Raw genomic sequence first — 288358 nt, 5'->3', positions numbered from 1 at the left:
AACAGCTTTGCTGTTGTGTGAAAAAGAAAAGGCTGAAACCTCCAGTGCCGTGTGGCAGAGACGCACCAAGGCAGCTGGAAGATTTCACTCAATTATAGTTCAGCTCTTCTGAGAAAAGGGCCCATTATGAACAAAATGTGAGGCAACAGGGAGATTTCCTTGGCTGGATCTGGTGCTTACAGCTGGCTATTTGGCTGGGCCAGCAGGGCCAGCACTGTTTGAAACGCCTGGGGCGGTGCAGCTCTGTCTGCACGGTGCAGGGAGGCTGAGCTCTGGAGGAGAAACACATGTCCGTGTGTGGTGTGTGATGGGGAGGAATTACACCTTAAAGTGTGACCAGGAAGGGCAATGAGCGTGTGTGTGTGTGTGGTGGGACTGTAAAATGAACACAGAACCATACGGCAAGCTGGCCTGGGACAGCACCCAGAGCTGGGAGAGCCACTTTGGTCAGCTCTGCGCAAAAAGAGCTCCAGCACTGGATGGAGACAGCTCTTGGTATTTCTTTCCTCCCAAAAGCCAGCATCCGAATGCAGCTGGGTGAAGAGTTCTCCCTTCTGCCCCCACACGTAGACGTGGGCTCACAATTAAAGTCTGGATTTTAAAATACGAGCCTGTGTTTGATTGCTGTGAGAAGGAAGGTTCCTGGTTAAGTGCCACCTTCCTGGTGTACCTTCCAGTAGCTGGCAGTGCTGTGGAATAACCCAGGGTCAGCTCCAAAGGAAGGCTGGCATCGAAAAATAAAATATGGATGAGCTTAATGAAGCTGCAACATAATGATGCACCACCAAAGCATGTTCCTGTTTGCAAGTTAATCATTAAGTATAATTACAGATTCAGGCTGTTGCTCTGGTTGTTAAATCAGTCTTGTAGCTGCTCATAGGGAGCCTCTGGAACTGCTTTTGCTGCTACAATTTGGGGTGGAAACCCTCCTCTGAAAGATTTCCAGCCTGGACAGCTGAGGACGGGCAGGCAGGATGTCAGCCTGGTGCCACAGAGGCCTGCCTACAAACACTGAAGTGCAGGAGGGACTTTCTCTTTCAGTGGGGGCAGACTTTTACTTGTTCTTTTATCCACAGTAGCTTGCCTTCATCTTCCATTTAGAGAGAAGTGGGAACTCTGCTGCAAGCTCAGCAAGAGGTTTCTGCAAAGCAAAGTTCAGTAAATCCAAATATTTCCTCTTGATAATAAATATGAGGTAAAATGGAAACTCGTGTGATTGCATAACACTGGGTTCACTTTGCAAGCTAATTTTCTTTCATAGGCTACCGAAGCAAAAGCTCATGGAAATTACTCAAGGCGGCCATGGGAAATCAGGCACCAAACTGATTGGATTCCTGCAGGAGAATTACACTTACACTTTTCATCATTACTGATATAGCTGGCTTCATTCCTTTATGGGCATCTTAGCAGTTATTTCTTGTAAGTGTCTGCAGCAAGACCACGAACGTGCTGATTAAGTCATTAAGTCCTTTACCACATTGAATCTCCTGAGCATGCAGAGAGCATTGCCTTTCTCTGATATTTTTGCTCTGCTGCTCTTTGCAAACAAAAGGGGTGCCCAGCACCCAGGGTCTGCATGAGACATCTGCGCTTGGTGATGCAAGGGGCGAGGACACAGAATTGTCAGTAAGGAGCCTTGAGAGGCACCTTTGGAGCATGATTCGCGTTCATTTGCTAATGAGCTTGCAGAGGGCAGGCGTTCAGCTGCCCTAAGATGTGGTGGGCAGGTGCAGAGAAAGAGATGACAAGGAGATATCACCCTTCATCCTGAAAACCTAGGAAAAGCGTTATTACTTCTGAGGTTTCTGAACTGACAACGCCTGGAGAGAGATGAAAATTTTATTACGACATAAAGCAGAGACCCCTTCTTCTGGACTGGGAACGGCGAGGCGGATCTTATGGACTGCGAGTCGGCATGGGCAGTCCCAGAAAGTCCTCTGAAAAATTCCCGTGCCTTATTTTAATAACACAAAAAATAGTTATAATTTCTGTCATTTGAATTTCAAATCCAACTGAAAGATCTACCTGATGCTGCTATTTTAAAATGCGATTCTTTCTTCTCTTTTCTTTTCAACCCCCTTTTCAGAACCAAACATCATGTTTCATCTCCAAGCACCGAGATTAAAAAAAGCCAAAACAATTAGTGGGGAGCTGATGAAGGTGACAGGGTCATAATTAGTGCTGTTCCTCTGCATCATGTGTTTATCATGCCAACAGAATCAGTCGCTCACAGGGTGCGAGTCATGAGCTGCAGGAGCACACATGCCTTTTGCAGCGGTAGCACTGCTGGGTTTGTTCTGCAGGGAGCAGAAACGCAAAGGAGAGGATTTTTAAGGTGGGATACCTTGTCATATGCACAATGAGCACTAAGGGCAGAAGATGTTGGAAGCAAACCCTGCGGAAGCCCTTGCCTGGCACCCCATAACAGCCTCTTTGGTGTGCAGAAGGCAAACAAACTCACTCAGATACTCGAGACCTGGGGTCAGAAGAGAGAAAAGCTGACTTCAAGCTGTGTGCACAACTGCATACTCATCTGGGAGGCAGGGCAGTGAGCAGACTCAAAAGTTGCCCAAAAAGGCAACTACTGAAACTGCCCAGCTGGGTTTTGAATGTTTACAGAAGGACAAGAAAATAAGTATCGGGAGAGCTGCTGGTGGAAATCTGTCTAATTAGCTGCTCGGTGAGCTTTTCAGGAACTCCCTGTCAATAGCTTTTTCTCACTCTCCGCACTCAAGCCCTGATCAAGTAGGGTTCAGCTACTGGGTGCTGCCAGGATTTTGCAAGGACTTGATTAAGCTCCTTAAAAGTATTTTTCTTCTTGTGTTCACAGCTGAAAAATGAGTGGCAATTACCCAGGGAGGGCTTCCCTTACTAATTAGATCTTGTTAAGTGATTGGTTTGCCTCCCATCTTGCTGCAGATTTTTATACTTTCCCCTGGCGGTGGAAAGCCAGTTGGAGAAAAAGAAACAGCCAGCGACTATTACGTGACCATAAGCAAATGCAGGTTTGGGAGTAGCAGGGTGAGTGGAAAATGAGAAATGCCAAAGCAGTGGAAGGAGCACTGCATGGTATGTGCAGATGGCCACCATTTCTTACATGGAAAATAGATTCAAAAATCAGATGTTTTGGGAGGGTTAACAGCCTGCCTGCTTCAGCATACATCAGTCCTCCACTGCCAGGTCAACGATAAGCATTCCCTGGTTAGACAGTCCTGTCGTTGCAGAGGGCTTTGTGCTTTCCTCTGAAACGAGTGGACCCGTAGGAAGACCTCCGTGTCATGACATTCAAATTTAAGTTTTCCGCTGAAATCTGACAACTCCCCTGCTTTAGCTTTGCAAGTGTCAGGTGGGCAGAGCAGCCAGCCAAGCGGCAGCCACTTTTCAAATAGTTCCCAAAGTAGCTCCGTGCTTTCATCATGGTTTGGCACGTGGCTGCAGAAAAGTGCCCTGAGCACTCAGCAATAACTTTAAATCATCCTAACAATGTGTGCCCTGCTGCAGGATGGCTTCACACTTCAACAGTTATAATTAGAATAGGTACGTTGTGGGTTTTATGAGCTCACATTTTTTCACTAATGGCCTGCTCAGTATGCTGAGCAGAACTGGGCTGGTCTGGGGTTAATAGGAGTCCCCGGTTTAGAGTCCTAATCGGAGAGGAAGGAACCTTCCTAATTATAGTCGCTGACACCTGCTGGTGTATTCACACTGCCTGTTACGTACACTGTTTAATGTTACTGAGATTTCTTTTTTATAACGTATGGGCAAAACTTAGTGCAAGGGACAGCTGGGAAGTGGAAGCCACACATCTCATCTACCCGCGAGTAATGGCAGTGCTAAAGCAATCTCCGTTCATCTCTGCTGTTAGCCAGCTGTTTCCATAGCACCTCTGTGCCTCCCAGCCTCGCCTGTTCCAACACAGCCCTCACCCTGGAAGGGACAAGGGGCAACATCCAGATGGTTCCTTTGCCGGTTTTTCTGCGCCTTCAAAAGTGTCTTAAAAAGTTACTTTTAACGCCAAGAAGGAAAGCAATACCTGAGCGTTTGGGGATGCAGAGGATAGATTATGTTGCACTGACCTTGTGCTAAAGAGAGCTAGAAACAGAGGACTCAGTGGTTGGGATGCTGGGCACACACAGACTCTGGGTGGCGAGTCACGGAAGGAAGGATGCCCTTTGTGTGCACAGCATCGTGGTATTTCAGATCTGCTTAAATCCTGGCCGGGATTAGGCATTTGGGTAGCAGCCTTCCGGCTTCCCTGGTAGTGTACCCCTCGGTTTCTGTGTTTACCAGAGTTTTATTATTTGTTCTCCTTCACTTGCCTCCCAACAAAACAAACAGTCCCTCAGCTTGCGTGTGCTTTTTGGAAATCACAGTGAAATCAGCTTGGACTCCTGTGCTTGGCCATTAGCACTTGCTGACAGCCAGGGCCAGGTGCGGGAGGAGAGGACAGAGGAAAAGCAGAGAGAGAAGAAAGCTGGGGAAGGATTTTTCTTTTCCAAGTGAACTGGACACACGGCCCAAGAGGTTACAGGTGGGGCAAAGGCGTGGAGATGCGCTGGGTGCAGCGCAAGTATGCGACAGCATCTCCTCCTTCCCTGCTGCCAGCCCAGCAGCCAGCCAGGAGCTCTGCCTGCGAGGGTGAACTGGGCTAAGCGTGAGCAAGCCGAGCACCAAGGACAGTTTTAAAAGAGCAGCAGGATTAACACGAGGGTTGCAGCTTCCCTAGTGAAAGGAGGGTGATTTCCTTACAGCCAGCCATCCTCTGCCCTGTGTATCCACGCTGCACAGCAGCAGGACCCAGGCTCATGTCAGTAAGAACAATTCTAACCAGGGGAAACAAAAGCTGCGAAGATAAATTCTGAAGAGTGGAAAGACACATCCAAAGTAGCAAGGAACAGCACAAGGACCAGATCAGCAAGGATCCAGATCCTAAAGACAGAGTTTTCTTGTTTGTTGGTTCAATAAAAAGCACCCTGTACCGATATTTATCAGCTGATTCAACCTAAATTACCTCTGAGAATTTCTCTGTGCAATTAGCAGTTTGGTCCCTCTCTTTTTAATAACATCCATATTGTGATTGCAGCACCATTATGTGCTGCAGACTAGGTGGTTAAACCTGAAACAAATGCAAACTAATACGCAAATTGGTGCTTGGAGATTATCTGCAGGTTTTTTTCCTTTTAAAGATCATTTACTAACTCATCAAACAACCCTTTGCTAGTAACGGAGGGCGGAGGAATCAGTAAGTGGAGATGGTTGCAATGTTCTTGCCGAGATGTTCTTTTCCTCATGCTCTTTTTTTCCAGCATTTTTACAGCAAGTTCCAGCAAAACTTGGGGGAGAGAATAAAAGAAAATCCTGGTCCCTGGGCTGTTGGCCTCAAATGCAGGAGACCCAAAGGCACCTCCTGTCTTTTGGGCAAGATCCTGCAAGATCCAACCTAACTAATCGGGCATGCAGCAGTGACCTTTGCTGGCTTTTATTGAACAGGAATGAGTCTCCTAAAGGACTGAGGCTCATCACGGCAGGCGAGCTCTGTGCAAACAGAGGCAGGTCTGCTACTGAACTTTGCAGAGGCTCCCGCTAGAGAGACAAACACACACGTGAGTGAGGAGCATCCCAGCACTGTAACCCCTTCTTGCATGCACCGAAAGCAAGCAAAGCCTGCAGCTTCCACCCTAGCATGCCTTTTGGATGCAAAGACTGATCGGGAGGAGGAGACTTCCTTGGTAGCCCTGCACCAGGACAGTCAAACCCTGCACTTTGTCACGTCAGCTACTCTGGGAAAGACACCAAAGAGAAGCTTCCATCAGCACCATCACACCAAGGGCTGGGTGAAGGATCCATCTGCAGCCAGCAATCTGGCACTCGTGCATGAGTGGAGGAGGAGGGGGTGAAAAGCTCTGCAGACCCTAGGAAAACACCTGGCCTGTCTTTAAGGTTAGCTGCTAGGCCTGTAGTTTGCTGTTGAAGTTAAATGGTAAAGCAAAAGTTTAAGTCCCCTTAAAATCTTAAAGAAAAGATCTCGGCTGCACATGGCAGATACTGCTTGTGGGGTTGTTCTTTCCCAATATCCAACTGAACCCCCAATGAAGAACTTCATTAAAAGAGTCCACTACATACAGCTTGAAAGAGAGGCTGAGCTGTGTTTAAGAGTAGGTTTTCATTCCGCTAACAAAGGTCTTTCACATCAAGACACGTGCAGGGTAACTGGCTTTTGTGTCAATGACAGACCAGGCTAGGTGAAAAGTTGGCACAGATTTTGCATCCCCTGCTTCGACTTTCTCTTGCTCAGAGCATCTCTGGGTCCTGAGCACAGATATTTCAGCATTCCACGGGCTACATTAGCACAACAACGTGCTCCCTATGTACAAGGTGTCCCAATTGTAAGGCAAATGCAGTAACAATAGGAACGTGAACTTGGCACCTAGTTTTCTTCGCGTGACAATTCAAAGGCATAATTTCTGTGACAGTTTCTCCCTTCTTAGAATCATAATTAAAAACTGCACTTAAAAAAAAAAAAAGGAGGGGTTGCTCTTTTCCCATTTAAGGGAAGAAAATCCTTTCATGCTCAGTTTAAAAGCGAGACACTGTGAGAGGAGCCACTGGGGTAAGTCCCTCGGAAACAGATGTGAGTGAGTTACTACCCTCTTGAACAAACCAGGTAAGTGCTTTTTCAAGGTTAAGTAAAAGCATTTATCTTTCAACCCTTTGAGAAAGCATTCTGGGACTTGTGTCAGATGCTCACGCTTCCCTCTCTTCAAAAGGAATCCAGAAACATCCTGTGAATTAATACAGAGAAGGAAGGGATAAAGTTAGTGAGAAAGAAGAGAGGCAAAAGCCCCTGTCTCACCTTCAAGCAATGAGTATGCCTAAACAAGGGCAGGCAGGCCACCTCTGCTGGTACTGCATGAGGACATAAATGGCAACACCGAGAGCACAAGCCTCACGCACCAAGGATCCTGGTCGAGGATCCAACACTGCTATGCAAATAAATATACAAGAAATGTGAGGTGGAACGTTTGCTGCTTGTGGCTCACCTTCCTTGATAATTTCGTGACACAAAGCATGAAAGAATAGCCTGGTGTCACTAGCAGACACAGGCAGAGGCTAGGAGAAAATGTAGAGGGCAGCCAAAGTTGGGTTGAAAAAACAGAAACAGGGCAGGATAAAAATATGCAATCTTAGAACACGACTTTTTACACCTATCTTGCCTTTCCTGCTGCCACTGTAAAATAATGAAAAGAAAATAAACAATTAGAGCTCAGACTGATACCCATGAAGCTTTCACTGATTACTGCTTCAATGGCGCCTGACCACATGAATTACAGAAGGAAAACTCAGGAACTGCAGCCAAGTAACACCAACACTCACAATTTCATTGGAACAGCCCCATTTCTGCGATGACAGGCAGAGAGATTCAGAACACTCAACTAATTACAAGGTGGTGGTAATTATTTGTATAAAACCAATGTTAAAGGCAGATGAAAAGTGCTGGTGTCATTTTTTTCTGCAGAGTTACAAGGCTCAGAAATGTCAAGTCAAAATTTAATTTTGAAATATAATTCCAATCCTTTTGTACGTACTAGTTGAGGCTAATGTCAAACTGGAACACTCACTGAGAATAGCTTTCTTTAAGGAAACGGACCTATTTTTAATGCATCTTCTTTCTTCCCCAAAAGATTAAAAAGGATTAGGCAGAGATGGCTTCAACCAAAGATATTTTACAATAGCTGAAGTAAAAAGCTATAATGAAATAGAGGAGGGTCAGGACAATGGCAGACGTGGGGGATGATAGCAACAGGAAAAAGGACAGCACCATGTCAGGATAAGGAATATCGCTGAACTTCTGTAGACACAGCCCTAACTTATGAAAAGATGGTGTCTCCGCTAACAGAGCACAGAGCCCATGTGAGGGTCAAAAGGTGAATATCGCCATTTTCCTAATTACTGAGTTATAGAAAACCTCTTGTTGAAATTAAGCACACAGAAGCCTAGGAGTAAACAAGAGCAGTCTGCCAGTAACAAAGGAGCCAACGACAACTGGAACAACAAAATTTTATTCTAAGCCGAGTTGTGTATCACACTAAAGAAACAGGAAACACACCGTAGAACAAAGTATTTTACTGAGTAACCTTAAGATAAAGCACTTGGGATGAAGTACCTGCCGAACCTCTTCTGACTTATCACTACCCCAAAACATAGAAAGGTGCATCCTCCCCAGAAATGGTCATTTGTTACTCCCCCCATCCCAAAATCCTGCTCCCAAGTGCTCTAGCACAGCACTTCACCAGCAGAGAAAGGACTAAAAGACGACTAAGAAAGCGTTTTCCAGACGAAAGGGAGTTGTCCATTCAGCTCCAGTGAGTGAGAGAAGCACAGTACATTGCTACAAACCCGAGGATAACAGAACGTGCCCTCCCCTCCAAACCCATCCTAAACCAGCTCTTCTCACCCTGCTAATAAGCGAAGGAGCTCCACCCACTGCTGCAGGAGAGCTCCAAAGCAGGCACCCTGCTTTGAAACTGAGGCCACTGTGAGTGAACATGCCCAGCAGCAGCCCCAGAGCCTGGAACCCTACTTAGGGAGGAGGAACTTAGGTCAGTTCACCCTTGACAAAGGAAGACTGAGAGGGGATCTCACCCATGTTTATAAATACCCGAGGTACATGAGGAAGAGGGATACAGCTAAGATCTTTTCAGTGGTCTGTGGGGACTGGACAAAGGGCAATAGACACAAAATGGATTTTTTTTTTTATTTAAAAAAAAAAATATCCCCACTGTCAGTGAGGATAATGGAGCACTGGAACAGGCTGCCTAGAGAGGTTGTAGAGTGCCTTTTTGTCCCTCTTCGGTCTTCTGCTCCCTCATCCTCTTGCTGCTCATTCTTGCCTCATAGTTCCACATGATGCCTCTTCCTTCTTCTTCACAGGCTGCTGCCAACTGAAGTCCTTACCGGTTGACAGGACAGTACCTTTGCCCAGGCTGCCTTTCTCTTCAATCATCATTGCTGCTGCTCTACTCTTCTTTGTCATTCATAGAAGAAGTTCTCCTAGATTGATTTTTTTTTTTGTTCTAGCACCTGCTGCTAAAGGAACAACATACAGGTTAGAGATTGTCATCTACTAGTATCTACTACCAAAAAGCAGCCATCTAGCAAACAGAATGTTACTGCACATTAAGTTCTTCTCAGCATTCTTGTTTTTCTTCCTGTATATACTTTCATCCCACTATAGCAAGAGATATTGGTGGTATTAGTGTCTACCCACCAGCCCCAAGCCTGCTCTATACTACCGCCCCCTCTCATCCCCTCAGCACGGCCCTGCCCACTCGCCACTCTCCCTCCCCATTACCTCAGCCCAGGCGGGCTCTCCCCGCATTTCCCCATGCAGCCCCCCAACACCACCCCATCTCGCTCCCGCTCAGCACCGACCGCTCACCACCTCCCTGACGGGGCTGCCCGCCGCTATCTCCTCAGCACCTCAGGATAACGCAGCGCAGACCGAAAGCATGCTCACCAGTTCCTCGGGCAATGCCTCACCTCTTCCCTCAGAGCGCCTTATATACCGGCCCGGCCCGGCCGCCAGCCAGTAGTAACGCGGAACGGTGCCCGCCACTTTCGCCTTGGCGATCGCGCCCGCCCATTGGTGAAAACGGGCACGCGGCCGGCTTTGATTGGTTGAGGCCTCTGAGGGCGCCGTGGTAGCGGTCGGGGCTGGCAGCGCAGGCGTGCTCACTGCCCTGCTCGTCATGGCCAGGCCATCAGCCGTGAGGGGTTTGTGTCCCTCACAGCAAACGGGGGCCCGCGGATGCGCGTTGGTAAACTTGTGCGCAGCTAGCCAAATAAAAGCTAAAAACCTCCTGGTTCCAAGTGACCAATCAGGGAAAACGTTACATGTTCCTTCCAAAGAAATAGGTGTCCCCAAATAAATTAAAAGTATATAGTATATGTTTTTGTTATTTAGTTCTCCACAGAAATTTCTAATATCACTGCCTCCACACAAAAAAAAAAAAAACTCTTTGAAACTCAGAAATATTACAGACAGAAGGGAATATTATTACAGAGAAAATGGTGTGAAAAAAAAAAAAAAAGTTATGTCAGGTAGCCCTCTCTCAAATCTTCTTACAGACTGTCATCTAACTTGCTCTTAAAACTCAACAGCAAGATACTATCCTATTGCAGCAGTTTATTCCTTAAAATCAGTCTGCAGTTTTTGAACTTTTAGTGCCAGTGTCACAGGAGTGTCTGAGCAGCTCAGCTGTGGCAAAAAGCATACAGCTGAGATCTACTTGGCTACCTGTGCATCCTTAACTCTTAATGAGTGAAAGTCATACTAAAATGCACTTCATTTTACAAAAACATTAATGAAATCAAGTATTTTAACTATGTATCTGTCATGAGAAAAACAAACAATTTTAAAAGATTTATAAAAGTAATTGAGTGAAAAATGGTAAGTTTCAATTAAGTTGAAGTAAACAGGCCCAGATCAGGGTAGACTTTAGTAGTGCAGCCTCACAAACGTGGTGGTATTGCTGCAGCCCCATCAATTCTGATGTCACTGATTTTCTTTTCCTGCAGCTGGTGACAACTTGTGGCTGGTACTGGGAGAGAGGGGGTCTGAGAGCTTTTCAGAAGGTACCAAAGGATTTCTGTAGCTTGTGGAGCCTGGAGCTTATCCCCCAGGCAAAGTCAACACTTACCACATGGTTTCTGATGTTGCAGCAATTTGCACAAAAGCACGCATTATAAATCATATCCACATATCGGTTCTGCCTGCAAATTTAATGCTTTGTACATGTTTGTTTGTTTATTGGTTTTTGGCAAAAGTATCATTCCAATGGTCCTTCTCAGCTCTACCTTGCAACAGTACACAGATTCTGCCTATTAACTAGCTCTAGTAGCTGTCAGTAATGCAGGAACAGCTCCCTATATTAATGTGATTTACACTTAAGTAGTACAAGACAGTAAATTTTCGGTATAGTCTAATGGATACCAAGATCTCCTGCAACACAGGGTGTAAAAACTAGGGGATCCTACCACACATGGCCCAGCCAGCTGCTGATAGCAAGCCCTGCTCTAAAGATTTTGATGCTTTGATTATGTAAATAAGGGAGATTATTCCATCCATAAAACTCTAGCAAGATAATCATCAAACAATAAATCATCACAACTCAGGCAAACGCAAGTGAATTTTGAACATTATCACCATAATTACAACTGTATTGCTGTTATTTTCTGAGCAGGATAGAGGACATCAGGCCCCAGATATTATTCCCTCCTGGTTGCGATTTAAATTGGTTGACATTATTTAGCCTGTAGGGACATTGCATAGAAATGTCTTCAATTTTCATTTATTTCAGCTTCTCTGCAGCCATGATTTCCACTTGCCTAGCACCCTGGTTTCTGACTGATTTAGACACGTCAAAGACCTAATCCAAAGCATACTGAAGGGAACAGCAGCCTTCCTACTGCTATCAAGAAACCCAAGATCAAGTCCTAGCCCCCCCCCCTCCCCCATTTGCTAAAATTACCACAGTCAGAGCTGAAAAACTCTTTCAGTCTCTCCTGCCTAAACTCAGTTTGATTGTCACCCTTAACTGACTCTAGTTTTGTAAGATCCAAGCACAGTTCAGCAGAACTTATGTGCGTATACACACACTCAACTCTTACTAACACATCCCCTCAGCTTTCTTTGGAGCGTGCCCCAGTGCAAACACCCAGAAAATGATATATTCTCAAGAGTAAAACATGGTCATTTGCAACTCTTTCTAGCTGCTTTTTCTTTGGAACAGCCACTTTCCAAGCAGTAAGAAAACCAGGCTTGGAGCTCCCTAAAACTATGCTGCAGCAGGAGTTCCTTATTATGTTAAGTCACAGGTACCTATAGTGTTTCAACAAATTAGATGATGTTTCACTAGAGGTTAATTTATATTCAAACATAATCGATTATAGGGATTTGGGACAGACCTATGTTGTGAATTTAGGTGACAAAGGATGAGATTTATTATAAATACATTTATAAAGGAGGAAAATGTCTGATGGCTTGGGAAATTTAGAGATATTGAAAGAAGAATTTGACATCTATATTAACTCAAAGCCCTAAATGGGCTGGGCTTGTTTACATTGCTTCAGTCTTATTACAGGGTGAATTCTACCAGCTGTCTTGCTGAGCAGTCATTTAGCCTTAAACTATAGTTAAAACTGTCATGGTTTTAAGCAAATTATATTGCGTAAAGTAATTATTTCCCTAACTGCAAAGAGAATCCAGGTAGCTTGTGAATCTCATTTCCGAAAAAAAGAGCTAGCAGAGCGCCCTCTGCACAAAATATAGGAATGCAGAGTTAAGGATTTGGAAAGGTCTCCAATCCAGAAAAGGGTAGGAAGGCTTGATTAGTTAGTGGTATACATTTGGGTATGAAGGAGACAGGAAGGAAGTATATTTCTGCCAAGCCAATCTGTTAAACAGATTGACTACTACTTCCAGAACATCAAGGCAAAACTTGTTTCCTTTACAAGGTGTTGCTGGACCAATAAATGTTAATCCTCATGATTAATACAAACTTTACACTTACTTTGTCTGAGGGCAAATTGCTAAAGAGCCATTTTGGAGAAATGAAGTACAGCAATTAGTGGTTAGCCAGGATAAGGAGGCATGCAATGGGCAGAGGTCTCAGAGAACCCTAAAATCACCATTTGCAGCTGACACTCGCCACGTGTAGCAGGAAGGCTCCAGTATGCTCATTTGAAACTGCTGTGGGGCCTGAAAACCTTAAGCTATTCAAAAATGTGACGGCCTTTCTGCTGTATGCATTGCGGCAAACCATGGCTGGTGTCTGGAAGAGATGCTTACTTAGCTCCATACTGCATGGATAAAGAGCTCTCAGCTACTCACGCAAATAAGCCCTGTGCATGGATTTACCATTTGTTTGGTTCATTGCTGTATCCCTTTCTGATCGCTTCTCCTTGGAAATCAGTGCCTGACCGGTGACTTTCCTTTATATAATCAGATTCACCTCCACACCTGGTGCTAGCTCTCACTCTGTTTTTAATTAGGAAGGAAAAGCTTATTGCAGACAAGTATTTCTCCAGGACAATCCTCTTGCAAGGCTGAATTTTACACTATATATAGTTTGTCTAGTGGCAATTTAACATTGCCATCAAACATTCATTATAACATCAGAATGGAATTTGCATCATATCTGCGTGCTTCCTTTAAAATGCGTGCTGCCTGAGAATCCAGCAATTAATTCACCCAGCAGCAGGAGCTCATACAATTGCTATCAGCAAGGCAGAGCACCACTGAAGCACTGCCTGTCTTTACATGGACTGCATTGCAGTCCACTGAGTAACCACTACACCAGCCCACAACGAGGGTAAATTAGACATTTTGAGGGCTATTCAGCAATGTTCCTTTAGCCAGAAAACAAGACAGGCTATTTAACGGAGGTACTTCTGAAAACATGATTTGTCAGAAAGGCACACTGGAGCTAAATTCCCAGTGAGGTCTAGATTTAACTGTGGGATGGGACAAGACTGTCTTTGGTCCCATAAGAAGGTGTCCTCAGTGTGGTCTTCTGCCTCGGGGTTGAAATCTTGCAGCAGAATTATTTATTAGTACCAGTTAATATTTTTTTTCTAGCATAGATAAGGCAAATCACCACTTACAAACTTCAAAGAAGGCTAAATGGAGGAAGACACCTGTTTTATGCTCATTTTTGAATGAAGTCAGGGTGAAAGGGAGAAGGAAAGTGGGAGTGAGAAATCACAGATATCGCATTAATAATAATGTGATAACAATGTTTAGATAAAAATTTTTCATTTCGATGCTTTTTAACAGAGGTGGGATTTTCAAATGCATGTATTATTGTCTTTCTTGGAAAAAGTTTTACATTAAATAGAAAACAAGAAGTTTCTGAAGATCCCCAAATCCTCCAAGACAAATTGCAGTTTGATTGTTCCTGATTGCTATTTTGATAAGCAGGCTTCCAAGACAGGCTTTACATAGTGTATATAGTTTCTCCTCTGGGCAATGGGGAAACTGCTTTCCATTCAGTTTTAGTGATGACCTGAGTTTAAATCTTTTCCTGCAGAATTACAATGGTGTGTATATTTGTATTAATGTAATGTCTAGGGACTGCAGTCAAGAACAGGATACCATCAAAGTACAGAAAACCTCTGCCCAGAAAAGCTTATGATCAAGACAACAAAAAGACCCTTTTAACTCCATCTTACTGATGTGCCACACAGGGAGTCTGTGCTACAGCGAGGAGTGAAATCCCCGTGGGCTGATCCACGCATTAGCTGCTCGACCATGGATCAGTCACAGCCAGCCACGCTGGCCAGGTATCAAAACCCTTGTAAAAAGTGAACTCCCTGGCTGCTGATGCTGTCGGAGTGTACAATTGCTTGGCTTACACAGCCAGAAGTGTCTTCAGTGCCAGTCCAGCACCGTCACCTGCACGTTTGTCAAGTGCTGGAAGCATGGCCAGACTTGATGGTTATGCCAAAGGATCCTCCTGGGGGACAAGGTGGGATTGCCCACCTCTCCTCGGGAAGTGTGCCTGTTTGTGCTCACAGGCAGCAGCTGTGTGAGAGCCACAGGCACCCTGAAGCCATGTGTGGGCATCACTGAGGAGTCACAATTAGCTTTAATTACACCTCTTCACTGGCTGCTGAGCTTTGGGAGAATAACAAGTGGGTACAACAAATAATAATAATAATAATAATAATAATAAAAATAAAATAAATAAAAAAGGAAGAAAAGAGGCTCTTGCAATCCAGGTGAATTTTTCCAAGCTGATTGCCAACACTCAAGGTTCCCAGGGGCCTTTGTTAGCAGAGAAAAAAGCACCAGACAAAGAGATGGATTGAACAGGGAGACTTTTTTGTCTCTCTTTTAAAATAACCTAGCTAGCATTCAAAATCTGGGACATTTCTACCTCTACTCTGCACGTGTCTTCAACTGAATGGTGGCCATCACAGTTCAACATTTCTCCACTCCCCTGATGTGTGACAGGGGATGTCTGACAGCACCTGCTCAACTCCATCTACACTGAAATACTTCGGTACTGAATTTTCTTAAGGTTAATCAGAATTCATAAACTGCACCTAGACAGGTGCTTCCAAAACCTCACGGTCTTGTCCTTACCTGGCATGAAAAATATTGCATACGGTGAAATGAGTACCCAGCACAAAAGGCACCAACTGGTGAAAACCAATGGTAATACCATGGAATCGTGCTAACTTTTAGCAGTGCATTTTTTATAGTTATCCACAAGAAGCAAATTAACTCACTTTAGTTTCCAAGCAGCCACCCTGAAGGAGAGGAGTGTGCTCCGCAGCCCCAAGAGCTTCGGTATGCATATTTCTGCCCTTCATTCCCTGACAAATTGTTATTGACAATCTGCTTCAAACCTGGATTCGCTCTCTAGAGGCTAAAACAAATGTTTTTAAAACAGCTCCAGCAAATTTTATTTTACTTGAATGTGCACTGATAGCAGTTCGCCTGTCGGGAATCCTGTGAGAACTGTGCAGACCACTTTAGAGGAAACAGCAGCTGTAAGGAATACTAAATGGTTAGAGGAGAAACAGCAGAAGTGGCATAGTGCTCTTGTAGGATATTTTCATAAATAAAATGGAGTTTGGAAGGTCTTCAGAGCACCCTGTGCATTGAAGTAAATGTGTTAATTTCCTTATTCTCCTTTTGCAGAAAGGCAAAGAGGCAAAGAGACGAATGGCAAGGTGTTCACCATACCTGCACTTACACCGTGTTTCCTTTTTTATTCAGAGGCCTCAGCTTAAGACATCAGGGTCAAATCTGGCTACCTATGCTTGGTCGTGTCCGGCTACTCCATAACGGCACACAGAGCAGCTGAAGTCACATCAAATATTTAGCAGTAAATCCATCTGCAAGGAGACAGACCTTAGTCACCAAAACAGGTAGAGAGCACAGATCAGGCGAAATCTTCGCTGAGCACGAGATGCTAATTTATACATAAGATCCAAGTCCCTGGTAATCCAGAAATTTTGTCCTAACTTTAAGCTATGACAGAGTAAAAAAATACTTTGAAGTCAATACTGACTCTTTATCCATGGGAGAAAGTAGCATTCTTCCAGCCTGTCTTTTGAAAACACGTAAGAAGATGCGAATTCTTCTTTTCCTGTCCAGAGAGATGTCTATATTCATCTTGGCTTATGAGGAAATTTTCAGAAAACAAAACAAAACAAAACAAAAAAAACACCTTGAAATGAACTGATTCAGTCATTTCCTGCATATCATGACCAGATTGGATGATAGCTTCAATGCACTGAGAGTGCCACAGGTCTTTTGCAAGGAAAAATTCTTCTACAGAAGAAATAAGATACAAGAGTCTGATACTGTTAATTGTTTGGCAAATAGACTAAAAAAAAGAAAGCAGACATTTAAGTTCACAAGACACATTCTGACTAACCTGCCTTCCTGAGCTTTGAGACTTTTATTCAGAAATCTGACATGTCTGCTCTGAAGGGGAGCATCTCGGGCCAAAAAAAATAATAATTAATAAATTAAATTTTAATAAATGCTTGTGTGCTCTTTATTTCTAATACAAGTGGCACAACTTCCAGCCAAAAGACTTTGCACCAGTCCTCTGTGACGGAGGACTGAGCAGGAGGTGAGAGAGAAGCCCTGCCAGCTTCCATTCAGACGCGCATGTGGATCCACCTCGACCTCTCTGCAAGCAGTCAGGCTGCTTGTGGGTGTCCGTAAAGAGATGAAGAAAGAATGACAGCCTGAACTGTGACTAGGCAGTGCAAGAGGCAGTGGGACTGGCATTTCGGCCCTCGTCTGGGGTCTCGGTTGCTAAATCTAGAGTGTAATATTGGCTGCAGGGCCACGGAGAGAGGAGTTGTGGGGGTGAATGGCCTGGGCTTATGATTTCCTTTCTCTGACCTAGCCCCTAGCGGCACAGTGCTGACCTTGGGACGATCGGCGTTCTAGGAGCTTGCAGATCCGGAGTTTTTTACAAGATGCTCGCTCCTGGGAGCTAACAAGCCCTGCACTGTGACCAGGAGATTTCTGCCCTGCTCGGAGTTAGTTTTCCTGTGACGGACTTCATGAGAAGTCTCAGCACCATTTCAAAGTGTGCGGGAAATACTTGAATGAATTACATCATATTAGGGAGTTAGATTTTCTTTGTTACCCTTGAGTGAAAACTGTGCATGCTGAAGGAGTTTGCTTTGAAAATCCTCTCTGTTTTCGTATTTATTTAACATTGATGCCAGAAAGACAAAGCCAAAGAGACAAGCCTGACACAGAAGGGAACATAGTTGTGACAAAGTCTCAGTGAAGATCCGTCTGTGGTTCAGGACTGGACCCTAAGAAACCTCCGTCTTGTCCTCAGTGGAGTCAGAAACATTTCATCCTCTGCATTTGTTGCCAGCTTTTCCTCACATCAGAGAAATAAAGCTGTCAGTCAAGATCATTTTCTTCAGAGATTTCCACACCACCAGCATGTAATAGAAGAGTACCATAATACGCTATCCAGCCGTGATGATCCTGATGACTGATATATCACTGCCATTTTACTTTGTCAGTGGCATGGTGCAAAGCAGGAGGTATCTTACCTTAATCTGCTTCCAGTGCTGATCAGATGACTAAGTATTCTGTCAGAGAAGCAAAAGGAGAGAACTCATGTTGAAGAAATATTGCCGAGCACTCATGATATTTGCCTCAGGAACTGTACTCCGGTAATTATACCCCTAAAATCAAAGAGGAGATATGTCCCAGGAGAGATGTGTCTACTCCAGATTAACCAGTTACAACCCCTCATGATTGCCTGCTTGCAGAGAGCTGCTGCTGAACAACCTCCAACCAAAGAGCAACTCATGGAGCCTCCTCGATGAGCAATCGCAAACCAGAAATGCATTGGGGAAAAAAAAAAAAAAAAAAAAAAAAAAGATTCTGCTTGCGGACAAAACTCTTATAAGGTGGTTATAATTGTGGATTCAAAGTTTCATTTTACTTTGGTTTCAGGTTTGGGGTTGTTTTTTTTTTTTTTTTTCTTGGTGTTTTTGTTTAAATGCATCACTTCTTGCTGTTACTGTGTTTCATTCTCTCCAATGATTCATCTAACTCTGGGGCATTTATTGAAATTCTTGATATAAAATCCAAGGGAAATGAACCTCACTTTAAACTTTGCAAGGACAGCTACCTAGCCTGTGTAAAGCCTCTTGCACTTTTCTTCAGCTGATGTTTCCTCTACAGGTACTGAGAAGCAGTTCAGAGGAAAATGTCCAGGTTACTGCAACGTTACAGCAATGCCCGTGGCTGTTCCTAGGTTTTGTGCTGAAGGTTTCAGCTCTGGTGTTCATTTGTCTCCCTTGGCACCGCATGCAAAACTCACAGGGTAGCATTACTTGGACAAAAAGGACAGTATTCAATAATGCTTGGAAAGCCAAACTGATTCGGTGCGACTGAGATGCCTCAGAAAGACAAGTATATGTCCATTTCACAGCAATTCATGTGCGTGATATCCTAAAGGGGTCAGTAGCTCTGCTATAAAATGTTTAAGGTTCCACATTCAGAAAAGCTTGAATGCACTGTTCCGGGATCCACTCCTTGGTAGAAAAACTGCTAGAAATAAACACGTTTTGAAACCTAACCAAAGAGATGGGTTTCATTCATTTTTCTCTCTGTTTAGGGTTATGTGGTAATAAGAAAAATACAATAAGAAAAGAAAACAGCCATTTCTGTCAACAGAAACGCTTTCTTAGGAAACACCTTGACAATTATGGACCCCTAATACTCTGAAAGTTAGGCAGCATGAAAGATATTAAAATATAGGGTAATAAAATATTGCAACTGCAGCTACATTTTCATCATCCTTTCAGGAAATGGTTCCTCTTGGTATCTGAGTTGCAAGGAGACCTATTTACCTTTGCAGAGGGTCTGAGCACCGCTGGGGATTTCAGCCCGGGCGCTCAGCGAAGCCCCGGCCCGTGCTGGGACTTTGGCTGGGGAAGGGTGCAGAAGAGGGCTGCTCGCTCGCTCTCTCTGCCATCGATCCGCTTCTTTACAAAGAAAGTACACAAGCTGTTTTCAGCAGAGATAACGCCTAGAGGCAGCATCCGGACTCGGAAATTCCTGCCTTCCTTCCCTTCCCTATCCGTACCAGGGGGGCACTCTGCTTTTGCCTTCCACCTGAGACCCCGCAGCCGTGCCGGGAGCCGGGCTCTCACCCGACAGAGCGGCCAGGGGCTGCCGCATCCCCTCGCCATCCCCTCGCCATCCCCTCGCCATCCCCTCGCCGCCCCCTCGCCGCCCCCTCGCCGCCGGGGACCAGGCGGCAGCCCCGCAGCAGCATCCCTCGGGGCGCGGGGCAGGGCAGGGCAGGGCAGGCGGGGAAGGGCAGGGCAGGGCAGGCGGGGAAGGGCTCCTTTCCCCCCCCGGGGGGGCATCCTCGGGGCGGGGGCCGCCGCTGCCCTCCCCTCTGCGGGGCTGCGGCCGCCTCCGTGCCAGCCCCGCCGGGCGCCCCCCGGCCCCGTCCCCGTCCGCCCCCCCGGGGCCAAGGGAAGCGCCGCGGGTCCCCGCAGCCCGGGGGCAGCCCCGGGGGTCTCGGGGGGAGCAGGGCGGTGGGATCGAGGCGTGCGAGGAGGGGCGAGCCCAGCCCAGGCTCCGCGAAACGGGGCCGGAGCCGCCGCTTCTCCACCCAGCGCTGAGCCGGGGGAAAGGGCCGGGGGATTTCGGCAGGAAAAAAACCGCTCCGAAACCGCTCCGCAAGTTCCAGCAGCTGCCAGAGCAGCTTGGGGTGGCTTTGGGTTTGCTCCTCTGCGTGAGCGTGGTCGGGAGGAGTGCCAGCGAATACCCAAAAGTCTGCCCCAAAACCCGGGAGAGCCGGAGGAAAGCCGCGGCGGAGAGTTGGGGTGCTGTGGATCTATTCGGCACAAAGTCCTGCCACCGCTGCTGGAGACATTCGTATGGCTTGAAGGTAAGAGAGAAGTGCTGATGCTTTTCTGCCAGAAATCCAAGCGTTGTGAATATGCCGGGAATGCGATAGAGACAACAGCAGATGTTGTAACCGCCACTGCCTAGCAGTGCAAATAAAGACGAGCAAAAAAGAAAACACTTGTCATTGTACCGTCTGGTCAATTGAGGCTGTTCTCTTTTAAAAAGACTAGGTGAAAGCAAGTTTTGAAATGAAAAACAAATACAGAGTATTCTGATTATTTTTTTTTCTTCTAAAACACTAACTGCAAAGCAGTGAACAATTGCTTTAAATACTAAAGATGCAGTTAGGGATGCTAACTAATTAGGGTTGTTTGTAGAAGTTTGGTGCTCAGTGTTGCTCTCACGTACACACAATGGAAATAAAGTGACAGGGAAAACTGTAGGAGGAGGACGCGTAGATGGAATATCGTGTAGGTCCATTCCCCAAAAGAATGAGAGTGTGCAGATACAGTGTTTGAGGAAAAACACTCTTACCACACTCATTTTTATAGATAAAGCAAAGCTTCTGTCCCTTCCCTGCTTCCCAACACCAGTGTCGATGTGGAGCTATCCTTCCCAGTGAAGGACGGCAGACCCGTGCTAATCACGCTTTCCAGTAAAAGCCCTGAAAGGCAAGCTGTCAGAAATTCTCCTCTAAATACTGGGAAGAGATTTTCTGCGAGGTTTGGAATAACCTCTGTGGCATGAAGGAAGCCCGAATTGTTCCTGTGTCTGTCTTAATATTTTCCATTGTCCTTCAGCTACAAGTTGCATCTGCCTTTTTGCAGACGGCATAAAGCAGGGAGTTGGGGCAGGCAGGCAGACAGTAGGGTTGTTTTGGGTCAGCACTGTATTGTATTCAGCACTGAAGTATTTTTGTTGCAAGTTGTTGACTGTAGGTGGTTTCTACACAGATCACACATCCTCACATGTTAATTGTCAAGTCTCCTCAGCCTGACTTACGCACATGCAGAGCCTGGAGCCACAGAGCTAACAGCATGTGGAGCATGAATCACTGCTCTTCAAGTAGGGTTTGGAGTCAAAAAGAAAAAAATAACTTTATTGTTTTATAAATAACCAGCCATGAAATTATGATATAACTCATCAAATAGATTGCACACACAATTCACGGCAAAATAGCATGGGTTGTATTTCTCACATGTTCAGTGTTTCGCTTAGTTGTTCCTCTTTAACCACACAACGATGTTCAGAATTCACGTCTTAAATTAAGTAAAAGTCCGTGAGTTTCTTTGTAGAAATTTAGAAAAAAAAAAAGTCTATTGACAATATTACTAAATTCAGCAGAGGAGTGTAAAGAACCCTAACAAAGAAGTGTGAATAGCACAAACTCTGTAGTTTTTGTGTATTTTTTTCTCCATTTATCTTCTTTTCCATGCTGCAGAAATTCTGCTCCCTTAGAACCTTTATTCTTTATGTGCCATCCTTCTGGGCAGAGTTGCTGTGAAAGTACTTCCACTGATCTGTGTAGCCTGTGATTACCTGCTGCTTGCACGGACAGTGGATGGCATAGCAGGCAAACGTGGTGGAGAGAGGAAGAAAGAAGGGAGGACTTTACCGTTAGAAATGGCAAAACTGTAAAGAATAACCATCTATCTACAGATTATACAGGTGTGAGTTTGGACACTGCCTTTCCCCTTATTATTATATCCTGGGAAGTCCCCCATACGTACTTCACGCAGCTGTGCATACCCAAACCCAGTGCGTATAGCCTGCCGAGCTTTGCATTTGCATGTAACTTCCACGGGCACACAAATATTGGGATTGCTTGAGTGTAAAACAGCTTCAGCTTGGTGCACAGTGGCATTCATAGTGCAGAAGTGCATGTCTCAGACCTAGAGGGAAGAACATGAACCTCTGGAAAGCAGGTGAGGCTGGGTTAATAGTACAGGTCAACTTGTAGCAAACATGGACCGTATCCAGAAGCAAACAGCTTCCTTTTTCCGTTGCATTTTCCTTCTGTGTCACTCCCATACTCTGCCTGAAAGCCTAGGTTATGATTAGATAGGTGGTCACCCGGTGCCCATCCTGGCAGTGCTACACAGCCCCATCCCAAATCCTCACCCCGTCCCAAATCCTCGTGCTGCCCGCTGCCGTGGGCAGGCTCCATCCCTGCAAACCTGCAAAGCGAAGGCGATTTCCTGCATGTGCTCCTCCCGCGAGGGGATCGCAGCTGGCCGTCCACTCACTCTGCATGCGCTGCATGCATGCACGCAGCAGGCACGGAGATTGCGCTTGAATCCTTCCCAGCCTGGCTGAAGTAGGAGACACCTGCCTGGGAAAGACCCTCAGCATTTCCCTTAATGGCACTTCATTGCGGGCTCGGTGTATTCTTCCTCACATCCTCGCAGGGCAGCAGACTCAGGCTGTTCCTGCTGTTACCAAAGGCACTGGTCAATAGATAACATGAGCGATCAACGTGCTGCTAAATGCAACTGGAAGAGAACAGCAGTGTTCTGCAGTCAGGTTGAAAGGTCTGAGCAATGGCACAGGCTGCAATCAACAGGAAGGCCCTGCACATAGCTGCGAGTTCTTGTGCGTTCTTCTAAAATCACACCTTTGTATTAAAACAAACAAAATCTCACCATCCCACTCTCTGGTTACGCAAACTTTGGAATTTAAATTTGCCTTTAAAGAGCTTATAGTGCTTATACTTTGGTGTGTCTCAAAAGGCCACAGGGAATTGCACTCTCTGTGGTAAAACCTACTCTCGGAAAGCGTAATTACCCTGGGTGCCTCTGTGTTCACCACTGGATTAAACAAAAAATAAAAAGCAAAGCAAAGAAAAAAAAAACGCCTTATTTTAAAGCCCCTTGCTGCCGAATGGGTCACTTCAGTCCTACTGGATAGACAGAGCCCACACTGTGTAACATCCAAATCGCCCTGGGGTTGTGATAACCCCAAGGAGCAGATAAGAACTGCCTTACCCCGAAGCTTTCTCATCCTTGCCATCTGAGGTATTATACAGAATTATCTTCTGAAGCTGCTTCTGAAACTGCAGGGAATAGTTGGATGGGAAAAAAACAAACAAACAAACAAACAAAGCCAAACAAACCTTACAAAATCAATCTTCCTCCAGAAGGGAGCAGAATTTCATATTACTTGGAAACTTTTGGATGTTTTTATTTCCACTGTATGAATAAAGCCATGGAATGCACTTCTAAACCCTACTCTCTCTTTTTATAAAGCATTTGCTTGCTCATCTCTGACAACCTTTTGCTTGACTTACCCTTTTTCTCATATACTTCTTTATGTAAATCAGAATATTTTTGACAAATCTTACATACAGATTCTCTAATACAACAAGGAACTTAAAACAAAATACTTATCTTCAAAGGCACAACTGTTCGTAGCTCTTTGGATATGAATAAGAAGGATTTGGCTCATGAACCTTACAAGCATCTCATAATAACTCTTTTTCAATTTCACCCTCTGTGCACAAAGTCCTTCTGAACACTTAGGAAATCTGGAAATGAGCATTGGCTTTCTCACACGGACACAGCTGACTTTTCATAGCTAGGAGATGTAGGATGGGGAGCAGGTTCACATAACATGCAATTTAGCTATAAAGCTTCTTGCCACAGGATGCTAAATGTTCCTAAACGCAGTTGACCAAAGTCTAAGGGGAGAGTAGGCAATATCAGTTCCAAGGGAAGAAATCCACTGATGGTTAATAAACGTATAGAAAGCACCCTTGCTCAGTGAATGCCTGCGATATAAACTGTTGTATGATGAGAGAGTGCTTGTAAAAACACCACGTCCACTTGCTTCATTCTTATGCTCTTGCCCAGGCAATAGTTTTTCGTTAGCACTGGGGAAAAGATGCTGGACTAGGTGAACTTTGATCTCTCATTGTTATCCTTGTAAGGCTACAGGCAGAAAATACAGTAGGCTACATTTTAAATCACAGTACAGTTTGAAATTTATGGAGGAAAGATTTGTAAAGATTTGTTTCGGGTCTAATGCCGCTGTATTTTACAAAGGAAAACTTTTAGTAACTGCATTTGCTTTGGCTAATTCTTTAGGCGCGCACAAATGAGACTGATTAATTTGTGCCAGAGAGTTGCTAACAACCTTCTCTGGGGAAGGGGGAGGCAATTGTTTAAGTCCTGTCAGATGCATCACTCCTTGTGCTGTTACAAAACCAACCTATATTCAATCTAAAATGGTTGCTAATAAGTATTAACTCCCCTACCAATTGTTCCACCTCAATCATGTTTTCTCTTGCTGTCCTTCATCTGGATATTTTTAGCATTATAATTTTTTTAAAGATGTGACTATGTGTTCAATTGCTTCTCTGCTGTACATCCCTCCCAATTATCTCGGTGGGTATTTTTCTCTCAGCCCCCTAGAACGGGTTTATTTCTGGTTTACTCTTCCCTGTTGGTTTCCATGTGGTTATGTGGGAGGCTGCACACTCTTTATCAAAGCAGAGAGCCGTGATTAGTCCATTCAGAAAATGTAAATGCAGCCTGATGTGTTATGTAGCACTGGAGAAAAAGAGATAGACTGTGAGGAGCAATAAAAGCAGGCAGGCACAGAACACAGTGCCGAGCCCTGTAGGTAGGCCTGGGTGATCAGAATGACGTCCACACTTCAAATTTCAAATGGAGCTAAATAAACACCCAACCTGTGCACTGCTGTCTGGGGAGGGCTAATCAGAGTGCAATGCAGTCCTGCTGAAGTAAGTGAAATCCGCTGCGACTGTGCAGCCCTAGCAGTTAACAGTCATTTTGATTTGTACCTCCCTTCCTGTGTGTGTTCCATTATTTATCCCAGATCTCAGACTCTGTAGCCTCGGCTGTTTCTATCTGAGATGTCCCAAGAGCTGAAAACACACTTATTAGCTGATAAATACATGTATTTGATTTTACTCGCTGCTTCAGGTTGCCAACTGCTAGTGCTGTGGATGTATCAGCAAAATCAACACTATTGAGGATGCGCTGCACAATTTGCAGCTTTATAGAAAAATGAACTCTTCACCAACATCGCAGGTTTTTGAATCATGTTCCCTGGGATGCTAGAACTGAGAAAATGTCTCAGTTAAGTTAAATGCATTACCTCATGTATTACACCTTGCAAATTACTTGTCTGAACAAGTAATTGAGCTGAGTACTGGCCCCAAACACTATTTACGTTTCTCAGATAATTTGGAGTTTTAACAAATTACGGTTCTGTCTGGTGCAGGCAATCTGCTGACCTCCAGTTACCTCCCTATCTGCATATTTCAAGCTTTCACGTGTTTCTGTAACAATCCAGAGAATTGTGATTATCTACAGGATTGCAGAAGCCTAAAGTTAGACGTCTAACCTTTTTATCTGCTTTCTCTGGTGGCCACTCCAGGCAAGAATACCTCTGAGGTAGAGCCTTATCTCCATGCTTGGAAATCTCGCCCTCTCCCACATCAGAGAGAGCAGGGTGCCTGCAGCCAGCCTGCTCTGCCTCAGACATCTACGTGCAGAGACTCATTTCAGTTAATTGTGCTTGAGAAGCTTCAGTTATAAAGATCTTATTAATTTGAAAAAAATAAAAATTGGAAGAAAAAAAAAGCCATATATATGATTAAACAAGAACCACCCTGGTCCCAGTAGGTGCATCATTTATACTCTCTGTGGGGCCGTGGATGTTTTAAAAATGTGTTCGTGGTGGTACAGGAATACCTCGGCACACCATGACTGTGTGAATGGGCTGAGCATGTGTAAGCTCCTTACTCGTGTGCTTTTTAATGGCAAACTGACAGTAATGATTGGAAGGTTTTAATTATCTGACTAACTGGGGAATCACAAAGTCAACATCCAAATCCCCGTGCTAGGAAAGATTTCTTCGTGTCATTAGTTAACATCGTTGTTGTTATTCACAGAGCGTGGCTCGTGTTGGCCATGATCCATGTCTGGGGACCCCAGTCCTCTGCCAGTGTAAAGAAGGAAGAGGAGGTTATTGAAGCGTTAGGGTTACCTCTTTTACAGCTGCACACAAGGGTACCATGTAAATGGCGAGCCCCCAGCACCCGCCCAGGTGCAGGACAGGCTCTCCTAGGCACAGGATGGGGCACTGGGCGAGCTGTGTATTTCCCAGGCTTAAATAAAAACGTCAGCTCCCCACAGCTGCAAGGTGCAAAAGGTGTCAGGCTCCGGCCACACCGAGCGTTTCCCAGAGCTGTATGGCCCTGGAGCCCTGCAGGATGCTGCGGCACACACGGAACTGGCACGCTGGGAATCACATCGTACCGAGAGCTCGGCTGGCGCAGGTGTGGTTTCAGAAAGCTTCGAGTAAACTGGGAGATGTTGCTACGCTTGGTGCAAAAGGAAAAGTGCTCGTTCAGCAGGTTGGCTGGGGGGAGGCAGCACTCATTGAAAAACGCTGATTTGGTGCCCCCAGCCACAGCACTGCTTCTGCAGAGCTTTAACAGCCAGGGCTTGCCAAAAACTTCATGGCCAAAACCATTTCCATTGGAAGTTGAACTGAATCAATGTTTCGCAGAAAGTAATCCCTTTTCTTGCTTGCTTTTTTACCCAGTACAAATTCAGTAATATTTCCTCACTAACATTTGGTTTAGCTGCAAAAGTTCTGGGTTCAGAGCTTCCGACAGAGATTAATGGTCCTAAAAGAGAGATCATCTCTGTCATTAGGATTTTACCATCCCCTTGTTCCACACCACCAGTAAAGCCCAAATATTCTTTCTAAAATAGAGGCATATGCATTTCCTTTGAAAGATGCTTTACTAATAAAAAGAGAACTCCATGCGATGACGCTGTGCAATTACTCGCTATGTAGGAGGATGTTTGTCTACATATGATGTCTATTGCTTTGCAATTTCCTTTGCCGTCCTTCCAAGTGTTATTTTTATTTATCTGTAGATTTTTTATTCTTACTGCGAAAGAAGAATCAATTAGGAAATTACAACAGCAACAGAAAACGATGAAAAAGGATAATAATATACTTAAGATCCTTTGGCACTTCACATTGCAATTCAGCTAACTGCTGAATTTCTGATTCAGAAGGCCACAGAAACAAACCCACAAAACCTCACGTAACAGACAGTTTATAGAAACAATAAATGTATTTTAGAAAAAGAAAGAAAAAAAAGAACATTAAGAGGAAATAATAAAGAAAAGCAGTGACTAAACATGTGCTGGAGACAGTCCAACACTGTGGCCATTTCTACCAGCATTTCACCCCACAGGTCTTTTCCTGAGGATGTCCTTCACGTGCCAGGCATGGCAGCACCTCGACCACTACAAATGTGTCTGATTTTCAGCTGAGTGAAAAATTCAAGTCAGAAACAACAACAGCAACCCATGCTTACACTGCAAACTGTTTTACTTACAGACGTGGGTTGAGTTTTTTTGATTTGTTTTATTGTTTTTCCTGGAGAGAACCACACACTCCAAGGCCGTGTAGACTGCTACCCTGGCACGCTGCTGCTCCACATCCTCTGTTGCCTCTGCTCAATGGGAAAGGTGCAGCTTTATCATTTCATGAGATTTCCATCCTTGCTGTAGATGTGATTTCAGCCAGAAGTACCAAGTTTCAGCAAAACAAATATATCTGAGAGGTCCCTAAGGCAAAAAGAGATGTAGAATATAAGGAGGGGTATAATGGAAGTGTTCGCATCCATCACTCCAGAGGCTCTGAGATAAATGAAAGGAGGGCTTATCAGTGATGGCAGCTGGGAAGAGGGCTTAGAATTTGTCCAGCTCGGCATTTGGTCTGCTGGATATGGGGAACCAGTAGTTTCCCCTGCAACCCATCCCGTGTGTGTGTGTTCAGAACCAAATAATAGGTGCTGGTGCTTGCTCTTTGCTTCAGCCTTGCAAAACACAGCAGAGAGGCCACAGATGGCAGCAGCACCGCGAGGCAGCAGAGGCAGGCCGGTTTACACGGGCGAGGGATGTCACATTCACACGTTCCTGACTGAGGCTTTCCACTCTTCTGGCTTGTGTTTATCAGAACGAGAAAATATTTAACACTAGGAGAAAATTCACTGTTATTTTGGTACTGTTACACAACAGTTTGCAGAGAAGAATCAGACATGGGTTTGGTAGAAAACAGCAATTAAAACCTCCTTTGAATCTCATTGCAAAGTATTTCTTCAGAAGGGGATGCCAAGACTGAGCTTTGACGGGAGGATGAAGGGGACTGTGTCTGCAGGATGAGCATGTAGGAGAACACAATCCTTCTTGCAATGTTACCAGGCATTTCTGTTGGGAAGGCTGGTGCCTGCTGGAAGGTTTTCCTTGGACTTCTCCGCTTGTTTCACCTTCAGCAAACAGGGCGTGTTTGTTCAGACCATGCACATTTTGCTTTTAGTCGTCCCTGCTCCCTTATTTATACTGCTGATGAATAAAACAGCCCCTGAAGATAGCACTGGGTTTAGTCCTGCTTTAGCTGTCACAATTACTTGCGCCAAGCACTCCATAATTAAAAACATTAGCGGCTCCTCGTAATGTTTCATCGGAAAGAGTATCTGCTCCCTCCGAGATAGGGTGGAAATATTCATGACTATCTGGAGCCCCATTAATGACGTTCTGGATTAAATGAATATGCAAAGGATATGACATTCATAACTAGAGCAGGTCCAGCTTACTGGGTGCATGAATTGGACTCCTTACGGCTGCTGTTTGCTGTGGCTGATTTAAAAGCTTCCGATTAAGCCAAGTCCTTGCTGTCTTAGGTGGGCACCTAGGCAGCGCTTTGGGACAATGGTCACAGCCACAGCATTTTTCCAGCTGCACCCACCCAGGGAATTGTACTGCAGGAGCTGTCGGTGCACAAATCATCCCCAGCTCTCTCTCTTCCCTCACTTGCACGGAGGGAAGCTGGGGACGGTCCCTGGGGACCGAGGCATTTCTGCAGTGTAAACAGCAGCTGTGAGGATGTTTCCTTTCTCGTCCTCTCCCGGTGTTTGTTCTGCCGATTCAGTTTACTAACTTTTCAGGGCAAAATGCCTGCTGTGTATACTAATGCCTTTTGTACGTTAATGGCTCGCAGCAGGAGGAAAATTTCACAGAGGACGTGAAAGCCGCCAGGTAAAACCCCCCAAAGCGGCTGTTCAGTGTGCAGGGAGCCAGAGGAGCACAGGCAAAAGCCTTGACCAAGGTGGGCTGTGAGCAGAGGCCTCGAGATCCGCAGCCAGTGTGGGTTGAAAAGCAGCACTCGTGTGGCCGAGCTCCTGCAAGCAGCTCTGCCAACTGCGGCTGCTCCGAGCTGGCCTCTGGAGCCACCTCCTGCTTGCAGTAGCTCTTTTCTGCGGGTTTCAAACCCCAATGACTCAAATCACTCGGGGGATCAAACATCTCTCGGACTTTGAAATTGCTTTTGGAGCTTTGAATAACATTTTTTCCCCTGGCTAAGGATTTGCTGGTGATGCTCCATGGCAGAAGGGGGGTTTATTTGGTCTCAGAGCTCCCACCAGCCCTGCTCCTCTGCCGCGCAAAGCTCCCACCAGCCCAAGCTCACCAGTTGGGCAAAGGGGCTGCAGCAACAGGTGGGTTTCCTTGGCCGTGAGCTGCACATGAGCTGCAGCTGGACTTCAGCAATCTAATGAGCTTATGGGGTGTTAATGAAGGCCTCTGTGAGAAGTTCAGTTTCGTACCTCCTGACCAGCAAAACCGAGCAGGACAGGCGCGATCTTCACCCCCACCTTCTCCCATCTTAGCTCAGGATGAGGCGAAGCAGCCATGTGGTCACCTGGAAAATGAGTGCACCGTGCACCAGGGAAGCACAACGCAACCTGTGTCACCCACACGGGCTCTCGGAGATCTCTGACGAGGCACAAGGAGGTGGCTGCCTTCTCCCACTACCAAATTCCACTAAACATGGAAGCACTTAACACGCAGTGTAAACCCCCTGTGGTCTCACGCAGCTTGTTTGACACCAGGCAAATGGTTCATAAGAGAAAAATGCACCCGCATCATAGACAAAAACCTCCCCTCCTCCTGACCCTGCTCAGTGCAGCCAGGGGAGCATTGCCATTTAGGAAACCAGGAGAAAACCACTCAAATCAAGCTGGTGAGGGGTTCACTAAGACATTTAATTTCTTTGCCCATGCTTGAAATCCCATCCTGAGACACTGGTGGGATGAAGGACGGCCTCTCTTTATCCCATCTGCCTCCACGAGAGGCTGGGACCGTGGATGCTGGGTGCTGCAGCAGGGCACAGGGCAGCGCTTGGCTCCCACGATCCCAGCAAGGGAGCCAGGCAGGGGCACCACCGGCATCTTACCGTGCCGTCTGATCACGAATGACACTCCTTGTCACATCGCATCTCCAGGAGCTCAGCCAAAAGGCTGGGGGAAAAGACGCCTGAGTCCTCTGCAGCCTGCCTCCCCGCCGCGTGTGCCAGCAGGAGGGGCTGTCCTCAGTTACCCCAGGAACAGGAGGGGTGGCAGCGAGGTGTCACTGCCTTGGCATCATGGCCAGGCACAGCAATTTCCTTCCCCAGCCTCTGCAGGGTGAGGGAGGACACCAGGGAGAGGGCCCTGCCAGGGGGCCCAATGCCGGTAACTCTCTGCAGGCTCACTCTCTGTACACTTTATGTGCTTTCTTCCTTTCTTTCTTCCTTTTTTTTTTTTTTTTTTTTTTCAATCAGTGCCCTGGCACTCCTAGGCAAGTTTTATTTTAAATATTGCATGTGGCTCTTTCTCTCACTCCCTTACATGTCTGCTTAAGATCCAAGTACATATGCTATTTCTGCTTCATGAGCTGGGGGCCAAATCCATTTGAAATACTGACAAAGCTCCCCTTGGGAAGGAAATCATGCCTAGTAGCAATAATTCTTCTAGGAATGCGCGCTTCTGTGTCACAACAAGTAGCAGCAAAAAAGATCTCTGCCTCCATGGGCCGACTGAACTGAACGAGGAGGGGGACACGATAATGCAACAGCATTAGAGCTGCACGTATACTGCTCGTATGAAAGGGAATGTGCTGCTTTGCGTATCTGGAAGATGCTCAGGAAGGCTGGATCGAAATGATCAGACAAACACTTGCCGTGGAACGGCTGTGGTGCAGAGCAGGACCCACACGGTCCCTCCCAGCCCTTTCCAGCACTACTGCTAGGACAGCAGAGGCCAGTTTGCTGAGGATCCAGCCCCATTCCTGATGGCTGAGTGCCCGCTCTGCGGCAGGAGATGTGACAGGACAGGTCCCGGCCTGGATCTCTGTCCTGCTTCCATTTACATTTTGCTTGCAAAGCTGACCAAGGTGGGTGCTGGAAGTCAGCATTTAAGCTGATTTAGGCGGAGCTGATTTGGGTCAGGGATTAACTGATTAAAGATCATTAGGATGTGAAATTTGAGAAGCACTGGTGGGTGTAGGAGGAATACACAGAGGCTCCTCGCCTCCCCTGCTCTGACTGCAGCTGCCCTTTGTGCCCATTCGGCAGGAAGGACAGGGCAGAAATTCATCTCAGGTACCCCTGAAGTTACAAACACAGGGAAGTGGTACGGAGAGCGAGACGGAGTCACGGAGTCACGGGATCTGCTGTGTGATTGACACAGCTGCCTCGAATCTGCACAAAGAGTCTATTAAAAGGGGCTTCATGGAAACTATTAGTCACTTACAGTTCAGGGCAAACACCCACAAAATCTTGGAAAAAGGGGAAGGGAAGGGAAGGGAAGGGAAAGGAAGGGAAGGACTCGACTCTGCTTTCCTTTGGAATTTGCTTCTTTGGCAAACGTTTTTGCAAACAAGCTTAGTGACAAGAGTGGCAATGAAAAGACCAGATGTTAAATGAATGTTAGGTGGCATAAGTGGAAGGCAAATATTTGATCTCCTCAATCTGAATTATTATTATTTACTTTTAATAAAGTGTGGCTGAAGGCCTCAGTGCTGAAACATCCTTGTGCTAGGTGCTGCATAAACACAGGAAGCCTCACTGCAGGGAAAAATTGTTTATTCAACCGAGGAATTAACACAATCTACTTCTGCAATCAAATTAAGTTATACTCTTCAAATACCAAGCATCAAAATGTGGAGTGAACGTTAAACAGACAAAACCAAGTAATTTTTAAAATCCTTCAACATTTGCCACATTTTAACCAGGACTTAAATAAACATTTTGTTCAAATTTCAACCACTTCCGCAGATAACTCCTGCAGATGGGAGAGAGGAGATTCATCCTTTTCATTTCCTCAGAAATAATGCAATTAGCTCTACCAATGATTAAGGGTTATTTGCAGACATTGGTGGATGATCTCAAATATATAACAAAATCTAAAAGGATCACCAGCATCATAAGGCTGGGAGGTTATTAGATTAGTCAGAGTCTCTAGTCAGAGATTTAGCATTGGTATACGTATAAAAGAATTAGGGAAAAATGGTCTGTTGTACAAAACAGGATGTTAGATCTATAGTAATGCAATAGTTAATCAGAACCGATGTCTTCCTAGTCAGAAGACCTGTCGCTGACAGCAGCCTTCTCCATGTGAGAACACTGGAGCGAAGCGATGTACGATATCTACCCTATTAATTCACAGCCTTATCTGTGGCTGTTGCAGACTTCGCTAGATCCCGCGGTACAAGATCTGGTGGTTTCCACAATTAGCTTTTGGGTGTGCCTGAAAGAAGACTTTGGAAGGGGTCTTTGTTTTTGGGAAGGGAATTGTTCAGCCTTAAACACTGAAAATCGAGGTCTGTGCAGTATCTGGCTGGGTGTCCAGAACCGAGAGCACATACAAGCGATTTAAATCCTTGTCTGCCCATCCTTTCCACCAAGCTGAGAAGTGTTCAAGTGGGCTGCGTTTGGAGCAGCTCCAGCCTGCAAAATTCTTAATCTGCCAAATGCTCAGAGGATTAAAGCTTGCCCTGTACCCACGTCTTCTTCCAGAGTAACAGGAATCAATGGCTCTGCCCCAGCAGCCTGCCAGGCAGGAGCCAAAGCTCTCCCGAATTACGTGGGTAAAGGGAGGGATGGGGTTTTCTGGAAGGAGATTATTGTTGGAGGAAGCTACTTATACGTACTTCCACTTTGGAAGGAAAACTACTGATTTGCAATGTAAAGTGCCCTTCTGCATTCGAGATGCCTGTGAGCTGCCAAGCCCGCTTTCAGGAGGGCCAGCAGCAGGAGCGTGTGCTCCAGCAGCTGCCGGGGAGCTGGAGGAGCCAACGCTGCAAGGCTGGGGAACCTCACCAGGGCAGGAACAGCTCGGGATTGTCCATATCATGATAGAGGATCAAATCCCTAGAAATGCTCGCAAAATGTGTTCCGAACTTGGATAACCAAAATGTTTTGAGTTAAAGCTTTTCAAAGAAAAGAGCATGATTTAACTAAAATTTCAGAGCAGGCACTTATTTTATGTTTCCTATGTTTTATTTTTTCATTTTGATGCAAGATGTAACAGGTTTGAAGTCTTGATGTATTCTGAAAACTGCACTTACTCAAAAAAATCCACAACTTTTTCTTGCTAACATTATTATTTTTGATTTTAATATAAAAATGGTAAAGTTGAAAAATTACAAGTAAGTTCTGGTAAACCCCTTTGAGAAGGTGCAGGTCTTGAATGAAGAGATGGCCTTTTTGGAAACAAAATCTGCATTTTGTTGGCAGAAAGACATGCTAGGGCAAGGTATATGTTGCAAGGTATATGTGTTGTCTCCACTCTGGGGAGAATATCACCGAATTTCTCCCTTCCAGTAGATCTTGCAAGAGAAAAACATGCCACACACCCCATAGTGTCAAGCCCTTAGTTCTGGGCACTTACAGGAGGAGCTGCCTCCGTTAGGTGCTTTACAACACACTCCTGGGGGACACACGCGTGCCTCCAGGTAGGAAGACACAATTAGATATTACACAAGACCAGGTGAAACGCAGCAAGGTTTCTGACTCAGAAGTGAACAATAACTGTGGTTAAAATGCTGTGCACTTGTATTTTGAATAACAAAGGACTTGAAGAGTGGGGACCCATAGAGGAAGGCAGGAGAGGAGGAAGCTTTTCAAGAGGTTTTTGCAAGGAGCTGATGGGAAGAACTGTTGTATTGGGTAGATACGAAGGCTGTGTGATGCTGGAGAGCTAGATTTCAGCTCCAAAAAAATATCTTTGTCTCCAATCTCTGTACCTCTAGGTGCAAAGGCAGCTAAGACTACTGCTTGCACAGTGCTTCTGAACAGGGAGACAAAACATCTCTTCTAAACCAGTTTCCCTTTCTCTTCCTCTTCCACCACTTCCCTCCTCCAACATAACATGTCATTCCCCTTCACTGCAGTGCCTGAGCAGCATTCTCAGTGGAACCCAGTAAACAGCATCAAGAGGCATCTTCAGGACAGAAAGGATGGCAGTTTGACAGCTTTCCTGTGGCCCACTGGTTCCAAAATTTCAGAGGAAAATGACAATATTCCGGGAGGCACTGTACTGTGCAAACATCACTTAGACATTGATTTCTGTGAAACTGCCTTTGGAGCAATTCTGTCCCTGAACACCTTTCCTATCCAGCCCTAGGCTAGGTGCTCGGTAACCTGATGGGCACCTCTGGGTAGCTGCTGCAGGGGGAAACAGGCAATGTGGCTGCAAGAAAAATCTTGGGAAGGGAGGCAGGGGATGCTTTAGGGCTGCAGGAGGAACACCTGCCAGCAGGGTGCTGCTGCTGGTGGGTTTTGTCGTCGTGCAGCCAGTGGGTCTGCGCAGAGCTCAGCCGCCGCAGGTGCTGGCAGGCGGCAGTGGAGGGACGGTGATGAAGCTCCATCCCCCTACATATGTTGTGCTGGGGCACAGCCTTTGTGCTGTTTTAGGATGAACCAAAGGCTGGCTGCATGTTTTGGCAGCCCGGACCAGCTCAGCCCCTCACCAAGGCTCCTGGGGCCTGGGTTGTGGTGTCACAGGCAAACAGCTTCGGGGCTGCCAGCTCTGAGCACCGCATGAGCACCAGGGTTGCGATGCCTCTTTGCCACAAATCTACTGAGGTGATCAATCACCAGGAGCCAAGGAGAAATACCTGCATTGCAAACAAATCCATTTCCAGTTTTCTCTCCAAACAGAGCAGGGAGTTAGCTACAGAGGGGAGAAAACCCCTGCGCTCGCAGCCTCCACCCAGCTGCATGCGGACCCGTGGGGAGAGGCTGATTTCCTCAGGATGGCAAACGGCTCCCAGGCAGGCCGTGCCGACCAGGGGCTCTCGAGGAAGCTGGTGTGGTAGGGATCAACCAGGGCCGGCCACACGCAGCTCCCATGCAGGGGAAGGCAGCAGAAATGCTCCGGGTGGTGCTGGCTCATGGCTGTGCCGTGGCATCAGGTGCAAGGCTGCAACCGTGCTGCTCCGTCCTGCCCTTGACCGCTCGGCAAATCCGCAGCTGGATTAGCCCCGGCACGCTCACAGTCTGTGTGGGCTCCGAGTGGGAATTAAAGAGGCTTTGCTGCAGTTAATTCACCAAATAATTTGTTCCGTTTCAGGACTCTACCCCCACCCATGTCCCGAGTCTCTGCACTGACAGACCCCTGAGGTTCCCTGCTTTGCCTGGGGCTGCTGACACTCCACAGGTCCCACAGGGAGGGCCCTGAGACCTCCTTTCCTGTGCATTTGTGGTCCCTTCCCTCAGCCACTGTAAGAGCATGCAGGTGCCTGGACAAAGCACTCTTTTCTCGAGTCAGCTTTGTAAAGTGCTGCCGTGAGACTGTCAGCAGCAGAAGAAGCAGGGCTCCGCACCGCAGTGCTGAAAGTCTCACGAGACGCTCTAATGGCCGCTGTAACGCTGCCAAGTGATGCCAGTCTGAGTCGGGAGAAATTAAGGTTATTTTTAGGATTGAAAACTCAAACTGTCCAAAGTTAGGAATTAACAGAGATTAACAGAATTGTGCCTGTAACTGTTGTTTTCTACCATATAGATATGTACCAGGTACAGCCTTTAATTACACGATCACAAATTGTGCTGTTTTAGTTCCCTTATTTCAAATAAAATATTTGGAATTTTGTGTTTTATTTACCCATATATATATAACAGAAACACCAAACCTTCCCATTTTTCCCATGTTCAGCCATAAGCATTCAACTTTTCCCGTGCTGACCAGCTGACTGCAGGAGCACAGAGGAGGCAGAGCAGCTGCGCTGTCGGACAGCCCCACCGGCAGCTTCCGCAGAGCCTTACACAAACTCCAGCCTTTGCTTCTGTTTCTGCGATACTGTTTGTTTGTGTGAAACTGTGGAGAAAAGGAAAATAATTCCCTGCTGACCTCATCTCTCTGTCTAACCACACCAGAAAACCAGAGCAGACCTGCTCAGAGCCTCTCATGACAGTGGGTTTGGGAAGGGTGGCAGGGACATACACCTGGGGTTTGTCCCTTCCATTGACCTTCCAAGCCTTCCATTGACCACCTGAGCAGCAGAGAAAGAGGGGTTGTGTTGCAATTCTCTCATCAGGAAATGTCAGCCAGCATCCATCGGGTTACCCTAATTCGCAGCTGCTGAGAATGTGTCACAACTCTAGATCCAAAAACTTAAAAATCCCAGTGTACAAAGCCCTTGTGAAAAAGAGAAACAAAACAGAACAAAACAATTTTCTGTATAGATAGGTCTACTTAAAGAAAAAAAAAAACAAATCTTGCAGAATCTGCAGAGGAAAATGGAAGAGAATTTTTGCTCAGTTTACCCAGGGTTTCAATATCCTCCCAGCCTTGCCAAGTAAATCACCGATACCTGGACCTAGGGGACTGGCTGTGCACAGAACCTCCACTTCTTCATTTCACAACTCTTTCCTGAAATGAAAATAAAGGTTGAGGATGCTGGTGGCTGGTGTAACAGTTCTGTGGTGCAGATGGGTTTGCAACCAAAAGGCAGTCCCATACTTTTCTCTTTTTTGCACCAGGCTAAAAGCTGAAACAGACCAAAGCCACCACACAGAATTAGGAGAGGCACAAGGTTGCCTTATTACTCGGCTCTCTAAAATAACCTTGCTGTTCATCAATATGATGCCACTGTGGCCTGCACAAAATGGTCTTGAAAACACCTCTGCAAGACATGCTGTAAATGAAAGCATTGTAGTTTTAATGCGTGAAGCCCTTCTGCCTTTATACACCATGAACTTCATGCGAAAGCCACTGACGTGGGCAGGGTGCTCAGGGAAGGGATGCGCACGACCTTGAGCTGTTTTTGTTCCCCAGACCAGAACTGAGCCCGAGCTGTTCTTTGTGACTCCCACTGGGAGCAAACACCCTCTCACATCACTTCTTCTTCTGGGTTCTGAAGTGAACCTGACTTGTGGTTTTGAAATTTTGTGGAGTTATCAGGTTGGAAATGAACTGCGGTCAGAGCTCAGGCGCTGGAATAGCCACGGGGCTGATCCTGCACGTACCAAATCATTCCACTCCTTTTATACTTTCCAGATACCTTTCTGTGTTCCTGTTTTTTTTTCTCTATCCTGGATTTTATGCATGTTTCTGCCTTCTGTAGATAGCTTTGCATTATCAAAGGGCAATGGGAGAAAAGAAAAAATTGTTGCTGCATTTAGCATTGATTTTTCCCCTTCACTCTGAGTCACATAAGCTAACATTTAATTAATTTCTGACACTTTGACAGTTTTTAAGAAGACATTTGTAGAGCTATCAAGTGCCGCTGATAGCACTGTCAGACAGACACTTCTTGAATTATCAGCTATTAAGGACCCATATGCAACAAATTTCCAGGGTTTATTATACAAATTGTTCTTTGAATGAAAAAAGCACACAAAAGCTCAGTGAAACATAAAGAAACCATTGTTCCCAGGTGAATTTGATATTTGCAAATGTTTTGCTATTTTGATCACTTGCATGGCTTTATAAATCTAATTCGCTTTGTCTTTTGTTAGGAAAATGAAATGGCCTGCTTTAGGGTGTCTTGAGAACATGGCCAGATTTTCACATCACAGTGGTCTTTATGGAGATGCAGCTTGAGAAATACGAAACACTTGATTTTAGGAAGTGCTGAGCAGTGAAATGAGGTCTGTTTAAGATCTCTCAAAGCTGAAACTCCAAATCCAAAGCAGCCAAAATCTCCAGTTGCTTTTAAACAGCTCTTGCCTTTATTCTTTAACCGTGCTCTGACAGGTCACCAGTTTTTGATATAATGACTGCTTCAGGTAGAGACCGCAACCCTTTGCTTTTAAACACACACGTTACCTTGGCAGGGGCGTGCAGCACGAGGCCAGCAGCCAGGAACAAGGGGACAACTTGCCATGGTGCCCCAGGTGCCCGATGTGACTGGTCCTCCCACGGCCAGATCTGCAGAAGCTGGGTTCTGGGCGGCTCCCCGGCGTGTCCTCCTGTTCTCCCCTTTGAGCTGCAGCCTCACCGGGAGATCCACAGAAGGCAGGCACGGTCCAGCACTGACTTCCAAACTGCTCTGTCAGGTCTCATCTTCATCACAATTCAGCCCGTGGTTCTTTTATTTATTTATTTCCCTGCTGCGGGGAAAAAAACATAATGAAAAGCAAAGAAAAAGAAAAACAAACACACAAAAAAAACCAGAACCCATCCCAAAGCCCCATGAAAAATAAACCAACTGGGTCATAGCTCATCTGCTCTGAACCTTGTGCACCTAACATAGAGCTGTTAGCAGACAGGGAATGTCAGGAGAGCTGATGCAAAGACCGCAAGCTCTCTGCCTGAATTAGCTGTGCCACAGAGCAACTGATGTCCCATACCACGGAAACCTGGGGATGAACTGCGAGTAGAAGCAAACTTCCTGAATCCCTGCCTAGTACCTGACCACCAGCTCAGCCTCCCCTCTGGCTCTTTATCACATTTCCAGTCCGCCAACCATCTGTACATAATTCAGGGAAGGGGGAGCAGGATCTGGGGAATCCCAGGAGTCAGGTAGCATGTGCACGACCATTTTATTCTTTATTTTACATGTTGACCTTTGACTGTCTTTTCAACACCTTCTTTGCATCAGGGTGGAGCTGGGACCTGGCACATTTACCTTCATGGATCCCCTAAACCTCTCCTGGTACAACGGTGACATCGGAGACAGGAACTGGAGCAAGCCACTCAACGAGACCAATGCGGACCAGAAGCCTCAGTATAACTACTATGCCATGCTGCTCACCCTCCTCATCTTCGTTATCGTGTTTGGCAACGTGCTGGTGTGTATGGCTGTGTCCAGGGAAAAAGCCCTTCAGACAACCACAAATTACCTGATCGTGAGCTTGGCAGTGGCAGATCTCTTGGTAGCAACTCTGGTCATGCCATGGGTGGTCTATCTGGAGGTAGGTGACCCAGCTGTTTCTCCCAGTACCAAATGTTTCTGGCAAGTGGATGGAGAGAGGGAAAGCTTAGCAGCCCAGACATCAGCTATTTCAAGGCCTCCCGATTTTCACCAGACAAAGGTATTTTACATTTCCTAACAGTTGATCAGATCTTGCCAGGAACTGGACATGATAACAGATGACAGATTCACTTGAAAATACGCTGGTGTTCAGAGGGCTGAATTACAACCCAATTACTTTGAAAATCTGGCCTATAAATGTGGAGTGAAAGGACCCGAAGTTTGTTTTCAAAACTACACGGGCAAACCATACATTCCCAAGCATAAGAATGAATCTGCAACTACATCACGGGTATCGCATTAAAAAAACTGCAACAAACAGTAATCAAAAACCTCTTTCTGAAGGACTACTGTAGTAAGAGGAGCACGCAATTGTAGAAGTACGATGTAAATCCAGAGCTTTTATGTCACAATATATGAGAAACAGAATCACAAGTGAGCTACTTGTCACATTCCTACCGTTAGCACGTCGCTTCGGTACAAAAGAGCTCTATGCTTCTGCATACAGAGCCATATTTGAGTGGCACAGTGTTTTGTGAAAGCCAAATACTCCCAAGACTGCTACCTGTTTACCCGACAGCAAATTATCCTTGCAACAGTAAATAGCAGGAAAGAACGAAATACATCTCTAGAGGAAAGAGCAGGAGAAGCTACACTTTCCCCTTGCTGGGAAGCCCACGTTCTTCAGCCAGCCTGGAGCTGGAACACCATGCATCACAACCAAGAGAGAAACCATAAGACTCAAGCTCCATTCAATTTACAATTTATATTCATGCATTTGTTTAGGAGAGAAAATGATGAAACAGAGAGGCGAGCAGGGGAAGCCATCGTCAATCAGTCCATTAAGTATTAATGCGAAGCAGAACAAGCCCACTGACATGATATGGGCTGTTGAGAAGCCACAACACTAATTATCACTCTAGTTAATTATTGTTTGTGTTGCACTTTAGAAATGTAAAGCATTGTGCATGTGCTAAAGCGTATTAACATGACCACAGGCTGGTTGTGATTGTAGTTAATGCCTCTGGGATTAGTTACACTCATCTATTGTATTTCTCTCTTATAACACTCCACTTTAAGCAGAGGCTCATGCTGTGAGGAGCTCTGGCTCTCTGAGGGCCAGCTATGAGTCTCTCAGACATGTCGTATATAATGTGGAAGAGTAAAGCACAGATGATGTAAGATGCTCCCCTCTTTCTGCACTCAGATGTGCACGGAATTGGCCAGGAAGCTCAGATTTCTCAGTCCGCAAAGTGAGACAAATTCAGCTCTCTAGATTGCTGCTGTTATTGATGGACTTCTGCACTCTCTGCTCATATCCACACTCTGTTAAGCCTACTGGTAGCTTGAAGCAACAAAACCCCTGACGATACTTGCTGGCAGAGAAGGAGCTATTGCCATGATGTGTGTTAGGCACACTATGGTGCCTCGCTGGCTCTGCAATCTGAAATCAAAACCGTCCAGAGCCCTTTGTTCTGTAAATATCTTCATGGCTTTTAGGCTTTGTGTCACAAGGTGGTGCAGAAATGAATGTCAAAAGACAGAAAATACTTTTAAAAATCCTTCTGGGTGCAAACAAACTTCCTACCTCCAAACTTCTGACGTTTCCCCTACATAAATGAAAGCGCTAAGAGAAAGAACTGCTGTAGTTTGCAGCATCTTCCATAAAGTCAAATCTGGGAGTTCAGGAAAGTGATTTTGCACAGGCTTATATCTGGCTGGAAACCTTTGCCTTCGGGCAAATTCTAGTCAAAGTTACTGATGTGACTTTGTCTCAAGTGCTTTTTAAATCACTGAGTGTTCATCTGTCACTCAAGCTTCAATGCAGTCATTCTTTCTTTCTTCTTCATGCTGCCTATGGTTATGTATATCAGAGCAGAAATAACCAAAGAATAGATATCTTATTCATTCTATTTTCAAATGCAGTAGGACTCTATTTTTATTAGAGGGAAATATACTTTTTTCATCACATGCCAAATACAGTAGTCCTAATAATTGCTATTAAACTTTATTTTCAAAGTTTGGTTTCAACAGCAAGATATGGGAAAAGAAAGTCTACTGGTAACTAGAAGTGTTATCATAAATTATTTGTCTTTATCGCAACATGTAACACATCAAAAAAATTCACTATGAATTAAATTCATTTTGGTCACAAGAAATTATATGCAAGGAATTACTTCCCCAATTTCTAAAACTAAGAAACAAAGGAAAGCTTCTGCTTCTCTATTACTGATCTTTGCTATGTATAATTAAAAAAAAAAAGTGTCTAACAAAAAACTATAAATACAATTGGGGTTGCTTGTCATATAAAATTAATGTATTTCCTTTCTGGTTCTTATTTGTAATGCTTCAGAGACCTACATAAGTTACCGCATAGTTCCCTGGCTTTGAGGAGACTTGCACTCCCATGTCTCACTGCAGTATGAACCAGTTCTGTGTTTGCCGTTTGCGCTGTGCATCTTGCTCTACAGACTAACAGGCTGGACCCGAGAAGGATAAAAACTCCACCAGCCCTCAGGGAAATGCTCCAGAGGATGATTTGGATGATTTTCCTTCTGGCAGTGCCATCATTTGAGACCTTTAGTCTAGAGAGAACAAAGTCCTCAAAGGGATCAGTGAACAATCCTGCTTGGCTCAGCATGGGACTGATCGAATGCGACCAGATTCCAGCTGCAATTTGACCATATTCCCTCTCTTTGCAGGTGGTTGGTGAGTGGAGGTTCAGTCGCATCCACTGTGATATCTTCATGACCCTTGATGTCATGATGTGCACCGCCAGCATCCTCAACCTCTGTGCCATCAGCATTGACAGGTGAGGGCTCTGCAGCAGAAAGCCATGGCCACCTTGACACGGCCTGGGGGACTCAAAGACTTGGGAAGGGTGACAGCTAGTGGTGCTAAAGTCTTTGGGAAGAGTGATTTAGAGGGCACAAATTACTTTAAATAGTACAGTAGATGAGGCCGGCTGCAGCACCGGGCCCCAAACCGCAGGTGGTTCGGGCCCTGCCTCGCCTGAGGCTGATGGGGGGGGCGGGCGTTGCCCCCAGCCTCTGCCTACAAAAGGCCCTGGGAGGGCAGCTCTACCTGGGAGGGCTTTGGGGGCTGTGTGGAGAGCTGGTCCTTCAGTGAAGGGAAGTTTGCAGTTGTCCTGGGCTAAAGATATCACCAGCACACTCCGCCAGCCTGGTGCGCTCCACAGACTGCTGCCCGCTGCTGATCTTCCAGGCAGGTGGGGAGAAAGCTGCATCCCGTGGGCTGAGGGGAGTGAGGAAAGGCTTCAAGGCTTTGGGATGCTTCATGAAAGAGTTTGGGGTGCAAGTGTTTTTCTCTTCCCCCCTTCTGTTCTGGGGTGATGATGTGGGACAGAATATAAAAATCCAGTCCACAAATGATTGGTATGTGACTGGTGCTACAGGCCTGGTTCTTTCCTAATGGCTGGTTTTATAGGACACCAAGCCTGACAGTAAAATGTGGGAAAGGTTTATCTACCAGGGGCAAAAGGGTTCTGGGACAGGAATTAGCAGGGCTTGTTTGCAAAGCTTTAAACTAGATCTGAAGGGGGATGGGGTTGCAGCTGGGCTTGCACAGGTGGGGCAGAGCTCTAGCAGTGATGAAGAGCACCTCCTTGATGAGGAAAGGCTGTGGGAGCTGGGTCTCCTTCTCTTGGAGAAGAGGAGACTGAGGGGTGACCTTATTAATGTTGATAAATATGTAAAGGGGAAGTGTCAAGAGGCTGGAGCCAGGCTTTTTTCAGTGACATCCAATGATTGGACGGGGGCAATGGGTGCAAGCTGGAACATGGGAGGTTCTGCTTAAATATGAGATGAAACCTCTTTATGGTGAGGGTGACCAAACTGCCCGGGAGGGTTGTGGAGTCTCCTTCTCTGAAAACATTCAAAACCCTCCTGGATGTGTTCCTGTGTGATGTGATCTAGGTGTTCCTGCTCCAGCAGGGGGATTGGACTAGATGATTTTTCAAGGTCCTTTCTAATCCCTAACTTTCTGTGATTCTGTGAGGTCTGAGCCCAATTCAGTCAGAAGCAGTCATAGGAACACCACCTGAGGATGTAAATGGCTGTCTGTGTGCATCCCCATTAGTTCAGTCCTTCTGTTTATAAGCTTGAGTGATGGAGCAGTGGGCAGGCAGAAGCAGGGAAAGAGTGGAAGAAAAGAGCTTTGCTGAGCAGACCCCAGTATCATGCCTTCCAAAACAGGGAGTGTGGAGATCTTGGAGATTCAGCAGCCTGACTTACCCTGCGTTCTCGTGCTGCTCTAAGCGTTCAGACACAGTAACCAGCTGTGATTTCCTGCAAAGTTTGTTGGCACTTGCAGAATAACCAAAGCCTGGGTTTGTATCTTCACTCTGCAGGTACACAGCGGTAGCGATGCCAATGCTGTATAACACCCGCTACAGCTCAAAGCGCAGGGTCACCGTCATGATTGCTGTGGTCTGGGTGCTTTCGTTTGCCATCTCCTGCCCTCTCCTGTTTGGCCTCAACAACGCAGGTGAGTTCTGCCACCTGCAGATGGCTATTGGCATCAACCTGGCTTTACTGGCTCCCCAGGTAGTCTTCTGTTACAAGATAGGAATAAAGGCGTGAGCCTGGTTTTAGGTGTCCTAGGATACATCCATCCCTGTTTCAGGTATGCCCTCCCCACACCAATCCAGGATATGCCAGCTGCTTCTAGTCCTGTTTCATCTCTCATTGTTCCACACCAGGGTGGCAGAGGCCTCAGATCTGCAGTGACATGAAGCTTACACGGTGCTTGTCAATGTCACATTAATGTTTGTCTGCTACAAAACCCAAATCAGTGTTACATTAAAATGTGATAAGGAAAGGCAAGGAGCAGATGTCTTCAGCGAGACAGGAGAGAAGGGAAATGGCAGTTCAGCTTGCAGTTTCATGGGAGGACTGGATTGCAAACAGCATGGCATCAGCGCTTTCAGTTGTTGGCGAAGTAATAGCCAGGGCTCTTGGGTCTGTGTGTAACTGGCAGTGATACATGTGAGGGTCTCTGGCCATGAACTGCTTCTAGCTGATGTGGTGGGCCCTCCACTCTCTGGGTATCTCTCTTCAGAGAGAGAGAGGAGGGGGAAGCTGGTGCTAGCCCTGAGCAGCAGGGATGACGAGCCCAAAATTTTTTGTCTTCCAGATGATAATGAGTGCGTCATTGCCAATCCTGCCTTTGTCGTGTATTCATCTATTGTCTCCTTCTACGTCCCCTTCATCGTCACCCTGCTGGTGTATGTGCAGATTTACATCGTGCTCCGCAAGCGCAGGAAGCGTGTCAACACCAAGCGCAGCAGCCATGGCCTGGACTCAGACACGCAGGCACCGCTGAAGGTAACCAGACCCTCCGCCTCGCGCTCGCCCACCACCGTCCTTTCCCTTTCCTGCCCCACTTCATCCCCAAAGCGCTTCCTCCTCTCCCCAAAAAAGACTGTCTGGAGGATGTGAAATATTGGATTACAAAGGTGAATGCTGTGTCGTGAGCTGTTTGGGAGGCCCGGCTGCACACGCTGGATTATCAGGTCACAGGCTGATGCTTCAGAGGGATGCTTCAGCAGGTCTGCGTTAGGAGCCATGCCATTAACTAGACTGCATTCCTTTGGCTCTGTTGAGTTTGGGTACCCCAGACTACAAGCTGTGCCACCTTCTGAGTCAGCTGTGCTGACAGAGATGCAGAATTTCAGTGGCAGTCAGTTGTTGCATGGCTGGGGTACCAGCTCCATCCCTGGTAACAACATGTCTGCAGAGCAAGCAGCCTCTTGAAGCATGCAACAGGCATGATGCTGGTGGAGTCCAGCTGAGCATGCTTAGTGTGAGATGGTCAGAATTCTACTCTTGCAGCATGTGCAAAGCAGCTAGCAGGGATATGTAGTCCCGGAGGCGCTACCTCCAGCCCACAGTGCCCCAGAGGCCAGGGCCATGGCAAGCAAAGGAAGCAGCGAGGCAGGGTGGACCAAAACATAACCAGATCTCTGTAGCCTCTTTCCTTTGGTAAAGAGCACAAGGGATACTTGCCTGCACTACTGCTTCTCTAGGGTAGTTTTCCATCGCTGTTAGCAGCTTAGTCACATCAATGAATTTCTGCTTCATGCCCTGTGTTTGTATTTTCACTCGCCTCCCTTACCAGCTACCCTTCCTAATTACTATCTGCTTGTGTAACCTATGAGCTGGTGCTTGCCCCTTAGGACAAATGCACTCATCCAGAAGACGTGAAGCTCTGCACAGTTATTGTGAAGTCCAATGGGAGTTTCCAAGTTAATAAGCGCAAAGTGGTGAGTGTTAAAGAGAAGTGGTAGCTTTTCAGAGCGCTTAGCTTTCCCCTTTTCTCTTCTCAGGACACAAAATGAATTTACGCAGTGTGGGAGAAAATAAGCTAAGAACAAAGGTTACCATTCAATCTAAAAATTTAAATATTCTTCCTGTTCCTTAGAGTGAGGCAGGGGGTTTAACATCATAGAGCTCAAAAAGCCAGACTAAGCTCACCTAAAGATCAGCTATAAAAGCCATGACATTTTAACATTTTTTCTCTTTGATTTTCTTCTCTCTATTATTTATTTTAAGTCCTGGACTGCATTGGCTAAGTTGGGCTTTGCTTGTTGATTTTGTTTTCATTTACCTATATTCTGAAATAAAATACATGGGGAGTGGAGACAGCGTCTCCCATTTCTCACCCTCCTTGTGCAGTACAGGAGTCAGAGTCATTCTCTGCAGTTCTGTCAATCTCATCTATCCAAATGTATCCTTACGTGTCAGTGATTTATAGCCCGTTCTTCAAGCATCTACCAAAAAAGGTAGGGAGGGAGAAGAGGGGTTGGTTGTTTTCAGCATCATCCAGCTTCACTCTGTAAGAAACGTTCATTGCTGCTCCCTGTATATTTACCTGTCTTTATGTTGTGGGCATTTGATTCTTGTCCAGGAGGCAGAGAGTCACATAGAGATGGAAATGGAGATGGTGTCCAGTACCAGTCCCCCTGAGAAAACCACCATCAAACCAGCAGCCCCAAGCAACCACCAGTTGGTTGTGCCGGTTGCTTCTAATCGGGGCACCAACTCAACCCTGCAGGCACACTTGGGCAGCCCTGGGAAACTGGAGAAGAATGGACATGCCAAAGAAAACCCTCACACAGCCAAGGTCTTCGAGATCCAGTCTATGCCCAACGGGAAGCTAAGGACCACTCTTCTCAAGGCTATGAACAGGAGGAAACTGTCACAACAGAAGGAAAAGAAAGCCACTCAGATGCTAGCCATCGTACTTGGTGAGAGTGCGCGTTGGCTTTGTCTCGTGATCCTGCAGAAAGCCAAGAGCTACCCAGGGTTAGGGCATCCATTTTGAATGTCCAGTGTAGACTGTTTTTTGTTTTTCTAGGCCTCAACAGAAATAGTTGCACAGGATGCATCAGTCTGTGTGGCTCTCCAGAGGAAGGTGACCTCCCTCCCAGCCAGGAACAGCGCACAGTGCTGTACAAGGGGCTCACAAAGCTGTCCAGCTGCAGGGTGTGTGCATTGCCAAAAGGCATGGGTGGTACAGCTACAGCACAAGAGGCAGCGTAGTTCAGCAACAAGATGGCACCTCTGCAGGACTGATTTCTTTTAATGTAACCAGTCTACTCTAATCAGCAAATAAGTTATTCGCTACTTGGGTACTCAGAACAAAACAGACAGAAGGCTTACTGTTCTCAGTCCCAAAAATTTTCCAGTTTTCAGCAATCAAAATCTGTTTTTTTTTTCCCTCAGGTGTTTTCATCATCTGCTGGCTCCCGTTCTTCATCACTCACATCCTGAACATGCACTGCGATTGCAACATCCCCCCAGCAATGTACAGCGCCTTTACGTGGCTTGGATATGTCAACAGTGCTGTCAACCCAATTATTTATACCACCTTCAATATTGAATTTCGCAAAGCTTTCATGAAGATCCTCCACTGTTAAAAGGAAAAACAGTAACCACATTTTTAAGAATGAGTGGGGGGGAAAAAAAGAATCGAATGCCATTCACGCACACAGGCAAGTGGGCAGCCATGAAGAGGTCTCAAGCTGTTGCATTGGGCATGGGGAGTACAGTGCCACAGCAGCGCTGTGCCCATGCACCTCTTGACAGGGACGTAATGAGGACCTTCATGCGGGAGGGAGGTTCTCTTGCCCCTTGAGGTGACCTTTGGACTCCAGGACATCGATCCCAAGGGCAGTTCTAAGAGCTACCCTCACACTGTGTTTGAAGTGGAAGCAAAAATGGAGACGCGCTCACTTGATTGTTCCCTGTGGCCATCTGACCCGGAGTGCATTAAACAGACGCTTGCGGAGCCATGTGCAGGGAACAATGGGTCACTGCCGCTGGCTTGCGTGTTAAGTCATTGACACAATCTCACCAAAGACAAGACCATCTTTTCCGCTTTGCAAGAGGAGCCAGACAGAGCTTGCGGAAACTCCGTGCAATAGCTTTGCCTTCACCTCCAGCTGACTTACCCAGTATTAAACTGCTGCAGCCTTGAGGGGGAAAAACAAAACAAAAAACAGTAACAGGTCCGCAGGTGCGTTAGGAAGGTTCTCCTACCTATGGATCCAATCCTTGCAACAAGCAATGGGCAGAAGGAAGAAAGGGAGCATAAGTCTCAGGTGGGACCGCTACATCAGCATAAATATGAATAAACAAGATGAATCAGATAGAAGCCCAAGCCTAAAAAAAATAAGTGGAGAGAAATTAAAGAAGTGATACCTGGTACTGCATGGTATGCACTTAGTTCAAACAGGACCCCAACTCCCATCAGCAATTTTTGCTCACCAGCATTTCATCTCCAGTCTCTCACCAGAAGTTACAAGATGAGGTGAGGAGTGATAGCATGATGAATGTAGAAACATGAAGACTGTGCCAGGAGCAGCATCTGGAGCCATGTCTGTCTCAGATGTGAACTTGGACAAGTCAAAGTTAGGTCCAGTTCTTCCTACCTAACTTGAAGGTATCATAAAGCCAAGGATCACCTCAGATACGATTTGCCTAAGTCTCTCAATAGAGAGTGTGCAGAGTGACATCGTGCCTCATTTAAATAAATAGCAAATGAAATAAAGACTGTGTATTTTGGAAAAAAAGCCAGAATAAAAGCCCAAGTACATCCATACCTAGATCTGCTTCTGTGTCCGAGTTCGACTCTAGAAAGGTCTGGATGTTTCCAGCTTCTCTTACCCTCTACTAGCTCTGTTTCACAGTTTAAAACAACTGAAAATTCATAACAGCATAACACCACCGTGCTGACTCTGGCTTTGCCAAATCCACCCTGTACTTATTAATTGTACTCAGTTCACAATATATTTTGTAATATCTCTGTAAATAAAATACAGTAAGATGAATAAAATGACACAGAAATAGGTCTGGCTAGAAATTAATGTAGGCTCTGGAGAGCTCAATGATTACAATAGCCATATGCAGAGGCAGGCTCCCACATTCAAGTTACCTGCTGTTTTCTAAAGATGTTAAAATATAATCTAGAGAGCAATAGAATCCCTTTTTTCTCTATGCAGTTTGTTGAACATCCGCGTAGTTTCTGCTTCAGAAGAGATAAAGACCGCTACCAGGGTGGGCTTCTTTTGTTACCTTTTTTCCTATATTGTTAACAAAGCATTTCGCTGTGGGATGGGCTGTGCTGGCAGTATGTGTTCCAGCTGCATAGCAAGGAGAGGCTGTGTCAAGCAGCTGTAACGTACGCTCTTGGCAGTCTTCTCACATTGCAACAGGAGTCCCACCTTGATCCAAAGGTTTCCTATCTAATCCTTCTGTTGTGGAGGAGGCTGATAACCAGTGTTATTAGTATTTAGCCCATGGGTTGTGTAACATCTGAATGTGGCTCTTCAAGATCCGGTCGTAGCTATAAATTTAAATTACAAATGCCTAAATGTGTCCTGCCTTAGTGAGGGGTTTTTGCATATACTTTCTGCAGAAATAGATCCTGTGTAGGAAAAGAAGAGCAAGCCCCTGCTTATCAGAGCAACCTTTTTTTGACGTACATGAACCAGGTGTTACCTGATGCTTCCAGAACCAAAAGTTATGAACATATAGGATGTGGCCAGTCACTCCTGTGTTAGCACTGTAATGCACGTCTCGGGAAGCTTTGTACTTTGTAAGTTAATGGGATTATAAGGGTAAACAGTTCTTACAGAAGCATAAGAAAATTGTTTTTTCATTTGAAGACTGGAAACACCAACAGAAGGGGTTTCAGGCACAAGATTCGAAGATGTTAACTGTTCTTTTTTTGCCAGTTTTAACCATGCACATTCACTCAGGGATGGGAATCATTTCAGACTGGCCCGAATTAAAAGAGTCAAAAAAACATAGAGTGGAAAAAATAGTAACAAGCTACTACTCAGTTTTCTAGCATGTTTATAATTGCAAGGTAAAAAAAAGTGCCATTTGGCTTAGTGAATTACCGGGTGGGGAGCTGAATCAAAATAGAAAATAATAAGCTTTAAAGCATTTTGAAGTTGCCATAGGTGATATTTTCCCTGTACTAAAAACTGGTGTGAGCCCCAAAAATAAGTTGAATGTGAACAATGTCTTAATTTTATGCCATACCTTTACTTCATGTTTAGTGTTAACCCAGGATGGGACAAAACCATCATCTTTGATACTCTGTACCTTTTCCTGATATTTTTTTTCTGAGTTGAACCTTATAGCTCAACATACCTGAATTACTAGATGAACAACTCTTCCAAAGCATCATGGAGAAAAAGCTGCTGAAGAAGGGCCTACGTCCTTCTTAAGTTCTCTAAATTGTACCAAAAATAACAGGTATCATTTCCTAGAGATTAAGTATTAGTTGGAAAAATTACCTGCAGCCCATCATTCATCCCAGTGACATTCTAAGCCACTTGTTCCTAACACTCCGGACTCAAAGGTATCCTATGGATTTAGGATATCTGTATGTGCATCCCCACTGTCCTTGGAAAGGAGAACAAACTACAGCACTTTCCACCCATGAGTCAAGCCCTCATAACTCTGAGAAAAGACAAGAACACATCATCTCTGGCTTTGCGAAGAATAAATGAATGCCGAGAGCAAGGACAGCCTTTGCAACCTGTGTTTGTACGGTTCCTGGCACAGTGACATGCGGCGCTGGGTTGTGATGGAAGGTGCTTGTGGAAACTTGTGAAAGCGACGAGGAGTCAGCTGCAGCACGCAGGGCTCCCAGGCCTCTCGCCCCCAGACCTGGGTCTGGCAAATGCAGTCCTCACTGTCACTTCCCTCTGAAAAGTACTGCTTTCCTCAGGACTTCAGATGGCAGAACATGATGATGATGGCGAGGGTACTAATTTTCTTATTTTTTTTCTTTTTTCTTTTATTTTTTTTAAGCGCAATATGAGAAGGTTTTATTTCTCTGTTCCTGAAGAAAACTAAAAATTGCAAGGTGAATTCTACTAAGAAAAACTTGTTAAGACCCTTGCGGTAGTCCCTATTTTGTGATTCATTATTTGTGTTTGAAGCTTTAGTTCTGCTTATTGAGTCTTCCCATTCCTGCTTTTCCTCCCTGTGATTCACGGCTCGCTGAAGCCCAGGTGGCTCTGCACCCCGAACGGGTTTTAATTAAGAAGCTGGTGAATCCTGCCTGCACTGTATCGGCGCTTGCCTGCTTGCTCCCACCACAGTCATGAGACTGTTTATCTTCCTGATTGAAGAGTAAACTAATTACAGTAGCTCTAACCAGCTCGTTACGTCTTGCTGAAATAAAAAGGAAAACAGAAAAAAAAAAAAAAAGCCACTACCTCTGTGGTGAAAATCTCCAGTGAGAACATGACTCCCTGAAGAGTCGGGAATGTATATTACCCATCACAAGTACGTGTGACGCCACCAAATGTCCTCATCCAGCACTGTAATTAAATAGAGACTTGCACAAGCTACCCTGATGTCATATGCTTATTTTGTTCTTTTTACCAGAAGCTGCAACAAAGGTGCTTTGCTGTAATGGGTCGGTCTCTAGGGACCTACGGTTATGCTGTACATCACACAGACTCATAACAGGAAAAGATGGCCTTCAGGTGAGATCTTGTCTTTTTTCTGACTTGCTTTGCAGACTAGTTGCATTTTCTTTTTCTCCCTTATCTCAGTTTCTGCTCAGGAATCCTAGCTTTTCTCTAGACCGAAGCCTAGAAGCCTCAGGCTGGGAAAGAAACAGAGACACAGGCAGAAAAGAAATGGCTCTAATCTCCCCAGCTCTCCTCTCTTCTAGACAAAAGCAGACTGGGGAGGATTTGGGGGCGGAAGGGATGAAAACCAGATGAGTACCCAGCCAAGAGCAGTCACGCTGGTGCTTTTGGCATCACCACGGCTGCCTGCTTTTTCTTCTTGGCACTGCTCATTCTGGCACATAGCAGTGCAGGTTGAAGGTGGTGGTTAAAAGCCACTGCTCTCCCCATTTGTCAAGGGCACCATTTGTCAACCTGACTTGTAAGAGTCAGGAGAAACAAACAGAAATGAGTCAAACATAAGCACCAACCTTTTACAAGCTGGGTTGGCAGCAGTAAAAAATTTATTCAAGAACTAATCCAATAGATGCATGTGAACCTCAGCCAAGCTTAGTCAGCACGACAGCAAAACCTCAGCCTTAGCTGGCATGCAGATGGGGTTCTCTCCAGATTATTTTTCTTCAAACAAACAAACAGAACAAAACAAACAAAGAAAAATAAAACCACCAACCCTTCTTACTGCTAGGGTAGAAAACTTTCAATCTCCAAGAACTAGCAAACCGAAATTTCACCTTAATGGCAGTTTGGATCCTTGGCACGAACCAAAGGCTTTGGTCTACTCGTTTTTGAAACAACACAGAACAGAAAGATAAACCCTGCCCTGAAGCCTTCAGTTTCCACAGTAAGCATGATTTCCAAAGCTACGACATTAAACATGTGCTGAACTCCCCTTGCTGCGTGACCCAGCTCAGCACCCCCACGACCACCCAAAAATCAGGCACTGAGATGACTTCCCCCTCCTAACGCAGCAGAATTAATGGTGTTCCCAGATGAGACAGCAGGACACACACACACCAGCTTGTTTTTAGCATGTCTAGCCCCAGCCCGTCAGGATAAAAGGCCAGCGACTACAGAGGTCCTCCCTTCCAGCAAAATTTTATTTTGGAGCCTGCAGACTACAAAACAACCCCAGCCACCAGCGCCAACCAGAGCTGTTCACACCACTCAAAAGAAATAAGGCAGAGCTGGTCTGTCCATCTCCTGGGGCATCTCAGTGAGCCCTACAGTTTCAGATCAGCCCTGACAGATTAATGGAGATGCTTTCTTCTGCACTTCTAGGAGGGGGGAAACAAAACAAAACAAAGCCAAAAACAAAAACACAGCCAGTTGTACCTGTTAAATTAACTCATTCTCTGTAATCAAAGCTTTTTTTAATAATTAAAACAAGTCCCTCAACTCACATCTTTCTGAGGATACCAGACTGTTTCATAAATAGCTTTTGACTCATAAACAAAAACTTTCTTCACCAAAGAAATAGCGATGAAGACAGACTAAATATAATTAATGTATGATGAATAATTAACAGACCTAGAAACGAGTTTAAAGAGATTTAAAAAGCAAAGCAAAATCCAGGCCCTTTAAGTGAGGAAGAACTGCCCGCATTCCCAAGCCGCCGTGCTTGGTGAGCGCATTTACCCAAGCTTAGCAGCGCTTCCCTGCTGCATGCAATCAGCCGTGTCCATAGCTTTGATGAGTCTGTAAAGATTATGTCACTTCAGCCCCAGCTGCAGGATTTCATGCCAGGCGTGCTGAAGGGAAGCGAGCAAGCAGCACGGGGGCTGTGATGGCTGTGCAGCAGGAGCCAGCGCTTCAGGTTGTAACCAAGCCACCGCAGGGAGATCAACGCGCTGCCAGGGGAGACTGTAACACGTAACTGCAATACGATGTGCTGTATGTTAGCAGTGAGCTTTATAAAAATAAAGCCCAAAGGGGGTGACTTTAGCCCTCTGGGGCCAGCATTGGGTGCCTGTCCTGGGGCTGGGGACGGTCACTGCTTAGCGGTGGTGCCAGGGATGCCCTGAGGCACAGCAGATGCCTGCAGCAGGGCCTTGCTGCTTTCCAAAAGCAGCAGCTCTGGGCTGGCAGCCGGACAGGGAAGCACCAAACCTGAGCCTGTGGTCACAGGTCTACTGCCAGGCCCCAGCTCCTCGCACTCATGGAGCAGGGCTGCACACATCCCGTGCGAGGGCTGTGCTGCGTCTTTCTGCAGGCACACGGGGCATGACTGGGACGTGTCAGGGTCAGGGGCTATTGCCATGGGCTTTGGCGGTGGCTCCTGCGTGTGGGGAAACAATTTAGTAGATGACAACTGTCTTCACAGACCTCTGCTTTCCTTATCCACCTGTGGTTTAAGCACTAAGCGAACCCTCTCGAGTTGTGTGCAGAGCAGATGGAAAGGCAGCAAACCTCACCTGAGGGAAATCAGGCCATAGCTTCAGGCTTTGTATCTGCATCAGGCATTTAGTGCTAACTATTTTTAATACAGATTTATTAATGCAGTCATGAAGTTGATTTTACAGACCACAAGAAAAAGCTAGGAAACCCCCAAATTAGCATTAACAAGAAACCTAATCTTGTCTCCAAATAATAACAGTGACTCAGGAGACAACAACCAAGAAAGCCTCTGCAGAGCTCGTGAGCTCTGTCAAACCAAGCTGCAAAATGTCCAGGGCTACAGAGGAAAACACAGGAGCTGAGAAGATGATGGAAAGAGACAGGTTATAAGCTTACAGCTTGTCTATGTGAAGAAATCAGCAGTCACTGCTAATCTGAATAAATATTCCTTTACATGGCTTTCAGAATCCCTCCCTGCAGGACAGCTTTAGTGCAAAACAAAATTGGCTTTGATCAGGCATAATTCTTCTGGTTTACTAGAAAAAAAATATAAAATAAAATAAATAAAAAAAAACAAAACATAAAGGCTGCAGAATGGCTGCTATGGCTCCTCACAGGGCACCAAAAAACTCCAGCAGCAGCAGGGCGGCCGATGCCTGGTCTGAGGCTGATCCAAACCCTGACATAACCGTGGTGCCAGCATGTCAAATACGCTCCGACGTGCCCACGTCTGACCAGGATGAAATCCATTGCATCAGATGATTCAGTGGCACATAGAGCTGATGTTAAAGAGCTGCATTACAGCTTTGACAGCCCCCTGGGCCGTGGGCTGGGCTCACTGACAGGGAATAGCATGGATGAGGATGAATGAAAGGGTTTGACCAAAAATCAAAACTGGTGAGTCTGGAAAGGGGCTGATCCAAGCCTAATGAGTAGGCTGGCTAAAGGCGGGGACACTGGGGACAGGGACTTAGGCACATGTAGCACAGTGCACTCGTTTTTGCTCTTACAGAATCACAGCATCATTAAGGTCAGAAAAGACTCGGAGAAGACGTTTTGCTATAAATGACAGTTCAAACGCAGAACAACAGGGAATCAGCTCCCGCAGTATATGTGCAGGCTGGAGTCTAGATGAGAAAGTCACACCAAATTAACCTGGGGATGCAGATTTATGACTGAATTATTGTGGCTTGGCAATTTACTGCGCTATGGTAATTGAGTTTGGGCATGTTCTCAGCTGGTGGCAGATGTGCAGCAAAATGCTCTGGGTTACGCGCTTTCATTGCGTTTACAATAACACACCTTGCACTTGCTTTGAGTTAAGATTACACAGAGTGATTTACTGTGGCTCAGGTGCATGGAGTAACCTGTTTAGCCACGGAGCTGTGCCCGTGCGTCTGAGCCCACCTATGCACAGATCCCCCAGGCCTGCATGGGGGATCTCAGGGCACGTCCGACTGCCTTCTTGGAAAACAAGCTCAGTAAATGACTTGAGGGATGAAAGCAGAATCACACAGCAAGATTACAGAGAGTGGAGCACCAGAATGCGATCCAGAGAGCTCAGTGCAAGGGAAAGGATTGGTAAACTTTATCTACTTATTTAAAAAAGCAAGAAAGTTTTCCATGAAGCAGCTTAATTTTGAGACTTTCTTCTTCACCCCCAGTCTGACAAATACAGGCTCTCTGAGTGACGCAGGGTGGTTGGAAACAGATCTTTAGGTATAGAAAAGTAGATTGAATGTTTCACCCTGTCTGCAAATGCAGTTAAGCCAAGTCCCAGAGCGAGAGGGACGCATCAGAGCTGGACTCCAGACCCCGGTCTGCAGAGAAAAACCTCTGCTCTGGTGGGACAGGGACCGCCAGCTGCTGAGCACAGCACGCACAGGACACATATCTCCTGCTGCTGGAACACATCCTGCAGCTTGTAGAAAGGAGCAGGCAGCCCCCTGGGCCAGCGGTCCCAAAGGGGCTGTTGGCTGGTCCAATGCAGCCCCCTGCAAGCTCTGTGCCTCCTCGCCCAGCACCCTCTGCCTTGCCCCCGGTCTCATTCGCCAGCTGCCTCCGGAGGCTGCCCCGACCCACTCAGCACCTCTCCCCCTCACCCAAACAGTCTGAAACCCTTTAATCTCTGCTGATAACCAAAGGTGTGCATCTTTCCACACGGAGAGGGCAAAGAGTAGATGAGCTGAAAAACATTCAATAACAACAATTTGGGAGTCGTTTCTCTGTCGGACGTAGGGCAGAAAAATCCCTGGTAAAGCTTTGGCCTTTCTGCTCACATCATTTAAAGCTGATTTCCTCCTGAAATGAGAGTGCAGCCAGCTCCCAGGGAACTAATCTTTGCAATTTAGCCCCTGCTACCCACACTAAGACAGCTGAGCACAGGGCACTTGACATCGAGGTTCAAGCAGCAGACCAGGCCGTCTTAAGCATCTGTTGTATTTGCTGGGTTCAGCTAGATCAATGCAGCATAAAAGAGGCAATTAATCAATTGTGCCCAGCTGCTGTGACCCAGGAAATCCAATTGGAGGCAAAATAATTAATTATCACAATTACCCTGGTATGTTCTGATGGGCTGCAAGAGGCAACGCCCCAGGGCATGCACCCAGGGGACAGGCTGAGGATCCCAGCACTGCGCTTATGGGTGGCAGCAGGCAGCAGTCCCTCTGCCACCCCCAGGTGCTCAGCACAAGCAACTGGCAAACCTCAGCCTGGCGAACCAATTTTGCCAGGCAAAAAGGCCAAAGAGATCCATTTCAAGCCAGGGAAGGAACATCAGAAAGCCTTTCTGAGCTGGGGAGGGAACAGAGCTCCTGTTGGCATGCACAGCCATTCCCTTCTAAATTCATATAAGCTCCCCAGCCCAGGTGCAAAGGGCAACATGGGGTTCCTCTGTTGCTCCTTTATGGATGTTTTTCCATCAGGAAATACCCATTTCTCCCAGCCCTTCAGCAACGTGAAGAGTCTTGACATCCTGAACACCTTGTTAACGTGAAAACAATCTAGAACGCTCTTCTTCTGCCAGAGCCTCAGCAGGTTTTGGAAAAGTTCCACCTTTTGTCTGCTTTTGTTTTACGGTGGCTGCTGGTTTTGTTCCCCCCATTACTCTTTAAAAATGTCTCAGAGGGTTCGTGCCCTGTGACATCTCCCTGCTCTCACTGGGGTCCCTGGGGACAAGCCCTGAGCGGGGCACAACCGTATGCAGGCACTGGGAACAAGCTGGCTGCCAAACGGACCCACTCAGCTCCCCCAGGAGACAATAAATATCCCAGCAAAATAAAGGCAGGTCAAGCTCTCCAAAACTTTTCGGCAGACTTGTGTCGCTTCCAAAACAACACATTATTTCCCCAGACCTCTTATAAAGATTTTTTTTTCCTGTTTGGAGCAGACAGATACGTTTATCCAAAGAATAGCAATAACATCTCCAGTTATATGAAAACACTGCTCTGCCTCACTGAGAAGCAAGCTTTTATGAAGAGCAGAAGTGCCGTGGAGTAAGCCCAGATATGCCCCAAACTTAAATGCTGTCGAAACCAAATTCTCTCAGCATCCATAGGGTTTCTCTTTCTGAGGCAATGGCACTGTACCACAACATTCACAGTGGTGAACAAAGTCTCATTTTATCCTTTATTGCAGTTAATTTCTGTACCTCTTTATTATCGACCCTAGCCTGACCTTCCTCTCCATAATTGCTCCGGAGAGAGAAGGAATATATTTTTTATTTTTATTTTTTATTTTAAATTCAGAAGCACAATTGCCAGAAGTCTCTAGGCTGGAGAACTAAGTCATGTTCTGTGGGGGCTGGCTGAGATTTCTGTCCATTGGAAAACTTTGATCTTTTACCTCATTCATTTTCCAGTTTTGAAACCTTATTTTTTTTTTAACAAAAAGAAACCAATTAGTAATTAAATAACTAACAGGCTAATGAGCTATCACTTACGTGTTTCACAAATTGCCTCTGTTACCTGAATGGCACTCATGCAACTCAGGGTATCATAAATGGATATTTGTATTCTCGAGATATTGCAGCCAGTAGATCGAAAAAATCTCTGGGATATTTATCCCAGGAGTTCACACTTGTCCTCCTTAACAAGCAGCATGAGACAGAAGGGAGCTGTAACAAAACCAGCGTTAAGCTCTTCACACTGCCCTGCTGTGGAAATTGGTTAACTTAGGCTGAGCACGTATAGGGTTGACTCGGTTAAATGGCTGCACATTACAGATTTGGGACCCAAAGCCCCAGTCTGTTAACCTGTGTTCAGAAGTTCCAACTCCAACAATAAATCTCAGAGACTCGCTTACAGAAAAGCTCCACCGTCACCTCCCTGCAGAAGAAGAGCAACTTAATAAATGCAGCAGTGCTTATTAGTGACTCATGAAAGCATCTGCAGTCTTGCCTGTGAACCAAACAGAGCGCAGCTTTTCGACAGGGATACAATGAGAAACTGCCTCTCTGAACCATTAGGTGATTAATTCTGTTCTCATAGGATTTTAGCCAATTTGTAAGCAAGCTATACAGGAGAGCTTGGCCCATGATCCACGGCTTGCTAACAAAAATAATAATGTTACGTATACTTTTAGTTTGGGACTGACCTATTTGCAGGTGCAATTATTTGAATCCTTATATAAACTACAGCAGGGAAAATACAGATTAACCTCTAGGTCTTTTTTTGGTTTGTTTGTTTTTAAACTGTAACAACAGTGCAGCATTGGAGCAATTGGAAGGGGAAGATATCTCCCTGCCAAACTGCCCCCACGCTGCTCAACTCAACTACAATGACACAAAGCATTAAAAAGAATATTTTATTTTATTTTATTTTATTTTATTATTTTATTTTATTTATTTTTTCCCAAAAAGGAGAAAAGGGTTTCGTGCTTTGCTCTAAGCCAGAATAAAGGAAAGCAGCAGCTGATGAAAGGATCAAAAGATGTTCAACTTGCTGGGGACGAAATGCCTGGCAGAAGAAACCAGCACATGCTCCTTGATGCCCAGTCAGGCATTTCTTCCCCTTCCTCTGATGCACGCGGGGACGGAGCCGGGTGGAGAGCTGCTGTTGGGAGCCGTGAAGCCTGGCCCTGGGAGCTCCGGTTCCCCACATCAGGCCTGGCCAAGCCCGCGGAGGGTGAGCAGTGTTTTGCGCACCTGGCACCCGGTACATACAGACCCTACAGCTGCCTCCTTGTAAACACACAGAATTCACCACTTCTTACATTAAAATCACATCAGTGCTGTCAAACATCTTGATTCACTGCACATATGGGGCCATGTGGGAAAAAACAAACAACAGGCATTTCCACTGAACAGATTTCTCCTCCAGCTGTATTTTATTCAGATCTCCCCTCCCCAACACACAATTATTTTAACTTAATCTCGTATCTATCGTGATTCCACTGCTGCTGAACAAACACCTTTGTCACTGCAGAGCAGAATGAGTTTTCCCCCTGGGATTTCCCACTGCCGAGAAAAAGCCACTTAGGGAGGCAACCACTGGAAACGCAGCCAGGAGAAAGTGGCGGCTTCAAAAGGTTTCTGCTGTGAAAATCCAGGGCTCTAAAACACTTCAAGCAAAACAGCGCCTATGGGGTGAGTGCGGCTTCAGCCCAAGCTGTCTGGGAGGAAGCGCCACGGTTGCAGACAGTCTTTGAAGACGTATTTGTGTGATAAAGTATGTCAGGAGCTTTGGAGACAGCAGGGAACGAAAAGACAGAGGTTGTGACAAGGTTTGGCTCGCTGAAAGATCTCATGTCTTACACCAGGGTGTGGACAGGATGGACAAGGAAGAGCCTAGGTTTTAATGGACAATTTTTAAAAACAAGAATTGAGCAGCTGACAATAGAGAGGAAGAGCAGTGTGTCACAGGCAGACGTGTGGCACCCCAGGCAGGAGGTGCAATGGTTTAAATGATGCCGTGCTGTGATCCTCTGACCAGATTTGTCCCGACAGAGGAGGTCACTCTGCAAGCAAGCTGACTCAGCATGTAGATAACACCGGGGATGGATTTGTACTGAGGCAGGACAAAAACTTTCCGATTCCTTTCCAGAGCACGACATCCTCCTGTCTGCACTGAGCTGAGGGCAGATATATATTATTGGGGAAAGGGTTTTCTTCCCCTCATCCTCTCCCGCTCTGCACCACCCTCCTACCAGTCTATGCAGCAGAACCGAATGGTGAAAAGGGCAGGAAACACTGAAATCTTTTCCTTCTTCTGCCTCTTCTTATGAATGACTTTTCAAAAGAAACACAAGATGATGATGGGAGGTTAGAAAGGTGGTTCCCAGAGCTAGACCTGAATTTAAAGGTTGGGAATATTTTTTCCCCAGAAAAGTCTCTTGGTACTGAAGAGTGTCCTCGTTCCTTTAGTGATGTTTCCCAAAGAGCCACAGTGAATCAGGAGGGATAAATTGCAGAACTGCTGGAGAACCATAAATCATGCACTTATGCACGATAGCCCTTAGTCTGGAGAAGAATCTCTTGGGGGAGTTTTTTTCCCTGGTTTTGGAAAGGGGAGGAGATAATGGGAACAACTGGCCAGTCCTTGCCTCTAGCCCTGTTCCTAGGAGGACCCCAAGACTTGTCTAATCACAAATGGAAGTTAACCCTCCTCAAGCCAGATACTTTACAGAGCTCTAGATACTTTCTTCTAGAGGAGAGGTTCTAGGTGTGACACCTGCATTCATTTCAGATCAGAAAAATGCCAAAGTGTTATCAATTGACACTGACCATTATTTTGATTTCAATAATATTGAAACAAAAATATTTCACGTTTCATCAGTACAAAACACAAACTGAAATACTTCAAGACGTTCTGCTGTAAAGAGTTCCCCACAGAAAACCTAAACCTTTTATTGAAATTCCCACAAATTATTTTGATCACGACAAAAACACCTCTCCTGCAAACAAATTTTTCATCAGAACCTTTATTGTTCCATGCTAGGCATGACGAATGCCACTTGCTTGCTTTCCCTTAGCCAGACTGTGAATTTCTCATGTGAAAAATTGTTTGTAGTCAGATACAGCACTAAGAGAGCAGACAGCACTTAAGAAATCGGTAACAGTCCCAGCTTTCACCCCTCTAGTAAGAAAGTGAGATGTGGCAGGACCATTCCCTGCTCCTGCAGATCTGTTACCTCTCCACTGAATATATTTGTGGTGTTGGTTGAGAACTGTGTGTGTTAAGAGTCGGAGAGGAAGCAAAAAGCAGGATACTAATAGCATCCACTGCACTCCAAAATGCTCCTTGGGATGACTGGAGACCTTGGCTTGCTATGGATACAGCTGTATCCATAATACACTTCACTTAAATAACCTGAGGAGATTTAGGAGGTTTGGGAGATGCTATGGGCATTCAGTAATATGGGCAGAAATCCTTGGTCACTTAAATGTCTGGAAGTGGCCATTAATGCAGATGGTCTCAGTGCATGGAAAGCCTCCGTCCTGAAAACATGGGATTTCCCCACTTACATCGTGTTAACACCCTAGCCATTTCTCCATGGATCTCCTGGGTGGAAGCAGTGAGAACTGAACACAGACAGCACGTTCAGCACTCCCAGATTAAACCAGTGTGGTTAATTGAGTGGGAACTGCTGCAGGAAGAGCAAATAGGATCGAGGTCAGTGGTGCCTCCAACCCAGTGCAAAAGGAAATAAAATATCCATCTGAAAAAATAAGTGACCAGAGTGGTTGTTTATTTTATTGAAGAGCTAGTAGAAGCTGCTGGGGTCCAGTCTCATGACCAGAGCTGTATAGAAATACTTTAAAAGCACCCCTCCACCCTCTGCATTTCAGCAGCAAGCATTTCATTAACTAAAGGCATCTGAAATTGTGTATGAACCCAGTTGCCTCTGGAGCTGATTCTTCAACATCTTCTACAACGCATAGTGCTAAGTAAATGGAAAACACTGTGAAATCAGACCGGGAATGAATTACACCAATTACCCATGTGCATCTATAACTCTGCGAGGTGCCAGATGACAGAGGTTCGGCCTGTCTGGCTTTAGCTTTTCAGCTTCACAAGTACAAATCACAGAAAACCCAAGTTTCAGACACATTAAGTCCTTTTTGTACCACGCACAGCGCTGATGTAATCTGAACGTAGCCCCCTTGCGCTGTGAAGTGTTGCATTTCCCGAGGGATTTGAGCGACAAGGAAAGAGGTTTTGGGGAGGGTTGGTTTGGAACCGGCCCAGCGGCAGGGGGCAATGCACGGGGTAGAGGTGTTGGGGTGGCTCTCCCAAGCCATCCTGCCTCAAGCACAGCTCCACAGAAACCCCGACACAAAGCACCCATTGCAGGAGGAAGCTACTTGGGGTTGTGGATCGCAGCAGATACAAGTGAAGCTTCCATTCTCTGCCCGTGTGTGGGTCACCCAGGGCTGCTCAGCCTCACAGGGACTGATTTCCCTTTCTCAGGTTGCAGCCAACCTGGAGGGTTGTAGCACTACTTTGTTCTGCCAGCTTGAGCCCCAGATCCAAATTCTTCTCAGCTCTGGGCTGCTTGCAATTTGTCCTCCAGAGCAGCTGTGACCAGCAGGGAAAAGCAGCCGCTCAGTCACAAAAGGTGCACCCATCCCACACACCCCGTGCCCAGAGCAAACTCAGAAGCTTCCCTCCAGCCTCAGTCTCACAGCAAGATGCAGAAGGTGCTCTCAGTGCAGGTCTGTTGTGAAAAACATCACGGGGAGCCCTGCCATCTAAGATCACTGACAGGAGCATGCTGCTCAGCACCATTTACCAGTGGCACTTTTCAGATGGAGAAGAGAAAGTTCATTTCCAAGCACACGGGTCCAAAAAGAGCCAGGTTAAGTTTGGCCTACACAGGCTGATGAGAAATAAAACTTGGCACTCCTTCCTCGATTTCCATCCACAAATCTCAGAGCCTTTTACAAATATTAGCAGAGCAGTGACCTTCCCGGCTCGATTGCAGAAACCAGACACTTGGAAAGCCTCATCCAACCCCCCACCCTGTATGTGGTCCTCACACTGTGGCTGCAATAAAAGCATTTCTTCTATTGCAATAATAATAAAATATAATAGCACTGCAGAAAACGAGAAGCACAACATGACCGTGTTGTGTATCGGGGCAGCGAGCAGCACTGCTCTGCGTTCTCCCAAGCAACTTCGGATACTTTAAAGACATGATTTTCGTGAGGCTTAGGGCTCGACAACATAGGTCTTTAAAGGAGCCGAAGCGGTGCACTCAAGCAACGAACTGTTCGGAAGATTTACGTCCTGCTACTGCTCCTTTCGAAAGGCACAGCTGATGTGCTGCCTTGGCTGTCAGCGTTGGCAGCCCTTGGTTCAGAACATGATATAATCATCCGTATATTTATCAGCGGGGACAAAAGACTAAAATGTATTTGAACAAGGGAAAAGGGGGGATGGAGACCCACAATTAATTTTAGAAATAACAAGCTGCAAGTTGCACAGTCACAAAGCGGGGGCTGGAATGCAGTTTTCCAGAGTTTGTAAAGACTCATTTAATTTCTATAGAAACTGAGCAGCAAACAGGTAATTTTCTCTGAAAATTGCTTCTATCACCTCCGTAATGCTCTGTAAGAGGAATACATTTCCCTTGTGCCTTCTTAATCCCCTGTTATTTTCATTATAAATTTAATTAAGCTCTTCTGGAGAACGCTCTATGACATACGAGCTGAGTTTTGTTTTTCTATTGGGGCGATGATAGAAATGAGCTGCTGAATTATGTGGCAATTGCATTTCTTTATTCTGTGTTAATTTTTCAAATGAGATTATGCAGTTTGCTCCCCCAGGTCAATCTGTACCACCAAAGCTGAGTGCAGGAGCCGCATGGGGATGCCCAAGAGGCCGAAGTGCCTCCAGCTGCTCCTCTCCTCCTTGGTTCAACGCTGCAGCTCCCACCTTGCAGAACATCCCCAAGGAAAGCAGGTGAATGAAAGCAGCTCTCAATGCCACAGCAGAAAGGAATCCAGAAGCATCTCACTCCTTCTGGTGAAATCGGTGTTTGAGGATCCTCCCTGCACTAGGGCTCAGCTGAACACCGCTGCCTCACGATGTCTTCTGCTGTGGGCACTGGCCCTTGGAGCAAGATGTTGGTGTTGTTCCTGGGGGGCTACAGCTGCCCTGGGCTTTACGAGCCAGTTACCAAGCAACACGTGCAGCATCTTCCCTGCTCCTCAGAGCAGGACCAAGGCACCTCGCTTTGTTGTTTGCCTCTCTGCACATTTTGAAGAGAAGATTTATTCTAGGCTGATCCCCTGCTTCTCAGCATCCTGCTTGCTTCATATAATTAGTTGATAATCCTGGATAAAATCTATCGAATCATGAGATTACCAGCATCTGCAGTTATACAAATTACGTCTGAAGGCGTTATAATAATTACAATTTATGTTACCAACACAAGAGTTCTCAAAACAGAATCTAGGCTGTCTCTTGTGCGAAAACCAAACCCGTGCCCGCTAATTTTCCATTTTCCCCAAGTGGCAGCTGAGAGCAGCTGCCTCTCCTCCCGCCCGGCAGGCGGCTGCAGCACTGCCATGAGCTCTGCTCGAGCTCAGCACCTGGCTTGCCAAAGACCCACACGCAGTCTTTCCACATCTCAGCCACAGGGTTTCCAGAGCTGGACACAAACATCAAGAATAAAACCTCAGGTGGCACCATCATTACTGAATAATTAAAGATTGAATGCCTGTCATTGCTCAGCATTTGTCAGGGATGCTGCTGTCCTAAAGCCTTCAGTTCCGCTTGCTGAAAGCAGAGCAGTAATGTAACATCAGCATCCCCGAGAAGGGAAGGAAGTAAGCAAGAAAAGCTCATGTGACATGGGCTGACATCAAGGATGAATAGGTAAATATATATATATATAATTTTCAAAAAATATTAATATTAAAAAGTCTTAATTTTACACATTAACACACTCCCTGGTTGCTTCTCCCCTCATCCATCGTGACAAATGCCATCACATGTAGGAGTACGGAGGCCAGCAAAGCAGCTAACATGTATGGATAAGACACAGGGAAGGGAGCTCCCATGTCCCTGCCCCTTGCTGAAAGCCACAACAGCACAGACAGGCTGGGACACAGGCCCTGTGTGTGGCAGAAGCCCGTCCTTCACGCCTCACGTTTCTCCCTCTGCCTCTCTATCTGGAGGTTATAGCGCATAAAATGAACACCAGAGGTTCCTGTCACAAATCTGGGCCCCTGGGAGCGCACATCGACAATCCCCCCCCACACTCCTCCCCCCGACTTACTTCAGTTACCACTGATGGTTTGGGTTGTTTTTTGGGTTGTTGGCTTTTTTCATTAGCAAGACACTACCAGTGCAGGGAGACAGACATGCCTGCTGCCAGCCACATCCATCATCTCGCAGAATTTCAAGCATCACTGCTAAGAAAAACATCTTCAAAGTGGTGTTGGAGAAAAAATGTCACACCGAGGGAGAGCTATCTGTCTGCGCCTCATCCTTCTTTAATGTTACGCCTCTGACAGCTTAACAACAGCTAAACAGCTTAGGTCTCAGCAAGAGATTTCCAAGCTGTTTGAGAATGAGAAACAAGACGTTTTAATTAGAGGCAAAGCTTCCGCTTTGCTGCCGCCGCCCCTAGGCGTGAGGCTTGTGGTGAGGAGCACTGCGGTGGCACGGTGCGTGGGCTCTGGGCGTCCCTGCACACGCTGCCTGTCCCCAGGGAGGACACCCGTCCTCTCCACCAGGCATGGAGCATGGTGGTGGCATTTTAGCCAGGCACCCATTCCCAGCTTTGCTGTTGTCGATAACAGTGCAATGAGTTTGCCTCCAGCACGCCCAAGAAGGAACCGTAACAATTGCAAGATGCATGCAGAGGTATTGTCCTTTTTATTCTCCTGCAACACAGACCCACGGATATTTGCCACGGTTCTGCTGTCCACACGATGCGGTAAAACTGCCTTGGATTTCAAGCTCCCATCAAGGCGCTAAGAAGCACGGGGAGATAATTTCAGTGTATTATATTGCAGGCTTTCCCCTGATTAACCAGAAAGGGATAACCCCACCCAGCCATCCCTGCCAGTGGAAGGTTCCCAGAAAAGTGGCTTTGCGAGAGTCACCGGGGACACCGGCTTTAGTCTTTGGTTATCTGCCTCCCCCCCATTTCTTGGGCACTGACTTTGTGCAAGAAATGCAATTATCCTTCTACCCTTACACTCCAACTGTTAAGAAAAGCACCAGCAGCAGCACAGCCTCTTCCAAAGCCCAGCCTGTGTTCATGCCCTGGCCTGAAGTCAGGGCACATTTAAGCAGCCAATGTTGGGAAACAACTTGGAATTTCAGAACTGGGCTCCAAAGCTAAACAGATGGGTTTAGCTCTTTGTCAGGGAACTATTTGAATGGTGGAGAAAAGCATGGGGACCGAACTGAGCTAATGAAGCTCCCCAGTCATCTGCGGGGCAGTTCTGCAGATTCTCTCTCTGCACAGAGTGCTTCATCCTTACAAAGGGAAGCTCATCCATGAACGGCCACTAAAGGGTCTGTCTGAAGTGATACAGCTGATGTATATATACAGTCTCCACACTGCGCAAAGCGTCCCTTAGGGAGATGTAACTGGGGAAAGGAAGGAAGGAAACTGAAGAGATAACAGCACCATCTGATAAAGGCTTCACCCTGTACTGCACAAAGGGCACAGGCTACAGAGTTCCTTTGTCTCACTTACGGCAGCCTCTGAACCCACCCTGAAAGTCCCCTTCCTCCTCCAACTCTTTGGAAACTCACATCAATATCTGTAGTTAATATAAAAATTAAAATGAAATTAGTAGATATTTTTTAATCTTGTCAAGATAGAATATTTGGGTTTTACTAGGGAGCAGTTAATGAACCACTTCATTTTTTTTCCCATAAGTAACATCATCCATTTCCCCAGAGAAAATGGTTCAATTGAAAACAAAGTCAATTACATCCCATCATATTGTAATAAAGTTAGTCTTCTGAAGACAGCCAGAAGAAGAAAACCTTTTTGGCATATGAAAAATGGGGAAGGTTTCCTTCAGGATCTGAAGGCAGAGAACAGCAAGGCCGTGTTGCAGACACCAGCCCTATGCCACTGGGCGAGGCAGGTTCCAGAGCCCAGTCGAGGACGCTGCTGCCCCCTCCCTCTGCCTGGTTTATGGCACAGCCCTCGTTACATCTCCAGCTGGTCAAATATCAAAAGAAAATAAACGTGCAAGGAGTGACTAAGAGATTTTTAATAGCAGCCATGGTCATTACAGCCATCCCACCTGATCTTTTATTTAGCGCAGTCCAGAGAGCTTCAGTGGGTTACAGCTAATCTAAGGAAAAGCACGCTGTGCCGAGCAGTGAAATACAGTTATGACTCACACTTGACAATATATCATCGTTTCCACGGAGCACTTGAAGCCTGATGTTTCTGTTCCATCTCCCTGCTCTGTCCTGCCCAGCCAGCTGCCAGCTTTCCCCACACAACAAGCAACCCTCAGGCACAGCGAGCCTGTGGGGAGCTGCTGGGCACGACCTCCCCGTGTTAGGGCAAGTCCAGATTTTGGCCAGGGAGGACAAGGAGCTCCCTGTCCTCTGCCATTCGCCCTGCTCACACACTACAACATTTCTGAGTGGGTAAAGCACCAAAGATGGCACTGGAATGCCAGCAGAGCAAATGAAAACAGTAAGAGCCATCCAACTGGAGGAGATGGAGCCTCCAGCACAGCTATGTTGCTTTTCAGCCTGAGCACAGCTACCAGAGCTCGTACAGTTATTTTTCTAGAGCCCACCGTTGGCTCACTGCTGGGGCAAAATGACCTGTTGGCACGATGGCTGGGACCTGGAGCAGGGCTGCTGGGGGCTGTTACTTGTTGAGTACTGCCTTCCAGTCACTTTACTGCGGGGTTTGAGACCAACAACTAATCACTGTGCACATAAATTGACATTTCTGTCCCTTCATCTATAAAGGCTGAGAAGCAACGCTTGCCAAAGCAATGGCTCCCAGCTACTAACGTCCATAAGGAAAGATGCACCCCCTCTGGGGAGCTGTGGAGTGTTTGGTTATGTTGCTGTATCTTTCTAGCTAAGACGAAGGAAGAGCCATCATCCCATGCATGCTTTGGAAGTCCTTAGTAGATCACAGTGGGATTGGCACAAGCTGTACTAAAATACTACTTACTAGGAGAAAATAATCAAATCCGTGAAGACTGCATGTTTTCCAGAAAGATAATCAAGCTTTGTGTGCTAATTACCTGAAGCTAATGGGTGTAAGCAAGCCCCATCTGACTGCTTCCGTGGAAGTGCTAAGTACTTTCCCAGCTACTCAGTGCCTTTAAAAAAGCAGGCCATGAGATTTGGTTACCCAGATTAAAGACTGCTTTTCTAAGAAGGAACTCTTTTAACCTGTGAAAATCTTAAAGCAGCATTTTGTCACTAGGACTGGAGGTTATTGGCAGCCTTCATGGCAGAGAACAGGATCCAGAACTGCACCCCTTTCTTGGCTTATCCTTCAAGTCCTTCAAGCCATCTTTCCAATGACAGCCTCAGTGCTGAAAGTCTGAAGTGTGGAGGTGGTCAATAAATAGTTTGAACGTTCATGAAAAAAAGCTCCTGGCTCCTTTTTTTTATTTTCTATGAAAGGATTGGGTGGAATTATTCTGGAATTTCTTTTCTCTATGTTGCTTCAATTTAAATCCTTCTTACTAGTGATTTTTCTTCCTAGTTTTATTTTTAATAAAGATTCTTGTTTCAAAAATGAGATGTCAGAAAATCTGACACATTGCTGTACCATATGCTTAGTGTCTATTTCCAGCAGCAGGTGAGAATCTCAAGATTCAATTCCCACCTGTGCCAAGCCATTTTACACCAATCTGCTCTGTAGGAAAACATGGAATAAAAGCAATAAAATCTGTGGAAGACATGTATATATGTGCACTGCTGTGCAGTTTCAGCATTGTCCTTATAAAAAGGGAGTTCATATATCCATTTCCATCCCCCCACAATGAGTATCACAACAGGAAAGCATTGCCTAAAGCCAACAACACAAAGTCAACTATAAACTTGATCAGACTTGGCTATTAACTTCTATAACCTTGGTCAAACTCTCAAAAATAACTTGTCATCCTCCTTCTATAGCTCTGTTTACTTTTACTTTTTTAGTGTTTATACTTAGGAACTTCCATTAAAGAAAAAAATAAAATCTCCTGCAATTACCAGGTGCCAGGAGATGGTGGTTTAAGACATAGCACCTCATGTTGGAAAACTCAAGTCATAAATGCCAGACTTGATGAGTCTACAAATCTGTCCTTCTTGGAACAAATCTGGGTCTTGAAATCTTTGCATCATTCACCAGAGTCCTATTCCCTAATTTATTCATCAGTGAGTCCTTGCCTTGGAGCAGCGTAATGATATTTTCCTTCTGATGTCTAATTGCCAACTGGAGGGCTGTACAGCCAGTAATATCTTCCACATCCAGCAGAGCACCGGCCTTAATCAAGGTCTTGATAATGGCCATATTGCCCTTGAGGACAGCAAGGTGCAACGGTGTCCAGCCCACTTTGTTCTTAGCATTGACATCTGCCCTGCACTCCAGCAGGTTGATGACGGTCAGAAAGGAGCCCCGCTGGACTGCAAAATGCAGGGGGGCCCACTCCGACTTCTCAGCGATGTTGGGGTCTGCCCCACATCTCAGCAGCTCGCAGACCACCGGCTCTTCGCTGTAGCGAGTGGCCAGGTGAAGTGGCGTCCAGTCCATGCTTCCTCTGGCGTTCAGCTTGGCGTGGCTGTCCTTCAGCAGGTGGATGATTTCGATGTGCCCTTTGAAAGAAGCCAGGTGCAGCGGGGTCCAGCCTTTGTCCGTCCTCAGCTCCACGTTGGCTCCATATTTGATGAGCTTCTCGCAGATGAGGTACTTCCCCCTGGCCACAGCCAGGTGCAGGGCACTGTAGTGGTTTTGATCCAGGCTGTTGACAGAGGCCCCGTTCTTCAGCAAGTAGTGGACGACCCTGAACTTCCCCCGCTCCACCGCGACATGAAGCGGCGTCCTGTGGTTCTTCTGCTTCTTCTCCAGGTCTGCTCCTTGGCTGGCAAGGAGTTTGACCAAGCTGACGTGCCCAAAGCAAGCTGCCACATGGAGGGCCGTTTTCCCGTCTACCTCCTGGGTGTTGGAGTCAGCCTGGCGCGACAGCAGCACTCGGGCCACGTTCTCAAAGTTGTTCTGTGATGCCAAGTGCAGGGGGGTCCACCCATCGTGCTCCTGAGCATTTACCTGTGCCTGGTGGTCCAGCAGGAGGCGGACAATTCTGTCGTCCCCATTCTGAGCTGCGAAGTGAAGAGGCGTCCAGCCATCCTCATCGGGCATGTTGATGTCTGCATTGTGCTCTATCAGCACCGAGCAGATGTCCGGGGACCTCCTCTGAACAGCCATGATGAGCGGGGTGTAGCCGCAGACTGCCTGGCTGTTCACGTTGGCTTTACAGCTCAGGAGAAACTTCACCTTGTCCACGTCTCCCTGGATCACCATGACGTGAAGCAGCGTGAGGCCGTTGTCGTGGACTCTGCAGATCTCCTCGGACAGGATGTCCTCGGGACTTTCGGTCTCACCCTGAGAAGGCGGCACACAGACCTCCTCTTTACCCGTTTCTAAAGGTGGGGGAAACAAAACAGCAGGAAGGGAGTGAGACCAAGTGAAATGGCTTGGTGTACACAAATTGGGAAGGAGGGACGGCAGGTGAATCTTCATACTATGCGATGAAATAAAGAGCATCTTAGAGATAAGGATCATGAAATTAGGCAAGACGGCTACAGGCAGTCTCTTACAAAGCAAAGAGGCCAACCTCTCCGTCATGGGAGCTCTGCTATTTCCTGTATGGTTCATTTTCCTTAACTTAAAATGAAAAGTCACCCACATGGAAAACTTCCTTGAGCCACATCCTTATCTCTGGAGAACAAGGAAATAAATAGGCTATTCTTGTGGTTTTCCCCCTCTTTATCTTTGAAATATGAATAAAAGTTCCCTACTCACCAGCACTTCTGGGGACTTGGGAGAAGATAAACTCTTCTTTGTCACTCTCATTTTCAGGAAGGGGAAAAGAAAAAGCCGTAAGAGAAAGTTGCCTATTTGCATTATATGCTTTTTGCAGAGTTCTTTTTCACTCTAGAATTTCATATTACCATTAAAGTAGTTTTTATCCAGTCCTGTGAAAGTCAGCAGAGCAAATCATGACACTAATGGGAATGCAGGAACTTGAAAACGATCTCTGGATATCAGTGAGGTTTTGCCCCTCTCACTCCTCTGCTCCCAAACATACCCGTATTCTACCTCCTTATTTCAGCACATGCCCATGGCAGCATCTCGTCTGCTCATTTCCCTTGTTGTGCAGAGAATCCAGACCCCCCACTCCTCCTCAATGTGCTGTGCTGGATGGTCTCGCTTCTTGCAGACTGCACAACTAGGCAACCCCCCAGAATAGCTCTAGTCCTCAACTACTAATTCTGTTGAAACCTGATTTTTTACTAGTCACAGAAACAAAGGGATTTAAAACTCTTTTTTTTTTTTTCTTTCTTTTTTTTTCCCCAGAGGTTATTTAAACTGGAATGTCCTCAGTTCCCTGAAGCTAGAAAATGATCAAGTGAGCTCATATGCCAGTGCCATGAGCAGAACCTGAGTGAATCTGTGTCTGCTTGAGCTTCTGTTAATGACCGAGGCCTCCGTGACAAACCCCCTTCCTCTCAGCAAGCAGAAAGAAGGGTCTTCCTCTTGGACTGTGTATCATTTAGCACACTGGCCAGCTTCCTAAATTTATTTATTTATTTTCCCATCCCCCTAAAAGAACCATGGACTTAACCCTATGCAAACAAACTGGGCAAAGGGTGCCCAGTGATGGGAGAGGAAACCTAGCCTCGGGAAATGGTAAGACGAGGGAAAGGTGTCTGGGAAACTTCCCGAGGGCGCTGGGAGGCCTCCAAGGCTCACCTGCTGGCTCCCCGAGATGGCAGGCTTGTGGGACATCTTCCTGACAAGGCGCTCGTTCTCCGGATCTACGACGAGGCTTTGTATCAGGGACAGCAGCATGTCTGTTTCCACAGGGATATCTGCAAAGGGACCGTGAGCTGCACCGACTGCCCACACGCTCAGAGCCCAGTCGGCGCCCAGGGCTGTGGAAGTCTTCCACGCAGCCCCCACATGGGGAGGGAGGAAAAAGGGAGAAAGGGAATGTGTTGACAGCAGATGGGCACCAAGCATTTCCACGGCAACAGGCAATTTATCTGGCAACGACTTACACACAAGCTTATCCCCCCTTTGTGAATCTATGCAGCTGACCTTTCCCTAATCCGTGCCACGTTTGGTTACTGCACCTGTAAAGCTTGGCCGCTGCTTAGGGTCCTGGTCCCAGCACCTCTTCATCAAGTCTACCATCTGCTGGCACTCCCCTGGCCAGTCGTCGCTGGTGGGCTCCAGGCAGGGCCTCTTTCCTGCTGCAACCTTGACTATAATGGCCATCATGTTGGCTCCTGAAAAAGAGCCACAGCGGTGTGTGCTGGGCTTTTCTCCGTGAAGGTGGGCGTAATAAACATTTCATAAGTGCAGAGCATGTAAGAAGTGCTCTCATATTTACCTGCATAAGGTTTCTTCTGCATAAGCACCTCCCAAATGACGATTCCGAAGCTGCAGGCAACGAGAGATCATGAGCAATCATTCCCATTGTGTTCTCATTGTGCATGGACATAAAATCCACTTATTGCTTTCATCTTCTTGAGAAATGGAAAAATTAGGAACGGCGTCCTTCAGGATGGAAGAACTGGGATTTCATCCCCCATGCCCCAAAAGGACAATATCTTCTGAATCACTGCATACATCTCTAACGTCTCAGCCGCAGGGCTGGTGCAGTGAATGAGTGACTTACAGCATTTCCCATGAAAGTCAGGCTCTAAGTCCCTTTGTAGTCCATTTTATCCCTATTTTGTCACAGAGTCCCTGACTAGTGCAAGTTCATGTGCCCGTGCAAATCCTTTGCTTTTTGTCTTGGGTTGCTGTGTAATGCAGTAACCAAGGAGCTGACAAATTTCCATAATGTACCTTGTATATGTGGGTTGCACAGCAATTTGGCCAAAAGGAAAAAAGTAAAGTTAAATATCTTTTCTCCACCTGCTACTGACCAAAATGAAGTTGAATACCCAAGTAGCCAAGCAATGTTACAGTTGTCTTAAAAATCAAAATAAATCTTAGCAATGGCTGCTACGAAAGAGCAGATGCCGTCTGCTCTGTGCTCTAATCCTACTCCTTTCCCATAACAGCTCCCAGCAGCCTAGCAGGGTGCGAGGGAACCTAAGGCAGTCTGGGAACCTAATGCAGTCTGCAGCTCACATGGGACCTGGAGAGGAACAGCTGGTTATCCACACACCATCCCCTGCCCTCTGTTTCCACCTCTGAGGTCAGAGCAGCACACATCGCTCCCAGTGCTCCCAGCATGTCCCACACCAAGGACATTTGCAAGGCAGAGAGCCAGGGGGCAACAAAAGGAGGCGATGCCACAGTCTCTCTTCCTCTGTGCAAGAGCCAGGTGACAACCCCGTCCCACCTCTGCACAGAAGGGCAGCCCTTACCTGTACACATCGTATTTGATTCCTGGGGGCTTGGTGTTCTGGAGGAACATTTCTGGGGGGATGTAGCTCAAAGTGCCTCTCAGAGCAGAGCTTTCAATGTATTGCATTCGGCTCGACTGCTCCATCCATTTGGAGAGCCCGAAGTCTGAGATCTGCAAGCAGAGACAATGAGAGCCCCCCCCCCCCCAGCACTCGCACACCTTTCCCTATTTCAGCTGGGAGATACCTCCATCCTTTGCAATCAGGAGTATGAGGAGGCTCCTAGCAGCTGAAACACAATAGGACCCTGGTAAGACTGAAGCCAGTGCTTTCCTCTGAGTCCAGCAGATCAGCATTTGCCACAGAAATGGACCCCAAAGTTCCCACTTCTGGCACAGATTGCCTGTATGATCTGGAGTGTACCAGGCAATTTGTTTACCAGCTGCTTCTTACAAGACCCAGTGGTCAATTGTTCACTGAGTGTTCCTGAAGGCCCCACTTCATTAGGTTTCTGGACTGAAAACAATACACGCTACTACTAAGCAAAATAACCTGTCCCTACAAGCATTAAGGTCATACCTTGACATGCATATTCCCGTCTAGGAGAATGTTCCCTGGCTTTAGATCTAAGTGAAGCAAAGGAGGTGTCATGCTGTGCAGGAAATTCATAGCCAAGCCCATCTCATGGATAACCCGGAATTTGAGCTGCCATGACATTTTGTGAGTGGGGAGAATTTTCTCCAAGGACCCTCTGGCCATATATTCCATCACTATGCCCAGAGGGCTGTTGCAGACCCCATAGACAGTGACAATGTGCTGGAATTTGATTTTTTCCATCTTGGTTGCCTCTTCCATTAGACAGTTCACACTGGTTCTGGAAAAATAAATAAATAAATAAATAAAATAAAATAAAATAAAATAAAAAGGAACCAAGAGATGTCATCAGTGTTGGTCCACAGGCAGAGTTACTGAGAGACCGTATCGCTTAGGGATATCCAGCCTTTCCAAGCAGCCCTGCAAACCCCAGAAAGATTCATTCCCATAAATCTAAAGCACGAGGTGTTAGGACTTTACAAAATGACCTGAGGATTTTGTGGGCAAATTCAACCACCAGCCTCCTAGAGGAATCCTCGTCCACCTGCTTGTTTTCACACCTTGGTGCATTCCCCAAGTGCCACTTCCCCGAGAGCACGACATGGGGAGCAGCAGGGTGCTCCCTGCCTTTTTCATGCCCCCTGTCCCCAGGACACGCACGCCGGCTCACGAACCTGCAGGGACCTGCCCATGGCTAACCTCTGCCTGCAGCTTTGGTCCCGGGGCAGTCTAGACATGTCTGCCCATTGTTGCCAGCTTTGCCAGACCTGTTCCACTAAACCTTCGCATTTCCCAACCTGTTGAACAAGCCGGGGTGCTCAGAGCACCCCTGGTGACAGCAGCCAGGCAGTAAAAGTGCCAAACCTGCACTCTTAAAGCACGCCTGGGAACGGCTCTGGGCTTGCAACTACATTATGCCAAGACACTAATGTGTCTAAACTTAGTTCAGCTAAGCAAATCCCTCTGCCAGACTTCCTCCAGCAGGCTCCCCCCAGTAAAACACAGCTCTGAAGGAGTTGTCTCGGGTATTTTGCTTCCCACGGAGGAAGAGAGGCTTACCCCGGGAAGGCAGCTGCTACCCGCAGCACGGAGCGCGACCCCCTTGGTGCTCGTCCCTCCCAAAGAAAGAAGCGACACGAGTGGCCTTTGGTCCCCTTCCTGGGACAGGACCAGGGCTGGGCACAGCAGGAAGGAGGATGCTGGAGCCCCAAGAAATGAGGCTTGTCAGGGAGAAGAGCAACAGCCCCGAAGCAATTCTATAAGAATCAAAGTGCTTTAACTGTCTGGGAAACCTGTGACTGCATCTGTGGCTCTATTTTCTTTCTATGTGTTCCCTGGGATTTTTTTTTTTTCTTTTTTCTCCCTAAAAACTGTCATCCCCAGCAGATCTGCAGACCAAAAGCCTTTGCAGCTGACAAGGGTTGAAGCAAGAGCACCTTTCAGACACCCTCTGTCCTCCCAGGTGATGCACAGGTTCAGCTGCACTCACCGAGCTCCTGCCCTCCTTGCATGTGCGTGCCCACTGGGATGTCTCGGATCACCCCACTAATCCACTGAACAAAATCCCACAGATTTGCATGGCTGTGGGACTGATGCTGGTCCTTCCAGCCCTCCTGGAAAGGAAGAATTTGGGGCAGAGCCATAGTATAGGACAGGATGCTCTTGCCTCGTAATCCAGAGCTCATGGGGGGTGACATAAGCATGTTGCTAGCCAGAGCAGTCCCAAGGCTGCTTGCCATATGTAAGGGGAAGGAAGGCCTTTGAAAAACATACATTAGAGTGCTAAGTTGTTCTAAGGACAAAATAGAATAACCTCAGTCCCTAGGAGACCCGTACAGTAACTCATAAAGGCACATGCACTGCCAGATATTTTTCCTAAACTCAGATTTTCAGATTATTTTTTTTTTTTCAAATCTGGGTGACTGCAGAAATATTTCTTAAATCAGCTAACATTTCTGCTTGCATTCAACAATTCTTCTGGAACATCTAGGAGTTGAGATAATCCACAAGATCAAACCCATTAGAATGGTACACACAGAATTAAAACTGATTGACTTGACACATTTTTTTCCCCAGAAGAAAAGTGCAAATGTAACATCTAAAGAGCGCAAGCATCGCAAACTAAAGGGGACAATCATACAATCTATGATCCCATGAATCACTGCCCAAATGAAACCACCTCAACTCTTGCCAGCAACATTACAAGAAAAGTCCTATCGCTATGTGATTTTTAACCAGACAGGATTCTTTCAGCTTGAACACAATAAAATTTTAGATAAACAACTTCTTTGTCTCAGCAAGCGCAGCAAAAACAGCTGGAAATTCTCTGTCCCTGGGCTTTAAATCTGGCGACTTTACTAATTTAGTTTAAAGTCTACTCCTAACTCCCATATTTCAATGCTGGCTGTCAGAAATAAGCGCTCCTTTCCCCTTGCACGTGCACATACGTGTATAGGAAAGAGAGTCAGACCTCCAGGTCGCTGGTGCTTGCTGAGTACCCAAAACCTCTGGGGTCCCCCTGTGGACACCTCGGCCAGTTTTAGCACCACGTCACTGCAGACGGCTGTCCTTGGTGGAAGAGAGCTGCCAGTTACCTCTCCGCGCTGGAGTCCTGCAGCAGGTACGGCGAGCATTTCACCGCATAGACCGTCCTCCACCTCCTGTGCTTGACTTGGTACACGCACCCAAAGCCTCCGCTGGCCACCTTAACCCAGTCCTCTTCGAAATCCTCCTTGCTGAAGACGGTTAAGCTGCCCAGTTGCGGGTCTGCCTCCGCAGTCATGACAGACAAGGCAGCCTGGCTGGCTGCCTCCCGCTCGGGCGCTCTCGGGGAAGAACCAAGGAGCTCCTCTGCTCCCGATTTGCATGGGGAGGTGGGGAGTTACCCGAAATGAGCCATGTTACTCACTGCCAAGAGGTGGATCCCGAGCATCACCCTCGCCCCGTGCGAGGAGCCGCACTGCTGCAGTGTCTGGAGCCTCCCTGGGCACAAATCCCCATCCGCCCGCCTGTCCCACATCAAGCAGGGCTTACACTAAGCCAAGGACTTTTCGGCTTCTCTCTGTGTCCTGCCAGCGGGCAGGCTGGGGGAGCAGCAGGAGCTGGGGGAGGGGGGGTGGGGTGACAGACCCAGGACAGCTGACCCAAAGTGGCCAAGGGGGTATTCCATACCATAGGACGTCATGCTGAAAAATTATATTGGGGGGGCTGGCCAGGGTGGGGGGACCGGTTGCTCAGGGATAGGCCGGGCATCGGTCGGTGGGTGTTGAGCAGTTGCGTTGTGCATCGCTTGTTTTGTACACATTGTTGTTAGTAGTACTCTTATCATTGTTGTTATTATTTTCCTTTATTTTCTGTCCTAGTGGACTGTCTTTATCTCAACCCACAGGCTTCATTTTTCTGATTCTCTCCCCCATCCCGGAGAGGGGAGGGTAAGGGGGAGGCTGTGGGGTGCTGAGGTCAAACCAGCTCCCCCCCAAGACAACTCTGACCCCCTCCACCATAACCATGTTACCATAGGGTGCCTGCTGAGCACCACCCCGACAGTTCCCTGCCTGCCCCAGAGGCAGCCGCTGCCCCCCAGGCCCTGGTCCCACCACGGAAGCCCCACCCTGTGTCCCCCCCGCTCTGCTCCTGGCCGTGCTTGGGCACCGTGCACAGCTCCTGAGCCACGACCAGCCCCTCTCCGTGTTCCTGAGAAGCTGCCGTGCTTCAGACGGGGCCGTGTTTTGGGTGCACGTCGGTGCAAAAAGCAGCATGGCTTTCTGTGTCGCTGCTCCGCTCCCTGCTGCTGGTGCAGAGCCTGTTGTTGTAGGGAGGAGGGCAGTCCTTCAGCTAAACTGCAGGGCTGGGGCGCAGGAGAGCCAAACTCTTTGAGCTATGAGGTACACAGGCTTTTGGTTTGCTTTATGCCTTGAAAGCTGTAAAGAGGGTTTAATGACACTTGTCTGGGGCATAAATGGCATTAACAACTTAGCACAGGGACTGTGTAGGTAAGTAAGTCACTGTCGAATACAATGTGGTGTTGATTTCCTTAGCACTACTGATAATAATAATTATAATAATAATTAGTGTTTCTGCAGGGTAATTGTCATCGGGTTTTGATCTAGAATTTGCAGCTACATAGCAGATCTGCAGAGATTCTTGTAGGGAAATGGACCCAAGTAGAAGTGTGAGCTGCTCCTCTGCTGCATTTGGCACAGGTGCTCTGGCAAGGGCCCCTTTGCTGCCTGCATCCTGGCCCCAGGGGTAAAGAACCTTAGGAGTTAGAAGGTGAATGGGGTGTTTTTTATGTGCTCTGAAGTGCAGACTTATGGACAAAGCTTTTGCGTGCTGAACTTTTTCCCATTATGTAGATTTTACTAACAGGCAGATACTGGAAACTTGCTTCCGCCAAAAGCAAGAGAACACCAGCATGAGCACAGGTGAAGAGAAAGGGGACCCAGCTCCTGAGACGTGAGAAAAGCCAGTGAGATGAGCTGCTGAGCTGGATCTCTGAAGCTCTTGGTTCCTGTCCCCGTTCCCAACCAGTAACCTTGAGTTTTTTATTTTCTCAACAATCTGGTCTCCCTGATGGCATGGCTCTAGTCTAGTGCTTTATTTTAGGTAGATCTACTGCACCCTGACAACTTTTCCATTTCTGTGAGCAGACTGTGTGCTGGTGCTTGCACATATGGCATTTTAAGCTCTGCTCTCCCTTTTAGCTGAGCTGCTCCTACAGCCCTCTCCATGCTGCAGCTTGTGGATCTCCTTCACACTTAAAGCAGAGGCTGGAGAGCTTGCTCCCTGGGTCAGCAGAAGCTCTACAAAAGCAATACAGTGTGCAATGCAAAATCAATCTCTCTTCTGATGGTTGTAGCTGTGGTGTGGGATCTGCAGAAGTCAGCCGCTCCTAGTTCACAGGCCACGGATTTCTCCAAACTGTGGACAACCTAGGCTTTTGGTTTTCCGTCTGTGATGCAGCCAAAGGCTGATGAAAGCACTGCCCAAAACAGCAAAGCCAGTCAGGGACCCCAGCAGAACAGGCACCAGCATGGCAGAATCAGGACCTGGAATTAAAGTAATCGAGCTGTGAACAGCGTTAAGGAGGTAAGGAAGAAGAAAGGGGAGGCTAAAACCCCATCCATCTTTACAGCACACCAAGCAGGTAGGGCTGCTTCTTCCATAGAGTAGTCTGGATGGGTAGTTCCCTTTCTTTGGGAAGACCTAAACACTTTGCCTTCAGATCTCACAGTAAATACTCTTTGCATAAGAATGTCAGACACAAAAGTTAAGTGACTCTCAGAGATGGTGCCAGTGATTTAAGTAGTCTGTCATGCTCATGACATGCCGGAATGAATCTCTCTCCTTTTTAACTGCTGGACAACAGCTGATTAACATAAACCAGCTGCTGTATTTCACCTGCGGACAGAAAGAAAAATGAAAACGCTCCCAATTGGTGACCAGCCGTATTCTGCTATCATTTTTCTTACAGCAGGCAAAGTCACACTGAGCAGAGACTTCTGCAGGAGAGAGACAGAGAGAGATGCAAATCAGGGACCCACCTTCCACAGGTTTATAGAGAAACCTGTCCTTGGTTCGCAGAACTGGACCAAACGAGATCAGGTTGTGCAGCTGCCCAGGGCTGTTCCTGTCACCTGGCTGGGGAAGCGGCTCCACACTGTCAAAGCAGCCCTGGGGAAGATACGTGGAAGGCTCTGAACGTGTCCCGAACACGGCGGTGCCTGGGCAGAACCCCGCACCAGCGGCTCTGCTCTGTCCCCATAGCTGGAGCCGTCCCCTGGGCTCGGGCTCCGTCCAGCTCTGCTGCTGCTCCAAGGATGATTTGCCCAACACTTGGACCTGCCCCTGTGTCAATTCCATAGTTCCTTTCCCTAGCGATTAACTTGCTTGTTATTATGCTTCTTCGGTGGACTACACGAGGCAAAGGTAAATCATTTGTGGTCAGAAAGTAAAAATAAAGCACGGTGAGCTCAGTTGGCTTAACCAGGTGTAGAAATTCACCTGGGGCTTTAGGAGACACACAGTGTGCAGGAGATTAAAAGGAGGGCAGGAGGCAGAAAGTGGAGCTCTGTAGCCTACCATCAAGGCTCTTTACATCGACCGCACTTGCTGGAAGCACCAAATCTTTTCAAAAGATCCTGAGACCAGCGAGGGCGGACCCTTCCCACTTACCTGTTCGCAGCCCGGTTTGCCGTGCAGACAGACATTGAGCTCGCAGTGCAAATAGGCCACCGAGTGGTTCAGCATCTGGAACGGCTGGATGGTGAAGCTAGCAGCTCTGGGCTCGCTGCTCTGCAGTAACTGGATGTGTCTGCATTCAGACAGCAGCCTGGCAAGGACAAATGGAAGCAGCTTCAACTTCCAGCACCCCCTGAGTAAGGGAGGGAGGAGGGAGATGTGCTGGCACTGCTCTGCACAAGCTCTAGGCCAGGTGTCTGTAGCTGCAGGCAGAGTCAAACAAATCCAGCAGCCTCAGCACCCCAGCCTGGACGTGTACCTGCTGTGGAGGCCAGCACCCTCGAATAGCAGAACTGTTTCTTGGAGGGTTATCATGCTAAACCATAACAAAGGCTGCTGTGATGTGATGACCCTTCTCTGATCCAGACACCTTCAGAGGCAGTGCAGAGGTGACCTCCCCTTATATCCAGTACAGGTAAATCTGAAAGCCCTTTTTACTGATGGCAATAACATGCAGCACTGCCAAGACACATTTCATGGCCCGGTGGCTTTATAAACATCAACCCATGAATCCTCCAACACCCCTGTGCTCAACCCAGAGAGGTTAGGCAGCAATAGCCGTGAACTTCACATGGAAGTGGGACAGCTCACTGCATAAAATAACGGGTGAAGGGAGGAGAGCCCCACGTCTCACGGAGCCCTTGGTGCTGACAGCGAGGGGAGCAGAGCGCTCCCGCTTTCGTTTTGCTCAGCACCAAAGAGGCCAGGCTGCAGCCCTGGGACAAGAGTGAGGGGTGTCCCCAGGCCAAGCCCATGCCGTACCTGGGGAGCAGGCAGCACACGGCGCCGGGGCCCCCCGGGCTGCTGGACGGCGTCACGCAGCAGGAGCGGACCCGCAGCACGGGCTGGCTGCTGCTGCTCCGCACAGCCAGGGAGGCCAGGAAGGCGTCCTGGGGAGGTGCTGAGCCCTGCAGCTCCGGACTCGCTTCTGCTGCAGGGCGCAGGCTCATCTGCACGGTGTAGTTGCCAGAGCCACAGGCCTCGTCGCTGACAACTGCGATCCTGGAGGGAAAAAAGGAAAGAAGCTGAAGCCCAGCCCAGCTCTGCATTAGGATCACCTCCCTAGGTGAAACCAAGCAGATCGGTGAGCTCAGTTTGCAAACGAGCTGAATCAGGTGAACGGCAAGTGGACCCCGGCATGGCAGAGCCTCCCATGGTCAGAAGAGCCTCCTGCGGCTGCACAGGCACCTTGCCTGAGCGAGGGAAACGTGGGAGCGTGGCGCTGTGTGGGGATATCTGCCTCTTTGCTAGCACATTGATCATACTAGCAGATGCTTCCACTTGCAAATCTGCACGTAGAACTGTTTTGGGAGGAGAGGCAGAGAGTCAAAGGCTACTGTGAAAAAGAAAGCGAGGTCCAAAGGACAGCATTAATATATGAAACATGAAAAGATTTTTTTCCTGTAAGATGTGAGGTCATTGCAGAATGAACTAAATGTTTTGGAAACAACAATACATCATACCCGTGATGCTGAGCTCATGGAGCCATTTGGATATTAACCCCCCACACCCCGTAAATCACACAGCCTAAACACCAACTCGCTGTGACAATTACCCGCTGAGAACGGCACCGTCCTGCTGCAAAACCCTCCTCTGCCGGGATTCACTCAGCAGCGCCCTGGGCTCCGAACCCGGGGGCATTAGAGCAGATTCTGAGCCTGCGGGGTCTCCGTGGGTCACCCCGTGTGGTCCGGCCTCCTCCTCGGCCTCTGTGCCCGGGAGCAGCCCCTCGGTGGGTGCGGTGGCCGTAGCACCCTGCCAGGGATCGCTGGCTGCTGTGCGTGCTGCCACGGCCCCCGCAGGATGCGAGGGGCTCCCCGGGGTTGTAGGCAGCGGGCTCAGGTCTCTGGTTAGGAGCATCTCAGCACCATCGGCAGCTGCTTTACTTAAGGCAGCTGGCTGATTGGTAACCTTACTCGCAGGTACAGAAAGTGATTTTGCTGTAGATGGCCCCGTGGCCTGCCCAGCAGCGTGCTGGCTGGAGTGGCCAGCCTCCTGCTCCGTGCTGGCTCCCAGGGGCACCTTCTCCTCCCGTGCCCGAGGTGCCGAGGACGTGGCTGCCCGACCAGGCACCTGGCTGGCGGTGGCTGTGTCCCCTTTCAGAAACACGCCCTCGCTCTTCGCCCCCGATGCAGGGACCTTAGCTGAGCTGCTCATTACGGCAATTGTAGGAAACACCACGTTCGGGTCAGACTGCAGAGCTGATGTTGGCAGGAAAAACACTTTCTTTTGGCTAACTGAAGTGGCGATATAATCATTCTTAGCCGCAGAGAGAGAAGTCACCGCTAATGGAGATGGCGAGGTGGTCCGTGTCAATTTAGGCTCGCTCTCGAGAGCAATCACAGGCTCTGCAGCCACAGACGGCTGTGCTGGAGCCACACCAGCCTGGCTGCCGAGAGCTGCTGCAGGGGGCTGCTCTGTCTTTGTGCTAAACACGGCCGGCAGAGACGTGCTGGTTCCCAAGAATCCACCAGCTCCCATTTTTCTCAGGCTTGCGCTGCCTTCAGTTGGTTTCCCATTTTCTCCCACGTTGGCCGGTGAGAACAATGCAGAAGGTGCTCGACTGCTTTGGTCACGTTTCACAGCCGATGACAGGGGAACGTGGGCAGACACCGGTGAGGGCAGGCTCGCGGGGGACCTGCCATACATCCTCGGGGGGGTGCTGGTCGCCAGCAATTTCCCAGAAGCTGCTGTTTTGAGCTTTGTTGCAAATAGGGTAGGCGCTGGTACTGGTGTTGGGGTCTCCATCCTGCCAACAGGCTTGGGCACAATGGTAATAAATTCCAAGTGCTTGGTGAGATCAGGCTTTACAGAGGTGGGGGGGACGGGTGCTGCTTTAGCACGCAGAGTGACTCCAAAAGAGGCAGTGCTGCCCGCTGCTGAGCCTCTGCCATCATTGCCAGCTGGAAATACTGAGAAAGCCGACACAGTGCTGGGTACAAATGGAACTTGTGACGGCAGCCTTCGGAGCGACTCGGTTCTTAGCTGACTTTGCGACGTGGCCTGCAAAGGCACAACGTTTGGGGACATCTTTAATGGGTATTTTACAGTTCTAGCTGAGCTCAAACAATCTGTGCACGGTGCACGGGCAGAGGAAGACGGGCTCACTGAGCCCTGGCCATGGGTGGTGGTTTGCAGCGTCAGTCCCGTACTGTGCTGCACCTGATCCACAGCCCCTGCGACAGTAAACGGAGGCTGGGCTGGCATCAGAAGACCAGTGAGCCCCACTGCTGACAGCAAAGGGGTTACAGAAAAAGAAAGCAGCTTTTCAGCTTTGAAAAATCCGGTGGGGGCTGTAGGGGGGCTGTGCTGCACCGGCACCAGTACTGGTGACCCCGGGGAGGCAGGAGGCTCGGTTGCCATCCCGCCAGGGGAAGGCACCTCAGCCCCTGGGGAAGGGGCAGCAGCTGCCTGCAGCCCCTCGGGCAGCCCCTGTAGGTGAGGAGCCTGCGCTGCTGTGCTCGTCCTCAGCTGTGGGTCCAGCAAGCGAGCTGCTGCTGGGGCAGCGACTTGAAAAGAACTAGGGATGGCCACGTAACTCGCAGGAGTCAGCACTGGCTGAGAAGTTACTTTTGCTTTCTCCGCTCGCTGGTCAGAAGCAGTGGAGAGAGTAGTTTGAGGTCTCAGAGACTCACTAGCGGGATACGAGGAGCTAGTTTTCTCTGGGATATCACGGCTGTGTTCATGGGTAACCACGGTCAGACCTTGCTTGTTTGTGAATGAGAGGGCGCTTTTGTGGTCATCTTCACCCTGAGGAGAGGGCACCATCTGTAAGTCTGCTCTGTCCGTGGGAAAAAGGATAAATACAGGCTTAACCAGAATTAAGCTAGAAGGACTCCCATTTCGCAAGTTTGCAAGATCTGCTAATGAAGAGTTTGATGCTGCCAGGATTTGCTGAGCAGAAACCAGAGTCCCAACACTGATATTAGGGAAACTTGCAGGCAAAGGGGACTCTTGCATGGGAAGCAGGCATATCATGCCGTCGGTATTCCTAAGCAAAAAGGACAAATACAGGGATGACGGGAGCATTTTAGGGTGATCGGTTCTGAGAGCACTGAGGTTTTTGGTAGCTGCATCATGCGATGCACCAAACTGCTGCAGCAGTGCTTGGGCCACATGTGCTGGAATCTCAGAAACAACAGGTACCGCTGGCTCAGGACGTGCTGTTGTTGTGCTGGACTGGCTTTCCTGTGCATGGGGTGGGTGCAGTCTGGCAACAAAAGCTTCCAGGCTGCCAGTGTGCTGGATGGGGGAGGCTGAAGGGGCAGAGCTGTGAAGAGAAGCTTTCTGGTTCTCATCATGCAGTCCAGAGGGGCTGGAGACCACGCTGGCTTGTGGAGTCAGGGGAGGAGAACCAGCCTTATCTACCTGATGTGGAAGACTTTTCTGTCCCTTGGAATCTTCCACCGTGCTCATCTGCGGCATCATAGCGAATGCTTCCCGAGGTCCGGGACGGGCCAAAATGCCTCGAACCTGAGACCCAGAACCAGCAGGAGCAGATGAAGTCAGCACGTGGAGTCCTCTCGCAGCAGAGGTGGGGACACCCATCGGCTGCAATCCAGCATAGGAAGGAACAGATGTAGCTAGTGGCTGAAGTGCTGCGTGAACAGCAGCAGAAGTGGTTACAGGTAGAAAGGCTGCCTTCTCAAAGGTAGATGCACCTGGAAGGAGTGGAGATGTTGCTCCTTTTAGCTCTCTAGTAGTTTGGGAGAGGTTTAACGTGAAGGTTTGTGACTGGCCTGATGAAGATGAATTAGAAGAAGCCTGCAGGCTCTCAGAGGATCTGGATTTTTCAGGCTTACTTGCCATCATCAGGTGATCGGCATCTCTTTGTAAAACTAGGACTGTGCTTTCCTGAGCGCTCCTGTTGGTGTCATGTGAAGCATGGTGTTTAGTACAGTTGAGAGTCTGGGACAAGAGGAGAGGCTGTGGTTTATCGGCTGCATTAATGGGCCCTTGAAATGGAGGTGGAATCAATTCGTCATGACCTAGAGCTTCAGGATGCATCGGTAATGAAGACGACTGTGCATTGCCTTGCAGGAGCTGCTGAAGAGCAGGCAATCGGGTTGTGTGTCTAGAGCCATTTATTACAGCTGTTACTGAGTTTCTGCCTTCACTGCCTGCTGGTTCTTGGTTCAGAGATAAAAGAGGGGAAAACTGAACAGCAGTTGTCTGTGTCACTCTGAAATAGGCTGCATCAAGGCCCACCGAAGCTGGCTTTTGTGGGAATGCAGAAGTAGTAAATTGAGCATCCACACTCCGAGTCCTCTTCACGTATGCAGGTGTCACAGCAGCTCTGCTGTCAGGCTGGACTTGGGGACTTGCGTCCCTTGGCCTTTTGGTAGTGGGAGGTGCTAATGGTGGTAACCGGCCCACCCCTGCGCTTACAAGAGCTATCTTAACGCTGGTGGGAAACGGAGATGGTGCTGTTTCTTTTCTTGGAGGATGGAAATTTACCGTTGAAGTCAGAAGAGAAATTTTAGGACTTGGCACCTCTGTCTGCTTGATAACAGGAATGGGAGAGACAGCTGCAACCCCCCGAGAGTCTTGGTGCACCCCCGCAGTGGGAGTGGGCTGGGGCAGCCCGGCGCTGGAGCTGGTCGGGCTGACAGCAGCCTCAGGGACAGTTTGTGCTTTGCCTGGCACTGACCTCTCTGACTGTTCGGGATGGGTGGTGGCCTGTGAGCCTCGTGCAGAGGTGGGGACACTTACATTACTCAGGAGATCGTTAGGAAATGCGTCTCCATCCTGGGGTTTTAAAGCAGACAGTTGATCAGGCCCCTCCAAGTTTCTAACCACTTCCTTAGGCAGTGTGGCTGTCTGTGTGTGGACAGGAATGAAGTCAGCTGTCATTTCACTGGTAGGATCAACCCCCGCAGTCTGGAAGTGGAACGTCACCTCCTCCGAGTCACCTCCTGTGATGGGGAGCTCCTCGCTGGGCACCGGGCTGCTCTCGGCTCTCAGCTGGGCTCCGCCGGGAGAGCCCAGGCCTGGTGCTCCACTGACTTGAGGCTCGTCTCTGGAGGCACCTGATGAACAGAAAGCAAGCTTTTGTCTATTTCCTTGTCGGTGAGCTTTTCACAGTTTGCAGCAGGCTGAGAGGGAAGCAGAAAGTTTCAGGAGGAGGACGGGCAGCTCCAGCACTGCTGTTCTTACAGGCACTACAGAGAACGAAGCCCCCAGGTTGCCCAAGAACAGGCTGGTAGCTCTTCAATAGCACCACAAAAATCGATGTATATGTGACTGAGCTCACCCACCTGGCCCCCCTGTACCCCAGTCCTGTGATGAGTTTCCCCATCCATAGTGGGTGACCAGGCTGTACAAAACTGTTTTGTTTTGAAAAAGTGACACAGGGCTTAGTAAGTTTGCTACCTTTAGCTTTTCACATCCAAAGCAGACACTGTGTCATTTTAGAGGCAGACCTAAGGTTTTAAATGCTATTGTTTTGTCCGCACATTTTATTTTTTTCTCCTCACATTCAGAAGGTTGACATTTGCAAGGATGCTTTCAAAGCCATGGACTAAAATATTAATGTACTTTCCTCCCCCAAAACTTTAAGCATTTTTCCTTAGGCACCTGCCAGCAACTGCATGCATCTAAAAACTAAGATGTGATTATGCATTTAAGTGCTATGCATTTAAATTGTGTTTTTGACAAAGGCAAAGCAGAGGCTGGGCAGCTTCATTTCAGATAAAAGCCCTGGGGTTGGTGCCCAAGTGCAATGCCTTGAGAGGAGATGATGACTTGCCCATGGTCACCTGCAGAACCAGTACTACTCCGGTAATAATGAGCAGGGGAAGCTGATAAAAGGGAACCCAGGGCGCTGATATATTGCTAAAAAACAAATGGAAGTTAATGGATGATAGAGACGGGGATATTAAGCTTACAAAATATTTTGAATTGTGATTTTGCATAAACAGACAGAATTCCTGTTGTTTAGCCCCAGCTCGGCAAAGCAACACAAGTGATCTGCCTAAAGATATGCATGCACTCAAATGCTTTACTGAATCAAGGTCTCAGATTAAGAAAGTGTTATAAATATACATAAATACACCTCGCAATGGGACAAGTTAATTTAAAGACAAGACAAATAGAATTACAAATTTGGTGGAAAATTCCTTGAACGCCCACTCCTAAGTTTATCTTTACTGAAGAAACTACCCTGCCTGAAGACACAAAGCTGCTTTCAAGAGCCAAGTTTAATTTATGCACCCTTGCAGGGTATGCTCAAAGGCTCACAATAAGAGGTAGAAAGTAAAGACTGACTGGTGCCCTGCTATGAGTGACAGTAGCCCTAGGAAGTTGCTTGAGGCACGACAGCATTACAAACTCACCACTGCTTTCAAACTGTCAGAAATGTTTGGCCAGCCAGCTATACCCAAAGAAAATGCAGAACAGTGCACTGCTGTACGGTGAACAGGCAAGACCATGCTTAATGTAATGAAAAATGATGCCTGGAAATATATTTTTTAACCTGGGCTGCAGCAGACATGAGTTTGGCCCCCAGTTCTGCTATTGACCGGCTCTATGAGAAGTGGCTGTTTGGCTCTGCTTTCCCCCACACCCTTCAGGGAAGGGACCCTCTCCCAGTTCAGATTCATATCCCAGCTGTGCCCTGATCCCAACACTCCCACAGCAGAAACCATTGAAACCAAATCTTGAGCCTTACAGCACAGCTGCATAAACGAACAAGTTGCTCCTTCATCTCCTTGCTGTCTCACACCTGAGACTGATGGCACAGTACCTAACATAGGTTTTCCGCTCACTGACACTATAGGAGAAGGTGGCAGAAAGACAGCACATGAGATTAGGACAGGGCACATCACTCACCAGATAAATCCAGTAGTTCAGATGCAATCAGGATAAAGATGGGAAACTTTTCCTGCATTTTGTGAAGCAGCTCCTGAGTCACCCCAACAACAGTCTATGCAGATCGGGAGCAGCTTGCTAAGGACTCACTGCTGCCCTGTAGCAGTGAGCATTTGCTGGGATTGTTCTGGAAGAGTTTTGTTCTGGGCAGAGTATTGGGTTACTTTATAAGAGCTTAGGCCAGGCAGCAACCAATAACCTGTTCCAAAAAAAAAAATAAAAAATTAAAAGCCTTCACCAATTGGAATCAAATGATTTTTAACAAAAACTTGTGTTCATGTGAATGGCAAAAATAGAAACTGTGAACGTGGGAGGTTGCCTGTGCAAAGCAGCACTTTGTTTCTGAATTAAAGGTCAAAACGGTGCCTGGTCCAACAAGGGTCTGAAGTTTCTGACGGTTTGTGCTGAGGCAGACATACACAGGGATCGGCCTGGATGCCCGATGGAGGCACCTCACTAAAAAACAAACCATTCTGACCGCTCTTTGCCTCCGTGAGCCCAAGGGGCACACATTCTCTCCCCACGACCTGTCGGGTAGGACTAGGCCACAAAGGAAAGTGGCTGTGGTGCTGCCACCACCACCCCGCTGTGCCCAGCCTGGGTTTCTTCCCCAGGCCACAGGGTGAACCGGGAGAGGCGGGGCACAGCATGGGCCTGACCCCTCCGGCTCATTCTGTGACGCTGGAGTAAGGACCATGGGGAAAGAGCAAGCATGACAAACAGCTTAACAAGTACAGCTTAAACTTTCATAATAACAGAAAAGGCCAGAGGCTTGTTAAGCAGAGTCACAGTTACGCCCCTTTCTCCTTTGGGACTTAGGCCCCGGCGTCCTCGCAAATGTTGGCCTGAAGTTTGCAGGCAGTACGGGTCAGGCACCCTTTTAGCAGCTGCACACATACAAAAGCAAGAGAAACTCTGGGAGACGGGAAATTTAGAGCAATGCAGGCTAAGGAGATAAGAGAGAACATTATTACATAGCCACGAGTGTTGTGAGTGCAGTGGAAATCGCATCTAAAAAATGAGCAAAATTCAGATAAGCAGCATAATGACAGCTCAGAAAAGCACTGTAAAGGACACCAAGGAAGAGGTGATTGCTCTTGAGGGTAATAACAATAAACCATTATCTGCCCTTCAGCAAACTGATGAAGTGTTGTGCAGATAGCACAGCAGGTTAGGCACTGACAGACCCCATTTCCAGTCCCAGCCACGTCACTCACCTGAGCAGGATAAGCAAGGTCAGGCCACTTCATTTCTTTCCCACTCTGTAAGTCGTTTGGAAAAGGAAATTATCCTGACTGGCATTTGTACAGCACCTGACACACAGGGACACTAGTTTTAGTCAGTGCCTTAACCCCCAACCAGCACACAGCAATTTGTCATGTTAGCTAGCACACAGTCGTGTTAGCTAGCACACAAAATGCTCCATTTCCAGGAGCTCCACACCTCCCAGCTGCAGCCTCCTTCCTCTGCTGCTCACTCTTCTGACCCCTGCCTGGCCTTGTCTGCACACAGCTGACAGCAGGCCCAGTCCTGCATTTCTTAGATTAGAGCTGCTCTTCCTGCTTCCAAGGCACTGTGATCAAAATTTGAGATCTGCCGTTCAACCTGTATCAAGCTGGCAGGTTCTTTGTACTTCAAATGGGATTATAGCTTGTACAAGCTCAATGACCCTTCAGAAGTGGCCCAATTGCTTGGGTCCACGCCCCAAACCCAAATGGCAATAGTGCCCGGCCTGCTCATAAACACTCTAGAGTACTAATGCTTTTTGATGAGGATGAGTGAGTTCAACGACCTTTTGCAGAGGGAAGTTAGAAGCAATTCTGTTACGAGTTCACCATTTTCTTTTGGGAGCAATAGCAACTGGAACATCAGGGCTTCTTTTAAGCAAAACCCAACTTGTCAGTCAAATTCAAGAAAGACCTTTAGCTTTCAGGCTTTTAAGGGGATTTCAACTCCTGCAATTTTCTGGTGACACAGTACACCTGCAATTCCCCTCTGACATCCTACCTCTGTAAACACAGGGTTCAATGGATTTTTTCGCTAAAACAATGCTTGGCATTTGTCAAAGAGCAGTGCTTATTTGGACTTGAACACTCCACACAAGCAGCAATGTTTGTTACATATTTGCCTAGGCAGCACATAATTTAAAGGTAGTGGTTTGAAAAAAAAAAAACAGGGAGATCATTGGTTTTCATTGTGAGTGGAGAAAAAACAGGCACATGAGAATTTCCTTCTTCTGAAGCAAGAAGATTCAGCTGCTGTTTGAAAAAGGAGATGATCTGTAATTTATCAGCCGCTGTTCTAAAGGGGTAAGTTTACATACATAGACTTCAAAGTCTTCAAGGGATATGTTTTAAGAAGCATCTTAAAAACCCACTAAACCTGTGCTTTTTTTGATTTATAGATGATTAACACACGCTCCTAGTACTTTGCCTTGATTCTAAGGCTGTGTTTTATTGCTGACCATGAACTTTGGCAATAAAGCTGCTATACTTTAATGCAGAAAGCAGGTTCTTTACACCAAACTCTTCTTCATGTGATTTAAACTGCCTTTTTGGAAGAACACATAAGAGCAGCAATGGATTAATGCCTTGCTTTTGAAGTTACACTTTCTTTGCCATTACCCTTAAGTCATTATTGACCTCTCCAGAAAACAGACATTTGAAGGATGCACTACTTGTGTTATTGTATAAAAAAATGACCATAGAGCTGATTAGAGAGGAACACAAAGGGCTATGAGAAAGTACTTAGGATCAAGATCAGCTACTGTTCTTACTCTGCACAAAAGTAAAGGGCAATGGAATCTGACTAAATTTACCAAAACAGCAAAACTAATGCTTTTAAAAGCAACCACCCCTAAATCGTACATAAACTGCATTACCGTACGTTATCACAAAGACTCACAGCTTAGTGAAATTAAGACCGAAGTATTTAAGCACCCAAGAATGATATTTAAGCAAAGCAGGAGGTGATATCACACATGCAATACCAAAGCATAATTTAGCAATCAATGCAGAGTGCATGGGGAAAAGGATTCTCCAAAGTGACACCTTACTCCAGAAGTGTAGAGGATTATTTCTATTTTCTTCTCAACATTGGGTTCTGTCACCAACTAGAAAGTAGAGTAGATGACCCATTACTCAATAATTCAACAGCAAGGAACTTGCCGCTAAGAAAGGGCGACATCATTTATTAAGGTAAATACAAGCTTAGCAGAACTGTTATTTTTGTAAGCTTAGATAATAAATTAACTTCTTTCTCCTGATATTTACATCGATGTTGTTTCACTGGCTTCTTTGTAGGATGAGCACACACTTCTGAAAAGTGGTTGAACAGGTTATCTGCTTTGAGTTAGTTTTATTAATAAAAGAAGATATTCAACAGCAAGGGCTATTAAACAGCTTATACAAAAACTTTCTTGAGGACATCAGATGCTATGTATGTATTTCATAGAAGAGTTCAGGATGGCCATGCCATTGAGTTCACGCAGTTGAACGACATGCCTGAAAAGACAACAGAAAGGTTGCTCAGAGATATGAGGTGACTAACAACAAGAGTTTTAAGCTATCACTGCTCTGCTGTACCCCATGACCAAACCATCCGGGATGTTTAATGCTAAATTTGAAGTAACAGGACAAAGCGTTTCTAAATTATTATTCCCCACAAAAAAAAAAAAAAGGAAATAAGTTCTAAATAATACTTGACAATTGTTCAAATAGGTGAAATTTCAAATTAACAGAACCAACTAAACAAAGTCTTTCCCTTTCATTCTTGCGAGTGTTTTGCCAATCTCAGAGCAGATAGTTTAGCTATTGCTCATCTCAGAACTCCAGCAGGAGCAAGGTCCTTGAACTTCCAGAACCTAAGCGTTATCCTTTGCTTTCTGCAGTGGTTCTGCAGGAATAGTAAACATGCTGGAATTCAGTTCTACCAGAATGCAGCTCGGTGTCCAACTGACAGTTTGCAGCTAGCTAGGACTCGGCACACTCTTGGCAGGCAGCAGCACAGGCATTCTTTGCTGACATTTATACTTACGTTTTGCATTTATTTCTCTGACCTCTACAAAGAGAGCATCACTTCTCCCATTCTTCCAGCAGAAGCAACATCAAACAATGCAAAATGAACTCCAAGAAACAACTTACATAAGACCACTAAGAACACAAATCCTAAAGGAAAGCTGTGTGGACAGTACCACAAATGAAAATTCCATTGGAGGAAGAGTGATACATTTCACAGAATAGTTAAATAAACTGCTCATGTGCTCTGTACCTGCCAGGTCTACGAATGGAATTGACTTATGCTGTTTTGGCGTTACTAGATTTCCCCATTTTTCCCCCCACCAGACTCTAGTTCCCAAGTAAGTTCTCATATCAGTTTTTCAAGAATTATCAACTAGTAACAAGTGAACAGTGCAGGAGAAGAATAGTGTTTGTTTTTTTTTTTAAATACCTTGGTTCAGCGACACACAGCTTCCCCAGAGCAATTGCAGCATTCTCCTGCACTGAAGTTCTCGTAGCGTCACCACCAGCATGTTTCAACAAAGTCATCACAACATTGGAATTCAGTAATGATGTCGCTGCTCCAGGAACTACAAGGCACTGGCCAAGGCAGAAAGCAGCATTTCCCACGATGATTTCATTCTCTGATTCCAAGAGCTTCAACAGCACACTGAACCCTGCGAACAACAGATTTCTTGTACAAGAAGTACAGACTTGTTCAAATAGCACTGATATTTTCTGTTGCCTTTACCTACACTAGAGGGCAAGCATTGTTCCATGGAGTGTATTTTTCTAGATTTTTTTTTCTAGAAAACTTGGAAGAACAAGGGAATTTCTTAGCAAGGTTCAAGGTCCAGTATGCTTCACCTTCAGGTCCAGTCCTGCTTCACCTACCTAGATATTTTTCTCACAAAACGCAATCTACACTCTACTCTCCATTTGTTAAGTAGTCCCCTGAAACAGAACGTGCCACCTTTGTTGCTTGCTAAGGGATATTGCACTGAACTTGAAAAAGCAACCCCTCTCACCCTACCATACCAGCAAACCAAGAACAAGGCTGAGATTGTGGAAAGAGCAGCTGGGAAAAAAAGGAAAAGGAACATAAAAATGCTCTGTGTGTGTGTATAAATGTATGCTTAGCTAACACAAAGCAGCTCAGCTCCATGTACTTCTGTAACCTACACTAACGTACGGCAGCAGACTATTTGGGCTATGCTCCCGACACAGAGCTGTACAGCAGCTGCTGCTGGCATCTGTGAACAGCAGCCCCATCTCCTCAGGCCATAGAATCTAGAAAGAGGCTGCTTTCAAAATAAGATACACCCATGGCCTTCACACGCATGAAGTCTCCTTGGGGTTACATAAGTTTGACTTTATTTCCTTTCCTGTCCCCATCTGTTCTTCCTAATCACATTATGCTTCTTCACTTTTCTGCTGCAAAAATACCTTCTGAAAAGGGAGGGCTGCTCCAGACTGCCACAGCGGTACCAGCACTGGCCAGTGAAGGCAAACTAACTGGCCCAGCTAAAACATCATTTAATGTCATAGGCTTTATAGCTTGATTTCAACGGGCTCCTAGCAGCAGAGCAACGTCTGGGTTGGCAAACTGAGATGACAAAAATAGTGACTTTTCAAAAGATGAATATCCAGAGTTTTGGCAAAAGCAAAGAAAATTGCTATCGCTAATCTGTGGTAATGTAAGCTTCATCTGCATATGACAGTGAAACTAATTTAGGGTCTACAAAAGGAAGACGGTGCTCTGAGAGACTTTTAATAAGCGTAAATCCTTAGGGTTCAAGTTGAACTACATGAGCTGACAATTTCTTGACAGGTTCAACCATTTAGATATCACCTAGGTATTCTCAGTTGTAATTGCATAAGCATTAATTGAACCTGGATTTCAAAGCCATTCAAGCAGTATTATACCATACAACTAGAGCAAATATTAGTAACTCAAAAATACTCCAAGACACCTACCTGTCTGATAGCATCACTCCATCTCCACTGCCATTTCCTTTTAATAGCGAACTCTAAACAACCTCAACCTCTTGAAATCAGATCTCTAAATGAAGTTGCTTGTTTTAGCCACTAACATCTGGAAATATGACCCAACTCAGTTAAACTTTACAAGTACTGTTTTCAAAGATACAGATTTCTGGCCCTGAAAATGTATAGCAAGCTATTTTACAAAAGTAAAGCACAGTTTGTCTACATCAGGCTCATTATCTGACGTGCATGTTTCCATCCACACACAGAGCTAAAGCACATTAAGCATTATGCCAGGCCATGTTATTCAGAAAACATCGCTAAAGTCTTGCAAGAGTAGAAGTGTTCAGTTCTGTTCTAGAGAAGAAAGTCATTGGATGATGCTGACATTACATCTCTGCATTCAGTCTCCAATTAATGAAGTTGTCACTTACTTTTATCTGACTTCACCACCTCTTCTTGAGCTTGTTTGTTACCTCTTGTGCAGATGGAAAGAGTCTTTATAGCGTAATTGGATGTGATCTGTCCTCCAGCCTAGATTTTGATTAGAACAAAGTGTACACTAACAACCATACAGTCCATGCCCCAACTTGCTCAAGGTTACAGAATAGCTTAGGTACCATGGATACAGTTATTCCTTAGGCCTAAACCCAAATACAAAATTAAGACATTTGTAGAGTAGGTATCTCAAGATGAACAGATGCTGAAAACTAGGACAAGAACCATCTCCTCCCTGCCAGCAACATTCACACACAATTCCTTGAATCTCTGGAGCCCAATTCCTTTCAAACTAACAACTCCTCTGATGCTGGTTACTTACAAGAGCTAAACTGAACACCACAGCCTTTTTCTAGACTTATTTTATCCACTGGATAGTAGGAATGTGGCATCTACACCGGCCTGGGAGGATATACATTCCACTAAATATACAGACATACAGCAAAACAGTGTCTACAAATTAATATATGTATGTATTTGGGGATAAATTCCTCCCTGGCTCGATTCAACACTCACTGGTAATCAGGGTAAAGGGTTCCACTGACTTTCGGTGGTCCAAATTTGACCACTCCTGTTTTAAGCTTGAATCCTCCAACTGAGCCTGCAGTAGCGGGTTCTTACATTTGCATGTCCCTGCAAGTAGAGCTGTGCACAGGTAGAGACAACTGGCTCATACGTAAACCACTGAAAAATCTGGGCTACAGACTACAAGGCAGAAGCCTAGGCTCAAAACTCCTTAAAACTGTACTTGAGACCACCATTACCCTGATACAATGGACAACATAGGTGAAATACGTGCAGTCAGAATGACCGCACGGGTCTTTTTCCTTAAGAAAACACAGGGGCAACTATGGTTTTCTTCAGGGACTATAACAACACAAATAAGGCGAAGTCAGCTGACACAATTTACCTTCAAGAATTTGATCATTTTCTTCACCACCCCTTCTTTCACTACTGCTTCTACTGCCAAAGAGGATGCCGGAAGGACACGACTTAACACTCCAGTGGCTCTCTTAGCAAGAACAGCGTGGGAGGAAAAAAAAAAAAAAAGTAATTTATTTATACAGACAATTTTATTTAAGGAATTTTCACATTATTTTCTTTCTGCAAATTGTTGAATAAAAGCAAAGTAATTAAAGCAATAAAAGTAGAAGTTTACAGAAATATTAGGAACATTCAGGGCATGGCTTTGTTATTGCTTACTGGAAACTCAACTCAGCACAGTTTCTAAAGATTCAGTGTAGAGAGAGGTGAGACCAAACCAAGATCGGGACAACTCCCGGCATACTTATTTATTGAAACAAATACCTAGTAGAAACCAGCCCAGCACTGCTGGCATTGAGGCAAAGTAATTCCAAATAAAACAGATCAGAACAGTTCATGTTAGTTCAGAGAGGTGAACCGACCCCCAGCTGAGACCACATCTGCTTCTACCCATTTGCCTTGAATAATTGCTATCTGTGGGAGTTACACACCATTAATAGGAGTACAGCCTCCTAGGAATGATTCACATAGAGGAATTGTAAAAAGAAACAGCTGTTAAACACCCAAATTGTTCTTGCTCCTTTGCTTCTCCATTGATTTAATGCTTTATACTGAAAACGAGCCTAAGGATGAAATCTTTTGTATGAGCTTCTATTCAACGGATTTCAAGGGAATGCTGAAAACTCCTGCACTAAATGGAGTACCAAAACCCAAATAATCTAAGTGGTATATTATTTCGTTAGTAATAACAATACTCAAATCTCATTGTAGGCTTTAAAGCCTGAAGTACAGGCTTCCACAAGAGTTGCACAGGGTAATAGTTTGCACAGTAGTGTTGGGGACAGATCATCTGTCAACCTTTTCATAGACTACAGATATCTACTTACAGTCACAATTCTTCCATCCTTATCCCCGAGGAGAGACATGCATCTGCCACTTACGTCCACAGCAAGGCACTGAAAAACAGTGTCAAGAACTCAGGAACAGCTGATTGCCGGAAAGCATTAAAGCAGGAACAGGTTAATAGACAAATTACTCTACACAAGAGAATCCAGGGGAGATTAGGGCTCCATTAGGGCTCCCATGGCTCGGTGTTACTAACAGTTCAGCACCCTATTGCAATGTTCCTGTATAGCTTCAGAGACTCACATCAGGCCCATTTACGGGGACAAGGGAGGAAGATGCTCCAACTGCTCAAACAACTCTCAATCTCCAAGAAAGTGATATTAACAAGAAAGCTACCGAAGAACATTCACAGATCTTGCATACCTGGATGATCGCATTTGATTCAAGCAGTAAGTTCATCATTAGGCCCAGCACCGCAAACAAACACTCCTGATACTTGGGAGTGTTCACATCAAAATATTCATCCTATGCACGAAGGAGAGAAAAGTGCAGTCAATTCAGAGGTTCAGAATGGGGGCTTCCTCAGACTTCTCTGTGCACTCACCTACTGACCAGTGTTCCCCGATGCGCCAAAAACTCCAGGGAAAAGTTCTGTGAGCACCAGTGACAACGACACCTTTTTGATACGGATTTGTTTACGTGCATGTTTCGCTTTGAAACTTATGATGTGTAGGAAGTTAACAAGATCCTTTCCCAACCCCTGAATTCTTCAGTTCCGGAGGACTGAGTTCATATTGCATCCTTATCCTGAAAGGGGCTGCCTACAGTAAAGGACCAGTCATTCTCCTCCACCCATCTATCGAGCCACAACTGAGGTGAACAACAGACTGCTTTGAGACTTCCTATCATGCTATCAGATTTAAAGGATATCAGTCAAGGGTCCAGGGCTACTACGGGAGGCAGGCAAACCCAAGTCACCAACATCACACGAGTGCCATTTTCCAAAGCAATAGGGTTGAAAACACTGTTGTAGGGAGCCATCAAGTCTCCTTACCACAAGCTTCATGCAGGCTTGCCAGCACTCTTTGCTCTCAGCCATCTTCATTCGGATGACTGCATCTGCACACAGATTCCCCATGATGCCAATGCATTGGGCAAGGGCTGCCTGGTTCACCATCTTGGCAGAGGTCTAAAAAGAGAAAACAGAAGAGTGGAGTAAGAAATTAAGAACACATGACAGGAATACCTATATGTTGTTTGCTTACCTCCCTGTCTGGGATTCCCGAATCTTTCTTGCCGGTAGTAAAGCCAAACTGCACAAAATTTGCAAATCAAACCCGTTTTCACAGCTGATCTCCTGCTGAAGTTCTGACAGTCCTACGTCTCAGCAAAAAGTGACTGGCTTCTGTAGCCCCTAACCTCAAACTGGGAATGTAGCCTCTAACCTCAAACCTCTTACTTGGGCCACCAAACAGAACAACTTCTGCTTCAGTTGCAATTCCAGGAAGTTCCGTTCAAAAGGAGAGAGCAATAACCCATATAAAAATAGTATAATTACTGCATTTTCTTGGTGCTCAGCTGGAGAAGTGGAAATTTCTGAGCAAAGTGGAAATGTTTACCTTCCAGCTGCACCTGCTCTTCTGCAACAGAACCCGTCTCCCCTGTCATCTTCCTTCTTCCTGAGGATGAATTTCTGTGTCAACAGTATTTTAAGTTTGTATAGTTTAAATAAATGATAACCAGAGAAGGGATCTGAACAACCCAACATGTTTTACTTGTAGCCTAATGTGATCTTTTTACCCTGATCTCTTCTTAGGAGAATACAGAATAAGCCACTATCCAAGATCTATTTAGTTAGTGACAGTGGATTAAAGTCACATTACAAAAAGTGTAAAACAAAGCTGAGGGGTGAAATCATCGCCTGACAGATTACCACTGGGAACCTGCAGCCAAGTCTAGAGCTTTCACTGAGTACGCAACATGTAGAAACCAAGCACTAAATATTGAAGACAGAGCATTTTCCTGAGGGAAGCGTATGACAAAATTGGATTTATTACGCCTACAGAACTTGAAATGTAACTACTGTAGTCCTGCCACAGAGGAGTTCTGTCTATGAGCAACTGGCTATAAAACTGGAAGGAGTCATGAGATGTGGTACAGAAGAATAAACCATATTAGAAGAATATTAGAAGAATTAACCAGAGATATAGAAACTGAGACTTTTCATACCAGTAACTGGGTGAATAAAGGTAAAACACCTGTGGAAAACATGATGCGACACTGGGTTTTGAACCTGTTGGGGATAAAGAAAGCCATATTTGGACACTTAGAGCTTTAGACCAAAGTCACACAGAAAGGCAACAAAACAGCAACATCCAGAGAAGGTAAAACAAGTCAACAATGTACCCTTGCAGCAAAGAAGACCAACAGCCTCTATCATTAGGTCATTTAGTACATTTCAAAGGACAAGTTATCAAAATGAAGAAATGCAAGTTACTTCTCCTCTTGAGTTAAATCAGACAGTATATTCATGGCACTGCTAGCTCTGGCATCAGTGGTTTTGATGAACATCATCAAGATCTGCAGCCATCTGTTATTAAAAAACACACAAAACAAAACCAACAAAACTTACATCAGCTCTGCCTTAATAATTAAAGATCAAAATTTTATTTTAAGTGTACCAACACAGTTTATAATCTTATGATCTACTCTCCTTGAGTTCACGAGATTTTGCCCAAGTTTCACGTACTAGGCCCTACAAATATATTCAGTCACCTACCTGCCCCTAGGATTTTGGCACTATATTCTCTCGCAAGGTCATACCTCTTTGCACAACCACAAGTACCATGTTCCATCAGCATCAGAACACTTTATCAGCATGTAAGCTTCGCAAGACATTTGAAGCCTAGCTGCTTTGCCACTGACAAACATCTTCGAGATGGACAAGTAGAATGCAATAGCCAGGGCGGAGAACACTGTCAGCATAGCCTAGTACTGAACAGCTTCCGCAGATTGTAAAGGCTCACAGGGAAGGTCAGTGATGATTGCATGGCTTAAAAGGACATGCTGAGCAAACCCAACAGTCCGTGTGTGTATGCGTATGGGTCAGAAGGTGTTACCTTACAAACTTTATAGTAGCAAAGAAAAATTAATCTCCTGCCTGAATAAAAACATCCTACCAGTCACCTTTTGAGCTTTTGGAGCAGCATGCTCGCTGCTATGGGATTTGGAGCTGCATGGAATTTACAGGACTTGAGACTGCAAACCCTGCCCCACAATAAGCACCTCTGCAGACACGTGCTGGCATTTCCACGTGCTCCTCTGGTGAGCTGAAATTCCCTGCTGCTCTTCTCCAACTTCGTAGTTTGGTAAGAGAACCTATAGTTATCAATTAGCTCCTGAGCATCCTAACTCTTTTATAGCAGTCAAACCCAGGATCTCTTTCAGAAGTTGCCTGAAGAGTTTTCAGACTCCTGATATTCCAAGGCAAAGTAATATTATTTGCCTCTTTTATGCTTCCCCTTAGACATGGCTCATTTCTTTAGCCTTTCTTGCAAGCAAAAAGGTCTTGTGATTAATGTTGTATATAATACAGTGAAGTGTGTACATCTGTTGGAGAATATTTTCTGTTCACCCGTCTCTTTAAACCATTTAGTGCAAACCAGTACATTAAAATTTCTCCTCTGCTTAACTCTAGAATAAAATAGCAGGACAATAGCATAGAGGTAATAGACTGTTTCTTTCTCTACTCAGTGAGTCATGGCAACACTGAATAATCATAAATGCCAATTACCAGATGAGGAGCGATTCACAGCTTGAAACCATGAGCTATTAAGAGACAGCAATGTAAGCTCTTGCTGGAGTGCTAGACAAACACACACTTGTGGGTTTAAAAAAAGGTAACTATGCCTCAAAATTACGTTAATGTCCTCAGAAATAAGCCCTTTCTACTTAGTTGCACAGGCCTCTGCAAGTATAAAGTTTACTAAAGTTGTTTTCTCCATGTGCCTAACTTCCACTTTTGCTCAACTAGGCCTAGCCCTCTAGGGCAGAACCCTCAATGTCATTATATTCCTTTCAGGAAGTCTGACACTTATTTATTGCTCAATGTGGTGCTCGTGGAATGAGTTCAGGATCTCTGAACACAGGGATTAAGCAAGCTTTGCTGAATTTTAGTTGCATTAACTACCTGGATAGGTCCTGATGCCTGACCAACAATCTCCTCCCATTTTCATTCTCTGAGTAGAGCTTGATTAGTGCCAATGTCTCCTTTTGGATCTCCGATGCACCAGAAGCAAGTAGTTTTGACAGCTGTGCATTCACATCAGGGTGAGTCAATAGAAGCCGTTGATTTTCTTCTGAAAGCAGAGCACATCTAAGAGCAATGTCACACATGATGAAATCCCCATTATTTGATACTTCTTTCTCTCTAGGTGCTGATTTAACTGGTTTAGTATCTTTATTTCATCCACTAACGTGCTCATTCACTCCGGCGTGTTCACCTTGCATAACATTCCTGCAGAGCAATGCTGAAGTACAACTCACTAATCTGCTCTCAGCTTCATGACTTCATCACACACACAGGTGTCTGTATTTCTACTCTCACAAGCTACATGTTAGCTTCTCAGGCACCATACGTTGCTTCAAAGGAACAGACACCAGAACCGTGAGCACAAAGTGCTCCTCTCAACAGATCTACTTTGTCAGCTGCCTGCGAACTGCAAGCAGCCAGGCTGGCCAGGCGCAATAACACACTGCCCCACCAGGCGAACACATGTAGCTGCACGAGTGTTTCTTTCAGCTACTGATAGGAACATAAAGCAAGTTTTCCTCCTACCATGTTGCATGAATATTCTCTCGGGCATCAGTTGTACCCCAGCCTAGGTGCAGATACCAAACTTTCTGTATTGCCCTCGAGTGGCAGCCTTGCCACACCAGTGGACACTTCGCTACCCCAGCCCATTTCTGGGCTGCCTATAGACTTCATAGAAATAGAGGCTAAGGCTACCTAACCGGTGACTGCTTACTGTGAATGACAAAGGAATTCACCCTTCCCTAACAGTACTTCTACACAGCCCTGCTTTTCACTGGTATAACTGCTTAAAAAAGATAAAATCATAGAAGTGGTATTGTCTTAAGAGCCAGCAATAATCACAGGGAATTTACTTTCTGCCCCTTCAGTAGATTTAAAACTTTCATAGAAATAGCCTGTAAGTTTCATCTCATGATAGACAGAAGCACCACGCTGTGGTTGCTGTCAGCAGCATACACCCAGCACTTGTGTTTGACCATTAAGTCTTTGTTTACAATAAGGTCTAGACCCAAGTGCTCGGGGAAAGTGATGTTCACGCCAAACAACTATTTTAGACACAGCAAGTGCCATATTAACAGTACATTAACAATGATTAATGTCGGTTACACCGTTTTACCATTCCCAGCGCAGACAGCTTGCCAAAGGAAGAGAAGAGAAACAGACAAATCCACTTCAGCCATGTTTTTTCTCTCTGCACAGAAGCCCCTAAATTAGAAACGTGAGCTTGTAAAAAGAACTAAGGACAGGTGAAACAATTAGGGTTAGCTCTTTGGCTAGGAGAAATCAGTAAAGCCTCGCAGAGATGAGGCTCTGCCATACGAACACTTAAGCTTATAAGCCCCAATACCAGCTTATTAGTTAAACGTTCTTAGGACTCCCAGACTTGTTTTCCCCAGGACCTCTTCTGAGGCCAGATTTATGTACTACTAGCTCTACACGACCCTCAACACACACAGACCCTACACAAACATTGTAAACCACAAGTAATAAATTCAGTTCTGCACTGACAAAGTTGTGGCTAGCCAGGGCATACCAGCTTGGTGCAAATTTGGAATTATGCCTCAGGAGAAGAATAGCTCTCATGCGTCGTTTAACCAGATCATGCTGCTCCGAACCAACTTAGCTGTGCAAAATTTTCAGATCACAACTTCTGCAGAACTATTATTTGTTTCCATCATCTGTCTGGAACTGACTCAGATATACATTCAGACAGGAGATTCCTTATGAGGCAAAGATTAGAAAGCAATTTAGATAGGCATTAGTCAGATGTGTTTCTTATTTACCAAAACACGGTGTAATGGCTGCCAAGAAAATACAGCAGCAGAAGATACAGGTCTCCAAAGAGAATCCTCTTCCTTGATTACAGGAGTGAAGAGTTTCACAGGTTACATTATAGAGCTGAGGCTGTTTACCTACATCAATTATTAGCACCACGGAGTCCAGCCAGCATACTTAAAGCGACTAACTTCTTACATCAGATGTTCTTTTATGGAAAGCTTTTATAAAATTGCTCTCACCACTAAAGATAGGGTAACTGCAGAAATAGGAGATCACAGACAGAAGCAGGAACTCGGGAATTCTGTCCACTGCATCTAAGAGAGCACTATTTGTTTGAGTCAGATATAAGCCAGTCTATTCAGACATTAAAATCAGTTATTCCATTATTATGTGATCATTTCATCTGCATTTCATGAGGTGATTGTGTTTCTTGAAAACAATATTTTCATTTCCTTATGCTGTAACATGCTACTGTTCTCTTTTGGAGAGCTCTTACCGTCTTACGACCTCGTTGTCATTGATGATACTGAATCCATTGTTTGTTCTAAATAAAGTTTGCTCAGTGCCTGAAAAAATTTCAGAGATAAACAAGTCAGCTCTGTGAGCCATCTGGCTGATGCATCATTGTGAAGGCAGACACCTGCTCTTCTGTAATACAATGTTGAAGGAAAAGGTCACTGGATCAACAGCTTTGGGGAAAGAATGTTTGCATCATGAAAAGAAGACAAAATCTTCAAGAAAAATACTTAAAGTAGAAACTGCTTTGAAGCTGAAGACTACTCTAATTCATGCCTGGTGCTGTAAAAAATGATCGACTTCACATTAAAGGCTTTTTAGGATGGCTTAAAAATGAGAATAGCTTTGAAAATCCATATACTTTAACCGAGAATTACCTACTTAAAAAAAATAAGACTAAATACCTCTTAAATGACCCAAATACTTAAGGAAGTCTCAACAGCTCTGCTACAATATCAGTTTAGTTATTTAAAAAATAAAAAAATCTACTGACCATAAATTTTGAAATATCAAACAATATTGATTTTATTTTTTCAGAGGAACAGTGCTTTTGTTCCTTTAAAAACTACTCCAGTTGTATTCATCTAGTTGGATTACAACTCCCATGACCAACCACCTTTGCATCAAGTACTCACAATCTTTCACGGCTCCTGTCAGAGCTCTGATCCCTCCTGTATAGAAGAGGATATTCTGGTCAGGCCTGTCAAGTTTCCGCAGCAATTCTTTTACTGACAGAGCCGCAAGTTTTCCGGACAGAAATTCCTTCATTGCTCTGTCTTCTTCTTTCATTCTTTTTTCCTCCAAGTTCACCTCATTTAAACAGTCTTGGAAATCAAAAGAAAACAAAGCAAGTTGGTTAAATATTTTGATCAGAAAACAAGGGTCAGCAGTATAAAACTTTATATTTCTTACCTTTAAACAGACTTTCCTTTTGGGGATCAATTTGTAAGATCTTCTGGTAACACTGCCTAGACTTAACTCAGGAAAGAAATAGGCTCTTAACTTATGATAAAAATGGCAAGATGATAAAAAAAATATCCTAGTCAGAATCATGCTGCTTAAGCTCAAAAGTTTTTGGGCTACAGTACTTAGAAAGTCTGAAGAACAAAACTTATGAAGCAAGGCTAATCAAAACTTTTTTTTTTAAACCAAAAAAGTGTGAGATGAATATTATTATCAGTCCCTAGATCTGAAACAGCAATAGCCTGCTATTCCAAATTAGAAGGAAAAAAGTCAAGTACAAACCTGGGAACACAACAACAAGTTCCAGTGACAAAACAGCAAATAAGGCATAAAATGAAAGTTGCACGAACTCTAACTATCATCTGGGATTCAACCTGTGTGTCTTGTTAGCATGCTTGTAATTAAACACATCAATAGGCTTGGGATAGCAAGTACTTTCTTCACAGACCAAACTGCCAACAACCCTCTCACAGTGGACTTGTGTAGACTTCTACGGTCCATCCTCTATAGTTATTTCTATTAGAATCATTTCTGAAAGGTTTCCTCACCAAGGCTCTTTGTTTGTTTTTGAACCCTTTTTTGTTTGTCCAATGCACAAGACCACAAATTAGTCCCTCTCACTCACAATGTCACACCAAAATCAAACTGAAGCACAGTCTCACAGCCACAAGATTTAGTCAACTTACCTCACTGTAGTGCTTAAGGGCCAGGTGAGCTTTCCCCATTAGAAAATAGGCTTTAATACATTTTTCACTGCACTGTGTTAAAAAGGAATTATTCATAAAGTATTTAGAAACTTGAGACGTTAAATACTGTTTCAGATTTCTAATTAATAGTTAAATGTTGGACTTGATGATCTTAAAGGCCTTTTCCAACCTACATGATTCTATGATCTACTAGAGACATCTAAAGTTTATATGCTGAATTAGTACCCCCTGGTACTAACTTCTCTTCTGCATGCAAGGAACACAGGCTTGGTCTGGTTAAATGCTGAAAGCCGCTAGTGCTAATATCCTTCCCAGAAAAACTTACCCAGAACAAGTTAGGTAATGTTAAGGCCTGCATCAATAAGTCTGTAATCACAGAACTTGTATAATAACACAACTTCCAGATGTGTTTTTATGAATACTACCGTGAATGAAATGAGTAGTAATTTCCATTAGCTGTACACAAATAAATAAATATAATTGTTGAAACATCTAAGTCAAAACTAACAATCCAGGTGACCTTTTACAGTGCGATTATGTGTCAAGAATAGTGATTTCTTTAAATGATGCTGCCAGTAATATTAATAATCTGTTAATCGTGTTGTACTCATGGGCATCACCGGTGTAACACAACTTAATTTGGATTCAGCTATTTGGCATTTTACGTAATATTCACCTTTTCCACCTGACATCAATACTTGCTCTTTGTGAGCTTAAAGACTCACTTTTTCCTTTTCCAAAGGATGGGCAAGATATTGCTTGCCAAAGTGCATAGTTATAGTTTATTGTTACTTTTTTTTAATGACAAGTTCTTAAGAGCTAAGAAAGTTCCACATACAGGTAGCGCTGAAATATAAACTGCCTTACAGCATTCAGGTTAACTCAGGATGCAGAAGTCTGTGCAACACCACCACATACTTGCATTTCCATTAGCAAGCTGTCTCCGTAACATCAGCTATACACACATCCTTCCTCCAAGAGCATTTAACCTGATCATAAAATACAGATTGCTGAACTTACCTTCAATGCCCATTCGCAATCACCAATGGCTTTTTCATATTCATGCATTTTCAGGTAGGCCTGAAATACGACCAGGAAAATCCAGAGAGCAGAATTAGAATACGTCAATTTCCAAAAACTATTCCACGAACATTAGCTAACTAAAAAAAATTACATTGTTGACATGCCTAGCTATTGATTTTGCAAGATAATTGCTAGCTGTTTTTGAATTTCTTTTCCTTTTCACTGGAGTTTGTAATTTAGAATACATGTAATAAAACAAAATTTAAATGATACATATGGATTAGACCAGACACTAAGAGAATGCAAAGTAAATGTTAACATTCTACAATTATAAAAGTGACCCTTAAAAAAAAGGAAAAAGGTAATGCATTTAAACAAAACTATACTCCATAATGATTTTCCCCCCGTTTATTCTGGGGGGAGCAGGGGCTGACCTGTGCTACCTCCAGGAAGAAGGAGGCATGAATACCTCCCCAAGGACTTGCCCCTGCCAAAGGGAAGGTTCCTGGGAGCGTCAAGTACCTTAATTAAGAGGAAAGAGTTTATACCTCTAATAATCATCCTTGTGCAAGTCTTTCATCAAGCGTGTAAAAAGATTAAAAACTTCAGTCTGTACTGCCTTGCTGTTAACTTGTAGCCACAGAAGAATTTACTGTTGGTAGTATTGTAGCAAAGCAGAACTCACTAATTCCTGGAAGCGGAGAACGGCCACGAAAAACTGCTTGCACTGCACTTTAAGCCTCTCTATGAGGCGGCATATATTACCTTTTATGAAATTCACTTAAGTAACAGAAAAATCCTTTTTGGATTCTATCCTGGCAATGTAATACTGAAAACAGTACACGGGTAGCTCACTTTCACGTGCTCACCTGTGCTCTGTTGGTATAGAGTTCCTGCTTGTCTTTCAGTTTTTCCAGACCTTCAGTGTATCTCTGAATGGCTGTGTCATAGTCTCCTTTCCTGAAGGCATCATTTCCTTTCTCTTTCAGAGCTGTATAACAACACATATGCATTCAGAATAACATTTTGGCGTTTATTTTTGTCCCTAAACGGTGACTGAGGAAACAAGCCATATCCTCCTGTTGGAACAATCATCAAAATTCCAGTCCAGCTCCACTGCAGCTATCTTTGTTAGTCGTTATTTGCAAGGGACCTCTGAGCTCTTCAGTGCACAGGGTGCCCAGCCCTCTTTCAAAGAGGAAACTGAGCGTCTTTGCCTAGCCCACCTTTTAAGCACTGAAACCTTCTCCCTCCATCCCAAACCCTTCTTATAAGAAGGAGATTACGGAGAAGAATAGGTTGCAACACTATATGAAGTATATAACCCTGTTATATCCTGCTAATTGGCGATGTCCACAAGACCACTGTCTCAGAAAAGCAAATCATTGCTTCAGTGTACCTAAGAATCACATTAACAGAGTATCACAACAGACACTTAAATCATCCCAGTTCCTGCTAGGTAGTTTCTGAAGGCTTTAGCTAGAAAAGCCTTTAGCACTTACCGTTCGCTAAACGTTCATTTCTTTTTCTTCGTTTAGCTCGTTCTTTTGCATCTTTTTCCAAAGCTGCCAGAAAGCCATCTTTGAGACAGAAAAGTTGGTGGCATTTTAGTTACAAACATAAAAATAATTGCTGTATTAAAATCAATCTGTAGATGAGAAAGACGTCATTTCTAGGGGATTTCTTCGTCATTTCTCTACATAGGGAATCTTAAGGGGATATTTCAAAAGTTAAACTGCAATGTGAATGTCACACTACTACACAAAAAGACCATCTTACTTTTCAGGATTTGCATACTTGCCACAAAATAGCTCATGTCTAGATATAAGCTTGTTTCTTTTCAAATTCAGAATACCAGCTTTGTACATGAGGCCAGAATATGATGACAAACTACACCAACAAACTTCCTATTTATGAACAAATGCAACCATACCGGTAGACTTCTAAATGCGACTGAATTCTAAAGAAAAGTTAGCTTGGATTTTAGTGGGAGTGGAATTTGGTCTTGCATGAAGAGCAATCCTCGCTCCATTTCTGCTAAAACAGGTGGAAGAGCTGCTAAATGCTAGAGGGAACACCGTCCTACCTGGGTTCACCGCCTCTGCAGTTGACACGTCCTAAAAAAGAGAAATACAGCACACACATGTACACACACAGATACTTCAGTAAAACAACAAAGGAACACGTGGTTAAGTTGCTCAAAGCTACAAGCGCTCTGAAATACCTGGACTGACACATTACGGATATCAGTTTGACACTTTACCAAGAGATGGCAAGGACAGGCTTAATTTCTTCCAGCATTACCAAAAAGCTTCCATATGCATCATTAATGAGGCACGTACTGAAATCCAGACCTCCCACATGAATCGGAGCCTAATGAACTTAGCAAAAAGACTCTTGTGTCTTCAACTGGTTTGACTTATACAGCTCAAATCCCTGAAGTGCAAGTAAAAGTTACAAGTTTTAGCAACTCAATACTTTCATCCAGCTTGAATAAATTCAAGGGAAGTACTTTGTGTCATTAGCAGCCTTAAGACAAAGACAACATGACATCAACTAATTCCCAATAAGATAGCTAGGGAAAAAATTTAAAAAAGGTTACATTCAGAAGAGGTTTTTATGTATTGTTCAATTTTTTTTTCTGCTTGGCAAGGTCTGCGAGTTAGCATTAGCTGAAAACACCTAAACTGCACACAGCTTCAACTCTAAAGGGAAAAGCCCTTACAGAAGCCCGCGTGTTGATGACTGTTCTGTTCACCGTAGTCTTGCTTTCTTCCTGCTTGCTGGTCTCCTGCTCACGGAGCCTTTTCTCTGTTTCTGCAAGGGCATTTTCCTTCACAGCTGGGTCCGGAGAGTTCAAGCCTTGAAGTAAGTTGGCTAAAAAAGGGATAAAGGAACCAATAAAGGGATAAAGGAACCAACGGCTACCTCTGGTCACAAAGCGACTCCGGGCACCAGCGGGGCCTCGACACAGGGCAAAGTTTTCCCCTTTTTCCCCTTTCCTGCCACATTTTCCCCACCCAGTTTTTCTCCCGGCACCCTGCCCGGGGACCCCCGGCCCCCTCCGGCCCCCTCCGGCCCGGCCCCGCTTACTGATGTCGTCCACGCGGCGCAGGAAGCGCTGGAAGTCCTCCTCCTGCCGCCCGGGCAGCATGACGGCGCGGTGCCGAGCCGAGCCGAGCCGAGCCGGGCCGGGCCGGGCCGGGCCGGGGCCTAGCGGTGCCCGCGGGCCGAAAGATGCGCAGCGTCCCCGGCGTTGTTATGGAGACCGCGCCCCTGACGTGGCGGCTGCGGAAATGGCGTCTGGGGGCGGGGTTCTACAAACACAGGGGCGGGAGGGAGGCGGCCGCCATTTCGCGGCCCCTCAGCTGGCCGAGTGGTTCAGAGCGCAGCGGCCCGGGCTTGGTTTCCTCACAAAATCATCGAGTCGTTAGGGTTGGGAGAGACTTCCAAGATCATCTGGTCCAACCATCCTCACCGATGTCACCCACTAAGCCATGTCCCCATGTCCAACCCTTCCTTGAACGCCCCCAGGGACGGTGACTCCAACTCCCTGGGCAACCCGTCCCGATGCCCGACCGCTCTTTCTGAGAAGAAATGTCTCCTAAATCCCAACCTAAACCTCACCTGGCGCAACTTGAGGCCATTCCCTCTAGACTGAGGCCTCCTGCTGCTGCTGCTCTGTCAGACACCCACTGGGGCTGCTTTGGCAGAGCAGGCGGGCTGTCTGTCCCGCGGGCAGGCTGTCTGTCCTACTAGCAGTCTGTCAGTCCTGCTGGCAGGCTGTCTGTCCTGCTAGCAATCTGTCCATCCTGCTGGCAGGCTGCCCGTCCTGCTGGCAGGGAGTGCAGCAGCAGCAGTACAGGCCCTTCTTTTCTCCAAGGAGCATTTCAGATCCTCTAGCCTGCCCAAAAAGAAAACAATAAATAAATAAATAGTGAAAAGGGGTTTCTTGGGTCAAAATAAAAGTTAACTGAGGCATGGATTAGCAGAACCAGCCACAGGGAGAGGGGGCCTCTTTTAGGAAACGTGCATGCTCATCCACAGCGATATCCCTGAGCCCTTTGTGCTCTGATTTTTATACCACGCCGAGTGTTTTTTAAAGATACCCTGCAAAGACTTGGGTACAGCGACTGCTTTCTGTCCCTGGGAGGGTCAGGCCCCGGGTTTGCAGGGCCTGGGGTCTCCATTCTCGGGCGGGACACGCAGCCTGCCAGCAGCAAGACAGCCAGAGGATGGCACCATCCTCCAGCACAAACACATCTGGGCAGCTCTCCCAGAGCTGTCATTTCAGACCTCCCTCTGCTTTGTCTCCCGAGTCCCCAGAGCAGCTTCCACGCACCCACCAGTGCGTGTGCAGGCAGACCCCAGCTGTTCGCCCAGCTGTGCTGCCAATGCCGGAGCCCGCCGGGTGATGAAGATGCAGGAAAGGCGACGCAGGGACTGGCTGATCTCCGGCAGCACACACGCCGAGGAGCTCAGGAGCTGCCCAGCCCTCCTTTACACCATGTGGCCCTGCTGGGATGTGGCAGATGCGAGGTTCAGAGCACTCCCTGCATCCAGGTCCCCCCGCATGGGCACTTCACCCAAAGCACGTCCCCATCAGTTCACGCACGAGAGCTTGTGTGGCTCCTACAGCCCGATGGGGCCTTGCCACCATGCTCTGGAGACGCATTATTAGACCCAGAAGGTTGGAGATTGCAGCAATTGGAAGACATCAGCCTCAGAGCATCACTGAGTCCCTGCTGCCCCAGGGTATTTTAATCCCAGACATGGTAACGCAGCCATCTGAGGAGAAGAAAGTGAGAAACGGAGAGGGAGGTGCTCTGGCGAGTCTCCTGAAAGCGGCAGCGTTGCCTAAGACGTGGAATACCAAGGACAGGCCACTGCGGTGTCTGCTGGGCGTGAAATTAGAAATCTCACTGTGAGCTTACAAATCTCAGCCACGTTCATCCTCCTGCCCGTCAGCGCCCCACCGCACTGCTGCGAGGAGAAATGCGTTCCTGGGCTGTGTGTGACCACAGGGTGCTGAGCTGCACCATCCCTGCAAGCCCCCGGCCCCAAGGGCTGCCAGGAGTTGCCTTTCATGCACATTTAATAAATATGCCTCCTTCTCTCCTCTTGCTGCAAGGCAGCTCTGCTCATGCAAACCTCCATCCCAGGGGCGGGGCTTGGTTCACTAATGAAGCTGTTTCAAATCCAGTGTCTATGGTGTCCAATTAAAAATACCCAGGAGGCAATAGCTATATTGCTGAGATGCTCAGCAGTCTAGCTTGTATTCGTTATCCTAGGAAATCAAGGGAATAAAGCCACCCCTAAGGTCTAAGAGAATAAAAAATGTTATAAATAAGCCACAGGCAAAACAAAGAGCTGGGCTCGTCGGTTCATTAAGTCTGCTTTGGAGGTGCTGAGCTGCAGCAGGCAGATGTGGGCCAGGCTTCCCTGCTTGCCTCTCTCTCCTGTCCCTTGGGTGCTGCATGTGAGCAGCAGCATCGAGCCCTGTGTGCTGATGGAGAGTGAAGCGTTGGGTTCTGCCTCTCCTGCAACAGCACTGCGAGACAGAGAGAGGGAAGGGGGGCACTTCGGAGGGTTTCTGAGCGCTGAGAATTTGCAGATGTACCCCTGCAGATGAGTGGGAGATGGGCAGACGCTGTTCCTGCAGGCTGTCACTGGGTGCTGCAGTCCAGCTGCCCCTGCACTCTGCTGCCAGCTTTGCACTCTGCTCTGCTCTGTTCTCCTCTCCTGCCTCCCGGATACCCCCCTGGGTCAGCGGCCCGGATCCAAAGCCTTTTGGATTATAGCTGTGGCATCTCACATCACCTGCATGAAAACGGCCTTTACTTCTGCCCCTCCCATTCAGCTTCCCATTCTCTCCCCATGCAAGAAGCTGCCGTTCATTCCGCTGTCAGATCCATTGTTTATTCCTCCTGCTCCTCAGGCTCGGCAGGAGGGCTACAGAAGAGAGCAATTTGCTAGCGCTGCATGGAGAGCCGCTGCTCGCTCCCCGTGCCCTTCACATGCTCCTGTAGAGTAACTCCCAGGGCGGCCGCGGTGCTGTTCTGCTGTGGGGCCCCTGCCGTGCCAGTGCCCCCGCACAGCGCCGTGCCCACCAGCTGCACCCAACAGCCAGAGAAGCCCGAGGAGAGAGCTGAAGGACGTGAGCCTCTTGTGGGCAGAACAAAGCTAATAACACGGCTGCGGAAAGTAGAGTTGGGATTCATTTAGCAGCCAGGCAGAGATTTCATTACAGCAAAGGAAATGAAAATCTTGGGTCAGCTGTGCCGTTCAGCTTATGAAGAAGGCAACACCTCCGCTGTAAGCAGATCTGCTTAATCCCTCCCGGCGAGTGTGGCTGTGGCGCCTGCTCCCCGTCTCAGCTCGGTGCAGCCCTGCTAGGTGCAGGATTTTCCTGCCACTTTGCAGCTAACGGGGAGAGCTTACCTGGGGACGTGCAGGGCACAGAGCTGCCTTCACAGAAATGGTGCCAGGGTGGTCATGTTGCCATACAGCTCTGTGCAGGAGCATTTAAAATGATGTCCTGGAAGTGTTTGCAAGTCTATTCATAAATCTGTATCGGTTTTTATTATAGCTATGGATCAAAACATACTAAGTATATATGAAAAAATATCTGTCAGGGATTTATATCCTATCCAGGGATTATATCCTATTTATTAGGATTGGTGAGGTGCATTTGGGATCACACAGTCATTAGCGGAGTCTACCAGCAACAGAAGGAAACGTCTTCAAGCTCACTCTCCCCTTGCATCTGTTCTCTCCTTGCACCTTCCCGATGTACCCATAACCTTGCTGCAGGCCTGTGGGTTGCTGATGTAGCAGCAGTGAAGCTGGCCTCCCCCTGCCGAGAATCCAAGAACCATTTAATTGTTCAGGGGGTATGGGAAGGTGGGGGGGCTTGAGAATATCTCCAAAAATTCAGGCAGCATAGACTTCATTTTCAGGTGGAAATTTCCACTTTGCTGGAAATAGAGCCGTTTTCACTGTTCTGTGAAAAACTTCTAAAACTTCTGTTAGGATGATCGTGCTTGTACTTTTTATTCCTTCCCCACACAGATGCACTTTCTGCCACCCGTGTCCTCCTTCGTGCTTTGCTTGGAGTCCAGCACAGTGTTTGATCCTGGTTGAATTTTCTGGGTACCACGAGGATGTGAGTGTTGCCCCATGACAATAACACCAAAATGGCCCTGGTGCTTTCAGCCCTGCTGTTGTCCTGCCCTGCTCTCAGCCCAGCCTCCCTGCCTTTAACCGTCGGAGAGAATTACTGCCGCTGGCAGTACCTCTTGGACTTTCTTTGTAATTACTCCCTGTAATTCTCAATGATCTTTGATTTCATTTTACTTCTGTCCAGATCTCTTGTCTCATGCAGTGTTCTGGTCCACTCCAGTTGCTTTTTGGTTACCATTATACAGAAATGAGAGACGTGGCTGTTTTCCTGCAGGGTCTCACTGTGCTGAAAACAGTAATTATACTTGTTGGTACTACTATTCAATGGACATGGACCCTGCTTGAACCCTGATTCTGCTTGAACACCTTTCCCAGCAAATTCCTTTCCTCCAGGAGTTTGGACTCTGCAGGTTTCAGGCTTTTGAACGGTGACGGTGTTTGCTCTGGGGTTTATCAGTTACATCAGCAACAAAAACATTTCCCAGTTCCCGGTGGATTAAAGCTTCCAGAGAGCTGAGCGGGGCTTCCAGACCAACGGCGGGGCGATGGTCCCACAGCGTGCTGCTCTGCCACTGCACACACTTCTGGGCCATTGTCTCCAACAGGGGGTGGGAAACTGCGATCCCTCATTAGCAGACCTGCTCTGACATTTGCCTTGCAAGGAGGAACTGAGAAGGGGTTTTAGAAGAAAATGATGCCAGCGATGCACCCTGAAGCACAGCGTCGGCACGAATCATTTGTTCAGCTGCATTCATTTGGAAATGAAAGCAATAAAGGGATTGGATCTGTGTTGCCTCGGGCTAGGATTCAGCCCCCAGACTAGGGTGTACTCAGAGCCCGAAGATGTGGTTTTCCTACGGAAGCCACGTTATAAGTTAACATCGATTTTGACTGCTTCAGCCTGCTGTCATTTTCCAAGAGGAGACTGGGACAGCCTTTTCTAAAGCAGTAGCACCAGGCACATACGGGGCCAGTCACAGCAGCTTTGCTCAAACACTGACTGCAAAACACATGGCAAGCTGCATTCAGGAAGAGAAAGAGGAGCGCTGGCGAGGAAGCAGAAGAGACAAAGCCGTTCTCTTGGGATAACAAGTGCTTTAGCTCAACACACTTACCACTTTTTTTTTTTCTGTGAACAATTCTGGCAGCCGTGTACTGCCACGTACCAGAGCTCTCATTTCCCCGTCCACATCTCCTGAGAGATCGGTGCTTAGGACAGAATTGAATTTGGTTATGTTAGTCCAACATTAGCCCAGGCCAGGGCCCTGATCTGGGATGTGATAATGCCACTTTTATAGCCAACACTTGTGCGCACACACACACAACACTCACAGCCAGTGAACAGAGCAATGTTTTTATGGGAAACCCGGCTGACTCAGATCCACAGCGGGCATCAAACAGCATTTGTGTGCTAGTGATCTCAAGGACAGAACCCGAGGTGCGACAGAGGCTCAAACTTCAAAAATACTCCTCTTGTAGAGCATTCAGCACTTGGGAAGCGCTGCTCAGTGGAGACACGTGCGGTCAGGTGCTCCTTCTGCACATCAGGGCTTCGGAAAGGCACGCAGGGTGCCCACTGGCACCGTTACGCACCTGGTTGTGTTCCCTGCTTCGCTACAGCCCAGGGCCTGGCTCATGCTGTCGGCATCCCATGGTTGGATGATAAACACTGGGAGATAAACGCGCATGCAAATACAGCCCAGGGAACCCACGCTTGCGCACGGGACCTAGCAGAGAGCATCTGAAGAAGAGCAGACGGTAGGCGTGAGCTTTTTTTTTTTTGTAACTTTTATTTGAACACAGTATTCTGACAGAATGCAAAGTCAAAATCCTCAGTTAGTATCAGTATTTACACCAGTGAGAATGGGAATAAAGGTGGAATCGATGTTTCACTCGGTAAAAAGATTTTTTGTTTTTTCGTTTTTTTAACAAGATAGAAGGCCCCCAAAAGTAGGGAATGCTGGGTAAGGATGTCAATGGAGGGTCTGAGAACAACTATCAAAACAGCCTAGTGTGAAAATCTGGGGTTTGAAGGCTCCATAGAAAAGTGTGAAAATAAAACTCCACTCTAAAAGCTGAACAACTGGATGCACTATTATCTCATCATCTTTACGTATGGTGCAGCATGAAATGCAATCACTCCACAACTAGAAGCTGATCAGTCTGAGTTGCCATATAGATATATATATGTATGGCATGGATACATATATAAACATATACAGCGCAAACGGCATCAGGTTGGTCCCTCTTCAAAAGGTGAAATAAAACCAATGAAGCCTAAGCTATCTTCGGAGTGGGATACTTCTAAATTAAAACAAATTCTTCTCTGGTAAGGGGAACTATAAAAACACTCCTCAGAATGAATCTACAAGCACTGGGTGTCAGGCGGTGTCACGGGAGCATTAACAGCAGGAGGACAGACAGACCCAGGGCTCAGGCACCACGGGGTGACTCCCGCCTTGGGATGATGCTCACTCCAGCAGTTGATAAAAACCCACTGCAGCCAGCAGGGTAATTTCTAAAGACGTGGCTGGGTGGTGGATCGGGCCCTCAGCTGGTTACCTGCTACGACAGAAATGCCAGCCCAGGTGACAGTCCCAACTTTCACCCGGCAGGCGCTGACCAGTGTCCCCGGACAGGTTTCTGGTCATTAGCATTTGTTCCCTATCGGCTGCCCAGCTCTCAGCGGGTCATAACTTATGAGGTATAACATAAAGAGGACAACAGCAGTCAAAAACGTCACAGAAATGAGGAACAAGCTGTTGTGGCCATCCCAAGGAACAGAGGTACGTATTGCCTGCCACCAGTCAGTCCTCCGCTGCCCCAAGGACTCTCCCCAGCTGCAGACCATGGTGAGTTTTTACGGTGGACTGATTTCTTAGAAAAGAAAAAGCCCTAGGGACCACAGACCACATTTTGCCTTACTTACACCAACACCGCTGTCCTGGGTCAAGCAAAGGCCAAATCTGCCACAAGGCTTTGAAGTGAGGACCTATCCTGCCCTGATGTCCTGCTCGGGATGGGTATTGCATGCGTGTCTGTGCCTGCATATCCAGTCATCCTCCATTTCCATCCCCAGGAGCTGAGGAAAAAAATGCAAAAAACCCCACACTTAGCAAATGACAAAACCATTATTTTCACAGTTTGAAATTCTGCGATGCCACTGGAGAAGACTGCGTACTTAGAAGAGCACAGCAACGAGAGTGGCTCACTTTAGCTGAGCCAAACCGCAGTCTCTCTGCCCCCCATCATCCTTCTGTTTGTCACCTTCGCACATCGGAATGGATGCCATCGTCAGCTCGGTTTTGTTTTTCATTTAAAGGCTTCTGTTCCTCGTAAGAGTTGTTCTCTTTTTTTTCCTGAATAAATTCTTCAAATCTGAACTATCCGCTACACCTTCCACATTCAAACTATGTTGAAGCTTTTTTTTTTTAATTATTTCAATACTATGACAAAAAACACGTTTCACACTAAAATAGTCACGCACCCACAGTGCACAAGCTTGCAGATCTAAAGTAGAATTAAAAAAAAAAAAAAGAAAAAAAAGAAAAAAAAAGAAAAAAAAGAAAAAAACAACCCCCCCCAGAGAAGGAACAGCTCTATACAACGGGCTGGTCTACCCCTGTACACCTCTGCCTTCCTTCTGCTCAAGCGTCTTCTCACCCCTAAATCTCGGTATTACTCCGTGACTCCCAATGATAACTCCCACTGATAAGCTCCCCCCTGCACAATGATGCCGCATCAGCCCCTTTTCTGACTCTTAAAGACATGATCCAAAGACCAGGGAATCAAGGGGAGCCTTGGCACCGCTTTCCAAGCACTGATTGCATGGTTTTGATTCTGCAGAGCACCCACGGACAGATGTGCCCTGCTGGGGCTGCCTTTGCGGGAGGGGGCTCACACGCTGCCAAGCATCCTTGTGCTCAGGAACTTCACCCACATGAGAGAAGGACGTTCCTTTTTTTTTTGGTGTTACCACTCCTCAAAAGCTAACTTCATTTTTCTCTAAGTGCAGAAAGTCACTGCTTTTAAATCAGCTTTCTGGGGTCAAAGGAAACGGCGTTTACTGACGTATTAAGGAGAAACTCATGTCCTCGAACATCTGAGAGAAGACCAGCCCAGCCCTAACTGTACAATCTCTCTTCTGCCTCTCAAAGCTCTGGGAGGGTTCCATGAAGGAAAAGGGAGAATGTCCTAAAAAAGCAGAGATGATATTTTTCTTATGCAGTCAGGCCCAGGTCCAGCAAGGGACTTACACTCTTCATAAATTTAAGCATATAAGGACTCTCGCCAGCAACTCTCTCATTCCAAGCTAAGCGTGTGTTTATGTGGACTGCTGGGTACAGACCTCGATTGGTGACAAGTGGTTGGAATATCCCCACCCCCCCACCCCCCAAAAAAACAAACCAAAGACCAGCATTACTCTTTTTCTTACTCCAGTAAGAAATAATAATAATAATTATAATTATTATAATAATTAAAAAAGATAAAGGGGAAACTACTGTAAACATCGATATTTAAAAATGTCTCCCTTTGCAAAGCAAGCATGCTGCTAACCTAGTATCTATAGACTGGATTCACTTAAAAAAAAAAAAAGGCAGCTATTTTACACATACATTTAAACACAACAAAAGTTAAAAAAAATATTTGTCAATTGTAAACACTGGAAAGAACAAAAGTTGGCAAAAATTAACATAAAATTTAAAGAAATGTAGAGTCTGAATACTGCAAATTGAAATATATCCCCCGAAGCTGCAATTTTGGCATTCTTCCTAAAAAAAAATAATAACCCCCCAAATAAATGTCTAATGTGGAGAACAGAATTCAGCCACAAAGAGCTCAAGACACTTTGCATACTGAACAAATACAAGGTGAACAGAAATTATAACTTATTTATGAGGCTTTACATATTTCAAACTCGACTGAAAAGTATAAAAATAAATTGTGGACTTTGTTCATTAAGGACCATCTGTACCAAGTAGTCAAGCAGTACAGTGGTTATATCTAGTATACTAACCAAGGAAAGAACAGGGTCTTTTTTTCTTTCTTTCTTTTTTTTTCTTTGCCTAAGACTAGTTGATTTTGAGCTCCTCAACGATGTTGTAACTGGTATTTGCAATTTTGCCTATTTGAATATACAGGGTCAGCTAAGCCCCGGTTTGGTTGTGGGTTTAACCCTGTTTTTAAAATGTATTACTTTTTAAAAGCAAGTGCACAACAAATAGAACCTTTCTAAAAATCTTTTTAAAAAAAAGAAAAAAAGAAAAAAAAAAAGAAAAAGAGAGAACCCCCCCCCCGTTTATGCATTTTCTGTTTTGTTTTGTTTTTTTTAAAAAAAGGCAACAGACACTAGAGGAATGAGATGTGTGTTGTGTTTCGTGTTTTAAATGCTTGGGTGAAGTTGTTCTGTCATTTTTTTCATCTGTCGCTGATCATGCTTTGCTCTCATTTTCATTTGTTTGTGTGGCTTCGTTTGGGACCGTCTTGACTTCTGCTGGAGGTGTCTTAGTTTCCGTTGCTTGCACTTCAGATTTGTCTTCTACTGGGGTTTTCCTGAGGAAGAATCACCAAAATGGCACAGTTTAGAGACAGAGAAATACAGACCATCTATGGTGAATTAGCGATAAGGAAAGAATATGTTTCTGGAAACATTCAAACATAGCTCCTTGACAGATGCAAAGATAAATAAAACCAACCTCCCGTCCCCCTCCCCTCCATTCCCCCCAGCATTTAGCTCTAGGATTTCCCTCCTGCCCTGAGCTGACACACGAGCAGGATCTGGTCTTAGGCTGCAGCAGAAGCACAAGGCGTGCTGCGGTGTGAAATGCCACAGGAACGAACAGGAAACCTCACACAATCGCAAAAGAATTGGATTTTTACCATCACTAATTACGTCACCCAAACGTCCTGTTGGAACAGACTGCCCCTCTAGCAGCGAATCTCTTTTTCTACAGGAGCTCATTCTCAGAATTTCACAGTACGCAGAAGGAAACACAACAAGTGGATTCTGTCAGATGCCTTTTCGCAAGCATACGGAAGGTCAACAGCTTCCCAGGCTACAGCTCAGGTTCATCAGCCTGCCTTTGGCACTTCACTGAAGAATGAGAGACGCCTGCCTGTCCAACACTCTCTTCGCAGTCAGAAGCGCCACGTCTCTGTAGCACCCAGCAGCACAGGGCGGTAGCTTTTACCCGCAGGGAACTGAAGGGTTTCTCCGCGCCCATCAAGCTGCCTGGCTCCCTGCAGCCCCGGGGCATCTGGGGAGCCACCAGACATCCCAGGGAGGATCTGGAGCTGGGGGGGCACAAGGCAGTGCTGTGGAACCATCACGTGGCAGCACGTCCCCCGATTTAGGAGAGGACAGGAGCACAGCAAGGGAGATTGGGAGACCAGGGCCTTAGGATGAAGGACAGAGTAAAACAGCATGGGTTTTCACTCCGCTGTGGGAAAAAGCCTAACTCTCGGCTCTGCGATGTCTGCCTGACTTCTCTTGTGGATGTGTGAGCACCATTCTAACCACAGTGTCAAAGCAAGACGACCCAGGCCCGTGCTTTATTTTGGATGAAATGCAAAGCTTCCAGAATGAGGCAATTTTCCTGGAGAAACGAGGGTGGAAGAAGTTCTAACCAGACCTGTCACTTAGGATATGCGTTCACTGTGGTAGCTGCAGCATAGCTTAGAGGTATCAGCGTGAGCTGCAAACCTGGCTCAAGAGCAGCTACTTAGGTCCTGGCAGCAGTCTAGCTGAGGCAGCGTAGGGCCCCGTGTCACCAACACGCCTTCCTTTGCCAAAGCCCAAGATGCGGTGTGGACTCAGCCTTCCGGGAGCTTCTCCCAGACCAGATCTGAGCTGCCTGTTCAGGAGTCTTTCTAGTTACAAACCACAGCCCCTGCTCAGGCAGGAAAGAGGCGGTGTTCCTTCTATTTGATTCTCTGCCTTTGTCAACACGTGGAGACCACATAGGAAGCCCGAAGGAACGGGGAACTTCAGCGCTTGTGTCCTAAAGAGAGGCTCATTCAGCCAGCATTTTCCAAGCTTCTGCTCTAACGTCTCTGTCACCACCACTGCCCAAACTGGCACACCAAGAGCGCTCTTGTCCGCCATCTGCCTAACAGCTGAGGACCCTGCCCCCAGTTAGCAGGTGGGGACTTCAGGCTTTCACTCTCCAGGTACGGCATCTCCTGCCAAACACCAGGTGCAGACTCATTTCAGCTGAGAAAGGTGGGTCCTGGCCAGAGGGAATAAGGCTCCAAAGGACTTGTATGGCTGTCCCGCCTCGGGGCGTGCCGGCGCTCTCTGAATGAACCAGCTGGGTATAAAAGGTGACCAAGAATGGTGGATGGAGACTTGTCTCTGATGAACCAGGACAACAAAGACACCACCCAGTTCTCCTGACCCAACTGTGAGTGCTCCCCCTCTCCCAGACAGGATCGCATTGCATTGCCTTACCCCTCTGCCTTATCCTGTCCCTTCAAGCACAAACCCAGAGGTATCACAATTTAGTTTCACACAGTACTACCTTCTGCCCTGCCTTACACTGATGTCAATTCCGACTGGCTTCACTAATCTGTTAGGAAATGGAATTTGGGTGGCTGCAGGAACTCAAGAGCCTCAGAGAACAGCGCTTCCTTTGCACCAAACCAAACTGTTTCCAATCTCTTTCACAAAAGAATAATCTATGATAGATAAAACTGCAGAAAAGTATAAAGAATCACACGTTTATGATAAATTCCTGGGTTTGTCTTTTCTCTGCTGCCCTGGCACAGCCTATTCCTGCTTTCCTCCTGGACCTTTAAAGCCAAGCCCTGCTTAGTTGGTTTACTGGTGAGTTAGTTTGCTATGGAAACAATGAGATTAGTTCAGAGAACACCCAACAAGAACACAGCACAAGCACCAGTGCACAAGAGAGACAGCACACAACCAACAGAAGATTAAAGGCAGCCATACTCGGTCTTTGCAGGTGCAGCAGGTACAGAGCTGTCTGCAGTGGAAGAAGCAAGCTCGCGAGCTTGCCCGCTAGTCACACTGGCAGGAGTAGTAGTGCCAAGAGCTGCAAAAACATCCTTTGCAAGATCAATGTCTGGTGTCTTGAAGGTCCCTTCGTCCATTTTAAAGTCCTCATTCTGGGAAGGGTTTGTGGTGCTGCCTGAAGCAGCCTCGCTCTTCACATTGCTTGGGTTCTTGGTTGTCTCTGTTGGGCTCTTCACTGTGCTGGGCTGCACAGTTTCCTTCTCGGGGCTCTTGGTGCTCGAGACCTCCTGCTTGGGCTCTGACGGAGCTGAAGGGCTAGTGAGGTTTGCAGGGGTCGGGGCAGCCGACTTGTTACCAGCTGCCGCTTTGGAGGTCTCGGCCACATTAGCAACAGTGCTGGGGCTGAGCACTGCGCCTTGGTTGGACAGGACACTTGAAGACAAATTATTAGCAGCTGGAGTAGAGCTCGGGGTGTCGCTGAGATCGACAAGGGGGGCCACTTTGGGGGTAGAGGAGGGCGGTGGTGAAGAGACTGAGGCGGCTCCCCCTTTGGCTGGAGTAGCCTGGCCAGGCGACATGGAGTTGGAGTCGGGAATGGCCGCGGCTGGCATGGCAATACTGGAGGTCAGTGTGGTGGTCTCGCTGGTGGGGCTGTTCTGAGCAGTGGCAAAAGTTTCAGTGATAGTGTCAGAGTTTGTGGTGCCCGTAGTTACAGAAGGCAGCATGTCCTCAACGGTAGCTGCGGTATCGGCGGTGTGCCTGTGAAGAGGACAGGAGTAGAAGAGAAATAGAGACAATGAAGCCCATAAACGACAGCAAGGGAAAGGGAAGCAGAGCGTAAGCATGAGAAGGCAGGTGGGTGGCACGGCAGCAGCAGCAGCAGCATGGCATGTGGTTATGACACAAACACAACATGGAGGCAGAGAACGAGAAACTTTTCAGAGATCAAATGTGCAAAGGGTAGCAAGGGCTGGCAGGGACGACTGAAGGACAACTAGGAAGAGAAGGAAGAGCAGAGAGGACACAACCTTCAGGAATGGCTTGTTCACGCAGATTTTGGTTCAAGTCTTAGTCAACGTAACCCCATCGACTTGCAGAGAATCTTCTCTTTTAGCCTAACTTCCCTCTCTTCCTCTTACACCTAACCTTACAAGGAAGCTTTCTACAAATTCCCTAAGCTTGCAGCCTGGTGCCATCTGTAACCATGAAACAATGTCCCGGCGTAGGACCCCTGAATTCTCCCCCTTGTCTTGGCCATATCCTTTTGCCAAGAAGTCTCAGATCTTCATCAGACAGCACAGAATGTTTTCTCATACACACACTTAATATATATATATATATACACACATGTAGCTTTGGGATGATGTTTTCCACCCTTCTGAGCACGTTCACGTCTGCCTATTGTTCTAGATGGAATAAGGCTCGCTTCAGGACAACGTCTGACTCTAACTACACTTTAGTAGCCGTGCTATAGCACTGATCAGTGTAAGAAGTACACAGATGAGGCTGGAAAAAACAAACAAGAACTCTTACTGCATGAGAAGCCAGCGTGCCTCAGAACACCACCACAGGCTTATTAACTAAGAGAAAACCTTTGTAGAGGAAGGTAACTGAGCTAAAACCCTGGTAAGACAAGGCAAGAAAATCATGACAAGATAAATCCCAGCTATTCTACAGTGCGCCACTTCTGCATTTCTGTACTGCTTGTGGACACGGCCTCCTTTCTCCTCTCGCCTCACACAGACTTCCAGCAGAGTCGTAGGAGCAGTGGGCCCCACTGCTAACCTAATCAAAGTTGGTGAGACAACGAAGGTGGAAGAACCTGACCACATCACCACTGTGGTGACCCTGCTGAGGGAACCCAACTTGTTCCATCAATCCCAAACCTGACCCAAACATTACCAAGCATTTCAGCAGCTTCCTGCAGTGAGCTGCTGCTTTTATTACTCCAGAAGTTCTGGAAACGTACTTGGAAGGCACTAGAACCTCACCAATTTAGGAAACAGTTTAATGTAGGCAGTGAGCAACACTTAAACCTTATTGAAACTCTGTTAGCAGGGATTCACAGATTCAGGTCCTGAACAAATTCTGATACGAACAAAATTTGTAGGTAGTTTTCAGCCCTCCCAAGGAATAATCAGACTTACCACGCCTCCCCCAACATGCAGAGCACAGCAACTCTGCTGCTGTCAGTATAGAGGGCTACTTTCACCACAGGGTGTTCACATGCTCATTAGACATCGGTAGGGCTGAGCTCAGACAGGATTCAGTGCCATCTCAGGTCTAACTTTTGCTCTGGATCCCTTGCAACAAACCACAACGGGTGCTGGATCTACACACTGGACCGGACCAGCAGAGACAAGCCTTTCAAGCAATACTGCTTCATTCACCCTCCAGTGCTGGAACTTGGAGTCAATCAGGAAAAAGAGGAAGCGTTTTCTCACCAGTATGTTGGGAATCAAGTACGGAGATTTTACCTGTCTTCCTCTCTTCCTGCCCTAAGTCACGTGCACTAGAGATCAGGGATTAAGGCAACTAAGGGCACTGGACTGACACTGTGCTAAGATCGATGGTTATCAACATACTCTGGCTCTGTCAGTGGGGTGGTCTCGTTGGGCTCTGTGTGTTTTCCCCCGTCATGGTTGGGGGTCCGCTCCTCTTCAGTCCGCACTTCCACGATAGGCTCCTTGGACTCATCTTTCCTGTAACAAGGGAATTACATAGAAAATGTTTCCCGTTCACATTAGGAATCCTCCTGCAAAGACGTACTTGAAATACCAATGGTGACTGACAGAAACAGGTTGGCTTGGTCAGCAGATCACTTTTTTTTGTCACCCCTCCTTCCAATTATTAGCTACGGTACAGAAGACCACTATGATGTCTAGCATACGGGTCAGCCACTTGATAGCTACTCAAAGGAACGGGACAAAACCTGAGAAATGTCTGAAGGAATCCCTTCCTGGAAATAAGAAGCAGAAACAGCATGGCCCCAATTATTTTCGGTACCCTCCCAGCAGAGATGGGAAAGCCAGAACTCCCTGAAACACAGTTTCTTTTCTGGAGTTGCTGCTGGGACACATTGCTCAACGGAAGGAGTAAGAGAAGTGATAGCAGTACTCACGAAAAGGCGGCTTTGCCCTCCTCCATGTCTTTGCCCTTGGCTCCTGGTCCAGACTTGCCACATAAGTTGACAGCAATGCACATCAGCAGGCCACATTTGTTCAGGAAGTAGCAGGTGACATCCACAGCCACCAGGAGCAGCACAAAGATAACAATGAGAATGCCTACAATGGCAGCAGTCCCAAGGCCTGATGTAGGGCTAGTGCTGGCTTTAGAGACCAAAAGAGAAAAAAGAAGGCGTCATAGTTAGAAAAAGGCGACTTGGGGCTAGCTATGGCTCAGATTTGGCAATACTTAGGTTGCAAGCATGGGAAACTTAGAAGGCATGCACTCTTTCCCTAGCAGCCACGTGTTATAATTAGTACTTTATCCTTTAGACATGCAGGACAACCTACCTGAAAAGACAGATTCACTGGGACCTGATGGGGCTTATCTAATCTCCGCTGGACTAAAGCCAGGAAAGCAGACTACAGAGAACTCTTCTGCTGCAGCGTACACCCAGCTGGAGCTCTGAACTGCTCCTGCTCTCCTTCACCACCTCCCCCAGGCGAAGGCTGTGCCTGGGGCACACAGCGACTGCCACTGTCAGCCAGAACAGGACTAGTGTCATAGCTGGAAGCGAAGCCTAGGCTCTGGAGCGTGACGTGCGCTGGTGGGACGCAGAAAGCTGATAAACACCAGCGAGGCCTGAAGGTCGACTAGCCCCTTACGTGGCACAAATGAACGCGGTGCAACCAGCTATGCAGCGCACAAGCTTCGTTTTCACAGGGGTCGTGCAAAGCTGCTGCCTGTCTCCCCACATATTCTTGGTCCCAAGCAAGCTCTTGTGTGACCAGGGACTCATGAGCTCTGCCACCTGAGACCAACTTTCGTCAGCATGAAGGAGGCAAAGAGCGGCCCCTGGCAGGGACAGATCAGCGTCTCTCAGGGTTCAGGGATGTGAGCAAGGCATGCAGCAAAGCCGGGACTCACTCCAGGAAGTAAACGAAATTGCTGGAGGAACCAGACTCGCCGAGGTTCTCCCTTCTGCTCGCCTTGCTCTAACAACTGCAGGCTGGGAAGGTCTGCTAGCTTATTCAGTGGGGTGCTTGAAACAACCCGGTGGTGGCGGATCACCCTGACGAGAAGAACTAGTGGCTCCCTAAGGAAAGCTCCAGGTTAAACCCCAGATCCATCCTCCACTTCCCCTGCCCCCGTGAGAGGCACGTGCTTGCCTCAGAGCACAGAGGGACCGGTGCCAGCAGGCTCCTCAGCAGGTCAGTCGTGAGAGTACGATTTGTACCAATGAAATCTGAAGCGATTCTTTAAGGCAGCAGCCAGGCAATAAGCAGCAAAACCCACAGGCAAGATATGCATGGTCACATGCGCTGCAGTAGAGAATTGGGCCCAAACTCATGCTGCTATCCGAAACTTACAATCTTCGATGATTTCAGTATTTGAATACAAAGGTGAGACATTTGTACAAGGCAAACCTCCAAATTTACAACAGCCAGGGCAATTCTGCACGGCTGCAGGAGCGAGCCCTCTAGAACCAGGTCAGGAAACACCATCTGGGCACGGTGCTGTGCAGGTCAAGCACCGATAACGCTGCCTGTGGTGCTGCCTGGTTGCAGCTTCCCCTGCCAGCTTCCCCGACCAGCATTAAAGAAAGGACACTTAAATAACCGTTTGGTTATTCATTTCTCTCTTACTAGCTAAAACATTACCTGCAGAAGGTTACCACAGTCCGGAGCATACCAGGCCCACAGGACTGTGCTATCCTAGCAAGAATTGACCCCTTCCTGAAGGAAACTCTCCATACTCTATGAATTGGTTGTGGTTTGCAATATAACAATACCCTCCTTTGCTGAGTGATATTCCAATACGTACCTAAAGGAGGAGCTGCTCCTGAGACAAAAATCTAAAACCCCACGTCAAACCTCACCCCCCGACAAGCCTCAGAACTTACAGACACTGTTATCTGCAGTATCACAAGCAGCTTCAAACAGCTGGGCGGTGTTACTTGGGGCCTTAGGCTCTGCGAGAGGCATGGCCTCAGGTTCTGTTGGTCTCTTCAGGAGGGGGAGATGACTTTTACTGTGCATTTGACTTCTCTTTTGTGTATTCCTACTTTCTTATTATCTCCTCTCCTGATAGGAGGTGACAGCAGAAATGACTGGATATCAGGATCAGGGTATAGGGAACAGGCCAAAGGAGGAGGCGCACCCCTTCCTCCGGTAAGACCCTGCTATCCAGAAGCGAACCAGAAACGAGAGAGTAGTCACAAGCTGTTCACGCCTAGTCCACAGACTGCTGAGCCGACCAGTGAATGCTCTACGAATATTTTGGCTTAGGTACAGCCAACGGCCCAAGCAACCTTCTAAGGAAGCAAATGGCAAAGGCAGGCAAGTTGTCACTCTGTTGACACCGTCCTGGTCACAGCAGCTGCCTGTGCCAAAACCCAACCTCCACCACGTTTCCTCAGCTGTGAGACAGAAAAAACTCCTTTGCCTTTTCCAGTAGACAAAATGCCAGCAGCTGAGGGGTGCTGAAGGAAGCCTGGATAACACACGGGGTTGCCCATACAGGACTAACCTTCTGACAAGTGGTTTTGACTTCCTACCTGCTTATCAAATGCCAACTACTTCCTTAGAAACAGGAGCAGATAAACGTAAGTTAATCCTGGCAAAGCACTGGATTGTCACAGAACCAATAAGAATGGCCTTGAATGCTGTCAGCTGGGGCTTCCCAGCCTCTTGCTAGCACGCCCTAAGCACAAACTACTTTTTGTTCCACTTGTTTTATTCAGTGATTCTTCCCAAGCCGACCTGCGGGCAGAGATTCGGCTGTTGGCTCTCAGGCAGTTCAGCACCGAGCAGATGTACCGAGCCACCCCAAAAAGCCTGCTGGTTTCAACCATCACGTACCCTGCGCCTCGCTACGGGACCGTGCAGTGAGCAAAGGCCTGTGCATGTCACAGAGCTTATCGCTGATGTTTGCAGAGACAGCTGAACGGGACCAGCACGCTCATCATTGTCCTTGGAACCTGTTATTTTTCGTTCAATTAAGACGCGATTCTCTTTACTTCTCATACATTTTCACCACTGGATGTCACAACCCCCAACCACTCGGAATCTCTTCTCTGCTGAAGAGCCCTGCAAAGCACCCCTTGACCTGTGAGGCTAAGCGATGCTGACTTTGGCACGTGGAGAGATTACTTCCAGGGCTCTCACAAAGAGGGTCACTCCTGTTGCTGTTCTTTTATTACTTAAAACCAGGAGGTGGGACGTCCTTAGCACCAGGTAGGTAGGTGTTGTTTCATTTTGTAACACCAACGTGTACTGAGAAAACCAGACTCCAACAGGAAAAGTTTTTTGCTTATTTTATTGTATCTAGAAGTCACTCTGAGGCACCCAACGCTGACACTTCCATCACAAGTCCTTTAAATGCTTGGCAGAATGTCTGTGCTACAGACCAGCCCCGGCCAGCACCTTGCAAGGAGCTGCATAATTAAATGAATGGATGAACCTGTGGTACATGCAGGAAGCCAGGGGGACACACATTTGGTCTTCTAACGCATTCGGTATTCTTTCATGGATTATTCAATAGGTAACACGATCCCACTCCCAGCAGCTCCTGGAGGAAAAACTAAGGATGTGTCAAACTTCTCATCTACATCTTTCCAGGAACGAGCTCCTTGTCATGCTACTAAAGACGCACAAGGGAAAGCATCACCCGTGAGCTACACCTACTTTCTCACTGCACCTCCCAAGTCTACCTCATCCCAGGCCACCGCTGCTGGAGTGACACAGAGGCAATCTTCTCACGTGACAGAAACCGTCTTCTGGAGAATTTCATTCAAACAAGATTCCTACTCTTGGCCTCCATTCTGCACCGGCTTTTTAAGGCCTGTCAGTATCAACTACAAGTCTCTTAGGTCAGGAATGTTCCGTGGCATAGATCACACGGATAGCCTTATCGCTACACTGCCCACACGCTGCAGCCCAGCGCACATGACCCACTGGATCGGTGAGGACTGCAAACCCAAGCCAGGGCAACCAGCCTCGGTCTCTGGAGCACAGCCACCACCTCTGGCTCCTCAGCAGGCAGTTCAGTAATGTTTTTTTTCAAGTGATTTAGTGTTTGCACATCGTATGGGACTTGGGCAAGCTGCTTTACATTAACGGGATGGAACCGACTTCTTCCCCAGGCAGGAGGCACAGTTTGCTGTACCACAGGAGATCAAAAGGTTGAGGCATTCCCAAGGGAAGGCGGGCTGGCCTCTTACCACTCCACTTCTGACAATACCCAGCACGTACATAAGCAGGGACGCAAGGAGCGAGAGATGAAAGTACAGTTCTCTGGGGCACGGGTATGACTAATGGGGAAAAAATCAGGAGTATCAATAGTTGCTGTTCACTACCAGTGCTGAGGAATAAGGCTAGTCAGGGAAATTAAAAAAAAAATAAAACAGGACTGACTTCGGAAACTCAGCCAATATAACTTAACAAAAGAAATGTGCAGGAATGAACTAGGTCAGCGTAACCCTAAAAATACCTAAATGCAGCAGAACGGCACATACAATAAGGCACTTTATTCGAGAAAAGATACAACAAATTTCAAAAGCTGGAAACAGAAGGTGGATGAGCTCAGGCTAGAAATAACGTATGAAATTTTTACAGAAATTCCCACAAGAGCAGAACGCCATGTCTTCCTCTACCAACACGGTTGCACATATCTGCTTTACTTCCTAACCAGAGGTGTTATGGAGATTACTAAGCACTACTGCAGAACAGGCTGTCTGAATACTCACCTTGCTATTTAGGATTAGTAAGAGAAAGCAAAAATGGATGAAAAATGGTTCCTGTTCCAAGTAACACTTGCCGCTCCACACAAAATGACAATAGCAGGTTCTCCTGTTTGCATCTGCGTGTTTGTGCACAGAAATGTTTGTGCATTTCTGTGATTCATGTTTGGGAAGCAGAGTATTGGGTCTCTGATAGCCCTTGGCAAGCATGAAGATCCATAAGGGCAGGAGACTCTCTGCTTTGCAAAAAAAGCAAGCAAAACCCACAACAAAACCAAAACCAAACCACACCAGTGAGTATCAGGCCCCACGAAATGACTGATCTTGCTAATTGCAACGTGTGCAATGGAGAAATTGCCAGACTTGTACTCCAAGGCCCAGTGATGGCTCCATGATTTGATCTGCAGCCTCAATTCTGCTCTTCCCTAGCTTTCTTGAGAGGCACTGAAAACACTTGCAAATGGAACGTGAACAAAACCCTACAGGTTTACAAACAGAAAGCCTGGAAACTGCTGCAGCTATCGGAGGTTTTATGGATCTTGTCCAAACCACAGGCACATGCTACCAGATAACCTGCAAGGCTTTCCCCACACCAAAGGTTAGATATAATTGAGAAAACATGCTTCCATGAGTAACAACAGATACAGATGTTCAAGCCTAGCATCAGTTCTGTGTTATGCCACTGATTTTCTTTGCGACTCTAAGCACCCATGAAAAAGCAAAGCTTCAGACACTGAATACTATATATAACTGCCAGAGATCTGCTGAAAACAATATAACCAACAGTTTGTATCCAAGATGAGCCCTGCTGTCTTTCCTTCTGCCTTGCAGAGGAATCCAGATCGACTGGAGCACTGGGCAATCATCAGCGGGACGAAATTCAACAAGGGTAAATGTCGGGTGCTGCGCCTAGCTCAGAGCAACGCGGGGGACAGGCACAGCCTGGGAGCTGAGCGGCTGGAGAGCAGCCCTGCAGAAAGGATCTGGGGGTGCTGGCTGACAGCAGGCTTAACGTGAGCCAGCGGGGTGTCCTGGCAGCCAAGAGGGCAAACTGCATTTTGGGGTGCAAATGCAGCATGGCCAGCTGGCCCAAAGGGGTGATTTTCCAGCTGTATTTAGTGCTGGTGTAGCCTCACCTTGAATACTGCATGCAGGTCTGAGCTCTGCAATCCGAAAAGGCAGTTACAGTCCTTGAAAGCGACCAGAGGAGGGCAACAAAGCCGGTAAAAGGGCTGGAAGTCACGTCCTGTGAGGAAGGCTGAGAACTCTTGGGTTAGCAGGTCTGCAGAAAATAAGGCCAAGAGGTGACCGCATTGCTCTGCAGCTTCCTGAGGAGGGGAAGTGGAGACAGAGGCACTGATACCTCCTCTCTTGGAATGGGTTACAGGACACATGGGAACAGCACAAAGCTGCACCAGGGGAGCTTCAGACCAGATATGAAGAAGAATTTATTTACTGTGAGGGTGGTCAAACACTGCAATGGGCTCCCTTGTGAGGAAGCTGATGCCCAACGCCTGTCAGTGTTCCAGAAGTACTTAAATAACGCCCTCAGCAAAATCCTTGAATTTTTGGGTAGCCCTGAAGTAGTCAGGCAGTTGGACTCAATGATCTTCGTAGGTCCCATCCAAGCGATCTAATTCCAATCTCTCTTAGGGCCCTTTTGTATTTAGGAAGCAGGAGCATAAACCTTTTCTAATGTTACGCTAGGAGGGCTCCCATATAACTACAAAATAATTCCAAGTCTCCTCAGGGGTCCTTTTGGTTTCGTTAGCACGCGGATACACTTCTAACAGAGACTGCTGCTGTCTTGCAACCACAGGAAATGATCTGCAGCCAACCCACAAACTCATCACGAAGAACACCCAAGTGATACTGAACGTGCTGTCAGTGGCTCTTCAGCATGAAGTGCTGCAGGACAGCAGTCCCGAAGAACTGCTGAAACCCGGTGGGGCACTGACCAGCTCCACACATTTGGAACCCACTGCATAAGGCCATAAAAACCACCGAGCACTTCTGTTTACAAAGATTTGGTTTCTTCTACGATAGCTACAAATAACTCCTTTGTCTCTAAACACCCAGAGGACAGCTCCGAATGGGTAGAGATCTCCCTCCTTTCTCCTCCAAATCCTATCTTTCCTGCTCCGACCCTCTGGCCCAAGGGATCACGAGTAGCTGCAAGAGGAAAGGCAGCCAGGCAGAAGAGTACAGGGAGAGTAAGGGCAGATCTGCAGAGGAATGGCCTTCTTTTTGCACTGTTCTCAGGTTTTGTATTTCAGACAATGAAACTGGGCCAAGTTAATTTCCTGCAATTGACTTGGGCCCAGAATTGCTTCTTTTCTAGGCTGGGAAGAAAACCCTGCGATTTTCATTAACTTTCAAATCTCCTCTGCTAGTTCTGGTCTCATAAATTCTAATTCACGACACAAATTGACATTTCAAACCTTTCACAGACTAGCAGTAAGAGTAATATAAGAATCCTTATAGACCTCATGTTGTCGGCGCTAACCTACTTTGTCTGTGCATTTCGTAAAGGAATTTTGCTGTTGCTATAAAATGCAGGAAGCATGGAGTATATTACTCAGCTTCAGGGACCGGTGCATTTGATTAAATTCCACTGATCTACAAATATTTTAAGAACCACTCGTTCCACCCTACAGCTAAAATGATTTAGTATTTAATCAAATTAACATTTAGACTCTTAATATCTCTAACTAGTTTGCTGGAGCCCCCAAACAATTAAGTATACGAAAAAAGCGTCTCTGTACATAAAATGCATCTCTGTAAAAATGTAGAAACTTAACAACAAACCGGGAATACAGGTGCCGGAATCCCATGGGCCAAGTAAGATCCTGCAAAGCTCTGCAGTTCATCACACACACATGGAAGCACCTCTTCTAAAGCCCTCCTGTAGGTATGAGTTATTCCCCCAGAACATTTACTTGCAAAATTGTACGTGTGCTGAAAATCTGAGTGCTTAAACCTCTTCTGGGTCCAGATCTGAATCTCTGTCTCATCTCCGAGTCCACAAAAATAGCATTGGCTTTTCTGCAAGCTTTTAAAAACTTTGTTCACACCAAGAACAAGACCTGGAATCTTGTCCAGTTTTGACTGTCAGACCTCAAGGATCTAACATGTTACAACCCACATAAACAAGAGGTGAAAATACCACTTATGCTCTTTATTTTTGCAAGCACAGGGATGGGAGCTCTTTTTGCTTATTTTCTATATCAATTGCATTTTCAGCTCAATAGGGGATTCATTTCAAGTAACTTGAGCCATGTAAATGATCTGGGCTTCGCTTAGTCACTAAAGGGAGCAGCCCATGGGAGGGTAATGCACCTCCAAAGTCTTGAATAGGAAGAATGGCTTCTGGAGGCGGTGCTCTCTCTTCACCCAACAGTTACGAACACTAATAGTTTAGGCAAGATCATTTTAATTCTCTGAGTTGGATGCTTACTCTCACCTAGTAACCTCTGTCTGTGGATAAAAAAGAAAGCCACAGGACAAGCTGGCGTCAGATCTACAGATGAGCTTAAACTCAGCTAGGTGGAAGTTCACACGACTTAGAATTACTCAGAATTACATTTACTTGAGCTGTACTTCAGTAACGCTAAGGTGTAAACTCAAGAGATCAAACAAGTCTGCTACGCTGTAGAATACCAGAAGCAAGAATGTGTTGCATTTTCGTGGGTTTTTTTTGTTTGTTTAAATAAGAAATCCACATGCTTTTGTGTGCGATGCCTGCAAAAAGTTTTCATTTATAATTTCGACAGACAAGAAGTTCACAAATTATCATGAACAAGGTCTGAATGAACACAGCAGAGTCTTATGTGCAGAGCATAAAATGCATAGTTAGACAAGACTGAAGGCAGGGTTTGTTCTTTGTCAGAAAGATTAATCCCATCCTGGACAACTGACAGAATTTGAGACGTTCAATACAGACAGCTCAATAACTACATCAACAATTCATTCTTTTCAAACCCAGGCCCACTTTCAGAGAAAGAGACCTAGATGGAGAGAGAGCCCTTTTTAGAAGGGCAACACATCCGAATGGATTTCCCATCGCCAAAGACAATTCATGAGGGGCACAGGGTTTTGTTGTTTTGTTGTTCTTTTTGAATAAAAACAGCAAAGAAGAAAGTCACCTGAAACTTGTTCATCAAAATGCAATACACAGAACTCGGTAACAAAGCTGCATATTTACACCATGGATTAATCCTGTCTGACAGCGTCACATGCACAGTTAACCGTGAATATCATTAAGGATCAGTAATAATAATCATTTAGATCATCAGGTCACTTGATCCAAGCTAATCCTTCCTGTTAAAATGGCAAAGAAAAAAAAAAGGATCTCTCTAGGAAGTTGGTAATACAGTAAGTGGAGGACCAGAAGACGTTAGACAAGCATCCATTGCAAACTTGTATGTTCTTGGGCTGCATTACGCCCCAGAGATCCGCTATGGGTCAGGAGATATTTGACTGCTCACAAGGGGCCAATGAAGTCCCAAGGACTGAACCACACAGAAGGGGAAAGAAAGAAATGTCTTCAGTGCAATTCCCACGAGATGTTTATATTCAGGCCACCACGTCAGGAAAACTTTCTGATGGCCATCAATTCGAACCCATGTGCAGAAGCCCACAGAGAAATATGGGCCAGCAACAGCTTTCTTTCCTTTTCTTTCCTTTTTCAGTCTGCCAGGTTACATTTGTGGGTGAGGCTTTAGAGAAGTTTTGCACAACACAGTGGTGATCAGCACCAGATGTGTGGACAAATCAGTAAAGATCGGTTTGCATGGGGTTTTTTCGTTTGTTTGTTTTTAAAAGGCTTTCAATATTGTACCTTCTTATGACAAAAAAAAAGCAAGCAAACAAAAATATCTTCCTTTACATCCATTAAAAAGGACAAATTCATTACAAGTAACAAAAAATTGTTAAAACACTTGGCTTAGACCATTTTTCCTCATTACAAAATATTAACTCTTTCAAATTAAAGATTTTTGTTTCCTCCTGAACTGACAGGATCCTCTGAAACAAAGTTATCTGCTTTCACACCTTGGCGGGACCCAGGCCTTTTCAAGCAAATATTGCTTTATTTTAAGTTTCTAACAGAACAAAAGCAGAGTCACTGCAGAAAGAAGCAATGAAACAAAGGAGGACGACGTTGATGGACTTCCCAAGGTCGCTGCAGGTGCCAGACAATGGTTCCCAGGAGGGGAAAATATGGTTGTTTAAAAAGCAAATTTGGTGCATGTGGCAAGCGTGGATGTGTCCCGTGAGATCCAAGGTGACATGTATGACGACAGACATAGGAAAGGAATAAGGGGGAGAGGGGAGGGAAGAAAGGACGAGGAAGAAAGAAAGAAAGAGAGAAAGAGAAAAATAGATAAAAAAAATTAGGTCATAAATATAGAAAACATAAGAATCAAAGGTTTCTTTATTTTAGTAAATTAAAATGGCTAAAGGTTAGAGGATAGCATTAGCACATTCACACCGACAAAAGGGTCAGGTTCAGAAGCTCAGCAATGTCCAAAGCCGCAGAGCAGCGTCCGGGTCAGGGCTTACGGGGTTAGCAAGCAAATGAGATTAAAAATGATGGAACAGAAGGCTCAGTGATCAACACGAGAAAATGGCTGGCTGGTATTTGAAAGGACAACACTGCCTTTTACAAATAAAGAAAACAAAAGCTTTTGCGGAGCAGACCATCCACCTGCCTGTCCAAGTTCTTCCCCCAAAGCCTGCTGTACCAAGGATTTGGATAACAGATCCAGGTGAGCAAAACCTCAGAGGCAAGATGGACTCAAGAATACGGGGCTGACTTCCATTCGGCCTTCTAGTTGCCTGCGAACTACTGTAATGCAATTATTATTCTTTTCAGCAATACTCTTATCCTTCCATCCACTTTAGGAACACTGTGAAAATTCTACAGATGATGGTCCTACAAAGGACTCTACTCAATAAACATACATTTAGTCTGCATAAAATATCTAGCTGTTACTGTCAAGCACAGCAATGCTATTTTAAAGGTCTTGGCTCTGGCTTTGCTTATCTAGCTCATTTCGAAATCAAAACACAAGCTAAACTCTACGAAAACAAGAGATGCTAAAGCAAAGTGGTAGACAGAGCCTCTTCCCTACTGCAGTTGGGCATAGCTGCCTTCATCTCCAGAGAGGCCATGTCAGAAAAAACTACCCTGCCCTCCTGAAGTATTGTGCCAAACATGATTAGTTTGGAGTACAGCTCAGGGAACCAAAGGATCTGGAAATACCTTGAAAGGCCTAATGTAAGCCGAAGCTCTGTACAGAATGAAGACAAAAAAGCTAGAGAAACTGAGTCACCAATCCAGCATCGGCAGCAGTAACCATGTCACTGCACAGTGCTCTACTTGCTCCTTAACCGAGGCACGTTCTTCCTAAGGATCAGCTGCGTCCATCTGCTGGGTCAGCCCTGCAGCAAGATGCAGTTTGAGAACAACTGCTTTTCTACGTGCTTCCAACATTTCCAAGCGCAACACTGTAAGCAGCAAACTCAAATACTGACTCCTCCTGTGCTTCACATAGTAATTCCAGAGAAGCCAAAGAAATTACACCCATGAAAACAAAATGGATATTTCAAGAATTCCCATCCTTTTAAGAAGTCCTTGCCCATGTTTCTGCTGCATTTAAAGGGCTCGGTGACAGCTGTGCTCATCGCTCCTCACATGCGATAGACTACAGCACGAACTGTATATCGCACAGGAAACAGAGTTCTCCAAGATTGCTATTAGACCTGCGCAAATCATCCCAGCTGTCCCAGGTACCTCTTGGCATCCCACTGGAGCACGTAACAAAGTCTAAGAGAAAATACCAGCACCAGAAAGCATCACTGGCTGCAACCAAGGAGTGTGGAAGAACAAAAATGTTTATCAGTGCTTGTAACTTTTCCCTGAGGAGATATACAAGAGCGTAAAGGAACCATCTATTCGCTGTTCCAGCCTACTGCATTTGACTGTTCTGGTCTGAAATACCATTAAGGCACGCTTTGCCAAATACTCCCCACCTTCCCCTGCCACATTAGTCACAGTTGTCCTTCAAATATGCGAGGGTAGTAAGTAGTAGTGCTGCTGAAAATGAGAATCAGAGGGTAAGTTGCTTAATGAGTTACTGAGTATTCTTCCAACCAAAACTGCAGCCCTGTTCAAACACACGTCCCAGTCCCTTATGCCCCATTTCCCCTCACTCTCCCTACCCTCATCTTCCCTGCCACAAACATTGTCGAGCCCCAACCACCCAGGTCACTCCTTTGTATGTCCAACAACGCTATCTGACTTAATCCAGTGGAGTTTTGGCATGCAACCGCACGAGCTCTCAGCTGTTTACTTCAGACAGCACAGGAATAGGGGCAGCTTAAGGACTGAAGTCTCAGTGCAAGGTGAACACTGATGAAAACTTTCTGATCGTTCTAAGGAAAACGTGAGACTGAGTTAGAATCTAGAGGACAGAATGAAATCAAATCACTCCCTTCAGCACAGACTGTCAGCACCAATCTTGGCAAGAATATGCTTAAATTGGGCTGCGCAGTCAGGAGGTGGCTGATACATCAGCTTCAGTCCAGCTGAAGTTCGTCCATCTGCCCTAAAGCAATCAGAACTTCAATTCACAGGTGGTCCAGCAATTTCACCCCTGAAGTTCTTTTTTTGTTTTGTTTTGTATTTTTAAATTGTGCGTTACTATACCTGCGCAGAAATAAATAAAAGAAGGATGAACTGGATGGACAAACGGGCAGTAAGCAAGCACCAAGCAAGTTTGGAAGGGAAATCTGTATCGTGAAAAGCATTGCGCCAGAGAGCTCTTCTGCTTCAGTTTAAGCTGGGGATCCTGTTTTCAGAAAGCATTTTTCTGTCCACTGCTTTTCTCATCTGGTAATCCCGTTACCCTGATACAAAAAGCCAAGGTTCCCTGTGAACAGTCAGACAGGGTGGTTGTGCAGCATTCCTGCCCGTGTACTGCTAATGCTGTACATACGGTAACAGGGACTGCAGTACACGTATGTACGTGGCAAAAACTAAGCTTTGGATGGGTAACCAATTATGATAATGGCTTTAAGCAAGCAAGTTGTCAGGGTTACTCAGGCACATTAAAAGATGCAGCACCATTGCATTAATTGGAAGCAGAAAACAATGGTAAAGCTTATGACTGCCGTACCTGGGATGACAGTGGGCTGAGCAGACGTTCGGAAAGCGTAGTGAGCTGGTTTGGACTTCCCTTGCTGGTTTTCAGCTATCACATAAACCTCGTACTCTGCATTCCAGTCCAGAGACTTGAGCATGACGTGGTCGCTGCCAGAAGGAAGTCTGATCTCTGGTTTCCATTCTGAGGAGTGCTTCTGCAGAACAGCAACAAGGCAGGCAGAGATGCAAAACATACAGCACAATGTTAGCAGCCAGCTTTGCGAACAAGGTAATAGCTAACTAACAAATGGAAAAGTGGGGAGGCTTCTACAGAAGGCACATGCTTCTCAGGTAATTCCAAGGTGCAAAACAACATTTGCTGATGGCTCTAAGTGGACAGGACAAGAGATGCTGAGGCAGTCTCTTTCCTGCTCAGAAATCTGTTTTCTGCAGTATTACCACGGCTGAATCTGTCAATTCTCCCTCTCGTCTTTGTCACATCATGAGACTACTTCAATTTCAGAGGAGAAAAGCTGCAACTTCTGTACGTCTCTGCTCCACAAAGCACTTTAAGCATGTTCTTACATGCCTTTGAGTATCAAATTTTTATCATCTGCAGGACACACTGACCTCTTACCAGGGGGCTGGCACAGCTTATCATGACCGTTCTACTCTGCACTGTGTAAGAAAGATTTTAAAAGGGGCATAAAACTATCAACTTTGATAATTCCTACTCCAATTTTTCAGGGAATCCAGATGTCCACTTTGCTTGCACTTATTTGAAAAAGCTATTTCCAAGGTAGTCATAGGTAGCTATGGGGCAAGCGGAGTGGACTAACAAGCTGCTTCATCTCTGCTGGAATTTATGGTTCTGTGACACTAAATAATCCTTTTGCTACTCCAAAGACACTCTCCATTCTAAGAAGCTCTTGGTAACCCAAAAAGCACAAAATGATGGTTGTGAAGAACCACAGTGCAGGTCAATTACAAATGAGATCTGATTTAGTTAGCCCTAAAAGGGAGTTGCTTCCAATAGCATCTCTTACCTTATTATTTGGGTCTAAACTGTTGACGCTGAATGTTTTATTCTATAATCTGGAGAAAAATTTGGTATTGAAGCACCTGTTACTCAATAATACGTGACAGTTTTAATGACCAATTGAAAGCTGTGGTTAGACACACCTCTGAATATGGGCAATGCTCTACACTATGAGCCTCTGGCCTCGTTCCAGTTGCTGCTGGCAATCCTGTCTCAGAAGCATATGTAACGAAAAAAACCCCTAAGTGTACGTAATTATCATATGCTGACAGTTCCACAGAAGATAGAATGGAGAAATAATCTTTTATAATCAAAGTGAAAGGAAAGAAAATGAGACAAAATATTTTAAGTTGCTCCTGTGCATAGCATGTCTCGTATCCTGTCCGCTTCCACTATGCCTGCTCAGCACGTACTTCTCTACTGGCCTACCTGCAAGATCTTAGCTTCAGGGTTGTCTGCCAAGGTATCTGCTTGCATCACAAAGCCTGAGCACTGAACAGACTACATACAAATCAGGCTTGAGTGTCAGTCATACTTACGGCTTTGTATTTGATCAGGTAATGTCTAATTGGAGAGCCACCATCATCCTGCTTGATAACATTCACTTTAATGGAGTTTCCATCTTCTCCCATCTGACCTTCCAGTTTGGGTGCACTGGGTTCCCCTGAAACAATGGTGGATTTACCTTTGTGAAAAACTCATTAGGAAAAGAGCACTCAAAAATCAGAAAAATACTTCACTACGCTAAGCTGCCAGGGTGGTGGCCTTACCCTGGCTCAGACACATAGGACGCTGCATGTCTAGAGACACAAGTATTTGCAAGACTCAAGTACTTCTTGAATTTGGTAGTTTGTTTCCACTGATGTACTTTACCATTTCTGTGTGTGCCTGAATTGAGTCAGAGGCTAAGTGAAAAAGACCCAATCATTCTGCAAGGATACCCTGGAGCAAACCCCAATTCTTCGCTTTTTCTGTTCAAAAATGCTTGTGTGAAACAACCTGGAAAATTCAAGTTACAGAACATGGCAAACAGGCATTCTCCTGTGCAACACGGAAAAAGGGAGCATCACTGATGAGGGACATCATAGTTGTCGTACAGACCTGTGTTTGCACTTTGAATGCTGTTTAGGTTTTATAGTCCCTGGACCAGAGACTCACTGTTTGTGGCTGCTTAAGCAGGTGTGAAAAAGTGGTACTGCATTGCAACAGTTTCTGTTTTCAGTCTGTTTGCACTGGTGCATCTAATTGCAATAATGAACACAGGCTGGAGAGAACTAGAACCCTTTCGCTCTTCTGTACATTTTTAAAAAGAAAAAAGCCATCGTTTCCCAATTTGCATCCCTGACATCAGCAGAAAAAAACTGAAATTTCATTCTCCTCTTCAGGGCACGGTGATTTACAACAACAGCCTTTCACACCTGTGTCTCTAAGAAGTGCCCTTTCCTCGCCAGTTTCTCCCTACCTTTCACAAGCAACCTGCAGAGGATGCATTCTCTCTCCCGCATGCAATCATCCTGTACCACCTCTAACAAAAGTAAAATCCACAGGTTGATTGTATATTCACAACATCCCACTTCAGAAATACTGCAGCAGACTGATAAAGAGACATTCTTCCTCCTTCCATTTTTGTACTACCCCAGGGATCAATCGTTTCTCAAGTGCTCTGATAGCCTGTGAACGCACTGTGCAAGAGACGTTACTACCTGCTTATTTGTTTTTATGGAATAAGAAACCAAGCAACCAAACAACCCCAACGACATAAGCATCAAATTAGAAAAAGTACTTAAATGATTAAAGAGCATTGGTCTCTTTTTTAAAAATGACACGGACCACAGGAGAGCTCAGATCCTGCTAACTTCGTCATTGCCTGGATGCTCGCTTTGCTCCATTTTATGCAAGATAGAGGCACAGGTTCCTCTACGCCAGTGCTCATCTGAGAGTGGACCTTGAGCTATTATTTCTACAGCTCTGAAATGTCCCAGGAGCTTAAATGCTACTGGAAGTCCGTAAGATTTGAGAAAAATTATCATAAATCTTGCTGAAGCTTGCCAGGTTGTTTTATAGTACTTACTGACTTCTTTACTATCGGCTCTGTGCTGTAGTCTCAGTGTTTCACTCATGAATTCTGGGCTTAAAAACTGTTTAGGAACTTCTGACCATTTCAACTGTTATTCTCTAAAGGCTAATCTACCCAATTTCTTTATGGGTAATTTGAGCAAAAGCAACACTGCCATTATTTGCAAATTAAAGCTTACAAATCAGCTGCAGTTGGCACTTCCAACAAACTCCTGAAATTAATTGCACTACGTTGGCTGGTCTCATTACAGGCTCCTAATTCTTACCAGAATTTTATACATCTATTAAAGTGGCTGGGCGTTAAAAAGCAAAAAAAAAAAAAAAAAAACCTCCTACACCTCCGTTTAGCCACAGTCTGTACAGGTCTGCTAATGCTGAGCACACACCTTACCATTCTAGCTTCAAGTGGCTATGGTTCTGCTAAAGCACGTTTGTCTTTACTGGTAGTGCTGCTTGGGATTTGGACAACAGGCTTTCTTGAAGACACGCTGACATGTGCCCCAAAGCGTGGTGAAATGTACAATTGAAACATGTCCAATTCTGAATGTATCCCCCAAGGAGAACAAGACCAAAACTCGGTGACGTTTGTGACTTCAGAGCCTGAACGAATGAGAACAAAACCAGGACTCTGAAATAACGGTTGTGACCTTCAAGTTCAGCCCATTGCCTAAAACAAAACTTTTAAAATTTAGTTCTGCTGTATTATACTAAAAGTGGAAATAAATAGTAAGTCAGCAGTTGTATTAACTTTGGCAGGCAACACCAGCTACGCAAACTTACAGGAGCTTCTGTATTTCAGCCCAAAAACCATTCTCAATTCTAAATCTCTTCTGTCTGGATTTGTATTCAGCTGTTAATGGAAAGCACATGCAGTTTTGACTGGCAAGAGCAAAGGCTAACGTTCCAATAACTTTCAGAGTTCATCTTCAGAAGTAATTTGAAGCCCTTCCCCTTCCACCTCCAAAGCAAGAAATCATGGGGAATTTTTTTTTTTTTGGTGAAACATCAATGAAAAAACCCCAAGACCTAGACTGAAACAGTAATTTTAGATTAATTCCATTTCCTTGCAGGATAACACACCAACTGTTCCAAAAAGGTAATTACGATCCACGGATACACAGTTCTTTAATGTAAAATGCATTTGTGTCCCACAAAGTCCTAACTTTTCTTAAAGATGTAAAGATGGAATGCTCCTGTTTGCCATGCTTTTCCATGTTTTTCTGTATTTCTCTTTTCCAAATCCTCGCTTTTGCCTACATCCCCATGACAAGGCTTCCACGGCAGGAGGAGCGGACACAAAAGCTCTGCGTCCCGACATGTAGCAGGTTTCTCCGTGACTGTACGTTGAAAGCACAAACGCAGGGCTCTCAAGGTAAGCGTGGAGCTGCCCTTGCACGGACCTCTAGTGCAGTTTGAAGCAGCCCAAGTTCTATTGCCGTGTGCCATATTTATCTTACGGGAGGTGCTATGTGCTCCTCTGGAGCTGTCCGGGTTCACGCAGTACAGGGCCAACTGCATCACGTCCTCAGTAAGGACAAGAGAATTTCGTGGTTAACTGCTGGCCACATTTGCCATCTATCGTACAGACAAAGGGGTGGATTTTTGTCTCTGCTGCCAGCTGAGGCTGTATATTTGAGAATCTCTTCCCAGCCCATGTTTTTCCTGGAATTATGAATGCTGAAATCAGGGAATGCGTTACAGTGAAAGATAAATGTGAACAGGTGAGTTCTTGATGAGCAGAGGTACCTCGCCTAGGCGTACTGAAAACACCAGGTTAACCAAACTATTACCTATCTTTCCTCAATCCTGAAAGAAAATACCACTGAATAGGCTTTGATTTCGAATACTGAGATGAAGAAGCTATTACTGGAATAACCGTCCAGACTACTAGCCAACAGTGAAATGAAAGCAGGAGCAAATGTCCTGCTCTACGTTCATTTTCCCCACACAAGCAAACTCCCAGTAACAACTGGGCTGTTCATGGCCTCTTACTCTGCTAGATGCTGAGACACCTGACACTGCCAAAACATTCATGAGCAGCAATGCTTGACTTCTGCCTTATTTGTAACAGATTTGATGAGTGGCTTCATTGATAACTAGACAGTACAAGATCAACATCTCCTTGGTACTCTTTCCCATCCTCATCTCAGAAAGAGAATTATTACTAGGCAAACAGATGCTGAAGTCATAAGGTAATACTGTAAATAAAGAATCAGACCTCTTATCTGATATAGCCTAGATTTTTTTTTCCAGTGATTGATCACCAAGACTAAAATGTGAACGACCATCCCTTGTAAAGACGCTCATTTCTGATACAATGCTTTTATAAGCTAGATTTGCCGCTGTACTTTATACGCAGCCATTCCAATGACTAATTACCCTCCCTGCTGAAACCTTTCTTCATTTTGAATCGCCTAGTTTCCACATCCTGGTTCTTTCTTTTCCCAGTTGTTTAAATACGCTCCTGCTCCAAGAAACATTCCCTTCAGATAAGAAAACACGGACCAGTCCTAGGGCTAAAACCCAACAGTTCTAGAGGTGCAATACCTAGTGAAGAATATTTGACATTTCTTTCTCCATGAATAGATAGAATTTAATTGATCTTAATCAGGCAGATACAATCCAGATAGAGAGCTGAAAAATTAAAAACGGGTTAGTGTGTAGTTCCAAACAAAGGAGGAAGAGGTTTAGTGGGAGAGGTTTAGTTCAGCAGAATCAGCATCTCTATAATAAGTCAGTGTCAGTAGCTGAAGAGAAAAGGTTGTCGTAAGAAGGTTAGAGAAAAAACTCATGCTCTTGGAACATGCATCCTCCCTACAGGAAGAGGGGCTGAAAAACAAAAGTGCATTATGAAGGTGTGCTACATGCCTGGGGTCTCCCATTTACACTGGGCCCACTGGACACACTGCAGAAAACAGCCTGTTCCAGCCGCGCTTGGTGGATCCTTAAAGAATCCTCCTCGTGACGACACTGCTTAGCTTACTGACAGCACGGCTCCAAACGTGCCAGACTTGCTCCACTTTGAATTCGCTCTGCTGCAGAGCAAGGGATGCAGGATCTTATGCTTTCACTATGTGGGGTGCTGATGCTGAGCAGTTACGTCTGAGCCATAGGGCGCCCTGCACGCTCCTGGGACCGCACTGCCCCACGCTCAGCCCAGCAGTCAGAGCACCAAATCGTACAAGCGGAGCCCACTGGAGGGCAGGATAAGGCAAGTAACTAAAATCTTCCCATACTTCACTTGGGAAATGGCGCGTTTTTGTTCAGAGATGTAAAGTTTACAGGTTTCGGCAACCCTGTAGACTTTGCTAGAGCTTGACAACTTCCACTGACTTCAACTTCACCCACAGAACACTTTTCCGAAAAGGAAGAGAATAAACCAGATAGTGTTTTACACAGTCTGCTTCTCCCAGTTGAAACTAGATTTGAGCAAACCCTCTGTGAAGCTGAATTCGAGGCAGCTCAGCTTTTGACGTGGGGAGAGAAGAGCCATGAAAGTGCAGTACAAACTTTTCCCTGGTCAGAGGGCACTAAATTTGTGCTGGACCCCAGAAGTAGCAGTGGTGCAACGACAGACTGTCACCTCTCTTCTCTTCTCCTACCACGTTTTCCTTTTGCCCATTCATTGAAAAGTGGGTCAAATGTGGCACTAGACAACTGCACCACTTGAGTCTATGAGCCTAAATCCTTGTCCAGCTGGCACCCGAGAACAATCCTGCATCCTTGCCTTGCGTAGAGAATACAACTGCAATCTGTCTACGGTAATTTCTGCAATGTATGAATGAGGAAGCAGCTGATTTCTGCATTTTTTGACCGCCATGTAAATGGGATTAGACTGCGATCTACAGTGTCACCATTTGAAACTAACATCAGCCACAGTTATGCAAAGTCTCCACAAGTGGTAAATACACAAGGGTGAAAAAGAGTAGGTTGGGAGTCTTCACAGTGTACACAAGAGAAACGAACACTGACAGTAAGAAATAAGGAACAAAAACAGAACATGCAAAAACGAGACAACCAAGCCTTCAACCCTCCTGGATTTCACCCAGAGATGGAACAGACCAGGGAAAGAGGGGCTGCCTCCACTCATGCAGTCATGTGGGAAGGTTACTGGTGTTAGTTTTGTTTTCCTGGCAAACCCCACCTCAAATCCTTTCCTGGTGGTGGTCCAAGACAATAAGGTCATTTCAAAACTCATAGATGGAAAAAAAATTGCTTCCTGGGTTTCAAAATGGTTTATTTACTTGGGGAAGCAGAGAAGCACGGTTTCCCCACCTCTCTTTAAATTATGCACATAGTAGCAAGTGAAGTTGCAAAAAGCAAAAGGTTACAGAAAACGTTTGTGCTACCATATGTCTTACTTGGAGACTAATTTCATCTCCACAAGCTGCAAGGGTCAATCATTTGCTTCTTGATTTCGTGGAAAGCACCAGCCACTCTAACTGTTCCTGTTAAATGAGTTCAGACCTGGATTAATTCCCTCGCCTGGCACTGAGACACTGTGTGGGCGGAACGAGGTGCTCTGGCAAGAGAAGTGCAACAGTACTTCTCATGCATATAGCGTGAAGTGCAGTTCCCATCATCTACTCTGGGCGTGCCTATACATACCCTACGCTATAAAAGCATATTTCCTGCTCTAGCTACGGTTAAGTTTTGCACTTGAAAGATTTCTTTCTTAAATCATAATGTGACATGCTTACCAATAACTGACTTTGAGAGATGAGGAATTTCTTATCCTTTTGATAAGCGACTAAACGTGTAGAGCATGAACATATGTACGTAAACATATAGCACAGAGTCAAAGTGTTGCTGAAACAACAGCAAATACAGTGGTTTGTATCACCTGAGCATCTCACCCCACAATTTCTCCAAGAGCCTGTAGTTGGCACACCGATCATTTAAAATGCAAAAGGATTTTTGCCATCGGTATTAATGGCAGACGCAGGCTTGGATGCTGACTGGGGGATTCTGCCAGGGAAAGAAGCAAATGACTGAGCTGCACAATTTTTGTCGTCCTGCCCCCCAGCTAGCTTCAAGCTCAGCGCAGAAGACCGAAGTTTAGTTCTTCGCGTGCGGACAGTGCTGGGCAGCTTCTCCAAAAGGCCTGCGGGAGGATTTTGGAGCGATGCAAGTTGGAGGGCCCTGGCCGCTGACCGAGGGGCTCCTCCCCCAGAGCTAGGCAACCCGTCAGAACAAAGCGTTTTACCTTCTGTTCACCAGCGAGGACGACATCAGCAGCACCATGCAAGGCACATGACAAAGTCACATGATACGCACGCACATGATGGGTTGAAAGGAAAGTGGAGTAGGTCACATGGAAAATACAAAAAAATTAAAAAACTGATGTAAACAATGGGCAAGGGAAAAAAATCAACAACAGAATTACAGACTAAATAAAACAGGAACCAAATTAAATTAGCCAGTATATCTCAAACACTGGGGAGACAGTAACAACGCCTGCAAATAGAGAACATTAACCCACGGGCGGCGCGGAGTTAGGGTGTGCCGGGCACAGCCACACCACTGCTCAGTGACAAATACCGAGTCGAGGAAGAAACAAAAACTGCAAGAGGAGGACTGCGCCCCACAGCTTGGGCAGCTGAAGGACTCCACGCGACTGTTGGAAAGAAAAAGGGAACACATCGTTATACAGAAACACTCCACGCATCAGAGGTGAAATAGTCAAAATCGTAGCTCACAGTTCACTGAAGACAAACCTCGGCACTGCACATTGAGGTGTTCTCCCTTCTGCTGAAAGAAATGCCTTCCTAGGTATTAACAATATCTTAGAACCCTACCATGTGCATGCATTTCCAAGGACAGGGCTTTTTGTCTCAGCTGCAACCAGGGTTTGGTCAGACCGTCAGTTACCACTGAGAGTGCCCAAGCTCCACCCAACACACGAGCCTGATGATTCAACGATACACAATGAGTCCCGTGCAGTGCTTTACACTGGTGATTTCATGTCTGCGAGGGTATTCTCTGACGAGGAGGAATGAAGTGCCCTGCACTGGAAGTTAATGACAGAGATGGCACGAGGAAGACAGCTACTGCTGGCAGAGATGAAGAAGCCTACAGACTGTATGGCAAGAGTAAAAACAATCAAGTGTTAGACAGGAGCACACCACTACCTCCATACCCAGTTTCTCTTCCTAAATTATCATCTGATTTTTCACTCGCCTCATTAAAATAAGGCTACTTCACACTGCTCTGGCACTTCCCCGGTAATTTTGTGTAAAGGAGAATGAAACCCTTAATCTTTCACCTGCTCCTGTCTGACAATATTAAGGGCATGCTGTTATTGGGAAAAAAACTGATAATACAAAACGTAAAATCAGTTTGTTTTATCTGAGCTTTCAAGCCATTGTTTCTAGTTATAAATGTAGACTCATGGAACTCCAGGCAGGTGCACAATGAAGGAGGGAAGTTTAGAAGTTGGACTGCCTGGAAGGGCGTTCAGCACCTTCTGCTCACGAGGAAACACACTGCCAAATCCCCACTAAGTGCACTATCAATCTTTACATGCTGTAAGTACATGAGTAGGTTTAAAATTAGACGAGAGAGGTTGCCTTTAAAAATCACTTCCTCCCGAGGGAGAGATTTAGTTAAAGATCAAGGGCGAATTAGCAGTATAAATATGACTGAAAGCAAATTTGGATGAGGCTTCTAAGACACAGAAGACTTCTGGAAATATTAGTTAGCTTAAAACCTTGAAATTCATCCTATTGTCATAGGCTGAAGCCAGACAGTCAGAGCACCGATTGCCTTGGAGCATTCAAGGGAAATGAGGCCCTGGTACGCACGGGCTGCTACTCCCAGGCAGTACTTACCGTGTGAATTTGGAAATGCAAGGGCCTTCATAATCAGACCTGTCTCTCAGGATTACCAGTCCAAGGAACACGATAAAAATGTCATTTACAGCTCCTGTTATTATCGTGGCTTGTTGAGAGATATGGACCATTGACCAGCTTACTTGCAGACCATATTTAAACAAAGCACAAAAAGGGGAGACGCCGTTTTGTCTGCCCTGTGAGAACGCGTCTCCCTCACTCCCTAGCTTCGCTAGCCAACTAGATCTTAGATTGCAGTTGTCTGTGAACATTAAACTCCTTTGGGTGCAGCAACCCAGGGTAGATCTTTCTGGTAGTATTTTGGTCAGAGCAGCAGAGAATATACATCTGTACTTACTTCCTGGCAAATCTGAAATGAGCGAAAGGAAAAAGAAAAGGAATATGAAAGACAAATTACTTAATGGACAACTGCTATTGAACTTTCATTTTCATGTAAATAGGCTCCCTCCCCTGCCATTTTTATCTTAATATAAATAATACCTAGTGGCCAGCCTCATTTCTTGGGGAAAGAAATTCCAAAGCAAAAAGAGTCACCAGCTCTATGGGATGCCAACGTGACCTTTTCCCCCAAGACTGCAACCTATTTTGACTGGATGCACTGTGCAAGGTAACAGAGATTTTATAGAAAAACGCACTTGGCTTTCCACCTGCATGTCACTTGCTCAGTGTCCTCAACCTCCCTACCTCCCTTACCCTGCAACTTTGGAATCCATTCACCTGTATCTAGAAAATATGACAGAAGTTCCCATAGCTTCTGGAAAAACAGCAGACTAGACAGAGGAAAGACCCAATTCACCACCTCTACCGGAAGAAAAAAGGAAAAAAAAACCAACCTTCTAATGTGACCTCACACATTTTGCTATGCGAAACAGATTCTACAGTGGAAACAGCTGCAAGAAAGCCATCTTCATCACTGTCTCTGATACAGAACTGTTTAAGTCAAATGAGGTACATGTTCCTAAATCCCTTACTAGGCTCTAGACATCTCTTCCCATACATTACTGATCACACATTGAAGTAAAAAACTCACTGAAGTCAGCTAAGAAGCTCTCTTCAGCTTCATTAGGTTTCAGTTATATCCATTGTTCATTTTACTGACTTCATGGTGCTACACAGGAGCTTCAATTTCTAATTGCTCTCACTTTCATTCATTTACCCACTGAGGTTATCTCAGAGCAAGACACAAGCTCATTCAGCAGTGTCATCAATAATTAAATGAACCAAAGTTCTAGGAGCATCTGCCTTGTGCAAATGCCCTTTTATGCTGTTGTGTATAGCATATTCATGTGCTGCGAACAGCTTAGCGTGGAAAACAAATGTGCCTATTTGCATAAATCAACTATGTACACAAATGACAATGACACAGTGAGAGGCCACATCTGCTTCTGCTCAATAGAAGAGCATGAACTTCAGCGTAGGTGTAAACGCAAACTTTTACCCTTAAAAGAAAAAAATAAAAAAAAATTAAAAAAATAAACCCACCAAAAGAATCCTCAGAACAAACAAACAAACAAACACACACAAAAAAACAAACTATGACAGCAAACAAGCAAAACCAAACAATTCACATGGAAAATGTCTATCATGAACTAGCTTCTGGTATCTTTTCTGGATAAAAAGACCTGTTATTTTTTTAAAGAACAAGGAATGTCCTACAGAACAACAGCAACACATTTTCCTTCACAATTAAAGCCTACCCCCACACATGTAAAACCGGAATGGCGTGCCTGCCTCCTCAAAAGCAAACTCTAAGACCATTAGTAGACCTGCTGCTTGCCCTCTTTTCCCCTGCCCTTCATCCTCTCTACTTAGCCCCAAATCTGATTAGAATTGCAAGTTCTCTTCAGCAATGCAGAACTGCTGTCAGTTCAGGTGCGTCAGGAATTAGTTTGACATATTTATCCATAAAAAAATACAGCAAGAAGAAAAGCGTTTCCTGTAGTCACCAGCATGTAAAAAAAGGTACATTTCACGTCATGTGTAAAGACCATGGAGTGTGCCAGTCGTACACAGCAATGTTTTTATTTTTATTTTTAAAGCTTCCTTTGACAGTTGTAGATTAACTTCCCCTCCATCAGAAAACCGCCAAATAACCACGTATTTCATGCTTTTAGTATTTTCCATTTAGAGGTCACAAACCATTTCTAACCCACTGCATGTAAGCACACCGGTCTTTATCTCAAAGACCATAGTCACAGCCATACGTTTGATTGAATCAGAAGAAAAACATTTGGGTTTGTCTAAATGATTAGTTGTTGAAAGCAAGCACATGCACTAGATAAACCTCTCCTTAAACTGGTTGTCTTCATCTTCCAGGACTGCGTGGCAAATATTTACTTGACTTCTGTCTGCATGTGATAGGCTACAGATCGTTTGCAAGCAGGGTCTGAGGCTGCACATCTAATACATCCACTCTGTGCCAGGAAGGTGGATCACTGAACTCTGAGCAGATCATCTAAAACAGACTTTTCGCAATGGTTCTTCTGCCTTCGAATCAACTAAATCAAGTCTTATCTAGTTTTGGTGACTACTTGGACCCAGCATGGAAGCGTCTGCTTACCTGACTCAATCTCACAAGGAACGGCTCAGTACCAACCATGTACTGAGCAAGACCTGAGGGGACCCCAATTCCATCCCCAGCTGAGATGAAGACTTGTGAAGTTCTTGGACCTCTTAATGCTGGCAGGGGATCACTGGCACTACGGGAGCAATGCTCCCTCTCCCTGCAGTGCCCTCTCCTGTAAGATACTCTGTCTCCTCATATACATCTTCTTTCAACATCCAGTATCAGAAGTTGCAACATTACCTCTCTCTCTCTAAATTCACAGAAAATAAGCAGGACAGGATATCAAGAAGATTATCCAGTCCACGTCCCTTTTGTGAGGGCAGCTTTAACTCTAAAATTCACTAACGGAAAGCATGAAAAGAAAACGTTCCTTTTTGAAATCACCATCTAAATTTCTCTCTTTTTTTCCCTCTGTGTGTCTTCTAAATCCTCTATTTCAATTTTTTACCACATGCTTGGTAGGATGACAGGAAGAAGAGGAGTCAGAGCGGTACCGTGCTGGGTTCTTAACAACTACGTGCTCACATAACACTTTAATGCCGGATTGTTGGTTAGCAGACATCAGAACAACAAAGCATAGCGCTTTAATTCCCTCGATGGAGGGGCTGCAGCATAACAAATAGCACTCCGGACCAAAGGGGAGCAGTTCCCATCTACTCACTTGGTGGCTCTGTGCTCTCGGATTCAGTAAGAGGCCGAGTTGCTATGGAAACATGAAGGATAGATAGGACATGTAAAGGTGAAGCATAGCATGAAAGTGAGTTATAAAAGGCAGGGAGCAGGGGTGATACAAAGGAAAGAGAGCAGGCCTAATGAAGAGAGAATGATGCTGAATCCTCATGGCAGATGTTTGTTACCTGAAGAGCCTGCAAAATTGGGCCGTACTGCTGCTATTTCCCAACCCCTCCGAATCTGATTTCAGAGGTAGCTACGGTGTTTCTGACTAATTTTGACCCAAATAGCAATCTAGGTTCACATCCTGTCATCTGCTAAGTCCTGGAATTGCCAGAGGCCCTCCAGAACAGCATCCCATTGCTAGCTTTGGCCAGGCCCAGCTATAAAAGACAAAGGAGCAAAGATTCCCGACAACTTACCCTCCTGATACAGAGATCTCTCTCACCTTCATGCGCTGGGGCCAGGGTACAGGCAGAGAAAAGGAGGAAACAACATGTCTACCAGCCCCAAAAGAAGTGCCCTGAACTTCTCTTTCTGTTCACAGGATGGCCACTGAGAGCAGAGCTCTCCAAAGACCAGCACTAATCCACCTAGCTAGCTTTCAGGGAGAACACCCTCCGTTTTGCTGCTCATACATAGCCACCACATTCTGGTTCTCTTCTCTGCACTGTGCATTCGGAACTTCTCTTCCTCGCGTGTTAGCCAGAGCTCTTGCAAAGAAGAAAAAGTGAAGCAGAATACGATGGAATGATAGAGGACTGCTCCATTGCTTTCTCAAAAAAAAAAATAGGGAAATACCGAAACGAAGAAAAATAAGGCATTTTTTGAGAGAAGATGGCAGACTGAAAGCCCCTTAGGATTGTTGCTAAGCACTCCACTTCCAGGAGCTAGGGCAGACTGTACAAGCACCAAATACAAGGATTAGAGGGAAAGACAGACAAAAAACAATGTCTCAACTTCCAAAAGCCCTCGGGAGAACGCAGCATGAGAAACATGAGTTGTGATGATTTCTCTACTATAGAACATCTTGAAAAACAAAAGAATCATCACTGGCATGCCTTTGTGACTGAGCAGAGTACAGGTACAGCTACAGAATGAGGTCAAAATCAGATCTCTGGGGTTCATTTCTTTTCCTTACCCATCACGGCACCAGTCCTACTGGCATGAGGGGTGAACAGGATGGACCTTTGTGTGGTTTGCAGCCTAAGTCTGATTATGCAGATTTAAAAAAAATGAAGCAGGATATAAAGAAATGAGTTTCCTTACACAGCTCCTGAATGTGACTTACTAATAGGGTTAGTAAAGCACACGTCATTCACTGCTGATCACTGAAGTATCTTCCCCCTCTATTTGGCTCTGATACCAGACTCTTGTTTGCTGGGCTAAGATGATTTCAAGAAATTTAACCTCACATGACAAAAGCTGAGCAAGTCTCATAAAGTGTTGCACAAAATGGAAAAAGCTGATCAGAAATCTTAAAATCAAAGGCCAGTGACAACACTTTTACCAGCTTTCACATGGGCAGGCTTTCACTCTGCGACCTTCTCTTGATCCCTTTCCCTCCACCAGGCCAGCACACCCGGGAGCTGTCTGTGGTTTTTCTCTGTCCTGGAAGCTCCTCTACCAAGAGACTCAGTTTTTACTCAGGGGGAAAATATATATAGAAAGAGAAAAGAAGGAAAACACCCAAGGTTGTTAGCCAGACCGCACCACACTCAGTGAGGAGCTGCATGCAGAGCAAGGCAGAACAAGACAGCCTCTTCCATCATACTCACTCTCTGCTAAGCGGGAGGTGGGGGCAGCAGTACTTGCTAAAGGAAGAGAAAGGAAAGTGAGGAGGGGAGTTGACTCCTGTTCAACGCTGCCAAAAGAAGGACAACTAAAGAGTAAAGTGTTAAAGTTTTGTCAGATCGAACCTCTCTGGACACAAAGCCCAAGCAAAGCAAGTGCTACCTCCAACTCCAGACTCGGCACCTTGCCAAACCTGTATTCTGGACACTGAATTCTTGCTTTAAACCAATTTTTTTCATAATGTAGGATCACTGAACACATACCATTGGGCCTTCATTTGCCTCTAAGATAGGGAGAAACTACTTTGGGGGAATGTGCCTGGGGGAGATGGAAAGGATAACGACAGAGACATCTCAGCAGGCTTTACAGAATGCCCTCAGTTTTTAGACTATTTGAAGTACAAAAAATTGGTTATTTTCTCTGGTTTTGATTTGGCCCATAAACCGGTAATATCGTGTGGCCATAATTCAAACACAGTTGAAAAAATGAATTTTTGCTATGCCAGTGATCTCTTCACCGCTGCTGAAACCCAGTTTGGGATTTGAGAGCCCCATAGAGCACAGAAGAATTAGAGAACCAAATGCTCAGGTGGAACACAGCTGCAGGGCACAAGCTTGCTTGAAAGAGCATCAGCAGAATTGAATTTGGAAATGAAAAAATGCTATACTCCACTAAGAAGGGAAAAGGAAATAGAACTTCCCATACAGGGGTGCAGAGTTAGGGATTACAGACTAATTAATGGCTGATTGCCGCATTAAAAAAACAATAGCAAAAAACAATTGCAAAAAAACCCAAACCCCTCTACAAGAATTGTGATTTAATATTCTCCTTCAAAGGCACCCACCTGTCCCCAAGTGGTGAACACGAGCTTTGGCACACAGGTCTGTGGACGTGGCTGAAAAAAGGCTTTTAAATATTCTTTTTCCTCTCTGCTGTTGGATCTTTTCCCATGGTACTGATCTGCACGGAGGCTAAATGCCTACGGTCTTATCTCCCTTGTGTACTGTTGATTATGTTCAAATGTAGAAGGGCCTACCAAACCGTTTGCCCGACGGCTATAACACCAACCATGAATAACTTCATTTAAGGGCTGAGTTACTTCTGCTGAAATTAACAGGCTCTGAACAACTTTAGGCAGCATTTTGCGCACGCAGTTCAGAACCACGTCTTCCAGTTGACTCTGCAGCTACTGAAATTTGCCGTTCTGCCTGTCCATCTGTCCATTCAGCTCCACACCTTGACTACCTGTGTGTCTTGTTAGTAGTCTGCTAAGTACGAGCTTTTGTATTACACAATCTTCAAGGAAAAACAGTGCAAGTGTGGTTCAGTTAGTTTATTCAATTAGTTTAGTATACCATCTACAGTTACTGGAAGACTGTTCAAAGAGTACTACATGTAAAGAATACTAGGGAGAAGAAGGGAAAAAAGTGATGTGTTTTTTTTCCTCAAATCTTTTGCTTGTTTCAAAATTTTGTAAATATTCAAAATTCGGAAGTTTTCAGTTGGCTCTTAATTGGTATAAAACACCTGAAATTCAGCCAAAGCTTTTGCCTTAATTTTTGAAAATTTTTAATAAATTCCTAAGCATGAAGCCTTCCACTACTCCACTCTCATCAACAAGCTAACCTTTATCATTAGGCAAGCACTTTAAGTTAAATGTTTGAATCACATGCTGTACAATAAAGACTAAGATGTTAAGCCCATAGTTCTGTTCTATAAATGACAAGTATTAACCAGAACAGGATGACTATTCTAGTGTCAGTTTTGTTAGGAAACAGACAGTACCAGATACTTCACTTCTAACGACCCTAGAAGGAAAAAGGCACTAGATTAAAAGCTAGTGCTATGTATGTTAGGAACAGAAAAAGTGAAACAAATGCAGAGAGGCACTTACGTGAGTGAGGGATACCTGCAGTTTTTCCACGGATTGAACACAAACAAAAAGACAGATAGAAAAAAAAATGTAGAAGAGGTGAGAAAAGGAGACAATGAACATGGAGCTGGAAATTCAAAACACCATCAGCTGTCCCAAATCCAACCCTAGGGAGTGGGGTAGGCAACAGGAGTTACTGCAACCAACTGGATATTTATTGGGAGGGCTGGCTGACTGCACAGGGCCTGGATTTCTAAGCAGCAAGACGCGTACTGTTCCGTTATGCTCAGCAGCTCTGGTGAGGCTGAAGTTGGCAGACCAAATCAAGACCATGCACAGATCTCGGGGCCTCCCAGCATGCACATACATGGGGTAGGAATAACACCAGCTCTGAGTTCAGAAGACAGTCCTGGACAGTGGTTTCAGAAGAGCTATGAAATAGGTACGCAAGTATGTGTGCGATGGCAGGAAGAAGAACAGGCTCTAGATCTAAATGCAAGGAGAGCAGGGAAGAAAATCCCAGGAGTTGTGAGGGGTTGACTGCAGATCCTAATATTTGGATAAGGCTGGGTACAAGGACAAAAGACGACCTCTTCCCTTCCTGCTTTTGTCACACATCCCCTACCCACTCTACACTCTGCCGCAGCAGAGCATCCCGCCATCAGAGTGGAAGATTGCCCAAGTAAAGCAGACGAGAGGCTGTGGAAATTGCTCACATGCTGCATGGACATCTTAAAGCAGTAATCTGCAGAAGAGAGAAATCCTCCTCCCTCCCGCCACAGTTCATGGCCACTCTTTTGCTGAACTTATTAATTTCTGATTTGCAAAAAAAACCTGTCTTGCAACAACGAAGAAACATTACATTCTTTATGAGCATGCGCTTCCCAACCCACTGCTTGTTCTTCTTAAAACATCGTTGAACTCTCCATTGCATAACCCCTTTTCTTGACAGTATGCAGTTTATACTAGTAACCCAGGGCACAGACTAGTGCGAATAGCTTCCCTGCCTCCCACCTTCAATGAAGATTTTTAATTAGTGAAAGAACTCATTACTATCAAAAAGTACCACAAAAACAATGGGTGCAGCAAGGTCTGCAAGAGAAGAGGGTGTTGTCCATGCACGACAGAGATTCCCTGGAAAGATGCAAGGAAAGAGAACCAGAGAAGCAGAGGGAGGTCTCAGTTTTACTTACGAACTGGCTGCGTCTTGAAGTCGGATGGCAGGCTGATCTCACCCACACCCTTGCCATTCACTGCAGACAGTCTCACAGAGTAGGTTGTCTCAGGCTTCAGGCCACTGATAGTGATCATGCCCTCCATATTTGCTGTGACAGAAACAAAAGAGGAAAAACAAAGAAAGGCTCAGGCCTGAGACAACAATGAATGCCATTTTCCTACTGTACTCATGCCATGTTTACGCCACGTAACAAAGCTGCCTTCTGGGTCCAAGCTCACAGTCATGAGACGCAGATGGAGGAGGTAACTTGTTTTTATCACCCTACCTTCTTTTGCATCATACAGCCTCGAATGCCATTCTCCCTCGCCCAGTGCTCTCCACTCTGCCTTGTACTTGAGGATGGGCACCCCACCAGTAGCTTCAGGTTCATCGAACTCCACCCGGGCAGTACTAGAGTACGGCTCCACTCTGTCAATAGAAGGAGAGGACGGAGTATCTGGGGGAGGAAGGGGAAACAACCAGTGATACATAAGACAGCGGGAAGAAAGGGTCCCCAGCTCCAGTGGCAGAGTAAGCAGAAAACTCAAAATACCAAGAACACCTTGTCATGGCTTGATAAAGGAGAGAAAGGCAGGCCTGAGGCTCCCCTCAAACGGCTTTTAAGAATGCTAATTAGTGTAGAGACCTTAATCTTGTGCCTCCTCTAACATGTCAGAGCCTCAAAGTACATTCTCCAAAATCACATCTTTTCTTTAAGAAAAAAGGACAGCCTGAACGGAGCAGCAAAAGCGTTCTGGATGCTGTTCTGTCCCTACAGAACATCAACAGAGTTGATGATTTAGGAACACCAGAGGCCCTTCGGGTCTGCTGTGCAGTCAGACAGTGGGCCTTTTCATTTGGTACATAGTGGTTTCTGTCTTGCATTGCTTATATTATTAGGTGCATTTTCCTAAGTTTGAGGAGCACACCCACATGCATGTGCACATTGACTATGTCTGTCAGAAATCAAAGATCATAGCTCTGTCAAAATGTACTGAAAACACTGAAAAGAATGAGACCCTTCAAAAACAAGGAAACAGATGGCAAGATCTTGTCATCTATAACCCATCCCAACTCAAAAACCTACGAACAATCTCTTTCAAAGTGGAAGCTGGCTGTCCTGTTAACCTGAACTAGAAAAAAATGTCACTCCAGCTCAAGGACTGCCTTTGCCTTTCCGTATCTCCCTGTCTGGGACGCTCACCCGCCTGCACAAGAATGAACTCTGAGGACTCCTGGCCAATGCGGTTCACAGCAGTGCAGTTGTAGTTTCCAAAGTCATTTTCAGAGTCTGGTGTCACCTGTAGAAGGAATGAAGGTGCATGCTCGGATCAGAAAATACATTTCACTCTGCCAATTACATTTGCCTTTTTATGTTTCACTCTGCCAATTACATTTATGTTTTGCCAGGGGAAGAAACAACAATATAGTACGTGTGCTGACACTCTGAGGGCTGTCCGCAAAGGGTAGAACTGCAGTGGGCAGAAAGTCAAAAGCAAGGAGGGAGTGGTGTTTTCCATTACCCGATGCCCTTTGCATTTGTTTTTTGGAAACACCGCACAACTTCCTGCCCACTAACAGCGTGCCCTGATGAAAGACTCAACTTCATCGACATCAAAAACAAATTACTTGATAGCACTAAGCCTTCCTGGCTGCATATCCCTTCTCCCCTCCATGCTTATCCTCACCTCCAGGTAGCTTGCTGATGGAGTGTTGTAGATCTTGATGTTGCTGTAGTTTGAGCTGGGAAGCAGCTGCCCATCCCGGAACCAGGAGATGACAGCACTGGGGTAAGCAAATACCTCACAGGTGATATTCACTTGATTCCCTTCCCACGTATAGACAGCCACAGGGCCCTGAAGCTTTGGGGCATCTGAAAGAAACATATTCGTGAAGGCAACAGGAGCCAGAAAAACTCTGGAAGTAGTCTAGTCAAATTGACTGTAAATATTCCTTGTCTGGGGCCCAGTCTGATTTGGGAAAGGGAAATTAATGTAGGAAGAGGACAGCCTCCTCATCCGAGGGTTGGTGGTGGTGCTGGTCTTTTGCTGAAGGACGTAAGGAAGAAATCGGCTCGGTCCCAAAGGCTGTTCCTAACGCAGTGTGGGAGGATAAACGGAGAGCACGCTGTGCATCTGAGGAAGCGCAACACTGACATACCCAATGAACGAGGCTGTGGCAGATTCACGGCCCTTAATCTTCCCGGGGTGCAACCAGCACCTCAGCTGGAGTTAACCAGGGCAACCATTTGTGTGTGAGCACACTGCGAAACGCGACTCCAACGGTAGCATTATTTCAGACTGAGCTGCTTCTCATGCCCTCTACCTAGATAATATCGATTTCCCTAGTTGTACGTGCCTCTGTCTCACCGGAAGACAAGAAATCAGAGGCAGCCCCCTCCCCGCCATCTAAATACATGAACCACCCCCCTCCCTTCTTACACTGCACTTCGAGGTACATGGCTTGGGAGTCCTGCCCGATGGTGTTGCTGGCTGTGCATACATACTCTCCGGCATCTGTGTACTGAATTTCTTTCAGAGTCAGGGATGACACCCGGGCGTGGCTCCGCACTACGATGCGCCCATCCAGGGTCTGGCAGAAAAGGAAGAAAGAGTCAGAGGCTGAGCTGTGAGCCTGCAGCGCAGACTACAGGGAAAAGAAGAAACGAAAGTCTACCTCGCGCCAGCCCTCCAGTGCTCAGTATTTCAGAAGTGATCACCTGGCAGGTGAAATCACGAGCATGGAGCAGCATTTCCAAAAGCCACTCAGCCTTGTTGCACAGGACCAAGTGCCGTGAGTGATTAGAAGGACTCAGGTGATGGTAAAAAATATTTAAATGAAAGACCAAAGTACCAGGTGTGTCTGAGGACAGCTGGATAACATCAAGCTGCTTCTCAGAATAACAACTGTAGAGATCCAGCTCTGTTAAAACATTTTTGCTAGCGTGCTCTTGCAGAAACCCTCCCCAACTGGTTCTGTGTTTTCACTCTGAGAGAATTCAAGACTTACTCTTCTCTCACTGATACTTGTTGTATTTCAACATCCTTGAAATGGCACTAGTGAGAACACAGATCCAGCCCTCAGAGCTAAATCAGACAAAATGAAAGCTCAGAGCTTTCACCCGAATGCGGCACTGAACAGTGAGCAGGGCAAGAAAACTACATGACCCCTCTAAACACAACCTGCTTCAACGTGTTGTGACGCTTCAGGAGAACTCTAGAGCAAACTCCACTGGTTACATGCCAGTTCAGAAATTGCTCCCACAACCAGGAGAGTGTAGGGACGTCAATGACAGAGAAACAAGGAATGTAAAATCCAGGCTACCATCTGTTCCAAGGGATTGCAACCACCCAGGGGTCCCAACCCATATACCATTCCCCCCCGCACCCCCCCCCCCAAATTGGATTGCAGCCTCTTCGGCCTGGGACCAAGCCCAAGCGCTCTCTTAATACATGAAGCACAAGTGGCTCTGGACTCCTTTCTCCACACTGGTGCTTGTGCAAGCTCTTGCTGCTTGTGATCAGCTCGGAAGCTTTAAAGGACAAACTTTCTCATCTTGTTTCCAAAATGACGTTAAGTACAGGTGAACAAATTAGATGCCCTCATTGCTGTGCCTGCTGCTGCAGACTGATGCCACAAACTCGACTGCCTCTCCTGCACTTGGTCCCTCATGTTGCTGGAACCAGTTTTGTATTCCATGAACACACGCCATGGTGTGTGCTGTTTCCTAGAAATGGAGAAGGGTCCCTTAATGTGGCATTAGTCAGTCCGCTGTGGTATCTTACACAGCTGAGCTCTGCTTTTGTCTTTCTGCATTGGCCAGTTATGCTGCGATCACTTTGCCTGACCTGTGATTTGACTCCAAAATCCAGCTCACTTCTGAAATTATTGCAGCAGGATCCACAAGTGTAAAGGCTCCAGAACTGCAAAGGCTACCAGCCTTCCTTCAGCTCGCGAGTCAGGTGAACGGTCTGTTTGTCTCTATGACTCCAGTAGACAAGAATATGAACATGGCAAAATATCAGCCCACGAGCACTGCAGCAAAGCTAATTGTACGTTGTGTCACCTCCTTTCTCCCCACTGCCAAGATGCCATACGAACAAAACAGTGCCAGGCAGGTAAGATAAAACAAAAAACTTTAGCAATAATACAATCAATCCTGAAGAAGCAGCTCTACCTCTTAATACAAAAGGCACATGTAAAGAGAAAGACAGATCGGGAAAAATATTCAGAGAGAACAATATCCACACAAAAAAAGCACACCATCACTTTTCTTTATCGATATTTCAGCCCAGCAGACGCTAACAATTCCTGGCTAGTAAGAGGCACAGGATAGGTAGAAACTTGTGAGGCAGAGACGTGGGCAGCTGTAATCCCTTTACCTAGCCTCCCTGGTTCAGTTGTTTTGCATCCCACTGTGTCCTAGCAATGGTGAAAGCACCTAAGAGAGACAGGCAAGAAGTCACGCCATACCAACTGCCAACGCTACAGAAAAGGGTACGATGGTGCTCCACGCTGCCGACTGCTACAGGTTATCCTGAGATGCACACAGGTGTTTTCCTCCAAATTCTGACAATGCCACGGCATACAGCCACTACGTAAACAGCTGGTGGAGATTTTAACACCCTAGTGTTAAGACAGGCAGGAAATATATTTACCGCCTCTCCCTCCAACTGAAGGATTTTTCAGTCCTTTCATCAACAAGCATCTGTGACAACTTCACACGGGCTCCTCACCCATTTTCCACCCAGGAGATGTCATTATGGAGCAGCACCTGAAAATCCTGACCGCAGCACCAACTCCTGTGAAGGAAGATGAGTGCTCCTAGCTCTGTGCTTGCACTTCACTAACCAGAACCCATCTGTAGCTCTTCCCATCTGTAAAGTTGAACTAACTCCCAGTTACCAGCCTGTGATGATGCAACAGAGGTGCAATTTTGCTTGTAACTGAGTTTTTGTATTAGCCACTTATTTTCCAGATAAGTCTACACAAGCTGCAATAATATGCTTCAAGGAGTTCTCACTGACAAGTCAGATACTTTAAGACAGAGAAAATAAGGAATTCAGAGACAGCAAGCTTATTAGTATTAGTGTTCACATTAATACAAAGCTTGAGATAGAGAGTACACTGAATACACTGAGGGGGGAAGGGATAGACAATTGTAACAAGAATTAACAGGAAGAAGGAATTAACTTGAGATGCGACTACTCAAATTCCAAATTCTTGAACACAAACTGATCCGAGTCTGATGCTTTCACTTGGCACAATTAATCTGTTTCAAGAGATGATTTCAAAGGAAGAATGGACAGTAAGTTCTCACCCCAGATAAGGGAAAGACTGGTGGGGCTTAAGTTAGAGCTTCAATTTCACTCTGTTTAGGCCACATCACCCTTAAGACAGCTTAAAAAAATGAAAATAAATAAATAAATAAAAAGAATTCAAGATAGTCAGAGCGTCCACAAAGCTGATTCTAAACATACAGATTGGAGTCATCAGGTTCCGGTAGCTCATTTTGTTCTCCACCTGACCTCTATTTATTTGCTTGGAAACAGTTTCTGGTCCATTTTGAAGCAAGCATTTCTACAGATCAGGTGAATGTAAGGGTGTATTAATGTGTATAGAACACACAGATGTAAATAACGCTCATTGTTATGTTTAAAATACAGCGCTGAATGTGAAACAGAACAAACCAGACTTGCATCAAACACTTACTGTATTATCCTGTACCCTTCCACTGACCCTTGCAAATTAAAGTGAAATAACAGTAATTTGGGAACTGGGAGCATTTTTTTTGAAACATATAACTTGTGAAAGATTTAACTGCATTGATTTTGAAATGGAACATGATGCAGTTGTCCTTTAAAAGAAGGTCAAAACTTAAGAAGTGCCATGAGCAAACAGATGAGTTGGCTGGAGCAACAGGCTATGCTTAGAAAAAAAATACCGTCCCAGAACGCATGCTGTGGCTAATTCTTGAAACTCTAGAAAAGAAACACGATCCACGCTTGTAGCATACAAGAAAATCATGGAAGTGGTATTTGTCAGGTTTCGCATTGGTCTTCTCTACCTTCCCCCTTCCCCCCCCCTTTTTTTTTTTTTTTTTTTGAAGTGCCAACCAGGATTACTCACTCCCAACACAGCTAGTTTGCTCATTCAAAAGCACATCACTACATGCCAAGCAACTTCTAACTATTAGCTGTTTCTTTTATGTATTAATATTTTATGTACTCATAATATTAATGCTGGTTTAGTTGGCGCGGTTGCTGGACTAGAGATTTGTTAATCTGTAATGCTTAGAAACAGCAACAACAAAAAACCTAAGAAGTTTGCTAAAGCTCTGGTAATCTTATACCTCTTGCTTCTCGGGCCGGGTCCACGAAGCCTGGAGAGAACAGATATAGAACACAACAACAACAGGGGAAAAAAAGCAATAAAAGTTTATCAAAGGTTGCTTTTAGGTATCATAGTGTATGCACCACACTACTTTCTTAGTACATGCAGGCTCCAAGTTGTGTATCTCGTGCGTGGGGTGGCTGTGATTTCCATTCCCCAACCTCAATTTCCATTTGCCTTCGGAATATAATATCCTAAAAACTGATCTTCAAGTGACTAAACAAAGGCTAATCATATCTAGAGACTCTGCTTCTGTTCTTAAACTTGGGTGACTATTTCCTCTGTCACATCTCACCAGTTCTAGAAACAGGCCCCCAGCACACAAGGTAAATGGATCTGATGACCTACGTCACTTAATTGCAAAGTTCTCCACCAGTTTGTTAGCCACCCGGACATGCTAATTATTATTAATGCTCGTAGCATTGAGCTGATCATGCATTTGTACAGGTTTTTACATGCAAACTGTACCAGGAGTAGGAGCCCTCAAGCTGCAGAGCACTGAAACACTCTGACCCCTGCACAGGAGACCACAGGGCAGAACCGTGTACCTCCAGCTGACCATGCCCAGCTCATTACGGTTAGGGATGTGCACACCCAATCCTTACTGGACTCGGGACAACCAAACTACAGGCATCAGTGAAACATGCACAAACCGTACTGGTAAACATACATTTCCCGTTCAGAGAGAGACAGCAACAGCGTGGACCATATTCACTCTGGTTTGGAAAGACCAAAGTTGCTGAGTTCCCTTTTTCCCCCTATGAATTTCATGTGTTTTCCTTCTGGTGCCTATTTCAATCTCAATTTGATCCATTTCAATTTAGGAGGCAAAAATCACCTGCTAATATCACAGCTATGATAGCATTTTTGAATGCGGGGCACAAGCATTGCTGGCACATGGATATAACAGCATACACAAAAGCGACGTTACAGAAATGGAGATGAAAGTTAAAGAAATGAGAATAAAAAGCACGGTATTGTTTCCACAGTGCTTCCAGTGAAAAATACAAGACTTAAGTATTAACAAATGGTACAGACAGTCTCATTTTGTAACATCTTAGATAAAAGCAGGCTATTTACTTCTAACCTGAGGCCTGAGGTGGACCCACCTGAAGAAAAAGCTCACCAGCACACGCATGGGCTGGGACTCTGCCCAGCACTCCCATAATCTCATCAGTTCTATAGATCTAGATCTCTTGTGCACAAGTTCCTGAAAACTGAGCAGGCAACCATCATCAGAGTTCAGCATAATCCCTTTTTCATGTACGAGTTATGCTCTCTACCTGAGCTAGCCAGGGGACTGCCTCATTCGTATCTCAGCCCTTTCAATCCTCTCCAATGAGTTTCTAAAGCATCAGCACAGAGGGATGGAAAATCAGATGTGCCTTTATCCAGTGGTGTTCACCACCTGTCAACCTAGAGGAAGAGGGAGGGAAAAAGCCCGTTCCCACACTCCTTGAGCCTGCTGCTTCTTTATACTGGGGCTGGCGGGTGTGGGGGAACGGCAGAACCACCAGCTCCATCCTGGAGAGCTTCAGCTTAGCTCTTCCTCACTGAGACCAACAGATACACAAGCTCATGTCGGTAGGATGCACATTCCCCAGAGGGAGAACCAAGACCCTCATGCACACCAGCATCTTCCCTTCAACTAGGAAGCAAGGAGTTAAATGGGAGCATCTTCGATTGCAAGGGAGTTTCGGGGATCTGCCAATGTCATCTACTCTCTGCATCACTGAATATATACCTGCTGCCAGCGATGGCAAGATGTTAAAAGACCTGCAGAAAAGCATCGCCTGTTCCCCATCCCTTTCCTCACACACTGAACTACGCTGCTGGGCAAGACACCCAAGACTGTCTCAGCAACTGTTTCATGGAAGTTCACGTAAGAGTAGTCAGTCACTGCCTCATCCAAAAATCCGACAGGAAGCATAACTGTGTCTGCAATGAGATCATAAAACCTGCACACACCAATATACAATAGATTAAAACTACATAGACACTGAAGCGGAGTTGATGTTCTGCAAGAGAGAGAGAAGCTGCATGTCTCCTTTAAAGGGTATAACGTCCAGTGAAGGCGATGAGCAATACAGCATACTGGCCAAAATCAGCATTACAAGTGGTAACGACAACAACAAAATTCTCCTCCCCACATTGGCACAGCAATAAATACTTGAGGAAAGACAAAGCCAAACCATTGCAAATAATTATGGTAATGACTTTCCAGGGCTGTTAGCTCTTGCTATGTTCTGCAGCAGATAGAGAGGAATTTCAGACTGAAAGGAAACAACTTTTTCCTAAATAACGTGTTTCTACATTTGCAACCAAAGTAAACCACTTTCTTTTTCCCTCCTCTCAAAGTACCAAGTGCTCTGAAATACCAAACTCATGGGAGTTAAGGCACCTGTACACCTTGAAAAATAAGGACTGCTGTACGGTTACTGAAGTAAACACCCTGTAGCAAGACAGATGCATCCAAGTTTCTAACGCATGTTCAGAGTTAGGGCTCAGTATTTTTAGAAATTGTTCTGTCTCTCCCACACCATCCGTTTACCTGTGCTGTCCCAGAGACAGTAAGTGGATGGTAAACTGAATGTACACAACGTAGCATGTCATCGGAGCCATTCTGACCTGAGGATTTTCTGGAAGTCTGTACCATTCACCTGAACTTGCAACACAAGATTGAGGATGAGAAAAAGCAGAGAGAGAGAAGAAAAGCCTGCCTTGAAAGCGAACGGCATATGATAGCACATCTTTGTCGCAAAGGTTTGAACCAGTACATGATGAACATGATGGTACCTCAAACCTTTGATTTTCTCCTCCTCTACTAAGTAACTACCAGAATATGTAACATCATTCCTTAATATCCATCACTGCGTTAAACAAGATATGTGAGAGTCTCAAAAATGCTTAGCAGTTTTGCCACTGAGATCTCATTAGTTTAATTGGGCTGGACAGACTGGACTCTCTGTAAACAGGCTCTCTGACAGACTTCTGCTTGATTTAGTCTTATTTCGGTTCTTATATTCTTCTCTGTCAAAGCTCTTTTCCCTGGCTGGATTCCAAATTCTAGTGCTAGAAGCGCTGGAGCATTTAACTCTTCCCATCACACTCCTAGACTGAGACAAGACCATGAATAACCTTACCCTATAAAAACAGGCCCACCGATCATGCTGTAGTCAAAGCCCAAGCACACAGCTTTCAAAGGCAATGGGAATCTCTCCCTAAACTGTGCAGGGATTTACACAAACCTTTGAATCCAAAGACATGAAGATTTCTCTGCTGGGGGGAAATTAAAGCTAAAAATCTTTGGCGCCCCTGATAAAAAAGTTACACATTACCGACATCGTGAAGAGCTGACACCACGGAGATAATATAAAAAGCTCATTTGGGAGGCTGTCGTGCAGAATGGTAGCTACGTGGATGTCTGACAGTGGTTACCTCTAAGACTTTAAATGTCTTTCAGCAGCTACCTTCATGAATCAGAACCCCTCGTATTCACAACGTAGCTCAGCCTTGAAGTATCTTGTCACTAGAAGATTATTAATGAGCAGTAATTCCTTATTCCAACTTTTGTCTAAGTTTTCTTCAGCTCTAAACTATGCCTCCTAGTCAACTTACTACACAACCACTATGCAATATTCAGAGTAATAAAGCCCATCCTATTCTTGTCTGGTAAAGGGGAATTCTGCCCAATAAAAATCCCAGCACCTTTTTCAAAAGAAAAAAACTGCTAATTATTTTTGCCTTTTAAGAACAAAATGATGCGATCCACAAAACAGGTGAACACAAAGGCAGTGAGGTTTTTGTGCTTCTAGTACATGCAGAGTTAGCATACAGAAGGGCAAGAATGAATTAACAGGTTCATTTTGGTCCACTACATCTTGGAGAGAATACCCCACGCCTCTTCACCTGCCATACTCCCGGATGATATCATTATCATGATAATTAGCATTTTGTCAGTTGTTACAAACTGTGATGGCTCTTTGCACAAAAGGACACCTATGGCGTTACTTGAGCTGTGGAGCTGGCCCTTTAGTAGATGGTCTGCAGGACCACAAGTGTTCTCTCCATGGAGGCAAGGAATCACTGTGATTTCCACGTGCATCTGCCTGTTGCCATCATGCAGCGTATATCAGCAGATATACATATAAACAGACGACAGAAACCCCATTCACAAGTCTCCTGCAACCGTATGTCCCTTGGCAAACTCCTCTGAAAAGGGGCCAGGGCCTAGTGCTTTGTAAACGGTTTCAGCTCGGACCCACACAAGCAAGAATTACAAAGCATTTTGTCAGTTGTTACAAACTGTGATGGCTCTTTGCACAAAAGGACACCTATGGCGTTACTTGAGCTGTGGAGCTGGCCCTTTAGTAGATGGTCTGCAGGACCACAAGTGTTCTCTCCATGGAGGCAAGGAATCACTGTGATTTCCACGTGCATCTGCCTGTTGCCATCATGCAGCGTATATCAGCAAAGGCAGGAAGGTAAGAGCAGCACTGATCCCTGCCAGTGAGACCATGTTTTGGGGAGTGGTGATACCTTCTCTTCATTGCTGATGTTCCGGGTTGAAGTTCTCCAAGTGATGGAAGGGATTGGGTCCCCCGACGCCTCACAGGTCAGCGTGATCTGATCCTCCAGCTCCATAGCTGTTTTATTCTCCACGTATGTGATTTTGGGTTTTGCTGAAAAGAAGGAAAAACAACCTTCATTCAGTTGCTGCTCAGAACAAAGCTTGCCTGTAAACAGTGACGTCTGAAACAAGCAACATGGGGGAAAAACGCTTTTAAATTGGCAAAAGTTTACTGCCATATGGAGAAGGGGACAGAGCGATGTGTGAGTGATGCCCAGGATGGGGGTGTCTCCTTGCAGGACTAGAAGACCTTTTCTACCTCAGCTTACAGCTTTTTTGGATTTGGATTCAGCCCTCTGGGCCTGGAAGAAGCCTATGAACCTCACACCACCCCCATGCACAGGACTGTATTTTTTATCAGTGAAGCAGCAGAATGGAGTGGGCAAATGTTTCAGACACAAGCTCAGAAATTGTTTTGCCTAGCATGATGGAACAGAGGTGCACAGCACTATTTGGGAAAGAAGCAGTGTTGGATAAGCCCCATCAGGCAGTATCCGGGATAAGGAGGCTACTTCCAGCTTCCACTAGTGAGCTACCAACAGCCAATGGGCTTGGAAAGAGAGGATGAGACCATGCTTACCAAAGACTTTGAGATGAATGGTGGCATCCTGCTCGCCAGCCTTGTTCTCAGCGATGCAGATGTACTCTGCTTCGTCACTCTTATCCACCTTCTTGATGATTAGCTCGGACCCATCATAGTTAAAACTGTATTTCTCTTCATCATCCTCCGGCTCTATTGGCTCGCCATCCCTGCAGAGCACAAAGCACACTGGCTGTGTTGGGGAGAAGCAGTCAAAGGCTACTTGTTTGAGGTTTTATGTTAACGAGAACTGTATTATTACCCTGAAACACACATCGTAGTCTATATGTAAGAGCTATATACACCACTGTGTTTATAAACACCACCTTAGTGAAAACCTCCACGGTCACACAGAATCAGCACACTGTGTGCAGTATCTTACTTTGTCCACGTCATGGTTGGCTCAGGAAAGCCATCAGCATCACACGCTAAGGTGACAGACTGGCTGAGGTTGGCAGTGGCGTTCATAGTGCTCTGCCTGGCACGCACAGAAGGAGGTACTGGAAGAGAAGGAAACCACGCTGAAGTTAGCAAGGGGAGACAAAAGATGTAAGCAAGAGTAAGCCCTGGAAGGCTCACTGTAAATTTCTACAATACAGACAGATGCCACTAGTGATTTAAACCCTTGAACTGTCACTTGCACGTTTCGACCAGCAGGTTTGATGCATGAGCTCTCCAATCAGCTTAGGGAAGGCAAAGCAGGGGATGGACAGATGCACGGAAACTTGGTACCGTGGACAAAACCACTTGTGAGTCTCAACCGGATCAATACCTCACTAAGTCATTAAGCTTAAGCTTTTTCTTGGTATGATGATTTCCTGTAAACAGCTGGTAAACACTCATGGATGTTTTTACTTGACACAGCAGAGAAAGATTAGTAAGCTGTCGGTAACTCCTGAGTGCGAATCTAAGGCAACGTTTCCATCAGCAGCTTGGAGTGCAGGTACTATAAGGCCTCTACCATTTACTAGTCTTAACTCTGTGCTACTCACCATTTACGATGACCTGAATATCTTTGAAGTTGATCTCCCCACGAGCCAAGATCCGGCCCTCACAGCGGTACGTCCCTTCATCTGTTTTCTTGATTCCCCGGATCTGCAGGTAGTTGTTGGACAGGACTATAAATCGAACTAGAAGAGAAAAAAGGAAAGTTCATCCAAGGATCCTCAGGAAAGCTCAGCGCAGTTAACAGGTTCTTCACCTCTCCTTGCCCTTTCTGAGTTGGAGATGAGGCTTAATGTAATGAAACTTCCCTTCACATCACATTAAAATGGAGATACTGCAGTAATCAGACCTGACATTGTCAAGAAAGAAAACCAGACAGGGATAGTAGACAAATCGCTCTGGTCCTTTTACTCTAGTATACACGCAGCTATGAAAAGATAAATACACACACACACAAACACATTTACATTTCAGTACTGTCAGAGAAGAAGCAATTTCAAACTTGACCCTCTTGCCCAAGGGTGGCCGAATTCAAGTCTTACCACAGTTCCCTTGTGCCTGCAACAAGATGTCGGAAACAGCGGAGGCACTAATGCTCGGCTGGAGGTGGGGCTCTGGAATCCTCACTGCCAGTGAGAGGCCACTCTGGGCAAGACAGTCTGTAGCATCTTGAACTAAAAGGAAAAGCTCTCGCCAGGAGCTTTTAGCCATTTTTCCTTAGGACTACTGTAAAGCGTCACAACACGCAGCTCTTCTGTCTGATGACATTTTCTGTTCATCTGAAAAATGCTTCCAGCATTCCCTAGCCTAAGTCAGTGTCAAAGCCTGATGACCGTCTGTCTCTGTGGGAACATTATTGTCCTGCCTCTGCCAAATCACAGCACCTTGAAAAACCATATTCACATCCTAAAACCTAGTGTTACATGCAAATGACTTTCTTCTCCCTTGTGAGTGCTACCACTTTGTTTTCCTGAAATGATCTTGAGCCCTGATGGGAGATGGACATTTGACCCCTAAACAGACAAGCACCGACACATCTTGCACCTTACCATCTTTTTTTAGGATAACATCCCTGCCTTTGTGTTTCCAAATGATGGTAGGAGGCAGCGAGCTGACCACATCACACACAATCACAGCATCATCCCCTTCCTTGAATTCCTGAGGAGTGGGAGCGTTCTTGAACATCAGCTTTTCTGAAAGCAATGGAAGGAGAAAGTCACTGCAGCTTTTTCAACACACCTCAAGCTGTGCTCCCAGCTCAAGCTTGGGAAAAAAAAAGAAATCCGAAAGGGCATATTTTCCAGAAATCTGCTTGCCCCAGAGGGGAGGATACACAGGATAACCTGACCCAATACACTGCACTGCGACCCAGGAACCCCATTTTCCAGCCCTGCCTCCCATGCTTATCAGCAGGCCAAATCAACACTCTGCTTAGCTCACAGATTTGCCCACAAGGTGAAAAGAAAATGTCAACTTGGAAGCTACTGCCCAGCTCCCCAGTAAGAAGCGGAGGAGCTGCTATCATGGCTCTGTTGGACAACACGCCAATAGCTAATTATAAGCCTTCTAAACGTGTGAAGCACTTTACTAACATTAGTCTTATCTCCTAGCATGTTTGTCATCCACAGAAGCTGCTCTGTCTGCTTGTTCCTCCTGGACATTTATGATGTACCAGAATCTTTTCCTTCTGCTCTCTTGTCTTGCGGAGTAATTTAAGCAGCAGACAAGCTGTTAAACACTTGACAAGCAAAGGTCTCAATATCTGTTTTCCCCTCAAAACCAAGGAGAAGAATCTTCTTAACACCCTCCTTCCTCCCCTTTAGCAATAGCCTTTTCTAGGAAGGTAAGGCATCTCCCCCTCCCCAATCATGCCTCATACATGTGCAAAGCAGACCAGAAAATAGCCTCAGAATTGCTCTCTTACGAAAAATTTTGACATTGACGGTGGCCTCGGAGTCTCCCTCCTCCACGCTGCTGACAACACATTTATAGATGCCAGCATCATCAATGTTGGCGTTGTAGATGGTGAGGGTGGAGGAGAAGTCATCGTTTCGCACCACTGAGATGCGCTGTTGGTTGGGCGTCAGCTTCTCGCCATTAGGAGAAAACCAGGAAATGTCTTTGTATTTGGCTTCCCCTGCCACTAGGGACAATAACAAGAAAAAGCGAATTGAAATGAGTTCCCAACAACTATGCACACAGGGCATTACATACAACCAGGAGCACTATGTGGAAGACTGAACCAAGGGAAGGGCTTATCGTACCTGAGAAGCAAGCAAAGAAAATTATCTTACACCACTGTGAATGGTCAGCTGCTGTCCTGCAAAAACGATATTAGTTGTTTGCTTTTTTTTCATATAATCTAAAGGGGAACAATTTCATTTCAGCTCAGAATGGCTTTCCGTGCATCCTGAGGTCCCCTGTCCCAGCCCCTCCACCACATATGCAGTTTGAGGAGAAAAAAACCATATGATTTCCTGCTTCAGCTCCACCATGTTTTGAGTAACTGCCCGTATTTGCAGGCTGAGCTACTTTGTGTATCCAAATGGTGACATTGCTGTAGCAGCAGCTCTGGCATTGATCAGCTTAAACCTCCTGCCGCACTGAATGTAAATAAGTATTGGTACTAACTGGGTCCAAGCTGCGCCTCTCCTGCAGCTCCCATCTCTGCATTCCTGTGCTGCTTCGTTCTTTGGGACAAGCTCCTACTACTGGGGAGGCTTTAACTGATCCCCAAGTTTTCTGAATGCAAGTGTCATCAAAACAGCACTTGCAGAACACTTCCATTTTCAAAACAGCAGCATTAACAAATTGTTCTGCAGTTGAGCATCCCTGGATCAGACAACGGCATTACTTGTCCCAGCTGGTACGCTCCGGAGGAAGTGTGGGCTTCCGACAGCATTTTGCACCCGGAGCTCACGACATCACCTATCTGATCTGTGCCAAGCTCCGTGATGCGATTATTGGTGTGCCAGCATACCAATTCCTCCCACTAGAAACCAGGCTAGCTGCTTTGAAGAGGACACGTAGATAGTAATTCAGATAACACCATAAAATTGTAGAACCCGCTCTGGGAGACATGGAATGTGTCAGCACTGCACCTCCTGGTGCAGGAGAACAGCCTGGGGCAGTCAGGAAACTAAACAAACACTAAGTTTTGTCACAAAGAAAAACAAAACTACAGATTTCCAGCAGCATTGAAATCCTTAGCTGCAGAGATGACGACTCCGAAGCGCCCCAGCACTCCTATTAGTGCTCTTAGCAATTCATTAGAATAAAAATTTGGGAAGAAAAAGTACCCAGCAAAACCAAGCTTAATTCTAAATTCAAAAGATCAAAGAGCTGCGGAAAGATGCAAGGTGCCATCGTTGTGGCTATTGCTCAAGCTTAGAGACAACATTTCAGTTGCTGTTTCTTTTGTTTTTCCATTTTTAAAGCTGTTTGCTGGAGCTGCTTTCTGCTGCCAGCTCTCAAGGGAGAGTGCATTTAGTGTTCCTCGTAAACAGCATGTGTTGCCTCTGCTCCTCAGCCTCATAAAAATATAAGGGCATATAAGAAAGAAAGAGCAAACAATCTTGCAGCTAGATCCAACAAGAGAGCTTTTACCACACTTAATACCTTGATCAACCAACAGCAAACCCAGACGTAGACACCTGACGCCATAAGCCATCACTCACCTTGACATAAGAAGAATTTGGATTCTCCAACGCTGATCTCCCCCTGGCTTGGAACGATATCCACTTGTAGAGATGCTGGAAAAGAAAGGAGCATGCAGGATGGGGTTAGACAGTAAGAGTTGTCTACAGCCAAAAAGCTTGGCCACGCTTCCGACCCCTGTGCCGGCTCTACACATCCAATGCAGGAGCATAGGGTGGAAGGTGCTTGGCTTCATAATCATTGCTCTTTATCAGTATTTATCTGAGCGTACAGTGCCTGGGGTCCCTGAGGATCCAAGAGAACTTGCTAACATTCCGTCACTTCCAGCCCATCATAAAACTACACAGAATGACACAGAGCGATTGACCTTCAAATCGGCACCACACTGCAAAACACAGGAGTGGGGATGGGGTGCACACCAGAACACCAAGTGGCTTTTAGGGACACCTCTGAATGTTAACCGGAACTGGCTCCAAGACCTACTCTGGCAGCACTGCGTACAGGTTATCTTTGCTTTGGAGATGACTTCTTGCTCTGTAAGATACTCACGCCAGTCCCAGTCACCAACCGTCACAGGTGGGAGTCCCTGGCTCCTTGGCAGTATCTTCCAGTCTAAGCCCACGCAGCCAGCGAATCCAAGGTGCCCACAGCAGCCAGAGCATAGCTGGGTGAAGAAGGCAATCTCCTCCAGGACGCATTGATGAGGACTGCCGACAGTTTGTGACTTCTGCCTTCACAGTAGTGGCTGAGACTTGCTTCCAAGTTCATCCAGGCACTTTTCACCTAACTCCCTAGCGCTGAAAAGCACTAGCGCTATACTTTGGTGTATTCTGGTGTCTTCTCACAGAATATCATCAATCCTTTGGCTTTTATGCTAGAAGTGAGTTTCTGTTTGTTTTAAACAAGAGACGGAAGGGGTTTTGGCAGCAGAGACACAGGAGGTGTTCTGTTGACCCCTGTGGGTGAAGTATCCATTACATGCCTGTCTGGAACTGAGGGAGCCTGGAGTCAGTGAAAGATGAGGTACCTCCTGAGATCCCTGCAGCTCAACGCAGACCAATCTCCAAAGAATCATTTAAAATAATCTAAGTTAGATAACGATCCAGACAAAATATCTGAGGATACTGTTGCTGAAAGAAATCAAAATTATTCCTAGACCTTTTAGATCTCCCTTTGGACATCTTTATTTAATTCACATGTCTTGTCTGAGGGTACTCTCTCTCTTTCCTGTTTTCAATGAAGTACACATTGCCCTTTTAGCTCTTGCATTCAGCCTGTTTTATTTCTGGGTAATCTAATTCCTCTCAACTATACTACTTCAATATAATTCACTCCCAGACAGAACTGCAAATACAAAGAACCAAATATAATAAAAGGCTAAAGGTTTATTAGATTCAGTGCAACAAGAACTAAATAGCCTCCTCCTGTAGGCTTATTTTTTTGTTCTTGTTGTTCTATAAATCCTTTTGACATCTGAATATTACATCTGGATTCACATTCTCAGGTGCTCTTCCTGGGAAGATCTCTGCCACGTGGAATAACTGCAAAGGTACCGCAACGATCTTAGCATCAAATCCAGACAGCTGAATTCCTCCAGAGCAGATTTCTGCTCTGCAGCGCTAAAAAGACCATCTAGAAAGACTTTGCTGCACTGCTATAGATTTGGACTTAACCTTCTGCACTACTATGGCGCTACTCCTAGATTTGAGCACAGGCATCGTTACAAACTCAACAAATGCCTTGGGACAGCAGCTGCAGCAATGTGCAGCGATGCAGACACCCAGAATGACATTGCAAACGTTTCCAGTACGAACACCGTAGCAGCCAGAGGAATCAGCAGAAGACAGACACATTTTAATAAGTACAAACCTCTGTTGGGACCTCTTCCCAGTGTTTTCAGATTGTGTACCACTAGCAACACTCCTCATAGGACATGGGAAATAGTTTGGCCCACAAACTGCGGGGCTTACACAGCAAGTATATAGCCTTATGCAGAACGAAGGACCTCTGTCTGCTACCATTAAAAAAAGGACATAAGTAATAAGATTTTCTGATAAGGTGTCTGAACTCAGGGCTCTACAGCACACTAGGAAAAGGGATGGGCTTAGAAGGTGGCTGTGCGACAGATGACATTCTGCAGGCTCGTATCCCAGTGGGACTTAGCTCACGTGTCCGTGGTTCTGGGTCACGCTGCTGGGACAACCTGGGTGCTTCTATTCTGAGATGCTCTCCCTGCTTTCATCTCTCCTCTAGCACACATTGAGTTCCTTCAAAGGACAAGCTGTGTAAAAAAAAAAAACATGCAGAAAAGGCCCCCCCTCAGATGCTTATTCTAAGAAAGTGCTGACACACTTGAATCCATGCCCTTTACACTTGATTTACCTTACCCCAGAAAAACCGAGTAACACCAGTGTCATTCAACAAACTGCTGCTGTCAGAAGCACTGATTTATCTTCTCAAATTGTCAGTGTCTTCTTGAATGTTGCTATTAAACAGTGACAACGTGACTCCGAAGTCAGCGGCAGACAGTGCTGTAGTAGTACGCTGGCTGGAGAAATGGTGCAGAAGAGCTGTAGCAGCACTCGGCCAGCCTAGGTCTGTGCTACCTGTTCTTGTTCTGGCACACTTCAGTGTTACAAATAACCCCCTTAACATCCAGAGCCTGCAATTACCTACCTACCTTTCTCTTCACAGCCACCACCAGCTGCTCTAAACTGCTGCAAAATGCGACCAAAGGAAGCCCATCAGCTTCCTGCCCTTCCCCGTTTCATTAGCAAGTCAGACAGTGGCTCGACGGTAGCCTCGATCAGTGGCCACTATCACGTACCTCATTGCCCATGTCTGTTTTTGTGCCAGACATCCAGACTGTCCCTATGTTTCAGTGCCATCCTGCAGCACAGTAAGGGAACTAAACCTGTGCGTTCTTCTCGTCTTTTCTCTTGCCTGCCGATACCGAACTAGACACCAGGGACTGAGCTCCCTGGAACTTCAGAAGACATAACGAATGAATGCCAACATTACTCACAACATTTTAGTTTCTCATACAGCTCTTTGCCCACTGTCTGCTGCTCTTTTGCACGGCCTTTAAGGAAGCCACTAATGCATTGGTGTTATCAACAAAGCTCCTACTCAGATTTCACAAATACCCAGGTTCTGCTGCAGAATCATTTATATAAGCAACTAACAGCAACACACGCTAAAGAAATCTGATAGACGGGCATTGCTGGCACTTAGGAATCCAAGTCTCTTTACCTTCTGACTAGCGTGCAGTCCCAGCTTTGGAGGAGTTGAGATGTTCAAGTGCTTTTCCACCTGTGGCACTGGAATAAGCGATTTAACTTCTTGCAGAACTGGAGCTTTAAACTCTCAGAGAACGCAACTCAAAAGAGATGTTGTGGCTACTGTGTTTTGCAAAGGCAGCTACGCTCTGCAGTGAAACACAGCAATTTCGGTATTCCTACACTGACTAAACAAAATACACCATAGACACTTCTGAAAAGACCTTCATCCGCTATCAGTGTATTTTGGTTTCCTGACCGTCAGCACCCTTTCTTGTAAGATGATGTCAGCACTGAACAGAAGCAGGTTCCGCCTGCACACACCCAGCGCCCTGTCAGCGCAAGGACATTCTGAGAAGCTCCCCCCATGACTCAAATGAAGTGCCAGCTTGCAGCTTTGGTGATGGGAACGGCAAGGACGAGGCAGAGACAAGCACCATAAATCCATCTGCGCTGCCAAGGAACAGCTATGACACTGGGGCACCTCGCAAGGGAAGAGCTTTCTGCTGCGGTGGGCTCTGGAGCTGGCCTTGATCCCTCGTCCTGCACCTCTGCCTTGGAGCCCCGGCTGAAGCCAGCAAGGCGAGGTGATGTAAAGCTTACCTTTTCGGTAGGATTGTGACTACCTAGCGAAATCAGTGACAGCCAGGATGGGGTTCATTACATCCCGGACAAACTAATCAGACCTCTTGATTTCAAAGACAGTAAGATATTTTGGATTTTTATCTTTTTTTTTTGGAATGGGGAAGTGTAGATCTGGCCTCTTTGCTTGCACTGGGTGGAGCATGCTTTTTTGTCAAAGCGGTTCTGCAAAATCAACTTTGTTAAAGTAATTAAGGAAGGGGACGGCTGCGTGTCCAGAAGCTTTCAGTCACGGACACTGAAAAACAGATCTGGAAATTAGGTATCATCTGAGAAGCAGCGTTCCCCTGAATTATTCATGTCAAGCTCATCCGTACTCTTTATTTTACACCAGGGAGAATTCAAACCCAATTGTTCTACTGATAAAGACAGGCTGAAACAATTTGCTGACATCATAACCTGGATAAACGGGTTCATCATAACAATGAACCATGTCTTAAATTACACAAACAATTGTTCCCTTCCTGCTACTTTATTGCTTAGTCTACGATCAGGCTCACGAATCCAGCACTGACATGGATTGTAATCACTAATTATTATTTTTACTTTGCAGTTAAGAGAAACAGAGACTATTTTTTCCCACTCTTCATTTAATAGACACTGTAAGCCCATTTGTATTCTGCTTCCAACTTCAAGCAATAAAGGCCTTTTTAGCAACACATAAAAACTGCATTAAAAGGCCTCTTCATAACCACACAATAACACTTTTTATAGGTCTGCCCTCCCCCGTACCTTTTATCTGGTTACAAAGTTCCCTAGCCCCCCAGAAACGCTGAATAACTCCCCTTTGATTCGAAAAACTCCGTTAATGCAGCTTCGTGTTCATCTGTAGTTAAATATAATTAGCTTTGCATTTCCACAAAAGAAATGAGCCCAAATTAAGACATGATTTTGGTAAGAGGCAGGGAGGACGTCTTCCCGCTGGGCTAGGACTAAGGCTAGCACAGCAGGCTGTACCTGCTAAGCAAATAACGTGCCACGTGGAGCAGAGGTGAGCCTGCTAATTGCTGGGTAGCGGTTCTGCGTCTCTCTCAATTCACAAGGACTCGAGAGAGGCAGAGTACAGGAGTGCAGCGAGCGGCAGTCCCAGCCCCAGGCCAGAAGCACACCCTGACGCACACGCTGCTCTCGGAGACCCCGTGAGTGTCTCAGGGCCCTGAGTAACTACTGGGAAGGACGCAAGGCCCTCCGCTTCCAGAGACAGGAGGCACCGGCGCTAACCTGGGACGTGGCTAAGGCAGCATGAGCAGGCCTTTTCCCCCTTCTCTGACAGTTTGTTTGCCTGTCCTCTAGGCAAGGCTCACGGTTGAAGACCGAAGATGTTGCCACGCTGCTTCACCCACCTGTTGCCTTTGCTACGCAAGAATTTATCAATCTGTTTGGAAAAAACAAACTGGATGTTCATTCTTCTGCGGGTACTGTAGACAACTAATCTTTGGAACAAATGCTGGCAGATTCTACATGGATTTTCTGTCTTTCCTCTAATTACCCTACATCAACAGCTGCCACATGAATCACCTTCAGGATGGTGGAAAAAATGAGGGAAGGAATCAGCTTCCCTCTCCGTATCAACTCCAACATTCTCTCAGCATAATAATATTACGAACTGAAACTTTTACTGACCCATGCTTCTTTTTAACCTCATCTGAAACGTCTCTTATTAACACTCCAAGTCTCAGTGACAGTCCCGAGACACACTTCCACTCGTCCAAAAGCTCACCCTAAATAAGGTCAGATTTTCAGTCTCTTGACCACTGAGAAAAATACCATGCAAGCTGAAAAAAATGAAAAAGAAATGAAAAAGAAAACTTGGACTTGAACAATAAAACTCTACTTGTGCCTACAGCCAGCTCAGCTCACATTTTCTAGCTCCTGCCAACAGATTTATGACCTATGCATGTGTGCCGCTTCCTCAAGCTCTTCCGTGCTGTTCCTGTCACTGAGTATTACTGAAGCAAGTCTCTGCAAGCGCAGGCTCTCTACAGACGGCAGTTAGCATGCTATGAATTCACAGTAAGAACAAGCTTCCACTAATACCAAAATAGCAAACAAGGATCAGTGAACAAAGTACTAACTAGCCTTCGGAGAATTCTTGTGAGATTAGTACCTCACCACCCGGTCTGTCTGTGAAAGCCTACCGTCCTACAGAAAGAGAAAAACAAGGCAGAGTTGTTCCCCTAAACGGGCAGGTAACATACTCAGGTACAAATTCAGATTATTCAAACCCCTGGGCTACCACACTGCAGCTACTCTTCTGTTAGACACGTTTACAGGAGCCCCGGTATCCCAGCAGCTCCTCGTCTACATCCTCCTGCCTGGCTTCAGCGCAGCCCCCTGCAGCCACCAAAAGCAGCAATTCCTCTTCCTGTCACGGACGTGCCCGGGACAGCTGTCGCAGCAAGGCAGGCGCTCTTTCACTGGACGTGCATCATTCACCGTCACTGCAGCGTTAAGAGGAACCACAGCTCAAAACAATGCCTGCTTGAAATAAAACGGAGAGGGATTTGAGATGGGTTAGAAGTGTATACAGCTGGAGATCCACGCCTGAAACAATATGCCCCCTTGGAACTGGCGTATCGGGGAGCAGCCGAAAGCTGCAGCAGTTGTTCCGAGGCTCATCAGGCTCCCTTTTCCTTCCCAGCCGTTAGTCCAAACGAAACCAACCCAGACAAGGAGCCATTTGTTGGTTACAGCTCCTGAGAGGCAATAAGGAAAGGAATTGCAAAGAAAAATCTTCCAGGTAGGAATTTTTCACATCCCACAGCTATGCCTACGGGATCAGCTTACTTTTTTGGAATCAGAGAGGGCAATGCCCCCGAACCTTCCTTAAACTGGACGCAGGCTTAAATCTGAGAGTCACAGCCATCGCTTTTGTGACAGCAAACACCGAACAAAGCATTGCCTCAGCCAGAACTTCGCCAAGAATCCCACTTTTATTCTGCCAGATGAAGAATTATTGGGATCGACTGGATCTAAACAGCGTTCAGCACCTTCCAGTTTGATGGAACAATTTGCAAAAAGCTCGGGATGCTCACCTGCCTTGCTGCAGCGGTTCTAATAACAGCCCAGTAAGCGAACTGACTGAGCACTTTGTGCTTAGAAGAAAAGAGCTGCTGTGGCCTCAGCGAGCACAATGCCCCAAGCAGGTAGAGAAAAGGAGATACAGAAAGCTGGACTCATCTGTTTATACAAACACAGCAGGCAGGACTGCAAAGAACAAGCCTGGAACCGTGCAGCCGTGACACAAACAGAACTGCCATTTGCAGGAACCCACCAGCGGCGCTCTCTCACAGGAGGTCACCCGTTGCTTTAGGTCCTCCAGTCCCTAGGAGGCTTGGCTAAGCAGGTACGTTGGCTGCTCTCACTGCTTTGAAGAAAATAACTTCATGTAGAAAGAGTTCCAAAATATTTCCCAAAACACCGTCCTTACTATCTCTTAGGTTTTTCAAGAAGTCATTAAAAAAGGAATTATTCTTTTGAGAAGGAAGTATGGGCAAAGAAAATGAAGTGCAGAGCAACAAGTAACAGCCAACCCAAGACTATTCCCAGCTTTCTGAATTCACTGATCCAACTCCGCATCCACCCTGTAACAGAAGAGCTCACAAAAGCCTGACTGAAGCAGCACCTGCAGGGAGCCTTGGTTTATGGCCTCAATACAGAAGAACAAAGCGAATTTAGAGGCCCGGGGCCAGACTGCACTACCTTCTGTCATCAGGCTTGTGGAGTCTGAATTACGCACCTCGCTTCCGCTGATCTAAAGGCAGCTCTAAATACGGGCAGCTAGAACCAGCTGGGGCAGGACTCAGCATCCACGTATAGGCACTGGCTTTTCAAAGAGCTCGCCCTGCCCGCTGACACCATCTTCGACACCTGGAAACAAATGGGTTTATGGAAATTGCTGGAAAGAAATGCAGGCCGAAAGTTGAAGTCTAGAAGTGAACCAGCTCACAGCACCAACCTTCAGTTGTCTGTCCCCATTGCTTTTCTTTTGCATTACGTTTCTCTGTGACATGCAAGTGAAGCTAAGAGAAAACGCGTTAGCTTTTTCCAAATGAGAAGCAGGACGGTTTGAGTGAGTTGTAGTGGCAGAACCCTAAGTTCACTTCTTAAAGACCGTACCTTTAATTTGGCTCATTTCTAGCTACATTTCCTCCATTAAACTGTGAAGTGCATACAAAATTCCAGAAATAAATAAAATTGACTAGAAAAGAAAATGTATCTACCGAGTGCAATGCACACAGCTTTGTGAGTAAGGGTAGAATTTGTAAAGCTGGCGAGTTTGGCAGATTATGGTGAAAGCATTCAAGATTTAAGATACAACAAAGGCTTAGCAAGACAAAGCCATGCCTCCTGTACAGTGCCGTGTTATTAAAAATGCACTGGCTGCTCAGGAATAGGAGGCGGGCAGCCGGGATTGATCTCAGCTGGTCTGCTGATCCAATTCCTTCCTCCCCAGTCACCATGGTAACTGCTCAGTAATTCTGACACGAATCGGAGGAGGGGACTGTCGATACCTTTGGGGAATAGCAAAACAAAGATTCACAGGGGAAGCGAACAGCAGCTTACCACAGTGCCGTGACAACACGCAAAGAGAAGGACGTGGCCACAGCAACGCCCAGAATCAGGAAAAAACAAAGCCACCAGGACCTTCTCTTGACTTTCCTCCAGCCTCCGCGGGATAATACAGCACCCGAAGTAGGTCCAAGGTGATTTTATAGGAGGAAAATCCCCCTTCCAAAATGCCTTTTGGCTGCCGGGAGTGGGAGAAAACTCACTCACTTGTTGCTTTAAGAAACCTGTCTGCTTTCCCAAGGCAAACACGTCTTAATTTGCCTCCTAACATAGTGTAACCTATCCGACCAGAAACCTAGCTGCCTGCGGGGCTGGGCATAGGCCCGCGATGCACCCCCCGAGGGACAAAGCCACCCGTCCGAGCTGAAAGCCTCACGCAGCAGCCCAGCCCACCTGCCGCCCCGCAAGCGGCCGCTTTAGTTAAGCTGCACCCTGCCAAAGGACGACGTGCTGCCGACACGGCTGCTATCAGCGAGCCAGCCAGCCCGTGTAGCCATGAAAACACTGACAGGGAATTCAGAAAGACTGCTTCTAAGCTTAATTTAGGTCAAAACTGTTTTAATTCCGGACAAAGTGATATACCTAAGATGATACAGGCAACGTGGGGCAGAGAAAAGGAAGAATGCAGATTCTGCCCTTCACTTGCCCAGGTTGTGACCCAGTCCTTCGTAAGCAGGGGATGATTTCAAATATTGCCCAGAAGTGCTTTTATTTTTTGGTAAAAGATACACTAAAACTGATACCATTAACACCTTCTCCTGCAGAAACGTATAAAGCAAACTAAAGCTTCTCAGACATATCAATAGTTTTATGGGGAATGGTTTTATGCCTCTTCTGATGACATTCTTGATAAAAACGTTTTATTGCTAAATAGCCCTATTTGCCACAGCAAATATTTTCATTTACCAAAGTAAGCCAAGATGTTTTATGGATCCATTAAATCACAGAATGGACAAAAGTAATTGAAAACTAAGGAAGTTACAATCTTCTGCTGAACAGCAGCAGGATGGATGAGTGGCATTGCGTTATGGGTATAGTAAGGAAGAAAATGAGAACAGGATTTGTAAAAGCTCAGGATTTTAATCTTACTGCTGCTAATTTGTCTTAGCAGCTCTGCTGAGCACCACGTACACATTCATTAGTCATCAGGAAGCTGCAGTCTTCTCTGGAGCAGAATTACTGCTTCTCTTCCAGCGCAGAAGTAGCTAACGACCCTGGAAGAGCTCTTGGGATGTCAGAGTCATTCTCAAAAAGAAACAATCCCCGTGATGTGCATCCGCTTCCACTACAGTCTACTGCAAGTTCACCTTACTCAAACTGCAGTAGCATTAGAGCATGAGATACGATTCTCAAGTCTTGAAAAGAATTCTTTTACCACCTTATTAAAATGGCAATCTTGTTTTGGAACACATTTTTAGCAACAGTTAACACGGGACTAGCTGGGAAGTTTGAAATTAAGTCTTGTCTTCACAGAAATGATTAATTTCACCGTAACGTTCCTGTCACCGCAGTCATCCCATTCGCTCAAGGAAGCTGCAGTCTAGGTCTGGCTCATTCTTTCCGTGGATGGACAGCAGCTCCCGTTCCGTGTAGCAATGCCTCCGTCTGCCTGACCTATCACACGTTGGCACTGGAATTCCTCAAGAGGAAAACAAACATCTCTTTTTGGTCACTTTGGTTAAAAGGAAGAGCAAAGAAAACAGGAAACGTTTTTTCCTGCTTGCTCCCAAGTTCCTCACCTTCTGCTTAACATTACACTTTTCCTAAAGCACTTGTATCAAGGTAACAGCAATCAGTCCTCATCGATACACCTGCCATGGCGGGCATCCGTTCTGCCCCAGACAATATCTGTTTTTCATCTGGCTCACTGTTTCTGTTCAAAATTAATGAGAAAAGTGGCTGTAACGGTACGCAAAAGATCGGGTCAAAAATCAATTCTGTCACTTGGGCAGCATTGTTACCTGGCCATTAACCAAGCGAGCCCGTAACACAGCGGTGCCGATTTGCTGACAGCAGCATCCAAGACTAGCTGCACGCACAGCCACTCCTAACCCACACGTCACAGATTTATTATCTATGAACCTGTCCTTTGGCAGCTCAGGGGAAGACAAAGAAAATCTGATCATTAAAGGGAGAAGACAAAGGACTATTCTGCAGAAGCAGACCTCCTCAGCTGTTCCTCTGACATCTTCCCCTCCAGACCCTTCACCACCCTTGCAGCCCTCCTTTGGGTGCTAACTACTATTTCACGTCCTGCTTACACTGCAGGGCCCCAGCCCGCACCCAGCGCTCGAGGTGAGGCCGCAGCAGTGCGGGGCACAGCGGGACAATCCCTTCCCTCGACCGACTGAGCCTGACGCACGCCAGGACGTGGCTGGCCCAGAGACTCAGGTTCAACAACCTTCTGGACAAGCCTTCGATGACGATGAGCAAAGCCAGCCCAGGCACTTACAGCCCAGAGACAAAGCACGGCCACGGGGTGGGAAAGTCGATACTGCTGGAAATTTGATTGCTTGCTAAGCACATCACCGTCTCTTGAAATACCACTGTAATTTGTGGGTATGCTGCAGTAACATTTAAAGTAGCGTGCGTTAACTGGGAGACCTTTTGCAACTACCACATTTATATAATCTCCAGAATTTTCGCAAACCATTAGGGCTATTAGCATTATCAAGACATCTTGGCGTTGAATAAAACCTAAAGCATTAATATAATGAAAACACAAGTCAGAAGATTAGACAATAATATGCTAATACACTGGCCTATTTGCTTAAGAAGCACAGGAACTTAAAATGCCTTTAGGCAAGAGTGAAACGAGCTTGTTTACTGCCTCTTCTCTCTGCTGCTGCGCTGCTCTTTCAACTACGCTGTTATCAGAATCATCTCTCTCAAGTTACAGGCAAAAAATTAGTGGTTGTCCTCATCCAAGCACTACAACATTCAGACGAGGAATAGTCTACACGAACTCAAAATTCGAAGTTGTTTACAGCTATGAAGCTCAAAAAGGAGCAGTCCCAGGAAACTGCCAAAAAGCCCAGAACCAACCAAACTTGTCGCCTTCCCCCAAGTCTACCCAAGCTTGTCACAGCATCAGCTGCAGCTGCGGGGATCAAAGTAACCAGGCAGAAAACAGGGAAATGCTCCGTCTCCTCTCCTGAAGTTCTGAAGTGTATCCAAGACTTGCTAGACTCAAACCCTTACATACAAAAAACGTAACGAGACAAACAGGTGTCCAACCGGAGCCCTTGAACCAAGAGACTTTTCTGATACGGCCTAATTCTCTCATTCCACGTTCTCTCTGGTAATTTATTCCATATAAGCAAAAGAGTGGATCGAATTTATTTAGCTCTACACAATGGTTTGCATCTCCCCGGTACGTTGGTCTCTGTGCAGAGTTAGAGCAACATAAGTCAGTGCAGTGGCTTCAGGCATCGAGCAGTCGGCGTGTGTAATTTATTCTGCGCACAAAATGGCCCATAAAGATGATCGCTCTGCTACAGCAGTTTTGATGGAATGGAAAATAACAGGTGAAGGTTGTAAATTACGAGAACTCAGCCTAAGCCACAGCTAATCACCAAGATTACTAAGAGGCAGCCTTGTATTAAAACTGTAAAGGCAGAACAAAACCAGGACATATTTAATCTGTCCTAAAACCACTGCAACTGTACCAAAACTACTGATCAAAATTGAAGCGCAAATCTTTAATCCTAGGGAAGCAAAATCAGCCCAGCCAAGCCGCACGCATCAACCTCTTATTTTTTGTAGCTTAGCGCTTGGCTACGCTCACATTTTTTGTTCCACCTCACCCTGACCCGCCTAGAGCCTCTCTCCCCAGGAGGGTAACATCCCAACGCCTCGGCCTGTGCAGCTCGCTGCCCGCCAGAAGCGGCGATGTCTTCTGCGTTTGCAGAACCTCGCAGCACGCCAGCACGCTTCCCTACCCGTTCTCTCTGAAGCAGGCTGTTGGTATTCTCTGCACCGCTCCGAGTCTGTTCTAGGATGCAGCATTTGTTTCCATAGTAATGTCACTTGCTTACCCTCCTTCATTGATTTTGACCAAGGAATGGCTCTGTCTTGGCTGAACTTTATCTCCTCAGTATAATAAAATCAGCACAAGAAGCGAGGCTGCAAGTGCCTTGATTACTGCAATAATGCGAGGGGCCTGCAGTGTTCTTAATGAAACTGGCTCATAGATTTATTTAGTGGCTAGACTAAATTACTGCATCTGAAGAAAGGCAGCAAGAATCCAGCTTCAAGCTTTTATAAGACGCAGCATTTGCTTTTTAAAAGCCGTTTCTTACACACAGGAAAGGCAAGAATGCCCGTCAAATACCTTCTGAGAACTGGTGAACATCCGGTTGGCTCTCGCTAACAGCTGCTGATGAGCCTGATGGCAAAAGCTTAAATTAGGGGTAATATAATAAAATGTAAACAACTAACATACTGGAGTGGTAACCAGGACTTTCAGAACAGCAGGTCTTAATTTAAGGATCGCAGAAGTTGGTCCTGAGTTAAAGAAGCTTTCCTCCTTCAGGTTCCATGAACTACCTCAGACCCTGAACCAAGCAGCCCAATATCCTGCACAGAACACACAATGTCAAGAGGTGTTTGGTGCCTGCTCTGCACTTTCAGAAAAACCACATCTTTTTATTGAGATGTGTTCCCTAAATAGGAAAATAGGGACTGGCACAAGGGATTATACAGACCAGAACTGCAGCTAAGCTCTTTAGGGCAGGGCCTGTTGTTTTGTTCCTGGTTTAAAGAGCACTTAGCCGAAGAGCACCCTGGTCTCTACAGCCCAGTGCTCTCCACAATACGGCTGAGTTCGGTGCAATCGCTGGGCCTGAATGTTACTCAGCACCAGCTTTTGAAACAGAAACAGGCAAGGTTAATCCCTGGGATAAGGTGTAACCAGGGAAAGCCCCCGCCTGAGCCCTACCTGCTAGTGGCTGGGGTACACCCTGAAGCAGGAGGATTTCTCAGGCTTCTAAAGCTCCCGTGTATACATCCATTTCCTTTGTAATTCCGTCAAGCTCTTCCTGACAGAACTTTTGCCGAGAGGTCTACAAGCTCCGACATCCAGGTATCACTGGTGAACACAGATGTATCTCGTTCAGAACAGCAACCACGCAGCATGGTTTGGACTTGGAAAAACAATGCACGACAACTTCAGGCAACTGGACATTTCCAATCAAGTCATTCGTGACACAATAGGGTCTAAGGAAGCCTCAAAGCCAGCAGAGCAAATTAAAATGTTTCTCTAAATGTAACAGCTTCATAATTCAACTGTCCTTCCTGCCACCCTCTGTCATAATTAGGCTTTTCATCATCAAAAATGTGAGGGAATACTAGCGCAACCGGCCCTGGAATACAGAGCACAAGCAACATATTGTTAGACTGTAAATCTCAATGCTGACATTAATAAAATACTGTTTATTGCTAACGCATTAAAACAGTGCTTTATAGGGCGCTTTGTGGGGGGCACACGGAAACGACTCTTTGAACCCGCTGACATTTGGCTAGAAGAATTTTTAAGAGAAACTATTTCCTCTCTGCTTAGCCTGCTCAGGAAAGAAAATGTCAACTAAATGAATCCCAAGTGAAGAATTAATTTCAATCTATATGATATAAACTATTACTTCTACCAGCAAGGTTAACTCTTGCATTAGTCTTAATAGAGCAAAGTGTCCCAACTTTCTCTTTTCCTTTAAAACCTGGCACAACCAGCAACCACACCGACGAGCTGCTCATTGATGCTTTTTGTCCCGGCAGGTGACCGGCCAGATACCATCGGAGGCTAAGGTAACACTTCTGGAAGGAACAGCATCAATTCAGTGTTCACCTTGTATTTCGTAACGAGAAATGAAAGAGGCAAAGAAAATCTCTTTCTGACGAGTACGGCGCGGAGATGTGTGCCCAACCACTGAGCACAGCAGTTAGCTCGGTGTACGGACAGTACCTGACTACTCATCGTGCTGCCCTAGGACGTGCTCCTACCGGGCACACCGACCCCATCCCCAGCTCTCCTCTAACGCCTTCCTACCTCCACACGTGCATCTCTGAGCTACTCACTCACCCCCAAATTATCTCTTCATCACACCTCGCTGAAGTCAGACACCAGTGCAGTACAGACTCGGCTCACTTTCGAACGATTTCAATTCTCTGACTGTAAAAGGGGGACTGTGCTGTCTTCTTATCTTGTCTCACCCATCTAGAACGTAAACTGGGGCCACTCTGCCCATATACAGAGAACCACCTTGCACACAGCACCCACTGCAGTTAGAGTTAAGTCTACCACGTTTTGCTACTACTTACAATGTTTGTATCGCAACTGTAGTGTAGGAACTCCAGCGAGGCAAGCAGGGGTGGGAGGGCTGAAGGAGAAAGTTGCGCTGAAGTGCTCTGTCCGAGCTGGCTGCAGTGATCTGTGAGGGCAAAGACCTTCGGGGCCACCTGAGGATTGCCCCCTGAAGAGCTTTCCTCCCCCCATCGCTTTCCAGGGCATGAAATAAAAGCCCAAGAAAAACACCAATGTTACATGATATCTAACAGCAGAACAGAAAACTCTGAAGAAATAAGACAAATGTCCTCTGGGAGTCCAAGAAGAATGCAACTGCCCTCAAACAGAGGAAAATCATACACACAGAAAAGAAAAAGTAATCAACGCAGAGTCTTGCTGAAAGAATAAACCTAAGTATTACCGCACTTCCGTGATTCAAGTAGCAAAAGACAATGTACCACTAAAAAAAGCTTTTATAATAATTGTTACCGTTATTAATTGCTCTTTACTATAAAAGTCCCCAGGGACTAGTGAGATGCGCGAGTGTCTGACTCTCCCAGATACAATATCCTGCCTTTTATCTCCATCATCAAAAGCCAATGCTTGTTTTCATAGACGGAGTTTCAGTATTTCATTTCCTAACCTTACCCAGAACCAAAGCTATGCAATTAATCACCAGCAACATGAGTCACAGATGAACACAGGTCAGTCAGTCTCTACCGATCTGACTTGTGCTTTCATTTCAGACCGAGAAACAGTGGAGCTGTAACGTGCAGAAAGCCAGACACTACAGGGACGAGGGGCATCAGCCAGCTCTCACAAAGCACTGAGGATGATGCATTACATAAAAACTAAATGGATACGATAAAGTTGTCAGAGGTGATCAATAATTTCCATTACCAATCTACTTTGAAAGCCCCAGCAGCAGCAGTTAACAGCTCCGGGCAGCAAACTGAGCCCTCCCTGCAATAAGGCCAGGTCTTCGGGTCCAGGCAGCTGCCGCTTCCCACCCAGAAACTATTCCATACGACCCACACTCCTCCACAGACACTTCCAGTGATCCAGAGAGAAAAGGGACGTAGTTTATGGAGGGAGCTGTGAGGACAGAGTAATTGCTTCCACGTGTGTACCTATCACTGACACGGTGGGAGCTCAGTAATGGAAACAAGAGCTGGAGATGTTGGTGCAAGGGCTGGTATTCCGCCACGTACCTGTGCTCTGCGGCACCATCCTGAGCAAGCCACGAGAGGGAGCGTATAACCCACGGCACAGGACAGCCTGCTGCGTGCGCTGCTGCGACTGCCGTGGGCAGCAGCCTTCTCTGACAACTCAAGGCTGGGGAAACTTGGGGGCAAGGCCAGAAAGGAGCCAGAGAGGAGAAAAGGGTGCAGGAGAATCCAAGCCGTGATGGGATGAGCTATGCCCCAGCAGTTCTTTAGCAGCAGCAAATGGGCAGAAACGACGTTCAGCACAGCAAGACCCCATTCATCCCGCTGCTCAGGCAGTACCCCAAAATCAATTGCAATGCACCCCTGCTGCAGGCGGCCTGTTCCTTGGACAGAGGTCTTCAGCCACGGTGAACATCTCTCAGCCCTGATGGCCACTGTCCCGGCCGCATGATGCATCCCCTCCAGCTCTCAGGTATCTCCAACGCAATGTGGCTGGACGTCTGTTTTACAACCAGGCACTAGCACCACAGTGCATGTCCTGTCACAGCTGAGATGGTGCAAGCTCCACAGACCACGCTGAAAAAAGTCGTTCTTACATTTGCATCAAGAGCATGAAATGTACGGCGATCCCAGTCAAGGACTGGAATTCAACTCATCCAGCGTGGCAATGCAATTCTGTATTTTGTGCTTCCCGTGAAGTATTTGTAATTAACGTCAGTCAGAAAGAATAGCTTTTCAGAGACTTGGCAAAAAAAGTACTAAAAAAAAACATCAGTGCCAATAACTTAACAAGAAAAGAAATCCTGCAAAGGATCTTCCAGGAAAGGAAAAAGGATATTTATGCCTCCTCCCCTCATCCTTTGCCAACCAAGCACACAAAATAATCCTTTGTCACTGCCCATAAAAACGTCCCAGATGGCACCAAGACAAACTGTAAATACACGTTTTTTTCCTCTTAAGCCCATAGATTTTAAGGCCAGAAAGAATCACTGAGCTTATCTCCTTCTTTGAAGGATCTGAGGAGGAGGAAAGGCAAAATCTGTCAGCAGTGGTTCAGTCGAGTGGAAACATCATTAACTGTGGCTAGTTTGGGCCCTAATGTATACAGGTAAAGCAGTTTGGGTCCTACAAGTTCAAGTACTTGGTACTTCTAAGCCAAACAGGGGAAATGAATAAAAAAATAAACCAGCACATCGCCTTGGTTATTAGAAGGCACAAACACTTCATCGGAGAGGAGAACATTTACTGTCAGTTCCCCAAATGGCTGCTTCTGCTTTCCAGCAGAGAGAGAGCGAGCACGAGCGGTGCCTCCGCCAGCTGCTTCTCGAGCACGTCCCTGATTTCTTCAGACACAGACACCTGGGGAACATCCCATAAATCGCGCAAACAATAGCAGCCTTCCCTCCATTTCAGTTTTGCACAGAAGCCACCTGCTCACAGATTGGGCCATTCAGATATTGCATGACAGATTAAGAAAGTGCCCTAATTTCAGTGAATTTTAACCTAATTTTCCTGTGCCTCCAGTGAGCTCTGCTGTTCTGCCAGCCAGCCATTCGTGACACGCATCCACCGCGGACGGACCGGCTTGCTGCCCAGATTACAAAGGGATCTCATTCACAATTATACCAATCGCATTTCCACGTCCTTGGAGCTAGGATCAGAGCTGATACAACACAGACTGTAAAAGCCAAGACACCGTTAGTACCAGGGCGGTCTCCTGGGTCCCATTCCTCACCGTCAGAGCCACGCAACCAGCGGCTGCTGCTTTCAGCTCTGTGCCTCATGGCTTCACCCGGCCACACCGGTAACCTTCACCGAGAGCAAAGCCTGCGCGGCTCCTTCTGCTGAAAGGACTCGTGAGCACTTGGGTACTCGCTGCTCCCGAAGTGACCTGCTGCAGTAGCTAAGGTAGGTTCTGCCTGGTGCACTCCATTTATCTAATGAAACCTCGAATCATGAGTTCACATGTGATGAGAAGAGTAGGAGCCTGCTATAGCGTTTCCCAACAGCAGCACTGCGGCACCGATGTGTCATTTGGACTACCTGCCGTTTCAGGAAAGGCACGAGGCTGGAATGCCTTTCTGCACACTCCTCTAGAATAAGGAAACACGAAGTCTTCACCTTCCAGGCTTTTTCCACACCACTCCATTCCTCATTCTCTTTTCACTTCTCAGCCCATTCCAGTCCTGCCAATTTATCCTTCAGGATGAATTAAGTTCTCCAGAAGTATCACCTGTTATTCATAGCATGTTCACACAATACTTCGTAAATTAAGACCCTAAACCTTGCACAACGTTTTAAAGCAAAATCAAAGCTCAGGATGAAAACAGACTTGAAAGTATCCATCTCCTGGGAGCCCAAGCACAATACATACCATCCATTACCAGGACATCAAGGCATTATCACCGCGGTCAAGGACAAGCGTACATTCCACTGTAATTCAGACAGTGGTTTGGCTCAGGGAGACAACAGGAGATCAACAGCCCCGAAAGGCAAAAACTGACCTTATGTTCCCATTTTCCACTGTCTGAAGACGCCGTCGTGAGGAAGGAAGAACTGACATCAAAGCTAATTCAGTCTAATGGAGAAGTAATATTAACCTACTCCCAGCAGAAGCAGCAGGTTTGAGATGTCCGGTTCCATCAGAATGCTTTACCAGTTCAGACCGTAGGATATTTGCGTCCCCAAACTGCCTCTGCCAAACCCCAAATACAGTGCGAAGTGCCAAAAGTTATTTTTCAATCTTTGCTGTGAATTCTAGTGTTTATTACGATTCCAGCAAGAAGATGGCAGATCATTAGTGGAGTTCAGTTTGAAAACTGTTCTTCTGAGATCCATTAATATCCCTCCTCTCTGTACTCCTTCCTCAAAGTGTTGAACCTGCAAATCCTGGATGGCTGCACTTACCTCTGGAATACAGTGATGAAGTTAAAAACAAACAAACAAGAACAAAAACCCCACAGACAACAACAAAAAACAGAACAAAAGCCACACTGGCGCCCCCCTCCCCAAATTTTTGCCCTTCATGATTTAGAATAAGCACACAAACTGATTTTATTCTACAATAATCATGGAGCAGGAAAGAGAACTCAAGAAATGCAGGATTAATGTTCCTATTGAATCTGCTGCAAACTAATTGGCTTGGGACATTTGCGATCCAGCTAATGAATTTTGGAGCTCACAGGGCTATCAAGATGCACGCTTTACAAAACCTTGTCCTCTGTGTCACTAGCTCTCATTTAGAAAGTAAGGTATATTTAGGATTCCTCTAACCTTTCTAATGATGAACCAAGCATGGGCTTCCTAGCTACCCCTCCCTTCTCATCCTTTCTGTGACTGGTTTGCCTACAATTAATCACAGTTTTATTATAGATTGCTACCAATCTAGAAGAATTAACAGATAATAATAATTTATAGCTAGTATACCACTGCCTGCAGTCTGTGACTTTCACATGAAAGCAAGGCAAATGAGTTCTGAATTCCTCCTTACTAAATTAATCTCATTGTCCTTAAATTATACTGCTTTGTTTGTAACTGCTGTAGAGGTGAAAAGAGTTCCATCAGAATTCCCACCTGATTTGCTTGTATCTAATAACAACAACTGCCAGGCACTGTAAAACGTTCAGTAGCAGAGACCTGACCCATCCTGTTTATCTGTAGAAACGGGATCCACCGTGTGCTGGGGGTTACTGTGCTCAGTGCTGCGTGGGCTTCGAGAGATCCCTCGCTGCTTGGTTTCCCCGGACTGCAGCCACGCACACATCCTACAGCTCCTCTGCCAGACAGCACTCAGGGCGTAAATAACAATGAGCATTCTTAGTAGAAATAAGAACGGGAGAGGGAAAACTGCTGCATCTCTCCTCCCTCCTTCGACGCTCCCCTCTGATGATGAGAACACAGAAAGCGAGGGAGGGGAAGCTGGCGGCAGACAACTGCTGGGACTCGCCTCCCAGCGTGCACGATACAACTGCTCCTGCCTGCCACTTCGGCATTTTTTTCCTACATGTTTTATTAGGAACAGATGGGGCTCCTGGCTATTATATTATCAAGTCTCCCTACACAGCTGCGCAACCCTGAAATTGCAGGAATAGCAATCTCCTGAATACATTTCTCCTGCTCCTAACAACTGCTTGCTCTGCTGCGATGCAGACCATAGTGGGTCTGGAAAGCGTCCTTCCAGTGTCAAGAGCCACGGATGGGTTTATTTCGAGCCACAATGCATTTCTGTATTCCACAATTGAATTCTATGAACATATGCCAAAAATCCTCCTCCTCCCGCCCCTCCCAGCCCCCAAGAGCAGCTAGTACAGTCTGTAAGAAGTATGAAGCCCATGGGCCCACAACAGACCACAGAAGTAAAATAAGCAATTCTTACCCACAGTCACTGGACAGAAGAGAAAGACACATCCACTAATTCTAAATTGCTTCTGCTCTGCTTGGATCAATCCCGAAAGGAGCCTACACCCAAACCAGAAGTTTCCAGAGCAGGAGTAAAGCTGCAGTGAAACAACAGCGGTGGGCACTGAAAGCTAAGCAGCAAGTCCTGTCTGCACAGAGGCCGAACCCTGGGCACAGCAATCCCCATAAAGCCAGATTTTTGTCAAAACCTGGAAACCGAGATTTGCATTTGCAACACAGGAACCAAACCAAACTGAAGTTGACACTGAAATTTGGCGCAGGAATGTGAAAATATAGGACAAAACAAGCAGTTTTGCGAGGAGTGAAACAAAAAGTCTGGTTGTCAGCAGATCAAAAGGTTTCAATCCTATATGGATTCTCTGATGCGCAAAACAAGCGGTGAGCTGCAGGTTTTCTCTCAATGGGAAATGAAAGCTTTTCCCTTCCCAAAGCTTAAGATATTTACATCCTTACCAAAACCGGTTAAAATAGTTTTAGCATGTTAAAAAGTGCTAAAAGGAAAGAGGCATATGCATTAAAGTGTGTTACGTCTGTAGGAAACAAGGCTAGAAAGACCACAGGAGTGAAAAAGAATTATACATAAAGGATAAATTATACAAAAATTTTACATGGGTGACTCAGAACCAGAACAGTGTCGGGTTCTCCTGACTAACTGGAAGGTGAGCAGCAATGGCAGCAAGAATCTTGACTGCTGTTGGCGAAATTGTCAAGAAATGCAGTTCTGCTCACTCCCCAGTTGGTCCTAAGCTGGCCTAGTAAATAAGCGTTTCCCTTGGCACAGGTGAGTCATTTATTTTTACATGAACGTCTCGCTGAAAGAATTAAAGCCAATTCTCCTTTGTCCTGCATAAACCACATGCTGCACACATTGCATTAAGGCTTAGCCAAATAACTGGGATGTTCCCAACTGAGCTCTCTCAGACTGATGTTCAAGATTTTAATCATTGCCTCTCCCTCTTCAAATTAATTTCCACGACGCCATTTGCAGCAGAAATGCTACCTGCTCAGAAAACATACAGAGAGCCGTGGCACAGAAATTAGCATAGAGAGCAATCAAGAACAGAGGTCAAACTGAGCCACTGATAATCCAGCACAACTTCGCTCCATTTACTCTGACACTTCAAGGAGCAAAAGGAAAACAATTCCTTGTGTAACAACTGAGAAATACTTGGATTTTATCCATGCCAGTAAGGTTCCTTAAAAGATTTTCCTTAATCACAATGATTCCAGATCTTAACTCTCTTTGATTGTTGCTTCTGTTTGGCTACCGTGCCACAAGGGGCATGAGGGCCAGGTTCTGTGGGTACCATCTTCCCGTGCATTCAACTCATCTGGCTCTGCTCTTAATCAGGCTGACCTCTCCAGTCTTTTGGCTTTTATTTTTAATGCCACAGACGCCTGGGCGCATCTCCTAGTGGCATGTCGCAGCGCACTTCACTAAGGCTTCAGTCCTGTGATGCGGTAAGAACAGTGGCAAACCTCTCAATGCCAAGGGGTTTTTTTTTGAGGCCTAGAGAACGAAGAACACTGAACAGGGTGAGCTGGATCCTGGGACTTGCACTCTGTGATTTTATTTCTTGATTTTTATCCACTTCACTAGATCTCTGATACCAATCCTGAAGAAAAACATACATACAAACAAGACAAGCCCTGAAAAAAAAAGAAAAAAGAAATCACAAGCAAACAAAACGCCTTCCCCTCTGCCCCCGATTCACCTGCAGCACGCCGATGGGACTCGCCCACAGCAGCAGGCTTTGGAGCACTCGCCCACAGCAGCCGGCTCTGCGGGCAGCTCCCCCAGCTGGTGCTGAGCATAGCCAGGGGCCCAGTGGGCCTCCGCCAGCAGGGGGTGCCCAGTGCCCACAGGGCCCCTGCTGCTTCCCTGGCAGGAGAGCAGATTTTGATCTCCAGGCCCAACCGTGCTCGCCTATGTTGGTGTGCAGCATGGTTCCATACACATAAATTATTAACCCAAGACCCTGGAGCTTGCTCACGCCGTCTCCCTCCTCGCCCCAATAGGAACTGAGACATGAAACAATGCTTTGCTGGAGCCCCTGGCAATTACCTGGCATCCTGCAGGACTCCGACACACAGCTGACAACGCACTTATGCTCCGAACGCTACAGACGGTGTAAATTATCCACGTGCTGTGAAAGCTGGGCTGCCTTACACTCACCGCAGCTCTCCCCTAGGATCCAGAACTGCTGCGAGACACCAGATTCAACCTTGTCACTGCGCCCCAGCAGTTTTTGGAAATACCAACAGAATCTTCGTTTTTTTGCCCTCCTTTTCTCTTCTGGCATATCTTTCTATGCTCTTCCATCTCTAATGAGAAGGGGTAGTGCGAAGAGAGCTGTTAATCAGGCAGCGCTCACAACAAGACGACTAGATAACCTCCAAATAGCAAACCAGCCTGCCACCATGTGAAGGGAGCGCAGGAAATCTGCAAAGAGCCACCAGTTAGGAGCTTACGGGAAGCATGTCTGAGAAGAACAAAACCAAACCGTTACCGCAGCATCTTAAGGCTAGCCCTAACTCGCATTCCTAATGGTATTGTAGCATCCAATTATTTACTGACCTGAGCGTGCTGTGAGTGTTAATGCAAAGTGCACCCCCAAAAACGACAAACCCGTGTGGTTTTGGGGCCCTTCCCTTCAGAGCGCACAACAAAGGCAGTAAAACAATCTGTGCTCCATGCGGGCGTGTATTAAGGCAGGGAGCAGGTAACTGAATGAGCCGCCCCTACGAAGAAAAGCATGAAAAAGCAAGGTCTCATTGGGATGTTAATGAATGCGGCATCATTAACACGAAATGACTGGCTGCAAAGTTAAGCACCGAATGTACGCAGACTTTGAACCAAGCCAGGCAAGCTAATGGCTGCATCAAACAAGGTCAATCATTGCACTGCCCCAATTATTAAAGGGGGAATTCTTGGTGTTATAGGGCGACATGAAAAGGAATTTACTGTCGCTTTTATGTTTTACATTCACTCTGGGTGCTACAGCTATTCCAAGTATTTGGCATACCGCGTTTACAGCACAAAGGGATGTTTTGTTTCTGGTAAAACGAAGGACAAGACAGACTGACAAGGACAGAGAAAAATAAGAGGGGAAAAAAAGGTGACAGAGCAATGCGCCTGCAACGTTGCACTGAAGGGAGCACCACGCTGAAGGTTGGAGTGGAAACACTTAAAACAACGGAGCACCACACGAAAGAATTACATTGCCAAGGGCAATTCCACTACTTCTCAGTGCAGTCAAGTTTTACTCTATGCCAGGCATAATAAATAAGAGCAGGCAAGCCAGAAAAAGACATTTTCAGTCAGAGCTTCCCTGCTGTCTGTGCTGCACGAGCACACCATTTTACAACAATACTCCGAAAAAAATATCCTCTTTCTTCATGGTTTATTTTGAAATTAATCTAGCTGAAGGTTGGATAAAATTTCAGAAGAATAATGTAATGGCCAAGGTTAGGAGCTAGGCTGAATATAAACTTGATCACGGGTAAAGGAAAGAAAAAATGAATCAACTGCTTCCTCTCCCTCTCGGCTTTGGGCTTTTTCTTCCAGGCAGAATTCTTTTTGTTGTGCAAGTTCCTTTAATTTATTAATTTACTGATTTGTAAACGAGAGCATGCAGGTCACTGCAGTAAATCACAGCCCTTAATTTCATGTGAAAGAAGGGAGCGCTACACTAACACGGGCCCTCAAAGAGCCCTTTGTTAGGGTGGAGGCTTGCACATAAATAGGTTTCAGAAGCCCGGAGAAAGGGGGTTTAGAAAAGAAAATGCCTCTAGATTTTTGTACGCTTTGTTTTATCACCTTTCAGAAAGTAAAGCAGCTGAAAATAATCAAGCAGAGATAAACCCGACAATTAACCTTCACCTAGCACACATGTGTAACCATTTGCACTATTTCAGGAGCAAAGAGCTCCTCCAAAGAGCCCTGCTGCATCTTTAAAGTCCCAAGAGCACAGAAGCAGCAGAATAAAAGCACAAAACCGATGGCATTGTCTTCAGTACCATAGCAGATTATACGATCACCAGTGATACGATCGGTACAGCTACCGATCCCTGCCATGCTGTTCCACCAGACGAATTCATAATCGAGGACAACTGTTGCACACCGCACCCCTGTGCTAGCTTAGGCTGTCGACTCTTGCCTCCTCCTGCTCCCCTACCTCCCAGCTGGTACCTTACGGTGGTTTTTTAGCATTACAGATCTTGTCTTGCATAAGAACTACTACTCTTAGTAAGACCACGTCTGGCATTTCCATGTCAACGCCTGTGGCAAATGGGGGAAGGCTACCAGAGATGTTCAGCCAGCACCGTGCTGTCTGGGACTTCTCCCCCAACACTTGGTCGTGGGCTCCCCATCACCTAACTGAGAAGGTCCCAGAAGGTCGTGCGTGGCCAAAGGGTAACCCAAGCACCGCAGCTGGATTTCCCCCAAGGTTAGCACTGTGTTCTCCACAGCCACTGAAATAAGCTAGAAAAAAGCTTTCAGATCAAACCAGCCAAAAAGCCAAGGGCATCAGAACGGAGCTGACAGACATGATTTAAAACCCCACAGCAAAACGCCACATCAGCAATTAGTGGATGGACCATTAAAGGGAGCAGTGTATTTTTACAGCTGATTAACGTAAGCAGTTGAGAGAGGAAAGCAATTCCCTGCGCAGTGACCATGCACACTCACAACCCATACGTGCTCGACTTGTACCAACAGCTGACAGAGCAACGTGCACCATCTCCACCGCGCTCTTCCAAAGCGGATTTCACATCTGACAATTTTTTTTTCTTTCTTTTTCCCTAAAAAGGAGGATTTGTGTGGGAATGGGAACATTTCTAACACGCAATGAATTACCCTATTCTCTGACACAATGTGCTGGTGTCTATAATTAAAGATCTTCAAAATGGATGCAGCAGTTTTCTAAAACTGAATCCCACATTAATTATACCCTCACGCGATGATCCTGCATTGTTACGCGTTATAAATGGAACAGTTACCAGCACATGATGTGACTGGTCATTAAATCGTGCAGGAACGAAGTAGCTGAACTCGGTTCGCACAGGCACGTCCTCTGCACTTCTTCCCAAAGGAAAAGAGAGCGCCCAGCTGGTAGCCAGCAGTCCAACATCATTTTATCGCAGGCTTAGCTTGCTTGCCAGCACATGTACCCGAGCACAAGTCAGGCACAGAGGACATGCTCAGCCACCCATCAGCAGCTCCGTTGCCCAACGCTACTGGTCAGAGTCTGATAGAGCAGCGCCTTTCCAGCTGTGACCTGGTTGTCCCTCGGAAGCCTTCAGCCCTTAAGCCAGCGTAACCGCCTTCAGGAATCGATTCCACCGTCAAGCCTTAAGACTCGTACTGTAAAATTCAACAAACGTCTGCTCCGTTAAAAGGACAGCCTCACAAATTTCCACCATTTCTCGATTTGCCTGAAGACCAGAAACAAAATCGTGGCGCTGGAGTAAAAGGGCATCTAAGGTTTTTATGATTGTTGGTTTCAATAAGCACCTCAGATGTACACGGACCCTTTTCTTATACCTCCCCCACTCAACTCCTCCTCCCCTTAACAAAAACACCACTAATAAGTTTTCATATAGGAAATACTACAACGTGGTAGTTATCTCCACAAAATTAAGGAGCGCCTTCTGCCTCAGTAAAGACTGCAGTCCTACAAAACCACCTCCAGTCCAGCGTGAACTCCTCTGAGCAGACAGATGCCAGTAAGGGTCACAAGTCCAAGTTTCTTGACATTGTGGGGTTGGTATTACATTTACTAATTTGAAATCAATTCCAGAAGCATAACTTATATTACATACACCTGGCCAGCAAGCTAAGAAAAGGTTCCATCCAGTCAGAACCTTTCCAGGCTTGCTAGGTCTCTCATGGAGAACCTAATTTTCCACAAACTACGTTAAAATCCACATGAATTTTCTAAAGAAGAATGCTTTCACTTCTTTTGCAGTTTAGTTTCTGAAAAGAGAAGCCCTAAATACCTCAACTTGCAGACTTCGCTCATAGCTGCGAGTCAGCTGTTCACATCTCCTGCCGAAGGCCTCTCCGTGCCTTACCAGCCCCATCTACAACACCAAACCAGCAATACCGTAACCACAGGAAAACGATGTCCCAGTGAACGGTAACTCAACTAATCCTTACAAAAACTTTTCGCCTGGAGAAATCAGTCCTTCTTTATAGGGCTCCTCTAAGTGAATGCTTTCTTTACGTGATCAAAAGAAATGCTTACACGCAGCACACAGAATAGCATATCAATATTGCACTCACCGGCTTTAAAATAAGCATTTCATCAGTTGCCCATTACAGTTCAGAAGGTTTCTGCTTACTTACCAACATGTTTTATCAGACAGCACGTGTAAATCAGTATGGTAATCGTATGTTAAGTCTACCAGTCTATGGTTGATATTAAAAAAAAAAGAGCATCAAATCAATTGGTGGTAGTCCTTCCTTCATCCGCCTTACGTTTCTTTTTCCTTTTGTCAGTTACGTTACCCTAATGGAACACACTTCAGACCAAGAGCAAGTCATTGCCAGAGTGCCTCGATTGCATACCTCCATCCAAACACTTACACAGCAGTGCCCTTGCTATGGAAGAGGATGTAACACCTCCTGCTGTCATGATGTTGAGCTTCATTCATACATTTAGCCAATGAAACAGGACAGCGCGGTGGCCTGCTACCTCCAAGTGTGGAGCACAGAATTGTACACGTCCCCAGCTCGAGTCAAAACCACTCTGCCATGTCCCTTCCAGCCCCCAGGAGAGGCTGCTCCATACCCATCATTCCTACCCTACTCATGATCAGCTCTGTCAAAGTTAATCAAAGCGAGAGCATAAGACGTAATAAACAGTGAATCGTGACATTTGTGCTGAATTATCACCAACTGCATTTCATAACAGCCTAATGACTTGATGTTCATGATCAAATTAGCCTTTGAAGATGTTAACTCGGAATTGAGCATAATGAAAAGCTTAATTCTGATGTCTCAACAATGCACATTAAATGTATGTATTATAAACAGCTCGCAGTTTATGGGATATGACACAACTGACTACAGTCCCTATTTGAGGCTGCAAAGAATGTTAATGGGTTTTAGTACAGACAGATGAATATTGCTGTATTACGAAACAGTTCAATGGATCCAGAATCATTTTTAGCTGTCACACTAAGCAGCAGTTTGCTGTCCTCTTAATAAGGCACCACAAACTTGTGGAACCCATAAATGGTCAAAATCCCTCTAGAAGCAAATTCGGTGACGTGAAGTCTTGGCCTACGAACCGTCGTTCAGTAAGCACTATAAACCCTTAGGAAGAGCTAGAACTAAAACCCAGACATTACCTGAATATAAACACAGCAATTTGGCAGAAATAGAAGAGAATGGGAAAGCCTGGACTACATGAACAATAAACACCGAACAAACAACAGCACCAATGACAAGTCAGAAACCAATCTGCACAACACAGATATTGCCGCACAGAGCCACCATGCCTAGCTGTGACGCAGTGCACAAACCATTAAATACGTCTCAAAACTAAAGACCTACCCTCAGTCACATAAAAGCAGTGAAAAAAAATCTACGTGTTAATGGCAGCCAACCCTTGGAAGCAAGAGAGCTAGAACAGTGATACTTCCATTTATAAAACCGGGCTTTCGGTAAGAAGCAAAACTGGAACCCAGCTATCGAGTATGCTGGAAAGAGACCTGGAACAAGTTGGTTATCAGGGAACAGCTGATTTGTTTTACAGAAAATGCAAAGATCCTCTTCCTGCTAACCCATCAGAGGGATGAATGGATAGCTGGACAGACAGTCTGAAAAAAAATAAGACTAGACATACTGCAGGGAACGGTCTTTCTGAAGTCCACAGGGAATGGATTATACATGGCTTAAACAGTCTAATCCACTTTATTTCAGCAGGTCCCATATAAACAAGGCTAGAATGCATGTTAAATAAAAGCCCCATGAAATTTTAATGAAAAGCAATATGCAGTTACATAAACTAATCTTCTAAATGGAATCACTTCACAAGTGGCAAATTTCACAAAGCCAGAAAGGGTGTTTGAAATAGAAGTCATGAAATAAGCTTAGCTAATGAACACGAGCAGAGATGGCAATTTCCATACAAACAGGCATTCGCACACAGACTTCGGCAGTGATTTTGCACTGAATTTTTAGTACTCACATTACTAGTTGCCTGCCAAGAGAAAGAGACAAGCAAGGGAGACCTGCACTTCCCACTGCAAGAGGAAATGATGTTAGCTACGCAGTTCCAAAAGAAACAAAAGATGACTGACAGATCCAACACGCCAGCGCGGATTTCAAGGCAAGTCAGAGCTACACTACACCTCCTCCGAACTCTGACACAGTTTACCAAATTCTCTCGTGTGACACAAACCGGCTTTGAACTAGTTCAGCTCACCGGTACAATGTGACTCAAGGGTACAAATCTGAAAGTAAGAAGAAAAGTGAAGGCCCCAATTCCACCATTTACTTTCTCAGACTCCAGGGCCCCCTTTGCTCTGCCTGCCTGCCCAAAAAAGCACCAGCAGTCTGCAGGAAGTCTGTCACTCCAGTAACTGCCGTATGATGTATAGCCTCTAATTTTGTGACAGGTTCAATAACGCTCCAGTCTGGCCACGATATTGACGATCACTATCATACAACTAGCAGCAGACAGGAATAGAAATATTTCAAAGCAAGTTCAGATGCTGCTTACTGAAAACCACCAGGTTTTCCAGAAAAAAAATCTTCGCGACGAATACCAAGAATCTTCCTCTGGGAGAAGTGAGCAAACTACTTCGTATTTAGATGTACTTTTATATTATCCTGAAATCTGTCTTCACAAGGAGGGTGAAAATACACCCTTATCTACCTACCTGTATCATCATAAATCAAAATAGCACCATAAAAAAAAAAAACAAAACATTCAGATATGCAGCATTCCAACCAGGAGTATTACGGGAATGAAAGAGAGTGAAAAAATGCAGCGATAAATTCCATTAGTCTTCTGTTCACTGTGTCACATCAGGTTCTCTTGAAAAATATTAAAAGATGACTGTGTCAAGAAATTGGTACTGTTTATCAATTCAGCAAACAAACACCAAAGAAAATAGACAAATAGTATTTTTTTCCTCTAATGGGTAAAATAATTGCAGTAAATCATATGCTTCATTCTTTATTTGTTTTGAATAGGAAGAAATAACAAAGAATAAAATACTAACTAAAAAAATGGGCTGTAATAAAATGAAAATCAGAAATAACCATGCTCTACATAGGCAAGGATATCACATGGGCTTCTGCTTTCAGTTGCTGATAAAATCTGATTCTCTCAGATCCTACAAGTGTGTTCCCAATTCAGAACTTCTAACTGAACATCTGCATCTTGCTATGTCTTTCAAAACAAACAAACAAAAAAGAAAAACACCAAAACGAATAAAATGAACCAACCCCCCACCAAAACAGCAAAAGGGAAAAAAAGGAAGAAAAAAAACCAAACATAGGAAGAGAGACGCTAACTACATTAAATTGCTTTCAAGTTCCCAGGGAAAACACCATCTACAGCGCTTACTTCTTGGTAAGACACACTCGGTGTATTCACCCAACAGCCAACTACGGCAGAGATCTTCACCGGCATCTATCACAACCAGGCAGCCACGCAGTGTGGCAAAGCACGTCTCGTGGCTGCTTCGTAGGAAAAAATAAAAATAAAATCAGTGCATATCCACGAGCTCATAACAGAAGGATGTCTTCTATCTGGATTTGGGGCTGTTAATACCTGAAACCATCACTCTTGAACACTGGGTGAGAATCGTAAGACATTTCCTTTGTTTTCTTTTCTAGGAAAAGCTCCGTTGTTTGCTTTGAATTGCTTTTAGTTTTGCTTATTTACATTTCAGAGTAAATAATAGCATGCAGTTGTTTGTTTTCTAATGAGTCCCATTAAAAACTCGTTCCAGAAAGCAGCTTTTTCAGGGAAGCAGCGATGTTACAGTTCAGCTGGTTATACATTTAGGCAACTAACTGGCAGGACTGTCTCAGTAATCAAATGAAGACAGCAAATTACCTTTCTTTATTAATATCTCAATAGAAACACGGTTAGCAAAAGCCAGCTAATTTGGAAAAGCCATGCATATGCTGCAAAACTTTCAGCTTCCTTCCTCGGATGGCTTGAAGACCGCATCTTCCCCAGCTGTGTTTGTGAGAGCTCTCCGTAACTTCCATCGCTCCACGGCCAGCAGACAAGGTGCCTCTGCTTGCCACAGGCCTGTCACCCGCCTTACCGACTCCATACAGAACACACGCAGCTGAATGATGTCAGCTGCGTAAAACAAAGCCTTGTTTGGCCAACGGCGCAGGTCTCCCACTCATCACCGAAGGAGCTCCCAAGGCAGAACTGCTCCTGATGGCTGCAAGCGCAGCTCTGCACGAGCTCCCGGGAACATATGCTTCCCAGGCTGCTTTCCACGCAGGAAAGCCAGCCCGACGCCCAGCTGCCTCCACGCACACAAAGAACGCCACACGGTACCGCGCGCAGCATTCCCAGCGCACGGCACTTTCATTCGACCACTCCTGAGAGCTACGCTCCCTCCAAAAAACAGAGACCGGTTCCTGAGAGCCACAGCAAGAGAACCTGCGACACGTCCCAGAAAGAACCAAACCCTACCGGCTCCATCTCCTCACCCCTCCGCTCCCTTGGAGAGCCTCCGTGGCCAGGGGTCAGTGCAGACTGACTGCACTAGCACCGTCCTGAGCTTTCTGCAACACCAAAGCCTTCGATACACAGAGACATTACATTCTTTAAATATGGGTTACACCTATCTTGGGAGTGACCAACAAAGAGTCCCTCCCTTCTTCCTGGATTATGAATTAAGAAGGAGTCAAACCTACCAAATACATTTTCAAACAAGCAGTGATACCATAACCTTCCATGTTTGTTTCTGCAAGAAAGCTGTCATTATGAATAGCTCTCTTGTTTGCTCTGTGGCACCACAAAGTGCAAGCGTCTAGCCAAATCCTTCACCAAGCTGTGTTAGCTTCAATTGAGGATGAACAACAAGGAAACGGGGTTTTTCTCTGCATCACACTGCCCCCTTCATTAGAGTCACAGCCACAATACTGCCACTAATTGCAAGTCTATTAACTCCTCAATGAAGAAAAGAAAAAACCCAAAGGAGTTCCCTTCAGAGCAGATGTGCAAAGAGTTCACAAGAACATTTTGTACAGCAACAATTATTAAAAAGAAACCACATCCAGATTAGTTTGAATGCCCTGAGAATTATATTTCACACATAAATAAAACAGCCTGTGCTTCCTGAAGGCTGAGGCACTGAGACAGTGACAGATCTCAGTGACACTTCTGTCAATGACAAGAACTCCCTTCAGTACCTCTCCCTACTAAATGCTGTACTAGTGGTACTATATTCCTTATAAAAGAAAGAAAATTATCTGTTTTGTGACGCTAAATTAAATAAGAGCAAAGAAATCAACCGGACACTGACAAATGTGATAAGGTTACTTTAAATACAATAAAATCCCTACACTTCATACAGGTACACAGGGCACCAGCTAGAGCAAGCAGTCATCAGACCTCCCAGCACACCAACTATCCCACGGAGAAGAGGCCGCGGTGTTCCTTAAGCAGAATCCTTCCTTCCTCCAGAGGTCAAGCGTTACCCGCTTCCTGAGCCCGTCCTTTTGCACGCCCGTTACACGCGTGGCTGTGGCAGGCACCCGGGAGGCCGTGCGCTGCCCTCGCTGCCGTGAGGCTGCGTCCAGCACCCTGCCACACAACACAGAAGATGCTGCGGCCAGTAACGCTGCTTTGCATGACTGTAATCACTCAGGAACGTGCCTTTCGGCAAAGCGAACTGGATAAAATCAGCTGCTCCTCCAATTGTAAATCCCAGTCTCCGCATGGCCACAACAGAGACCTCCGCAAGCTCCTTGGGAGCAAACTACAAAACCGCTCTGCTGCCGTGGTCCTTCCCAGGAGCCCAGTGCGGCTGGGAGGGCTGGCCCTGCCCCAGCACCAGCACCAGCACTTGCCTTCCCTTTGCATTCATCACAGCGAAACCATCAGCATTTGCCAGTTATTTTGACAGAGCTGTATTTCGCCGGTCCCCTCGCTCTATAAGGAGACACGAGGACCAGCTTTCCCGCTCGTGGCAAAACCCAGCATCATCACCCTGCTAGCTGAATTACAGCACTGACAAAATCCTATCTGCAATTGAGAATTTGCGGCTTTTTAAGCTGTTCCTATCAAATGGAATAGAACTTATGTGCATAATTTTGACAAGCCTTAAAACATAGATTTAGTTAAGTGTTTTCTAGGGGAGGGTGATCATTTAAATGAATTAAAAATCAAGCAACTGCTGCCAAGTTAAGTCTTGGCTCTAACTTTTTCTCTGGAAGTGCTTTGTGGGTAGACAGCTGAATGGATCGCTATACAACTTGTGCTGCTGGCATCTAATTATTTCCGTTTTTGCGTTCTTTGGCTGCATATGATAGTTTTGCTTGTACAAGAAGTGTCAGCTCTGTAAAAGGGCATCTGTACTGAACAGTGTTTTAATGTTCATTTTATATGGGGGGAAATGCTCGAGCTCAAAGATATGCAATCAATTGTCTGAATGCCAGTTATCCAGAGCTTTCTGCTAAAATATGAACAGCCAATACAAAACAATGTGAAATTAAGACTTTTCAGTAGAAACTGTTTTTAAAAATTGCAAAAACTCCGTAGCACGGAGGAGACTGATAAGAACCAAACACAGAATTCCTTTTACAAGCATACCGCTGATTAGAAGGCTGGTGTTAAAATACTGCCATTATTTTATCTCCTTCTTTATCCGTATTGGGAGTTGCTTGTTTCAACTGTAACTACACCAAATTTTGCATCGTCTGATACAGCTTTTATTTTGTTTCTGTGAGTAGTTGAGCTTTTCCCCCTAGCTTCTTTCTCTAGTGAAATGAATATGCAATAAAACCCATGATAGTTCCTGCTATAACTTTCTGAAGCAATAGCAAAACTTCTGGTTTTAGACATTTAGGTATAGAACAAATTAAATAAATCACATCTTCTGTCAAATAAACAGATAAGAAATAACAGGGTTTAGAAATGAAAATGGCTAGAGGCTGACAAAAATTTTGTCTGACAAGACTACAATTATTTGTTTTATGGTGGAGATAAGCAGAGCAATACTCAATAACATACAGTATAAAGAAAATGTTATAAAAGCAGGTTTAAAGCTGTGTCTAACGATCAATAAAAATTTCAAAGGACAGAGAAAGACATCTTATAAGCGCTGTTAGCATTCCAATATCAGCCTTTGCAGAAAACCTAATGGTGGCCCAGAATGCTTAGTAGCTGCGGAACAGAATTCTGTCTTCACCGTCATGCTACAGACATCCTCCGTGAGATTCTTCCAGATGTCAAATATTATTTTCCAGAGGAGAAAATTTATCAAGAACAAGGACAGGTAAAAACTGCCCCTACTGGGGAATCATGTTTTTAGCATCCAAAGCAAGACACCTGGAATCAGCTGCTGCCAGAGGCAGGAAGGTGGGCTAGGTGGTCAGCAGATCTAGTTAGGCACAGTAATTTGTAGGTGCCAAAAAAGTTACCACTACCTACTGCATAAATCGCCACAGGCTGAGGCAATGGTGTGCTTTCTCACCTTTAAAAAGGGTTACCTTGAAGAACTTTTCTTTCACGTACAGCCACTGTGATGTACTTAGACCACTAATGCACCAGGAGGCCAGCAGGAGCCCAGGAAGCCGCACACCTTCCAGGATCAGATCCTCAGTACACTGCCAGGGCAGACACCCAGGAAAGCTACCAGAGCACCGAGTATTTCACAGCTGCTTGATGAAGAATTTCTCTTATGAGCGTATCAGCAAAGTACACAAAGGCATCTCCTACAGAAACCGCAAGGGAATAAGCCAACTCAACAGCTTTTATTTGTCTTTCCATTGTCAAACAGACAATGAAATTCCACGCTTTATTAATTCAGTACTGAGATCACCCAGTGACGAACTGTAATTAAAAAAAAAAAACAATACACAAAGTTCATTACTTTCTTTTGACCGATGCTTTTACACATCATCTCCTGCTCTTTAATAACGCTCAGTTTGTTAGCCTTGAACATATTGCTACCAGCCAGGGCTATTTTCCACAGACTGCTGTAGAGACTTTGTAAGTTTTCCAGAATTTACAAACGGGATTCCTAAAAAGATACCTCACCAGATTCTGAGCCAACTTTCTGACCTCCACCTTCGCCAGCAGGCACAACCACTCACGCAGGGCTAATTTGTAGCTAGGTGTTTTGCACTGTGGGTACAGAGCGCAAATAGTAGCTGTAAAAGTAGCAAAACCAAGAACGAAAGTAGATAAAAGGCACTATCTCAGGAGCAGGCAAATTCAGGACTGGAAATTTTCTGCGCCCTCTATTTCCCTGGGTGCGTACAAAAGCCTTTTCAGTCTTCAGTTCATGTGCTGGATACAGTGCTGCAATACCAGTGCGGACCAGGATTTCACCTCTAAGGACAACAGGTGCTTAAGTTCTGCCAGAAACCTAAACAGCAGGCCTGTGACAGAACTGCCTCGTATTGCAAAGCGCAAGTCAGCGGCTGCTCACACCCCCAGCTCAACAGCCACTGGAGGGAGGGCACAAAGCAAAGCGTGAGTGTCGCTGCACCTCAGCCATGGACGTTCGCAGATCACTCACAGGGCCAGGACTAAGCGCCAACCTCTCGCAGAGATGCCCACGTTTCTGTCTCTCTTTGCACAGAGCAGCAGTTTGTCAGCAGAAGCGATGGTCGTCACTCTGAGACAAACATCAAGCTGTCACGGTACGATGAGGGAAGCAAAGGAGTTCTTCCTTGCGTTCCACATTACCTCTACTCGGGGTGTAGCTGTCACTTCCTGCAGTAATGCCAGCTGGCCTTCTAAGCGTTTAGCTTCCACCCACACTTTCTGCTGGCTGGTGCTGAGACACCACTCCCGAGTCCCACTGGAACCTCCCGAAGACTTGCAGTGGGCTGGCGCCGCGCACGCCACATCGGCTCCAGCACGTGACGAGAGGGAGGTTAAGTCCAACGGCAGACCGCGGCCCATCTGTGCCACTCCTTGTCACAAAATATCTCCCACAGCACCAGCACCATGACAAACAACCCAACTCATTAAGAATATCAAAGACACCGAAGAAATACAATTAATGCACATGAAACACACGATCCTTCGTTAGCATTACAAACCTGGAAGCAGTTAACGGTGGTGAACACACACACCACACAAGGCTCCTTGGCCTCTCCCATCCCCTTTTTATATTCCAAGCAGAACAAAAAGAAAAAAAAATGGGTTTTGCTCTAACATACGATTGTTTTATCCAACAGTATACGAGAAACACAGGAAGCTAAGGCTGATCAACCCACACGAGCAGAGTTATTCAGCTCAGCTCAATCTACTCCTGCTTACCACCTGTACGCTGTTCCATCTGGAGCCATCCAAGAACAGGGACAAATGCCAGTACAGACAGAAACACGAACCTATACCATGGAAGCACAAATAAATCTACATAACACCCAACCTTATCCGTTTAATGCAGTTTAACGCAGGGACAAGTTCTCTGTTTAATGCAGAAGTGCCTACGTTGCCAACAAGGGTTACGAACGATTCTCAGGATACGTCAGTACCATCAGAGAACCTCAAGTGTAGGGAACCATGTCTGCTAAAGACAAACATCACGGTACGTCGTAACAGGAAAAAATACATATATAAAAAAGGAAGCTCTCTAATTGGGGAAAAAAATACTGGCATTCTCAATTCCTGTAATTTAGGTTTCCATTATAACTGAAGAGAAAATTGGCTCTTCAGATGTACGAACCTTAGGCACAATTCTCAGCTGACAGAACCGCGCTCGATGCAGCCATACATCACCCCTCTTCCTCTCGGTACCTTCCAGGTCTGTTTCTCCTCTGAAGACTCCCTATGCCAGTGAAGGCAAACCAGAGGTGAGGGCAGGCAGGCCAGCAGCTCTGTCCTCCAAGTGAAGCCCTGCCTCCAAAGCCCCTTGGTGAGACACCAGGCAACATCAAAGCGCTGACATCTGTATGAACAGGGCACTCATCTCCCGACCACATTCTTTCGGTAAACAGACCTCCTTTTTCAAGGGATTGCACACTTTCATTCAAGGCAACGCCAGAAATTGTTTCTCTGCGATTACAGAAAATGCAAGAACTATAGATAGTTGCAAGAGGAACTGGACAGATAGTAAATGTTGTGTTTTCAACACTTCTGCCTGCAATCACGCACTGTAACACACAATGCAGCTGCACAGTTATAAATATCCACGGTAACCAAAGATAATTTAAACTCTGTGGCAGGATCTATGTACTTACGTCTATATCAAACATTCCTAAAATCAGTACCAACTCGGGGATGACAGGGTGCTTTGGTTTTTGTTGAGAAGCATTTCCTCTCTTGATGGAACAACACTAAGCCTTGTTGACTCTTGCGTTGATTCCATTTCCTCAAACGACTGTTTCAAAGATTGCAGCAAACAGTAAACTGGAAGCTTTACACCACCAATACACAAATAATTAAATAGGGACTTCAATGAGTCTCGCTTTCGCAGCTACTGCTGCAAGAAAAGCCAAAAAGCAAATGACAACTACCATAGCAAGCAAAAACCACCGTCCAGCCAGGGAGCTCCAAACCAGGCCAAACTATGACTTGTTTGTAGAAAGAAGAGAGTGTCGTCCTGGTGGGGACGCTCATTAAACGCTGCACTCTGGGGGATGGTTTCTGAATTGGAACAAACAGGCAAGGTGATTTTGTTATCAGCCATTTCCTCCTGGGACATCCTTTACTTTGTCAGAGATAATGAGCTGCAATTACAACAATAAACACTTTCAAAGAGAAAACAGATACTAGCTACGAACAGGGCACGCACAGTAAGTGATCTGCACTATGCCAGAAATGTCATTTATTTATTTTAAAGGAAAAATCGTCTGTGGAAGGCTAATGATCAGATGAAAAACCCAACACAGATACTTCTCTTACCATTACACTAACACAAACACATACGATGCTTTGCATCACTGAAACCCCATCAGAGTTCTACTCCTAATGACCTTCTCTATTTCTCCTATTCTTCCTAAAATTGCTGCAAACTGGTAAAAAACAAAATCTCAAAGTTTGGTAACAGATGGTATGAGAATGTGGTATCTGATATATGAATAAAGCATGAATTTAGTCAGTTCTGTCATTTTGTTAAACAACAACAACAAAAAACCTGCGAGAACATGACTCATTGTGGTTCTGAAACAAAAATTATTGCAGTTGAAAATATCAATGTGACTGCATTATTAAGCTTCCTTGAAACCTGGTAAAAAGTCACAATCAACTGTCCAATCCCATACAGAAATCTCTGAGTATAGAACCAAGTACTTTTTCTGGGTTATAAATAACAGAACTTCTAATCCCCAGGTAAGGAGATCACCACACGGTGATCACTACGTGTGAAGCTCCTTCTTGCTATCCATGTTTTACGTTCCATGTTCACACCCATTTTTATGTACTTATTTATGGAATTCAGGCAGCCTTTGGCTGGCTGCAGTACCTCAAGACCACCACCACAATCACTTCCCCATACACCGGTACACAATACGTGAACAATCCCCACCTAGTATCTAGGCATTCCACTACGTTTTCTTTTTTTAAATAGGATAAATATTTGCAAACATTTACAGGATGCTGCTTCAAGTCACTGTTTCTTCAGTTGAGAGCTGCTGTCACATCACACCAGGCTGCCTATCTGAACGCCCCAACACGGGGCCTTCTCTTTTAAGCGCTCGTAAGTAACCAACATCTTTCAAGCTGCCGAGTCCAGCTTGAAACAACATCTGCCACAACTTCTGGAGACATTAAGATGAGTAAGGAGACCGCTTAGAGAAGGAAGTCTTAGTTGACTGTTGTTTTACACCAGCTCTACATCTTAACCCAAGCCACTCTTCTGATGGTACTTCTCTTATCCATCCCTTCCAGTCTGCATCGTTTCCCCATTCTTACAAACATGCAATTAACCGATGAGAGCCCCGCTGTCCCGTCTTCTTACTGATTTGTAAAGCGCCTAAATCTGAGTGCAATAAATAACAATTTTCTGCACTCAGAGACCCCAATCACTTGAACGTATCGGAATGAACCCCCAGCTCTCTCACATACACTGGCCTGTCCACTTCATCAAACACCACAGGGAAGCGTGTTCGTATTCGCTGAAATTCCAAACAGAAACAGTGAGATTTTGGCAATGCACAACCAAGGTCACTTCAATCACAACTTTTTTTTCCTGAACCTTCTCCCTCAGCTCTCTCCAGCTGTACTAGAAATATTTCCCCTTAAAAGTACAATTCCCTCTGAATTAACTTGGATTTCTTCCCCTTCAAGAAGGACAATTTTTCTCTTCTCATCTTAGCATGAAAAGCCTGCTGCTTGTAAAATGCAACTCAACTAAAATTCTGACATCGTACTGGAGTTTAAATTTCTAAGCAATTTACAGCCAAAGACTTGTATGAAGTGTTCTCCTTGGCATCTTACTCAGCATTATGAACTCAACACTGAACAAAGAAAAGAGCAACGAAAAGCAGTTCGAAGTTGGAGCAGCGATCCACCTGTCTCTCCGAGACATCAAAGCACATGATGCAGCTGCTCATAACGGGCAAGCACTCAAGGGAACACGAGAGCTTGTGCATGAATTTGATTAGTTGGAAATGACATCATGATTTATAACACAATTTTCCAATTCTAAAGCAGTAATCTATAATGAATTAGACAAGGCTCATATGGGACCTGCTTAGCTTTAAACCAGAAATAACTGCATTATAATTTTCCCCTTTCTTATTTTTTCCACGCTAAAGGGGAAAAAAGTGTAACCTCACGACAGAAAATGGAAAAAGCAAGTCAAAGCTTCAGAGGTTACAATTAATCATTTCATCAAATGATGAAAATACACTATAAACAAGAATGATAGAGTGCAAGTGGCTGATATCCAAGCCTTCCATTAAAATGAAAATTCACTGGAGACGTATGAAGACATGATTTCCCTGCTTCAATTTATTATTGATGTTCATGCTATACTCTTGTTTGTATTAGAAGGAAAAAAAATCCAAAAACAACAATCAAACGAAAATATTAACTTGAGTCACCTCCACAGTTGTAAATCTCAGTCTCCAAGTCAAACACATCTGTGATGCACATCAACGTGTCCAGGTATCGTGGGATTCTCGATCTCCTCCATACCCAGCTGACCTCGTGAGCAGTTATTCCCTCCCTCTAGGTGTTCTGAGGGCCTGCTCTGCCAAGCTGCACAGCTAAGAGCGCAGTCACAGCGCCTCCAACCACGCAGCAAGGCTCCTCAGACCTCCCAGAAGGTAGAGCAGGGCAGGTGTGCTCAGAGATATTGCTCCGGTCAAGCATCCGTTTGATTCCACACTTCCCATGGCCTTCTTGTTTTATTCATGCATTTGCCATCTATTTGACACGTTCATGTTGGATCGTTTGGGGACTTTTTAAACGTGCTATCCACCTCACCAGCAAGACTCACCTTCACGCCACAGAAGCTTGCTTCCCATAACAAGGACGGACTCGACTCTTCTGTTTTTCTAAGCATGCAAAAGGGTGCAAGGGGGGCGGGGGGGCGGACATATGCAAAGCCTGCTTCCAAAATTCTTTCCCTTGCAAATTTATAAGCATAGTGTTTTCCATCTGTTTTCAAAGAATGTCAGATAATAAATTACCGTTCCACCTTCTGTTCTGGAAAGCAGACCTTGTACTCGGCCCCCGCCATGTCTCCACCCACCTCAGCCAGCAGTCCTGACTGATCATCCCAACAGAACAAACCAAACAGGCTGAGATACGCTTCAGTAAATTTCCTCTTTTTAAGTTAATTTACAATGAGATTTGTGGTTGTCTGAAGAACAGCAGGCATCCGATCCCCATCAGCCTCACGCAACAGAGGCTGCTCCCAAACGCTTGTCGCCACACTTGACACAATCAAGTCAGTACCGATGCATTCATTCCTGTCTTGAACAGTAATATCCAAGCTGCAAACTGGTAAACAGTATGCTGCAAACTAGAAGAAAAAAAATTAAAAACAGAAAAAATGGCAGTGGAAAAAGCCTTTGGGAAATAATGATTATAACCCAGAAGGGTAATCTATTTTCACAAACTCCATAAAACCTTTGTTTGGTAGCGTATGCCTGAGTAAGGTTCAAATAACAAACGTTTTACCAGCTCATACGTTTTATATACTGCCTGAAAATTCCATGTACACTGTGAGGTTTTTACAGTGTTTACCTACAAGCATTTCTAATTAATAGGAAAATCTTTGCAGCATTAAAACAAAACCACACTAAGATAAAAAAAAGCTGAATCACCTGGACTGGCATGAAATTCAAAAGCCATGAATAATATTACCAACTGCCTCCTCACAAAGGGTTACATTCTGAAAGCACGTACATTTATGTACAAAATAATAGCATCACGATGGAAAAAAAAACCCACCAATTTAAAAAAACCAACTGTCATTTTGACTGGAAGGAGTCTGTGCAGATCGCAGTGTGCCGTGCCTGGTGAAGGATAACTATAATTACATATTAGAAGCCAGACTAACAAATGAATCTACAGCTCCAGAGGGTGGGGAACCACACAACTAAAAGCGACAAAGAATGTCAACACATAAATCAAACTGTTTCATGGCACTTGCAACATAAATGCCAGAAGGCAGATTGCCAACTAAACTGAAATGTATTTTAACTCCCTCATGCGCATCACCGTGGTGTGTCTGATGAAGCCACTATCAGCGTAAACATCTCGACGGAGATTTTCAAGGATTACAGCCTTGTCATTTGGGTTTCAAGCTGCCCTTGCTCTGTTTCATGAGTAACTTCAAGCAAGGAGCTGGCTGGCACAGGTTAGATTTGAGATCCTGAAAACTGGTGTCGGATGTTAAACATTTCTCAGTGTTACAAAACCCCCGCTCCAGACAGGAGGACACAAAGCCACCAGCTGCTGGCGGAGTGCCTTGACCTACCCCAAGAGCACAGCAAGCCCCCAAGGAAATGGTTTTGCACGACTCCACGAAGTGCAACTGAGGCACAGCTGAAGGATCAGAGGCCTTTAGGCGTACGCTGTTCAACATTTCCAATACTGATAAACGGACGGGGATTTGCTGTCACATTTGTACTTCTCTGAGTCTCCAAGTTCTTCTGAAAGACTTCACGCCTTCAAATACAGGCTGGACAAAAGACAGACATTTCAAGAGCAAAAAGAGACATCTGTTTTCTGTGAAAGAGACACTTACTTGCAAAAATTGCTTGCCAGAAAGGTGAAGGGAATAACCAGTATTTATTTAGGGTGGGAAGGAGATCGGAGATGGAACTATACGTAGTCTGCAAACACAAGGGCAAGAACTCTTCAGCTCAGATAAAAATCATAAGAGAAGCTCCATTTCTCTTGTGTAGCACCAGATGAAAATACCCACCAGTTCCGGATTCTAAGCCAACAGAGGCAAAACTACAACCCTGCTTATAACTCCTCCCCAGCTTCACTGCAAACTAGATTAAATGAAGAAAATAAGTCACTGTTTGGTAGAACAAAGCCTTATTCAGCATTTATTCTCAACTAGCATCCTAAAAATCTCCCCTACTGGCTTGAAACCAAGGCCCATATGAGGCTCATGTATTTACAACGCCATTAGAAGCACCATTTGGTAGGACTGACATTGTAGGAGCAAGACGAGAGAGCTGAAGTTCCTGCATGTCCTCCTCACGCCCCAGCTCTACTGAGATTTTCTACACTGCCACAAACGTCCTTCCCAGCACCGCATCGTCACCGATGGCAAGGGACCGTTGTAGCCTGGCTCCTCTGAGCAGGCTGTCGCCTTTGCACAGCACCCGAAGAGCTGGCTGTACGGGAGTCAGGATCTCTGCCGAGCACCCTCTTTGTATCAAGTGCACAGAAATAGCTGTCGTGGCCCTTTCTACCCCTAGTGTCGGAATAAAATACGCTCATGTCATACCCAATGCCCTTCAACAGGATCATGTTTAAATCATTTTGACACTAACCAAAAGATAGAGAACTTGGATGATTATAACCCACTGGAAATACTCGTGCCTTCTGCTCGTCAGCTTCTGAATACTGACTTGTTTTGAGAAAGCCATGGAAAATTCATCTGCCCATCAAATGCTTTTGATATGCTGAAAGCCGAGATGTCAGAACCGCATGCAGCCAAACGCGTTATCCATCTATTCAGGAGGAAAGATCTATCTAGCTGGGTTCTTGCCATCGCTGTTACAGAACCACCCCCTTCTCTCTCACCTCAATGTTGATGATGCATTTCCAATCCCACAGTGCAATCCCATCCCTCCCTCTTTTTTTGAGAAACATTTTTCCAAACACTCACCCAATACCAGATTATACTGAATTTCCTTTGGGCGCTTCTCCCTTCAGGTAGTCAAGCAGATTTCAAAGATATTCTGTGAACAACCTGCAGTGCAACTTCAAGTACCACCACTCTGGGGAGGACGGGTTATTCTACCTCAGAGACATGACCATATCACACCAGAAAACATCTGCAAACTGTGCCCACAAAAAGCATCTACAATTAGAGACGCACAATTCACAGGGTCTTGAAGGATATTTTAGTCGTATAGACAAGGTGAACAGAGAACTGTTCGTTATCATCAATGTCTTATTTATACCGTGCTATTCCCGAATCAAAAACCTCCCGCCATAATTCACAAAGTGCATTTCCTTTTCTTTCTGGAGAAAGCAACTTGATAAACAGAACAATAAATTAGTGCCACCTAGTGGAGTTCAGAATGTTAACCTGGACCAGCTTTCAGATCATACCTGTCTTTTACTGCACTGTCTGTAATTTATGACCTCTATAAATACCACAGTAAAATAGAAGCAGAAATAACAACAGGTCTTCCCTGCAGCACACACAGCTAACCAAATGTATCAGTGTAACATGCATTTAAGTCTTCCACAACGTCCAGGAATCTGTAGAAACAGCAATCGAAGCCTGCTACGTGCCCTTACTCATCAGAAACTCATCTTTCCAGCTGTTAAGCATGCAGCCAAAAGTTCTGCAACCTAAATATGGGCCAAAAGGAAAACCAACAAAAAAAGGTTCAGTAGAATGGAATAAGTAAATTAAAAAAAAATATATATGTATAACTGCTTCCAGAAGTTTTGAAAATACAAAGCATGGGGAGGTGTAACACAGTGATATCATTGCACCCTATTAAAAAATTGACCGTTTTTGTGTGATTGTGTAGTTCCTGGTTTTCGTCCCTCTGCAAGGGCACCAAGATCATTTTTCTGTCACATGTCAGTAAAAACATGGCATTTCCACTGACTACCATTAACCCACCAGCTACTGAGCGAATTCAAGCAACGTTTGTGTGAGCTTCCCTACCACCAGATTGAGAACGATAAGCCTCGCTGCAACACTTATCTTTGCTAATGCTTATGTGCAGAATTGGTTTGAAGCCTGCGTAAGAGATATCAATACCCCACATTCACAAAGCATACGGAACGCAAGGTGATCATCCTTACCCAGTGATCTTCACACAGGACACAAAAGAAATACAATGCAGAACAAAATCCCAAACCACTCTAGGCACTTCGCCTCACTTTCTCTTGACAACGGCCTCTTAGAGAACAAATACCTCTCAGCACATTGTGCAATTCCTACAGCTAGCTGCACAAAAATACCCTATAGCACAGAAGTGCCACGACTCAAATGAGGAAAAAATAAGAGGGATACCATAATGTATTCTTCCCATGTCTAACCTGATAATATAAAGCAGCAGCATAACCAAAGTTACCCCCATTTCACAGCACCTGCTTCCGATTCACGTAACTGTAAACAAGACAGAAACGTGGAATTAAGTCCGCTCACCAGAGCATCCTGGAAGACAAGGAGCGCAGATCTCACGTATAAAAACGGAAGGCAATTTCGAGGGCGTTTGTCCAGCACCCAAAGATGAATGTGCTTTTCTGTCTCATACCCAACAAACAGAACACAGTCCAAACAAAATGGGAACACGTACCACAATTTCGATCAGAAGATTGCCATTTGTGGTAATGCATTTCTTGGCTTTTTGAGAAGCACAAAATATGATTATTTCACTTTCCATTGATAAAACATCATCGTAGTTTTTTATGTGATTATAAGCAGAAGTACAAATTTAACCATAACGCAGTGCTAATATGCCATCCTTTAAAAAATAGGAGCTAATTAGTTGGCACTAGAAGTCATAAATAGGGTTAAAAAATGAAAAATCCAATAGTAACTAATTTCCTTGAGAAGAACCCATGTAAGCAGCCAGCCACTCCTTCGTCTTGGTGCAAGCTACGTATTCTTTTCTCATGCACCCACATTTCACTCATTTTGCAGAGGTACAGAAGGCTACAAACTGCACAGCAGGTACTTCAAAACTGCAAGCAGAATTACGCATGGAATGCTAAGATTACAGTCAAGATGCTGCAAGCTAGAAAACACCCAAAAGTTGCAGAAAGAGGTTAATGTTTGTTACAGTTTCCACATAATTAAGGAGTGAATTGTACTTCCTATATGTAACAAAGATTACATTTTCTTTTGGATACCCTTGTATGGGCTTGCGTTTGAACAAATAATACGTTAATGTTACGATTCTTTCCAATATTCAGATGTTCTAATAAGACAATTGACTCCGAAAGAGCTTGCATTTACGTCATTGGTTAGCTCAAATGGGGAAATTTTGTTAAGTTTATATCAAATATGTAAATGCAGATACTTTAAAATGCTTCTGGATCTGTCACACTGTCAGGCAGAGATATTTTTAGGTCTAATCCATTTAAAGTGCTAAATTCCACAGGAATAAGCAGCATTGCTTTCACTCACCACTCAACTAAATTCACTGCAGTCTGTCAGGAGGAGGAGATAAGATAAAACCATTCACCTGATGAGAAAATATCTTACTTTTTTTTTTTTTAATAATACTTGCAGGTACTTCTGTATGTCCCAATAAATAATAAACCAACTGCACTCACACACAAGGCATTACAAAAATACATAAACAATGCCGGGTCTTAACACGCGAAATAATTTAGTGTGGAATTTGCTACTTGTATCTCACGTCTTATTTGCATGTACTAATCGAGCTTCATGAGAAGCACTACCACGAATACACAAAACCTCAGGAATATGGCACTAGTTCTTCTCTAAACCTGATGCTGTGACTGTAGCTGGCTACAAAGACACAAGACAGAATCTTAAGTTCACGGATAACAACAACCGAAACAGACAATTTCAGGGAATAAAGGTGTCTTTTTTTAAAGAAATTAACCAAACCAAAACCCTTCAGTACACTGCAAATTGTCTTCTGGCAGAGACCAAATGAAAGAATATGGGATGTGACAGATGTGGCAGGTATTAGTTTGGTTAATGAATTACTTGATGATGTTCAGATTTGCTGATGATAAGTGAAGAGGAAGATTATCATTCTTAGAGCAGAACAGAATGTGTGAAATACCACAAAATGTTGGCAGTCTAAGTATTTTCATTACTAACACTGCTACCATCTAATATTTCTGAGTGGGAGAAGATCATTATATAAATCAATTCCCTATATTTCTTCCTGAGAATCCACAGCAAATCATTATTGGAAACAGCAGGCCCAGCGAATTGTAGCATGAGCAGTTAAGGCAGGTTTGATATGGAAAAAATGCTTCCTAATTAGGCTATTTTTTCCTCCCTTTCCATTGAAGAAAAATCTCTCTTTTTTCAGCAGGTATAAGAAAGATTACCGCAACCCATTGCAGCTCACAGGAACGCCCACGTAGGGGAAACGCAGTCTTTGGCCAGTCTGCAGGTTTACACGGCTCCTCAGCCCAGGAAGCACTGTGAGCCTCCAGCTGTGCTTGCTGACGGGCTGCTCACTCACCTCCATCCCTCAAAGAAGCATCGCCGAGGTGAGGCAGGATCCTCCCGGGCGATCCCACCCAGCCAGCACTGTGCGGGTAACGGCTCTGAACACGTGCCCAGGTGCAGGATGCGCTTCCTGATGACTGACAGCATGCAAAAGCCAACTGAACGAGGCCATGACCATAAAAAAGACACTTCTTCGCTAGGAATGGGAGCGTCCGATCAACAGAGGCACTCATTTCCCTCTTAACTGGTCACAGGACGTGTGGGACCAGCACAAAGCTGCACCAGGAGGTTCACACCAGACAGCAGGAACCGTTTCTCTACCGTGAGGGCGGTCCACCACTGGAACAGGATTCCGAGCGAGGCTGGTGATGCCCCACGCCTGTCAGTGTTCAAGCAGCCTTTGGATAATGGCCTTAATAAAGTGAGCCGTGAAGTAGTCAGGCTGTTGGACTCAATCTTTGTAGGTCCCTTCCAACTGAACTGTTTTATTCTATTTTCAAGCATTAGACAAAATAACTTTTATTCTATTAAACAGAAACATATCACCACATACCCGTAATGTGCAATTCGTGTTAATTTGAAGCAAAGAATGACAGCCTTTTCCTAGCTATAAATACAAGCAAACAGAGCAGTTTGCAGCATTCTTTGCAGTACCTTTTCCATAAAGCACAAACTGCTCTAAATTTGCTTGTAGAAATTAAATATTTTATTAAATACTCATTTTGGAGGTAAAAGAGAAAAATGATAGAGCTAACCAGCCAAAGGGAATCCACAAAAAGCAATGGCAAAGCAAGGGAGTGAATCCATATTAAATTAAATCTCTACTCCATACGCCAAACCTCTTCTTATAGGTCAATGAGTTTTCTTAAGCAAAACTCAGCTTACAGGACAAGGCTGAAAAATCCTGCTAGTGACAACAGGAAGAGAAACTGAATAGGATTCATATCTCTCCGTAAAATTCAGTAAGGTTGTTTATTTTCCCTTACAATGACTTTCTTAGTATCCACTCGAGCTTGCGAGCTAAGTGTCAGTAAGAAATACACATACGCATTCTTAACAGTATGCCACGACGACTGTTTTCCTCTAACAAACACCAAACCGCTAGGGAGTATATAATAAATGCTGAACACCTTCAAGTCACATCCCACAGATCACGAACAGATTAAACTCCAAAAGGATTTGGGGAATTGTGCAGTAATTCTGTATGTCTGTTCACAATCCCTAAAAGCATGTTATACTTCTACGAGATTATCTTTTGAAAACACCACAATTGAAATATGTTTACAGTAGTCTGTTCTTTAGAATTTTGCAGGCTTATAATAATTTAATAAGTTACTTGGACAAGCAGCTGTTGATTATATTTTCTAAAATGGTATACACAAGTGTCTGATGACTGTTTCTCCCAGTATTAACATATTCAAAAACAGAAAATCAAGTTCTTGAAAAATTATAATTAGCCAATACTGTCAGCATGCATTTTGCATTCTAGATCATGAACTGCGCAAAATGAATGTTTTAAGCACATTGATAAGTGCTATTTCAACTCACAGCGACAGAGAAAGATTTTAAATGGATTATTTTAAAGGCTTTCAAAGGATACAGAGGTTGACTGTATAAATGCATTGTTTTATCATAACAATGCCACACCTCGCACAACCATCCAGTAAGTTCACGCTCATTAAAACGCATCACAGACAGAACTAGCATTACCATCAGTTGTATAGATTATTTGCTGCTACACTTAACCTCTGAACGCTGCAAGTGCTAAGTGCTTTATCTAAACATACAAAGAAAATAAATGAACAAAGTAATGGAAAACTATCACCTGGGGCTTTTTGTTTTTCTTCTAACTATAGCTGAGGTAACGGCAACACAATACAAGCGAAACTTCTGATTCTATACGAAAATCTTTCCCTCTCTACCTTAGAATCTATGTGCTTGTACATACGCACTATGAATCTGTCCTTCTCACTAAAATACAAAAACTGTGAAAGCAAATCAGAGAAATGTTCTTCCTGTCTTCTTGCAGTAATAGCATTAGCAAATTGATGCTTAAGTCCTCATGGTCACAAAAACAATTAAGAAGCAAAACAACAACAACAACAAATGACCATCTGTTCAGCTAAAAAGATATCATTTTGTATTACAGAAGACAACAAAACCACCGAAAACTCAATTCTTGCAGTTAATTTCCGGAAAGATTTTTACAGATAAAGCAACTTCACCCCAGCCAGAATACCAACCCCAGATTTTTCTCCTGACTTTAGTTCAGAGGAGGATAACTGTTTCTAAACCTCCCCTGGTTTACACTACTTCATTCAGCACATTGTGAATTTCACATTAAAAGGAAACTACCTGATACTTTTCTAGCTAAACAAAATTAATTTCAGTGTAAGAAAATATGCCCAAGTAGGTCATAATTCAAGGATAAGCAAAAGAAAGGAGATACCAAAGACTTCAGCAACAGTAGAGCTCAATATTATTGATTAAACACAAACGCGCGATAACATCTTTGGATTTGGAAGTAGAGCCATTATTTTAGTTATCCCAGCTACAATTTCTCCCTTCAACAGATGTCTGTATTTCCTCATCGCCACCAGCATAAACAATGGCAACAGAGGAATAGATTCAGATTCACCTGCACTTCAAGCAGAAGCTGTTGATGATACTACTCATAACCACCCCAATCACTGACTCAGTTGGCAGGCCAATGTTCCTACTCACTGTGCCGCAGCTCCTTTCAAAATCGAGTTCCCCCTGCAGCGGAAAAGATGTATATTTACGTACACACGTTTTATCTGTACGTCTTCCCATTTAGGATACCAAGCGAAACAGTTTGAGGGCTATCACTCAGTGAAACATCTCTACCATGTCTCTTCAGACACACAGTTTCATTTGTAGGTAGTCTGTGGAGCCAGAAGTTGGACTCGATGATCTTTGTGGGTTCCTTCCAATTCCGGGTGTTCTCCGATTCTACAATTCTACCATCCCCTTAAGTTCAAGTTTCAAAATCTCAAAATAAAAATGATGCTTGTGTGTGCTTTTGTTTTGCTCGTTCTTTCTGTTTCGGTTTGTTTTTTGAGACTGCAGACATCTTCCTTGCTTAAATGAGGATATCTAACGCAGAAGAAAAGCTCACCTTCCCTGAATTTGCAGCCAGAAGACAAAAAGTGCAAAGAGAGCAAGACTCATTAACTCGTCACCCCACTTTCCTCCAAAGTAACAGCTGCAGTAGTGTAAAACCACATTACCAAAGGAATAGACGAGCCCTAAGAAATCTTGTTATGCCAAAACTTATGCAACCTGAAGACCACCCCAGCCCTCACATCTCCCAGGTATTTTCCAAAGGTATCAAAGGCCTGGTGGTTTGGTCACTGTATTCATAAAAGGAAGGCGCTAAATGTTTTGCTAATATTTTAATTCAAATCCTAACTGTCTGAAAATCCAAGGAGTACTTACAGATTTCATGGAGAGGATCCTGCATCCTGTAGATTACATCATGCGATGATGAGTCACTCCCCTCTTAACCCTACCCCCAGCGCTCAGCCTCCTTACGCGCCAGGACTGCTCCACATGAAACGCGATGACCAAATGGGACTGTTCTTCCACAAAACACTGCACTAATTCTCCTGCATTCAGTCTTTCCACTTGAATGGAATAAAAACCCTTTTCAGAACAACAATTCCAATTCCCCCCCCCCCTTTTTTTTTCTCAGGCACACTATGGGACTCCTCAGTGCATGCACAATGCAAATAAGGCAAACTTCCTTTGAAAGAGTGATTAATATGCAAAGACAGCCTGCTTTTTAGTGGGATGTGAAGAACCACCAACAAGCATTTCCAAATTCCGAGGTTTCTTCAATTATTTCCTCTGTTTATTTTAAACATCAGATTATGCAATAATACCACACATTAAGACCAATTTGCCAATATTATGTAAACAATACCAAACTGACTGCTCATCTTTTGTATCATATTTAAATGCAGCCTTGGGTATACTAGCTAGGAAGGCATCAAAATAAAGTAGGATTTAAATTTGAGTGCATCATGTGTCTCAGTCTTCTTGTTAAAAAGATCACATTTAAAAGTCCCGTATAAATAGTTGCACTTTTTTTTGTAAAAAATACATGCGTGTTCCTTTAAAATAAAGCAAGAACATTCTACAAAACCTAAAATATTTAAAATTATATTACTACCTTATTACAAACCCTTTTCAATGAGAATTAGTTTGTGTCTCAATATGTTACAATTCCAGTACCTTTCCAAGATATTTTTTCAGGAGACATCTGAAAATCCCATTCAGATTTGAAGACACCAATTTTCTATTTCCATCGTTTCAAATTTTCATCGCAATTTTTCATCACTTATCACCAGGTCAACTACATCGCCTCAGTACAACTCGGCTAGGAATCTCCTATGGCAAGAACCTTGCACCTCGAGTGCCAATACACCATACAAAATCAGGTCAAAAGGCAGTTTAAATACATTAAGTGACCCATTTCTTATTCTAGCCCTTCACTTCACACAGTTCCCAATCATTTCGCACAGCTTTAAACACTCCCTTCCCTCTCTTCGGAAAGGCATTCCAAGTTAGTGAGTGTTGTAAACTATTATTAAAGTAACCAATAATTAACGTTCCTGTTTACCTTAAAGATTTCAAGGTTGATACGTACCATTAATACAAACAACAAAAAATCAAAGTAGATGAAATCTTTCAACAAGAGCCTACTGCACCCCCTTTACAGCAGCACCTGCACGAAAACCACAGAGCTGCTGAGCTGGGGGGGCTCTGGCCCAAGGCCCCAGCGGGCAGAGGCAGCCAGAGCCCCAGCAGGTTGCGCAGGACGGGTGCAGCCGCGTGCTGAGTGCTACGATGCAGGCTCCCCGGCCTCTCTGGGCAGCCTGTCCCATGGCGCAGCCGCCATCCTCGCAGCGACGTGCTGGGTTCCGTTGGGTTTCTTGTGGGGACGCAGGAAGTCACGCCTGAACAGTCTGTGCCCAACGCTTCCTGTCCTGCCACTGGGCATCACTGAGAAAAGCCTGCCTGCCTTCTTCCCTCCCTCCCCGCAGGTATTTACACACATTCAGATCCACAGAGCGTTCTCCCGGGCTTAAACGCCCCAGCCTTCTCAGCCTCTCCTCGCACAAAAGATGTTCCAGTCCCTTCGCTGGCCCCTCCCCAGTAAGCCCTTATCTGTTTGCTGCTGGGGAGCCCAGAACTGGGCACAGCACTCCAAACGTGTCCTCACCAGTGCTCGGCTCTGTAGGCAGATTGTAAGGAATCACCAGACCCTCAGACTTTTAAAAGCAATTAAGAATACTGAGAAGTATCTATCTTCCTTGACAAAGATCCATTTCTTCTAAAGGTCTCAAAAAGTAGAACGTAAAGAGAACAAAATAATTTAGATTCAAGAAATTAGGAGACTGATGACTCTGGAACACTGAAGACATTGAGGAGCTTCTTTGTGTGTGTTCTGTCCTAGCAAACAATAAGACGAGAAGGTGATGGATATCTGACTCAGAATAAATCAAATGGTTTCTCCATTCTAAGAAAGTAACACTTTCAATGGTTTCATTTTTTCTAAACCCTGCAAACAATAGTTTGAAAACCCTTTTCCCAGTAAGTCAAAGCTCAGTTTAATCAACTGTAGAAAAATTACCACTACTACTAGCAAATATATTTAATTCTTTTCGTAACTTTTTAAACCTTTACAAAGATGATTTCCAATTCATTGATCAGGACTACATTCACTCATTGCAAGTAACTCTCTCCCAAGGCTTTACTACTTCTGCATTTTGAAACTTCACGTGCCACTTAGCCCATTGCCCTCTCAAAATATTCACCAGAGCCCTGGCTCACAGAGCAGGGAGCAGACGATACAGCTTCGGAAACTTCTATTCCTTGGTCTACGAAATAAATCTCAAATATGTTCTGTTTAGAATTCAAATGCCTTTTCCAATTTTTCCCTCGCATCATTCTACCACGTTTGTACTAAATCAGGCAACTCCCGGTTTTCACAACACATCCCGCGGATCTCTACAGCTGTCTTGCCATAAGACATGGGATGGAAATAGCTGGAGGATCAACCACAACACGTATCACGTTACTGTTTCTAGCCTAAACTTAATTTTCTTGCATCAGATTTACCGGCACAGGACTCCATCCTGGCTATTACGAATTGCTGGCGGAAATAGCTGCAGGGTCAGTTTCTGTCATCCCCTGGTTTTGGGTCCCTCGGGGGCCTGACTTCAGGCCAAATGAGGGCACGTTTGCTACTGATTTCTGGGGGCTGACGTATCCTTACAGACCTTCAGTACCTCAGGAACCTGGACAGGGAAGAAACACAGAACCTGTCCTGCAGAAAAGCTGAACTATCACGGACTCGAGCTGAACATTTCTCTCTCCCATTTCTAAATCTGAGGTCTAATTTTGAATATCCTGTAGAAAGTTGAGGCACATTCATCTTCAGGAGCAAACACCTCATTTCTTCAAATGCTGCAGGACCGCCTTCCTTCTGATGCAACTCACAGTTGACTTGCAAGTCTAAATGGCAAGCTTAGCAGATATCCATACCAACTATTCACTTTTTCAGTGTGATGGCTTAAGAATTTGGACAACTCACCCAGCTCGTAAGTACAGTACTACGTGACTATTCCCCACAGTTTCTTCCTCAGTGTAGCTACTGAGGCATGGTTTCACGATACCCCTCTTCTCGTTGGAGAAGGATGACTGCCTAGCGAGCTGAACGACGTGTTACTGCAAAGATGATCATTGCAATGGCTGCTGTGTATTCATCTCATTTGCTCCTATCTCAGGGTCTACAAAAACTACGTATTTTCAAACCCCACAACATAAAGCACGCTTGAAAGTAACCTGCAGACATTCCACTCTATCTGCTTCCAAAAAGCGCTCCTACAATCTAGAATTTGGCTCACTCCACTTTCCAAAACAGTCTGGCAGAGCTCAACATTTCCTCAAAACATGTGTTGGCGGTCACCAACTGAAAGAATGAAGCTCAGAATCTCCCAACACCACCATGCAGAGGAAGGAGCTCCATCACTGTATCCAAAGCCATTTTCATCCCCAGATTTGTCTCCACACTGCAAATAAAACCATCCCTACTGTGCAGAAAGAGAACTATCTGTGGACCAAACTCAGCAAATTACAACTCTGCTATTCTAAAGCAATTTGCACATGCTTAATTGGGCAAAACCTTCCATTAAGAGCTATTCCAAAAAAATAAGCTTTTCCATCAGCGGCTGCCTGAAGATCTGAAGTTACCAGGACTAAGGCCACTGAATTTCTTCATCTGTCCAAAGTACAGTTTCTCAGAAGAATCTGTTATACATATACTGCATGCAATAAAACAAAAGCAACCTCGGCTGACAAGGCCACATCCCATTCCAAAACAAAACAAAAAAATTGCTATAACCAAATCTGTTGGCTAGTTTGGGTCATTTTCAAATACATCATCACCTCCCCTGCGCGCCCCAACATGTTTTGACTCAAACTTTTTTTTCATCTGTCCTTGGAAGGTTCTGAAGCCGCAGGTATGGCTCGCTGTGGACAGCAATTACCTGCCGTCTCACCTCTTTCTTAGTCAGATACAATGAAGACCATCAGACTTGAACCATAAGTGAAAAAACGTATTCTAACCTGTAGTTTATCCTTGCTTTTTATCTGTTCCACTTCCTTTAGGTGCCCGTACTGTACGCTAAAACCCACGCGGCACATCTCACTCCAGCACTTCGCAGGAGCTCAGACCCGCAGCAAGGCCGGGGGTATGGGGAAGGCCCGAACGGCGCCGTTTGGCTGGGGGTAACTTCAAAAGAACGGGCTCCGAATGAGCAGCTGCAGTGGGAAGCTGCATTTCAACCCCATGAACTGAAAGGGCATAATGGCACTGCCCCAACCCACCTCATTTACATCCCTTTGCATCAGCAAGGGCTTTAAACTTCGCTGATGTGGTTTCCTAAACAAAAGAAGCCGGAGCCAGCGTAGGTCTGACCTTCAAATTTGCTTCTGTGATTTTCATGTCTAACAGAAGTCTATTTGTCCGGCGGCTCTTTTTTCCCCCTTGAGAACTGGAGAACACGGATGAAAACCAACACACCCAGACCCATGGAAACGCGTGCAGGACAGCGCTCAGAACAGTGGAGGTGCCTGGGAGCCGCAGCTCTCCGACAGACACACCCGCAGCCAGGTGACTCCCAGACCTTCTCCCCGTTGCAGAAAGCCAGTGCAGAAAGACAGAAGACACAATTCAGTCCCAGCCGTTTTCAAACTTTTATATTTACAATTGAGTTCTGCTACTTAATCCATCCCACTTTTCAGATCTTCGTGAAGATATAAAATGAGGAAAACAAAGACAGCATCTTTTCACTTCACCTCAAAAATGCTGTAACGGACCTGACAGCTCCCTGGGTAAAAGCTGTGATCCACACTTCCAACGAACACAGCTTCTCCCCAGCCTGGTTACACATGTGGGCTGGTTAAGTTGTAACATCCATCTCCCAGTTTGCGAGCTGTGAGTACAACAGAATTGTGACCGACAGATCAAACTCATTCAGAAGTACACTGCCCTGCAAATCCAGTACTTCAAAAGCTACACACAAACACACACAAAAAAACCCACCAGAATCGTGCATTCTCTACAGAAATGATCTCAGCAGATGTGCGAAATAATGAGCAAAACGCAGCACAGCCTTTTAAACGAGAAAATAAAACGTACTTTTGTCTCTTGCTAATGCTTTTCTCTGTTCCTTGCAGACTGATGGCAACAGATGCACTATTCCTTCCTCCTGCCCCCAGCAATTGGTTCTGCTTTGCTGCCAGCCAGCCAAGGCAAACCCATGGCTACCAAAAAAACAACCTCCATAAAACCTAAAACACACTACCACGACCACCACCAGAAATATTAAAAACAAACAGCCAGGCCACTCTGTCACAACAAGAAACCGATCACTTCCCCCCAGTGCAAGAAGGTCTATCCGTAAAACATTTCTGGAGATGAGCCGAGAAAAGGGAAGGCACTTTCAGTCTGGAGAGCAGCCACAATCTTTTAACGCTTAAAAACGGTATTCATTCCACTACTATTATATTAAACGTCCTTTAAAAAAAAAATTCACGTCAGGACTTCTCAATTTCATATGCCAAGAGGATAAAGTTTATACAGAACGCTGTATTATTTAAGAAACCATAGTTCTCAGGATGTAAATGAAAGGAGATGAGCCATCTGCTGCACCTATAAATCAAGTTCTAAGTTACAGGAGAACGCACTTTTCATTTAACAGTAAATTAAATCATCGTTGTCCCAGCCAAAATAACACATACAAAATACGGAATTATTCTAAAAGATGTGAACGTTTGCTTTTGTTCTCAATCTGTCACGTAACCACTTCTCAGACAACGCTCTGTTCAGGTATTCTTCACTAAAACGCCTCTCTCTTGCCCCCTCCTTCATGTTAGCTACTGCAAAACTGTAGTGAGGGTTTCTTCATTAGCATCATCACAGCTGCGCCCCTCCCCTTCACCGACTTCAACATCCCAGCTGCCAAAGCCCCACGCGACAGCCCCTCTCTGCCCTCCACCCCAGAACGTGGTCGGGTCAGCAGAAAGGAAGGAGGCACAAGCTTTAGCAGACCAAAGCATCCTTTAACGTGGAAAACGTAACTGATACGCTGGATGCCGTTTTTACCATAAACAGTGCTGCTGCTTTGTTCTGGCTTTTTAATATTTTATTTGGGTTTTGTACTCTGCATTTTGTGCTGCTTTAACAGTCCTGTTCCTGTTGTGCAGCTCTCTAGGCACTCTGCATTCATAATTACTATTATTATTGCATGAACATGTATTTGAGTGGGGCACTAAATGATCTAGAGATCATTTTTCTTTGCCTACTCCCATCTATTTTCCCTGAAAAACCTACTTCATTCTCTCCTCCCACAGCTGAGAAAGCCTGTGCGAATGTGTCAGAGAGGTGGCAGCTAAGGAATCACAGACAGCAGTCTGGCATCTCGGAAGGGTCGAGATGAAGAATGTATGCAGAGATGGTGATCGGAGGGCGTGGCCGAGCCAGATGCAGAGCTAGCTGGAGCCGTGCTGGAAACGGGAAGACAATCCCCCTTGTTTGGTGATACGTGCTCCCTAATCAGCAGTAATCCTGATTTTTAAAACTATAATAAAGTATATAATAGTGCTTATGTCACGGGAGAGCCATGTATCATTAAGGTTGGGCGTTGCGCTGATGTTAAACAGGTGGGTTAACTTGGCAACAGACTCAGGCACACTGGTGGCAATGGTCCGGCACGAAGGGAGCTGGAATTGAGCCACCAGATAGCGATGGTCGGTATGTACGATGGTTCGTTGCCAGCTACAGCACCGGCAATTGCTTGAGGAGATAAGGAGCCACCCGTACGGGGATGAGGCAGCGAGGAGTTACGGCCGGCACCGAAGTGATGGGTGAAAAGGAGCCGTGGTTTGCGAGAGCAACGACAGGCACGAGCTGGGAGCAGGGACACCGAGCTGGGTGCAGGAGGCACCCGAGCGAGCAGCGAGCTGCCGGGGAGCGCTGCACCGAGCCAGCACCGGCGATGCTGGGGAAGCAGCTCCAAGAAGCGACGGGCTGGGAAGGGGTTGGAAGAACCACAGGCGGTGGCAGCTCCGGGGGCTTCGACCGCTGATGCTTGGAGAGAGACCCTGGGGGGCTGGGGGGGAGGCACGGCGTGGGTGCAGGGCGGGGGGTGGCGGCCCGGGGGGAGGGGGGGGGGGGGGGGCACAGAGCCTGGATCTGGGGGCTCACAGCCCGGATTTGGGGACACACAGCCCGGGTCTGGGGGGCAGGTGCAGCCCCGCTGGGAGGGAGGAGCAGGGGCTGGGGGGGTGCTCGTGCACGGCGCCGCTCCCTTCGCGGCCGCTGCGCGCTCCCCTCGCCCCCATCCCTCTCCCCCCCGCCCTATTTTTTTTTTTAATTATTCCCCGCAGCTGCTCGTTAATTGCAGCCGCATCCCTTCCCCTGTCTTGCAAGGGGGGGGAACCCGGCGGCGCTGCACCCCGTGGCCCCTCACACCCCCCTCATTGTCTGAGCGCCCCCCCCCCCCCCCGCCAACAAAGCCCCCTCACGGGCACCGGGAGCCCCTCACGGGCTGCGCCCCCCTCGCCTCACGACCAGCACCATCACCACACGACCACCACCACCACCACCTCCATCACCACACGGCCGCGACCACCGCCCGGCCGCCCCATTGTTCGCCCCGCCGTACCTGCGGCTCTGAGGAGAAACAACGTCCAGGGCAGCGCGGTGGCTGGCAGCATCGCAGCCGGCTGAGGGACGGCGGCCGTTGCACCTTTTCCTGCAATTAGGGAGAAACGCGGCTCGCCTCTCGGAACTCCCCCCGGATTTTTAATAAGGCTTTTATTTTATTTTTTCTCCTTCCCGCCCCCCCCCCGTCTCAATTCACGTCTTCCCCAGCCGCTCCTCAACGGGCTCCGGTCCGCGCGTCGTCCCCGCACCGCCTTCTGCCGGCTGCGCCCCGGCCGCCTCCCGGCGCCGCCGCCGCCGTGACTGACAGGCGGCCGCAGCACCACCGCCGCCCGGATCCCTGCGCCGCCCGGCCCCGCGCGGCGGGTGGCACCGCGCCGCCGTGTCCTTCCACGCGCGCCCGCCTCAAATAGTGCGCCGCGGGGGGACTGGTGGGCGCTGGCGGCCGCCTGCAAAACCCGGCGCGGAGCGAGGAGAGAGGAGCCGGAGCGGCCGGCCCGGGGCTGAGCGTGGCCCCCCCCCCCCAGCGCTCCCCGTGAAGGGGGCTGTGGTGGTAACGTGCAGAATAAATTGGGAGGGTTAATAGGTTGTGATTGCTGTCTTAAAATGAAGTTTGAAACGCCGTGAATGGACAGTTCTGAATTCATAAGGACTCCCGCCAGCAAAGGCTTTGACAGAAAAGTGACAGCTATAAGCCATCCAGGCCCAACATACCCTACATAAAGACAATATCCTCTAAGTACAGTTATACATCATCAGTATTTCAGCGCTATTTTAATACCGTCAATCCATTCTAGCACATCCCTATTTGCAGGCCTGAAGGATCTCTCCAGGCCAGAGCCTGTTCTCTCAGTTTAACTCTTTTCTGTTCGACAGAACCCTTCCCCCTTTCCATTTTATAAAAATGCTTCCCTAGAAGAAACAACAAAATTACTTCTTGCGATCTGATTGAAAACATGCGTGCTCTGCTGCCTTGGCCCGCCTAGCCCACAGCCTCATATTGCAATGATTATCTGCAGAGCAACCTTGCTGCGCCATGCCACATGCGGTACACGGCCGCCCCCTGCTCCTCCAACCCCCTCAGCTCCCAACACCTCACACTCCTGCGCTCAAAGTCCCCCTCATAACACAAGGTCACTCATTTGGATGGGTCCCAGTGGTTTCTGAACATTTTTCAGGTCATATACGTTGGTAACAAAGAGCCAACATCTCAGTGTTTGGGATAAAAACCCTCCAAAGAAACAGTGCCTTCTATCCTGACATAAGTAAGCCAATTTTGGTACATACAAGGTACTTCTCTTATAATGAAGAACATACTGAGCGTACATCAATTATTACATACCCATAGCGAATTAAATGAACTGGTGGCTGTAGAGCAGAGAGGCAGGATCCCTGCCATCCATCACACCAAAACATCTTGCGAGACTCCCACCTTGTTTCTCCAGCCTTTCAACTGCTGGTTGACAAATGTGGGAAAACATAGTGGCAAACCATCTGCTGCTCCCTCAACTCTGCCATCAACTCTCGTAATGAGCTTGTCCTGTAAAAGTCCCCCCAGAAGGCAACAAAACATGGTTTCTTGAAATGTGGTGGTCTTCAGACACCAGCTGGATTCCTGGCACTGGGGGACATCTGCCTCTGCCCTGAGCAGTTAGGTAAACTCCTTGCCATTCAGCAGGATTGAGAGCCCAATCATTTCCTAAAGAGAAGAGACAGAGCTGTCGTACTTTTATTAGCACTGTCAGAACCAGTTTGCAGAGTTAGTTCTAGTTCCCAGAGGCCTTACACAAGTGTCTGTTTCTTTCCATTCACTGCAAAGAGCATCTATGTAGGTAGCAACCTCATAAAAATTACATTTATAGCATTCATAATAAGAGATCGTGGGAGTGCACAGGTCATTATATATTGAATGATGAGGCTATAATACTACTTTAGAAGCTGCAACTGTTCATGTCAGTCTTTTCCATGAAATTTGAGTCAACTCCACAAAAGTCAGAGTATACCTGCAAAAAAGTATTACTTGCATGTGTTGAGCTATGGTCTTCTAGAGAATGTTACATCAGTTAACAAGAGCGTATGGGCCATGCCCATGCATTTTTTTCCTTAATCTGTAAAATAAAAGGGGCAAATCACGTGGGCAGGTTTTGATTGTTGACTTCATTGGGTTCTTGGCATAAAAAAAAGTGAATGGTAAATTTGGATTGAGTTTTCTCCCTGGGTTAAAACCAGCAGCAATGGTGTCTATGAAACTAATGCTACCTCTGCTCTGCAAGCGGGAGACGTGAAGCAGAGTTGTAGCTATGCAGGCATTTCACAGCATCATGAGACAGCAAAAGGACTCAAAAGCCAGCGTTCCCTTTTTCTTGATGTGACTGCTCACCGGTTGCTGTTTGAGGCAGGGTTGTTACAGGATGCACTGGAAATTCTCTCTGCCATCAAAGCATTGTGTGGGGAGAAGAGAGGACTTCAGCTGTCAAGCTGAAAAAAATAACAGAAGAGACAGTTATATTTCATAGTCAGTCTTTGTGAAGAAAAGTGTACTATCTAAAGTCGCTGCTGAGGTCAAATCCCGAGATTCAGACCTGATGCAATAGGACAGTAATAAGCACTGCTGTACAGGCAGGTGGGTATGTTGCTGATGCTTTTCATCAACCCGTCCCTTATGCTAGCATCATTAAGCAGAGGTAATCTACAAAAAAATTACTTGCGTTTTTCTGTGAGAACTGTTAGACCCAGGTATATAACCCACAAAAATAGACTTATTACTTATTTGTAGGTGTACATCAGTGGCACACCAAGGAAACACACTTTAATAGTCTCTCTGGTCAAAATGTTATTCTATTCTGTGCAGATATTTATTGTGACACATAACACTGCACAAAATGCACCTCAGACCAATACTCCTTTTCACAGGTAGACAATGCAAGCAGAGATAGTCCCTTCAAATACCCTTCTGTTTGTAACAGATTTTTGTTTAATAAAGTTGTAATAAAGGGGAAAGAAAATAGCATCTTCCCTTCCTCCTTTAAGCAATATGACATACAAACCGAATTATTAAGGCTCTTCTGGTGATGTCACTAACCACAAGAATGAAGGTGAAGTCATCAGGATTGGGAGAGAAAGTTACAATTCAGAAATTCACAATCTTGGCATTAAAAACATGTGTCTTATCTACATACCTGGCACAAACTCTGACATTGATCTCAACATTTGTCCTGCTCTGAGATTTCGCTTGCTACAGCTGTGTGAGCAGGTAATAGTTCCATGCACAGAACAAAGAAATATGTGCATGCCTGCTGTTAACCTACTCGTGAAAATATCATGGGAAAGAAACCTCATGAAAATAGCCTGTCAGTCTGACTCACAATGGAAATGTCATTGACAAACTAACAGCATTTTTAGAAAATATCTGGTAGTTGGTTGCCACACTTCTTATCTCCAAAACTCCTTCATTCTTGGAGTTAAATTTGAAGTTTCATGTGCACAATTCTGTACAGAAAACCATTACACTTACAGTGTGCAGTGCATGTGTCATCTTAATATTCTTAATTTGTGTTAATCTGTACAGTCACTCAGATGTTTCAGTTCGGAAAAGAGACTCCCAGCTGATCAGAATCACAGAAAATAACGGGGCTGTAAAGAGTGCATCAGGATGAGCTGCCTGTTTTTTCACACTCTTCCCATGCCTTTACTAGAATCTGTTTTAATTGGAGCACTGCAATTAACCAGGGCATCACCCAGTGCCTCTAAATGATAGCGGTATAACCAGCACCAATGCCTACCTGTTTTAGAAGAACAGCTGTCCTAGTTCTGCTGTTATTTATACTAACTTTAATTAGAAGACACCATCATCATATTATGTGGAGTAATACATGTGTAAAACCAGTACATGCAAAATTAGAACAGAAGAGACTAAAGCATTAGGGTGTCCCTAGCTAAACATTTGGTAGCAAGTAAGAAATGGTTATCTTAATTGGAAAAATCCATCCCTCAACCTGCTTTTATTTAAGAAGTATAAATACGCCTGACAGGAATTTTCAAGCACATATGAAAGTTATGAGAAACCACATTCTAGCAGCACGGAGCTCCATTTCACATTTAGACCCAGAATAACCAGATTTTTTTTCATACAAGTGGATCCGAAACATATAAATGACTGGGGGGGGTCTACTTAGTAACTTAATGACAGTACTCCCGCCCCCTTATGGTAATAATAAATAATAATAAAAAGGTTTTGCAAGAGGCAGCATAAAAGGGCCCTTTATGACCCTTCACTCTTCTTCTCCCTTACTGCAAGGGTGGTTCCTGCTTCTCTTGGAAGAGGGCAGAGGTGCTGAGTGTGCTGACACTCGGGGACATAAAATCCTAGGGTACCCAACCCATGTTCTGATTCATGTTACTTCCAGAATCCTCAGCAGAGGTAGGACTAGAACCCAGCAGTCCAAGATCCCATTCATCAACCCTTGTTCCTTGATTGCTATCTCCCAGCAGTGCCCGAGGAGTTCCAAAACCTTTTGAGACAGAGATTTCATGTCTGTGAGGCATTCTGTGCTCGATAAGCCATGGAGGAGGGATAGGAAGCTAATGGTGGCTTACCCTTCAGAGCTCCTCTACCGATCTACTTAAAGCCACCAGCTTTCATTCAAAGAAAAAACATCACACGAAACAAACAAAAAACACCAAAAAACCACCATAGCTCTTACCCACAGTCCCAGTATGAATCTAATCATTTGCTCAGGAGCTTTTTCATTTGCTTTCTGTAACGCTAACAATGGTAGCTTGGCCCTTGATATAACCAGTCCCTTGTCACAGAAGGAAAACTCAAGAGATTTTTCTCTTCTGTAGTTGCAACATGAAACAAGGACAAATTCTATGCAACTATGTAGCGAATTGCTGTTTCTTTCAGCTATTGTTATGCAAATAGAAATACAAAGAAGTTTATGATTATGATTATCAAAAGACTTTTCTAAATCCCCCTAAAACTAAGTTGCTCAGAGAGGGCTCCAGGTGACCCTATGGCTAAGGAAATGGATTTATTTGTTCTTGGGCAATGTTGCTGATATATCGCAAGCAGCTTTCATTTTTCTTTCATGTGCTTTCGGGTCCTTCTGTTGGGATATTACTGGATGGTCATGTGTTGCTCAGACATAAGGCTCAGACTTTTATGAGAGCAAATAATTTTGTGAGCTGACAGAAGGCAAAGAAATTACACTTGGACTTACTGTTAAAATGAGGACTGGCAACTGGGTCATTCTGTGAGTAAATAAAGTCCTTGAAGAAAGCACTGGAATTTATGATGGTCTGAACAATCACAGGTCATGAGGTCCACCAATTAAGTTCTCTCCCTAATTGCTGCTATGTCCAAGAAAGAGAAGAGTTGCTTGTCTTCCCTATGGTGCACTGGAAAACACAAGTCTTTGCACTTCTGGAGAATAAATTGTGCAAGTCGATGATGTAGTAGGAGAGAGAATAATAAAATGAGTGGTAGGGGATGCAAGTTGTAAATAAAATGCAAACATGAACCTTCGTGAGACAGATAAAGTAAAAGTATAGAGAAAAAAATAATTTGAAAACATGATTCTGTAAAAAAAAAAAAAAACTAAAGCAGCAGCACCAGCCCGGCAAACAGTTTTCATGCTGCTGAATAACTGGCACACAGTACATACTTGTGCCTTTTGGAGAAGACCCACCTGCACAGTAACCTGCTAAGACTGACAATTATTGGGGATTTTTCTGCCTTGAAAACATAGTGCTAAGCTGTTTTGTTCACATAATCCCTCCGTCGTGCCCAAAAGGAGGTCTTCTGCTTCCTATGGGGAGTCTTCACTGTTCCCCTAAATTTCTGTTACTTACACCCTGCTCTTAAACACTATTCAGGGGGCTTTGTCCTTGGCTTGAGGGACAAGCCACGTGACAACGTACAAGTTGCATCAGCAGCTAAAGAACCGCTCCCACTTCTCAGTCAGTTCGTGCAGCCCCATGCTCGAAGCTTTCCTCTACCTGCAAGGCAAGTGAACAGGGTTGTGCTGGCTGCATCGAAACGCACGGGTAGGCAGTTATTCAAACAGAAAAAGGAATAATTCCATTTAGAAATCAGCCCGGAGCACAGCTTAAGGCAACATGCAACCACGCAACATCTTCCTCGTCTTTCAGGGTTATGTCTTCTGTTTCCTCAACATCTTCCGTTACAACTGGATTTAAGGGACAGAAGAATAGCACTGGTAATAGAATCTCAGTCTCTGATTCTGTATCATCTCAGCCTTACATTGCTCTAAAATATTGTAGAGAGGATAAAAATGACAATAGTGGTGTTTCTATTTTTGCATAATGGTCTTAAGATGGTGCTGAAATTCAGTGAGAAAGAAAACATCTTAAAAAATCCTTGCTGGTGAGGCAGGATCATTGTTCTTGAACTGAATTTATCCTCCGCTTTAGTAAAAAAGACTGGATCAAGACATCCTGGAATCAGATCTGGCGGGTTTTGATAGGCACATTTAGGTAATTGCCCCATCCAGGATGACGAAGTCCAGCAATGAAACCCTTCAGTACCCCATTAGTATTTTAGTCCTTGCCATAATCAGCCTGGTGGGATGTGCAGAGGCCAAAACCACTTAGAGAATCCCCAATGATGCCACTGCAGCTGTTGCATAGTCAACCCAGATTATGACTTTCAAAGGCTGGTCTGATGAATCTTCCCTTGCTTTTCAAAGCCAGTTTTTATCACTGCTCTTCTTGTAATGTAGATCTTGGATCCAAGTTAACATAATATTAAATTATCACCTGGTTGGAAGGATGTAGACAGGCACTTCATTCCTTTGGAGGACATTGTCTGTTTTATGAAGCATTTCACATTAATAGCTGTGGCAGTTGATATCTCTATACCTCGAAGTGAAAGGGCTTAGGCTAGCATAAATGCTAATCAAGTCCCCAAAATAGGATTAGAGCCGTGCCTTGGATGTGCGGTGCTAGTACTTTTTGCAGAAGGAAGTTTCATCCCTAATGAGGTGGTTGTTAGGTAACACATAAATGGCTCTGCGCCGATAGTAGTAACATGAGTAATAGCAGATGATGGAAGATGATGCATTTCTTCTGCAGATGTCTACCATCTGCACAGCGGCACCAGCTCTTTTTGGAGAAGGGCCGTGCTTATTATGAGAGGGGGGAAAAAAAAAAAGAATACTTGCTAGCAGTCAGGATCCTCTCCGATGACTTGGAGATCCTAGTCAGGTAGGATAAACGTAGAAAGCCTGCATTTAGCAGAGCTATGCTAACCTCTGCAGGGATGGCTTTTTTTCCCCTATATGAATGGATTTCTAAGTAGAAAGACATTAGACAATTTCAGACAAGCCAGAGGTTATAAGATGTATGCATATCACTGACTGTATGCAAGCCATCTCAACACATGACATGACCTGAGAGAGACCTGGTACCTCTCTAGTCACCTGCTGCCCTCAGAAAACCTGACAAATATCCGAGAGCTTCTATTTAGAGCTTTGGAAGTGTCCTCACCAACTTAATTAAAAAATAAGCCAAACGGAAAAGGTAACTTCCTTGCAATTGGGATGTTTTTACCTTCTCGCTAACTTAGAGAAAGCAAGAGCACAATTACAGTGCCAAAGCTTTGCATGCACTGAAAATTTTACTTCCCAGTTATTTCCTTTCTTAACTCCTTCACATCAAACCTAGGAGTCTCTGTGCCTCTGTAAGACAGTTCATCCTGCTAAGAGGTGATCGCCTTGGGCTGGATAACAGGGTGTTCAGATGTACAGCATACACTGTTCGTTCCTTTTGTCTGGGAGAAATCATTGTTACTGTGTTTGCAATATTCTACTCGCTGTGCTTAAAGACAAAAAGCACGTGTTTCCACGCAGAACAGAAATTAACATTGATTTTGCGTATAATATTTTTTAACAGTCAGTTTGTCCCTTGGGGATAAGATATTTCGTTAATTCTCATGAAGAGGATAAACATCCCCTAACACCTAAATGCAACATACTCTGGGGGGATGTCACTGCATTCCATCAGCAGTATTGGCTAAGTAGTGTGATTCTACATCTTCCTTTCTATTACTACGTATTTGTGTCTATTTTTACACTTGCTGAGGATTGCCAGTATAAGACTCGGGTTTGCCAAAGCTGTTGTTTTAGCAGAGCACTCAGGAGAACCAAACCAAGTGCTTGATAAAAGCGCAGTGAAAGGCAGCCCCTGCTCAGGACAGCATCTTGCCTAAATAGGTGAGGCAAAGAAAGGGAACTTGGCCAAACACATTGAGAAATTAGCGTTAGTGATGTGCCTTGTGCTTCCACCTAGGAGATCCGTGGCCAATAGGAAATGAAAACAAATCTCCTGGGCCTCGGTCGAAACCATGAACCAAAAGGCCAGTCTTGCATTTAATTCCATCCTCCTGCTTTCAGGAACAACAAAAGATGACTTCCCCTCCCCCTTGCCCACTCCGCAGAAAGCCCTATTGCCATATTGTTGGTAATTAAGAGGCTGACAGCAGAACAACCGGGGGCTCGTGCAGCTTAGCCGTCTCCTACGGGCGCGTGGCATCGCTGACCTCCTGCTACCCACCGCACCGCTCTGGGCTGCGAGCTCACCCCGCGACTTCAGCAGCAGGGCTCGGTTTACAGCAAAATCTCCGTCCTCTGGTCTAGATCAAGGAGTTGTTTTGTTCTCAAGTGCTTCTTGGATCACCACTTGAAGCTTCACTATTTGTTTTCAGCATCCTTCAAAGACCCAGAATCGAGCTGATTTCCCTGACAGCATCTGCAGGACAGTTCTCCATCCTGCTTTCTTTTCTTATGCACCAAGTGAAAAGTTGGGCTTTCATTGACATGACAGAACAGCTGTGTGAACCTCCATATGAGAAAGCAGGGCCCAAATATGTTATTTACCTGTGAAGATTGCTTCTTGAAAGGAGAGCAGCACAGAGCATTCACACCACATAGATGGTCCCAGATCAAACCATGTTCAAGGCTATTGCACGTCATTTCTTGCAACAGTTAAATCCAATCCAAGATTTGTTCTTTCAAGTATGGATAATGTTACAAAGCCTTCAGATGTATAGAATCTTGCCCTCTTTAGCCATTTTTAACCTTGATTTCTTATTCTCCAAGTTCTGTAGTGAAAGGCATCTGACTCCTTTTCTACTCAAAGACAAGATAGCTTGTGAAGATGTTTTCTGAACGGAAATCATTGCCACACTACAAGCACCCTTCCTTTCTGTTTCCGTTTTTTAACCTAAAACAGCCCCTTAGGCATCCTAACCTCCATTGGCACAAGCACTCCATCAGAGGAAATGACTCAATTACTCCAGCAATCAATATCTACAATGCATTTCTTTCACAGTATTACTAAGAGTCAGATATGTCCATATAATCAGGCCATTAAATATAGCCATTTGTAATGAGCTTAAGTTTGTTGTCAGCATTCACTTTATAGATGCCAAAACGGTTATGGAAGTTGTCATGAAAGGAAATCACAGGGCTAATTTTGTAAGCTTCTATCTTCTGTTTCTGACCAAGCATGCTTTCTGAAATAATCCTACCCCAAAACTGTCTTCCAGCTCTGACGACAGCCAAAGGACTAGCTGCTTGGGGTCCGGTTGGTATTTCCTTAGTGAGATAATACTTTAAATGTACATGTGCATGCTTCAAGTATTAAGAAAGCAGCCACTTCTTAAAAAGAAATACCAGAGGGCCACATTCACACAACCACAATTCCAGCTAAGCCAGCATTCTCCGGGGCACTTACCACTTGACACAAATCCTCTGAGTTGCTCATTATGTGTAACTGGGGACCTACGCAAAATAAAAGCCATTGTTGAATTTTACCCAGTTTTCAAAACATTGCAGTTGCGCCCATGGTGTTGTACTATATACATATACAGGATATGTTATAGGAATAAATAGGTTCACACAATCTTTCCAAAGTTCCTTATCCAAACTCCCCTTGCAGATTTCATGGCAGTGATTCACTAATGGCTGAGTTACAGCCCCATAAGAGGGATGGTCAAGGTAAATGCCAGGTATTTGACAACACTACCCCCAGGGTTGTATCTGTGTGCCATTTTGGTGAACAAAAACTCCCAGTAGCATTAGTGACACGGTGACTTCACCCTCATTCTTTCCTGCTTCTGTGTCGCTCTATTTCTGCTGTTATCAATGACTTTCAGATAGAAACCTAAAGGTTCCCAAACCTCTTCTTCATGCTCCCGTGCATTGTCTCAGGAATTAAGGGAGAGCTTTGCCCTATTCTTCTGGACAGGGCTGGAGCTGACCCTTCCCCACTGCTAAGCAACACACCCAGCCTGATCCAAGCCCCAGCTCCTATTTTTGCTGCAAAGTAAAGGTCAGAATATTCAGAGGGAGCAGAATTGTTTCTAATTGTTTATTTATAGTACCTTTAACACGACTTATAGAACATGCTTATTCCTTGGGAATATGTTGCACATTTAAACTGTAATTAACGTCTTCTACTCTGGAACTCACCGTAACGTGTACCGAGTTATTTGCATCACTATCACAGCCGCAAGATAAAAATCCAGAAAAAGGCAAAGAGGCTCAAAAATATCTTTGAAGTCAGAAAGGGATTACTGCTGCCTCTCACCCCTCGTAGCATACATTAGACTCTTTGTTTGGTGTCAGCAGCTTGCCAGGCTGTCCAGGAGGCTGACAAGCCTTTCTCATCAGGAGGACTTCAACCCACCCAGGCTCTCGCCTGTTTTACCTGTCGCACAAATCCTCCTGCAATGCGTTGTGCTCTGTTCTGCAGCGCAGCCGCCTTTCTCAGCACAGCTTTAGCAGCACGCTGTGGCTAAGAAGCTGTCAAAGCTGCCGGAGCCTTGTTTTTGTGCTTGCCTGGCTGGCTTGAAGGGAAGGCTGCTGACTCCTACCCTGTCTGCTTGTCCACCACCATAGCCCCTCTACCCACCAGCACACCTTATTTAGGGAATATACGTGAGGATGATTGAGTCACAGTAAGCAAGGAATAACCTGCCTGCAGTTGTTTTGTTAAGAAGTAGCTTATCAACTGAGATCAAGGAGTGTTACATTTGTGCCTTCGCTGTAGGCAGCACTCCTGATGACTCCAGAAACAAGGTGGATTTTAAAGCCTCCGTGGCTCACCAAGGCACCTCTTCCTACTGCAACACAGCCGACCGCTTGAAGGAAGCCCTTCCCTGAGGGCTGCAGGAAAATACCTTGAAGAGGTGCTCTGAGGCATGGGGGACACTGGAGTTCTGTGACTGCTACAAATTTGCTACCGAGAAATTTGAAGACCAGCAGCCCAAAACTTGACATTGCCTTGTTCACTGCACCCTATTCCCGGTTTAAGATGCTGGATGGAAGCTCAGGACCCTGGTGGTCCTTTAAAACTCCCCCCAGCGCATGGCTCACCTCAGGTTCTTGCTCATCCCACTGTAATCAGCACTGCTCTTAAGTCACCTTTACATGTACTCACACCTCAACTTCTCCTCAGATTTTCCCCAAGATGAGCATCAAAGCAAAGGCTGAAACAGTTGCGCCATTTTACATAAATTCTTCATGTAGGCAGTCACTGCCAGGCAGCACCAAGAAAAGAGCAGGAGTGAAAGCTGAGGTTTAAATAGAGGAAGAGACATCCTCAATGGAGCACACTAAGGGTGAGATTAATTTCATCTGGGTTAATCCCATCCTACAGCAGGTTCCAACAATAGATCAGAGACACCTGGCACAGGAGCTGAGGGGAAGCAGCACAGGTGTGGATATCTGCGCTGTAGAGTTTTACGTTTGGGATCCCATCAGTTGGAGTTTTTGGGTATGGCTTGGCTCTATTATGCAGGTTAGCCCAGAAGTTGTTATTTTAGAAAATGGGCCATGACTGTATTCTGGTAAACTATCCAGAGAATTCATATCAGTAGAAATATATTTTCAGCTTCCTTATGCAATTAATTTCTGTTCTTTATCAAGGCAAATGGTATTTGGAGAAGGTGAATACTATCATTCATGGTCTGTAGCCTGGATTCAGCTCATCAAAGTTTATGTAATTAACTGAGGCAGTAAAGTTCAGCACTTATCTCTGCCTCTCTGAATGGAGGGAGAGAGGTACTTCAAATGAGAATTTATGCCTCCTAAAATCTGAAATTTTCCAAAGAAATTATATTTTTGTAGTAAATTATTGCTTTTTTCCCAAAGTACATTTTATTATGTAATAAAAAAACATTTCAAAATTTGAAAACCCACACAAAACAGAAAATCTAGTTTCATCACAGATCCATTTTCTACCCACTGCCCCAGTTCATGATTTAACAGCACGGACAGAGTTGCAAAATAATACGTCTTGGTGTAAGGGAGTCAACGAACATTGTGTGGTCTTATTGCCAGCATAACAATACAATCTCCCAAATTGCGTTCTCCATATAAATCACAGAACAAATTGAGCAAATAAAAGAAAAATACAATAGCAGAGGATTCTGTTTCTCATTTCAGTGGTCTGGTTCCAGTTCACAGCTCTTCAGTCTGAAAACAACGCTGATGCCACACTTGCAGCCTAGCACATATATCCCCTGCATGTGGTCAAATTCTTGCTGTTTGTGCGCTTCTGATACTTGTGGGATTTTATTTACAGATGACTTTATGTGCCATAGTGCTCATCACAAATGGCATTAACTTCAAAAACTAAACTCATAAAATGAAATTAAAGTTGATCATGCAGAAGTTCTTAGCCTGTGTTTTCAACAAATCTGTTGAGGATGAACAGCACAAGATAAGCCGACTTTTCCTTCAAGATAAGCTTTATTTTCTTGCCGTGTGAGATTCTCTTGTAGCCAGTGAGATGAACATTTATTAAAATTTCAATAAATAGCAATTCATGGGAGATAAGAATTTTCTACGTCCGAGCTAGCATGCCCTCCAAAAGTTATTTTTGGAAGGATGTTGCTCAAAGTACTGGGTCCTGTTGTCGATGTACTGCTTTGTCCCTGGTCTCTTTTACACTCAGAGCATGAGACTACAGCAGAATCTGTAAAGCAATATTAATGGACTGATACAGAAGAGCTCACGGTGGGAAATTCAGAGGTGATGTCAGCCTCTGGGACTTCTTTTTCACTCCGCTTGTGATTATCACTATTATCTTGTGCTTATGTGATTTGGTCTTACAGTATATTTACACCACAGATTTTCAGGGCAGGAACTAAATTTTGGCTGGTATTTGGAGCATTTAATAACATGGTTTACTGATAGGAGCTTTACTGATGGCTTTTTTTGCACGGCTTATGATCTCTTGTATACCTAGGCAGAGTTTAACCTTCTTAATTGACCTCAGAAAAGAAGGCGCTTTTTATTTTGGGATGTCTTTGCGGTTATTTTAGTCCTCTCCTGGTTTCGTAGGGTGCTTACGCAGGAATGGAGACATCACTTTCCAGCTGCCGTCCCCCACGGCGGGCGGCACAAAGCGCACTTGTCAGCTGCTGGTCAGGGCTCGATGTAAACAATCACAGATGAGTGCCTCGGCGCCTGTCTCCCTTGAATGCTGATCTTCAAGCAAAGATGCCGTTTGAAATCCAACACGTCTTTATAAACAGGGAAAGAGAACAAACCTTACCGGCAGCTTGGTCGCCGTTCGTGTCGCTTGCAAGGACCGGGCAGCAAACAGATCCTAAAAGCATTGCCACGTAAAAAATGTTCGAGCCACTGCTGATGGAGAACGAATTGAGCGAGGCAGACGACAATTACCTGGCTTGGACCTCTGCCAGGAGAATTGTATCAACACTCTACTTGTCATGTATAACATTATAGGGTCTTTAATGGGATTAATTCATTGCAGTTGGTTGTTCAGATAAGGACGCAGGGCTTGTACAGGCTTGCACCTGTTGCCCATCCGTGTGACGGTGGCTCAGCGTGGGGCAGCAGGACGTGCCCTTCACATCGCTACCAGGATACTTCCACCAGCCCTAGAAAGATCCCCTCGTCCTGCACGGGCTTCTCCTGGCGGCTCGACCTGCAGGAGCGGGCAGGGCCACAGCTCCAAGCACGCCGCTGCCCGCGGACGGCAGTGCTCTGAGCCTGTGCTGCTGGAGAAAGCCAGCTTGCTCTGTGCACTGATTAACATATTATTCCCACCAGCTTTCTGAAGGAAGGAGGTTGCTGTGTGGGCTGCCTGTCTCTCTCTCTCTCTCACTGCACATCTAGGATGCTGCCAGTAGCATTCACTGCCTCGGCAGCCGGCTAGTATGAATTCTTCACAGTAAACTTGTGACATTCAGATCCATATAAAGCAGAGCCCTTCAAGTGGTCTAGCTGTGGCATTCGTTTCCTGCACTAAGTCCGTTACAGAAAGGAAAATAAAGCGGGATGCGGTGTGAATAGCAATGGTGGCTGCGGGAACTGGCTGTACCGCGGCACTGAGCGGCTCCGAGTCCCCAGCCCCACGCAGGGATGCGCTGTCTGGGGGAATGGCAGCTCCCACCACCAGCCACCCACCTTCAGGCCACGTCTTGACTTGTACAAGCACTGTACGATTATTGCAGATGAGGCGTGGAAGAAGAAGACCTGTATTTCATAGCTGCATTTTCCAAACGCGTTGTTCGTTTGCCCCAGGGTATTTATGGAGCGTGTTTTGCTTTGCATCTTCGCAGCATCTAATGCAGGTGGCTCCCAGGCACGACTAGCAGCAATAACAATTGTCATGGTCTTCATCACCATCATAAAATTAGAGATTTCACATTTATTTTCTGTACTTACAGGTAGAAAAAAGGCACTAGAGCTCAGGAAGCTCAAGTTCCTTGATCTGGAAGCTCCGTGATCTTGTGGCTGAGCTGAAGAGCCCCGCTGAGCTCTGGTGTTTGGTCATCTTCTTCTGCGACCCTCTGCAGTACCTTGCAGTGCTTCTCCCTGTGAAATGTTCCCATTCTAATTATCCAAAGTGTTTAATAAGGAACAGGAATATTGCTAGTAATTTAGCATATCATTAATGATGTATTGCATTAATGCATGTATCTCTGAAATCAACCTTTCATTCAGATGACACATCTTCTGGTTTTGGAAAGATAATGGCTTCCAATTTTCATTACTTCAGCTTCTTGCAACTTTACAAGATTTTCCATAACACTCTAAACTTCATTAGGATATACCCTAAGTTATCTAACACTGCTTATGAAAACTTCCCATGCAAGTACTGAAATAACTGCCCATCCTTCCTACTTGCTGAAGAGACATTTTTAGGAGTCATATTTTGCCTTGTCTATATTGCTATTTCTCTGGAGTTTTTAAAAATTTATTTATATATATATTTTTTTTCTTTGGCATTTCTGTGTATCCCTGAACAGGCGCTTTCTCCTGGGAAATAGCTTGAAGCCTTTTGGCATAAGCATCTCTGTACACATTAGCTTATGTCATTCTCGGGGGAGGACTAACCAGAGCATGACATTGGGCTCTTCTACTTGAGACCCTGCGCACAATGCCAGGTGGGGCTGCCTGCCAGCAGCTCCCCGAGCCTCGCATGCCATGCGGGCAAGAAAGCATCTCAACCTCGAGTCGTCTGTGGACTCCGAAGGTCTGAGCCCAGAGCTTGTAAGATACTGAGCTTGTTTTAAATGCAACAGCTGAGAAATGGCGAAAGGCAAAATTGTAAATGCGGTGTAAATTTTGCTTCTGTTCTTGAGTAAGATTTGCTTGGAGGCTGAACGAGTACTGCTGGAAAGCTCAGAGCCTCTCCTGTGGCTGTGATTTTCCAATTTGGTTCTCAACTGGTGAGAAAAACTGCCTGGTGTTTGTACCTTTGCTTTCAGAAGCATCTCACTGATATCTCTCTGCCACTAGCTATAACATCTTAAAAGTAGAAATGAGATTCATCCTCTGTCGGTGTCCCTGCACATGAAACAGCATAGCCAGGGGCGCTCTGGCACGGGGGTCGGGGACTTGGACTTCCTCTGCATACAGGATGGGAAACCGTGGCTCTTATGAAAGGCAATGAGAAATCTGCTTAAGCAACAGCTGGAAAACTGAAGAAAAGGTGCTTGCCGGCTCACAGATGCTGCATGGGCTAAGGGACCCTCCTGACTGCGGCATTAGTTAGCAGTGCCCACAGTCCCTGTGAAAGGAGGTCACTGCCGAGCGTGCTGAAACATCGCCAGGAGCTGCTGCTTTGCGGCCAGCCGTGTTCTCACCCTCAGCAGTTTTCTGTGGCTGAAGCACGCTGATGGCCAGAGTAAGAGCACAAATTGCTTTTGGAGTCCGAAGCTCTGCCAATGCCTTTGCTCTGCTTTTCTTCCCCATTCTTGTTTTAGTCTCCCGCTGACCCCATCTGCGAGAGGCAGGGTGCCCGTGACGGCGACAGACACCTTGTAATGACCTGGAGACACTCGGGGCTGCCTGTTTGCACTCATCGGATGCATACAAGTCCACTTTCAGGTGAATAAAGCCAGGCACTGTGCTTGGAAGCCCCTCCATCGCCTGTCTGTGCTTTATTTTAACCCCAGTGAGCCCCTGAGAGCCCAGTATTGGAAACTGCAATGGGGGAGGAAGAGCCGCAGGCTGGGTGGGGGCTTAGCGGGGCAGTGCCTTGCTCCCCTCCCAGCCTGAGCCCAGGACACAGTGCTGGAAGCCGGGTTCGTTATTTTGTTCACACACCGTGCCTCTCTCCACCGGCTTGGCAAGGTGGTGACATTTTTATTTTCGGTGTTGCCAAACACGCCGGTGCTGTTCTGTTCTCTGGGAGCGTTTCTGAGGATTGATTGTTCCCCGCTTTTGGCTCCCTGGAGAGCCACAGCACCATCTTCTGCCTGCTGCTCCTTTTTGGTCCCCCACCTTCTACGCTCCCAACCTTTCCGCACAAACCTGAGGGCATTTCTTGCCATTTCCCCAGGAATTAATGGAGCCATTATGGCACGTTTCTGCCTAGTCTGACACGCTCAATTTCACCTTAACACAAGCATAGGCTCATCCGTCAGTGCGGGGATTCAGAGATGTGTCACAGCCTTGCACACACACACACACACACACACACAAAAGGTGGGGGGTGTCTAGATAAAGAGTACATTAATGGCATTTGGAAAAAATGTTTGGATGGAAGCTGTTCTATTCTGGGTGATTCTTGGGTTTGAGAACAGATCAACAATTTTGGTGAAGGGAATGCACTGACGGACCCTAAGCTGCGTTCGCAAAGCTGTTTTTCTGTGCTAGAGCTGTCCTCCTCTCCCATTACTTCTCCAGCAGTGAAGAGCTCTGTTTCTTTGCTGTGTTTGGCTGCTGTGGAGTTTTGCCAAACCAGAGACCCCAGGCTGAGAGGACACTGCAGGCGGTCGGGTCAGCCGGTGACCCGCTGGATATCGATTGCTGGCGCTGAAGAGTTTGTTACTGGGATAAGCAAACGCCCTGGGGAATTCTGTGCCTGGCAGGCAGCCCACATCCATACCCAGTGCACAGGCTGGAGTCGAACATGGAGACTACGTGTTAGCTACACTGACCCCACCTAAGTCTCCCAGGAAACAGTGCTCACAACAGAGGCCTTTTGGGAAACCTGAACGTCCTTTGGCAGCCTTTGCACAGCCCCACACACAGCAGGACTCTGCACTTTCTCTCTGTCCAAATCCTAACCCTAATTAGAGTCATAGAATTTCAGGTTGGAAATGAGGAGACATTTCTTCTCAGAAAGAGCAGTCAGGCATCGGGACGGGTTGCCCAGGGAGGTGGTGGAGTCACCGTCCCCGGGGGTGTTCAAGGAAAGTTGGACGTGGTGCTTGGGGACATGGTTTAGTGAGTGATACTGATGGTAAGGGGACGGTTGGACCAGATGATCTTGGAGGTCCTGTCCAACCTTAATGATTCTATAATTAATGAATATCATGGGCTGAGGTTCTGGGAGCATTTCTTTGCACAAAAAAGCAGATGGCACAGGCTGTTTGTCAGCATCTCTCTAGGTCTCAGTGCTGCTCAGAGATCTGGTTCTTCTGCTGCTGCCTGTCATCTCTTCTACTTTAAGCTCCTGCTGGAGATGCTGAAGACTTTTTTTTTTTCTCCTTTGCCATTCCTTAGAACATCTGCTAGCAAGTCCAGATGTCAGTAGCAACTTTCTTCACATGCCAGGCAGTTTAAACTGAAAGCAGGATCCTTGGTTGTGATCTTGCAAGTGCGTTGTTTTGGGAAGGCAGGACTCGCTCTGTTAGTTTAGGAGGGAGCTCTCAGACAAACAAAAAGCAAAACAAAGTCACTGTTTTAAAGCAATTTGGCTTTCTTTGCCTAGGTGAAGTACCAAGATCTAGAAGACAAGTTTACTAAACAGATTCAATTCATCGCTCCTTCAAACAGATTTCCCCAAGAGCAAGAAGCCCACCCCAGGCCTGTAATGTAGGTTAAATCGCAGTTTTCCTCTGGATATAGAAGTGTAACTAGATTTGTTGATAGCAGCAATCTTCCTACAAATTTTTCATGTTGTTTTGGTTCTGGGCATATTTGACATAAAATATGAAGGTAACCAAGGGAAGCCACACTGATAAAACACAGACTTTCTCTTTCTGCTGCTATCGAATGAAGAATGTGGACCGTGACCAGGAGGGAAAACATTTGGTTCAGAGCAGGTCCAGACTTTATAAAAGACAAAAGCTGAAGGCTGTGTTTGGGTGTGAGTGGTGGCAGTGTCCCAGTCACCTTGTAACAACCATCCCAGTAAATTCAGCCCCCTTTATGCATAACCATGCCCTGTGCTTCCATGAGAATCAAGTTCCTGAGTCCCAAGATGGACTGGGCCAGATTTTCCATCTCATTAGTTATCTGGAAGCATCTGCCAACTAGAAAATGCCTCCTCTCGTGAGGCAAACACCCCACTGCCACCTGGGCCGAGGTTTGCTCAGAAGGAAGGCTTTGACATTTTTTTTACTGTTCACATTTCAGTTGTGGTTTTTTTTGAAGAGTTCATTTGCCTTTGTGTGGGTTGTCTGATTGCAAGGCATTCCTTCACAGAGATAACATAAATATTTACATGGTACCCTACATCAGAAGTCTCTTTTAAAAATAGAGCGATTTCACCATTTACAGTCTGCAAGTAACACTTGCAATTAACCTCAACGGGTTGCTGGCATTAGCATCCAAGAGACAGATCAAAATTTACAGGGTCTGATGTCATGGTGACTGGAGGGGTTTTTTTAATGTGCGTCTCAAGAAAATTTGTAGCCTCTATATTGCTAAAGAGCAGTTCTGTGCCAAATTTTGGATTGACCACAGCTTCTGATCAGCTAGTGACACAGTGCACAAGTGTGCTCTGTGAAATACTGCTCTTGTATTATCTTTGCTTGGGTTATGAAGGATATTTTATGGTTGGCTTTAGGCAAGGCAGAAAGCTGCCAGCAGCATCGCACCTTGCCGCAGTTTTGGTGCTGGGTGGCGGTTGCAACGTGTGCAATGCTAGCGATGCTTTAGTAAGCACGGCCTGAAAGCACCTTTTGGGAAACTGTCAGCAATGCTAAGGGCATTTCTTCCCTCTTCTTGAGGTCTTTCTCTTCAGGGAACGGTCTTGATCAGATCCTTCCCTGCAGGCTCTCTCACCCTCTTGGAGCTCGTTGGGTAGAGCAGAAGGATCTGCTGCAACGCAGAGACCAAGCTGAGACGTCCCAGGCATGGAGGCAAGTCGGTGTGCAGATGAAGCCAGGACCCAAGATTCCCCTCCAGGAAACAGAACTATTTTATGTGTCTTTTTTTCTGACTAATGGACGATGCCACATCACATTGCCCTTAGGATCACCAAACTCCCAGTTCCCATGGGCAGAGCTGCCGAACAGATGCAGCCGCGATGCCTGGAAGCAGCCCTGCTCCTTCCCGCAGTGCCTGCCCAGGGAAGGCGGTGGGAGGGCGGCTGGAGCTGGGGACCCTCCCTGCACCCCTTGTCCTGCAGCCTTGTAGCAGCTTCGTGGGGTTCCCACCGCTTCTCCCCTTCAAGTGGCAGCAGCAGAGCTTCTGTCACCAGCCGAACTTTATTGCCCTCCTCCATTACCTCCACCGCGGAGTGTAGCTGTCCTCAGGCCTGCTGCTTCTGCAATATAATTCCCTTCTTTTTTGGCTGAAGCCAGCTGTTTCTGGTAGTCTGTTCTCCCGAGCCTTTTGGCACCGCAAGCTTCTGTGTCAAAATAAAACACGATCCCCTGCACTCCCCCACTCTGGAGGTAAAGGATGCCTGTTTGCACAGGGTACTATATTTTCCGCAGAAAGTTGTGCTTGGAGCCCAGCGAGAGGTGCGGGGAGGCTGTCAACTCGTTTTTCACCAGAGTTCAAACACAGGCTAACAAACAAGTGCCGGGGCCTTTCCAGCCGGCATCCTGCTGAATCACAGTGACATGCAGCCGCGTCCTCATGCCGCAAAGAGGTTTTTGCTCTCCTCCCTCCCTTCAGGTCTCTGTGCATTTCAGCCCCTTTTCACTTTGAGTCTTCTTCAGGCAACGCGCTGAGTTTCCTGCCTGCCAGTTCGGGTTTAAAGCTGGCTGCCTGCTTGCTTTCCCCGAGGGCAAGGCAGCGCCGGTGGGACACAGAGTCAGAAAGTCTCGAAGCGCCCCAGGAGATTCTCGGTGCCGGAGGCGAGCAGAATTCCCGGCTTGGAAGGGGCTCGGGGATCTGAACATTTTCTCCTTGTTATCCACCCACCTGCCCGGCCAAGGCAACGAGGATCCAATGTCACGGGGGTGTGCTGTGCAGGAGGAATGCGTGACCACGAAAACAAACACGGTCTGGCGATTAAAGCACATCGAGGAGATCCGCGGGGAGCAGGGGGAAGAGGGGTCTGAGAAGGGAAGTGGGAGCTGGCTCCTGTTCCTGGCCACTGACCGGCTGTGTGACCTGGAGCGAATCCCATCTCCTCTCTGTGCCTGCTTTTCCCTTTTGATATGTCAAGTGGGATGATGTCCCTTACCTAGTTCCCAGGCGGGGGAGAAAGGCAGCCTCATTACTATTTCCCATATCACCCTCGGCAGCCGCAGCAGAGGTCGGGCCCCTTTTGCTGGGACATCCCCACGGTGAGGGCCCTGTCCTGAGCGCCAGGAGGCAGGGGACGGAGCGGTGCCACGCTGCAAAGGGGACCGAGTCTCAGAGGAACTGCATCTGAGCAGAAAAGGAGCAGAAACTCCTAGAACATCACAGCACGCAAAAGGTGCTGATGTCCTTACACAAGGCCTTTAAAACAACATCCGAGAGCACCAGCACTGTGTTGACACAACCACGCAAGGCTACGACCGATTGCTGCTCCCTCCTGCCAGCTCAAGGGTGCTTTCGTGGTGTGCTGGGGACACTGGGTCCTTGTGGAGCGGCTCCCAGGGCTGCTCTGGGGAAGGGGCTTCCCCTCCAACGGGGCTAAGAACAGCCAGGTGCCCCCCGAAATAATGCAGCCGCTGCAACGAGAATGGGCAGAGCACATTTTAAAATGAAACGTGGGGGAAATGAAAAGTATTTGCTGTTTTGGAGCAGGGAAAATGGCAGGGCTCGGGTAGGAAGCTACAGCACGCAGACAGGGAGATACAGCTCCAAAGGGACACTGTTGTTGGCACACACCTGCGAGGGGATGAGAGGCGTTGAAAAGTCTCACCTCCGCTCTCACCCTGGCTTGCAGAGCCCTTGCTGCCAGGCTGTGGGTTTAACTTTCTGTGCAGTCTCAGGCGACGAGCTCCTCGCTGTAGGTATTGCAATGAGGAGCCCACATGCCAAAATCTGCTGGCGCATCGAAAACCTGCTTGAGTCAGAGCTGAAATGCCAGTTCAAGCTCTGCAGCAGCTGCAGGAGCAATAGGGGAGGCAGGAAGGGTTCTGGGAGTTTCAGAGCGGTGAGAACAGTGCTGCTGGCAAACTGGGAGGTTAGAAATGACTACGGCTTTAAAGAATCGGAGGAATGCAACTCTGTTTACAAGCAAATAAATAGAAATAACTTGCAGAGCTGTGTAGGACATAGAGGAATATATGTCCCACTTGTGCCCTGTCAGAGAATAGCTTCTTGGATGCTGTCTCTAAAGCTGTAGATGCTGGAACGGACACGAGGGACCTGGAAGATGCTTACTACTGCCAGCCTTCCTGAGAAATAGCTGTGAAAAAGGGCAAAGGATCAGTGGGGAAGGCAGAGGGGTGGGAGTGCTCAGCCTTGTGTTGATGACCCAATTAACCCTCCACACCCTAAACATTTCAAATATTTGATGTGTGACTCCGCACAACCTTCCTGCTTGGGGTTTTTACATCTGCACAGAGATGCTGATGAGATAAAGCTGTGTTTTCTTTTGGCTGGAGAACGGTTATAAAGGGAAAATAGTATAGCTGTCTTTTGCAGGTTGAGATACATCCAAGCATTTCCAACCCATGACAGCATTTGGTTGTTCTCTGTGCACCCAGCGATCAGCAACACCCCTGCTGTGATGCTCACTGCTCTCATTCTCCATCTTGCAGGATGGGGCAAGAGTCACGTTAGCCCAGCTGGGTGGAAATTACCCTATCACTAGGCAATTCTGCTTCTGTCTTTACCAGAAAGTGTCTTTGAAGTTAAAAACACAGGTGAGAGCACTTTCAGCCAAGGTAAAGGATGGAGTGGATGGAACTCCTACTGGCCACAGTCGATCCTTTCCCAATTTGTATCTGGGAATTATGGTCGTGGTAAATATAGGGCACTGCAACTTTAATGAAAGGGCACTTATTGAGTGAAGTGCCAGTGTCTCCAGGTGGCTTGCACAATTAGAAATTCTCTTTAGTCCGTCCTCTGGCATGGATTTATGAAGCAAATGCAGTTGCCCAAGTGATTCAAAGCCCTGTGTCTCTCTTAAAATATGCTGCATGCATGCCATCGGGCAGCCAGGAAGCTGTTCCTTATCGTGCTTTAATTTATCTCCATGACACAAGTGAAGTCAGAAGGGACTCTGCAATGATACTTCAGCGTTGTTTCTTGAGTTATTTTGTGGTGTGCCCTAGTGCGGAGCTCACAAATTCACGAGTGGGGATCACAGGAGGCGATTCCCTGCCGCAGCGAGACTCGGTGGCTGCAGAAACGCCTCCCTGGCACATGTTTGTAATCGAAACCAGTTAAAACCTCAACGAGCAGGGGCTGGGGGTAGGAAGTTTCTTCCCAAAAATAAACACGAGGGTGGGAGTAATTTCCATGTTTTTTCATTCTGAGCTAAAAATAAGCTTTGCAGAGCATCTCTTCCATTGAGAAGGGATGTGCTTTGTTTTATCAGATAGTCTCATCTTAACATGTTAATTTCATATTTGGGCTGTGATATATGACAGTGAGACTTCATATTAGTTTTTCATAGGAGAGGATACGGTCTGATACCATCTGTGTGTAGCACTTACATTCCTGTTTTTCCACACGGACAAATAGCTGGAAATTACCCAGCACTACCTGGCTTCACTGGCACATGAACGCGGAGCTCTTTTTCTGCACATCCTCACCCAAAGCCCTGAGTCCTGGTTTGTCTTCCATGTTTTTCAGTATTTAGGGTGGAGAATGCGTCTTCTGTGATGCCCCAGTAACAAGCACAATGGACATTAAGCTCAGCCGGGACCTTTGTGGGCTCATGTAGCAATACTCCTGAATGCTGAATTTATTACGAATAATCAGGCCCTTCCTCAGCGGCAGGGATGAGCCAGTAGATTTCACCTCGGAGTCTTTAACTGGAAATTCTTGTTCTGGATCCAAATCCTTGCTGTAAACCCAGTCATCCATCTCCTAGATGGCAGTGACAGCCAGCCCCGTTCTTTTTGGGTTAAGAGGCTCAGATATTAGTGCAAATCAGAACTAAGTCCGTCAGTCGTGGCCCTCGTGAGTACTTCTAAATCAGAAGCATCACAGAGAAAGGAGCTGCTTAGGTCAGCAAAGCTCAGAGAATCCCTCCTTGGAAAAAACAAACAAACAAACAAACAAAACGACAACAACAAAAACACCACTACCAATAACAAAGGTCTGGCAATGAAGTTGGCATTTTCTAACATTTTCTTCCTCTTGGAGGCTTCTTGTGACTTCTGGCGATACCCTGGCCTGCATGAATTCATCATTTGGGGCAGGGAAGATTTAGAAGCATTCAAATCATGCACACCTCAGCTGTTATGCAAGTAATAAATAATAATAATCATTTGCAATTACTTCCTAACATAATTTAGTTTTTAAAGAAGAGCTCAAAGTAACCTTCCTTTTTCCTAAAGTGGCTGTGACACAGGCCCCAGCGGGGCCGATAAGGATTTAATTGTGGCACTAAGTAATTTATCTGATGTAGAACATCAGGAACTGAAGTGGAGCAGGTTAGCAGCGGGAGTATTGCATTGTTGCAAGACCTTTGCTGACATTCAGCTGTTGTGAGGATAATTGTAAAATAGGAAGGTGACTTCTTGGCTTTTAGGTCTAACCTTCACCGTTCTGAGCTCTGGATTTTGTGGGAGAGTTTTAACCTTAAGGTACCCACAGCATTAAAAGCCCAAAGCTTTTGGATTGTCCTGGTGACACAGGTTGAGCTCGGTTTGCAGGGAGTTAATGAACGTCCCCTCAGAAGTGATAGCAGCACTTCAGACGATCTCCATATTGCTGGATTCTCTGTGATCCCCAGGGAATGAACCATAAATGGCTTCCCTGCAGAGATGTGACAGCTTCAGCATCAGTCAGGCAGTGATGGCCACACTAATTCCCCTAAATTCTATCCTATAAAAAAAAGTCCCTGCTGGACAGGGCAGAAAACTGCCCGGGTAGGGTTTCCCTGGGATGGATTGTTTCTGGTTTCAGCTTGGCAGAAAGCAAACAATGGTCTGACTGTGCCATTGCAGTTCTGCCAGCTTCAAATGGTCACATCCTATGGGTTCGGTGCACGAAGTGTGGGCAACGCATTCGGGGGCCGAGCTGACGCCACAAATCACGGAAACAAGCACACCAGAGCAGAAACAATACCAGGTACAAGGACAGGAGGCTGGCAGCCTGTTAAACACCTCATAGACTGCAGTTGGATGCAAACGTTAAGGAATTAAATAGAGACACGGGTAAGTGGAAAGGATCTCTCTCACGCAGGCTATTCCCAACAGGAAGCCTCCAGCCCGTGTCCAGGCTCCTCCTGCATCCACGTGGGCTCACAGAGCGGACCCAGGTGAGGCTGCACCGGAGCAGTGTTAAGGGAGTTAAATGAAACATGCCACATAGCAGAGCTCTTGGTTATTTTTTGTAAGGTTTGTTTTGTATTTTATTATTGAGCAGAAGTTGCAGAATCGCCCTTTGAAACAATAAAACCAAGGAGACACGACTAATACTGAAGTTGTGCTCACAGTCACTACGCAGTCCCTGTCTCAAATTAAGCTTAAGTTTTGGCTTATATACCAAGCTGGAAATAGCACGGCAATATGTATGGCCAGTATTTCATGTGCCATTCCTTTTAGATGATTAGATGGAGGCAAATGACAGGGCTTCTGATTTAAGGCTATTGACTTTTTCTTATTTCTCGAGATGGGTGCAGCAGAGACCCATCAATTAAGTTCTTACAAGAACTGGCTTTACATTCCTTATTTGAGTGCATTTCTCTATTAAAATGCAATGTATCAGTGAGATAAAAAGAAACACCAATTACTGCTCCCCAAATGTTTACTTTTTTATTGCAAGGAAAGGTAAACATGCGGCCAAATCCTCTTTTCTCCCCCTCCCTCTTTGGAGAGGTCGGTAGAAACTGTAAATATTGGTACAAACACATCCTAGATGTTTTCCAGATACCTACCAAACAAACAAATCACTGACTGCTCAGAATTTCTAGCCTCCCCCAGGAACTAACCCACTTTACCCGTCGAATGTTACGTTGTCTCGGTTTTGTGAAGGAGGTACTTGACACAAGGGCTCAGTCACAGATTAATAGTCACCGAGCAGCTCTAGTTAGGGAAATGCCTCTTGCTGCTGCAGGTGATATCTATCTTAAAGAAATAAAGCCAGAGATATCATCCAGATGACAAGCCGGCGGAGAAATCCATGGTGTGTATGTTCGAGCGAAGCAACCTTAAGAGAATAGAGAGAGTGATTTAATAAGCCAGAGAAATTGTCAGATCCCTCATCCCATTCTCAGGGAGACGATGAGAATGAGGCAAAGTCACCGGGACTTAAAACTTCTATGTCAAATTAAGCACGTGCGTTATTGCTTTGCTGCTTGGTGGCCCACGTCCCAGGGATATACAGAAGAAAAAAAAAAAAAAGGATCTTCTGTCCCTGCATTACAGGAGATGGGATATCACAATTCCCTCTCACAACAAACAGGGTGGGCTGTGCAGGTGGCACCAGCGCTATCCCTGAAGGCAGGAGAGACCCGAAAACCAGAGCCACGACCACCCGCGGTCTGCTGGAACAGCAACCAGGGAGCGGCAGAAGGAAGCAACACAAAAGGAGGAGGTGGGTTTGTGCTCCTCGCTCCCGTGCCAGGAAAGCTTGTGTGGGCGACACAGGCAGCGGGTGGAAGTGCAGGTCTGGGTTTGCTCGTCCCAGATAGAAGGAAGTTTCTGATCGCGTAATCCTCATCCTGCCTCTTTCGTGTTTTTTGCCTCCTCAGTGTTTTTTGGTTCCTTTTGCTTGGTGGCTGGGGAGTGAGAACTCCTGGATGATGCAAAGCACCTGAGACTAGGGAAGACGCAAACCCTGGCTGGGTTTTGGGTTTCTCTTTTCTGTTAGTTCCTGGAGACTGAACTTTTCCCTACATTTCCAGTGCACAGTCAGTGCCTGATGAGACTTCCCCCCCACCCCGGTGTACAAGAACCTGCTGCTGCACATGGAGAGCAAAGCCAAGTGGTTTATGGTGAGAAAGGGGGTCTGTGGTGAGGGTATTGTCTCCCTCTGATCCAGGCACTGAATGACGGGTGGACAAAGGGCCGAGTCAGGATGACTAGCTTTCAGGTGCTTTCCTTGCACCGTGGGCACATTTTTCAGACTTACCGTGTCCTCTTTTTGCTGTCCCGTACCATTAACACCTTGCTACAGCTCCAGAAAAGCCTTAAAACAGGGTAAACTTTTCCTCTCTCCCCTTTCTTTTCAGACCTAACAAGTGGCTCCTGAGTACTGTCCCTGCTGCTGACAGCTCAGCCCCAGTCCCTGCTACAGCATTGTGAGTGTTTGGCATTTGACAGATGAATTTGTCTCTGCATTTTTCGGTCCTAAGGACAAGTTGTACAAACTGGAGAGCGGAAAATTCGTTCTGCCTTTACAGCCTCACAAAAGCTTCTAGTTGCTATCACACATCGTGTGCCCCAGACACGGCAAGAATCCCGTCAGTGCTTGGCGTCGGGTTGGTGTATTCATGCCCGCACGATAGGAAGGTGGAAGAAGACAAGATAAACCCGACTGCAAAAAAGTAGGGGAGGAAACGGGCACAAAGAGTTAATTCTACAGCCACTCCTTTCGTGTAAATATTCAGTCCTTTCTTCAGGGGGATCCCAAATCGTGACTGTTTACCAGCTTGCTACAAACAGAGGCTTTCATTGATAGATGATTACAGCTCGGTTTCTGGACTGGCTGAGACTGATCTACACCAGCTGAAGAAACAAGCCAGCTGTTACCACTGCCTCTGCACCACAAGATGAAGGCTCTGCTCTGCCTTTCCGCAAAGTCTCCTCACCCTGTCCCCATCCTTATCAGCTGCTTGTCCTCTTCGGTCTTCCCAGGACTCGCCTTTTACTGCTTTGTGGCCCAGTTTGCAGAACTATTTTTGCTAGCAAACCGTCTTCCACTCCCACGTTGCAATGGATTAAGAGCTTATAATTGCTGTTGCTTTAAACTCCTCGCTACATAGCTGGTCAAAGCAGGTTTAATTAAAACAGCAGCAGCCGCCTGTCTACGGAAGGGCTCCCAGAGTTGGCAGCAAGCAGCGGGAGTTTACAGGAGCGCATCCCTGGTACCTGCAGGGCCCTAGGGCCTTTCAGGGCAGCCTGGATGTGCATAAACAAGCCACTGCTCCCTGCAGGCCGCCTTCTTGCAGGATCCAGAGTGATTTTTCTGTACACTTCACTCCCACCGAGAGCTCCTTGCGAGCAGAAGCCAGCAGCTCGCCAGCATCGCACCCAGCGCAGGCTGCATCAGCGCGCAGCGAGCCTGCCTGGCTGTGCTCGGATCCCGCAGCCGAGGGGTTTGCCTACAAACACTCCTTCGCATTTTGGAGGGCGGGGGTGCAGAATCACCACCCAAGTGTTCAGCTGAGGGATTTTCAAGTCTCCTCTTTCTCACTTGTGCACCGAGTGCCTCCTTCTCACGGCTGCTTCCTTGCCTCCGCTGCCAGCGCGGGGAGGGACTGTGCGAACTTCCCCAGCAGCCTCGCTAGCAGCATTCAACAAATTCCTCCGTGGAGAGTCCTTAATAGCAGTCGCCCACAACTCCTCTTTGTGCTTGTTCGCTCCTCTCCTGGCTGCTGCCAACGCGGAGCCTGCTGACCCACTTCCTCTGCGAGCCTCCCTCCTTGGGTTAATTCACAGGGAAACGTTCCCAATGCCTCAAGAAGTGGGAACGCGAGCTCTCTGCAGCGCTTCACAGAGGAGGGAGCACATCCATGTGAGCGCGCAGCAGGAGCCAAGGCTGACTGTTGATGCAACATATCTAAGTGCAATGTAAACACCAAGGCAGCAGATGATTTGGTGCTGAGAGAGCTCGGCTCTAACCAAAATGCGGTTCATTAGCTGCAAGGGTTGCTGTAGCAAGTTCAAATGCAGCAAGAGGCAGGGGTAGGAGGAGGGAAGGGACAGCCCATTTAAATTTTTGCAGCGAGCCCTGGCAGGGGGTTGCGTGGCGGGTGTCCTTCAGCTCATTCCTTGCCTGCTCCTTTCCCTGCAAGGCCATTTCAGCAGGTCCCCGTGGGGAGGAAGGGTCAGTTGCAGCCGGGGTTTGTAACTAATTCTTGCCAGCATCTACACAGTTATTGCTATTGAACGTCTGTCTCCAAAGTAACCCTCTAGTTCTACATGGCTCAAAATCAAGGTTTCTTGGCTGGTGAGGCAGCACCTCGGCCTGACAGTCCCAGGAATTTTTGTTCCTTGGTTTTTGGAAGAGCCCCGTGAAGAAATTCAAGATGAAGCTGTAGAAGGAAATGCTGTTTTTATATAATGCAGAGAGAAGCTGTGGAACCCCTCACAGCAGGTCCAGAGCATGGCAGTATTTGGCAAAGGAGCAGCATAAGGACTGTCAGAAATAACCCCACATATCAAGAGGGGCATTTGGTGTCCTATTTAAAAACGTCATCTAACTCCATGTAGCAGCTCTGCACAGACCGCGTGCGCAGCATCTGCTATCGCACTTCCTTCTACACTGGGTATTCTTGTGCTTCTCTCTGGAGCATGCGGAGGATGTGGGCTGGGCTGCTTCAGTGGCTCTTTTGTTTGAAACTCCCCCACCTTCCCCCTCAAACAAAAATCTACTACTTCTTCAAATAATGTTATGTTTTCGTAGGAAAAAAAAAATGCACTGGTGGCATGGCCCGCAAGAGCAGTGATGAACGCTCTGCACAGCCCTGCCGAAAGCTGACGTTTAGGGATCAATTAACCTGTCACACCAGCAGCACCATAATTTTCACTGCAGTCATGCCTGATTTATCCCACTGTGAGCAAAGAATCCCATTTCCTAGCGGTGGGAAGCTGACACAATCCAAGTGCTATGAAAGAAGAGCAGAGATCCAGACTCCAGGACCACAAAGACCAGCTGCATTCGTCACTCGTGTAAGCACATTACTATGATTTCAATCACAGAAATAAAATGTGGGATGATGCCATTCTTCACTCTCAAATTTCCATGCTGTGCAGGGTCTGTGCTCTTTGTGTCTCCCTACGGTTTTTCAGGACAGCCTATGGCCTGGGAAATTCCCAATGAGACCAAGGAAGCAGTTGTAGCAGCACTCCCTGAGCTTTAATAACCATCATCTGTTGGAGAGCAGTTCTGGAAAGAGCAAGGTGAGGATGTGCTGGAAAGCTCTAACAGCACGATGAGAGGTCATCCCAAACTTCACATTAGTTTCTGTTGAAGTTGATTTTCTTCCACAGTGACAGCACACACGAGTGTCAAAGTTGTCAAAGCTCAGCCACTGAGACTGCCGTGAGAGATTTGAGAAGAGCAAAGATCCCATTGTTCCCAACAAACTTAAGATTTTGAAAGCAGATTTCCATAATTGGACAGCCTTCATTAGTAGATGTTTCACACGAAGCTATTTTTTCCCCTTAGCCCTGTTTGTTTTTTCTCCCTCCCAATCTCATTTGCTGATGCAGATCTCAAATCAACACGCATCAGAAGCTCTCTTGAAAGAAGAGCATATTTTCGGTGTCTAAATATGTCCTGGTAAACAATGAGCCATCTCTTAGGCAGGGCAGGAGGGAACATCATTGGTAAAACTGCTTATAGGAAGAAACACTCAAGGGCAAAAGAAAGAGACTAGAAGCCAAAGACAAATGCAATGACAAATCCACACATGGGCTGGATCCAGAAGGCTCCCACCTTACATCAATAGAGCTTCCAGCTCCTGCATTCACAGATGGAAGAGATGCAGCAATCATCATATGAAAGCAGCCAGGCATGCTCAGCTTAATGGGCTTTTTTTTCCCATTTTTAAAATTTTTCCATATTTCAGCACCTGAACCTGCTGCAATGAACCAGCTGGCATTTCTACTTTCCCTACATTCCCAAGCAAAGTTTCATTTTCACCAGTCATCCCACTGCAGAGCCTCAAGGGGGTAAGGGACATTGACCAGGAACTGACTCAGAAACATCGATTATCGGCAGAAACAAGGGCTTCAGCTCCTTGCAGCCATAGGATCAGCACAAGTTCAGGAAATAAAGATGAGTAGACAACCTTTACTACAGCGATGATTCTGGCTTCCTGCTGGTCAGAGCTTTCCTCATTCAGCAAAATAGAGATCAAATGCTTGGTGAACTACTGGCTAAAATGCTGTTAGCATCTCTCCAGAGTTTGGGAAGAAATCCTGTTTTAAGCTGCAAGTATTGCTTAGGTTATGAACAGTTTGACTTTGAAGCAGTCTACAGGAGCTGGTTTGGAAGGATGGGGTTCTAAATATTCTTTAATTAACCTATTCGTTATAATTAGATACCACAGCCACTTATTTTCTAATCTGGAAAATGAACATTTCAGATGCAAAGGGGAGGTTTTCTTTCTTCCCTTTAAAAAAACTTTTTTGCTATTTAGTGAAATGTTTAAATGCCTTGTCACCACAGAAGAAACACACAAAAAAGTGACACTGGATGAAAGATTAAGGAAAATGGGGAAGATTAACAAAGCTTGATAGGCAGGCAATTAAAATAGAAGTGAAGGATCGTTAGTATTCATTACCAGAACACACAGGCAGGGAGGGCTGCAGCTGTAGGAAATCCCCAGTATACAACTGCAGAGAAGTCTTCCCCCAAATGGTTTGCTCTCTTCACTGCCGAGGTTTCCACTGGCGGTTAAGTGGATTAGGTGCTTTTGTTGTCTCTTCGCCCTCCAAGCCTTAGCTGGACTAAAGGCAGCTTGAAAGGCCTTTGGAGTGCAGCAGCACCAGGTTCAGGGCAGGTGAAGTGGCCGATGCCACAGGGCCACCTCCTGCTCAAAGCCAAGGCCAGGCAGGACCCTGCTGCCCTTGGGGTGTCGGGCAGGAGGGGTGCATCACCCAGAGAAGAAAGCACCCACCAGGCAGCCATGGGACTGCCTCCCACTGGTCCCAGTTTCTCCCCTTGTTCTCTCTAATGAGAAGAAATTATTACACACACACACACACAAAAAAAAAAAAAAAAAAAAGGAGAGAGAGAAGGAATAAACAAGGTGATAAGGTCTACACTTGCACAGTGATTTCAGGCATAAAGAAGATGAGATTACTGCAATTGGCAAACAAAATTTGAGAGGTGGAAGTCAGGCTGCTGCTGGCAAGGACGAGATCCTGCACTCCAGTCGATCCCCTGAGCGCAGTGCACCAGTGGTGACCCCCTTCACTGTCGCGCAGGAGAGGAGCAATGCCTTGGTCTCCAAGGTGAGGAGATACTGTCTTGTGGTCCAAGGTAGAAGGAAAATAAGAGGAGTTGAACACGTGGCTCAGGCACCTAGAAGGCCTTTCAGTGCATCTTGAAAGCAGAGCAGCATTGTTTGCATGTGACATCCCAGAAGATCCCTCAAGACAGAAGAAAGCCCAGAAAGTTTAGATGGCTTCTTTCCAAGGGAGAAAACCAAATCAGATCCGTCCCTCCAAGTCCACTGAAGTTCTTGAATTGATCCTTCATGCTATTTTGACAGTAACCAAAACATATACCTGTCAGTTCTTGAAAGTCTCTGGATGAGGAAAGAACGAATTTGTTTTCACTGGAGCAGTCATGGACATAAAGAGGAATTTCCACCTAGCTCCATCTTCATCCCTAGGACGCAGCCATCAGCCTTCCTGGCACCCATTTCCCTTAAGCAAACTTGTTCATCAAAACCCAAGCTGATAATCACATGCAGCATAGAGTGCTAAATACACAGATATGAAAGCAGGACAGAAAATGAGCCAGAGAGCTGTGGGAAGTCTCTCCTGCTAGAAAACTGCTCGGAGCCACCACTGAGCCCAGGGAACTGCACCAGCTGTGCCTGGCCGGGTCCTCAGGGCTCAGCTCCGGGCAGGGCTCAGCTCCGCTCCCTGAGCACCAGCGGGGCCGTGGCATTGCACCTGCTGCGGATTACACCTGATCTGCCTCAGCAGCTGTGTGGAGAGAAGCCTCTTTGCTAATCCTTCTGCTAGCGGGGAAACAAAGATATTTCCTTCTGGGTCTCACTCGAGCGCAGCGAGCTGCAGCACGCCGCGGGCAGCAGGGTGTAGGTGGCAGCTCGGGCGCTGCAGAGAGCCCATCTCCTCCAAGCTGTTCCCACACCTTTGTGGCCCTGCAGAGGTTCCCCCTGTATCACGGACTCATTAAGCTCCTGGTTCTGATAATACGTTGTCTGATGGCTGCTGTGTGACTACAGGGACAGCCCCGTGAATGAGCACCGAGTCGAACCCTGGCTGGAGTAACCGAGGAGCTCTGCTCACAGCAGCGCTGCCAAGTCAGGCTCTTGCTTCAGCCTTTCCCCAGTTCTTCAGCATTTGTGGGCTCATGGCTCTGCTGCTGAGAGCAAAAAAAACCTTCCTTCTCCTAGGGGGAAAAAACATGGCACAAACTGCCTGCTCGCCCTCACTTCCAGCCCTTCCGACAATGCAGTCAGCCCCAGCCTAGCCTCCCCCATTCCCAGATTTTCCTTGTTTTGAACTCTGGAGTTCTCTTCGGCCCAGGCATTGATTTGCTGCTGAGTAACTTCAGGCCCATCAATTTCATGTTTCACAATCCGATCTGATAGATTAGGGGGATTATTTAAAATGAGGGCCCAAATTAGCCATGTTACTGACAGGCAGAAAGGAGACAAAGACTACCCCTGGCTTTTCATCCTCCTGATGCAAACGCAGCCTTTGTACCAGCACGCTTCTTACACAGCATTTGAATGGAAACACAGCCAGAGCTTGTTGGACCAACTCCTGGAGCTGATAGTTAGGAAGCTAAGATCAAAACATATGTGTGCGGGGGGGCCGCACGCACACGGTGTGGGTACATCAACAGACAGACGGGACTTCCGCGCGCACGCTGCACGGTGCAGCTCTGGGCACAGCCCAGCTCAGCAGCTACAGCTTGAGTTTCCTTCCTGTTCTCCCACCGATCTGAACCAGCTTTCCCAGTTGGTAATGGGTCCAAGCTGAGAACAGGAGCTGAACGCAGCCGGCGATGACGCCCCGCTAGCTCAGGCTGCCTCTGCAGGGCTCCACGCAGCAAGGGCAGCATTTTCCACTCAGCCCAGGCCAGAAGGATCCCTGCTTGCTCCTATGTGGTGGAAGGATTTTACTTTGCACCCACATCATCCAGAGGAGTACAGACAACATGAACCCCCCCAAGGGGTGAAAGCAGCCCTACATTCCCTGTAGCTCTCTGGTCAGTTCCCTGACGCAGGAGCAATAAAAAAACCACAAAACATTTGCCAGGCCAGCAGCAGAGCAGGTGCCAGCAAGCCAGCTATTTTGCTTCCTGCCCTGGAGGAATGAGAGGGCTGAGGAATGTTCCTTCACCCCCTGCAGCCAGTTACCCACCCTGCCAGGAGCTCAGCACCTCCCCTGCACTGATCCTGCTGCACCATTAAGCTCAGCGGCTGCTCCATCAGGGCTGGGGGGCTCTGGCGTGGCTGCTATGGAGAGAGGCAAACTCAGATGGTAGGAAAGGCCATTATCAGCATGCAGCTGCAAGGAAAGATTTATTGCTCAAGCATCTTCTTTCCTATGCTTTGGGATCTTTTACACAGCTGCTTTTTCTTGAAACTCTAATCCGCTTGACAGCCTGCTGGTTGGTGGCTGAGCAGGGCTGCGTGCTGGTACCTGAGTCACATCCTCTCTTTAGAAATGGCCAGGCTTGATTTTAAGGCTCAGTAACATTTGTTCTTTTCCCCGAGTGGACAGAAAGACAGCTATTCCAGCAGATGCAGTTCACGTTAGCCCTGCTATCACCTTTGGTCTTCCTTTCATCCTGAAGCGTTCACGTAATGGATGAACAAGCAAATAGAGGTCCAACCTGCCTCGCCTGTCCCGCAGACATCACCACCATTCCCAGGCTGGCTTTGGACACTTGGCTTAGCGCCCATCTCCACACCAGGCCTTTCAGTAGCATCCTGCTTTTTTTAAAGCAGGATCCTGCGCTGGATTTCACCACACAGCCTCTCCCCAGTGCTCAAGCCCTCACAGGCAAACCGAGGTTGGAGGGTGCACGTGAGCAGAAGGCCAGCCCCATCCTGCACAGCAGCTGCTGCGGACCCAGGCAGAGCCCCACCAGCTCCGTGTCTGCCGGTGGGCACACGATGAGAGCCCTCTTGTCTAGAAACAGACGCCTGGATGGCCAAGAGATGCTCTGTCCTTGCCTGATCCTGTGCTCCCCATTGTGCAGATCCAGCCCAAGCAGGCAGAGGGGTCACTCCCTGCAGGGCAGCAGTGGGTTGTGTTTGGGTGGGAGGGCACTTCCGTCATGAGAAAGGAAGGGAAAAAGCTTGCTTTGCAGAGGGAGGTACATGCTGTACTTGGCTGCATACTTTATTGGGAATGAGCTGAGCTGGTAAATGTCTGCTTTCTATTCTTTATTGTGTTCCAGCTTGTTGGAGACCTCCAGACATGCTCCACTTAGAGAACCTGCCTGCAGAATGGGCTAAATTAGAGGGCTGCTTCAGGGAGATTTTAAGGTATTTTTGGCCACAGTGAACTACTGTAGCTCATACACAGAAGTTGAGCTTTAAATATGGAAAAAGACAACAACCCAGCTCCAGATGAGGCTGATGAACAAATCACGAAGGTTTCATAGCCCACTGAATGTTCAAAGAAGCATGAATACATGGCAGCCACGTATATCTGTGAACCACATACTCCGAAGGTTCATGAAAAAAAAAAACATTTTTCTTCTTATTTCCCATTTTTGTTAGAGATTTGAAAGGAGAAATACATCTCAGTCTCTCCATTTCTTTAGGGATACTTGTTATGTCTGTCTGGTACCCTGGGGAGCCTGTCTCTGACTTGCAGCTAACAGACCTACAATACTAATCAGAAATAGATCATACGAATGATATAACCAAAGTGATTCGGTCTGAAACAGGAGGCAGGACTTCACAAACACTTCTGGATACTTCCTATTTGATAACAGCAAAGAAGAGCCCTCCTAGGAGTAAAAGAAGAAGCTCATAGCTGAAACAAAAGACTAGGAATCAAAACCACAGCACACTATTTCTGGCACAAGAGTTCTGCAAACCTGAGGACCTCTGAGTACAGTAGCGTCATTACATACAAGAACAAAACATGCTCCAAAAGGATGTTAGGAACTTTCATAGGTACTGATAAGTTAAAATGATGAACATTTCCAGAAAAGAGACTGGCTGAAGTGCTGATAAAAAATAAATCAAAGAACAAAACCTGGACACAAAGAACCTATGTTATTTTTGCTCATCATTGATGCAACTTTTCCACAGTTTTGTTTTGCCTCTCTTTTCTTCCAGGAGCACTGCTTGAAGCTGACAAGATCATGAAAAAGATTCACCTGATGTGTGTATGTATATATATATGTATAAAGAGAGAGAGGGAGGTATTTCCAAGGAAGGCTATACCAAAGCAAAGGGCATAAGCACAGCTTTTCTAGATTAGCAGAGCCATTTAGGGATTTTTTTTGGCTTGTAACATTTCAGAAAGCCATGTCAGGGTGTAAGTAGAACCCAGCTGCAGCTTGCCCGCACCTGAGGAGCCTTGCAGTGGCCTTGCCATTAGCTGCCTTAACTTCAGATACAGGTGGCTTCAGGTGAGCCCTGCTGCTAATTAATGCCCCTGCTCGTGGAAATGAAGCAGCACTTTGAAACTGGAAGGAAACAAATTGGTCCCTAGGGAAGAGAGGGATGTGTGGCAATGCTAGTTGCATCATCTAAAAGGCATCGTGCAGGCAGCCAGGCCACTTCACTTCCCACAGCAGGGGTTTTTGTGAAAGGAAACTGAGGATGAAGGGACCCCCTGGGGACCGGGGCCATGATGCACCTGAGAGCTGCAGCGTTAAAGCTGCTGGGGCCTTTCTGCAAGTGTTTTGTGATCCCAAACCACTGCTGTTCCTAATGGGGTCAGGGCAAAATGGTATTAAATACACCGCAGCCCAAGTGAAGAGCGCAGGTGAGGGAGGACTGGGTTTGCATCACTGAACACATTTAAAAGTTGAAAAGCTGCCAAAAAGATTCCTTAACCACTAGAAGGGCAGCATTAAAGCCAGTACCCTGCCCCTGCTGCATGGGGTGTCTGCTCTCAGACGGCTGCGGCCGAGATCGGTTCCCCAGGTTAGAGTCATTTAGTCATGTAGCAGCCTACCTTTACTTGGTTTTCCCCAGGTTATCGGAGGGCTGGTGTCTGGCTAGGTCTTGGGCAGGGCTTTAGGAAAGCACTCTTCTTCTCGTGTGTCTGTCACAACTTTTCCGTATGAGTCAGGGCAAGTTGTTTTGTGTGTCTGCACCCTGGTTTCTGATCAGTAAAATGGGGATAACTACCTCCCCTTTGTCCTGGGGAGAAAGGGGCATGGCTGTGACAGCCTTGATGTACGTGTTGAGGCTAAAACCAGCCGAGGAGCTAGGCAGCAGCTCTTCAAAAGGCTCCGAGGTCCCCTGCGAACTGCCTGGTCCTGCCTCTGCACAGGATCCGCACGCAGGGATGGGAGCATCACAGCCCCTGGGACAGAAAGCGGATGATCAACATTCCTCACAGCCACTACTGTGCTGCTAATTGCTTTTAGTAAATGCATGCTGTGGAAATCGCTGTTAATTTATGCCCAAATTAAGCTACATAGTTTCTATTATTTCCCTCAGACACTTGATGTATAAACAAAAAGTTTATCAATAGCAAATAAGTGACATCAGCTTGCTTGCGGAGTCACTCCCTAAGCTAAGCATGGTGTCTTTTCAGGTAAGTCCTAAGAAAAGGTTATGGTGTCTGAAGTCGGGTCACGGGTGGTTTTATTTGGGTGAGGAGCAGTAACTGCCTTACCCCATGCTATCAAATATCTTCTCTGCATGTACAGAAGCCCTGCGTGCAGTCTCTCCACTGATTTTTTTAATGGACTCTGTCTTATGATAAGGCCATATGCTTTCCCTGACAAGAAACAAATATCGGGATTTTCCTTTTTTTCTTTTTCATCCCAAAGTCTTATTGCTAAAAAGACCAAGTTTCTTCACTTGACTGTAAAAGGTAGCTAATTTCATGGAGGAAAACTGCAAGTGTTGCGTTTTTCTCTGGCATTAGGGAAATGTTTTCCAAAACGTCCTTGCTACTCTTTCTGAAGAGGTGTACCCACATTCCTGCACAGTTCCTTAGATTTGTGGAGCAGAGCACGGAACCCATCATTCAGCCGCAGAGTTCTCCTTCATACTGTGTAAATTATGTACAAAGTTACGGAGGTGTGTGAGCATTTATAACCACGATATTGTGGAGGTGGCAGAGCACTGCAGCTGGGCTGCCAAACAAATCAGCCAGATGACATTCAGAGGTGCTTAAAGGAAAAACATGGACCCCTTCCTAAAAATTCCCTACTCAAAATTTAGTTTGAATTAGGGATGAACACACAAAAAAATACCAACATTTCCCAGAGTTGTCTCTGCCTTTTTTTTTTTTTCCTGCCCAAGGTCCCAAGCCCACTCCTTATTCACAACAAATAATCAGTCATTCTGAAACCCCAACAAAACATATTTGATGTGTGCTCAACCTGAGCTAACAGAATAACTCCTTGGTGCTCTGTGCATAGAAGTACAGCATAGCCTACACGCCCTCTCAGCTCCCACCACCCTCTCTTTTTTTTTTTTCATGTTTTTACAAAAAATCTTTAAAAATAAAATAAATACAAAATTCTCTAACAGGTGCTGCTACCAGTGAAACCCAGGACACAGCTGTCTGTCTCCTGTCCTGAAGCAACAGGCCAGGCTGCTTTGGCAGATGGGTGCTGTTCTCATTTACGCACCAGTCACGGTCCCACAGACGCTGAGTAAGATGCGGCTCCTCGTGCCCGTTCCTTCCTTGCCTGGCAGCACGCTTGTCCGTGACCCCTTCCTGCAGTCCTTCCCCGTGCAGGGCATCTGAATCCCACCGAGGAACCGCAAGGGCACCCTTGTTTTTGTTGCAGAGAGGTGCAGGCATCCTCATTTCTGGTTAGTCGCCTGTGCCATCATTATAAGAGCTCTGTTCTGCTGTTTGATGGGGAGGGATGCGTTTCACTTTCATATAGTCAAAGCAAGAACGAGCCCAAACTGCCATCTGCGATGCAAGTGCTCTTATGATTTGGAAATATTTGGAGTCTGGAGATGTGCTGCATAGATCTCAAGTGGATCTTGTTCAGATGCTTCCCACCTCCTGCCTGGATTTCCCTCACACTCAGCTCCGCTCCCAGCCCTCTTACTCACAACACAGGTGCCTCACGTCTTATACTGCATTCACATTCACTTTCCCTAATGAATAAGGTGAAAAAACGCTCACTGCTTTTTCCAGCCTTACCTTGAAATACAGTTTTTGGCTTAGTCTCTGTGCCAGGGACTATCTGCATGTGTTTAGTAGGCCTGTCACTTACAAACGCTCATCCCCAGTGAATCACATACCGTGCTCTCCGAGGGCTGCTCCCATGAAATGAATGGGTTATGCTGATTCTTGCAAACCACCGAGTTTGTTTTCTGCCGGATGATCTTAGCAGTTTAACAGCACCTTGTGACAATTTTTACTATTCCCTGAGAGTCCAGGAACTGAGCTCTGAACTAATTGCAGCACTTTGGTGCTAAGCACTGGTGCTCTCTCTCCTTCCTTCCATGGGATGACTTAGTAGGATTTTGGGGTCCCCCCCCCTTCCTTTACAGCTCCGGATGAGGTAGAGCTTTGTGTCTCTGTCGTGGACCAACATGGTTCAACAATTTTTCAGGGTAACTGTTGGTGTAAATAACCCAGATAATCTTGGCTGCCTGCACTACTTTTGAGAAACACATTCTCCACGATTGTTTTTTGCAATACAGAGCATCAAGCTGGTTAATTCCCGTCCTTGACAAAAGTGAATTACACTCTGCATGGCAGCTGAAAGCCAGTTAAAGCCACCATTGGAAGTAATTGGACACCTTCAGGTCTGCTGTCCTCCCCAGTGTGATGTGAACAACTACACCAGGCACAGAAACGCCGCCCCGATGACAGAAGTGTTTTCAGCTTTCACTGCTCCGAAATCCCCCACCCCTAATCCAAGATATTAGAAAAGCTACGGAGATGTTCCCTTCCCAGCTTTTCCAGAATGTCTCTTGCTTTCTAAATCCTTTTATTAATCTGAAGATATGACTAGCCTCAGGTAATGACATGCATTATTAAACATTTATTAAATGTACTGAATTAATTATCTGCATTTATTGAACCATGGTAGTAGAAAATATAGACGTTCTCCTCTTTAGCAGCTCCAGAATGTTTAAGAAGATTCTCTAGGGAAAGGTTTAGGTTCCTAGGACATGCAAAGCTGTAGATGAATGAGCCTGGTCACAGAAGTGTCCTTCTGCTACCACCTCCAAATGCCACCACTTTTAGCTTTCTTCAGGAATGTTGCTCTTTTCCTTGTTTTGTTGCTTCCTGCTAACACCTGCGTGGCTGTCGTTCTGGATTGCCACCAGGACATGCAACCAAACCCGTCCTGCTCTGCAGACGGAGAGGGAGCCTGCAGCCAGCAGAGGCAGAAGGATGGCTTAGCTTCCCGTGACTGCTGGTGCTTCTTTGCACTGTTTGCAGAGCTGATGCCTTCACCACCAGAAGCATGGTAATTCAGTTCATATTCTCTGGACCTAGAGCAGATCTCTCTGACAAGGTAACCTACGCGTTTGTCCCTTTGACAAATGGTGTGTCGGGCCAATTACCATTTTGAGAGTATCTTCTTGATATCTTTTTTCATGGCCCAAAGCAACCAATATATATCTTTTTAATATCTAGGGTGAACTCCTCTCGGGGTTGAACATCCCCAATCATAATGTTTTCTGGTTCATCAGTTTCACTTTTTGCTCCTTCTGGAAATGACACCCAAGTATTTACACCTATGCCTCGGTGCCTATGCTGCCGAGTTCCTGCCTGATATTGGTCACTTCATCACGAGTGACAGCTCCGGGGATGGAGGGAAGCTGTCGATCAGCGCTGGACAAAGGCTGCAGGACGCTTTGGGCCCTGCAGCTCCCAGGCCACAGTTTGCATGTTGGGATAGCCGTGTAGAGTTTCAGTTTTAGCTTCTTTGGAGATTATCTAGGTCTGGAACAACTTTGACAGGTCTGGAACAACTTTCATTAGTTTCTCTATGTCTTAAGTAGTGGATGATGTTTTCCACACACACTGGAGAGCTGTACTACAAATACCAGTGGACTCTCCATTAGTCTAAAAGAAGAAAGTGCATGGGCATCTTGGCCTCCAGGGTAGTAACTGATTTTTCTACAGTTTTTGAAATTGGCTGGAAACTTGTAAAATGCCCTCTTCCATTTATCTTTCCTCTTTGTGGATGTTAAACTGGGAAGGAGAATTTTTAACAGCATGTGTGACTTGTGCTTAAATAGCACCCTGCTCAGTGCTTCTGGTTTCCTGTTCAGAAGTGAGAAGTTAATGCACTTACTACAGTAAACACAAGGGCCGAGGTAGAATTTAGGTTATCTGAATGTGGCCTCGAGAATATACCAAATGTGGGATTGTGGTGGTGCTCTGTACATCTGTCATGACCACCTGTTCTTCCATTTCCTGAGCTCAGCTTTATAGATGGGCTTTGGAAGGAATGTATTTTGAATCACTTGGCCATTTGCTTCTACTGGTGTGACTTGCTAGCTCCACGAAACCCAGGAACTGCTCGCACACAACAAAACTCCTCTTTATCCTGAAAGGGATCATCTGTGCCAGCTCATCCACATATTGCCAGAAACATCGGCTGATTCACGAGCAATTACTGCAAAACAAAGCAATGAACCAATTCTTGACTGCACATTAGAAACTGGGACACTTCCCACGAATGCTACATCTCTTTGCAAGGGCTATCTGTCTGCAGATGGAAGCACTGTGATATTTCACTCATGCCCCCCTGGATGGCATCTGCTTTGCAAGGTGCCGTTCCAAAAAGGCCTCCAGCATCCCCTGCCCTAAGGACCAGTGAGATCTCCGAAGGGCTGAATGCCAGCTGCTCACACGGGACACATGGACGTGGGGGGCTCAGTTCCTGCAAGCGCTTGGCTTCTGGACTGATGCTGAAGTCAGCTACCTGAAGTCCAGGCTAGCTCAGCCTGCATGATTCATTTTTCATTTATGAAGTGAGAAAACTGGTTAAAAACAGAAACCTGGCAGCATCTGAGCAAAGGAAATATCCCTTAAACAGAAAAGATGAGAACTGGAATCTAAGTGGAGCGTGGGTTACAAAGACTGTATCTCTCTGCTGCAATTGCACATGCTGTTTATTCCAAAGTCTTCCCTGCAATTGAACTAGATGGAAGGAGAACAAGTTCTTACAGAGCACTTGTGTGGCAGAAACCGTCTCTTCTGGTGCAATACTTGCTCCGCCATCTGTGAAATTAAGAACATTAGAGGTATTCTCACTGGAGCTCCCTGACGCTTCCTAAGCTTAGAGGAATGCTGAGGTGGGAAATGTTCCTTCCCAGAGCCTGTTGATTGAATCCATGTGGAAATCTCTACCTGACAATTAGGCTCATATGCCTGAACTGGAGCACAGTTCTCCGTCAGTTGCTGCTCTGGAAATTTAACCCCTGCAAGAAGTGTTTGCTCATTTCACAGAGGCATCCTGCTTCCAAATATTCTGGGTAAAAGAGCACCTGCATATCAGTTGCTAATGGGAAGATGTGACCCAGGAGTAGACCAGAGGTAAAGGGCACGTTCACCACAGTTTACACATGCTGGGTTATGCCACCAGAGCCACAGGTAAGAGATGAATGTGGGTGCTCTTGTTGGTGCCAGGTAAGAAGTGGATGGATACACTTGAGCTGCAAGAGGCCACCTTGATGGCCCCTGAACGCAGGCTGGGCCCATCCAAGTATCCAAGTGATACAAAAATGAGTAAATGTCTCTTCGAGGCAACGAGAGGATTTGCCACTAAAATGTTTTAGTGAGATGAATCTACTGAACTAGGAAATGTGACAATATTCTGTGACAATATTCTGTGACTGAGAGAAGGTTTTGCTTCAGCAAAGAAACACCCCAAAAGATTGGGCAGGAGATAAATGTCAGCAGTCACGGAGAGATCGCAGCCTCTTCTCTTCATGCAGAGGGGAAAGAAAGCCTCCATGTCACACACAGCTATAATTCACAGCTCCCAAGGCCAAAGCAGCTTCCTTTGCTCGCAGGCAGAACGCTCCTCACAACAGCTAGGCAGGTGTTTTTCGCTCCCTGTCGTTTGCCAGCCTTGGGCTATGGCTGCAACCCCAGTATACAAAGTCTAAATCTGTTCAGAAGATGGGAACGGTACCCAGAGCCACAGCTTTCAAGAAAATGCAAAAACTATTTGGTACAGACCTGGTAAGAGGCTTGGTTGGGATCCTCTGCTTTGGATACCACCCCCTCCATGCCTCAGGGCAGGTTCTTGGTGTAGGGCACTTGCAGAGGTGAAGACCTTCAGTTTCCAAAGCACAAACTAGGGTCTCCCTGATTGTCACAGCGCTGCTACTAACTGCTCCTCTGGAGGGACAGCCTTGCACTGAGTGGGAATGCTGAGTCCCCTCTCGGTTGCAGGAGCCACATACACTTGGTGAGGAGTAATGAGCCATTGTGAGCCTCCGTGTGTGCCAACGTTTTCTCTGCAATGCACATATTTTGAGAAATGCATCGCCAACTCTAAACCCAGGAGCTGCTGTTCATGTTTTTTTCACTGATCTCTCTCCTTGAATACGGTTTTGAATAATGGGAATTCGTGTTCCACCTCTCCTAGTAAATGAACATCTTTGCTCTTCATTTTGAGAGAGCCCTGCCTACCCTTCAGCCTGGTGCAAAGAGGTTTTTAGAGTCCCAGAAATAAAGGCTGTGGGTTTGTGGAAGCCAGTAAGACAGGGACCAGTAGCTGGCTGAAAATTCAGGATTAGACCTTGGAAGAAATGTACCTGTCCTCAACAAGAAAACGACTTTTCCAGCCCCAGTTTTCCCTACCCTTTGCCTTGCCTCGGTCCCAGCCCTGAATGTACAATCATCAGCCACAAATAACTGAAAATTCAGGAACTGGTCTTGGGAAGAGCTGGTCCCAGTCCTCATTTCCTTATCTCTTATTTCACAGCTGACTTCATTCTTCAGAGAGTACTCTGACAATCCCTATCTCGGTTTCCACCTTTTATTTTTAACTTAAATACTTCTGCCTCAGAATAGTTGTTTTTATCGTAGCCCTGGCTCAGTTGCTTTTCTCCCTCTTGAGGTTTCATAATGTTGTGTTTACCTAATGATAATCTCAGTTCTGACCAAACATGAGTATCTACACTAGCTTATTGTTTCATGTTTGCTGGAGTGTTTTGCACCCATTGTTTTGCAGCCATTGCTACTGTAAGGAGAAAAAAAGACAAAAAAAAAAGTGCTTTCAGCTAGTCACATTTTGGTTCAGTTTCTGATAGCATGCCTGCTGTGTAATGGAGACATGTAGAGGTGAATCACATCGCAGTTATTTTGGCTGCAGTCCTGAAAAGTGATCCGTGTGGCGAGACACTCATTGACACCAGGGGCGTTATCACCGGGGCAGGCGGTCTGGGGCTCGGCAGTCCCGGGAGAAACGTGGGGTCCCTCCCTGTCCTCACACCAACAAACCTTCCCATGCAGCGTTAGAGGAAACAGAATCCCCTTCTCTCTGGCTTCAAGCCTTGCCCACGGGGAAGGTGGCATGCAAGCCTCTTCGAGAAGCAGTAGGAGGGAGCTATGTGTTGAAAATGGGGTGCTCTGGCCCCTTCCTCTCCCTGATTTTTCTCAATCCCATTTCTTTGACCTTGGGAAACAGCCATTTCCAAGCCAAGCCTAGTCTCTTTGCCAAGCGTGCTGTTAAATATTGAGGGAAATGTTCAAAGTGAACAACATATTTATCCTTGTGAGGCAAATGATAGGTTCGCTTCAAACCAAGCCCTATTCTGCTGTGATTTATTCTCATAGTCTATATTCCTTTCTTTTTTAAAAAAGTTATTGAATTCAGGTGATGTATTTTTGACATGATTGATTTTGACCTGAATGTGCCTGAGCTAAATGAATCAACGTTGCCAATTTCCCCTGCCCATGACTGAGGAACAGTCCAGCTGATAAGGGCATTCTTCTTTCACTTGGATGTTAGAGCAGTGGTCCTTGTTTCCAGCAGAGGAGCCAGCTGCATTGTATTAACAGCACGCTGAAATCGTGGCAAAAGCATAGAACAAAACTAGGGGTCTTGCATTTCCTTTGGATTCAGCTTTCACCTGTTCTAAGGCAGTTTATTCCAGGTCAAAAGAGAAACTCAGGTGGACCAATACCGGCAACTTTCATCCCTGCCAGAGCTGCTCCGTCCCCGCACAGCAGCTGCTCAGCCCATGAAGAAGTGCCTCACATTGCCCTTGGGAAACCTCTGCTCCCAGGTTTGGCTTGTGCTCAGGAAAACTCCATACGGAGGAAAAGCTGCTGAGATAACGGTCCTTTGGCAGAAGCGATGTGAGAGAGGAAATAACATGGTCCTCGTGGTGCTTAACCCTTCAGCCTAGCACGTGGACATGGATGCTTACTGTAGCTGGTGCCCTCTGCACTGGAAGGGGCCTGGAGGTGGCTTCGTGGTGGTTGCTGTCCCTGCCAGACAGGTTTCCAGAGGCAGCACCCGTCTCTAGATGCAATGAACAGCAGGTCAGGTGTGTGCGAGGGTGGTCTGGCATCAGTCGGTGAGTAAGAGGAGTGGCCCCGGGACATTTGGTATCTCTAAGGTTTGGGAAGTCAGCGGTGAGTTGCTCAAGGTTTCGTCCAGACTTGCCTGCTCCCAGCTCCCGGCTGCCAGTCCCAGAGGCTGCTCACCAGGAGGGCAGGTGCAGCTCTATTGATTCCTAAATGACAGCTTGAGATCAAGCCTGGCTTTATCCCCGTTGTCTCCTCTGTACGTCTTCAGTGCCAGGTTCATTAAACTGCGAATCCTTATCTCCAGCCACTAACCACGGGGACCGGTGTTTAAGTGGGACCAGCATCCTGCCTGCTGTGCTCACACGGGGTTTCAGGCAGTCCCTGGGGATAGATATATAGGAAACTGATGAAGGCCCAAATAGGATCTGGCCCCAGGAATCACTATCTCCTATATTCCACATTTTGGCAGAAAACTCCTCTTCTTTGTTTCAAGGCAGGTAAGCAAGGACACGAATGTGGACATATTACTTATTCTGTTCACTGTTGCTTCTTCTAACATTAGTATTAAGGAAAACCAACCAACTAAACAACCAAAAAAACAGAGGGCAAAAAGACAGCCAGTGACGGTCACTGCCCGAAGACCTTGGAGCCAAGGCATGTGACCAGAGCAAGCCAACAGCCACAAGACCAAGAAAAGGACCTGCACAGTTCCCAGGCAAGTAGGAACGTTAATTATAACTTGCCACGTGCCCATCCCTTGTCAGCTTGGTAGCTGTTGTTATGGTGAATAAGTAATTACATGAGTGCCTAGAGGCACTGTTCAGGATCCCATAATACCAGAGAAAATCGCTTTCCCACATAGTGCACACAGAGACTGTGTTGCAAGCTTGCTTTGAATCACAGAAAACCCTTTAAAAATAGCTGGGGAAATTCTGTGGAACCTTTAAAGGCTTTGCTCCTCATCTCCTGTTCTCTAAAGTCAAACATTGTCAGAGTGGACCTCCCGATCTCAGCGCTAGCTTGCTGTTTTCCTTTCATCTTTTCTCTGTCTGTGACAACTGAATCTGTATTTACAAGGGACAGAAAAAAAAAAAAAGGGAATTCAGAAACGATCCGGGAGGTGAGGGAACTGTGAGACATACCTGGAAGGCTTGTGATTCTTGTCCTGCCACCAGCAACCACCAAGAAAAGCCTGCCTTCCTTCCCCCCCTCCCATCAGGTATGTACACACACTGATTAAGATCCCACCCGAGGCCTCTCTCCCAGTTTTAATGGCCCAGCCTTCTCAGCCTCTCCTCACACAAAAGATGTTCCAGTCCCTTCGCTGGACTCTCCCCAGTAAGCCTGTGTCTGTTTTCTGCTGGGGAGCCCAGAACTGGCACAGCACTCCAGATACACCATAGGCAACCACAGCAATGAAAAAAGGCATTTTCTGCCGTGCTGTTTCTCAATCCGAGTGTTTCGTATTTCTGGGAACGCTTCCTCTTCCAGACCCTGCTGCAGCCCAGCCAGATGTATTTATATGCAGCTGGACAGAGATGTCAAAGTGTAAATGTAGGTCAGAAGTGTAAATGCTGCTTTAACATCCTTTCATTTCTGTGCTGCCCTCCGGTGCCATGGGACTGACCCCACCCTGGGGTTTATTTTGCCAAGCCAAAATAAAGGCACGGCTCTGCGCATGCCTCAAACATGCCTCATTTTTACCTTTCCTGTCTGCATCCCTACAAGTCCTCTCCGTGAGCCGGAGCTGAGCCCCTGGGGGACTCGATATTGCTTTAGCAGCCATAAATAACCTGCTCGGAGGAGAACAAAGGCGTGGAGGAGCCTGGTGAAGCTGGGCTGTGGGGTGGCTGCAGCTGGCGAGTGGTTATGGGCATGGCCCCAAGGCCTGGCAGGGGACACCTGGCTCAGGGACGGGCTGCCCAGTATTGATGTCACACCAGGGACACGCAGATGCACGTTTGCTTAAACTAATTAACACGACGGAAGCTACCTCCTCATCTGGCTCTGCTGACGGCTGGCGCAAGCTCGTTTTTGTATCAGTTTATTAGCTCTGATAGCTGATCTTATCTAATTGAATTATCTCCCAATGATGACTGTGCTTTGTGTGTGTATTAGGAACGGAGAGAGTAGAAACCCAGCATCACCGGGCTTTTCTCCTCCCAGAAGAAAAGAAAAGCTCACTCTGTTGCTGTTAACTTTGGCAAGGCATTGTTAGGGAATTTGAGGGCCTAGGTTGAAGGTTAATGGCATGAAGATAGGATTAATGGCAACTCAGACCAGGACTCAAGAACCAATATTACAGCTTGTGGACTGAGAATTGAGCTGTTTTCTCAGTGGACGAAAAAAAGACTGATTGAGAAATGGCCACAGTAATAACAACGGGCACAAAGAAGCACAAAGCCCCAGGGTCGGCAGCAGGGAGGTGCCTGGCCGGAGGCACGCTGTGCCGTGCTTGGCGAGGAGCAGCCCCGTGGAGCAGCGTTCTGGCAGATGATGCTCCCAAGCTGGCTGCAGATCTGAAATGGAGGGATGTCAAACCCAGACTGAAAAGAAGAGCAATATCTGAGGCAGAAACAAAGCCCGAAAGCCCTGTGCTGTGTTGTTTAATTTCTCCAAAGTGCTGTGGTTCATTCTCTAGCATGTTCTCTGCTGCAGAAAGCAGGTCCTGAAGGGCTCGGTGCCTCTTTTCTGGTTTGGTTCACCTCAGAAGCAGAGATGTGCTCCACCAGGCCATCCTCGCATTCCTGCTTTCCTCTTTATCTTGTCTGATGTTTAAGAATGTTTATATTTAGCACAGTACTGGAAAGAAAGATGTTTTTCAAAAGCCTGCTTCATGCATGTCTTCTCTATTTCTTTTTTTCCTTTCTCATTTTACTGAACTAAAATTCAACGACAGCTTTTGGATAGAGGATAGCAATATTCCATAAAAACCTGCGAAAGGCAGTAAAGTCACTACAGCCTAGGAATAAGCTGAAGTCACTTGGAGTTGCTGCGAAGCTGGACTCTTCAAACAAAGGGCTGCAAATCCAGGGCAGTTCTGTTGTGATGGGACTGACACAGATATTTGTGGTGCAGAAGTCTCCACTTGAGCCAGTTGTCTGCGATCTCTGTTTTCACTTTGTTATTTTCACATGATTTGCCAGTTCAGGGCGCAGGAGGAACACAGCGTGCCTGCAGGCCTCGTAGCCAACCGGCCCTTGGACTGGGAGCACTGGGAGCAGGTGGGACCACAGGGAGTTGCCCAGCTGGCTTTGCTGACCTCTCTGTAGGTGTTATGAAGTAGTTTGTGTGGCTTCAGTTGGCTTCTACTTGGAGTCCCCTCAAACAGATAGCTTCCCATATGAACTGCTGTGTGCCAGCAGTGCTGGGAGGGAAGATAACAGGTTGTCTTCAGTCTCAAGCTGTTGTCGGAATGAACAACAGGGCCACTGCAGGGTTTCCTTCACCTGCTGAAATACTGGGAGCTGCAGGAGCTCCTCAAAATGAACTGTGGTGAGGGTGTGAAAAAGCTGTGTGAGAACAGAGGCTGCAGTTCTGGCTGGGAAAACAACACCAGGTCCATTCCAGGACCCTTCCTGCTTTCCCTTCCTGCCTTCTCCTAGTCACACTGTGGCATTTTTTCCTTCACAGAGGCAGGCAGGTGAATGGAGCATCTGTTTTCCCTCAGCACAGCCCTCTGCACGCAGTGTTCAGCGCACCCCGGGGCATGGAGGCTGGAGGCTGATGCTGTATCTGCGTGGGGCTGGGGCTCCATTCGCTGCCTGAGTGCCTGCAGCCCGGCCCAGCATTGCTATAGAAACAAGGAGAAGGGAAGAGATGTGCAGGAATCTCAGCAGCTGACCAAAAATAGCTCCTACCTACCCAGCGTGCTGGAGCCATTCACAGCCTGACCTTTCTGCTGGAGCCTCCTGTGTTTTGTGGAGGAGACACAATTAGCTTTGGTGTGGCCCTGTTACGACTCGCCTCTGCAGCCAGCCGCTGTGCTGCCAGCTGGATCCCAGGGCTGGCTGCTTAGGGGGTGGTGAGGGGGGAAAAAGGGACGGATCCCAAGAGAGAGCTGCCCTCTGCAGCCCTCCCCAGCACCAGGCTGGGAGCAATGCAACATCCTCCCAATGGGTCTGGGTATTTCTGTGTGTCTTCACACGTGAGGCCTGTAATGCCGCTCACCCGCTGGCCCTTCTCAGGGCTCCGGGGGAAGTCTGTGGCTCCTGGGCCTCGGCCGGATTCAGGCCTCCCAGGTTGGAGCTCTCCAGGGATTGCAGCCCTCGTGTCACTGGCAAAAAAAATACCTTGGTATTCATTTCTGAGGCAGGCGTCTGACAACTGTGGGATCTGAGAGAGCCGTGTGCTGTTTTCTATTCCTAGGACAGCTTGAGTCATGGGACCTGAGAGACAGAGCCGCATCCTGCATCCCACCGGGGCTTTCCTCCCGTCTAAATCAGCATGACAGGCTGAGGCTCTCTAAGAAAAGAAAGGCAGATCTTTGTCAGTGCCTCTCAGCCGTTCTCCAGCTGCTGCCTTCCATGACGGAGGGACTGGCTCCCTGGCAGTCAGCCCTTCTCCTCCCACCCTCCCACCATGGGGCAAAGCCCCCCAAAACATCACTCCTCTGTCCCCAGGCTGCTCCCGAACCTCCCACAGTCGCTCCTCCAGCTTTACATGCCTCACGAAACTGAGACCTGAGAAACTGCCTATAGACAGCCACTGGATTTAAGACTGATACCCCATAAAGCTGTTTTTTCTTTCTTTTCCTCAGGCTTTCAGAATCAGATGGATTTCTTTATCCGTCAGCACCCATGCCTGCCTCCGGAGGGATTTCTTTAGGCACTGTCAGCTCTCTTCGCCCTTGGCAGGCGGGCACCGTGGCTACAGAAACCTCGCTGCTCCAAGGAGGCAGGTTGGATGCTTCGTTGAAGGGAGACGACCTTTGTTTTGACATATATTTTGCCTCTTAAAATATTCCTTTTTTGTTGTTGTCATTTTTCTCTAGTGATAGGCAAAACTCTCTTCGGGCTTTGGGCTTGTTTTCATTCTCACTGTAAGAGCTGGGAAAATTATGCAATTTTTTTCCAAAAAGAAGTTACTTTATAAGCAGCGGAGGCAAGAACCACTTTCCTTCTCTCGCCCAGCTACGACTGCAATAATCTGTGAGCGAGCAGTGACCGGGGAGCCACAGCAAATGCCCACGGCCATCACAGTGCTCATTGGCAGCTGGCAGCGGGGACAGGCCAGTGCTGTGCCGGGCTTTTTTCTGTGGGAACAGAGCTCTGACATTGGTTATCTCCTGAAAATCCTCGCTGCCAAGCCCTGCCCTGTGCATTGTGAGTGCCACCTTCTTCCTAAGCCAAATACTCTCTGGACATGTTAGAACAAGTTGATGAGAGCTAATGAGGCTGGGCTGATTTATTGAAACTAGCTTGCTTGGTTTTTCTCTCCGTAGCGCAGCTCTAAGCGAGGGATAAAGGCACTGACATCACCGGTGTGAGTCTGATGTAACGCCAGGGAAAGGAGGGGCAAGCACACGCTGTTCAATCAGCTGCTCTGGCTGCAGATTTGCTTGGCATCTCCTATTTGTGTCACTTGTCTCAAAATAGGAACTGCCAGCACTTTGCTAAATGCAGTGGAAATTCCTTTTCTTCCAGTACTGGGGCTCAAAAATCTCCTGGAGCCTCCTCCTCTGCTACGCTGCTTCTGGAGCATCCCACAGATGCGCCTGGGGAAGGTGCACCAGGCAGCTCTGCCCCCCTATCCAGCACCAGCGTGTTACAGGGACCATTTATTTCTTTTTCTCCCCAAGGTGGAGGCTTCCCAGGCTGCTGCCCCGAGCCCTGGACCTCCTCACGCTGCTGCTGCTTCGCCTGCGGTCTGCAAGCACTTGCAGAAGGCCAGGGGCTGAATCCACCACTTTGCAGTCTCTGGCCCAGGCTCCCAGCCAGATCTTTAAGGAAGTAAAAGCGGGGTCTGCAGCTACAGCTATCTGAAGTGCCTCCAAGTTGGCTGCCTGGCAGGTTGTGTAACTTCTATGGCATCTGCAGCAGCCATTCTCCTGGGAATCCTGTGCCTTGAAGTCCCTGACAGAGCCACTCTGACACACGTTCTGCGTAGGTGTTTTCTTTCACCGCTTAATCAGCAAATGGTCGATCTCTTGTTCATGTCCCAGACAAAGCGGGATACAGTCGGACCTAGGCAGGGTCACTGCGGTGACTCGGCCCGGTAGGAACAGAAATGCATTAGAAATTTTCTGCTGCTGGCTGCTGAAGCCACCTTTACACGGTGCACGCTTGGTATGTCAAACAACAGGAATCCAACTCTGTTTGGGGCTTCAGGGGCTGTAGTAAGACATTAAATCAGCTCATAAAGTGGAAAAAAGGGACAGAGAAGGAGTCTTCCTGTAATGAAGACTCCAGTGGAATACTTCATCCTGAAACCTGCTCAGTGCCAGTCCGCGGCAGCAATGACAAAATTTCAATAGGAAAGCAAATGATTTCTACTAGCTTCATCATTAAATAGTGGCACTAAAAGCTGGCTTTACAAATTAGTTGAGTAAAGAGCCTCACAAAGCACTTACTCTGGGAGCTCCCTGCGGTGGCAGGCTGCTGTCCCCAGTACCCCATCCATAAGAGGGATGGAGCAGTCCCACGGCCCTGGGAAAGCTCTGCTTGTCTGCCTTCTTCCTCTTCCTCATGTATTTTCTTCCTCCAAAAGCTGCCGTTGCCTCTCACTCCAACAGCATTGTCCCTGAGACCAAACTGCGCCGTCAGTAAAATTGTTTTAATAAATGATACATTGTGTGCAACCTCATTCTTGTGTGTTCCACATAATGGGGATTGGAACTTAATAAAAAACAAGTTTTCAATGCCTCATGCATTCTTTCTTCGTAGGAATTAGGCTCTTATTTAAAGGGGTTTTTATTTGCTTATTACAAATAGTGCATTCATGCATCGAAGGAAGTTATTCCTTGATTCTCAGCGGGCAGAAATCAACATGGGCTTCTGACTCCAGAGAGCTGTGCTGATTTCCCCCACTGAAGAGATGACCCTTTCTTCCCAGGCAGCTCTGCCTTTCCCTGAACAGCTTCCAAACGATGACTCTACCCACAGATAAAGAAGTTGATACGTGTCACGTCTAACTCCACAGAAAAGGAGGATTTGTGACTCACAAAGGTACTTACTCTTCCTTGGTTTGATGCCTGGCTCGGAAAGGCTCCTCCTGGCTGAACCGGTGCCTCTGTAAGAAAAACATAAACACATGGAGCTCCTGCTGGGGCCTGGGAGTGAGAGGGAGGTGTCCTGCTGTCCAGGTACGGTCTGGGTAAGCTGAACAGGAACACCCAGCGCCCCTCGAGATCACTGTACCTGTCTGAGAAACCCTTGCAGGCTTCTCTTCTCCCCTTTTCCCAATGACACCATGCTTATAGCCACCTCGAATCCCAACCAAGCCCTATTTACAGGGAGGGAGCTAGGGCACATCCATTTAAGGTTTTGGAAAATCTCACATAATTCAAGGGCTGTGGAAGTACCTGAGGAGAGTGAGCAAAGTTCACCAGGAGGACATCCAGGACGCTCACTGCCCCTCGACCTGGGTGGCTGCAGAGCAGCACAGCTGGGGGCAGAACTGCCAGGGAAAGAACCTGTGCAGCCCTTCGAACACTGATTTCCAGGAGCTACAGGTGGGAAACACAAAGTCAAGAGATGCTGCTAGGCAGGCTTCCTTTACTTATTTTGTAAATAAGTAAAATCCTCCCCCACTCCACTAATATTAGCTCTGGTGTGGAGGCTATTACCTGCACTCTTGTTTTAAACTTTTTTTTTTTTTTTTCAGTGTAGCACCTACCATTATGTGGCTGTTCATGCTTTGTTGGGATCATTACTATTTGTGCTTCTGTTTGTTGTTTTATACTTCATTTCCCCCCCCTTTCTTGATTTTTAAATGGTCTTTGGTGAGTTCAGCTAGTGTTCAACTTCATTTATTCCTACAAGTGAAAACCCTGTGTTTAACGCCACGCAGGATTCCTTCCACTTCACGGTCTGGTAATGAGCTCTCTCCAAATTACTCTGCCTTGAGAGTATTCTTGGTAAGGAAATGTGCAACATCTGAATTCACCAAGTATTTTTAAAGTTTGATGCGTTTAAATCTTGGCCTCTGCAGATTTAATCTTCGGTTAAGCTCCTATTTTTATTCAGTCCTATAATCACGCATACTTGAGGGTGATTTATCATTTCCCAGTAAATATGGAGCAAAACATGCTCCCTTCACACCTTTAGGATCTAGGCTGTGATCGGGGTGCCTGCGAGGGACCAGCCCGTGCTGCAGCTCTCACCAGCGGTGCTGCCCCGCGCCGAGCTCAGCCACGCCAGGAACCAGAGCTGCCAAGTGCGATTTCTGGCTGGGGCAACCAGGCAACTTTCAGACATATGTGAAATCTAATTTGAAAATTAGCATTATTGGTCCCAGCATAAGCAGGAGGAGAGAGAACAGGCTTTGCATTTTCTGCTTTATGGGCTTGGAGGTAACGGGAAAATCTTCCAACATATGATCGTTTACCAGAGCCGCAGTCGCAACATCCAACATACTCCAGATTTTTTAAAGCGTTTGTAATAACAATGGTCCAGATCTGTATCTTAGAGAAGCCAAAGAGCGTCTTTCGCTTGGATTCTACTGAGCCATATCCTTAGCAGGCATAAAATGGCCCAGCTCCAAAAAAATTAGCAGAGCTGCAAACATTGACACCAACTAAGGATCTGGCCATATGTGGATTTGGATGAACACTTTGATTTTATATTTTCCAGGCATAGCGCAAAACATTGGCTAATTGGCAACATTTGTATTTAAAAGGCAGTTAAAATAGTAACTGTATTTATACATCCGTGTATAGAAAAATAGATGCAGAGTGGGAGGAGAGAACTCAATGGATGCAATCTTCTGGAATGAAGAAGCTGAAATTCAGTTTTAGGGCAGCAACAGGCTCCCTTTGCAGCCTCCTGTCATTTATTTCCAGCCCATTGCTTTGCAGACCTTAGATTCTTCTCGGGACTGCTTTTGAATTTAGAACAAGTAACGCAGCGACACTAACAGAAAGGCCAAGTGGCTTTTCAGACACGTATTTTTTTATTAACCTGCAGGTCCCCAGCTTTCAGCTAGTTGGTAAGTTGGGACAATTATAAAACTGTTTTGCTGCTCCCTTTTGCACAGAGAATCCAGATGAAGATGAAGTGGAAGCCGTGCAGTGTCAGGAAGGGTGAAATTTCTCTGAAATTTCACACACACGCACACAGACAAACTGCAGAGCAGCAGAAGAAAAGCAAACGCATCTTGGTCCTGCCTCCGAGGGGAACTGGAGTATTGGGAAACCCTACCCCGGGCAGCTGAGCTGGTGGTTTCTTGCCCATTTCCTATTTTTGTTCCTCGATTTATCACTGATGTAGCACAGGAATGAAGTGCCTGGCCCCGAAGTGAAGCCGCAGCGGGACGTTCGCCCGGCCTCCCTGCAAGGGGTGCTGCAGAAGCAGGCAGATCACAGGCGAGGTGGCAAATATTGACTTTAGGTTTGTTTGTGTGAGCCTGATATGAATCCCCACACAAACCCAGCTATTTATCAAGTGAAAAACTATCCCATTATGAGTCCCTTCTCCAGAACCAATATTTGATTTTAATATTATGTGTACAGGCACTTGTAAAATAAACAGCCCTGTTTGCACTGGTATGCAGGCTCTCGCAGACCGCGAGTCAGATACATTGTTCTGCTCTCCTCTCCCCTTCCAGAGCAAGATCATGCAAAACTTTGGGGAAGAGCATAGAAATTGAAACAAAAAGTACAGAGCTGGATTTCAGGGCTGGGAAAGACGTGAAGCTGTTGCCATGGCCTGTGCCGGAGACAACAGTAGATTTAATGAGTTAAATCTTTCCTCAGCTGCCACCTCCGCGTGAAGAGCACTTGTGGCAATAAGATTTCCACTTCGGGGAATGCAGCGCCAAGAACTAAGCAAATTGAAGACAAAAATGATGGCTTAAGGGTGACAATTTCTGTGAACCTTTTCACACCAGCCTCACCACCACTCCACAGAGCTAGTTCAGCACGAGTTGCCTGCTTCCTCCTGAAAAAGCCCTCCCGTGCAGTGCTTGGAAGAGGGCAGCTCTGTGACGCTGCGAGCATTTGCCTCCGTAGATGACCATCCTATGGGATAATTTGGCTCTTAGGGTCTTCTTCTGAGTTCTTTCACAGCTTCATGAATTTGAAATTACCCCTTCGAGCTGATGGATTTGCTTGATGGATTTGCTCTTGGGTAGATCAGGAGCCCAAGGAGAACCTAGGCTGTAATTTTGATTTCTTCCACAGATTGAACTTGCAGTTTATCAGTTGCATCTGCGGGCTACAAAGCTCACTGCAGTCTGGACAGATGGTTTGAAAGATATAAAGGGTATGAGAGGAATAATCCAGCCATATCCTGCTGGACTTAGCATCTCCTCTGTGCCATTCTCGTTTCATGCCCTGGGTCCCTCAGGGGAACTCATCAAGCCCTGTTTGCTTTGACCAGACAAATGTTTCTTTCCAGTAGTTTGAACTGCAGTATTAAGAGGCCTGTTTAATTAAGGTTTCTGCCACTTAAATCAAGCAGAACACCATGCAGAGCACTGAGTAATAGGACCCTGATCTCCACAGCAGCTTTTTTTTCCACCATAAAGAAAAATAAATGGCGTTCATGCAACTCACCAATCTGCTGTGTGCTTTCCAGCAGCGGTCTCTGATGCAAACTGCGAGAGCCTGAGCTCTTGCCTCTTCTGTGCCTGGGACAGCAATGGGGAAGGGGGGACTACGCTGCCTCCTGCACGCTGGGATGAGGCACTTGGAAGTCCTCATGTACGTGCCTGAAAGGCTGGAGCACTGTGTGACGAGGTAAAGTCTTCCCCGCTCCCTAAAATTCCCATTCACCCTGCCAAGCTGAACGTGCTGTCCGTATTCCAGTCCCTGCTTCGATTCTCCTGCTGCAGGGATGGAAGCTCTGCTGGCTGCTACACCAGGTGGCCCTGAGGACGTGACCAAGGCCGCTCTGCTGGTGCTGCAATGGGTCTGCGTTTTGCAGCTGACTTCTTATTTAATTTCTTCTCTTTTGGCTTGAGAGGAATTCTCTTTTCTTGGCTTTCATCTTTCTGGAAAGCAGCAGGTGTTTTCAGTGTCTCTAATTCTGGAGGATAAATATATTTGTTGCTTCACCTGTAGCTACTCCTTAATAGCACTCCTGTTTACATTACGGCTGGGATATGCTCATCTCTGTCTGTCTTTATTTCCAGGTTTCATTCCACTCCCATATGCAAAGCAGAGCCAGTAAATCTCATTTCATCAGGGTGTATTCATAATGAATTCATATCCAAGCCTCTTCACAGACTTTTGGCTTTAATTTATTGCATTTACACCTCCAAATAAGCAACATGTTTTCGTCTTGCACAAGAATAATGTTTTCAGAAGATGTTTGAGCTAGATAGGATAACTGCAGGAGTTCCTAGGAGAACTATTTGGTGAACCAAAGCTGGGCTGTGGATTCCCAGCTGTAACCTTTCTACACCTTGCACATGAAGCCCTTCTCTTTCTTCTGTGCCTATATTTCTTTAGTGTCATGGCATTGTAACTGAAATATTGTTTCTTCCCATGCTCTAGGAAGCAAGTCTCTTTTTTGTGAAGCATTTCCCAGGTCACCGGTATTCAGCTCATGGGCTCCGACTGGTCCTGACTTTTCATTTTTTTTCCCATTGATTTATTTGCAAACTTCAGTATCTCTTTAGCCCGTCTCTGAACAATGTAAGTGGGTCGAGGAGAACTAAACTCTCCAAACACCAGCGTCCTAATTAATGTTCAAAATTAAAGTGCTAATTGTGAAATGGCGTGTGATTCAGCTGCCTCCATTCAAAAGCCTTTTATCAGCATGCTCGAGGCATGCTTTTCCTTTGTTTTGAGGCTGCAAAGGGGGATTGCAGGGACCTTATAAAAACCTGGTAACTGCTCAGTTCGCCTGGGACGCTTTGACGGAGCCACGCTGGGGGCAGCAGCACGTGCTGTGACGCCGCCAGCCTCACTGGGTCAAACACTCCAAGGAGCGATGCTGCTTGGCTTTGAAACCCAAACACCAGGCAGGGAGCTGCTTGCTGCTCCATTGCAGGACTTGGGAATGGTGGGAGAAATGCAATCGCTTTCAAGTGTTAGAAACACAGAGACCGGGGAATTTATGGGTCTCACGTCTTTTGCTAAAGCAGGTCCATTAAGCGGACTGCCACTGGTCCTTTCTTCTTGCACCAGCTAGGCTTGAAGATTGTTTTTCCCAGTGACTCATCAAGCGCTTTGTATCATTTAATGCTTTCAGAGATAAATAATCCATGACATCATCTAACAAAGAAAGCAATTGTAAAAAAAATCAATTGTTCTTGGCACCTATTGTGAGCAGGAAACCTTTGGTGGTGGATATTGAGTTACATTCACTGTTTTAGACATTTTTTTGGCTGATACTTGGTGCCAGAGGATTCCAGAGCATGAAATAATTTCTTGACGTGGTGTGTTAGTCAGGGATATCAGAGACTTCTGCATCAGCAGGACAATATATGGCACTTCGCTGTGAGTCATCAAGCCTGTTCCCAGCTTTGTGCTGTGACTTGTGTGACCTTGCGGAAATCACTCCTCCTTTCTCTGCCAGCCCGGCCCTCACGCAGCTATTTCACCCTTCTGGCTGTTTGTGGCAGGGCCTTCTCTTGCTCGCTGCCCATAAATCATCTAGCTCCGCAGGGCTAACCCTTGTTTGGCACTAGACCTCTTTTATGGGCTTCCAGGGAATACAAACAATAACATCAAGGTACTGAACATCAGCACAGACACAATAGCAACGAGATCTGCCTGAGAAGAGAGATACCTCTTCAGCAAAGCGCTGGTTTGTGAGGTGTTAAATTAGATTAGGCTTTGGAGAATAATGAAGGAAATCCAAAGTATCAGGGGTCCTTTCCAGCACCTTACACTGCCCTCCCCCTGCACCGCTGTCTCTGCACAAAGGAGCTGGTCTTTGGATCATCCTGGTTCAAAATGCCCCCTCCTCTATAGCAAATTCCAGGAACTCAGAGAGACCTCAGTGTTCATAAATCAGAAATATCCCCAAAATACATCCTTAAAGAACAGCCTCTCCCCCCCAGCCCGTCGCTTGCTCCCTTGGACAAAGCAGCAGCCGCTTCCTGGGAGTTTTGGCACAAGCTCGCCTTGCCCTGGCACTGCAGGACTTTGCTTACATTCATTAGTGCTCCATTGCATTTGCATAAGCAATGTCTCAACAAGCATGGCCCTTTATCACTGTGATTCATGGAAATGACACAGTGGATGGTTGTGCTAACTTCGCCTTGAAATTAGGATGATTTATTCATTAGGAGGGTTTGTTATGAAGTCATTGCCATTGCTGTTGTCTCTGCATACAATTAGAAACAAGGGTGCTATGAGAGGTACAGGGTAGGATGAAAGTCTCCTGGGGGGCCTCCCTTGTCTGTGCTCTTCAAAGTGTGCAAGTAGAGGGCAGGAGAAGAGCAAAGCACGGCTCGGATACACTGACAAAACTTCAGGGCACTGAGCAGATCATTATGAATTCTTGTGCTATCCGCTCTAATCGCATTAGTCGTGATGGATTCTGGTGGTGTCCGTGCTGTAATTTCCATTGCTGGTCGGCACTAGTCCACTTAACGTCCACTTTCTGTGGAGTGTTTCCAAGCAATTAGTATTCTCTTCTTTTATCCGAGGGGTCATGGGTTACAGTATGCTACTGAGGAGGACGGGCTGGAAGGAGAGGGAGGGGGGCCAGCACCTCCATCCACAGGGAAAGAGAATAAACCATGGCTCAGCTCACTACAGAGAGACCGGGTGCTGCCTTCCCACCTGCTGAGCCCTGCAGAGCGACCTGTAGGATCACACCTTACCCTTCTCAGATGAAATCCTAACTCCATCTTCTAGTTTCTCTTCAAGACTGCTGTGGGAGAAAGATCTCACAGCAACACAGTGCAAGGGGCTTATTCCCATGCCTGTAGCTGAAATGCCCCCTTGCTTCTCTGAATTCACATTGTGCCTTCAGTAACACACCTGTCGTGGATGATGTTTGCAAGTTGATCACTTATCCACTCCTAGGAGTCATGGGGTGATGCACACACTTCTATTTATACCCCAAAGACATTAGAAAAACATGTCCTGATCTGCACCTCCAGCTCCCAGAGGGGTGATCAGGCACCCACCGCACCCTCAGCAATACCTGAAAATGCCAAGCTGTTATCCAAGTCTGAAAATAATTAGCCGGCCCACATGTTGCAGGTTTTTCCTTACTTTTGGAGCTTGAGCTGCTGCTACATCTGCTCCCCAGATGCTGCAGGGTGCTGGGGAGAGGACAGGCTCCCTGGAGACAGCCATGGTGTGTCTCAGGGAGGTGAAGAGACGGATATTTGGTGCTGCTTCTCAGCAGAAACTGCCCTGGGAAAAGGTCAGGAATGTCAATTAAACAGGAAAAAAAAAAAGAGAGCAGGAGAATTACGCA

General features: G+C 46.0%; 4 protein-coding genes across 10 annotated transcripts; 1 reads left to right on the top strand and 3 right to left on the bottom strand.

The window, feature by feature from the left end:
- The first annotated feature begins 38869 nt into the window (after positions 1–38869).
- Positions 38870–47149, top strand: DRD2 (dopamine receptor D2). Of its 3 annotated transcripts, none has more exons than XM_050715042.1 (7): positions 38870–39151; positions 41913–42022; positions 43580–43716; positions 44365–44555; positions 45407–45493; positions 46138–46477; positions 46956–47149. In XM_050715042.1, exons 1-7 carry the CDS (start codon positions 38870–38872, stop codon positions 47147–47149), a joined length of 1341 nt encoding a protein of 446 aa, XP_050570999.1. The 3 variants fall into 3 exon arrangements, with proteins under 3 accessions (XP_050570999.1, XP_035411667.1, XP_035411668.1); XM_035555774.1 differs by having other exon boundaries at positions 45407–45499; positions 46141–46477; XM_035555775.1 differs by lacking the exon at positions 45407–45493 and adding an exon at positions 45154–45169 and having other exon boundaries at positions 46157–46477.
- Positions 47150–68794: 21645 nt separating this feature from the next.
- Positions 68795–76462, bottom strand: ANKK1 (ankyrin repeat and kinase domain containing 1). Its single transcript, XM_035555587.1, has 8 exons — positions 76275–76462; positions 73666–73960; positions 73108–73259; positions 72120–72169; positions 71860–72015; positions 71477–71595; positions 70526–70571; positions 68795–70143 (listed from the first exon to the last, which is right to left on the bottom strand). Exons 1-8 carry the CDS (start codon positions 76460–76462, stop codon positions 68795–68797), a joined length of 2355 nt encoding a protein of 784 aa, XP_035411480.1.
- Positions 76463–90964: 14502 nt separating this feature from the next.
- Positions 90965–108679, bottom strand: TTC12 (tetratricopeptide repeat domain 12). 2 transcript variants are annotated; one of them, XM_035555866.2, is made up of 21 exons: positions 108495–108679; positions 108127–108278; positions 107488–107518; positions 106904–106981; positions 106271–106392; positions 105399–105458; positions 104358–104429; positions 103621–103681; positions 103344–103532; positions 102689–102758; positions 101531–101619; positions 100291–100459; positions 98599–98691; positions 98331–98394; positions 97156–97290; positions 96525–96626; positions 96143–96211; positions 95182–95283; positions 94208–94307; positions 92239–92464; positions 90965–91292 (listed from the first exon to the last, which is right to left on the bottom strand). In XM_035555866.2, exons 1-21 carry the CDS (start codon positions 108553–108555, stop codon positions 91217–91219), a joined length of 2121 nt encoding a protein of 706 aa, XP_035411759.1. In that variant the 5' UTR covers positions 108556–108679; the 3' UTR covers positions 90965–91216. The 2 variants fall into 2 exon arrangements, with proteins under 2 accessions (XP_035411759.1, XP_035411760.1); XM_035555867.2 differs by having other exon boundaries at positions 100291–100456; positions 108495–108658.
- Positions 108680–117073: 8394 nt separating this feature from the next.
- On the bottom strand, positions 117074–228813 carry NCAM1 (neural cell adhesion molecule 1). 4 transcript variants are annotated; one of them, XM_035555698.2, is made up of 19 exons: positions 228510–228678; positions 170920–170994; positions 169167–169385; positions 168292–168435; positions 167290–167427; positions 166680–166797; positions 166298–166467; positions 165627–165769; positions 157136–157286; positions 156383–156567; positions 155899–155995; positions 154981–155151; positions 154672–154803; positions 138186–138310; positions 136642–136822; positions 123677–123884; positions 123141–123257; positions 120532–121314; positions 117074–118136 (listed from the first exon to the last, which is right to left on the bottom strand). In XM_035555698.2, exons 1-19 carry the CDS (start codon positions 228559–228561, stop codon positions 118016–118018), a joined length of 3330 nt encoding a protein of 1109 aa, XP_035411591.1. In that variant the 5' UTR covers positions 228562–228678; the 3' UTR covers positions 117074–118015. The 4 variants fall into 4 exon arrangements, with proteins under 4 accessions (XP_035411591.1, XP_050570997.1, XP_035411589.1 ...); XM_050715040.1 differs by lacking the exon at positions 120532–121314 and adding an exon at positions 228708–228810 and having other exon boundaries at positions 117078–118136; positions 228510–228599; XM_035555696.2 differs by lacking the exons at positions 117074–118136; positions 120532–121314; positions 123141–123257; positions 123677–123884 and adding an exon at positions 132311–133643 and having other exon boundaries at positions 228510–228792.
- Positions 228814–288358: the final 59545 nt, after the last annotated feature.

This window comes from Cygnus atratus, chromosome 22 (assembly GCF_013377495.2).
Source record: "Cygnus atratus isolate AKBS03 ecotype Queensland, Australia chromosome 22, CAtr_DNAZoo_HiC_assembly, whole genome shotgun sequence".
In the NCBI taxonomy this organism is placed as follows: Eukaryota; Metazoa; Chordata; class Aves; order Anseriformes; family Anatidae; genus Cygnus; species Cygnus atratus.
This window is presented reverse-complemented; position numbering and strand designations above follow the sequence as displayed.

Coding starts and splice junctions, on each gene's coding strand:
- ANKK1 (XM_035555587.1), bottom strand. CDS start 76,462: ATGACTGCGGAGGCAGACCCGCAACTGGGCAGCTTAACCGTCTTCAGC. Junction 71,596..71,859: donor GCAGCGGCCAAGCTTTACAG/GTGCAGTAACCA, acceptor GTCCCTTTGCAG/ATATCCCTGTGGAAACAGAC. Junction 70,572..71,476: donor CCATCTCGGGGAGCCAGCAG/GTGAGCCTTGGA, acceptor CCTGAAAATGAG/AGTGACAAAGAAGAGTTTAT.
- NCAM1 (XM_035555698.2), bottom strand. CDS start 228,561: ATGCTGCCAGCCACCGCGCTGCCCTGGACGTTGTTTCTCCTCAGAGCC. Junction 170,995..228,509: donor GTTTCTCCTCAGAGCCGCAG/GTACGGCGGGGC, acceptor TTTCTTTTCCAG/CATCTCTACAAGTGGATATC. Junction 168,436..169,166: donor CGTCAATGTCAAAATTTTTC/GTAAGAGAGCAA, acceptor CATTGCTTTCAG/AAAAGCTGATGTTCAAGAAC.
- TTC12 (XM_035555866.2), bottom strand. CDS start 108,555: ATGCTGCCCGGGCGGCAGGAGGAGGACTTCCAGCGCTTCCTGCGCCGC. Junction 103,682..104,357: donor CCCTTAAGCACTACAGTGAG/GTAAGTTGACTA, acceptor TCCTGAGTTAAG/TCTAGGCAGTGTTACCAGAA. Junction 102,759..103,343: donor GACAGGAGCCGTGAAAGATT/GTGAGTACTTGA, acceptor AAATTTTTTCAG/GCACTGAGCAAACTTTATTT.
- DRD2 (XM_035555774.1), top strand. CDS start 38,870: ATGGATCCCCTAAACCTCTCCTGGTACAACGGTGACATCGGAGACAGG. Junction 39,152..41,912: donor CATGGGTGGTCTATCTGGAG/GTAGGTGACCCA, acceptor CTCTCTTTGCAG/GTGGTTGGTGAGTGGAGGTT. Junction 45,500..46,140: donor ATAAGCGCAAAGTGGTGAGT/GTTAAAGAGAAG, acceptor CTTGTCCAGGAG/GCAGAGAGTCACATAGAGAT.